At 46.7% G+C, this 264764-nt stretch overlaps 1 protein-coding gene across 1 annotated transcript; it reads left to right on the top strand.

The window, feature by feature from the left end:
• The first annotated feature begins 32718 nt into the window (after nt 1-32718).
• On the top strand, nt 32719-224786 carry rnf217 (ring finger protein 217). The gene is made up of 6 exons (XM_072499277.1): nt 32719-33672; nt 131243-131476; nt 136562-136726; nt 153460-153661; nt 194675-194746; nt 218382-224786. The coding sequence occupies exons 1-6, from the start codon at nt 33100-33102 to the stop codon at nt 218453-218455; spliced, it is 1320 nt and encodes a 439-aa protein (XP_072355378.1). The 5' UTR covers nt 32719-33099; the 3' UTR covers nt 218456-224786.
• Nucleotides 224787-264764: the final 39978 nt, after the last annotated feature.

Genomic DNA, 264764 nt, shown 5'->3' with positions numbered 1-264764 from the left:
TAAAGTGGCCACCCCCACTGGACTCACCAAGTACTTAGCCGGTGCCATCGGGAGCAGCGCCATTGCCAGTGCCCACAATCACGACCCTTACATGAGCCCATCTCCATCTTAACCCATCGGGTCTCCCCCTCCTTAGTCCAGCCCCGCACCTTTTCCACATTCACCACCCAATAATAGTACAGTAAATTTGGGAGGTCTAGCCTCCTCACCTGTCGCCCTCTCTGCAAGACCACCCTCCTAATACTGGCCACCTTCTTCCCAACCCCCCCCCCCCCCCCAACCCCCCACCACCCCCTGCAAATAAATGAGGAGATCAATTTGTCCACCTCCTTGAAGGATTTCGGTAGAAAGACCATCAGGCACTGAAATAAGAACAAAAATCACGGTAATACATTCATTTAACTGGCTGCACCCAACCCGATAACGACAGTAGGAGTTGGCCCACCTTGCCGAATCTGCCTCACCCTCCCCACCAAACTAGTAAAATTATACCTTCAGAGTTCACCCCAGTCCCGCAGCACCTGCACCCCCAGGTACCTAAAGTAGGTTGCCACCAAACAAAATGGCAGTCCCCCCACCACCACCTCTACTCCAGGCTGGGAGACCATGAAATACCCACTCTTGCCTAGGTTCAATTTATACCCCAAGAACGACCCAAATCTTTGGAGTAGCCCTATTATACTCCCCACTGACGTGCTCAGCTCTGAGATGTACAATAACAAATCATCAGCATATAAGGATACACTATGCTCCAACCCCCCCTTCCCCCACTATCCCCTTCCACAACCCCTTAGGGCGATGGCCAAAGGCTCTGTAGCCAGTGCAAACAGTCAGGGTGGGGGGGTGGGTAAGGGGGTAGGCATAGGGCACCCCTGCCTCATACCCCTGTGCAGAGCAAAGTACCCCAAATTCACAGTATTAGTGTGAATGCTCGCCATCGGCTCCTTGTACAACAGCTGTACCCACACCGCGAACCTCAGCCTGACTCCAAATATTTCCAATACCGCCATAAATAAGCCCACTCTACCCAATCAAGTGCTTTCTCTGCGTCCAGTGCCACCACCACCTCTATCTCCGCTGGAGTCAGGATCACATTTAGCAACTTCCTCACATTCAAAAACAGCTGCCTTCCCTTCACGAACTCTGTCTGATCCTGTCCTATCACCTTCCAACCTTGCCGCCAGAACCTTTGCCAATATTTTGGCATCTACATTCAATACACTCCATCCAGTCTTTATCCTTCTTTAACAGCAGGGAAATGGAAGCCTGCCGCAACATCTGTGGCAAGACCCCCTACCTATCACATCCTTAAACATTCCCACCATCAGCACCGTCAACCTATCTGACCAGTCCTACTGCCTTCCGTGGCTGCATCCTCCCAATTGCCTCCTTCAACTCCTGCTCGCCCAAAGCACCCTCTCAGACATTGACAATGAAATCCAGCATTGACTCCAATGCCCCAGTGCAATCTTTGCACGCCTAAGGAACAGAGTGTTCGAGAGACTGAGACCTCAAATCCAACACCAAGCTCATAGTCTACAAAGCAGCCATGGTCCCCCGCCCTCCTGTATGCATCAGAAACATGGACAATGCACAACAGACATCTCAAATCCTTGGAGAGATATCACCAACGTTGCCTTCACAAAATCCTGTAAATCCACTGACAGGATAGGCGTACCAGCGTGCGAGTCCTTTCCCAGGCCAATCCCCAGTATCAAGGCACTGGTCACGCTCAGCCAGCTGCGATGGGCGAGCCATGATGTCTGCATGCCTGACAAGACTCCCAAAGCAAGTGCTCTATTCCGAGCTCTGCAATGTCAAGCGATCACTAGGAGGGCAGTGGAAACGTTACAACGACACTCTGAAAGTCTCCCTCAATAAATGCAACACCTCCATCGACATGTGGGAATCGCTTGCCTTAGGACACACAAACTGGAGAAGATACATCTGTGAAGATGCCAATCACCTTGAGCGTCAAAGGGTGGAGCTCACGGAGACCAAGCATAAACAGCGGAGAGCACCGAATCCAGAGTGTCACCCACCCACCCCAGCACCACCTGCCAAACCTGTGGCAGAGTCTGCGGATCCAGGATTGCACTATTCAGCCACCGCAGAACCCACCTCCCCAGAGTGGAAGCAAGTCATCCTCAACATTGAGGGACTGCCCAAAAAATAAATTTGTATATTTTTGGAAAAAAACCTCTTTGCCTTTTGACTTATCTCCCCTTGGCCCTTGTTCTCCTCTCTAAATCCAATATTTCTTTCCATTTCAATTTTTTTTCTTGTGTCTGATTTGACTTTAATTCATCCATATTACCAAATCTGATATTCCAATCCTTCTCAATCCTTAAATTTCATTAGTTAAGGAGATCCATCACTTATCCTGTCATTCTCCATGGCTCACGATGCCCCACTATCAGCTCGCACTTTAACTCAGTCAATGCTTCGTCCTCCATAGTGGCCAAGAACGCCCCTGACAATAACCACCTTATTTTCTGGTTCATTGTTTTAATTCATCACCTTCGGTTTTTTTCAATAAACATTTTATTGAGGGTTTTTTTGGCATTGTAACAGCAGCAATAGAAACAATGTACATAAAAATATAAACATAGTGCAAATACCACCTCCCTCCCCCACAGGTCCCACCATTAATTAACCCCCTAATCTACGCTAACCTAAACCCCCCCCCCCTTTTGCTGATGATTAATTATCTGCGAAGAAGTCGACGAACGGTTGCCACCTCCAGGCGAACCCTAACAATGACCCTCTCATGGCGAACTTAATTTTCTCCAGGCAGAGAAAGCCAGCCATGTCCGATAGCCAGGTCTCCGACTCCGGGGGCCGTGAGTCCCTCCATGCGAGGAATATCCGTGTGGTAGTCTGTGTAGAGGTATTACGGTACCTGGTAATGCTGGAACACCATTGGTAGATATTGTATGTTTCCTATTGGTCAAGCTGTATGGTAGCTCCGCTCTGCTAGGCGGGGTATAAGAGCCCATGCTGCCCCAGCGGCCAGCGGGCACCGCCATCTTCCTACTCCAGGGCCATGTGCGCCCCCCGTGCGCCGCCATCTTGTCCCGCGGACGCCACGTTAGATGGATGGGCGCCGCCATTTTGTGCACCCCCAGGCATGTGCGACCAATGGGAGCCGCCATCTTGGATGGACCCCCAGGACCCCAGCTCGGCTGACCACACACCACCCGAAGAGAACACTCAACTGCTGCGATTAGCCTCGGTGACTCTGGATCAGTCCCGGCCTCGAACACTCTCAACTGCTACAATGACTGTACTTATCAACGGGCACGAGACGTCCTGCTTAATCGACTCTGGGAGCACGGATAACTTCACACACCCCGACACGATAAGGCGCTGTTCCCTCCTCGTCCACCCCGTTAATCAAAAAATCTCCCTGGCCTCCGGTTCCCACTCAGTAGAGATAAAGCGGTTTTGTGTAGCAAACCTCACGGTCCAGGGAAGGGAGTTTAAAAATTACCGGCTCTACATCCTTCCCCACCTCTGCGCGGCCACACTCCTAGGTTTAGACTTCCAGTGTAATCTCCAAAGTCTAACTTTCAAATTTGGCGGCCCCATACCCCCCCTCACTGTCTGCGGCCTCGCAACCTGTTTGCCTTCCCTGTTTGCGAACCTCACCCCGGATTGCAAACCCGTCGCCAGTAGGAGCAGATGGTACAGTGCCCAGGATCGGATCTTTATTAGGTCAGAGGTCCAAAGGCTACTGAGGGAAGGAGTCATTGAAGCTAGCAACAGTCCCTGGAGAGCTCAAGTAGTGGTGGTAAAGACCGGGGAGAAGCATAGGTTGGTCATCGACTACAGTCAGACCATCAACAAGTTTACGCAGCTGGACGCGTACCCTCTCCCCCACTATCCTACCTGGTAAACAGGATTGCGCATTACAAGGTCTTCTCTACGTTGGATCTTAAGTCCGCCTACCACCAGTTTCCCATCCGCACTAGTGACCGCAAATACACTGCTATCGAGGCAGATGGGCGGCTCTATCACTTCTTAAGGGTTCCCTTCGGTGTCACCAACGGGGTCTCGGTCTTCCAGTGCGAGATGGACTGAATGGTTGACTGGTACGGGTTACAGGCAAAATTCCCGTATCTCGATAATGTCACCATCTGCGGCCACGACCAGCAGGACCACGACACCAACCTCTGAAAATTGCTCCAGACCGCAAAGATCCTTAACCTTACATACAACAAGGATAAATGTATGTTTAGCACCGACCACCTAGCCATCCTCGGCTACGTAGTGCGAAATGGAGTTATAGGCCCCGACCCTGAGCGCATGCGCCCACTTATGGAGTTCCCCCTCCCTCACTGCTCCAAGGTCCTGAAGCGCTGCCTTGGGTTTTTCAGTTACTACGCCCAGTGGGTCCACAACTATGTGGACAGGGCCCGTCCCCTGATCCAATCCACAGCTTTTCCCCTGTCGATAGAGGCCCGCCAGGCCTTCAGCCGCATCAAAATGGACATTGCAAAGGCCACGATGCACGCCATCGATGAGTCCCTCCCCTTCCAGGTCGAGAGCGACACGTCTGACGTAGCTCTGGCGGCCACCCTCAACCAAGCGGGCAGACCCGTGGCCTTCTTCTCCCGTACCTTCCATGCCTCCGAAATCCGCCACTCCTCAGTCGAAAAGGAGGCCCAGGCCACAGCAGAAGCTGTGCGACATTGGAGGCATTACCTGGCCGGCACGAGATTCACTCTCCTCACTGACCAACGGTCGGTTGCTTTCATGTTCGATAATGTACAGCAGGGCAAGATAAAAAACGATAAGATCTTGCGGTGGAGGATCGAACTCTCCACCTACAACTACGAGATTTTGTATTGTTCCGGGAAGGTAAACGATGCCCTGTCCCACGGCACATGTGCCACCGCACAAGTGGACCGCCTCCGGGCCCTCCTCGAGGACCTCTGCCACCCGAGGGTCACTCGCTTTTTCCACATTATCAAGACCCGCAACCTGCCCTACTCCATCGGGGAGGTCAGAACAGCCACCAGGGACTGCCGAATCTGCGCAGAGTGCAAACCGCACTTCTACCGGCCAGAGAAAGCGCACCTGATAAAGGCTTTCCGTCCCTTTGAACGCCTCAGCATGGACTTCAAAGGCCCCCTCACCTCCACCAACCGCAACACGTACTACCTGAACATGATTGACGAGTACTCCCGGTTCCCATTCGCCATCCCCTGCCCCGACATGACCGCAACCACCGTCATCAAGGCCCTCCATAGCATCTTTGCACTGTTCGGGTTCCCCGCTTACATACAGAGTGATAGGGGGTCATCCTTTATGAGCGACGAACTGCGTCAATTCCTGCTCAGCAAGTGCATCGCCTCAAGCAGAACGACCAGTTACAACCCCCGGGGCAACGGACAGATAGAGAGGGAGAACGGAACGGTCTGGAAGACCGTCCTACTGGCCCTGCGGTCCAGGAACCTACCAGTCTCCCGCTGGCAGGAAGTCCTCCCGGATGCCCTCCACTCCATCCGGTCACTGCTTTGTACCACAACCAACCAGACACCTCACGAACGTCTCCTTGTCTTCCCCAGGAAGTCCTCCTCTGGGACCTCGCTACCGACCTGGCTGGCAGCTCCCCGACCCATCCTGCTCCGAAAACTCATGCGGGCGTACAAGTCGGACCCGTTGGTCGAGAGGGTCCATCTGCTCCATGCTGACCCCCAGTACGCCGACGTGGCGTACCCCGACGGCCGACAAGATACAGTCTCCCAACGAGACCTGCCGCCTGCCGGAGCCCCACGCACATCCCAGCCACCAGTCCCATCCTCCCTTCCACCAGTGCATCTTACAGGAGGATCGGTCCTTCCGCCGGCCCCGTCTAGGCCCCCCCACCCACCGACGCACCCCGCAGGCGCTCCCTTCCCAGGTCAACCATTTTCCCCACCAGCGCCATTGAGGGGTGTTGAAGCTGCCACAGAGATCGAGGCCACGCTCCCGGAGTCACAGACGCCCGAGCCTCCACCGCAGTCACCACCGAAGCTCCGACGATCACAGAGGACGACCTGAGCGCCCGATCAACTGATTGCTTCATTTTAAATTGTAAATTTAAATCATAAATTGTAAATAGCTAATAGAATTGGAAATAGTTACAAAACTCTGTACTGAGGTAATACGGTACCCCCATTACTAATTCTACCACGTTGTCATGTTTGTAGTACCAGGCCACCACCCCCGCTGGACTCTTTTTTAACAGGGGGTGAATGTGGTAGTCTGTGTAGAGGTATTACGGTACCTGGTAATGCTGGAACACCATTGGTAGATATTGTATGCTTCCTATTGGTCAAGCTGTATGGTAGCTCCGCCCTGCTAGGCAGGGTATAAGAGCCCGTGCCGCCCCAGCAACCTTCATTCTGGACCTGAGCTGCTGGGGGAAACATCTAGCTTATTAAAGCCTTCAGTTGAACTACAACCTCGCCTTAGTGGTCATTGATCATCAATCCACCTCCGGGCTACCAGGGAAGCAAACGCCAGAACGTCTGCCTCTTTCCCCTCCTGGATTCCCGGATCCTGCGACACCCCGAAAATCGCCACCTCTAGACTCAATGCCACCGTTGTATTTAATACCTTGGACATGACGTCAACAAACCCCTGCCAAAATCCCCTCAGCTTTGGACATGCCCAGAACATCTGAACATGGTTCGCTGGTCCTCCCGCACACAATCCGGGCCACTGTCATGTGAGCGCGGTGCACGAGCTTGAATTGATCCAGGCTGAGTCTGGCACACGTCGCAGTCGCGTTGACTCTACTCAACGCATCCGCCCAAAGGCCCTCCTCTATCTCTCCCCCAAGCTCCTCCTCCCACTTTCGCTTCAGCGCCTCGATCTGCGACTCCTCTGATCCCATAAGCTCCTTATAAATGTCAGAAACGTTCCCCTCACCTATCCATCCTCTAGAAACCACCCTGTCCTGAATCCCCCTTAGCGGCAGGAGTGGGAAGGTTGATACCTGTCTACGCAGAAAGTCCCGCACCTGCAGATATCGAAATTTGTTTCCCCCGCCAATGCAAACTTCTCCTCCAGCGCCCACATACACAGAAAGATCCCCTCTACAAACAAGCCCCCATCCTCTCAATCCCCACTCTCCGCTATATTCGGAGCCCCCCGTCCATCCTCCCCGGGGCAAAGCGGTGATTATTGCAGATTAGGGACCAGTCCAATGTCCCCTGCTCCCACATGTATCCTCCACTGCCCCCAGGCTCTCAGGGCCACCACCACCACGGGGCTGGTGGAGTACCACACCGGCAGGAACGGCAGAGGCGCAGTTACCAGCGCCCCCAAACTTGTGCCCATGCAAGAAGCCTCCTCCATACGCACCCATGCTGACCCCCCTCCTCTCCCCCCTCCTCTCCGCCCCCCCCCCCCCCCCCCCCCCCCACCAGCCACTTCCTAACCATGGCTATGTTAGCCGCCCAGTAATAATTGCTAAAGTTCGGCAGCGCCAGCCAATCCTCCCCCCGACTCCGCTCAAGCATTACCCTCCTCACTCGCGGGGACTTGTCCTCCCATTACGAAGCCCGCTATAACTTTATTGACCCGCATGAAAAAGGACCGCGGAATGAAGATGGGGAGACATTGAAATACAAACAGGAATCTCGGGAGGACCGTCATTTTCACCGTTTGGACTCTGCCAGCTAGAGACAACGGGAGCGCATTCCATCTCCGGAAATCATCCTTCATCTGATCCACCAACCGGGCCAAGTTCAATTTATGCAGCCGGTCCCAATACCGCGCCACTTGGATACCCAGGTACCTGAAACTGTCCCCTACCACTCTAAACGGCAGTTCCCCCAGTCGCCTCTCCTGACCCTCGCCTGACCAGAAACATCTCGCTCTTCCCCATATTAAGCTTATACCCCGAAAACCGGCCGAATTCCCCTAAAGTTCCCATGATTTCTTCCATCCCCTCAATCGGATCCGAAACATACAGAAGCAGGTCGTCCGCATACAGCGAGACTCTGTGCTACAGCCCCCCCCCCCCCCCCCCCCCCCCGGACCAGCCCCTTCCAACCCCTTGAGGCCCTCAGAGCAATTGCCAGCGGATCTATAGCCAGCGCAAACAGCAGTGGGTAGAGGGGGCATCCCTGTCTTGACCCCCGGTGCAGTCTAAAATAGTCCAAAGTCGTCCTGTTCATCCGTACACTTGCCACAGGAGCCTGGTACAGCAACCTGACCCAGTCAATAAAGCCCCTCCCAAATCCGAACTGTCCCAGAACCTCCCATAAATAACCCCAACCCGGTCAAAAGCTTTCTCCGCATCCAATGCGACCACTACCTCCACCTCCCTACTTTCCGGGGGCATCATGATCACGTTTAACAGCCTTCTTACATTGACCACCAGCTGCCTGCCCTTAATGAACCCTGTCTGATCCTCTACAATGACATTCAGCACACAATCCTCAATCCTGGAGGACAAAATCTTGGCCAGCAGTTTGGCATCTACGTTCAACAGGGAAATCGGCCTGTAAGACCCACATAGCTCAGGGTTCTTGTCCCGTTTCAGGATAAGCGAAATCGTGGTCTGTGACATCATCTGGGGCAGAACCCCTCTTTCCCTTGCCTCATTAAACACCTTCATCAGCACCGGTCCCAATATCCCAGAGAACTTTTTATAGATCTCTGCTGGGTACCCATCCGGTGCCGGAGCCTTACCCGCCTGCATGGCCTTCAAGCCCTCCACTATCTCTTCCAACCCGACCGGGGCCCCCAGCCCATATACCAGCTCCCTGTCCTTCCAAGAAGTGCCTCATTCCCCCCCGGCCCCGCAGGGGGTTCCGACCTCTACAACCTGCTGTAAAAATCCCGAAACGCCTTACTCACCCCTGCCGAGTCCCCAACTAAATTCCCATCCCCGTTGATAACTTTCCCTATTTCTCTAGCTGCCACCCTCTTTCTGAGCTGCTGTGCAAGCATCCTGCTGGCCTTCTCACCATGCTCGTAGATCGCCCCCCTCGCCTTTCTGAGCTGCTCCACTGCCCTCCCTGTGGTTAACAAGCCAAACTCCGCCTATAGCCTCCACCGTTCCCTTAAAAGCCCTATCTCTGGAGTCTCAGCGCACCTCCTGTCAACTTGTAGAATCTCTTTTACCGGTTCGTCCGTCTCTGCCCTGTGAGCCCGGATCGAGATGAGCTCTCCTCTCACCACTGCCTTCAGCGCCTCCCAGACCACTGCTGCTGAGACCTCACCCGTACCATTTAGGGCAGCACGGTAGCATTGTGGATAGCACAATTGCTTCACAGCTCCAGGGTCCCAGGTTCGATTCCGGCTTGGGTCACTGTCTGTGCGGAGTCTGCACATCCTCCCCGTGTGTGCGTGGGTTTCCTCCGGGTGCTCCGGTTTCCTCCCACAGTCCAAAGATGTGCAGGTTAGGTGGATTGGCCATGATAAATTGCCCTTAGTGTCCAAAATTGCCCTTAGTGTTGGGTGGGGTTACTGGGTTATGGGGATAGGGTGGAGGTGTTGACCTTGGGTAGGGTTGCTCTTTCTAAGAGCCGGTGCAGACTCGATGGGCCGAATGGCTTCCTTCTGCACCGTAAATTCTATGATCTATGATTTACCTGCAGGTAATTCTGGGAATGCATTTCCTCAGCCTCTCGCACACCGCTTCATCCGCCAATAGCACTACATCCAACCTCCATTACGGGCACTGATTGCAGTCTGTACTAACCTGCAGGTCAACCCAGTGTGGAGCACGGTCCGAGATCGTAACCCAAGTACCCCGTGTCCTCCACCACTGCCAGCAAGGCCCTGCCCAAAACAAAGAAATCGATCCAAGAGTATACCTTATGTACATGGGAGTAGAAGGAAAACTCCTTCACCCTCGGCTGCCTAAATCTCCATGGATCCAGCCCCCACATCTGCTCCATGAACCCTTTCAGTTCCTTTGCCATTGCTGGCACCCTGCCCGTTTTCGAGCATGACCGATCCAGGCCGGGATCAATAACTGTATTAAAGTCCCCTCCCATGATCAGTTTGTGCGAGTCCAGGTCCGGTATCTTTCCTAACATCCTCTTTATAAATTCCACGTCATCCCAATTTGGCACATATACATTAACCAACACTACCTTCATTCCCTCCAGCTTACCACTAACCATAATATATCGACCCCCCACCATCCGAAACTATTCTACCCACCTCAAATATCACCCGCTTATTAATCAAGATCACAACCCCTCTAGTCTTTGTATCCAGCCCCGAGTGGAAAACCTGACTGACCCAGCCTTTCCTCAATCTAACCTGGTCCACTATTCTAAGGTGCGTCTCCTACAGCATTACCACGTCCGCCTTCTGTCCCCTCAGGTTCACGAACACAGGTGCCCTCTTAACCGGCTCATTTAACCCTCGAACATTCCAGGTGATCAGTCTAGTTGGGGTTCAAAGTGCCCCACCCCTCCGCCGATCAGCCATCCTCTTCCTTGGGCCAGCCTCCAGCCCATGCGCCATGCCTCCTCCGGCCCGCCCCTCCGGCGGCCACATCACCTTCTTCTTATAGAAAGAACACAGTCTCATCTTCCATCTAACCTTTCCATTCACCAAATCATCTTCTATTATTTCTGCCACCCTCTCCACTATCCCAGCAGCAAGTACAGTTTTCCTCAGGCTCCACTACCTATCAGTCAATTATATTTTTGTTTACTCTTTGTCGTTTCTCCTTCCAAATGTCTTTCTTTTCACTTTCAACTACAGTCACAGGAGATGCAAGACTAGTTGATTTCTCTTCTGTCCAATGGCCATACACTTTTCTACTTAAGATAACAATTCACTTGAATTCTCTACAATTTCAGATACTACATTTGATTGATTGATATTTATTGTCACATTAACCGAAGTACAGTGAAAAGTATTTATCCGTGGCCAAGGGAACGTACACAGTACATACATAGTGGACAAAAGAATAATCGACAGAGTAAATTGATAATGGTGCATCAACAAATAGTGATTGGTTACTGTGCGAAACAAGGCCCAAACAAGAGCAGTGTTCTTACAGGGAACAGATCAGTCCATGGTAGAGTCGTTGAGGAGTCTGGTAGTTGTGCAGAAGAAGCTACTCCTATGTCTGGATGTGCAGGTCTTTAGATTTCTGTATCTTCTGCCTGATGGAAGAGGGCAAAGTCTGGGTGGGAGGGGTCTTTGATATTTGCTGCTCACATTACCGTTTCCAATACAGTGGGGGAAACAAATACAGATCACTAAACATCTTTGCTCTGCCTGCAAGTGACTCACTGCCCACCATGTGGCCCACTTCTTTCCCCATATTTTGGTCTCCTATACTGTCCCAATGAAGTTCAATGCAAGCTTCGGGAACAGTATCCTATCTTTCTGCAATGAACTTTAGTCAGAATATTGACTTCAGCAGGTTTCGACCTGAACCATTGTCTTGATGGAAGATGCATTTGCGAAGTGTGGTGTGGGTCTATCGGTGTCTAGGTGAAGGTGGGACAAGTTGACATTTGGGGTGGAGACCATTCATCAGAACTCAAGTGTTTGGTAAGGATCTGACCATATTTTGACAACTTGTGTTAGATGAAAACAGGTGAAAGGAATTATGTGTGAAGAATAGACACCAGCATAAAACTGTTTCTGTGCTTTGTAATGCTAGTATTTTTTTTCTCAGGGCTAATGAAACTATTATGTTTTAATAGCATGTTTTTTAAACTTTTCAATCTGGTTCAATTGCACTGCCTTCTCAGTGTAGCATTGACATTACACACAGACTTTAAAATGCTTAAAGAAACTTCAGCCACTAGATGGTGATGTTACATACTGAAAGATGTCACAAACTGCTGAAACTTAACATGCATACATTTATAATGCCTAAAGGTCACAACAACTGCAGACTTCAGCTCATTTTACAATAAAATAAAAAACAATCTCCAAAATAACCTTTAAAATGCAAAATAACATAGTTAATTTTATAATATATTCAGGTTGCAATTTGACTGGGCCTGCACACAAATCTTTCATGACAACCTGAGGGAGATAGTTGCCATGACAAAGACAAGAGTCAGCATGGATCAGAAAGCAGAAGTTGGGAGCAACATCAGTATTTGGACAGCAGCGTTGGTGCTTGTGTCCTCCTTTACCAAGTACTCTGAGATTATTCATGAAGGCCCCACCTTCTCAATCTTGCCCCTCGCCTGAGGTGGCACAGTAGCACAGTGGTTAGTTCTGGTGCTTTAAAGTGCCAGGGATCCGGGTACGATTTCTGGCTTGGGTCACTGTCTGAGCGGAATCTGCACGTTCTCCCCGTTCTGTCCGGGTACCTCCGGTTTCCACCCACGAGTCCCAAAAGACATGCTTGTGAGGTGAATTGGATATCTGAATTCCGTGTACCCGAAGAGGCACTGTAGTGTGGCGGCTAGGGGATTTTCACAGTAACTACATTACAGTGTTAATGTAAGCCTACTTGAGACACTAATAAAGATTAGGCATGGTGACCCTCAGGTTAAATCACCACCAGTCAGCTCTCCCCCTTAAAAGGGAAAGCAGCTTTGGTCATCTAGGGCTATGGCGACTTTGCTTTCTTTTACTCTGCTATGGTGCTGAAGTAGCAATCTCACCTTGCTGTTCAACTGAACAGAGTAAAGCAATCTACTGGAGCCCTCAAGTCAACCCCAACACCCTGGCATGTCAAACATCACTTCTGCATTTGTTTGCCTCAATGTCACAACCCTCCACGCAGTTCAGCAAATCAAGGAAAACAAATGTCTGCCCATCCACCATGGCCTCAATAACATCCCTTAACACCACTTGAAGTTGTGCAAATAATTTTAGACACACAGGGTTAACCTTTGACAATGCAACTTCAACCATGATGAAGCTTGGTGCGCTTCATGGTGGTTACAAGACATTGTAAACAAACACTTCATGAAAGACCTGAGGCAGAATGTTATGGACAGGAGGGGTGTTAATTTAAACAGCCCAGATTCCTCCTCCCACCACCAGTCCATAACCAGAAAGGCTTTTTGATTTTGATTTCCCTCTTTATAAGTGCTGACATATTTCCCAGCTCCTCAGTTTTGGTGTGATCCAACTTTTATTAAGAATCCCACAGCTGGGATAGCACGGTGGTGCAGTGGTTAGCACTGCTGCCTCACAGCACCGAGATCACAGGTTCAATCCCAGCCCTGGGTCACTGTCCGTGTGGAGTTTGCACATTCTCCCCGTGTTTGTGTGGATTTGACTCCCACAACTGAAAAATGTGCAGCGTAGGTGGATTGGCCACGCTAAATTGCCCTTTAATTGGAAAACAATATGAATTGGGTACTCTAAATTTATTTTAAAAAAAGAACCCCACAGCTAAGTCGAGGTAGGGCTGAGGGTTAGTTTTAGTTTATTCACACACACTCAATAGGTGGGAGGAGGTGTTGCTGCACATTCAGGTGGTTAAGGCAGATAATTGTGCAAGAGGTAACAGAGCGTATCACTATGATGCTTCCTTCATATTTGTGAATCAGGCATTCAGTTGCTAGATGTTCTATAGTCTGTTCTGGGCAGCCCCTTGGGCGGCTTGGCAGCACAGTGGTTAGCACAGTTGCTTCACAGCTCCAGGGTCCCAGTTCAATTCCCGGCTTGGATCACTGCCAGTGCAGAGTCTGCATGTTCTCCCTGTGCCTGCGTGAGTTTTCTCCAGGAGTTTCCTCCCACAGTCCAAAGATGTGCAGGTTAGGTGGATTGCCCATGCTAAATTGCCTCTCTAATTGCATCAATCCCATAAGAAAGAGGGAGAAAATGCCAATGGAAAGGCTTCCAACTGCCCAAAAGTGAAAATTCAATATAGTTTTATTATTGGATATGGAAAAAATATTGTAGATTCAGTACAACATGACGATAGCAAAAATCCACATAGCTACAATTGTGCCCCTTCCAGTGTTGTTGTCTCTGTGCAGAACATCCACAGAGACTCATAGTTACAGTCTATGTACAAAATGTATTTGTTTTCACTACCTCTTTAAATAATTTTCATTGTCTTTGATACTTTATCTTATAGAAGTAACTTGATGAATTTGAACATAAATATCGACATGTTTCTGTTTTTCAGTGCATAAGAAAATGTGTCGGAGTCCAGTCTTCGACTTTAACTTGGTAAAATGGCAGTTACATTAATTGTTCTAGCCTGATCTTTTGTAAAAGGTAGCCCATGTATCTGCAATGGAATTGCACCACCCCGCCTTCGAGACAAGAGTTCAAGAGATCAAAATTTAACTCATACGCCCACATTCAGAAACAGCTGGGAACTGGGAGTTGCCAAGCAGTTTGTTTTACATCAATCACGTTATCTATTTACATTGCAGTGGGTTACACTGGGTTGGGCGCAATTTATCAAAAAGATTATTTTAAAAGTCAATTTGTTCACTACACTGTGTTGACTGCACACAGCTCAGTAATAAAGCCATCAGAAATGTATTGGGTTTTTTTTTCAAACAGCCATACTGACAGGATTCGGGAAACAAACTACAAGAATAGCAAAGATAAGTATTGAACAAGATAAAAAAAAGCAAGACTGAGCAATAAAAAAAAAAGGAGATCAAAATAAAATGGAGGGCAAAAAGGGAATATTCATCTTAACAGCAAATTACATTAAGATAAACAGATACAGTTAATATAGCACAGCTACAAAACAGAAAAATAAATACTACTGAGCTTCAGTCTTTAGAGTGGAGAAGGAAGATATAAGACCATAAGACCACAAGACATAGGAGCAGAATTAGGCCACTCGGCCCATCTAGTCTGCTGCGCCATTCAATCATGGCTGATATTTTTCTCATCCTCATTCTCCTGCCTTCTCCCCATAACCCCTGATCTCCTTATTAATCAAGAACCTATTTATCTATATCTTAAAGACACTCAGTGATTTGGCCTCCACTGTCTTCTGCGGCAAAGAGTCCCACAGATTCACCACCATCTGGCTGAAGAAATTCCTCTGGTTATAGTTTTTCCTACTTGTGGAAACATCTTCTCCACGTCCACTCTACCTAGGCCTTGCAGTATCCTTTAAGTTTCAATAAGATCACCCCTCATCCTTCTAAACTCCAACGAGTACAGACCCAGAGTCCTCAACCGTTCTGCATGCGAGAAGCTCTTCATTCCAGGGATGATTGAACGGCAGAGCAGACTCGATGGGCAGGATTCCATAGTTGAAGATCATGTCGGCTGAAGACAGTCACCAGTGGAGGAGCAGCTAAAACCAGGGTTGCTGAAGAGGCCAGAATTAGAGGGGCATTGATAACTCATAGGATTGTAGGGTCAGAGGCATAACTGAAATAGGGAAGAGTGATAACATAGAGGGATTAGAAAACAAGGATGTGTGCAGTCTTGGTGTCTTTATCTGAGGAAGGATGTTCTTGTTATGGAGGGAGTGCAGCGAAGATTTAACAGGCTGATTCCTGGGATGGCGGGACTGTCATATGAAAGAGACTAAATCGGTTAGGATTATATTCATTGGAGTTTAGAAGAGTGAGGGGGGATCTCATAGAAACGTGTAAAATTCTAACAGGATTAGACAGGGTAGATTCAGAAAGAATGTTCCTGACGGTGGGGGTGTCCAGAACTAGGGGTCATAGTTTGAGGATAAGGAGCTGAGGTAAGAAGAAATGTCTTCACCCAGAGAATGATGAATCTGTGGAATTCACGACCACAAAAAGTAGTTGAGGCATTGTGTAATTTCAAGAAGGAACTCGATATAGCTCTTGGGGCTAAAGGGATCAAGGGATATGGGGGGAAGGTGGGATCACAGTATTGAACTTGATGATCAGCCATGATCATAATGAATGGCAGAGCAGGCTCAAAAGGCCAAATGGCCTTCTGCTTATATATTCTATGTATGTTTCTATGTATGAGAATTTTCAATTTGAGGCATTGCTTACCCAGAGCTAATTGGGTATTGTGAAATGAGAAAGGAACAATTGGCAATCGAGTTGGCTGAGGCCCTTTGGGCATGAACGACCATAATATTCTTCATCAAGATGGTAAGTGACATCGCTGATTCTGAGACTAGGATCCTAACTCTAAACAAAGGAAACTATGATGGTATGAGGCACAAGTTGTCTATGATGGATTGGGCAATGCTACTTCAAGGGATGATGGTGGATAGGCAATGGCAAAAAAATCAAAGAGCTCATGGGTGAACTACACAAATTGCTCATTTCTGTCTGGCACAAAAAGGAAATGGGAAAGGTGGTCAAACCATGGCTTACAAGAGAAATTAGAGATTGTATCAAATCCAAGGAAGAGGCATACAAAATTGTCCATAAAAAAGCAGCAGACATGTGGATTGGAATCAGTTTACTGTTCAGCAAAGGAGAAAAAAGGGATTGATTAAGAAGGGGAACATAGAGTACGAGAGAAAGTCTGTGGGGAACATAAAAACTGACTGCAAATTTTTCTAACAGTATGTGAAGGGAAAAAGATTGGCGAAGTCAAATGCAGATCCATTACAATCAGAAACAGTGGAATTTATAATTGGGAACCAAGAAATGGCTGACAAACTAAATACATGCTTTGGTTCTGTCATCCCAATGGAGGACACAAATAACTTACCAGAAATGTGGGGGAATGCAGGGTTTAGTAGAGAGAGGAACTGAAGAAAATCAGTGTCAGTGAGGAAATGGTGATGGGAAATTGATGGGTTGAAGGCCAATAAATCCTCAAGGCCTAATAATCTATATTCCAGAGTATTTAAGAAATAGAAACTATGGATGCAATGGTTTTTGGATGCTAATGTAACCCCATTATTTAATGGGCACCAACCTCCTCAGAAGACAAACAGACACAACCGACAGAGTACCCTTCGTCGTCCAGTACTTTCCCGGAGTGGAGAAACTGCAACATCTTCTTCGCAGTCTTCAACACGCCATCGATGAAGATGAACATCTTGCCAAGGTCATCCCCACACCCCCACTACTTGCCTTCAAACAACCGCGCAACCTGAAACAAACCATTGTTTGCAGCAAACTACTCAGCCTTCAGAACAGCGACCACGACACCACACAGCCCTGCCATGGCAATCTCTGCAAGATGTGCCAGATCATCGACATGGATACCACCATTACACATGAGAACACCACCCACCAGGTACGTGGTACATACTCGTGCGACTCGGCCAACGTTGTCTACCTCATACGCTGCAGGAAAGGATGTCCCGAAGCGTGGTACATTGGCAAGACCATGCAGACGCTGCGACAATGAATGAACGGACATCGTGCGACAATCACCAGGCAGGAATGTTCCCTTCCAGTCGGGGAACACTTCAGCAGTCAAGGGCATTCAGCCTCTGATCTCCGGGTAAGCGTTCTCCAAGGCGGCTTTCAGGACCCGCGACAACGCAGAATCGCCGAGCAGAAACTTATAGCCAAGTTCCGCACACGTGAGTGCGGCCTCAACCGGGACCTGGGATTCATGTCGCATTACATTCATCCCCCACCATCTGGCCTGGGCTTGCGAAATCCTACCAACTGTCCTGGCTTGAGACAATTCACACCTCTTTAACCTGGGGTTACCCCTATCTCTGGATCTGTAAACACTTAATTAAATGCAAATGCTCGCATTCTATGCATTGTCTGGTATCTTTGAATTTGTCTATATATATGTTTCTGGAACATAACTCTTCATTCACCTGAGGAAGGAGCAGTGGTCCGACAGCTAGTGTTTGAAACAAACCTGTTGCACTTTAACCTGGTGTTGTAAGACTTCTTACTGTGCTCACCTCAGTCCAACGCCGGCATCTCCACATCATGGCTACCATTGACACTGCAAACTGCCGGCTCAAAGTGGAGAGGATCTCCAGGAAGATCGCGCATATAGACACTGACATTAAGTTTCTACAAAGATGCAAGAAAGCAGACAAGACCCCCAAAAGGTCTACAGATCACAAACCCACTCAAGTCGACCTACAACACAGACTATGCTGAGAGACTCTGCCGTCGCACCTCTCACACTCCTCAACCACCTCGTACGCCAGCTCTACAGCAGACGACGCAACCTGGAAACCAAGATAGAGGCCATATTCTCAACCTGTGCTCAGGACGCAGCAGACCAGCTGCGGAACACCGCCAAGCATATGAGACAACAATACTATACCACCTATATGCACACCAAGAACAGGAAGCTTGAGAAACTCGGCATCACCACCAGCAGCAACCAAGCCTCCCCCGGTACCACAGTAGAAAACAATACAGGGAAATATATTGTCAACTTGTCGGACTACACCCTTCAACCAGACGAAATCGAAGTCCTCAGCCGAGGGCTCAATTTCTGACCACCACCAAAATGGACCCCATCAGTCTCGCGGCAGACACGGGAGAATTCATCAGGCGAATGAGGCTCCGGGAATTCTTCCACAGACCCCAAGAGGCCGACAGCGAACCCAAGGAGACTACCAATGAAACGGAACAGCAGACCGAGAGATCTGCAGTGCGGCAACCGAAGAGGAAAGAGTTGAATTGGACCCTTCCTGAAGGCTGCTGCCCTGGACTTGACATGTATGCTCAAGCCGTCAGGAGTTGCGTCAATGCCAGATTCATCAGTCGCATTCACAAGACAGCCCCGAACGTCACCCAAGCACAACGCAATGCCATCCGCGCTCTCAAGACCAACCGCAACATCGTCATCAAACCAGCAGACAAAGGAGGGGCCACCGTCATACTGAACAGAACGGACTACTGCAAAGAAGTAAACCGACAACTCAACAACCAGTAACACTACAGACAGTTACCCGCAGATCCGACCAAGGAACACATCCGCCAACTCAACAGACTGATCAAGACCTTGGATCTAAACCTTCAGAGCACCCTACGTGCTCTCATCCCACGCATTGGAGATCTCTGTCTCCCGAAAATACACAAGACCAACACACCAGGCCGCCCTATCGTTTCAGGCAATGGGACCCCGTGTGAGAACCTCTCTGGCTACATCGAGGGCATCTTGAAACCCATCGTACAAGGTACGCCCAGCTTCTGTCGCGACACGACGGACTTCCTACAGAAACTCAGCACCCATGGACCAGTTGAACCAGGAACATTCCTTGTCACAATGGAAGTCTCGGCACTCTACACCAGCATCCCCCATGACGACGGCATTGCTGCAACAGCCTCAGTACTCAACACCAACAACTGCCAATCTCCAGACGCAATTCTGCAACTCATCCGCTTCATTCTGGATCACAACGTCTTCACCTTCGACAACAAGTTCTTCATCCAGACGCACGGAACAGCCATGGGGACCAAATTCACACCTCAATATGCCAACATCTTCATGCATAAGTTTGAACAAGACCTCCTCACCGCACAGGACCTTCAACCGACGTTATACACCAGATACATCAATGACATTTTTTTCCTTTGGACCCACGGCGAAGAATCACTGAAACGACTACACGATGACATCAATAAGTTCCATCCCACCATCAGACTCACCATGGACTACTCTCCAAAATCGGTTGCATTCTTGGACACACTCATCTCCATCAAGGACGGTCACCTCAGCACTTCGCTTTACCGCAAGCCCACAGATAACCTCACGATGCTCCACTTCTCCAGCTTCCACCCTAAACACATTAAAGAAGCCATCCCCTATGGACAAGCCTTCCATATATACAGGATCTGCTCAGACGAGGAGGAGCGTAACAGACATCTACAGACGCTGAAAGATGCCCTCGTACGAACGGGATATGGCGCTCAACTCATTGATCGACAGTTCCAACGCGCCACAGCAAGAAACCGCACCGACCTCCTCAGAAGACAAACACGGGACACAACCGACAGAATACCCTTTGTCGTCCAGTACTTTCCCGGAGCAGAGAAACTACGATATCTTCTTCGCAGTCTTCAACACGTCATCGATGAAGATGAACATCTTGCCAAGGTCATCCCCACACCCCCACTACTTGCCTTCAAACAACCGCGCAACCTGAAACAAACCATTGTTTGCAGCAAACTACCCAGCCTTCAGAACAGCGACCACGACACCACACAACCCTGCCATGGCAATCTCTGCAAGACGTGCCAGATCATCGACATGGATGCCACCATTACACGTGAGAACACCACCCACCAGGTACGTGGTACATACTCGTGCGACTCGGCCAACGTTGTCTACCTCATACGCTGCAGGAAAGGATGTCCCGAAGTGTGGTACATTGGCAAGACCATGCAGACGCTGCGACAACGAATGAACGGACATCGTGAGACAATCACCAGGCAGGAATGTTCCCTCCCAGTCGGAGAACACTTCAGCAGTCAAGGGCATTCACCCTTTGATCTCCGGGAAAGCGTTCTCCATGGCGGCCCTCAGGACGCGCGACAACGCAGAATCGCCGAGCAGAAACTTATAGCCAAGTTCCGCACACATGAGTGCGGCCTCAACCGGGACCTGGGATTCATGTTGCCTTACATTCATCCCCCACCATCTGGCCTGGGCTTGCGAAATCCTACCAACTGTCCTGGCTTGAGACAATTCACACCTCTTTAACCTGGGGTTACCCCTATCTCTGGATCTGTAAACACTTAATTAACTGCAAATGCTCGCATTCTAAGCATTGTCTGGCATCTTTGAATTTGTCTATATATATGTTTCTGGAACATACATCTTCATTCACCTGAGGAAGGAGCAGCGCTCCGAAAGCTAGTGACATCGAAACAAACCTGTTGGACTTTAACCTGGTGTTGTAAGACTTCTTTCTTTAAAAAAGGAGGCAGAGAGAAAACAGGGAATTATAGACACGTCAGCCTGACTTGGTAGTGGGGAAAATGCTAGAATCATAATCAAAGATTTAATATCAGAGCACTTGGAAATTGGCAGGATCAGACAGAGTCAGCATGGTTTTATGAAAGGAAAATCGTGCTTAACAAATCTGGAATTTTTTGAGGATCTAACTAGCAGAGTCGAGGAAGGGTAGCCAGTGGATGTAGTTTATTTGCACTTTCAGAAGGCTTTCGAAAAGGTCCCACATAAAAGATTAATGTGTAAATTTAAAGCGTATGGGATTAGGGGTAGTGTATTAAGATGGACAGAGAACTTGTTGGTAGACAGGAAACAAAAGGCGCGATTAAGTGTGGTAGCGAGTAGGAACTGCCACGAGCTTCCCAACTCTCGGCCCGGCGAGGCCGTCACCGCTATAAAACGTTAATTTATTATCCATCCCTAGTTGCCCTTCAGAAGGTGATAGGGAGTTGTCTTCTTGAACTCCTGCAGGCCTTGAGGTGTAGGTACACCCTTTTAAGGAGGGAGTTCCAGGATGTTGCCCCAGCGACAGTGAAGGAACAGCCATATATTACCAAGTCAGTGTGGTGAGTGACCTGGAGGGGAACCTCCAGGTGGTGGGGTTCCCAGTTATCTGCTGCTCTTGTCCATCTAGATGGTAGTCATCGTGGGCTTGGAAAGTGCTGTCTAAGGAACCTTCGTGCATTTTGTAGATGTTGCACATTGCTGCCACTGTTCATCGGTAGTGGAGGGATCGAATGTTTGTGGAAGGGGGAGCAACATGCGGGCTGCTTTGTCCTGGATGGTGTTGAGCTTCTTGAGTGTTGTTGGAGCTGCATTCATCAGGCAAGTGGAGAGTATTCCATTACACTCCTGACTTGTGCCTTGTAGATGGTGGACAGGCTTTGCAGGTCAGGAGGTGAGTTACTCGGCATAGGACTCATAACCTTTGATCTGCCCTGGTAGCCACAGTATTAATATGGCTAGTTCAGTTCAGTTTCTGATCAACGGTAACCCCCAGGATCTTGATTTGGGGAATTCAACAATGGTAATGCCATTGAATGTCAAGGGGCAGTGGTTAGATCCTCTCTTGTAGGAGATGGTCTTTGCCTGGCACTTGTGTGGCATGAATGTAACTTGCAACTTGCCAGTGCAAACATCCCCACTTCTGACCTTATGAGTTAGTTAGTTATGATCTTTCAAAAGTCACTGGAGTCAGGGAAAGTCCCAGAGGATTGGAAAATCGCTGTTGTAACCCCCCTGTTCAAGAAGGGAACAAAGAAAAAGATGGAAAATTATAGGCCAATTAGCCTAACCTCGGTTGTTGGCAAGATTCTAGAATCCATTGTTAAGGATGAGATTTCTAAATTCTTGGAAGTGCAGGGTCGGATTAGGACAAGTCAGCATGGATTTAGTAAGGGGAGGTCGTGCCTGACAAACCTGTTAGAGTTCTTTGAAGAGGTAACAAATAGGTTAGACCAAGGAGAGCCAATGGATGTTATCTATCTTGACTTCCAAAAGGCCTTTGATAAGGTGCCTCACGGGAGACTGCTGAGTAAAATAAGGGCCCATGGTATTCGAGGAAAGGTACTAACATGGATTGACGATTGCCTGTCAGGCAGAAGGCAGAGAGTTGGGATAAAAGGTTCTTTTTCGGAATGGCAACCGGTGACGAGTGATGTCCCGCAGGGTTCAGTGTTGGGGCCACAGCTGTTCTCTTTATATGTTAACGATCTAGATGATGGGACTGGGGGCATTCTGGCTAAGTTTGCCGATGATACAAAGATAGGAGGAGGGGCAGGTAGTATGGAGGAGGTGGGGAGGCTGCAGAAAGATTTAGACAGTTTAGGAGAGTGGTCCAAGAAATGGCTGATGAAATTCAACGTGGGCAAGTGCGAGGTCTTGCACTTTGGAAAAAAAGAATAGAGGCATGGACTATTTTCTAAACGGTGACAAAATTCATAATGCTGAAGTGCAAAGGGACTTGGGAGTCCTAGTCCAGGATTCTCTAAAGGTAAACTTGCAGGTTGAGTCCGTAATTAAGAAAGCAAATGCAATGTTGTCATTCATCTCAAGAGGCTTGGAATATAAAAGCAGGGATGTACTTCTGAAGCTTTATAAAGCATTAGTTAGGCCCCATTTAGAATACTGTGAGCAATTTTGGGCCCCACACCTCAGGAAGGACATACTGGCACTGGAGCGGGTCCAGCGGAGATTCACACGGATGATCCCAGGAATGGTAGGCCTAACATACGATGAACGTCTGAGGATCCTGGGATTATATTCATTGGAGTTTAGGAGGTTGAGGGGAGATCTAATAGAAACTTACAAGATAATGAATGGCTTAGATAGGGTGGATGTAGGGAAGTTGTTTACATTAGCAGGGGAGACTAGGACCCAGGGGCACAGCCTTAGAATAAAAGGGAGTCGCTTTAGAACAGAGATGAGGAGAAATTTCTTCAGCCAGAGAGTGGTGGGTCTGTGGAATTCATTGCCACAGAGGGCGGTGGAGGCCGGGACGTTGAGTGTCTTTAAGACAGAAGTTGATAAATTCTTGATTTCTCGAGAAATTAAGGGCTATGGAGAGAGAGCGGGTAAATGGAATTGAAATCAGCCATGATTGAATGGTGGAGTGGACTCGATGGGCCGAATGGCCTTACTTCCGCTCCTATGTCTTATGGTCTTATGATGGACTGACCTCCAACCACAACGACCATCGTCCTTTGTGCCAGGAATGACCCCAACCAGCAGATTCTCAGTGACTCCAGTTTAGCTAGGGCTCCTTGATGCTATACTCAGTTAAATGTTGCCATGATGTCAAGGGCAGTCACTCTCACCTCACCTCTGGCATTCAGCGTTTTTGTCCATCTTTGAACCAATGAGGTAAGGAGTTGAATGACACTAGCAGAACCTAAACTGAGCAGGTTATTGCTGAGTAAGTGCTGCTTGATAGCACTGTTGATGACCCCTTCCATCACTTTGTTGATGATGGAGAGTAGGCTGATCGGGCAGTAATTGGCTGGGTTGGATTTGACCTGTTTCTTGTGTACAGGACATATCTGGGCAATTTTCCACATTGCCGGGTAGATGCCAGTGTTGTAGCTGTACTGTAACAGCTTGGCTAGGGGTGCAACAGATTCTGGAGCACAAGTCTTCAGTACTATTGCTGGGATATTGTCAGGGCCCATAGCCTTTACAATATCCAGTGCCTTCAACTGTTTCTTTTTTTAAAATATTTTTATTCTCCATTTTCACATTTTCTTCAGAAGTTACGCCCCACCAACAAACAGTAAAAGGTAACGAATACAATGACAATCCCCTTATCAATAACAACGATCCCATCGTCCCACTACTCCAAACAACGACCCACCTGACAATAGAAGCATCAAATAAAACAAAGCCTCCTAAGATGGGAAAAAAGAAAAAGGAATCAGGAATCGCCTCTGGTCACCATTGACATTTATGGTCCACCCCCCCACACCCCCATCCAATGCCATCCAATCCCGAAAGAATATCGTGAATGACACCCATGAATTGTAAACACCACCCTCCCACCATCCCCTCCCAGACTCCTCCACTTCCTCTTGGAAACTCCTCCCCCCAACCTCGGTTCCTTCCCCCAACTTTTCACCCCGGCTAGACTCATCGCAACCTGTTCTACCAGGCTCCGATGGCCGCAGCTCCTCCCCCACCTCACTCCCGTTCACTGGCCGGCTTAAACCGGCCAGCGTGGAGGCCCCCGCCCTTGCCCGGTCCCAGGAAAACCAAGAAATCCCTTTTAGCACACAATTCCCGCATACACACCCAAGCCCCAAAGAACCATCATTGCAAATGAAAGTCCCATCTCTTCCCTTGTCCGAGTAAACACAGCGTTGACTCATTTAATACATGTACCAACACGCAGTGAAAAAATAAAGTTACATGAGGCTACATCGGTACACAACCATTTCTCAATTCTGCCACAGTCCTTCTGCCTTCACAAACTCCTCCACTGCTTCCGCCATCCCAAAATAAAAGTCCTTGGATTTGTAGGTCACCTTCAATTTAGCTGAATATACTATGCCGCACTGCACCTTGCTGATGTACAGTGCCTTCTTCGCCCGGCTGAATGAAGCCCGCCTCCTCGCCAACTCCACCGGAAAGTCCTGGTATATGCATATACCAGCTCCAGCCCACTGCACCACCCGCTTCTGCTTTGCCCAGCACAGGGCTTTCTCCTTTACGCTATACCTACGAAACCACAGACTTACTACTCTTGGCGGCTCACTCGCCTTTGGTGTAGGCCTCCACGGCCGATGAGCCCGATCCAGTTCATATCCCCCTCCCCCAATTGCTTCGCCAACATCGTGGCAACATACTCCGTCGGCCTCGGGCCTTCCACCCCTTTGGGCAGACCCACAATCCTCAGATTCTGTCGCCTGATCTGTTTTCCAGGTCTTCCATTTTGGCTCGTAGACCCTTGTTGGTCTCTATCATCCGCCACAATCCTTCCCCATCAAGGTGAGTTGATCACTGTGCTGCGATAATGCCTCTTCCATGTCCTTCAGTGCCTCACCTTGCTCCCGCACCTCTGCCGCTGCACTTGATACCGCCGCTTCACCGGGGCAATCGCCTCCTCCACCAGCACTTTCAATACTGCCCCCATTTCCTTCTTCATCGCTTCCATGTATTTTGTGAACTGTTTTAAAGTTCAACAGCCATCATCTTGGTCATTTCTTCTGCTGTGAGCGATGCGGCCTCCCCGGTGCTCCAGCCTCCACTTTCCTTACAGTTCCTGTGCTGACTTTTTCACTCACCGGCGGACTTTCATTAGCCCCCTTTTTCACGGCCGTTTTTCTCCCAAACTTGGACATTTCTCCTCCATGTAACTTCTTACAGCCTTTTCAGCCTCTGTTGCCCCGGGACCGGGCGTTAAAACTCCGAATTTCTCTATTCCCGAGCAGGAGCCCTCCAGTGTGCGGCTGCCTCCCGCCCGCAATCGCTGGAAGTCCGCCTTCAACTGTTTCTTGATATCATGTGGAGTGAATTGTATTGGCTGAAGACTGACATCTATGATGCTGGGGTTCTCCCCAGGAGACCGAGATGGATCATCCATTTGGCACTTCTGGCTGAAGATTGTTGTGAATGCCTCAGCCTTGTCCTTTGCACATACGTACTGGGCTCCTCCATCATTGAGGATGGGAATATTTGTGGACTCTCCTCCTCCAGTGAGTTGTTTAATTGTCCAGCACCATTCACGCTGGCTGTGACAAGACTAGAGCTTAGATCTGATGCGTTTGTTGTGGAATCACTTAACTCTGTCTATTACTTGCTGCTTATGTTGTTTGGCACACAAGTAGTCCTATGTTGTAGCTTCACATGGTCAACACCCCACTTTTCAGTATGCCTGATGGATGTTGCTCCTGGCATGCTCTCCTGCTCTCTTCATTGAACCAGGATTGATCACCTGGTTTGGTAGTACTGGTAGAATGGGGGATATACCAGGCCATGAGGTGGCAGATTATGGCTGAATACAATTCTGTTGCTGCTGATGGCCCACAGCGCCTCATTGATGTCCAGTCTTGAGTTGCTTGAGTTCAAAGTCTATCCCATTCAGCACAGTGCTAGTGCCACACACCATGATGGAGGGTATCCTCAATATGAAGACGGGACTTTGTCTCCACAAGAACTGTGAGTGGGAGAAGCAGCTGTCAGACCAAGTGCAGGGGTCTTGGGCGAGAGTGGGAGTAAGAGTGAGAGCGTGGCAAGTTGGAAAAAGAGGCCAGGGTTGGGGTGCAAGGCAAATGGGGATCGAAGGCATGTGCAAGAGAGGGTTGAAGGTTTGTATGTGTATGTGTAAGAGAGAGATGTGTGTGTGAGTAAATGGGAGAGATGAGTGAGTGTGTAAGAGGGAGAGCGTGTGTATGTGTAAGAGACAAAGAGAGGTGTATGTGAGTGAGAGGTGTGTGTGAAGAGAGAGGTATGTGTGTGAGAGAGAGAGATGAGTGAGCATATGTGAGTGAGAGGTGTACATGTCAGTCTGTGTACGATAGAGGTCAGTGTGTGTTTGTATGTGAGAGGGAGAGGTGACAGCGAATATGTGTAGCTGAGAGAAGTGATCGTGTGGTTGTCGTGTATGTGAAAGAGAAAGGGAGAGAGAAGTGAAAGTTTTTGTGAGAAAGAGATATGTGAGAAATAGAGGTGAGTGAGTGGGTGTCTGAGAGGTGAGAGCATGTGTGTGAGTATGTGTCAAATATGAGAATCCAGCATGACTCCTCCTATTAACCAATTGAACCAAAAGAATAGCATCACTCCTCCCATTAAAAATGACAAACAGGTAAGAACTGAAGTAATTTTTTAATAAGAGAACTTTTAAATTATAATAAATATACACATAAAAAATAGAAAAGACTTCTCTCAGTTACGTTTTTGTGTGTTTGCACCTATTGCGCAAAAATACATATTTTTTGTGTTTTAACTCTTCAACACAATAAGGATTCGTCTCAGGGTTCCGTCTTGGGAAGTCAAAAGGGATCTGTGGCTGGAAAAGTTTGGGAAACCCTGCATTAGAAAGTCAAGTCTAGACCTGCCGAGGCAAGGGCAGCGAGGTTCAATGTTCTAGAGATAAAAATAGGGCAACTTTAGTCATGGCGCGGTAAACGTTTGGAAGCTCATCTGAGTCACATGTGAAACCTAGGTTGCGAACAGTTGGTTGCCAGAGGGAGGGGTGGAGTTGGTTGCTAGGGAACAGAGGCTGTATCAGGGACTGAAGATAATATCTCAGCCTTCCTAATATTTAATTGCGGAAAATTTCTGCTCATCCAGTACAGGATGTCAAACAAGCAGTCTGATAATTTTAAGATAGTTCGATTCCGGCTTGGGTCACTGTCTGTGCGGAGTTTGCACATCCTCCCCGTGTGTGCGTGGGTTTCCTCCGGGTGCTCCGGTTTCCTCCCACAGTCCAAAGATGTGCAGGTTAGGTGGCTTGGCCATGATAAATTGCCCTTAGTGTTCAAAATTGCCCTTAGTGTTGGGTGGGGTTACTGGGTTATGGGGATCGAGTAGAGGTGTTGACCTTGGGTAGGGTGATCTTTCCAAGAGCCGGTGCAGTCTCGATGGGCCGAATGGCCTCCTTCTGCACTGTAAATTCTATGTTTAAAAAAAAAGCAGAGATGGTGGTGAAGTGTAGTTGAATATTATCAGCAAAAAATTATAATATTGTCACAGATAACTATTTAGGATCAGATGACTCCACCAAAAGTATCAACATAGATCAGTTTGGAAATTGAAGATATATAATCTGAAAATCACAGTTTACTGGATATTGGAGGTATGAACAAAGAGTGCCCATTTATTCAAAATAAGATCAAATAGCTTATTATCGATAGTGAGAAACTTGATAGAATGCACCAGGATCAAAGTAAACACGTCTTGTATTAGGAATTGCTGACTTAAATTTCAGAAAAGGTGTATGTAGTTTAACTAACAGAATGCTTTGACAGCAGTAAGATCTTCAATGGATTTCAGAAGGCATTTAATAAGGTACCACACAAGAGAATGTCATTGAGGTGAAAGGATTTGTAGGCAATCTTTTAATGTAACTAGAAAAACTATTGAAAGGTAGAGGGAAAGGTTTAGCATAAAAGTAACAGTTTCGATCTGGTGAGCTGTGCCAAGAAACAGTGCCAGGACCCAGCTTTTCATATTAAATATTTTTTAAAAAGTAGATTTGGAATTTATTATTTAGCGTATGAAAACTTGTCATAATATTCCATCAGGTAATCCTAGGTCATTGTCTTCACAAAGCACTCAAATCACCATACACTTTAGCTAGTGGGCATGATTTAGAGACATTTATATTTATCAACAAGGGATTTGTTATTGCCACGCAAAGCCTTCAGTGAAGATTTGATGTGCACAGTTGCTGTCCAGTTCACAAGTACGGTTGGAGATTATATGGTGAAGTGAGGTATCTGTTATACACTCATCATATCAGTATGTTGCTAAGAAATTTCAAACGAATCAAGAAAGGTTGACCATATTGGGTGTCCAGTAGAAAGCCAACCAGAATAAATAAATGTGTATTGCAACATGATTTTATCAGTCTATTCACTAATTTCTGTACTGTATCGGAATACTAAAGATGTTGAGGAGCTGTTTCAGAGGACCATTGGAGAGAAGTGGGATGTAATGTGCCTGATACGTGATACATAGTAGCATATAGTTGAGTATTCATCAGTTCAATTTCGTAGATGAACATAAAGTGCAGCTATTTTCTCCCTTATCAGCTTCGCAAGTTTAGCAATGAGGTTTACTGGGTTTTACTTTCTCAGCAGTTTTCAGTAGATGTTTTTTATCTGTTAGTAACCAGTTGAAAATGATGCCCAAGAAGCAAGATGAGCATCATGTTTCTGTAGTTGGCCAATTATCACAAGAGCGAGTTGCATGTTAGGTGAATTAGACATTTTGATTTCTCCCTCAATGTGCCCGAACGACGCTGGAGTGTGTCAACTAGGAGATTTTCACAGTAACTTCATTGCAGTGTTAATGTAAGCATACTTATGACACTAATAAAGATTATTATTATTAATGGGAGGCAGTAGCATTGATTCATTCAGCAGTCTCTGCAAGCCAAGACTAATTGGCTTTCCCGAAGTTCATTGAATTCCAATAGTGCAGAAGGAGGCCTTTCGGCCCATCAGGTCTGCACCGACCCTCCGAAAGAGCACCTCACCTGGGCCCAATCCGCCACCTTATCCATGTAACCCCACCTAATCTTTGGACACTGAGGGGCAATTTAGCATGGCCAATCCACTTTATCTGCACATCTTTGGACTGTGGGAGGAAACCGGACCACCCGGAGGAAACCCACAGATACGGAGAAACCGTGCAAACTCCACACAAAGCAGTCACCTGTGATCGGAATCAAACCTGGGACTCTGGCGCTGTGAGGCAGCAGTGTTAACCTCTGTGCCACCATCGAGGTCTGCTTGCATTTTTGATGAGTGATAGTTTCAAACCGACAAGAATAAGTAATGATCAGTGTTGACTATGTGGGATGTCATTGGGAGCTTTGCATGACTAATACTGATGTGATCAGGCAGATGTCATGGGGTATAGACTTGGCCCTATCTCACTGAATAGAACATACAATTCTATGCAGCAAGATGCCCAACTTGGTAACCAATTGATATTTTTACTTTTTAGTGGGTGCAAGTTTAAAGTCAGGATCTAAACTGTTCCCCACCCCACATTTTCACTTATCAGTAGATGGCCCAAGTCTTGCTCCCAAGATGAACTTATCATTATGATGGTTTTCTGTGATTTTGTTATCATGAAAGTCAGTATGGATTTGGAGGTGGAAATGTGTATGTTAATGTCCTCTATGCTACAGAGGTACGGCTCAAATGGAGGTTATACTGCCTTTAATTTTGGTGAGTAAGACTAGCTTATTTTTTAAAATCTGGAAGCGTTGGCTGAAATCCTGTTGAGTAGCAGTAAAAATGTCAACATCGGGTGGAATGACAGAGATACACATCTACGTTAGTGGTCCCCTTTTATAATAGCTGAAAATTTTTATTGTGCCAAGTATGTCTAAGAGGTCCCAAATGTAGAATAGCAAGTATATCCGAGGGCACTCATAAGGCAACGAATTGGCTCCACTGATCTTTTTCATCAACCTACGATAGAGCATGTTGCTGGCGGGTGGCAAAGCTGTTGGATCATTGACCTTTATTCAACAATTACTGAGCTTTTTTTCATTTTCCCCTTTAAAAGAGTGTAATACAGGAAATAATAGTTAATAAGATGCAAGACAATAATATCAATATCAGCAGCTGTAGTTCAGAACTTTCTATCCTGGTTTTTAACTTCAATTTGACATTTTATAAAGGGCCCTCGCAGAAATTAATCCTTAAAATCTGTGGGAGTTAAGTACATCTTGTCCTGCCCTAAATAAAACAATTGTCTTCTGTTAATTGCATTATCAGTTCTAGAAGTGTAACAGTTTATAAAACCCACAGAAATGCCATTGCTTCAATGAGTTCATATTCCAATTTGCATTTTCACAGATCTGTCTCATGATTCCATCCATTCACTCACTACTCCATTTGAACAAGCTAGATCTTACCTAGTTTGATTCTATTAAGTAGAATGAAAGGGCCCTGCATACAAGGACAGTCAATCCTACACCACCCTGATGACTCCTTCGCGGTCTGAGTGGGGGAGCGGGTTTCTTTTAGATTTTGTCAGCTGAACCTGAAAGAGGAATTTAAGTGGGTCATGGGCCACATGACACCAGCATCACCAATCAAAGGGTTTCTGGTTGGATTTCCCCCACCACCAAGACAAACGTGGCACTTGTGTTCAGGCCTGCTGTATGCAATATTGACCTGCAACTTGTTCCTTCCCATTTTGCAGATTTCTCCGTTGCATGCCTGTTTCAGCCAGAGAGTCACACACATCCACCATCAACATTTCAACCAATTGGAACAGCTCCTGGCTTGACTAAATTTTCAGCCAGTTTATTTTATGACCCTGGGATGGCTGGGCAGTCAGTGGCTTTTGGGCAGCTGACCTATTTCCGCTAGATCGGATGGCTAGAAATTTTCAATACCCAGGGATTACTCTTCACCTCACCTCAGCATTCTTACTTGGTTTTATTAATATTATCATGTATCCATATGTAAAATATCTGTTTGGAGAGAATTCTACCCCGCCCCCCGCCATCAGCTGCAAAATACATTGGCCGGGATTCTACAGTTGCCAATGCCAAAATCGCATTTGGCGATCAGCCGAAGAATCCCTGTTCGACCAACTCGGGGGCGGCGTCGCTTTCGCGATGCTTTGCCTCCTCCAAAGCGCCGTACTCACGGAGTACACCTTGCACCGTACCGACGGCCTCAGGGTGTTGCCTGAGGCCCCCCGATGCCCCGCCCCCGACCGGCCGAGTTCCTGAATGCGTCGCTCGTGTGTGGTCTCATCCATCGGGAACTTGGCGTGGTGGCTGCAGGCTCAGTCCTGCGCCGCCAGTCGGGGAGGGACGATCCACGGGCAGGGGGGGACTTCACCAGGGGCTGGGGCCACTGTTGGGGGGTGGTCCAGGGTGTGCGAGCCAGCTAAAAGGGGTGCACTATTCCGCAGGTTGGGTCCGCGAGTGGCCGGCGCCTGAAGGCCGCTGCCATGTGCATGCGCGGCCACAGACCTGGCAATTCTCTGGGCCGTATCGGCAGCTAGAGCCGGGTGCTCTACGCTGCCTTGATACTAGGCCCCAGCCAAACGGAGGATCAGTGGCCATTTTACGCCATTTTCTCTGTCGTAAAATGCCACCGTTTCCATGGCCGCGTGGGGACTTCGCCTCAAAATCGGAGAATCCAGCCCTTGTGTTCTTTTCAAAAAATGGTCGAGCAAGTAGATCAAAATTGATATCTTCGATTCAGTGGATAAAAGCAAATTACTGCAGATGCTGGAATCTGAAAACAAAAGAGAAAATGCTGGAAAATCTCAGTAGGTCTGGCAGGATCTCTAAGGAGAGAAAAGAGCTAACGTTTCGAGTCCAGCCATCTAGACCCGAAATTAGCCATGATGTGGAGATGCTGCCGTTGGACTGGGTTGGGCACAGTAAGAAGTCATACAACACCAGATTAAAGTCCAACAGGTTTATTTGGAATCAACAGCTTTCGGAGACTCACCTGATGAAGGAGGTACACTCTGAAAGCTAGTGATTCCCAATAAACCTGTTGGACTTTAACCTGGTGTTGTCAGGCTTCTTACTGGACTCGAAACGTTAGCTCTTTTCTCTCCTCACAGATGCTGCCAGACTTGCTGAGATTTTCCAGCATTTCCTCTTTTGGTCTATGGTTCAGCGGTTACCCCGTTGTTGCATCAGTTCAACGAACGCCAACCACATCGTTTCTTCGAGTGATTTTCGAGAAGGTTTACCATGATAAATACGGTACGTTAAAGCTGCCGGTCTATATGGGTAAATACAGTAAGCGCCCAACTCGACACAGCTGAAACGAACCCGACTTTGTTGTGAAAGTGTGAATCTGGGAAATGGCTTGCGCGGCAACTTAAAGGGAGCTGCGGATTTTTGTGGGATTTGTTGTTAAACCTACCTTTTGCGAATCGGCTTGGGACTGAAATATGGACTCCGTGCCCTGAAAGCATGTAATTATGGGAAAGGGAAAGCCGACATTCCCGAGATGTTATGTTTAAACAAAAATAGCTGGACAGCAGAGAGAGAGAGAAAACACACATGAAGTGTGACTGGCTGTTTTGAGTGGCGATTGTGTGGAGAGAGGGGGTGGAGTGGGGATTGGGACCCGGAAGCAGATGCAGGACTCGGCTTGTTTGGAGCTGTGCCTATGGGATTGAAAGTCGGGAATGGAAGATGGAAGTGTGAGAGATGGGGGGGACACGCTTGTGCCCAGCGAGGATGAAGCCGCGGCGGGGAACAGGGAGACGATGGAACGTGGTCCGGATGGCACGGGGACGCAGAATGCCGCGGCCGGCCGCCAGGACAATGGGGAGCGTGCCAGCCGCCTCGCGCCCGGCACCCAGCAGCCCGGCTCGGAGAGCTCGCAGCACGTCTACTGCACCGTCTACTGCGTGGAGAACGAGAATTACCAGAGCTCGTCGCTGCAGGACGAGACAGGGGGGCAGGTTGAGGAGCCCTCTGACTCGGGCCGAGCCGCACCGACTGCCTCGAGTGGATGGACGGGTCAGGATGCCGCCCTGCCCCCGGCACCGGCAGGTTTCGGACTTCCCGCCAGGGAGCCTTTTAGTATCTCCCGGCAGGTCGACATGAATTCGGCGGGGACCCCTTACCCCGGAGAGTATAAACATTTTATTATTTTGACCTGCCGAGTCTGCCTGGATGACAAACCCATCCGACCACTTCCATGTTGCATGAAGGCTGTGTGCGAGGAGTGTTTGAAGAGATATCTTAGCAATCAGGTAATTCCCATCCGTCACACTTGCCCGAGCTGTAACTTTAGGTGTTCCCTTTAGCGCAGACAATGCAGAAACCATAAACCGACAGGGACTGAGGTTGAAACCTTGATTACTACACGAAGGTTTACAGATCGCATTCATAATTCATGCAGGGTGTCTTATGTTCTCGTTCACTATTAACAGAATATAAATCGATTGTTGATCTTTTGCACACTTTTAATTTCTAACCCGCTATAAATATTTTTGTTTGGAACCTTTAAATAGTGAAAATAAAGTGTTTCCTTTTTCATGCGGTTGGGAATGTTATGAAATCAATTCGGGGCATCTACAATCGGCAAAGTTAGCTGACGTTCTGCAACTAGTTAATGTTTTATCAGTTTAAATTGAATTGGGGAAAGCTTTGTATGCACGCACTCAATTACCGAGGTCTGTCGAGGATCAGTGCGCTTGCTTCGAAAAAGACTGCAAAAACACGGAGGTTACACTGTTACATTACAGAGTCATTTCAAATAAAGTTCGGGTGCATTTTTAACTCCAAAGCACCTGGTTTCTTTCTTTCTGTGAATAACGCTGAACGTGGGCATACGTTTGGGATAAAGAGGAACATACAGTGCAGAAGGAGGCCATTCGGCCCATCGAGTCTGCACCGACCCACATTAAGCCACCCGCATCCCCGTAACCCAATAACCCCTCCTAACCTTTTTGGACACTAAGGACAATTTAGCATTGCCAATCCATCTAACCTGCAGTCTTTGGACTATGGGAGGAAATCAGAGCACCCGGAGGAAACCCACGCAGACATGGGGAGAACGTGTAGACTCCACACAGACAGTGATCCAGCAGGGAGTCTAACCTGGGACGCTGGCGCTACCGTGCTGCCCTAAAGTCGGACCTTTTTCAAATAAGGATGATTATTATGATATGGAATACATAGGAGGTCAAATCCGTTATGCTTTTTGGAGCGAATTGGATAAATAGATGAAATATATTAAAGGGTCTGGGGGAAAAAAGGGAGCAGAAAGATAGATAGTTTTAATGTAGAACTGGCAACCGAATAACTGCTGAAATTTCTATGATTTTATCATAAGCAAAACTTGCACATTGCACAATGAATCCAGAATGAAATTGGGTAACAATATTAAAGTTTCTTAAAATGTTTGGTGCAGTTTCCTCCAGTTCTGCCTCTTTTTCAATTAAGCAATCATGTCAAAAGCTCAGCTGTGATGTTTGAAGATCCTGAAACTAGTCCCTAGCCTGTGAGCCAAAGGTGAAACATTAAACTTGTGTGAGGCAAGCAGTCTGTTTATAATTACAATGGTTTACTTTTGATTTGTATGGATGCTATCCTCTTTCACATTCATCGTCTTTGTTTTTCTTTTTAATCTGTGATTTATTTGCGTTCCAAAACAATGCTTTCAAAGATAAAGGTCAGAAAACATAATCCGCCCATTTAAACTAATGTAGTTTGCTGTGGTCCCCTGAAGATAAATGACCATGCATTTGTAATTAATTGATTGCATAACTATGAAAAGAAAAATCATCTGAATGCCTGGACATAAACCAGTTGGGTGTAGATCGTAGAGTGCTAACTGCATTTGATGAGTAGAGATATGAATTATAGCACTTAACAAAATAAAACTTGATTTTCTGTAAGATGATTTTAAATACTTTTAATCATAGAATGGTTACAGGAGAGAAGGTGGCCATTCAGCCCATCATGTCTGTGCTGGCTGTTTGTGAGAGCAACTTGGCCAGTTCCAATCCCTGCCCTTTTCCCTTAGCCTTGCAAATGTTTTCTCAAATTTCCTTTTGAAAGCGATGATTGAATGTGCCTCTACTGGCTTATATGGGGAATACTTGAACCAGATGTAAATAAATTTAGCACAGGGCTAAATTGCTGGCTTTGAAAGCAGACCAAGGCAGGCCAGCAGCACGGTTCAATTCCCGTACCAGCCTCCCTGAACAGGCACCAGAATGTGGCGACTAGGGGCTTTTCACAGTAACTCCATTTGAAGCCTACTTGTGACAATAAGTGATTTTCATTTCATTTCATATTCTCAGGCAGTGCATTCCAGGTCCTGACCACTTGCTGCGTAAAACAAGTTTTCCTAATGTCACCTCTGCTCCATTTGCCAATCACTTTTACATTTGGCGTCTGCTTGTTGTAACCTTTCCGCCAATGGGAACAGTTTCTCCCTATCCACTATGTCCACAGACACTTCATGATTTTGAACACTACTATCAAATCACCTCTCAACCTTCTCTTTAAGGAGAGCAACCGTATTTTCTTCTCATCTATCTACATAACTAAAGTTCCTCATCCCGAGAACCATTCTTAAAACTTTTCTGCAGCCTGTCCAGTGCCTTCATATCCCTCCTAAAAGTATGGTGCATAGACCTGGACCCAATAATCCAGTAAAGGCCAAACCGGCTCTGCCAGATTCAGTTGTCAATCTGGTGGACAATTAAACAACTAACTGGAGGAGGGGATCCACGAACATCCCCAACCTCAATGATGCACATCCCATACATAGATAAGGTTGAAGCATTTCCAAATATCTTCCATTTGTGACTCCCAAGATGCGGAGGCTGTCCACGTGCATATGTAACAAGGTCGGAATATTTGGGCTCTAGCTTGATAAATGCCAAATGACACTTGTGCCACATAAATGCCAGGCAATGGCCCTGTCCAACAAGACAGAATCTAACCACCTTACCTTCAAATTCAACAGCATTACATTTGCAACTAGTCTTCAAGTTTGCGATTTAAAAAAAAAAAAAATATATATATTTTTTTATGGACTGTGGACTTCATTGGCTCGGCCAGCATTTGTTGCCCATCCGTAATTGCCCTTGAGAAGGTAGTTGTGAGTTGCTACCTTGAACTGCTGCAGCCCATGATGTAGGTACACCCACTATGTTATTAGGTAGGGAGTTCCTGGATTTTGACCCAGCGAAGGAAGGAGATATATTTCCAAGTCAGGGTGGTGAGTGACTTGGAGGGGAACTTCCAGCTGGTGTACGTATATATCCGCTGCCCTTGTTCTCAAATGGTGATGAGTTCAGAAGATGCTGCTAAGGAGCCTTGGTGAGCTCCTGCAGTGCAATTTGTCGATGATGCACACTGTTGGTACTGTGGTTCGGTGGTAGAAAGAGTGAATGTTTGTGGAAGGGATGTCAATCGAGCGGACTGTTTTGTCCTGAATGGTGTCGAGCTGCTTAAGAGTGTTGTTGGAGCTTCACTCATCCAGGCAAATGGAGCGTATTCCATCAAACTCCTGACTTGTGTCTTGTAGGTCGCAGACACCTTTGTGGAGTCAGGAAGTGAGTTATTCGCCGCAGGATTCCTAGCCACTGACCTGCTCCTGTAGCCACAGTATTTATATGGCTAGTCCAGGTCAGTTTCTGGTTGATGGTAACTCCCAGGATAATGGAGTATTCAATGATGGTAATGCCATTGAATGTCAAGGGACGATGATTTTATTCTCTCTTTTTGAAGATGGTCTATGTCTGGCACTTGTGGAGAGCGAATATTACTTGCCACTTGTTATGCAAACCTGGACATTATCCAGGTCTTGTTGCATTTGCACATGGAGTGCTTGAAGGGTCAAGATTAGTGCTAAACATTGTGCAGTCATCAGCGAACATCCCCACACCTGACCTTGTGTTGGAAAGAAGGTTATTGATGAAGCAGCTGAAGATGGTTGGACCTAGGACACTACCCTGAGGAACTCCTACAGTGATGTCCTGGGACAGAGATGACTGATCTCAACCATTTTATTTTGTGCTGGTTATGACTCCAACCAGTGGGGAATTTTCCTCATGATTCCCATTGACTCCAGTTTTGCTAGGGCTGCTTGATACCAAATGCCACCTTGATGTCAAGGGCAGTCGCTCTCACCTCAAGTTCAGTTCTTTTTCCATGTTTGAACCAAGGCTGTTATGGGATGGGAACCAGATCAGGAAGTTAGAGGTCAGTAAAGAGGCAGCAACTAAAGCCAGTAAGGTACTAGATAATAAACTCAATGTGACTAAGGGGAAGAGTAGACAGGGAAGATATGATGAACGCAAAGGGACAGGTGGTCTGAGGTGCATTTGTTTTAATGCGAGAAATGTAGCAGGTAAGGCAGATGAACTTTGGGCTTGGATTAGTACCTGGGAAAATTATGTTATTGGCATTACTGAGACTTGGTTGAGGGGAGGGCAAGACTGGCAACTAAATATCCCAGGGTATAGATGCTTCAGGAGGGATAGAGAGGGAGGTAAAAGGGATTGCATTACTGGTCAGAGATGATATCACAGCTGTGATTAAGGAGGGCACGATGGATGATTCGAGCATTGAGGCAATATGGTTAGAGCTAAGAAATAGGAAGGGTGCAGTAACATTGTTGGGACTTTGCTACAGGCCTCCCAAAAGCGAGCATGAAGTAGAGGTACAAATATGTAGACAGATTATAGAAAAATGTAGGAGCAATAGGGTGGTCGTGATGGGAGATTTTAACTTCCCCAACATTGAGTGGGACTCAGGTAGTTTTGGCAGTGTAGATGGAGCAGAATTTGTAAGGAGCATCCAGGAGAGTTTTTTTTAAGAGCAGTATGTAAATAGTCCAACTTGGGAAGGGACCATACTGGACCTGGTATTGGGGAATGATCCCGGCCAGGTGGTTAAAGTTTCAGTCGGTGATTACTTTGGGACTAACGATCACAATTCCGTAAGTTTTAGAATACTCATGGACAAAGACTAGAGCGGTCCTAAAGGAAGAGTGCTAAATTGGGGAAAGGCCAAGTATAACAAAATTCGGCAGGAGCTAGGGAATGTGGATTGGAAGCAGTTGTTTAAGGGTAAATCCACATTTAAAATGTGGGAGTCTTTTAAGGAAAGGTTGATTAGAGTGCAGGACAGACATGCCCCTGTGAAAATGAGGGATAGAAATGGCAAGATTAGGGAACCATGGATGACGGGTGAAATTGTGAGACTAGCTAAGATGAAAAAGGAAGCATACATAAGATCGAGGCGACTTAAAACTGATGAAGCTTTGGAGGAATATCGGGAAAGTAGGACAAATCTCAAACACGCAATAAAGAGGGCTAAAAGGGGTCATGAAATATCTTTGGCTAACGGGGTTAAGGAAAATCCCAAAGCCTTTTATTCGTACATCAGGAGCAAGAGAGTAACTAGAGAAAGGATTGGCCCACTCAAAGATAAAAGAGGGAATTTATGCGTGGAGTCGGAGGAAATGGGTGAGATTCTAATGAGTACTTTGCAACGGTATTCACCAAGGAGAGGAACATGACGGATGTTGAGGCTAGGGATGGATGTTTAAATACTCTAGGTCAAGTCGGCATGAGGAAGGGGGAAGCTTTGGGTATTCTAAAAGGCATTAAGGTGGACAAGTCCTCAGGTCCGATGGGATCTATCCCAGGTTACTGAGGGAAGCGAGGGACGAAATAGCCGGGGCCTTAACAGATATCTTTGCAGCATCCTTGAGCACGGGTGAGGTACCAGAGGACTGGAGAATTGCTAATGTTGTCCCTTTGTTTAAGAAGGGTAGCAGGGATAATCCAGTGAATTATAGACCTGTATGCTTGACGTCAGTGGTAGGCAAACTGTTGGAGAAGATACTGAGGGATAGGATCTATTCACATTTGGAAGAAAATAGACTTATCAGTGATAGGCAGCATTGTTTTGTGCAGGGACGGTCATGTCTTACAAACCTAATAGAATTCTTTGAGGAAGTGACAAAGTTAATTGATGAGGGAAGGGCTGTAGATGTCATATACATGGACTTCAGTAAGGCGTTTGATAAAGTTTCCCATGGCAGGTTGATGGAAAAAGTGAAGTCGTATGGGATTCAGGGTGTACTAGCTAGATGGATAAAGAACTGGCTGGGCAACAGGAGACAGAGTAGTGGTGGAAGGGAGTGTCTCAAAATGGAGAAAGGTGACTAGTGGCGTTCCATAGGGATCCGTGCTCGGACCACTGTTGTTTGTGATATACATAAATGATCTGGATGACGGTATAGGTGGTCTGATTAGCAAGTTTGGTGGAGTTGCAGATAGCGAAGCAGACTGTCAGAGAATACAGCAAAATATAGATAGATTGGAGAGTTGGGTAGAGAAATGGCAGATGGAGTTCAATCCAGGCAAATGCAAAGTGATGCATTTTGGAAGATCTAATTCAAGAGCGGACTATAGGGTCAATGGAAGAGTCCTGGGGAAAATTGATGTACAGAGAGATCTGAGAGTTTAGCTCCATTGTACCCTGAGGGTGGCAACGCAGGTCGATAGAGTGGCCAAGAAGGCATACAGCATGCTTGCCTTCATCGGACGGGGTATTGAGTACAAGAGTCGGCAGGTCATGTTACAGTTGTATAGGACTTTGGTTAGGCCACATTTGGAATACTCGTGCAGTTCTGGTCGCCACATTACCAGAAGGATGTGGATGCTTTAGAGAGGGTGCAGAGGAGGTTCACCAGGATGTTGCCTGGTATGGAAGGTGCTAGCTATGAAGAAAGGTTGACTAGATTAGGATTGTTTTCGTTGAAAAGACGGAGGTTGAGGGAGGAACCTGGTTGAGGTCTACAAAATTGAGAGGTATGGACAGGGTGGATAGCAACAAGCTTTTTCCAAGTGTGGGGATGTCAATTACAAAGGGTCACAAATTCAAGGTGAGAGGAGGAAAGTTTAAGGGAGATGTGCGTGGAAAGTTTTTTATGCAGAGGGTGGTGGGTGCCTGGAACGCTTTGCCAGCGGAGGTGGTAGAGGCGGGCACGATTCAAGATGCATCTAGACAGATATATGAACGGGCGGGGAACAGAGGGAAGTAGATGCTTGGAAAATAGGTGACAGGTTTAGATAAAGGATCTGGATCGGCACAGGCTGGGAGGGCCGAAGGGCCTGTTCCTGTGTTGCAATTTTCTTTGTTCTTTGTTATGAGGTCAGGAGCTGAGTGACCCTGGCGGAACCCAAACTGAGCATCAACAGTGAGCAGGTTATTGCTAAGTAAGTGCCACTTGATAGCACTGTTGATGACCCCATCCTGTCATTTTGCTGGTGATTCAGAATAGACTGATAGGGCGGTAATTGGCTGGGTTGGATTTGTCCTCGTTTTTCTGCATACGACATAACCCGGACAATTTTCCACACTGCTGGGTAGATTCAGTGTTGCAGTTCTACTGGAACAGCTTGGCTAGGGTATGGCAAGTTCTGGCACACAAGTCTTCAGTACTATTGTTGGAATACTTTCGGGGCCCATAGCCTTTGCAGTATCCAGTTTCTTCAGCCATTTCTTGACATCACGTGGTGAGTTGCTGGGCTCCTCCATCACCTGAGGATGGGAATATTTGTGGAGCCGCCGTTTCATCAGGTTGACATCCCATTTTAAGGTATGTCTGGTGCTGCTCCTAGCATGTCCTCCAGCATCCCCTTTGGTGGTAATGGTAGCGGGGATAAGTGGGATTGAAAAAGGCAAATAACAGTCTCACGTGCACACCCACTGCCTGGCAGTGACTAATTCCAACTAAAGCGAACAACTAAAGAGAAACTACCTATCTCCCAATGAATGGCATTATGAGGATTACAATTGATCAGGAACTGAACTGGATCAGCCATACAAAAACAGGCCAGGGGCTGGGGAACTCTGAGGTGTGTAACATGCTTCCTGAACCCCACTCTTCTACAAGGCACAAGTCAACTGTGATGGCATACCCCCCCCTGAACTGGATGAATGCTGCTCCAGCATCACTCCAAAAGCTTGACTCCAGGACAAAGCAACCCGCTTGATCCCATCCATTCCGCCCACGACCATTGCACGGGTGCAGCAGTGTGCACCACCCACAAGATGCACAGTAGCAATTAGACGGGGCTTCTTTGACAGCATCTCACAAACGTGCAGTCTTTACCAAGAAGGGTAAGGGCAACCAACATCTGGGAACACTACCACCTGTAATTCCCTTCCAAGTGACACAGCATCCTGACTTGGTGTTCGTTCACCTGTGGTTGGCTCAAGATCCAGGATCTCACTCTTTACCAGCACCATGGTTGTACCTACATCACATGGACTGCAACAGTTCAGGAAAATGACTCCCCACCACCTCCCTAGGTAATTTGGGATGGACAATAAATGGGCTAGCTCGTGATACCACATCCCATGAGCAAATAATTTTTTAAAAATGGACTGTAGTGACTCAGGAAGTTGGTTCACCCACCATCTCGTAGGCAGTTACGGATGGGCAACAAATGTTGGCATTGTCGGTGATGCTCACAACCCTAAACTACTCCACGGACTTCAGTAACATTTTGAAGAGGGTGATGTAACTATGGAACAAGCAAAATTCTCCTGGTTATTATCTAGTGTTGGCAGAAGTCGGTAAATATAAGTCTTCAGGCTGGATGGTACATTGGGTTTGCCCATGCCTATGCACTCTGGAATCAGAGTTGTCTTCTGGCTATAAGAACCCTAATAAGTGAGTTTAAAAAGACCTAATCCAGTCCCTAGTACATTTAGACTTGACACCACATAACTCCATCTAAACTGGCCTCCAATGTAGGAGGCATTCTACTGAGTGGGGAGTTGAGGCATAGAACATAGAAAATACAGCACGATGTTGTGCCGAACCTTTGTCCTAGATTAATCATAGATTATCATTGAATTTACAGTGCAGGAGGAGGCCATTCGGCCCTTTGAGTCTGCACAGGCTCTTGGAAAGAGCACCCTACCCAAACTCAACACCTCCACCCAACACCAAGGGCAATTTTGGACACTAAGGGCAATTTATCATGGCCAATCCACCTAACCTGCACATCTTTGGACTGTGGGAGGAAACCGGAGCACCCGGAGGAAACTCACGCAGACACTGGGAGGACGTGCAGACTCCGCACAGACAGTGACCCAAGCCGGAATCGAACCTGGGACCCTGGAGCTGTGAAGCAATTGTGCTTTCCACAATGCTACCGTGCTGCCCTTAAGAACAAATAAATCTACACTATATCATTATTGAGATAAGAGTTTAATCTGGTCACTATGCCATATCTGACCAGGGAATAAAGATGATGTTAAAACTAACTAACTGCCAGAAATGAAAGTGACGTCTTTTGCTCTTTCAATCCAATTCAGTACCAGAAATGAGGCGTTATACTCGTCGGGAAAAACTGAACGAGCTGGGGCTCTTTTTTTTCCCCCCCTCTCTAGCAAAGAGAAGGTTGAGGGGTGACAAAATAGAGCTCTTCAAAATCATGGAAGGATTTGATAAAAGTAGACAGAGAAATGATGCTTCCACTCATGGGGGAATCAAAAAGAAGGATGATAAATCCAATAAGGAATTCAGACGAATCATCCTTGCCCTAAGTGTGGTAAGAATATGGAACATATTGCAACAAGTAAATGAGATTGAGACTAATAGCATCAATACATTGGTACATTTTGATGCTGAAATCTGTGCACACATTACAAGAGCTGCAGCTGTTATGTCCAATCTGTGTAAGGAAAGTGTGGGACAACAAAACACAAAACTGAGTCTACCAAGCCCGCAACCTCAGTGCACACCTCTGCACTGGCAGGCTGGGCAGGAGAAAAGGCTGAATGGTTTCCTCCTTTGCTGTCTCAGGTGTATATTTCGCATTTCTTGGCAGGGTGATGTCTTGGAGTGTGTGCTGCTAATTCTTTTTCAAATTTTTTATTAAGGGGCAATTAAGCGTGGCCAATCCACCTACCCTGCACATCATGCAGTCACTGGGAGAATGTGCAAACGCCACATGGACAGTGGGCCGGGATCGAACCCAGGTCCTCGGTGCCGTCCGGTAACAGTGCTAACCACTATGCCGCTTGCCACCCCGTGTGCTTCTAATTCTATCAGCATACACTCATTACTAAGCCAATGACATCCGCATTGGCTCAAACACAGCCACCAGATGGATGACAGCTGTATACCCAAAGACCTTCTGTATGGCGAATTGGCCACTGGGTCATGACCTCCTGGATGTTCATACCTCTGCTGCAAAAACCTCAAGCAAGATATAGAGACCACTGGGAGAGAGTCACTGAGGACCATACCTCTGGAGATTGATTCATTGGAAGAGGCAAGTGTCATGATTGCTGATATTGTGTGCATGCGCGCACAAGAGTGTACAGGAGCATGTGGTACCTGGATAAGAGACTCTTAGGATGCTCTTTGTACTACATATATGGTTCACTAATGTACTTTAGGGATGGAAGTCTACCATCTTTACCTGGTCTGGCCTATATGTGACTCCAGACCCACAGCAATGGGTCAAAAAGGGAGGGAGGCAAAAAGCTGTTAACTATGGGCCTATTAGCCTGACATTTATTGTTGGAGAAATGCAGATCAGTTATTAAGAAAGTAATAGTGCGTTTGTAAAATCATAATCTTATCAAATAGAGCCAGCATGGCTTCATGAAAGGGAAATGGTGCCGACTAATTTTTTTCGAGAAAGTCTCAACCAGAGTGGATCGAGGTGAGCAAGCAGTTGCGTTGTATTGGACTTCCAGCAGGTGCTCGACAAGGTACCTCACAAAAGGTTAAGAGCCCATGGTATTGTCGGTAGTATATTGGCATGGCTAGAGAATTGGCTAATGGGGGACCTCTGGTGTCATTGTGTAGGGGGAATTGTGTAGCACGAGGTGGCACCTGCCAGAGTACTGCACATTCTGCCCTTTTCTCTTCTTTTGAAAATAAAGATCCCATATAGTTGGAATGCCCAGAAAATCCAGGGGCGGAAAAGGCAGACAGTAGAAGTTGTCGCCGGAATAGATGGCCTCTCCAAGCTAGTCAGCAGAAAAAATGGCAGAGGCAGCCTCTGGTTCTGGCCACCCCTCTAAAGGCCGAGATGCTTTTGCGTACCTTGGTGAAAGAATTTGATAAGCAGTGACGGGTTGTGTCTGAGGACCATTGCAAATCAATGGAGGAAGCCTTGGCCCCCATCCGAGTGGCTCTGGAGAAGACCAACAAAATTGTGAAAGGCCATGGAACCATCACGCGAACCCGCCCACCAGGACTCTGTCTACACCTCCAGTTGCCTTGGGAAAGGGGGCAGCATAAAGACCCACCCGGGATATTCACTTTTCCAACTTCATCCATCGGGCAGGAGGTGCAAATGTCTGAGAACACGCACTAACAAGTACAAAAACAGCTTCCTCCCAGCTGTTATTGAGCTCCTGAATGACTCTCTTATGGATTGATCTGATCTCTTCACACATCTCTACTGAGTAGTACTGCACTCCGTATGCTCACCTGTGCTTATAGGTGGAAAGGCAAGTTATGAGAGGGATGCAAACTGTTTGTATCCAGAGATATTGATAGGCTAAGTAAGTGGGCAAGATGTGGGAAAATGTGAAGTTTTTCATTTTGGAAGGGAGAACAAAAAGAACGGTATTATTTAAACGGAGAAAACTGCGGCAAGCTGCAATACAAAGGGACTTGTGGTACAAAACAGAAAGCTAGCACATGCAATAGGTAATCAGGAAAGCTAATGAAATGTAGGCCCTTATTTTGAGAGAGTTGGAGTATGTCAGTACTGTATAAGGTACTGATGAGACTGGGGCAACACAGGTGGAGAAGGTAGTCAAGAAGGCATACGGCATGCTTGCCTTCATTGGCCGGGGCATTGAGTATAAAAATTGGCAAGTCATGTTGCAGCTGTATAGAACCTTAGTTAGGCCACACTTGGAGTATAGTGTTCAATTCTGGTCGCCACACTACCAGACGGATGTGGAAGCTTTAGAGAGGGTGCAGAAGAGATTTACCAGGATGTTGCCTGGTATGGAGGGCATTAGCTATGAGGAGAGGTTGAATAGATTTGGTTTGTTGTCACTGGAACGAAGAAGGTTGAGGGGCGACCTGATAGAGGTCTACAAAATTATGAGGGGCATAGACAGAGTGGATAGTCAGAGACTTTTTCCCAGGGTGGAGGGGTCAATTATGAGGGGGCATAGGTTTAAGTTGCGAGGGACAAGGTTTAGAGGAGATGCAAGTTTTTTTACACAGAGGGTAGTGGGTGCCTGGAACTCACTGCCGGAGGAGGTGGTGGAAGCAGGGAAGAAGGTAACGTTTAAGTGGCATCTTGACAAATACATGAATAGAGGGATACGGACCCCGGAAATGTAGAAGAATTTAGTTTAGACGGGCAGCATGGTCGGCGCAGGCTTGGAGGACCGAAGGGCCTTTTCCTGTGCTGTACTTTTCTTTGTTCTTTGTGACCACATCTGGAGTACCGTGAACAGTTTTATTTCCCCTTATTTAAGGAAAGATGTTATTTTATTGGAGGCGGTTCACAGAAGGGTCACTAGAATGATCCTCGGTATGCTGGGATTGTCTTATGAGCAAAGGTTAAACAGGTTGGGACTCTACTCTTTGGAATTTAGAAGAATGAGAGATGATCTCATTGAAACATAAGAACTAGGAACAGGAGTAGGCCATCTGGCCCCTCGAGCCTGCTCCGCCATTTACTGAGATCATGGCTGATCTTTGTGGACTCAGCTCCACTCTCCGGCCCGTACACCATATCCCCGAATCCCTTTATTCTTTAGAAAGGCATCTATCTTTTTCTTAAAAACGTTTAAAGAAGGAGCCTCAACTGCTTCACTGGGCAAGGAATTCCAGAGATCCACAACCCTTTGGGTGAAGAAGTTCCTCCTACACTCCGTCCTAAATCTACCTTCCCTTATTTTGAGGCTATGCCCCCTAGTTCTGCTTTCCCCGACCAGTGGAAACAACCTGCCCGCATCTATCCTATCTATTCCCTTCATAATTTTATATGTCTCAATAAGATCCCCCCGCATCCTTCTAAACTCCAATGAGTACAGTCCCAGTCTACTCAACCTCTCGTCATAATCTTATCCCCTCAACTCTGGGATCAACCTAGTGAATCTCCTCTGCACTCCCTCCAGTGCCAATATGTCCTTTCTCAGGTAAGGAGACCAAAACTGAACACAATACTCCAGATGCGGCCTCACCAACACCCTATATAATTGCAGATAGGATTCTTAAGGGGCTTGACAGGGTAAATGCTGAGAAGGTATCGCCCCACCTCCATGAGAGAGTCTAGGGCCAGCGGTCATAGTCTCAGAATAAAGGGGTACCAATTTGTGACTGAGGTGAGGAGGAGTAACTTCTGAGAGTTGTGAGTCTTTGGAACTCCTTGCCACAGAGAGCTGTGGGGGAAGAGTCCTTGTGTATAAGGATAAAATAGATAAGGGCTGGGATTCTCCACACCGCAATCTCACTCAGAAGGGGGGGCGGAGAATGGGGCGTCAGACCGGCAATCCGGTCCAGCGCCTCCCCGTGGCGATTCTCCGCTGACAGCTGGCTGAGTTCCCGGCGGAGTGGTCCACTCATGGTTCCACCCGGCGGGAGCTCAGAGTGATGGCTGTGGACTCAGTCTGTGGCCGCCCAGGTGGAGGGCGGGGATCCATCACCGGAGGGGGGAGGGGGAGGGGGGAATCCTCCAGGACAGCCAGGCCCGCAATCGGGGGCCGCCGTATTGTGCGGGACTGCCGCTGCAGGCGCAGATTCGCAGCTGGAAGTGCCGGGCCCTGTATCGGCAGCTGGCGCTGCAAGGACTACTCCGGGGCCCTGCTAGCCCCCTTCAAAATGAAGAATCACTCTGGACTTTCTCCAGGAAAGTCCAGAGTGATTCGTGCTCGTTTTCTCGTGGGTGTGGGAACATCGCCCCATTATCAGAGAATTCTGCCCACGATTCTTGATCAGTAAGGGAATCGAGGGTTACATGGAAAGGGCAGGAAAGTGGATGTGAGGAATGACGCATCAGCCATGAACATATTGAATGGCGGACACCTGTTCATATTAGTCTTATAGACACATGTGTTTTCTCTTTTGTAAATTCTATATAATTCACCTTTTATATTATAAATTTAGTACAAATTGAATCAGTAGAAAATTGCAGTTCAGTAACAGTTATGGAACATAGAACATTACAGCGCAGTACAGGCCCTTCGGCCCTCGATCTTGCACCGACCTGTGAAACCACTCTAAAGCCCATCTACACTATTCCCTTATCGTCCATATGTCTATCCAATGACCATTTGAATGCCCTTCGTGTTGGAGAGTCCACTACTGTTGCAGGCAGGGCATTCCACGCCCTTACTACTCTCTGAGTAAAAAACCTACCTCTGACATCTGTCCTATATCTATCTCCCCTCAACTTAAAGCTATATCCCTCGTGCTAGACATCACCATCCGAGGAAAAAGGCTCTCACTGTCCACCCTATCCAATCCTCTGATCATCTTGTATCCAACTGTAAGTGAATAGTAATTGTTTTCATACATTTAAAAAGACAAATGTCCACATATTGGCAACTCCTTTGTTACTGTGCTACAAGCAGCTGAAGTTTATTTGTTATTTGCAGGCAGTGATCTGAAGATGACATTCAAGCTGTCTGTACTCGGCTTTAAAAAAAGACTGGAATTTGATGAGAAGGAATTATTATTTATGTGACGTTAATGATTAAAGTACCCACGTTAGAAATGATTAGTTATTTTTTCTTACCAAATTTAAATGAAAAAATGAAGGGAATTGCTTTTAGAAGACCGATGAACAGTTATCTATCTTTCTGCCTCCATTTGATTTATTATTTGGAGAAGAGGCTGAATTTATCATTTTGATTCCAGAAAAGTGGTCTGTGACTCTGGTAGTTGTACATGACTTCAAAAACTCCCGGAATACCAGCTAATAAGTTATTAACTGATGAAATTCCCAACTGCATTTAAAAGGTCTTTTGCAGCAGGACATCTTATTTTTCACAAGCCAGCATGGAATTATTGAGGGAAAATCACCAGTTAACTAATTCTCTTGGGTTTTTAATGAGGTAACGGAGAGGACTGAAGAGGGTAATGATCTTGAGATGGTGTATTTGAACTTCCAAAATGCATTTGACAAAGTGCTGCTAAACAGACTAGCGAGCAAAGTTAGAGTTCGCGGAATTAAAGGGACAGGAGCAACGTGGATACGAAATTGGCGGAGTGACAGAAAAAAGTGTAGTGGTGACCATCCATATGCGATGAGACATATTGGACTTAATGTTAATTATGTTTCTTTCATCGCAAATGCTGCAAGATCAGCTGATTTCTTCCAGCACTTTCTGCTCTTATTTGTGATGCTGAACGTTTTTTGGACTGGAGGAAGGTTTATAGTAAAGTTCCCCAGGGATCAGTGTTAGGATACCTGATCTTCCTGATGCATATAATTTTTAAAAAAAATTGAAGTACCCAATTAATTTAAGGAGCAATTTAGCGTGGCCAATTCACCTACACAGTACATCTTTTTGGGTTGTGGGGGTGAGACCCACGCAGACACTGGAGAATGTGCAAACTCCACACGGACAGTAACCTGGGGCTGGGATCGAACCTGGGTCCTCAGCGCCGCCCCCCCCTCCTAATTTGCCTTGGTGAATATGAGCAGTGGCACCTTATCAATGGGCTTCTAGAAATCTTAAGTACAGTAGGACCACCAGTTCCCCTTTATCCCAAACACATGTGACTAGATGGACCTATGGTGTAAACTTTTGTAATGTGGTTAATTGCATTTAATAAGCGAGCAAAATAATGTTTGTTGAATTGCAAATATTTAGGAGTTGTTTGTAACGCTGGCAGTTTGAACTCCATTACATATTTTTATATATTAACGCTATTTTACTAGTATAGGAAGCAACATGTCATGCGAGTGCATGAGTAATTTGGAACTCGAGCAATTATCAATCCTGAGATGTGCCTAGGTTGAAGTGGATCTGACTGTAACTAGTCAGTTAGACATTATCTACTTGAAAGCTTGTTAGTACTCTCGGCCTACCACGTGCATAAATATTGGAATCACACTGAATTAATAATGCTTAATGTGCTAGAATGTTGTCCAAAGATGTGCAGGCTAGATGGGTTTACGGGGACAAGGCGGGGGAATAAGCCTAGATAAGGGGCTCTTTTAGAATGTCCGTGCAGAACCGATGGGCCGAATGGCCTCCTGCACTGCAGGAATTCTATGGTTCTAATATTGAAATTAGCACAATTTGTCAGTTGCTTGATGAATCAGTTAAATTCAATACTTTTTGTTTCTGCAAACAAATTTCTGCATTGCAGGGGATTTTATTGTCTTTGAGAAACAAAGATTGCTCTACATTTCAGGAATTTGAGTCTTGGGGAAAGATTCAGGAAGTTAAGCTTTTTTTCTTTGCAAGTGAAAACTTTGATGCAATCTAATTGTAATTAAGGGAATTGAACCATGCAAATGGTTTACAACAGAGGGAAGTCAGGTAAACTTTGTTCACCTCTGGGGTAGTAGTAGTAGTAGTAGTAGTAGTAGCTCAGAGAATTCAGGGAACATCATTAAAAGGCCTAAAGAGAAGATTTGATTTATGATGAGCTGATGAGTAAATTGAGATATGATGAGTAAGTTAAGTTGAACTTCAGAAAAAAAAGAATGATCAGACTTAATAATTATTACAATGTGTTCAAAACGGGCAAATGGCATTTTATTTGTGTACATTGTGGAACAAAGTGCTTTTTGGTTCATGCTTCAAATTGTAGCTTTTCAATCAATGCAAAGTCACTATTTTAAAATTGAAGCCCAGGTAATCCGGAGTAAACCACTTCAATTCCTTTTCTTAAAAATAAATTGGAAAAAAAAGTTTGATCAAAATAAATTTCACCGTTAGTCCTTGGCAGGTGAACAGAGCTCTTCACGTGTATCTAAGTAGTGCAAAGCCCAATGAAGCTGTTAAAAGAATGGGGTAGCACACTGGTTAGCACTGCTGCCTCACAACGCCATGGACCTGGGAGCGGTTCCTGCCTTGGGTTTTTATCTCTGTGGAATTTGTATGTTCTCCCCGTGTTTGCTGGGTTTCCTCCGGTAATCCGGTTTCCTCTCTCAGTCCCAAAAAATTTTTACGGCTAGGTAGATTGGCCATGCTAAATTGCCCTTTATTGTCCAGGGATGTGCAGTTAGGGTATGGGGATACGGTGAAAGGGGGGAGTGGACTTGAGTAGACTGCTCTTTCGGAGAGTCGGTGCTACTGCTGTAGCACAGCAGGTATTCAAAATTCAATGATGCCAGGCAAAGCTAATTTTGTTGCTATCTGCTTGAAACGTATCTGCAAAACCAGTTGTAGTACAATTGATTCTCTAATGCCTAGTGACATTTTCTGATCTGCAGAGATATGTATGAACGGAAGTCAAAGATGAGAAAAAAACAGTTCTGCTATCAAAGAACATTGTCTTGTGACGTATTAACTTTTTTGTTTGTCATGACATCTTGTTCTATTTGAAAACTCTGTTTTGTCCCTTCATGTAGGATTATTCCATAATGTTTATCATTGCTCCTCAATTTATTTTTCTCTCTTTTCCGTTTGTGGTTAACCACTTCCTTTCTTGACATGAAATCTTGTTTTATATTATCGGGCAATTCTGTGAACTCCTCCAGTGGAAAGTCTCATCAACTGGGAATGCAAATCGAGAATTCAGGAGAAACATGTTCTATCTGTGCATCTTAATTAATTAATTTGCATTGGCTTTATAAAATTACCCTATTTAATATTTTACATACTTGGAGGGAGTTGCACTTCAACATCTTTCTTTTCCAAACATTAAAACTAGAACATCTATGATCATTTCTTCCTAGATCACCTGATTTATAACTGGATTAGTCTTGCTCTTTTCCAGCACCCTTTCTGATCTGCTTTTCTGTGGCATTGTGGCCATAACTGAAGACCGTATCCTAAATGTCGTCTAGCAAAAAGCAATAGAGAACTCCCATTTATTAAGTGCATTTTACAACTTCAGAACATCCTAAAGATACCCATGATGTGTAGTGAACCTTTGAAGTGTTGCCGCTATATCAATGTCAGAAATGTATTGCAGAGTACCCTCTCTTGTAGATTTGTGCTCTGATGTATTCTGCTTGCCTTGCCATATAGTCTGGACATTTTGAAAGTGGCATGACTACCACTATTACTAGAACCCTTCTAGTTTAATTCATTACCAAATCCTCAGAGGTAATTTCTTTTTCTGAGTTTGTCCTTCTGGCAGACCAGATAACCATAGATGCGTGGCTCTGATTGTACATCTTGATTAGTAAATATTTATCGTCACTGTCTAGCCAATAATGTCACATAGCGGCTTGTTTCTAGTTGCAGAATCTACTTGATCTTTATTCCGCTGCTCCCTGTTTCCTATTTTTTTAAGACCAAAGTTATTATCTAGTCCCATAATTTTTCCCGGATATCAGCAATTGTTTTTAATTGGGACTCCATCATGTATTAGATACCGGGGCTGGTTTAGCACAGTGGACTAAACAGCTGGCTTGTATTGCAGAACAATGCCAACAGCGTGGGTTCAATTCCCATACCGGTCTCCCCGAACAGGTGCCGGAATGTGGCGACTAGGGGCTTTTCATTGAAGCCTACTTGTGACAAGCTATTATTATTATTATTATTATTATTATTATTATTATTATTATTATTATTATGTAGTTCAAAGGCTACATAAAAGATACAGGAAAGATTTTTTTAAAGGTTAAAGCTGAAAATTAAAATAAAGGAAGAAAATGCTGTAATTATACAATTTGCCAACAACTTAAAAAGCAAAAGAAATGTTATGTGGAACCTCCATCAGTTTACATCTGGAAAACTAGGCTATCAAATCTCTCTTAGAAACATAGAATTCTTACAGTGCAGAAGGAAGCCATTTGTTCTATTGACTCCCTGAAAGAGCACCCAACCGAGGCCCATTCCCGCGCCCTATTCCCGTAACCCCATACATACCCCCACCTAGCCTATACGTCTTTAGAATGTGGAAGGAAACTGGACCACCCGGTGGATACCCACGCAGACACTGGGAGTACGTGTAAACTCCACACAGTCACCCAAGGCCAGAATTGAACCCGGGTCCCTGCTGCTGTGAGGCAGCAGTGCTAACCACTGTGCCCCCTCCTTCAGATACTTATTTTTGAGATGTGGGCGTCACTGGCTAGGCTAGGATTTATTGCCCATCCCTAGTTGTCCTTCAGAAGGTGGTGGTGAGCTGCCACCTTGAACCGCTGTTGTCCCTGAGGTGTAGGTACACACACCCACGATGCTGATGCAGGGAATTCCAGATTTTTTGAGCCAGTGACAGTGAAGGTACGGAGATATATTTCCAAGTCAGGATGGTGAGTGGCTTGGAGAGGAACTTCCAGATGATGGTGTTCACTGTTACCTGCTGCTCTCGTTGTTCTAGATGGTCGTGATTGTGGGTTTCAAAGGTGCTGCCCAAGGAACTTTGGTGAGTTCCTGCAGTGCATCTTGTAGATGGTACAACTGGCTGCCACTGTTCATCAGTGGTGGAGGAATTGAATGTTTTTGGAAGGAGCAGCAATCAAACCGGCTGCTTTGTCCTGGATTGTGTCAAGCTTCTTGAGCGTTGTTGGAGCTGCACTCATCCAGGCAAGAGGAGACTATTCCATACACTTGTGTCTTGTAGATGGTGGACATGCTTTGGGGGATCAGGAGGTACTCGTCGCAGGATTCCTAGCCTCTGTCCTACTCTTGTAGCCGCAGTATTTATATTGTTAGTCCAGTTCAACTTCTGATCAATTGTAACCCCCAGGATGGTGTTAGTGCAGGATTCAGTGATACCAAGGGCGATGGCTTAATACTCTCTTCTTGGAGATGGTTGTTGCCTAGCACTTGTGCGCGGCAAATATTACTTGCCACTTGTCAGCCCAGGCCTGGAAATTGTCCAGGCTTGCTGCATTTGCACTTGGAGCTTCAGTGGTTTGAGGAGCCGTAAATGGTGCTGAACTTTGTGCAATCATTAGCGAATGTCCGCACTTCTGACCTCATCGTGGAAGGGAAGTCATTGATGAAGCAGCTGAAGATGTTTGGGCCAAGGACACTACTCTTGCAGTGATGTCCTGGAGCTGAGATGATTGACCTCCAATCACCACAAACATCTTCCTTTGCGCCAGGTATGACTCCAACCAGCAGAGAGTTTTCCCCCTGATTTCCATTGACTCTAGTTTTGTTAGGGCCCCTTGGTGCCATGTTTGACCAAATGCTACCTTGATGTCAAGAGCAGTCACTCTCTCCTCCTCTCTGGAGTTCAGCTCTTTTGACCAAGGCTGTAATGAGGTCAGGAGCCGAGTGACCCTGGCGGACAAACTGAGTATCAGTAAGCAGGTTATTGCTAAGTAAGTGCCACTAGATAGCACTGTTGATGACCCCTTCCATCAATTTCCTGATGATTGAGAGTAGACTGATGGGGTTGGATTTGTCTTGCCTTGGCAGGGGCTTGCTTTGGCTAAACAGGGGTTGTTTAACACAGGGCTAAATCGCTGGCTTTGAAAGCAGACCAAGGTAAGCCAGCAGCGCGGTTCAATTCCCATACCAGCCTCCCCGAACAGGCGCCGGAATGTGGCGACTAGGGGCTTTTCACAGTAACTTCATTTGAAGCCTACTTGTGACAATAAGCGATTTTCATTTTCATCTGAGCGATTTTCTTCATTGCCTGTGTTGTAGCTGTACTGGAAGAGCTTGGCTAGGGGTGTAGCAAGTTCTGGAGCACAAGTCTTCAGTACTGTTGCTGCAAAATTGTCAGGGCCCTTAGCCTTTGCAGTATCAAGTGCTTTCAGCCATTTCTTGATATCACGTGGGGTGAATCTAATCAGCTGTAGTCTTTTCTTGTATTGTAGCTTCACCAGGTTGGCACCTAATTTTTCGGTATTCCTGGTGCAGCTCCTGGCTTGTGTCAAAAACGTTAACATTTGAGTAAGACTTTTAGACTAAAAAAGCATAACAGTTAATGCTTTTACAGTTGATGCTTTTAACAATTTTTGCTTGAACAAGGAGAGCGAGACCTCTCCTTGCAGCCAGGACCACTCTCCCAAACATGAGGGAAATAAAGGCATTTATACACAAAGGAAACCCATCCCCCCCGCCCCCCAGGTAGTACTTTGATAATTGCTGAGCCTTTCTGTTGGCTTACACAGAGACAAAGGTACTATTCCAATACAAAGGAGAGGTGATCAGATGACGTCAATGTCTTCTGCAGTAATTCTACGAGATGAATGTATATTAGCATTACAAAAACCGCGGTAATCGACTGACTTCACTGGCCTCAATGATACTGCTATAGATAAACGGTGTGTGTGTCACAATACAAAATGGGTCGATCTCTTCAAGAAACCGATTAAACTCCTGACAATGTAATCAATTTACAAGGGGCCATCTGTCTGCTGACTGAACCAATGAGGTAGCTAAAGCAATTTACAATGAGACCCTTTAAGACTTTATGTCGTGTATCCCATGAGGCTGTAAACGTCCATGTTAGGTTTCCACACATGCCCTTCTGCTCCCTTCTTTGAACCAGGGTTGATCTCCTGGATTTGTGGTAATGGTAGGGGGGGGGGGGGGGGTGGAATATGCTGGGCTGTGAGGTTACAGATTGTGGTTCAGTACAGTTCTGCAGATGGCCCACAGTGCCTCATGGATGTACAGTCTTGAGTCGCTAAATCTGTTCTGAATCTATTCCATTTAGCAGGATGATATTGCCACACAACACGCTGGACAGTATCCTCAATGTGAAGACGGGATTTCCATCTCCACAAGGTCTGTGTGGTGGTCGCTTCTACTGATACTATCATGGCAGGCAGGTTGGTGAGGATGAGGTCTGGTATGTTTTTTCCTCTTGGTTCCCTCACCACTTGTCGTAGAACCTGTTTAGCAGTTATGTCCTTTAGGGCTCGGTCAATAGTGGTACTTCTGAACCACTCTTTGTGATGGACATTGAAGTCCTCTATCCAGAGCGCATTCTGTGCCCTTGGCACCCTCCGTGCTTCCTTCAAGTGGTGTTCAACATTTGAAGTGCACTAACTGTTACATACTGAATTGTGTACAGTATGATCCTGCAAACAGCAAATAAACTGAATGACGAGGCAGTGTGGTTTTTGATAGCGTTGTCCAGGAGTAGGTGACTTTTATGTCCATCTGAGCAGATCTCATCGAAGAGATTTTTAAAAATTCATTTACAGGATATGGGTGTCGCTGGTTAGGCCAGCATTTATTGCCCATCCCCAGTTGCCCTTCAGAAGGCGGTGGTGAGTTGCCTTCTTGAACCTCTGCAGTCACTGAGGTATAGGTAGACCCACAGTGCTGTTAGGGAAGGAGTTCCAGAACTTTGACCCAGCGAGAGTGAAGCAATGGCAATATATTTCCAAGTCCGGGTGGTGAGTGACTTTGAGGGGAACCTTCAGGTGGTGGGGTTCTCGGGTATCTGCTGCCCTTGTCCTTCTAGATGGCAGTGGTCGTAAGCTTGGAAAGTGCTGCCTAAATATCCTTGGTGAGTTCCTGCAGTGCATCTTGTAGATGGTGCACATGGGTGCCATTGTTCATCGGCGGTGGAGGGATTGAATGTTTGTGGACGAGAGCAATCAAACGGGCTGCTTTGTCCTGGATGATGATGAACATCTTGAGCCTTGTTGGAGCTGCACTCATCCAGGCAAGTGGAGAGTATTCTATTACACTCCTGACTTGTGCCTTATAGATGGTGAACAGGCTTTGGAGTGGGGGGGGGGTATCAGAAGGTGAGTTACTCACTGTAAGGTTCCTAGCCTTTGACCTGCCCTGGTAGACACAGTGCTGATATGGCTAGTCCAGTTCAGTTTCTGATCAATGGTAATCCCAGGATGCTGATTGTGAGGGATTCAGCGATGGTAATGCCTTTGAATGTCAAGAGTTGATGGTAAAATCCTCTCGTCAGAGATGGTCATTGCCTAGCATTTGTGTGCAGCGATTATTTTTTAAAAATATATATTTATTAAAGTTTTTTTTAGCACAATTTTTCTCCCTTACAAACAACAACCCCCCCCCCCCCCGTAACAAAAAGAAACGAGAAATCGCGCAGAGCAAGATATATACATGGCAAAATGATATATTTACACAGCTTTGTACACTGGCCCTCACCCTTACGTGCCAGTTTCCCCAACCCTTCATGTTATCTCTTGCTCATCCACCCTCCCAGGCAGTCCCCCCCTCCCTAGGACGCCCCCCCCCCCCAAGGTTGCTGCTGCTGCTGACCGATCTTCCTCTAACGCTCCGCGAGATAGTCTAGGAACGGTTGCCACCGCCTGTAGAACCCCTGCGCAGACCCTCTCAAGGCGAACTTAATCCTCTCCAACTTTATGAACCCAGCCAGATCACTTATCCAAGCCTCCAGGCTGGGGGGCTTCGCCTCCTTCCACATTAGCAAGATCCTTCGCCGGGCTACTAGGGACGCAAAGGCCAGAATGCCGGCCTCTTTCGCCTCCTGCACTCCCGGTTCGTCCACTACTCCAAATATTGCTAGCTCCCAGCTTGTCTTGACCCGGACTTTCACCACCTGAGATATTGCTCCCGCCACTCCTCTCCAGAACCCCTCCAGTGCCGGGCATGACCAAAACATATGGACATGGTTCGCCGGGCTCCCTGAGCACCTTCCACATCTGTCCTAGCCATCTCCTTTTCTGGGCCAGTCCCGTGTCCACGCCTCCCTCACCCTCCAGTCCCCCAGAGGGGAGATCCCCGTCCTGACCGCCTCTGCTGTGTCCCATTCCCTTTCGGCCAATGCAGCAGCAACCCTTTTCCCCCTCCCCCCGCCGCCCCCCCCCCCCCCCCCCCCCGCTAGACCCCTGTCTAGCTTTTTTGCTCCCCCCATGTCACTCCCGTAAGTCAGCTGATGCCAGCTGACCCCGGCTTCCCCCGCTGACCCATTGACCTCCCCGCGTGGGAGTCTCCCAATCCATATGCATTCCTTCGTTCCCCTTCCCGCCTTTCTTCCCGCGCATGGGAAAACACCCCGTGCTTTCCAAAGCCCGCTCCGCCCCCTCTGGCGCAGCTCCTGTCGTGGCCTTGTCTCTCTCCCCCAGCCCATGTAACATTTCCTGCGCTTGATTGACCCCCTATGTACAACAACCATCACACATCAAACCCCAAAACATCCCCCCCACCCTCACAAACCCTCAGTTAGAGTCCAACTTTTCGGCTTGTACAAAGGTCCACGCCTCTTCAGGCGTTTCAAAGTAATAGTGTTGGCCCTTGTATGTGACCCACAGTCGCGCTGGCTGCAGCATTCCGAATTTCACTTCTTTCCGGTACAACGCCGCTTTGGCCCGGTTGAAAACCGCTCTCCGCTTATCAACCTCCCTGCTCCAGTCTGGGTATATTCGGATCTCTGCATTGTCCCACTTACTGCTCCGCTCCTTCTTGGCCCATCTCAGGACCCACTCTCTGTCCGTGAACCGGTGGAACCTCACCACCATCGCCCTTGGCGGCTCATTTGCCTGGGGCTTCTTCTCCAGCACCCGATGTGCCCCGTCCAACTCCAGCGGCCTCGAAGGGGCCTTCGTGCCCATCATTGCCTCGAGCATCGTGCTCGCGTATGCCCCGGCATCAGCCCCCTCCACTCCCTCAGGGAGACCCAGGATTCGCAGATTCTTTCTCCTCGACCTGTTCTCCAGGTCTTCGAGTCTTCCCGCCCACCTCTTGTGTAGCGCCTCGTTCTGCTCCACTCTCACCGCCAGGCCCACGAGCTCGTCCTCGTTCTGACTGACTCTTTTCTGTACATCCTGGATCTTAGCTTCGTGGACCTTCTGGGTGATCCCGAGTCATTCAATTGCCGAAAACATAGGTGCCAACATCTCCTTGCGCATCTCCTCGCGCTGCTCCTTGAAGCAGCGCTTGATGAACTCCTGCAGCTCCCCTTTGTCCCTGGCAGCCGCCATTTTGTTTTCTTTCCCTCGCTTCCCCCGTTGCTCCAGTGCCGCTCCTTTGGCCGTTACACTTCTGGTCCATTTAAAAAGTCTGTGGAAACTCCTGAAAAAGGTCTGAGAGTCAGTTCCAGACGGGAGCTGCCGAATGCACGACCTACTCCATGGCCGCCACCGGAAGCCTCGTCCCTGCTTCTTCAATGTCCTTGGTAGATCTTTTCACAGTTGTTCCCTCTGCTGCTAGAATTCACCTTTGATAGAGTCAAGTCAGATTGCACCTTTAAGCTTGCCCTTCCCCGCCTGCATGCTGGAAGAGGCTTTTGTCTAAACCTGCAGCTCAAGCCAAATCTTTTACTGTTTCTGCCGGGTCTGGTAGCCAAAAGACATAACATTCCTGGGGGACACTGTCAGGGGAATGCTGCAGTCTTATTGCCACACCGGGAAATGTCAAACAAATGCCGTGGGGGCCCTGTAAAAGAGCCCAAAAGTCCGTTCCAAGCGGGAGCTACCGAATATGCGACCTAGCTCTGCATAGCCGCACCCGGAAGTCGTGTGCAGCGATTATTACTGGTCACTTGTCAGCCCAAGCCTGGATATTGTCCCTGTCTTGCTGCATTTGGACATGGACTGCTTCATTATCTGAGGAGTCGTGAATGGTGCTGAGCATTGTGCAGTCATCTGTGAACATCGCCACTTCTGACCTTATGATGGATGGGAGGTCATTGATGAAGCAGCTAAAGATGCCCCGAGGAGCTCCTGCACTGATGTCCTGGAGCTGATATGATTGACCTCCACCACAACAACCATCTTCCTTTGTGCCAGCTCTGACTCCAACCAGCGGAGAGTATCCCCCCTGTTTTCCATTGATTCCAGTTTAGCTGGGCTCTTTGATGCCATACTCGATCATATACTACCTTGATGTCAAGGGCAGTCACTCTCACCTTGCAACCGGCATTCAGCTCTTTTATCCATGTTTGAACCAAGACTGTAATGAGGTCAGCGCAACACTGCTTTACAGCAGGGTTCAACAATCATTTTTATTTTTACATCTAACGAGCTTGTTAAAAAAAACAAAAGTTCTATTGAGAAGTAGCAAGACAAAGCCTTCTGAACCAAATACTTAGAAAATTGCCAAGTGTCTCTAGCATGCAAATCTTGTAAATATAAATAAAAGGCATGGCTTACATTTATGCATCAATAGAAGAAAAATTAAAATAGATCAAATTGAATTATCTTTTTTAAAAACAATTTTGACTATTAATTATAGTGATTCAAACAAAGAAATTTTTATCATTAATACTTTAAAAAAAAAATATTGGTCACAAGGCATTATTTGTAACCACAGTGTAGTTAAACCATTCAAACAGGTTTACTTCGAAAACAATGTATTTTCTTTTAGTTAAAATCATCATTTGAAACTGTGCAGCATAATAATATAGCTCACTTGTTTTAACATGAAAGAAGTCCAAAAGAAAATTAATGCGATCCAGGATGTGAAAAGCAAGAGTTTATACCAGCAAGGGATACCGAAGCGCAAAGAATATTGACAGGGATTGATAAACTGGAGTAGAAATAATATTAGGTGGGTTCAGAATAAGGGAGAAAATAATGAAGGCTAAATCAGGATTACTGTACATGCATTTGAATGCTTAGTGAATGAGGTGGTGAGTTGCAGACCCCAATATCCACAAGGAACTTGATAAGAGTTTTTCGAGGAGGTCACAAAGATGATTGATGCAGGTTGGGCAGTGGATGTTGTCTATATGGACTTCAGGAAGGCCTTTGACAAGGTCCCTCATGGCAGACTGGTACAAAAGGTGAAGTCACACGAGATCAGAGGTGATCTGGCAAGATGAATACAGAACTGGCTAGGTCATAGAAGGCAGAGAGTAGCAATGGAAGGGTGCTTTTCTAATTGGAGGGCTGTGACTAGTGGTGTTCCGCAGTGCTGGGACCTTTGCTGTTCATAGTATATATAAATGATTTGGAGGAAAATGTAACTGGCCTGATTAGTAAGTTTGCGGATGACACAAAGGTTGGTGGAATTTGTGGATAGCGATGAGGACTGTCAGAGGATACAGCAGGATTTAGATCGTTTGGAGACTTGGACGGAGAGATGGCAGATGAACTTTAATCCGGACAAATGTGAGGTAATGCATTTTGGAAGGTCCAATGCAAGTAGGGAATATACGGTGAATGGTAGAACCCTCAAGAGTATTGACAGAGAGATCTAGGTGTACAGGTCCCCAGGTCACTGAAAGGGGCAACACAGGTGGAGAAGGTAGTGAAGAAGGCATACGGCATGCTTGTCTTCATTGGCCGGGGCATTGAGTATAAAAATTGGCAAGTCATATTTCAGCTGTATAGAACCTTAGTTAGGACACACTTGGAGTATAGTGTTCAATTCTGGTCGCCACACTAGCAGAAGGATATAAAGGCTTTTGAGAGGGTGCAGAAGAGATGGTGGAAGCAGGGACGATAGTGATGTTTAAGGGGCATCTTGACAAATACATGAATAGGATGGGAATAGAGGGATACGGACCCCGGAAGTGTAGAAGATTTTAGTTTAGACGGGCAGCATGGTTGGCACACGCTTGGAGCGACTAAGGGCCTGTTCCTGTGCTGTACTTTTCAGTACTCAACACCGACAACTGCCAATCTCCAGACGCAATTCTGCAACTCATCCGCTTCATTCTGGATCACAACGTCTTCACCTTCGACAACAAGTTCTTCATCCAGACGCACGGAACAGCCATGGGGACCAAATTCGCACCCCAATACGCCAACATCTTCATGCACAAGTTTGAACAGGACCTACTCACCGCACAGGACCTTCAACCGACGTTATACACCAGATACATCGATGACATTTTTTTCCTTTGGACCCACGGCGAAGAATCACTGAAACGACTACACGATGACATTAATAAGTTCCATCCAACCATCAGACTCACCATGGACTACTCTCCAAAATCAGTTGCATTCTTGGACACACTCGTCTCCATCAAGGACGGTCACCTCAGCACTTCGATTTACCGCAAACCCACGGATAACCTCATGATGCTCCACTTCTCCAGCTTCCACCCTAAACACATTAAAGAAGCTATCCCCTATGGACAAGCGCTCCATATACACAGGATCTGCTCAGACGAGGAGGAGCGTAACAGCGGACGTTGAAAGATGCCCTCGTACGAACGGGATATGGCACTCGACTCATCGATCGACAGTTCTAACGCGCCACAGCGAAAAACCGCACCGACCTCCTCAGAAGACAAACATGGGACACAACTGACAGAATACCCTTCATCGTCCAGTACTTCCCCGGAGCGGAGAAACTACGTCATCTTCTTCACAGCCTTCAACACGTCATTGATGACGATGAACATCTTGCCAAGGTCATCCCCACACCCCCACTACTTGCCTTCAAACAACCACGCAACCTCAAACGAACCATTGTTTGCAGCAAACTACCCAGTCTTCAGAACAGTGACCACGACACCACACAACCCTGCCATGGCAATCTCTGCAAGACGTGCCAGATCATCAACGTGGATACCACTATTACACATGAAAACACCACCCACCAGGTACGCGGTACATACTCGTGCGACTCGGCCAACGTTGTCTACCTCATACGCTGCAGGAAAGGATGTCCCGAAGCGTGGTACATTGGCGAGACCATGCAGACGCTGCGACAACGAATGAACGGACATCGCGCAACAATCACCAGGCAGGAATGTTCCCTTCCAGTCGGGGAACACTTCAGCAGTCAAGGGCATTCAGCCTCTGATCTCCGGGTAAGCGTTCTCCAAGGCGGCCTTCAGGACGCGCGACAACGCAGAATCGCCAAGCAGAAGCTTATAGCCAAGTTCCTCACACATGAGTGCGGCCTCAACCGGGACCTGGGATTCATGTCGCATTACATTCATCCCCCACCATCTGGCCTGTAAAATCCTACCAACTGTCCTGGCTTGATGCAATTCACACCTCTTTAACCTGGGGTCACCCCATCTCTGGATCTGTAAAGATTTAATCACCTGCTAATGGTCGCATTCCAAGCATTGTTTGGCATCTTTGAATTTGTCTATATATGTGTTTCTGGAACATATCTTTTCATTCACCTGAGGAAGGAGCAGCGCTCGGAAAGCTAGTGACATCGAAACAAAGCTGTTGGACTTTAACCTGGTGTTGTAAGACTTCTTACTGTGCTCACCCCAGTCCAACGCCGGCATCTCCACATCATGTACTTTTCTTTGTTCTTTGAGATATGATTTGGTGATTAGGGATTCCTGGCTGAAAGAAGGGCACAAATGGGTGTTAAATATTCCAGAATGCAAGATAATCTTTATTATTGTCACAAGTAGACTTCCATCAACACAACAATGACGTTGCTGTGAAAAGACCCTCGTCGCCACATTCCGGCACCTGTTCGGGTACACTGAGGGAGAATTCAGAATGTCCAGTTCACCTAACAAGCACGTCTTTCGGGACTTGTGGGAGGAAACCAGAGCTCCCGGAGGAAACCCACGCAGACCCGGGGAGAACATGCAGGCTCTGCACAGACAGGGATCCAAGCTGGGAATCGAACCCGGGTCCCTGGAGCTGTGAAGCAACAGTGCTCATCACTTTGCTACCGTGCCGCCCTATATAGATTCATTAGAATGATTCCAAGAATGAGGAACTTCAGTACATAGAAAGTTTGGAGAAGTTGGTACTGTTTGGAGAAGAGAAGGTGGAGAGAAAATTTGATAGATGTATTCAAAGTCATGAGCAGTCGAGGCAGAATAGTTGGGGAGAACATGAGGGGTCTATGCAGAGTAGTTAGGGAGAAATTGTCCCAGTGATGGAAGGGTCACAGAGGGCACAGATTCAAGGTAATTGGCAAAAGTCATGAGGAAACAGTTTTCACTCTGGAGTGGCTAGGAGCTGGAATACACTGCTGGAGGATATGATGGAGGTGGAGTCAATTGAAGCTTTCAAAAGAGAATTGCATCATTATTTGAACAGGAACGCTTTGCAGGACTATAAAGAAAAAACAGGGAGTGTTTTTCACTTAGTGAATTGTTCCTACAGAGAGCCAACACAGACATGACTGGCTGAATGCTCTCCTCCTTCTGTGCTGTAACCATTAATAGAAACCTAGAAAGCAGGAATAAGCCATTTGGCCCTTTTGAGCCTGCTGTGCCATTCAGTATGATCTTGGCTGATCCTCTGTCTCAATGCCATTTTCCATTTTCTCCCCATACCTTTTGATGACATTTAAAATCTAAAAAATTAACTACCTCTTTCAAGAATACATTCAGTGAGTTAGCCTCCACAGCCTCCTTTGGTAGTAAATTCTATGGCTTCAAACCCTTTCAGTGAATAAATCATTCGTCATCTCCATTCCTAAATGGTCTAACGTGTATCCTGAGACTGTGCCACCTGGTCACCCCAACCAGGAAAAACAAGCTAGTTTCGATCAGATTTTCTTTCATACTTCTAAACGCCTCGTGAATATAGGCACAGTCGAACCAATCTCTCCTCATCCGACAGTCCCGCCAACTCTGGTATAAGCCTTGTGAACCTGTGCTGCATTCCCTCAATAGTAAGTATATCCTTACTTAGGTACAGTAAAGAAGTCTTACAACACCAGGTTAAAGTCCAACAGGTTTGTTTCAAATCAGTAGCTTTCGGAGTGCTGCTCCTTCCTCAGGTGAATGAAGAGGTATGTTCCAGAAACATATATATAGACAAATTCAAAGATGCCAGACAATGCTTGGAATGCAACCATTAGCAGGTGATTAAATCTTTACAGATCTAGAGATGGGGTAACCCCAGGTTAAAGAGGTGTGAATTGTGTCAAGCCAGGACAGTTGGTAGGATTTCGCAGGCCAGATGGTGGGGGATGAATGTAATGCGACATGAAACCCAGGTCCCGGTCTTAGTTAGGGAGAGCAAAGCTCTAGGTGTGGTCTCACAAGGCCTTGTATAACTACAGTATGACAGCCCTACTTCTAAACTAAAATCCTCTTGCAATGAAGGCAAATAAACAATTTGCTTTCCTAATTACTTGCTGCACTTAGCTCTCCACTTCCATTGTACATTCACACTTCTGTACATCCACACTTCCCAATATATCGCCATCATAAAGACCAGGGCCCAGGCACTGATCCCTGCGGGGTACCCCACTAGTTACTAACTGCCACTTGGAAAAAGACCCATTTACCCCCACTCTTGTTTCCTGTCAGTCAACCAATTCTCGATCTATCCCAATCCATTACCCCCTATTCCACGTGCTTTAATTTTGCCCACCAATGTCTTATAAGGGACCTTTATCCAAAGCCTCTGAAAGTCCAAATACAACACATCCACTGGTTCTCCCTTATTTATTCTACTAGTTACATCCTCACAAAACTCCAGTTGATTTGTTAAGCCTTTCATAAACCCATGCTGGCATTGTCCAACCCCATTAATGCTTTCCAAATGTTATATCATCAAACTTCAGCATCTTGCCCACTACTGATATCTGGCTAACTATGACTTCTGTGATATCAGAAAACATTTGGGAGCCACAAATTAGATGTTAAGTGTCAGAGGTTATTCTGTTATACGTTCTAATATTGTTTAAGGTTAAGGACAATCCAGAACATACTGATGAATATTTATTTTTAAAGGACAAGCTGTTGTTTTCCTCTCTAAGCTTATGATTGAGATAAAGCTGTCAAATTACCTTTATTGACACCCCCTAGCTGTGACCATATTTGCAAGTTTCATTTAGATATGTTGGCAACTAGGTTCATTTCATGGCATCGTAAACTAAAGAATTGAAATTCATGTCAAATTGCAAATGATATAATCTCACATGTGGGGCAGGATTCTCCTGCCCTGGGAGACTCTGTTGTCACCGGGATGGAATTGTGTGCGATTCATGTTCCCATTTGGGGCGGGGGGGGGGGGGGTATTCGGTAAGCGACTCAGAACATACAAATGGCCAGCACTCTGCCAGCGCGAATTCCAAACAATTCTCAACCCAGCAGGCGTTCTAATCATTGGGGCCAGAGTTGGCGCTAAGGAACCTGGCATCTGGAGCTGTTTTTTAGCACTGCACGTACTGCAGCCACAAAGATGGCTCACAGAAGACCCCCCCCCCCCGAGTTTGGGAGTTCGAGGTGGACCCACAGCACCATGCCAGTGAGGAAAGGAGGGGCACTCTCGTCCCCTTGGTGGGCCACGAACTCGGGCCTGCCCAACTGAACAACACCTGCCAAGAGGTGGTGGCAGAGGCAGTCAGCAATGCCAGCCTCAACAGGAGGAGACAGCTGGTGATCCGGATGGATGGGGGTCACTCGTGAGGCTCTGCTCTGAGAGGGACAGCTAACCAGGGAGAGCACCTAAGTCTACTGTGCAGATATCCTCTGGTTGGGGTGAGCTCTGCTTCCTCTGCAGGAGGGCAGCGCTTCTGTGGAGTGCAACACCTGGTGGGCCCCTGATTGAATTTTGCCACTCCTGTTTCCTTGATTAAAAAGCTAGGGTATGAGTGTGTCCACGGCGGAGCCCTGGGTGGGCTCCCAGATGACCAGAGGCTCCCTGAGCATTCAGAGGAAATGAGTAGCACTCACTCAAGGTTTTTTTTAGCCCCCTGCTCCTCTCCGCATTCATGGTACCCAGGCCCTGCTCGTAAATACTTGACTAATTCGACATCCACCTGAGGAGTGGAACATCACACAAGGGTGGAGCATACTGTGTCCAAGCCACTAATGAACTATAAATCCACTGGCCCGGGGCACAAACATCGATATCGCTGCTAACGAGAGACTGGAGGATGGCATTTGAATTGATACAAAGGGGAAACCTCAATGTTTCAATTTTGCGCGATTCTCCGCCTGACTGCAATTCACCCTTCTGCCGTTGAAAATCTGAGAATTCAGCCTTGACATGTGTATTGTCTTTTCTTCCCCCCCCCCCCCCCAACAAAATTTAAATCTTAAATCCAGCGGTGGCACAAGATTTGGGTTCTGCTTGCCGCCTTGCCAGCTCTGCATTGGAAGGAATACTTTTAACACAGTGTCTGCATTTCATGCTACCCACACTCTGGCTGTAGTGCGACAGATACCTTGAGCACCTTTACTGTCCCATTTCCTTTCGTTTCGTATATGTACAGTTTTCCACTTTTGTATTTCCGAGGTAAACTTTTCCATTACTTATTACAAAGCCTTATTATGTTGTTGATAGATTTGCACCACCGAAGAGGAAGATGCCGCATTTTCTTTTAATAAGTCAGTGATAAATGGGCAGCTTTTTCACACCGCTCTTACTATTCTTTCCCTTTACTGGAACATCTATTTTGAAATTATGAATAGGATGTTACTGCATATTTGGAATATGAGCTTGTGATGAACAGCATGGCTATGTTGAGTATGTGCTCCTTTTGAGACTCAAAATAGAAAACTCAGTATTTTGGTACGATTTGAATGAAGGTGAAGCCAATTTAAGTGGAGGTGATTTAACATTTCAGCAGTAGTACATCATTATTCAACCAGATTCATTGCTGTGATTGTTTCATATAGAGAAATTTTGCACGCGTGGTGCTCTCAACATCATGTGAGCATCACCTTAATATTTAAAATCATTTTGTACTCGCTCGATTTGTATTTTCTTTTACCTCGAGGTAGCAGTGCATGTGGTTTGTGCTCACCTTGCAGGAGATTAGTCAGGCACTGCAAGCTTTTCTGATCTTGTTAGCAATGTGGAGTTTTTACAGTCAAACTGCAGAGGTGGATATCATGCAGTGAAAGGAGTTCTCATCTAGAAGAAAGAATACAGAGTCCAGATTTTTACACTATTTGTGCCACTCTATTCTTCCTTGTAAACATTGCAAATTCCAGAGGGCAGAAAAGTGCTCTCATAATGATTTTTTAAATAATCTTTATTGTCACAAGTAGGGATACATTAACACTGCAATGAAGTTACTGTGAAAAGCCCCTAGTCACCACAATCCGGCACCTGTTCAGGTACACAGAGCGAGAATTCAGAATGTCCAAATTACCTAACAGTATGTCTTTCAGGACTTGTGGGAGTAAACCGGAGCACTCGGAGGAAACCCACGCAGATACAGGGCGAACGTGCAGACTCCGCACAGACGAGTGACCCAACCGGGAATCGAACCTGGGATCCAAGAGCTGAGAAGCAACAGTGCTACCCACTGTGCTACCGTGCTGCCCAATTTGTACATTTATTGAATGGCCTGATACTTAGGCTTACCTCTGCTGGGATGCTTATTGTAAAATCCAACTCTGGCTAGCCATTAACATCATCAGTAAAGTGAAAACCAGTCACTGGTTGGTATTGAATCACTAAACCATACCCCTTGGTACTTAGTTTGGATGATATACGTACTTGTTTAACTTTTTTTTCCTTGTCTATTTCTCTTGTATTTCATTCAGGATTTTAAAAATTATTCACTGGCTAAACCAGATTTATTACTCGTCCCCAAATGCCCTTGAGAAGGGGGTGATGAGCAACCTTCTTGAAGCACTGCATTCTAGTTGTCATATTGCTGTTAAGGAGGAAGTTCTGCGATTTTGACCCAGTGATAGTGAAGCAATGATGATATAATTAAGCAAATGTTTTAACCTTCGCCTCGCTGATCGCCCGAAGGCAGATCCTGTTGGGGTGGAGGTCAGTTTCTGTTCCCTGGCGTGGCAGGGGGATCTGTTGGAGTTTTTAACACTCGGAAAGGTGAAGTTTGAGTTGAGGGGAAGGATGGAAGGGTTTTACAATTCATGGGCTTTGTTTATTATGCACTTTCAGGAATTGGGTGACATCAAACATTGGGGTGGGGGGAGAGGTTGGACTGTGTATGTTGTTGGTGACTATGTATGGGTGGATGGTAGATTCCTGAATCCTTTTCTTTGATGTTTGTATTTAAAATGTATTTAAAATGCGGGTTGTTTGGGAGTTGATGAGAGGGAGGAATTGTTGGCCAGGGGATTGACATTGAATTTGTTGATTGTTTGTTGGTGGGTGTAAATTTGGATGAAAATGTGAAAAAGGAGGAAAATAAATACATATTTTAAAAAATGATATAGTTAGTGGTGTGTGGCTTTGAGGAGAACGTTCAGATGTTGATGTTCCCATGCATCTGCTGCCTTTGTCCTTCAAGGTGGGTGAGGTCACGAGTTTGGAAGTTGCTATTGAAGGAGGCTTTGTGAGTTCCTGCAATGCATCGTGTAGATGGTATACACTGCTTCAACTGTGCATCATTGGTGGAGGGACTGGATGTTGAAGGTGGAATTTGGGTGCCAATCAAGTGGGCTGATTTGTCCTGGCTGATGTCAACCTTCTTGATGGAGCTGCATTTATCCAGAGAAGTGGAGAGTATTCCATCATAATTCAGACGTGTGCCTTGTAGCTGGTGGTGTTATGAACCATGCTGATGTTATTCATGAAGGTATCCCAACTTGGAACATGGGTTTGTTGGGGTGTATAGTTTTATTTTGCAATAGTGTGAGAAGTCAAGTAAAATAGCCCAATCATTGTGTAGTAATTATTTAAAACTATTTATTAAAACTGTCCCAAAGTATATTTACTATCCCTGAACTCCTTGAGACTTTCTCTTTCCCCAAACAACACCACATTAAATAAAATACAAGTTAAATCCAGCTTATAATTACCACAGATGATCAAGTCTGGGAAATGTCCTCGTCCAGTGAAGATATTTAAACTACCTTTACAAAGATCCACAGCTTTGGCTCTAAGATGGAGAAGCTGCCTCTTCCAGGTGCTTAGATATAAACTCCCCTTGCTTCTCGAGGGTGCTGGCAATTTACCATTGTCCCCCTTTGATTGTGTATTTGGCTTTCTGTTGCCCTCAATCCTTGACTCTAGAAATTAGCATATATATACCTTACTGATCTCCCAGTCGTCTAGGTAAGCTGTATCCACTAATAGGCGATTCACATCTGATTCTATGTAAATGCCTTCTACTTTCACTACTGGGAAAGACTCATCTCATCCTGCCTTTTGACTGCTGGTTACCTCTGTCGCTAGGCAGATTTCCACCTTTTGCTGGGAAGATTGCAATTTAATGTGTCGTTAGATTCGAGTTACAGCTGTTACTAGGCAAATCCATTACCGGTGGAGAGGCTTTGGAGGTGAGTTACACTCCACAGAATTCCCAACCTCTGAAGTGCCTTGCAGGCACAGTTCTTCTGGTGAATGGTAACCCCCAAGGTGTTGATGATGGGGGAATTCAGAGATGGGATTCTTTCTTTATTAGAGATGATTATTGTCTATTGTCTGGCACTTTTTAAGTCAAGACATGAGGCGAGAGTGACTGCCCTTGTCATCAAGACCACATTTGACCAAATGTGGCATCAAAGAGCCTTAACAAAATGGATTCAATGGGAATCAGAGGAAAACTGCCTCTTGTTGGAGTCATACCTAGCACAATGGGCACAAATGTTACCTGTCACTTATCAACTCCAGCCTGAATGTTGGTCCAGGCATTGCTGCAAATGGGCTCGGAATGCTTCAAAATCGAACGAGTCATGAATGGAGCTGAATTGTGCAATCATCAGTGAGCAACACCACATCTAACCTTCTGATTGAGGGAAACTCATTCATAAAACAGCTGAAAGAGGTTTGCCCTCGGACACAACCCTAAGGAGCTCCTGCAATGATATTTCGGGACTGAGCTGATTGACCTTCAAAACCCAGCACCTCTTCCTTTGTGCTGACTCAAATCTAATATTTCAAAGTTTGCTGACCATACAAAATTAAATGGAATTTTGTGTGCTGAGACGGAAGTAAAGAGACTTCAAGGTGATTTAGATAAGTTGTGAGTGAGCAGATGTATGACCGATGCAGTGTAATGTGGATAAATGTGGTTATCCATCTCAATAGGAAAAACAGAATAGCAAATTATTATTATTGAAATGGTGATAGATTGGAAAATGTTGACGTGCAAAAGGGCGTGGGTGTCTTTGTATATCAGTCACTGAAAACAAGCATGCAGGTGCATCAAACAGTTAGGACGGCAAATGGAATGTTGCCTGCCTTTGCTTGAGAATTTGTTAGATGAATTTGACATTCTGAATTCTCCCTCAGTGTACCCGAATAGGCGCCGGAGTGTGGCGACTCGGGGATTTCTCACAGTAACTTCATTGCAGTGTTAATGTAAGCCTACTTGTGACACGAAAAAAGATTATTATTATTATTATTGCTGTAGCTGTGGCCTTACTGAGACCACACTTGCAGTTTTGGGCTCCTTGGATTGGAGGAGGCTTTTGAAAGACTTTTAAGCCTCAAAGTCCTGGACATGATGACACATCATTTGATGTTGCTGGAGGTCTGTGGACTTCCCAGTGTGACTCATTTTTTTGGATAAAAGGATTTCAAAATCAGAGGAAATATTTGAGCAGATGGTGAATAGCCATTGATTCACAATGGAAGGCAAGTGGTAGGCTTTCATAATGAAGGAGTTTCAAACGTGTGGTCAAAAGCCATTGATATGCCACAGAAGGTAGATAGTGGACTTTAGCACTTACTTGTGGATACTCAGCCTCAATAGCTCTTGTTTGTTACATGGCAGACGTGGAGTCAAAGAGTTTGCGAGTTTATTATTCTTTTATTTTTGAGTAAACCTTGACAATCACAAATGTGAAATTCCACAGAAGATTGCGGTTTAGGTATGTCCATTCAAGGGTGACTCCTCATTATAATCCAGTTTGGAGCTTTCCAGAAAGATTGCCAGGCTGTTGAAGTTGCAACGGTCAGGGCAGCACGTGGCACAGTGGTTAGCACTGCTGCCTACGGCACTGAGGAGCCGGGTTCGAATCCTGGTCCTGCGTCACTGTCCGTGTGGAGTTTGCACATTCTCCTCGTGTCTGCCTGGGTTTCAACCTACAACCCATAAATGTGCAGATTAGGCAGATTGGCCTGCTAAATTGCCCCTTAATTGGATTAAAAATAATTGGGTACTCTAAATTTATTTTTTAAAAAGAAGATGCAAGATCGGGTGACAGCCTCGCCTCCTCAGCCATCTTACAGTTATCAGTGTGGTGTTCTCTGCTTTACCTGGATGGCTTGGGTGCATAGTGTTGAATAAAGAACACCAAGCTTTGTTAACGAACAAAACTAATTTATTAACACTGCTAACTAAGATTCATACGCATTCCTAAAGTACAGGGTTACTATTTTAAACTATGCTATCTTTAACTGCGGAACTCTCAATTACACAACTGCTCCTATGCCTCACCATCTTCTACTACCTTCTAACTCCCCACAAGGCTTTGCATCAATGCCTTCTATAATTGTAACTGTAGCTCCCTCTAATGGCTACTCTAGACATTTCATTAACCCGTGCAGTTCTTCCAGTTGTGCTTATCACAACCAGGGTCCATTTTAAACGAAATATAGTTTCATGCCTGCCCTGGTATGATATTGGATTAATACTTCAGTGCGGTACAGAAGGAACTTTGCATTGTTGGATATGTCGGCTTTTAACTGCACTATCCAAAAATGAGCTGAAAAGTTCACTCCAATGTCCTCACATTTGTCCTTCAACCAATAACTGAAATCATTTATTATTTCTAAGAGCTTTTTTGCACAAATAGGCTGTTGCGTTTCTTTCATTTCAGCAGGCTGTAATTGGATGTAAAGTGCTTTGGGATGTCCTGATATTATAAAAAGTGCTATAGAAATGCAGATCGATCTTTCTGTCAATTTTTCTTCCTTTTGCCCTCTCCCTCCTTTTTCTTGCTCGCTCTTCCTTTAATGTCCTCAAACATAATGTCTTAAAAACTTGAAATGATTTATCCAACTCGGAAACATGGCGTATTCCTGACTTTCGTAGGTTTACCACCATGAAGCCAAGACTTACAGCCTTGTCTCAACCGTGGCTCAGTTGGAAACACTCTTGCTTCTGTGTCAGAAGGTTGTATGTTCTTACGCACAATAATCTAGGTTGATGCTTTAATACAATATTGAGGAGTGCTGCTCTATCAAAGCTGCTGTCTTTCAGATGGGACATTAAACCAAGGCCCTATTCCCCCGCCCCCCTCCTCCCAGTAGAAGATCCCAAACCACTGCCACAGAGAAGATGAGGGAGTTGCCTCGTTGCCAATATTTATCCCTCAATCGTCATCACTAAAACAGATTATCTGGTCATTATCGCATTTGTGTGCAAATTGACTGCCGTACTTACTTACATTACAACAGTAGCTGCAGTATTTGTTTTTAAAGTACTTGATTGACTGCAAAGCATTATGAGGTGCCTTAGGGGCATGAAAGTCACCATATAAATGCAAACTTTGTATAAAATGAAGATGGTGATTGGAATTTCAGCACCGGTGCTTACAAGCTGGATTTTATATATCACTGGACTTTGTGATGGGAGCAGAACCTGTGGTGCATGCATTAAGCCATCACAGAAGCCTAACGGACAGTATGTCTTGTGGGTTGTGCTAATATTTGTCCCAAGTCCCTGCTATGTACTTGCATTGCAGTGGTAACATTATATATAATCTTTATTGTCACAAGTAGGCTTACATTAACACTGCAATGAAGTTCCTGTGAAAAGCCCCTAGTCTCCACATTCCGGTGCCTGTTCGGGTACACTGAGGGAGAATTCAGAATGTCCAAATTACCTAACAGTACGTCTTTTGGGACATGTGGGAGGAAACCGGAGCACCCGGAGGAAACCCACGCAGACACTGAGAACGTGCAGACTCTGTACAGACAGTGACCCAAGCCGGGAATCGAACCTGGAAACCTGACACTGTGAAGCAACAGTGCTAATCACTGTGCTACTGTGCCGCCTTACCCCCACGTAACAGCATGAAGGGCAAAGCGTTGTTAAAAACAACCCAATTGTATGTAAAGTGCTTGCAATGTTTGAGAGGTGTGAGCAGCTGTCGCCTACAGACATTATTGTTCAGCTGAATATGCGTCATTGCTTTTGTGTAGCTATGAATGCCCAGGCGCCTGCCCTGTAATGCAAACGGGCAGGTTTTATGGGATCAGCAGCCAAGATAGATTTCACAGCACCAACAGTTAAGACAAACAAGATTAGATCTATTCTGAATCAGTTCCGTGAAATATAAATTAGGTATTGGTCACCATTCATGTTTGTCAGGATGGCACGGTAGTGCAGTGGTTAGCACTGCAGCCTCGTGCCATCTTTTAAATTTGTCTCTTGCCATTTAGTGACGAAGGGCTTCATGCCATCCATGGAGTATCCTCTGATTCCACGACTAAGGATCATATGGCTCAATTGTGCCAATGTGGGGACCTTTTGTGTCCATGCTTGAATCTGCTTTGTGGATATGTGCAAGGTGTCCAGTTCAAGTGGAAGTGGTCGATAGCATTAAGTTCCTGGGGGTCACCATCACAACAGTCTCTCCTGGTCCACTCATACGGATGCAACAGTCAAGAAAGCCCAACAACGTCTCTATTTCCTACGGAAGCCAAAGAAATTCGGCATGTCTGCATCGACTCTCTCAAAAGTCTACTGATGTGCGATAGAGAGCATCCTATCCGGCTGTATCACAGCCTGGTATGGCAACTGCTCGGCCCAAGATCGCAAGAAACTGCAGACTGTGGTGAACTCTGCCCAATGCATCACACAAGCTTGCCACCCTCACGTTGATTCTGTATACACCTCTCGCTGCCTCAGGAAGGCAGACAGCATTATCAGAGACCCCTTCCACCCAGGCATTGCCTTCTTCCAGACCCTTCCATCAGGCAGAAGGTACAGAAGTCCGAAGACCCACACATCCAGACATAAGAACAGCTTCTTCCCCACAGCTACAAGACTCTTCAATGACTCCCCCTCAGACTGATCTGTTCACTGTAAGAACACTATTTACAACGCCTTATGCTGCTCTTGCTCATGTATTTGCTTTGTTTGGCCCCTTGTTCCGCACTGTAACCAATCACTGTTTGTTGATGTACCATTTGTCAATGTACTCTGTTGATTATTCTTTTTGTCTATTATGTATGTACTGTGTACGTTCCCTCGGCCGCAGAAAAATACTTTTCACTGTACTTCGGTACATTTGACAATAGATCAAATCAAAATTAAATCAAGGTCATGTTACTCCCAATGCCGGCAGAGAGGCCAAGCTTGTGGGCAATGGGAGGCTCCTCAAGAAATCTGCATTGGCAATGTGTGTTCCTGGGCCAGTGCTCGAGGAAATATTTGTAGGCCACTAACAATAATGCCCAACATTAGATCCAAGCCGTGGCAGTGGGGGTAATCACGTTATCCTCTTTGAATAGGCTCAGTAGGGATGAAATGTCGGCCATGGACCTATGGGTGGAATTTCTTCACCCCAAAAATAATAGCCAATCCTTCTTTTTCAATCTGAGAATAGCTTCTTTCTGCGTCTACCAATGTTCTGGATGCAGATGCTATAAGTCTCTCTGTGTGCCATCAACCCATTGATGGGAAAGGACTGCCCCGATTCCATATTGAGGCAGTACATGTTAATACCAGTTCTCTCTTGGGGTTGTAATGAGCCAAGATGTTTGATGATAGTAACTGCTGCTTCACCTTCACGAAGGCCTCATACTGTGGCACTGCCACAACCACTTCTGGTCTTTATTTTTTAAGTGTGTGCAGGGTGACAACAAAATGGACAAGTTTGTGATAAATTTCTCACAGTAGTTTACCAGGCCCAGGAAATATTTGAATTCTGTTTTATTTTGTGTTGCCAGTGCCTCTGGCCATTATCGTCCACAGGGTGTAGGCCTTTTTTTATCGACTTGCTACCCTAGGTAGATCACTTCACCTGCCTGGAACACATTTTTCTTGTTGCGACAGACCCTGCATCATAGAACAGTCTCTCAGCCTCCTCCAAGTTTGATAGGTGTTCTTTTTCTGTGGCTGCTGTGATTATTATGTTGTCTTAAGAATACCGGCACCTTGGGTAGCCCTTGGAGGATTTTCCCCATCACGCTTTGAAAAATGGCGCATGAGACTCCGAAGGGCAAGCGTTTCTATTCATATATGGGTGTACATCGTCATGTACTTCCTGGATGACTCCTCTAGTTCTAGCGGGTGGGGGGGAAGAGAGTCATCGCTCATATCTAGTCTGGTGAAGGTTTGACCCCCCCCCTCCCCCTGCCAATTTGGCTTCTAGATCTGCTATGCAGGGCGTGGGGTACCGATCTAAACATGAGACTTTATTAATAGTTTATAGTCCTTGCAAAGGTGGACCGACTTGTTTGGCTTGAGGGTAGACACTACTGGTGCAACCCATTCTACGAACTGTACTGGTATAATCCTAAGACTCTCTAACTGCTTGGGTTCAGTCTCGACTTCGGTAAGTAAAGAGTATGGGACTGGCCGTGCCCTGAAATATTTGTGTAGGGCATCTAGGTCCATGTAAACCTTTGCCCTTGCTCCCTTTATTCTACCAAGGCCTTCTTGGAATACCTCTGGGTATTTGCCAAAGACCTCTTTACATTCCACTGGTTCCGCATTTAAACAATTGTAGCCAGTCCAGATGGATCCTGTGGTGCCAGTCTCTGCCCAAAAACCTGGGTTCTGGTACTCATCAGCTGGGCATAGGTAACCAGGTTTATAGTGGTCCCCATAATCTTCGAAGGTTTCCTTTTGCATGTGGCCAACCTGGTCCTGGTGTCTCGCAGGCTTCTGGGCAAGATTCCCATCCAGAGACACCAGAAGGTCTGTTCCCCAACGATGGAGACGGCAGCTCCCATATCTCCCTCCATTTCTAGGGAACGCCATTGACCAAAAGTGTTACCTTAAGGTAATGTAGTTCGGTTGCGTCATTGTGTCCTCTACAGTCTGAAAGACTGGCAACGCCTGGACCCGAGGTAGCTTTGGCATCTGGCCTGCTGATTCTGGCAGCATTGCCTGCGTCGTGCCCTTTAGCCACACTGCTGACAATTGTAGTCCTCAACGAGGCTGGGTTACAGGCTATCTTTTGAGATGCCAGGATGTCCTGCTTGAATTTGAGTTGGTGGTGGGTGAGGTGCATGGGAGCCTTCATTGGGAATGCTGGCTATGTTCTCTTTCCCTAACCCCCCCCCCCAACCAGCCTGTCCATCATCTCTTGGAGTACTTGGCCACTTTTCTCGGCATTCCCCATAGACAGTGCTAATTCTATAGCCCTTTTAGATCTAGGGTAAGGTCTGCCAACAATGTTTTGTAACGTGACATTATTGATTCCACACTAGCCAGTCACGAAACATCTCTGTTAGGTATGGGCCAAACACGCAATATTCGGTCAGCTTCCTTAATCTAGCCAGGAATTGTTTCAGGGATTCCTCGGGGGTCCTCCCAGCAGTATTGAATCAGCAACGCTGGAGGATTATGGACGGCTTTTGTTCGTAATGGTGCTTTACTAGATCCACAAGCCTGTTGAAGTTTTCGTGTCGGGGGCTATTAAGTTAAACTCTTAATAATGCTGACTATCGAGGCCCCGTGTGCTGTCAAAAGGATTACTTTATGTCTTTCATTCCCTTCTATGCCGTTGGCACAGAAGACGTAATGCATACATTCAATATACTGGGGCCAGTCCTTCACGTCTGTATCATCAGGCTTTAGCTTCTCAAACAAGAGCATTCTTGAGCTTTTCTTCTTGCTTTCTTTCTTACCGGAGTTGTTGTCGAGGAGTTTCGAAAGGCTGCTCAGAAGCCCATACTTGATTCTCGTCCCCAAATGTAATAATTCCAGGAGGCATGAAGTGAAAGGCCAAACTGAATTATTTAAAACTGAAAATAAAACCGCTACCACAGCACGCAAACATCCCAGCCCAGGACTATCGGGAAATTCCAGTCCGGGCCTGGGAACTACATTTAAAGATCCCACTAACGAGCCCCAGCTGAGTGGGCCTCTGCCCTCTTGTCACGGGAACTTGTATTCCATAATTTAGGATGAAGTGAGGAGAAATGTCTTCACCCAGAGAGTGGTCAGCCTGTGGGATTTGTTACCCCTGGAAGCAATTAAGGCCAAATCATTGCAAGTTTTCAAGAAGGAGTTGGATATAGCTCTTGGGGCTGAAAGGAATCCAAGGAAAAGGGGGGGGGGGGGGGGGAAGCTGGAACGGGTTACTGAGTTGGTTGATCAGCCATGATGATGAATGTCTGTGCAGGCTCGAGTGGTCTACTCTTGCTTCTATTTTCTATGTTTCTAATTGCTCCCAAGAACTTGGTGGTGACCTGCCTTCTTGAAACGCTGAAGTCCATGTGGTGTAAGTACGCCCATACTGCTGTTGGTGGAGGGAGTTCCAGGATTTTAACCCAGTGACCGTTAAGAACGAAGATCTAGTTCCAAGCCAAGATGGTATGTGGCTTGGAGGGGAACTTACTCGTGGTGTTCCCATGTCTCTGCTGTATTTCATGGAAGCATCATGCTGTAACAGATCCTTGGCTTAATTTGTCCTCCCTAACACAGCATTAAGGCAAACTGTAGAGCTCCTACTGCTTCCTTAGCTGAAGTCAGCAATTCTACATTGACCAGCAGCATATTGATTTGTACACCCTAACTATTCATTATGAATCGGATGTCGCAGAGCCTCTAAATGATTTTGAGTATTGTCAATATACTAAAATATATGTGATTACTTTAAATGCCATGTTGAATATCTGTTTTTGTATATGCTGTCGTGATTTCAATACAGAAACCAGTCACTCCTTTTAACAGCAAAACTGATGCAATTTTCTTATTGATTTCCTGGATGAGCATTTTTTGTTTTTTGCTTGCTGTTCGTTCTTCAGGTAAAGCCAAACAGTTGTTGAATGGCTCCTGATTGTCTCTTATTATTGGGTTATTATTGGCATGACTGATCTTGACATAATCTGAATTGCTGCTGGTACTCTTACCAGGGAGCATTTTGTGGCTAATTAAGTTATTTTCTAGAAGCCACTGACTATTTTTTTACACTAAGCTTAATGAGACTTTTGGTCTTAATTTATTATTCAGACTTTTTGGAATGTAGCCCAGTACTCCATTGTCTTTTATAATTATTTCCTTATAATTTAAGGTGAAAAGAATTAGGACAAAAGCTTGTTGTTAAAGGAACATTGTATAGTTAAATGGCATTGCCTCTAGAAACTTAATCTATTTCATTGGGGGAATTCATTCCCAGATGTTAAAAGGCAAACTATTGGCTCTGCAAATCACTAGTCTGCAGTACTTTTATTATTATAAAACAGTACAATAAAAACACAAGAAGGGTTTCAGGATGAGTCATTTCAGTTAAGAGGATAGATTGGGGAAATTAGGGCTGGTTTCCTTGGAGAAAGGAAGGTTGGGGAGAGATTTAATAGAGGTGCTCAAAATCATGGGGGGGAGGGGGGGTCTAAATTGACTAAATAAGGAGAAACATTGGCGGAAGGGTCAAAAAACAGAGGACACCAGTTTAATGTGAGTCATAGAATTTACAATGCAAGGACTTCCAGTGATGGTGATGTGCTGAGTGGACGCACGTAAGACTATAAGACATGGGAGCAGAATTAGGCCACTCGGCCCATCGAGTCTGCTCCGCCATTCAATTATGGCTAATATTTTTCTCATCCCCATTCTCCTGCCTTCTCCCCATAACCCCTGATCCCCTTATTAATCAAGAACCTGTCTATCTCTGTTTTAAAGACACTCGGTGATTTGACCTCCACAGCCTTCTGCGGCAGGGTTCCACAGATTCACAACCCTCTGGCTGAAGAAATTCCTCCTCATCTCTGTTTTAAAGGATCGTCCCTTTAGAATGAGATGATGTCCTCTGGTTCTAGTTTTTTCGACAAGTGGAAACATTCTCTCCACGTCCACTCTATCCAGGCCTCGCAGCATCCTGTAAGTTTCAATAAGAACCCCCTCATCCTTCTAAACTCCAACGAGTACAGACCCAGAGTCCTCAACCTTTCCTCACATGACAAGCTCTTCATTCCAGGGATCATTCTTGTGAACCTCCTGGATCCTTTCCCAGGCCAGCACATCCTTCCTTAGATATGGGGCCCAAAACTGCTCAGAATACTCCAAATGGGGTCTGACCAGAGTCTTGTACAGCCTCAGAAGTATATCCCTGGTCTTGTATTCTAGCCCCTTGACATGAATGCTAACATTGCATTTCCCTTCCTAACTGCCAACTGAACCTGCACGTTTATAGGATAGATGCGGGCAGGTTGTTTCCACTGGCGGGTGAAAGCAGAACTAGGGGGCATAGCCTCAAAATAAGGGGAAGTAGATTTAGGACTGAGTTTAGGAGGAACTTCTTCACCCAAAGGGGTGTGAATCGATGGAATTCCTTGCCCAGTGAAGCAATAGAGGCTCCTTCATTAAATTTTAAAGATAGATAGTTTTTTGAAGACTAAAGGGATTAAGGGTTATGGTGTTCAGGCCGGAAAGTGGAGCTGAGTCCACAAAAGATCAGCCATGATCTCATTGAATGGTGGAGCAGGCTTGAGGGGCCAGATGGCCTACTCCTGCTCCTAGTTCTTATGTTCTTATGTTAACCTTAAGAGAAATGTGAACAAGGACACCCAAGTCCCTTTGTGTTTCTGATTTCCTAAGCATTTCCCCATTTAGAAAATAGTCTATGCCTAAATTCCTCCTTCCAAAGTGTGGAATAACCTCACACTTTTCCACATTGTGTTTCATCTGCCACTTCATTACCTACTCTCCTAGCCTGTCCAAATCCTTCGGCAGCCCCCTTGCATCCTCAAAACTACCTGTCCCTCTACAGATCTTTGTATCATCTGCAAACTTAGCAACAGTGCCTTCAGTTCCTTCTTCCAGATCATTAATGCATATTGTGAAACATTATGGTCCCAGCACAGACCCCTGAGGCACACCACTTTTCACCGGCTGCCATCCTGAAAAAGACCCCTTTATCCCCACTTTCTGCCTTCTGCCAGTCAGCCAATCCTCTATCCATGCCTGGTTCTTACCCTTAACACCATGGGCTCTTAACGTATTTAACAATCCACTATGTGGTACCTTGTCAAAGGCATTCTAGAAATCTAAATGAATCACGTCCACTGGTTCTCCTTTGTCTAACTTCCTTGTTACCTCCTCAAAGATCTCTAACAGATTTGTCAGACATGACCTCCCCTTGATGAAGCCGTGCTGACTCAGTCCCATTTTATCAGCGTTGCGCTGGTCAAGAGACACAGCCTGAGTGAGTGAGACACAGACAGAGTGAGAATTTGAAACTTGGTAATTTGGTGCAGTGAGGTAACCAGGAAAGGTAAGTGGTTAATCTAATTGTGTTGTTTTTCAGTTGAAAGTGCAGTGTAGATTAGTGTCTGATTGGCTGAAGCTGCCCCCCCCCCCCGCTAATTGCTGAGAGGCAGTTATCTGGCAGTCACCTGAGGCCTGTTTAGGGGCACAAAGGTACACATTCTTCTCTTTGAAATTTTAGTGTGAGTCATCCTGAAGTCTGTATAAAAGACAGGCAGAAAGCGCACTCAGTAAGTGTTGCGCTGGTCAAGAGACACAGCCTGAGTGAGTGAGACACAGAGTGAGAATTTGAAACATGGTAATTTGGTGCAGAGGGGTAATTCGGAGCAGAGTGGGAGAAGGTGCTTTTTCCCTACTGTTTTGTTCTCTCTCTTCGGGCCTAATTTCGGGAGCCGTTCAGAGGAGGAGGAGCAGTCTCTGAGTATAAAAACCAAATGGCAGATCCCATTGCGAGCTGCAGCGACCACATCTGCAGTAAGTGTTGGCTGCTCGAAGAGCTCCGGCTCCGAGTTAGAACATAGAACAATACAGCGCAGTACAGGCCCTTCGGCCCACGATGTTGCACCGAAACAAAAGCCATCTAACCTACACTATGCCATTATCATCCATATGTTTATCCAATAAACTTTTAAATGCCCTCAATGTTGGCGAGTTCACTATTGTAGCAGGTAGGGCATTCCACGGCCTCACTACTCTTTGCGTAAAGAACCTACCTCTGACCTCTGTCCTATATCTATTACCCCTCAGTTTAAAGTTATGTCCCCTCGTGCCAGCCATATCCATCCGCGGGAGAAGGCTCTCACTGTCCACCCTATCCAACCCCCTGATCATTTTGTATGCCTCTATTAAGTCTCCTCTTAACCTTCTTCTCTCCAACGAAAACAACCTCAAGTCCATCAGCCTTTCCTCATAAGATTTTCCCTCCATACCAGGCAACATCCTGGTAAATCTCCTCTGCACCCGCTCCAAAGCCTCCACGTCCTTCCTATAATGCGGTGACCAGAACTGTACGCAATACTCCAAATGCGGCCGTACCAGAGTTCTGTACAGCTGCAACATGACCTCCCGACTCCGGAACTCAATCCCTCTACCAATAAAGGCCAACACTCCATAGGCCTTCTTCACAACCCTATCAACCTGGGTGGCAACTTTCAGGGATCTATGTACATGGACACCTAGATCCCTCTGCTCATCCACGCTTTCAAGAACTTTACCATTAGCCAAATATTCCGCATTCCTGTTATTCCTTCCAAAGTGAATCACCTCACACTTCTCTACATTAAACTCCATTTGCCACCTCTCAGCCCAGCTCTGCAGCTTATCTATATCCCTCTGTAACCTGCTACATCCTTCCACACTATCGACAACACCACCGACTTTAGTGGATGAGCTGGAGTCTGAGCTTCAAACACTGAGGCACATCCGGGAGGGGGAGACTTACCTGGACACTGTGTTTCAGGAGGCAGTCACACCTGTCAGAGTAAGTAGTTTAAATCCTGCCAGTGGCCAGGGACAGCAGGGTGTGACTGCAAGTCAGGCAGGTAAAGGGAACCAGCAGTCAGGAACTCGGGAACCTCAGCCCTTTACCCTGTCCAACAGGTAGGAGGCACTTGCTCCCTGTGTGGATGGCGAACAGGGCTGCAGGAAGGATGAGTCAGCTGACCAAGGCACCATGGTTCAGCAGGCCATTCAAGGGGAGGGAGTAAATAGGCACGTTGTAGGGGATTCTATTATCGGGGGATAGATAGTATCCTTTGTGAGCAGGATAAAGAGTCCCGCATGGTATGTTGCCTGCCCGGTGCTAGGGTGCGGGACATCTCTGACCGGCTTGAAAGGATACTGGAGAGGAAGGGGGAGGATCCAGTTGTTGTGGTCCATGTCGGTACCAACAACATAGGCAAGTCTAGGAAAGAGGACCTGTTTAGAGATTATAAAGAGCTAGGATTCAAATTAAAAAACAGGTCCTGAAGGGTCATAATCTCCGGATTACTGCCCGAGCCACGTGCAAATTGGCATAGGGCAGTAAGAGTAAGGGAAGTTAACACGTGGCTGAAAGAGTGGTGTGGGAAAGAGGGGTTCCTTTTCATGGGACACTGCCATCAGCTTTGGGACAGGGGGGACCTATACCGTTGGGATGGTCTCCACCTGAACCGAGCTGGGACTGGTGTTCTGGCGAAAAGAGTAAATAGGGTGGTCAAGAGGACTTTAACCTAGAGATTGGGGGGAAGGGAAAGTCAGGAAACCATGAGGTGAAGTAATCAGTGGGAAGCATAGCTGCTTAGGAATACAAAAAAGCACGAAAAGACAGAACTCAGGAGAGGTTACGATAGTCCCCATCCCACAAAATATGACACCGTGTATGGAAAGGCTCAGTAAACCAAGGTCCACCACACTAAGAAAACTAAAAGGGACGGTCAATAGAGAATTAAAGGTGCTATATTTAAATGCGCGCAGTGTACGGAACAAGGTAGATGAGCTTGTGGCCGAGATTGTGACTGGCAGGTATGATGTGGTAGGCATCACAGAGACGTAGTTGCAGGGGGTTCAGGACTGACATTTAAATATCCAGGGATTCACAACCTATCGAAAAGACAGAGAGGTGGACAGAGGGGGCGGGGTTGCCTTGTTAATTAGGAATGAAATTAAATCAATAGCACTAAACGACATAGGGTCAGGTGATGTGGAGTCTGTGTGGGTAGGGTTGAGGAACCACAAAGGCAAAAAAAAATAATGGGAGTTATGTACAGGCCTCCTAACAGTGATCAGGACCAGGGGCACATAATGCACCATGAAATAGAAAATGCATGTCAGAAAGGCAAGGTCACAGTGATCATGGGGGACTTCAATATGCAGATGGACTGGGTAAATAATGCTGCCAGTGGACCCAAGGAAAGGGAATTCATTGAATGTTTACAGGAGGGCTTTTTGGAACAGCTTGTGATGGAGCCCACGAGGGGACAGGCCATTCTGGACTTAGTGTTATGTAATGAGCCAGACTTGATTAAAGATCTTAAAGTAAGGGAACACTTGGGAGGCAGTTATCATAATATGGTAGAATTCAGTCTCCAATTTGAAAGAAAGAAGGTAGAATCAGATGTAAAGGTGTTACAGTTAAATAAAGGTAACTACAGGGGCATGAGGGAGGAACTGACGAAAATCGACTGGGAGCAGAGCCTAGTGGGAAAAACAGTAGAACAGCAATGGCAGGGGTTTCTGGGAGTAATTGAGGACACAGTACAGAGGTTCATCCCAAAGAAAAGAAAGGTTATCAGAGGGGGGATTAGGCAGCCATAGCTGACAAAGGAAGTTAGGGAATGCATCAAAGCAAAAGAGAAAGCCTATAATGTGGCAAAGAGAAGTGGGAAGTCAGAAGATTGGGAAGGCTACAAAAACAAAGAGGATAACAAAGAGAGAAATAAGGAAAGAGAGGATCAAATATGAAGGTAGGCTAGCCAGTAACATTAGGAATGATAGTAAAAGTTTCTTTAAATACATTAAAAACAAACGGGAGGCAAAATTAGACATTGGGCCGCTCCAAAATGACGCTGGTAATCTAGTGATGGGAGACAAGGAAATAGCTGAGGAACTAAATAAGTACTTTGCGTCAGTCTTCACAGTAGAAGACATGAGTAATATCCCAACAATTCAGGAGAGTCGGGGGGCAGAGTTGAATATGGTAGCCATCACAAAGGAGAAAGTGCTAAAGAAACTAAGAGGTCTAAAAATTGATAAATCTCCGGGCCCAGATGGGCTACATCCCAGAGTTCTAAAGGAGATAGCTGAAGAAATAGTGGAGGCATTAGTTATGAGCTTTCAAAAGTCACTGGAGACAGGGCAAGTCCCAGAGGATTGGAAAATCGCTTTTGTAACCCCCCCTGTTCAAGAAGGGAACCAGGAAAAAGATGGAAAATTATAGGCCAATTAGCCTAACCTCGGTTGTTGGCAAGATTCTAGAATCTATTGTTAAGGATAAGATTTCTAAATTCTTGGAAGTGCAGGGTCGGATTAGGACAAGTCAGCATGGATTTAGTAAGGGGAGGTCGTGCCTGACAAACCTGTTAGAGTTCTTTGAAGAGATAACAAATAGGTTAGACCAAGGAGAGCCAATGGATGTTATCTATCTTGACTTCCAAAAGGTCTTTGATAAGGTGCTTCACGGGAGACTGCTGAGTAAAATAAGGGCCCATGGTATTCGAGGCAAGGTACTAACATGGATTGATGATTGGCTGTCAGGCAGAAGGCAGAGAGTTGGGATAAAAGGTTCTTTTTCGGAATGGCACCCGGTGACGAGTGGTGTCCCGCAGGGTTCAGTGTTGGGGCCACAGCTGTTCTCTTTATATATTAACGATCTAGATGACGGGACTGGGGGCATTCTGGCTAGGTTTGCCGATGATATAAAGATAGTTGGAGGGGCAGGTAGAATGGAGGAGGTGGGGAGGCTGCAGAAAGATTTAGACAGTTTAGGAGAGTGGTCCAAGAAATGGCTGATGAAATTCAACGTGGGCAAGTGCGAGGTCTTGCACTTTGGGGAAAAAAGAATAGAGGCATGCACTATTTTCTAAACAGTGACAAAATTCATAATGCTAAAGTGCAAAGGGACTCCGGAGTCCTCGTCCAGGATTCTCTAAAGGTAAACTTGCAGGTCGAGTCCGTAATTAAGACAGCAAATGCAATGTTGTCACTTATCTCGAGGCTTGGACTATAAAAGCAGGGATGTACTTCTGAAGCTTTATAAAGCATTAGTTAGGCCCCATTTAGAATACCGTGAGCAGTTTTGGGCCCCACACCTCAGGAAGGACATACTGCCATTAGAGCGGGTCCAGCGGAGATTCACACGGATGATCCCAGGAATGGTAGGCCTAACATACGATGAACGTCTGAGGAGCCTGGGATTATATTCATTGGAGTTTAGGAGATTGAGGGGAGATCTAATAGAAACTTACAAGATAATGAATGGCTTAGATCGGGTGGACGTAGGAAAGTGGTTTCCATTAGCAGGGGAGACTAGGACCCAGGGGCACAGCCTTAGAATAAAAGGGAGTCACTTTAGAACAGAGATGAGGAGAAATTTCTTCAGCCAGAGAGTGGTGGGTCTGTGGAATTCATTGCCACAGAGGGCGGTGGAGGCCGGGACGTTGAGTGTCTTTAAGACAGAAGTTGATAAGTTCTTGATTTCTCAAGGAATTAAGGGCTATGGAGAGAGAGCGGGTAAATGGAGTTAAATCAGCCATGATTGAATGGTGGAGTGGACTCGATGGGCCGAATGGCCTTCCTTCCGCTCCTATGTCTTATGGTCTTATCATGCACTTTGAACTGACATCAGGTGGCTCTCCTCCAGGCCAGTACTAAATAGGCACTTTTAGGCAAATTTTGCTTGAAAATTCGAAAGCAACTCGATCTCAACCAAGAAAAGAATAGAATCAGAATGCCAGCAAATGAGAGCTTGAGGAGTCAAAGGGATGGCAGAAGTAGTGTAAAAGGCCACAAGCAGCAGGCGGACGAGCCAAAGAACCCACGAGGCGAGGAGACCCCGGCCACCCAAGAGAGAGGGAGGCTGATGACCCAAGCATCAGCCTCCCCACTCCACCACCTGGAGTAGGTGAAGGAACTGACGGCAATGAAAGAGGCGATTTAAGGTCGAAATCCAGGTGGCAGTGACAGAGGCGATGGCCACAATGCAAAAAGGGATTGGATTGAGAAAGATGGAAGCGCAGGAAAAAACATTCCACGATTTGGAGAAAGCATCGAATGACAGGTTCGTCGCTCTGGAGGCAGAAGTTATAATGTTGGTGGCAGTCCAAGGAGCTTAGAAGGGAAAGTCGAGGACTAAGAAAATGAGTCACAATGCCAGAACATTCGAATTGTGAGGCTGCCAGGGGATATTGAAGGCAGGGACCCGATGGGCAACGGTGCCCAAATTCTGGGCAACTTAGTCGGGAGAGACAGCTTCCCCAACCCCCCCCCCCCATAGATCGACAGAGCACACAGGTCGCTCAGACCGAAATCCAAGGTGGGTGAGCAACCAAAGGCGGTCATCACGAAGCTACGCCGATAGCAGGATCATGAGAGGATCCTGAGGCGGGCGGGACAGACCAAGGTGAGTACTGTCACGTTGAGTGTTCTGCTTCACAAACAAGCCAACTATACTGGAAGTGGTGGAACACTATTTTATTAACTGTTCAACTATGCTAACATACTGTAAACGTGGGTATAAGCAATACCAGCTTAACTGTGGACCCTTTCCTATCACTAGCTATGGTGAGGCACTCGGCACATGGTGAATGTCTGTGATGCAGGCTGTGAGCTCTGTGCTCTGAGCTGGCTGCTGCTAGAATGAGCGGGAACTCTCCTGTCCCCTGTCTTTATAGTGCTTGTGCTCTCACTGGTGATTGGCTGCGGTGTTATGTATGCTGGTTGGTCCTACTGCATGTCCATCAGTGTGTGTTTTTTGTTATACCATAATGTACTGATGTATATTATGACATCCCCATTTTTTTTACAAAGAACATGTGCCTTGGTGAGAATAAATAACGTGTAATGAGTGTATCTGACCATGTGTGTGCAGTATTTACATAACTATGTACATGAGGCTAGTCTATATACACGGGAAGGTGCCTGGTGCAGAGAAAAGAAAAACAAGGTGTTACACCAACAACAAAACTAATAACGAATGCTCTAAACAAACTAGTGAAATGATGAAACAGGATGAAAGAACAAAGCATTGAGTCCAACATTGTAAGGCTCATAAATCAAGTCTCTGAGGTGGGCGACGAATTCGGGTTGACCGCTTCAAGGGTGGGTCAGGAGCCACCGGCTGAGGATCGGGCCGGGCTACGGCCAAGTGAGGAGGATGCAGAGTATCCGGGAGCTCTACAAAGTCTAGGTCGGGGACAACAGGAGGGCGTGGCACCGGTGGAGGATCGCGTAGCGAGCGTGGAACCAGACGAAGGGCACGCCGATTGCGGCGGCGAATGGCGCCATCAGGCAGACGAACCAGGAATGAGCGGGGAGCTACCAGCCGAAGAACCACAGCAGTCGCAGACCAGCCACCCTCCGGAAGATGGATTCGGACGTTTTCACCTGGCGCCAGAGCAGGAAGATCAGTCGCTCAAGCGTCATGCGCCGACTTGTGCTGCGCGTGAGACTGTTGCATCTGCTGAAGGACCGGAGCATGGCCGAGGTCTGGGACGTGAATGGACGGTACAATGGTCCTGAGGGTGCGACCCATCAGCAGCTGGGCTGGTGACAGGCCCGTGGACAGTGGAGCCGAGCGATAGGCCAGCAAGGCGGGGCATAAGTCGGATCCTGCATCAGCAGCCTTGCAGAGGAGCCTCTTTACGATGTGGACGCCCTTTTCTGCTTTGCCATTTGACTGGGGGTGCAGGGGACTGGACGTCCTGTGTACAAAGTTGTACCTGCTGGCGAAGTTAGACCATTCCTGGCTCGTGAAACAGGGGCCATTGTCTGACATCACAGTGAGTGGGCTGCCGTGACGAGCAACGGTCTCTTTGCAGGCACGGATAACAGCCGATGACGTGATGTCGTGCAGGCGTACAACCTCGGGATAGCTGGAAAAATAATCAACAATGAGAATATGGTCCCTGCACGCCTACCTTAGACCAAGGGGACGTGACCAACTCATGGGGCTGAAGGATCTCCCGTGGTTGGGCCGGCTGGAACCGCTGACAGGTGGGGCAATTGAGCACAGTGTTGGCAATGTCCTCATTTATGCCAGGCCAGTAGACAGCCTCTCGGGCCCTCCGTCGGCACTTCTCTACGCCGAGATGGCCCTCGTGTAGCTGCTCTAAAACCAGGTGATGCATGCTGTGTGGGATCATGATGCGGTCCAGCTTCAGGAGGACGCCATCAACGACTGCCAGATCGTCTCGAATATTATAGAACTACGGGCATTGTCCCTTGAGCCATCCGCCAATCATGTGGCGCATCACACGTTGTAGCAGGGGGTCAGCCGCAGTCTCACGGTGAATGTGGGTTAGGCGTTCATCTGTGGCCGGCAGATTGGCGGTCGTGAAGGCCACATGGGCATCGACTTGGCAAACGAACCCCTCTGGGTCGGACGGAGTGGTGACTGCCCTGGACAGAGCGTCGGCTATGATCCGGTCCTTACCCGGTGTGTACACGAGCTGGAAATCGTATCTCCAGCACGAGCTGGAAATCGTATCTCCAGAGCTTGAGCAGAATGCGTTGTAGGCGTGGGGACATGTCATTGAGGTCTTTTTGGATGATGCCGACCAGCGGGCGATGGTCGGTCTCCACAGTGAACTGGGGAAGGCCATACACGTAGTCATGGAACTTGTCGACACCGGTAAACAGGCCTCGGCACTCCTCCTCGATTTGCGCATAGCGCTGCTCTGTGGGGGTCATGGCCCGTGACGCATAGGCAACAGGGGCCCATGATGAGGCGTCCTCTCGTTGCAGGAGCACGGCCCCTATGCCAGATTGGCTAGCGTCCGTTGATATTTCCGTCTCTCTTGCAGGATCGAAAAACGCCAATACCGGGGCGGTGGTCAGCTTGACCTTGAGCTCCCTCCATTCACGCTGGTGGGCGGGAAGCCACTGGAAGTCCGTCGTCTTCCTAACTAGGTTGCGGAGAGCCATGGTGTGGGAAGCGAGGTTAGGGATGAACTTTCCTAGGAAGTTAACCATTCCTAAGAACCGGAGCACCACCTTCTTATCCGCCGGCTTCTGCATGGCCGTGATGGCTGCCACCTTGTCCGCATCCGGCCGCACAGCCAACCGGGAGATGTGGTCTCCTAAAAACTTGAGTTTGGTCTGGCCGAAAGAACATTTGGCTCTGTTGAGGCGCAGGCCTTGGTCCCGTATTCGCTTAAAAACGGGTTGGAGGCGACTGATATGCTCCTGCGGGGTGGTGGACCAGATGATGATGTCGTCCACATAGATGCGCACACCCTCAATACCCTCCATCATCTGCTCCATGAAGCGGTGGAACACTTCAGATGCTGATATGATTCCAAATGGCATTCTATTGTAGCAGTACCTGCCAAATGGGGTGTTGAAAGTACACCGCTTTCTGCTGGACTTGTCCAATTGAATCTGCCAGAAGCCCTTTGATGCATCCAGCTTGGTGAATATGTTGGCTCAAGCCATCTCACGCGTGATCTCCTCACGCTTGGGGATAGGGTAATGCTCCCGCATGATGTTACGATTTAAATCCTTCGGGTCGATACAGATCCGGAGCTCGCCGGAAGGCTTCTTGACGCACACTGTGGAACTGACCCAGTCGGTTGGTTCCGTCACTCTGGAAAGCACTCCTTGGTCCTGGAGGTCCTTCAGCTGCTGCTTGAGGCGGTCCTTGAGGGGTGCTGGGACTCTGCGAGGTGCATGAACCACAGGCGTGGCGTCCTGTTTGAGCAGGATTTTGTATGTGTAGGGAAGTGTGCCCATGCCTTCAAAGACATCTCAGTGTTGAGTGATGATGGCACTTAGTTGCGCCCTGAAGTCCGCATCTTGGAAGTCAGACGTGTCCTCTGGCGAGAGGGAATATACACGCTGCACGAGGTTGAGTAGCTTGCACGCCTGTGCACCTAGCAGGGAGTCCTTTGAGGAGCCCACGATCTCGAAGGGTAGGGTGACTTTTCGTGAATTGTGCGTCACCTCGAGTTGGCATGACCCGGTGGCGGGGATGACGTTACCATTATAGTCGACCAGTTGGCAATTGGATGGAAGAATTGTTGGTTTGACCCCCAGGGTTTGAAATGCTGACCATGCGAGGAGATTGGTGGAAGCACCAGTGTCCAGACAGAATCTGATCTGGGATCGGTTGACCGTCAGGGTGGCACACCACTCGTCGTTCGGATTAATGCTGTGCACCAACAGCGGCTGGTGCTTTCGATTCGGGGACAGCCTGTCTTGGTAATGACAGCGACTCGAAAAGGCTCCCTGTCCTCGGTGTCACTGGTCTGCATGAAGTCAGGATTGAACTCGGTGAAGGTGGGTTGGATTGCCTGAACATTCCTGCGAGGCTGGTTAAATCATTGCGAGTTGGCAGGCTGGGCTGCTCGACAGCAGGCAGCATAGTGGCCAAGCCTGCCACAGTGTAGGCACTGTCGCGATTTTGCAGGGCATTGCTGCTTTAATTGGGCGGAGCCATAGTTGCCGCACGTCGTGACGTCAGTGCGTTCGTTGCGCCATCGCGCATGCGCGTTACGGTCTTGCGTGGTGCAGGCCTGCGCATCGCGTTCCTCCACGTCACCGTCCCCTCGTTTGACGCGTACAAGCGCGGGAGGCCTCGGAAAGCGCGCAAAATGGCCGCCCTCCTCCAGACTGCGGCCCGGGAAGTGTTCGATCGTTTGGACCCGTTCCGCCTCATGGGGCCCTTGCCGCGCTGTTTCAGCTGCCTGTATGGAGGAGTACCGGCTGGTGGCATTCTCATGCAGTACACCGGTCTCGATGGCAGTCGCTAGGGTTAGTTGCTTAACTTTAAGGAGCTGCTGACGCAGGGTGTCCGACATGACACCAAAAACAATCTGGTCGCGTATCATGGAGTCGGAGGTGGGCCCGTAGCTGCAGGATTGCGCGAGGATGCGGAGGTGTGTTAAATAGGATTGGAAAGGCTCGTCCTTACCCTGCAAGCGCTGCTGGACTAGGTACCTTTCGAAGCTTTCGTTGACTTCAACACTGAAGTGTGTGTCGAATTTGAGGAGCACCGTCTTGTACTTGGTCTTGTCCTCGTCGTCCGCGAATGTCAAGGAGTTAAAGATGTGGATGGCATGTTGCTCAGCCGTGGAGAGATGAAGGGCTATCTTTCTGGTGTCCGATGCATTCTCCCTGTCCGTGGCCTCGAGGAAGAGCTGGAAGCGCTGTTTAAATATCTTCCAATTTACCCCGAAATTGCCAGCGATGCAGAGCGGCGGCGGCGGGTTGATGTTCTCCATGCTGTCGGATGCTGGAATGCTGAGAAGTTGCAGGTAGGTCTCAAGTGCTAGATTGCGGCCACTCCTTGTACCATGTCATGTTGGGTGTTCTGGTTCACAAACAAGTCAACAATGCAGGAAGTGGTGTAACGCTATTTTATTAACTGTTCAACTATGCTAACATACTGTAAACGTGGGTATAAGCAATACCAGCTTAACTGTGGACCCGTTCCTATCACTAGCTATGGTGAGGCACTCAGCACATGGTGAATGTCTGTGATGCAGGCTGTGAGCTCTGTGCTCTGAGCTGGCTGCTGCTAGAATGAGCGGGAACTCTCCTGTCCCCTGTCTTTATAGTGCTTGTGCTCTCACTGGTGATTGGCTGTGGTGTTATGTATGCTGGTTGGTCCTATTGCATGTCCATCAGTGTGTGTATGTGATTGCACCATAATGTACTGATGTATATTATGACAAGTACCTGGGAAGGACACACAATCCAGGTTTATCAGGACATTGGAGCGGACGGACTTGGCAAAACGCAGGGACGAATTTAATCAGACAAAATCGGCCCTGTAATAAATCAGGGTAAGATTCGGAATGTTATTCCAGAACGAGGAGCATTAACTTGAATACCCTGGCAGAGACTAATGAGTTTGTGTGGACAAACGGCCTGGACAAGGGGCAGGCGAGGCAGCAATGAAGGCTGAACAGAGAAGGAAAGTGAAAAAGATGGACTTCTTGGACACTTGATATGTTTGTGCGGTACTGTGCTGTCTCGCTCTGATCAAAAAGACCGGGTTACAGAGAAGGGCAAGGACAGAGGAATGTGGGTGAGGCACAGGCAGGGGGAGTGGTCAGACGGCAGGTATAAAATAGGGTAAGTTCAGCCCCAGGAGGTGACCACGAGCAAGGATATCTAGCAGAGGAAGACAGACAGTAAGGGGGGCCACGGCGCACCTCCCGGCAGGGAGGGAGCACCTGGCTAGGGTGGGGAGGGTTACTGCAAGGACAGGGAGGAGGAACGTACAGGGGGAGATGGGGAGGGGGCGACATGGAGAGGGGGGAACGATAGGGGGAGAAGAAACGCCAAGGTAACACAAAAGGGAAAAAAGGTTGGTTTTCAGAATGGCTTCGGCAGGTAAGGTGCAGGCTGAAGGAATAAGATGGCGCCGCAAGCAACCACTTTGAAGGGTTCCTGGACAAAGGGGCGCAACCACGTGGTATACACACAGTTGTACATGTTGAGTGTCCCCTGGACAAAGGGAAATCTCCAAGTGCAGGTAGGTATGGTTGATCCCGCAGAAAGCCCCCACCAGATTATCACCTGGAATATCAGGGGACTTAACGGCCTTGTGTAAAGATCCAGAGTCTTAGCCTATTTGAGAAGTTTGAAAACCGGCATAGTCTTCCTTCAAGAGACACACCTGAGGGAGAAGGACTGACTGCAGGTAAGGAAAGGTTGGGTGGGCCAGATGTATCACTTGTGTCCGGGACGAGGGTGGGGGGGGGGTGGGTAGCTATACTGATTAGTAAGAGAACAATGTTTATAGTGACAAGGAGAGTCACGGACCCAGGGGGAAGGTACGTCATGGTCAGAGGTCTCCTGTATGGGGCGCTGATAATTCTGGTCAATGTGTATGCGCCCAACTGGGACGACACAGATTTCATAAAGACCATGGCGGAAATCACCGACATCAACTCACATTGACTGATCATGGGTGGTGATTTCAACTGTGTACAGGACCCATTGATGGATCGATCGAGCCCCGACCCCAAGGCCTTTTCCCAAGGGATAGATAAAATGATCATGCCGTTTGCATGTGTGTGGGGGTGGGGGGAGGTGGGGGGAGAACCCAAGGATCTCTAAGTCGACACTGGGAAGGAGGAAAGAATATGTGCGCCCTGGCCCCAAACGAACTTACAATACTATCACTGGGCAGCCACAGCCGAGAGGATGAGGGGATGGAAGAGAGAACCCATCATGGAATGGGTGAGGCTGGAGGAGTCCTCCTGCAAGGGAACGACCCTCCGAGCCTTTGCCACGGCAGCTCTTTCGTTTCCCCCTTCCCCCGCCATCCTGGTAAAAGACACATCCTGCCCAGTGGTGGTAGTCACATTGAGGACATGGAACCAAATGAGTTTAACCGAGATGTCCTCCACGGCCCCCATCTGTGGCAACCACAAATTCCCGCCATGCTCGTCAGCACCTTCAAAAAATGGAGACAGGACGGAGGGATGCTTGTGGTCAGGGACTTTTACATAAAATGAAATGAAATGAAAATCGCTAATTGTCACAAGTAGGCTTCAAATCAAGTTACTGTGAAAAGCCCCTAGTCACCACATTCCGGCGTCTGTTCAGTGAGGCTGGTACGGGAATTGAACCGTGCTATTGGCCTGCTAAAAGCCAGCTCTTTAGCCCTGTGCTAAACAAGCCCCTAAGCGGACAGACTCTTGGCCCTGGACAAACTGACGGAAGAACTGGAGCTACTGACAGGACAGGAACTCCGGCACCCTCAAATCAAACACATTTTCTGCAAGGAGATGACGAGGTACCCTGGGGCCCCGAGCGACACTCTGCTGGAGGAGCTAACAAACACAGACAGTAAGGAGAGGGGGATCTGTGGGGAGATCTACGGACGACTTTTGGAAAGGGCAAGGGCACCACTGGATGGAGCTAGGCAAACATGGGAGGGCAAGCTCGGGACGGAAGTGGGTTGGGGACTCTGGAGTGAAGCACTGAGTAGGGCCAACTCCTCCTGCTGTGTAAGACTAAGCTTCATGCAGTTTAAAGTAGTGCACAGAGATCACCTAACCAGAACCCGAATGAACAGATTCTTCACGGAGGTGGAGGATAAATGCGAACGGTGGCAGGGAGACCTGGCCATCCATGCCCACTTATGTTCTGGGCCTGCCGCAGACTTGCCAAGTTCTGGACCACCTTCTTTGAGGCAATGTCCGAGGTTGTGGGGGTGAGGGTGGAGCTATGCCTGAGAGTGGCAGCCTTCGCATATCGGATGAGCCAGAACTACATATGGCCTGCGAATCCTGCTCGGCTAGCAATCGGCAGCACCGCCCACAGTTGCGGACTGGCTGGCAGACCTGCCGAAATTTCTCCACCTGGAGAAGATCAAGTGCACCACCCGCGGGTGCGGAAAAGGCTTCCCCAAAGCATGGGGTCCATTCATCAGCCTGTTCGAAGATCTGTTTGAAGCCAACCGTGATTAGGAAGAGAGGATGGATGGTGGGGGGGGGGGGAACGACGACTGAGGAGAGCAGACAAGAGCACACATAGGGGAGTTGCAAAGAGCAGCACAGGGAAAAAAGGGTGGATGGGAGTGGTTAGGAAGGCCCCCCCGCGCCCGAACCCACAAAGACAACAATAGGAATTGCAGAAGAAAGGAGCGGAACACAGTAATATGACACCCAGGGTGAAAGTTAGTGCCAGAGAAGAACCAGACTATCAATGAAAGGGGATGGGAGGGGGGGGAAGGGGTGAGGTGAGAGGGCGGACAGAGAGAATGTGAGTGAAGTTTGTAAATAAGAAATGTCACAACGTGTAAATATCAGGTGCACTGCATGTTACATTGTTTTCCAAAAACTGGAAAATGGCAATAAAAATATATATTTTTAAAAAGATTTTGCAATGCAGAAGGAGGCCATTCGGCCCAACGAGCCTGCACCGGCCCTTGGAAAGAGCACCCTACTTAAGCCCACGTCGCCACCCTATCCCCGTAACCCAGTAACCCCACCTAACCTATTGGACACTAAGGGGCAATTTAGCATGTCCAATCCACCTAACCTACGCATCTTTGCACTGAGGGAGGAAACCGGAGCACCCGGAGGTAACCCACGCAGACACGGAGAAAGTGCAAACTCCACACAGACAGTCACCCGAGGCCATAATTGAAGCCGGGAGTGGTGAGGCAGCAGTGTTAACCACTGTGCCATAAGACCATAAGACATAGGAGTGGAAGTAAGGCCATTCGGCCCATCGAGTCCACTCCACCATTCAATCATGGCTGATTTCAACTCCATTTACCCGCTCTCTCTCCATAGCCCTTAATTCCTTGAGAAACCAACCACTGTGGCAGAAGAACTAAAGGCGACACGAGGAAATACTTGTTTTATGCAACAAGTGGATTTGATCAAGAATGCACTACCTAATGTTGTGATGGAGGCAGATTCAATCATGGCTTTCAGTAAGGAATTGGATCATTATCTGACAAGAGAATATTTACAGGCTACTAGGAAGAAGTGCAGGAATAGGACCAAGAGACACTCTTGCAGAGAGCTGGTACAGACACGGGTCAGATGGCCTCCTGTCTGCACTGTAAGCATTCCATGATTTTATACTACTTATCAGTGAATGAGGGCCGGCACAGTGACGCAGTGATTAGCACTGCTGCCTCATGCGCCAAGGGCCCGGGACCGACCTCGGTGTCAGGTAGCTGTCCATGTGGGGTTTGCACGTTCTCCCCGTGTTTGCGTAGATCTTACTGCCACAACACAAAGATGGGCAGGTAGGTGGATTGTCGATACTAAATTGCCCCTTAATTTTTTTTTAAATCAGGGAATGCGTCAACGTGCCGAGTGTTGTTATGCTTCTTCATGTAGCATAAGCTGCTTCCTTGATGTATGCTCTGACAAAGGAAGGTTCAGACTTGGAGATAGGTTTAACACATTTTTAAAAAACATTTAGAGTACCCAATTCATTTTTTCCAATTAAGGGGCAATTTAGCGTGGCCAATACACCTACCCTGCACATCTTTTGGGTTGTGGGGGCGAAACTCACGCAAACACGGGGAGAATGTGCAAACTGCAAACGGACAGTGACCCAGAGCCGGGATTGAACCTGGGACCTCGGCGCCATGAGGCAGCAGCACTAACCACTGTGCCACCGTGCTACTCTGGTTTAACACATCTATTGAACAGTTAACAATTCTCCTACTTGAGTTTGACTCTCCTGCTAATCTTGCTATAGTAACTCAATCTAAGTAACCAGTCTGCCCTAAGCTACACGGTGGGTGTGATGCTTCTGATCTGCCCCTGTACTTCTCTCTGAGTGTTGCCTGTGGAAAGAGCAAGAGCATAGATTTCATTCATAGAATGTATAGTGCAGAAGGAGGCCATTCGGCCCATCGAGTCTGCACCAGCTCTTGGAAAGAGCACCCTACCCAAGGTCCACACCTCCACCCTATCCCCATAACCCAGTAACCCCACCCAACACTAAGGGCAATTTAGGACACTAAGGGCAATTTATCATGGCCAATCCACCTCACCTGCACATCTTTGGACTGTGGGAGGAAATCTGAGCACCCGGAGGAAACCCACGCACACACACTGGGAGGATGTGCAGACTCCGTACAGACAATGATCCAAGCCGGAATCGAACCTGGGACCCTGGAGCTGTGAAGCAATTGTGCTATCCACAATGCTTCCGTGCTGCCCACGCATGTGCCCTGTCCTTTTATATGGGTTGCCCCGTTGTAGTAGTGTCACCTCTGGGTGTCTTGACTGCCCATTGGTCGTGTCCTATTCTCTGTGTTCATTAGCTGTATGGCTGCATGTCATTATGTCTCTGGTGTTCCCTCTAGTGTTTACTTAGTCTTGGTGCATTTGCATTAACCCCTTGTGTATTTACAGTGATGCGTATCACCACAACCCCCTTTTTGCGTGTTACACATTTTCTGAACAGTATTAAAGAAAATTGAACAAAATAGGTCGATAAGTGATGACGTACAAATCATGATGACAGTGATGATGATACAATACCAAAAAATATGTATGAGTCCAAAGTACATGAATTAATATGGTCGAGTGGCGTTCTTGTTTTGGTACGGAAGTGTCGATGTTGACGTTGTCATTGCTTTGTGAACGCCGTCGGTGTCCCTGTGCTTAATGAACCAAGAAGTGGTCAAATCACTTCGTTGTCTGATTTGGACTCTTTTTTTTTTTTTTTCTATGCTTGTGGTAGCGATGCAGTATGTAATATGTGTCGTAAGCTGGTTTGCTTGCTCGTAGTCAAGCAAACTCATCTGCCTTGAAAGCTGGTTTGCTTCTTTGTAGTGGAGCAAACTTGAATCGGTGAGATTTGCTGTCATGCCATGGTATAGCTGTACTCTTGCCAGTGTTAGGAGCTGTGCTGTTACATTGTCCTCTGCATTTGCAGAGTTGTACCATGTCGTACCAGTTGTTGTTCTAGTGTTGTTGTTTTTGTCATGCTTGGTGTTGATGTTGCTCCCTTTGGTATGCTTCTTGTTGTTGTTGTTTTTGTAGGTTTTGTTGTGTTTGTTGCGCTCAATGACCACACCAAGCGGAGAATTCGAGTCCTTCACAAAGTTACTTGTGTCAGTGTCCTTTGTGGCATCTGCTGTTTCATTGAGCGTGCCGTCTCTGATTCCTCGGCCCTCCCTGCCTGGAGTCCTATCCGGTTCACTTGAATCATCTTTGGCTTGTCGATGCTCCCCTGGACTCTCTGGAGTCCTTTCTGGTTCACCTGAATCACCTTTGTTTTCTTGACACTCCCCATCCAGAGTCATTTCAGGTTCACTTGAATCATCCGAGGTGTCACTTGAATCATCTGAGGTGTCTTGATGCTCCCCGTCCGGAGTCAAAACGTTGAGGAATGCATTTTCTCGTGGAGAGGCTCGAGTGGATGAGGTTTGAATTAACATGGTGTCACTAGTAGTCTCACTTTAATTGTCGAGTGCCTCTGTACGTACTAGCTGAGGTCTGTCAGTCTCACTTAGATGTTGCACATCTTGTATGGGAATTGTGAAGCCTTTGTCACTTGTCGCACAAACTGTGGGAAGACCTTCTGTGTCTTCTTGTCGGTTAGATGAACTTGGTAGACTGTCAGAGTCTTCTTCTGGTGGCTCAAGTAATCTGGGTAGACTATCATAGTCCTTTTGTTGTTCGCGTGAACGTGGTAGGTAGTCACAGCCGACTAGCTGTGCACTTGAGCGTGGCAGACTTGCATCGTCTGCTGCTGGTTGCTCTGATAAGGTTGCTATACCCTCATGGTCTTGCTCATGCAAGGACTGCGCTCTGGAGTCTTGCGTTGCTTCCATCGTGCAGTCTGTCAACGAGCTCGCTGTGGAGGATTGTACCCCTCTCTCTGTGGAGTCTGGCATCGTTCCCTGTGTGTAGTCATGCAGTGGTCTCGCTGTGGAGTCGATCTGTGCACTCTCAACAGAGTCGTGCAGTGGTCTTGCTGTGGAGTCTGTCATCAATTTCTGTGCAGAGTTGGGGACTCTTTGTGGTGCGTGAACCACTTTCTGGGTCGAGTCGGGGACTCTTAGTGGTGCGTGGAGCATTGTTCGTGGTGCGTGGACCACTGGTGTGGTGTCAGGCCGCTCTCTGTGGGCTTGGACCTCTCTCTGCCTCTTGGCATCAGGCCGCTCTCTGTGGGCTTGGACCACTCTCTGTCTCTTGGCGTCAGGCCGCAGCAGAATCCTGTACTTCTGGGTTAGGATGTCGTCTGTGCTGGGCTGAGGATCCTCAAATCCGAAGAACTCATCCATGTCTGTGTCGGATTCTTCACTGTACAACACATTTCGATGCGGTTCGGATGTGGTCCTAAGGTCGCCACGTCCAATGATGAAATCATCCTCTGAGTCGTAGTCTTCAAGGACCATATCATCACTTTCTGTGTCAGAGCTGTTATTGTGCTCGCGATGTCCAAAGAAGAAATCAATGTCTGAGTCGTAGTCGTCAATGACCAAATCATTTCTTTGGACGGTGCTAACTGCTTATTACAGGGTACGTGGAGGTTACTTTAAGCTACTCGTCGAAGTTCAGGCATTGTGCTGTCGTTCCAGGTGAAAGAATTGTGTTTTACGGCTTTACATTTTTTTTTTTCCCCTTATTTCTGGGCATTTCTCCTTTAAGTGGGCATGGACCTCTGACGTCATGATGCTTGTGACGTAGAGCGTAGGAATGGATTACGCATGCGCAAATCGCTTTTCCTTTACTTTGCGCAACTGCGCATGCGCGGCTTCTCGCGCAAAACACTGTTTTGCCGGTTCACGTCTTCTGGGGAACTGCGCATGTGCGGCTCCTTTCCCAAGATGGCTGACATTCAAAACTGCCGTATTCCTGCTGCAGCAAGCCTACCTGTGCCTCGTGGTGAGTATTGGCGCCTCTTTTACCGTTCTCTCTTGTGTTTTCCTCGCAGTATTCTTCAAATTTGACCAGGGCTGTCTGGAAGTCTCTCTTGTCTTGCCCTTTTGAGTATTTGAAGGTCTTGAAGATTTCTGCTGCACTTGCACCTGCAGTGGTGAGCAGAAGCTTTATTTTCTTTGCATCCGCCACGCCATCTAGGTCGGACGCTACCAGGTAGATCTCAAATCACTACTTGAATGCACGCCAGTTGACACTGAGATTTCCGTGGTACCGGAGTTGCTGTGGAATCGGAATCTTGAACATCTTGCCTGGGTGCTGTTGCTGGTAGTCACGGATCTTGAGTTGAACGATATAGATTCAACAAGCACTCCTGGAACCATGTTGTGTTATGCTTCATCGTGTAGCATAAGCTGCTTCCTTGATGTATGCTCTGACAAAGGAAGGTTCAGACTTGGAGATAGGTTTAACACATTTATTGAACAGTTAACAATTCTCCTACTTGAGTTCGACTCTCCTACTAATCTTGCTATAGTAACTCGATCTAACTAACCAGTCTGCTCTAAGCCACACGGTGGGTGTGATGCTTCTGATCTGCCCCTGTACTTCTCTCTGAGTCGCCTGCGGAAAGAGCAAGAGCATGTGTGCCCTGTCCTTTTATATGGGTTGCCCCGTTGTGGGAGTGTCACCTCTGGGTGTCTTGACTGCCCATTGGTCGTGTCTTTTTCTATGTGTTCATTAGCTGTATGTCTGCATGTCACGATGTCTCTGGTGCTCTCTCTAATGTTTACTTAGTCTTCGTGTATTTGCATTAACCCCTTGTGTATTTACAGTGATGCATATCACCACACTGAGCACGTGTAGTACTGTGAGAGGTGACCACGGATTCTTCTGCTGAAAGTCTAATTAGCATGATGAAACCTTTTTCATTTGCTTGATATTGCAGCGAGGGTAAGCTCTTTCACTTTCTTGTAAACAATTGGATCAATTTCACTCTTTTAGAACCTTCTAAAGAGCAAATTTAAATTTAAGAACAGGAATTATTGGTGGACAATGAGTAAATTGGGTGTTATTAAAACATTTTCTTAATGAAATAAAAATGTTCGCTGTGATCACAAGCATCCAGTATTTTAGATGCAGGATCCATGCATGTGTTTTGGCTCCTATGAAGGAAGCTAAGCACTATTACCAAACATTTGTCCAATGATAAAGGATGAAGTTTTGGATTACTTTGCTGATTGCGAGGAAGGGAGCTTGTATTGAGGAAAGTAGTTGCAGAAGCCTTGTTTGGATTTAAAAGTCACCAGCCCTGTTCACCGGTTTTGACAGAGTCATCCATATTCGAAATGTTAGATCTGTTCTCCCTCCACAGATGCTGTCACACTTGCTGAGATTGTTCTGCGGTTTCTCTTTTTGTGCTATCCCTGTTCACTATCTTTATTATAATTTATTTTAAATTTAGAGCACCCAATTTTTTTTTCTCAATTAAGGGGCAATTTAGCGTGGCCAATTTAGCGTGGCCAATCTACTTATCCTGCACATCTTTTGGGTTGTGGGGGTGAAACCCACGCAGACACGGGGAGAATGTGCAAACTCCACATGGACAGTGACCCAGAGCCGGGTTTCGAACCCAGGTCCTCAGCGCCGTAGGCAGCAGTGCTAACCACTGTGCTACGTGCTGCCCCTTTATTACAATAAAGAATGTTTTGCATGCCAAATTTAATGTTGCACTAAATCATTTTCCATTTCACTGCAGCCTTGTGTAAAAAGGAGACTCTCAGCTAAACTGCCTCTTTCCAGACCACAATGTCACAGATCACTGATAATAGTCGCCTACATACCCACTGGAAATCTACCAAACTACTGCAGGTGATGGACATGATCATCCTGTCATCAAAGGATGAATAACCAACCAAACTACAAACAGATTTTGTAGTTCAGATGGAGCTTACATTTGTTATTTGTCTCAAATTACTTATGCTAGGTGTACAATCAGTAAACCTTTAACAATAAGGGCAAGTTAATACCTTTTGTGATATAATAGTGTTTTGCACATTAATAAGATTAACCTTCAGGAGTGTCACTTAAATGATCCAGACAGCATTTGTACTTGAGCTTCTGTTGGAGATTTGGTGTTTGTTGCCTGTCAGATTTATTGTGCGATAAAGAAATGAATTATCATGACAACAACGCAATGTGTCATTAAGAAGTACAAAATTCACTCTTTACAGATGATTCCTTAGAAAGTCAGTATACGAGTGTTGCTAGATTTAGCAACATGTAGAAGTTATAATAGGGAAACAGACCATTCAGTCCAAACAGTATTTTTCAATATTTACAAATCTCCCAAGTAAGCAAATAGTTCTAATCATATTTACCCACCCTGCTGTTGTATCACTATAACCCTTTTTTTATCTTGCATTGTCCAATCTAATCTTGAATATTGATGTTGTTTCTCCTGCATACTGTTTGTGGTACCCTCAATAACGACGCTTAGAGTGTAAACAGTAAAGAAGGCTTTAATAAACTAAGAACTAGACTAGTGCCGAGACGTGTGCTAACTGCTGCACTGCCCACAAGGTGGCCCGTTATATACGGCTCCCAGATGGGCGGAGCCGGAGGCGGAGTTCCCCAGGGTTCCAAGCCCGGTCTTAAAGGGGACATCACCTTACATGATGACAAGGGTACAGTGTTACAGTAACCGTTCATCACATTCACCCCCTGTTTAAAAAAAGGTCCGGCGGGGGTGAAGTGCATCATAAGTCCATCCGTCTTGGTGGCCGGATCGTCCTCATCGACCTCCTCAGTTCGGGCGGTGATGCGGCGGCCTTTGGTGCAGCGGACACGGACGTCCTGGTTGAGGAAACGTCCGGGAGCACGGCGGTCGGAGCTTCGGTCCGGGTCGGGGCAGGGGAATAGGGCGCAGGGAGAATAGGCGGCGCCGGTGGGGTGTGTAGAGGGGGGGGGGGTGCGCGCGGTAGGTGCTTACCAATGGGGGGTGGGGCCGGGAGGGGGTGTGTTGTAGGGGGTGCCGGGTCCTGCAGGGGAGCGGCGCGGGAAGGGGCGTCTGTAGTGGGGGATCCAGCGGGTGCCAGATCCCGGAGGGAAACCGTATCTTGCCTGCCGTCCGGGTACTCGACGTAGGCGTACCTGGGGTTGGCGTGGAGTAATCGGACCTTTTCGACCAGGGGGTCCGTTTTATGGCTCCTCGTGTGCCTCCGGAGAAGAACAGGTCCCGGAGCCGTCAGCCAAGATGGAAGCGAGACCCCGGAGGTAGACTTCCTGGGGAAGACAAACAATCGGTTGTGAGGGGTCTCATTCGAGGCCGTGCAGAGGAGCGACCTAATGGAGTGTAGGGCGTCGGGCAGGACCTCCTGCCAGCGGGTAGTTGGGAGACTTCTCGACCGTAGGGCCAGAAGGACAGCCTTCCACATTGTCGCGTTCTACCTCTCCACTTGCCCGTTTCCCCACGGGTTATAACTGGTCATTTTGCTCGAGGCGATGCCTTTGCTGAGCAGATACTGACGCAGATCATCGCTCATGAACGATGTACCCCGGTCGCTGAGGATATAAGCGGGGAAACCGAACAGAGTGAAGATGCTGTGCAGTGCCTTAATCACGGTGGCTGAGGTAATGTCGGGGCAGGGAATGGTGAATGGGAAATGGGAGAACTCATCGATAGCAGTGAGGAAATAGGCATTACGATTGGTGGATGGGAGGGGCCCCTCGAAGTCCACGCTCAGTCGCTCAAAGGGCCCCGAGGCCTTCATGAGCCGAACTTTGTCTGGCCGGTAGAAGTGCGGATTGCACTCCACACAGATCTGGCAGGCCCTGGTCATAAGACCATAAGACATAGGAGCGGAAGTAAGGCCATTCGGCCCATCGAGTCCACTCCACCATTCAATCATGGCTGATTTCAACTCCATTTACCCGCTCTCTCTCCATAGCCCTTAATTCCTCGAGAAATCAAGAATTTATCAACTTCTGTCTTAAAGACACTCAACGTCCTGGCCTCCACCGCCCTCTGTGGCAATGAATTCCACAGACCCACCACTCTCTGGCTGAAGAAATTTCTCCTCATCTCTGTTCTAAAGTGACTCCCTTTTATTCTAAGGCTGTGCCTCCGGGTCCTAGTCTCCCCTGCTAATGGAAACAACTTCCCTACATCCACCCTATCTAAGCCATTCATTATCTTGTAAGTTTCTATTAGATCTCCCCTCAACCTCCTAAACTCCAATGAATATAATCCCAGGATCCTCAGACGTTCATCGTATGTTAGGCCTACCATTCATGGGATCATCCGTGTGAATCTCCGCTGGACCCGCTCCAGTGCCAGTATGTCCGTCCTAAGGTGTGGGGCCCAAAATTGCTCACAGCATTCTAAATGGGACCCACACCTTAGGAAGGACATACTGGCACAATGACCTTGACCTCCTTGGTTGAGTATGGTAGGTTGTGGGACTTGATAAAATGGACGAGCCGGGTAACCCCCGGGTGGCAGAGGTCATTGTGGATGGCTTGCAGGCGGTCGTCCTGCGCGTTGGCGCATGTGCCGTGGGACAGGGCATCTGGGGGCTCGTTGAGCTCCCCTGGACGATACTTGGTATCGTACGTGTAGGTGGAGAGTTCGATCCTCCACCTCAAAATGTTATCGTTTTTTATTTTGCCCCGTTGCGTGTTATCGAACATATGGGCGACTGACCGTTGGTCGGTGACGAGGGTGAACCTCCTACCGGCGAGGTAGCACCTCCAGCGCCGCACAGCCTCCACAATGGCTTGTGCCTCCTTCTCGACTGCAGTGTCGAACCTCTGAGGTGGTGAGGGTCCAGGAGAAGAACGCTGCTGGTCTGCCTGTCTGACTGAGGGTAGCAGCCAGATGTCTGATGCATCGCTCTCTACCTGGAAGGGGATAGTTTCGTCCACTGCGCGCATAGCGGCCTTGATGCGGTTGAAGGCCAATTGAGCCTCAGCCGAGAGGGGAAAAGTGGTGGTCTTTGAGTGGACAGGCCTTGTCCGCATACTTGGGAGACCCACTGGGCGTAGTAGGAGAAGAGCCCCAAGCACCGTTTGAGGACCTTGAGGCTGCGGGGGAGGGGAGTTTCTTAAGGGGGCGCATGTGGTCGGGGTCGGGACCTAGGACCCCGTCTTCCATGACATAGCCGAGGATGGCTAGCCGGGTTGTGTGGAAAACGCATTTTTCCTTATTATAGGTCAGGTTAAGGGCTCGGGCGGTCTGGAGGAACTTTGAGGTTAGCGTCATGGTCCTGCTCGTCATGGCCGCAGATGGTGACATTGTCCAAGTACAGGTATGTAGCCCGCAAACCGTACTGGTCCACCATTTGATCCATCACCCTTTGAAAGACGGAGACCCCATTTGTGACGCCGAAGGGGACACTGAGGAAGTGGAAGAGCCGGCCGGCTGCTTCGAAGGCAGTACAGGGGCAGTCTTTTGGTTCGGATGGGGAGCTGGTGGTAGGCGGATTTGAGGTCGACCGTGGAAAATACTCAGTATTGGACGATCCGATTTACCATTTCCGCGATGCGAGGAAGGGGGGACGCATCAAGCTGCGTGAATCGGTTTATGGTCTGGCTATAATCCACGACCATCCGTTTCTTATCCCCGGACCGGACAACCACCACTTGTGCTCTCCAAGGGCTGTTGCTTGCCTTGATGACCCCCTCTCCCAGTAAACGCTGGATTTCTGACTTGATAAAAGTCATATCTTGGACACTGTACCGCCGGCTCCTGGTGGCGATTGGCTTACAGTCGGGAGTGAGGTTCGCGAATAGCGAGGGGGGTGCGACTTTGTGTCGCAAGGCAGCATACCGTGAGGGGGGGAGGCAAGGGTCCGCCGAACTTCAGTGTCAGGCTTCAGTGGCTACACTGGAAATCCAGTCCGAGCAGCAGGGGGGCACAGAGGTGGGGAAGGATATAAAATTTGAAACGGGTGTATTTGGCGCCCTGGATCGAGAGATCCGCGATACAGTACCCCTTGATTTGTACCGAGTGGGACCCGGATGCGAGGGCTATGGTTTGGGATGCGGGATGGGTGCGCAGGGAGCAGCGCCTTACTGTTTCAGGATGGATAAAGCTCTCCGTGCTCCCGGAGTCGAAGAGGCATGCAGTGTCGCGCCCGTTGATCTGGACCTGCATCATAGCGTTCTGTAGGTGTTTTGGCCGCGTTTGGTCGAGGGTCATCGCTCCCACTCGCGGGTAGTCGGAGTCCTCAGCCGAGTCGGACTCTTAAAATGGCCGCCGCCGGTTACGCGTGTCGGGTCGAGAAGATGGCCGCCGACAAGCTGGCCGCTCCCATGATTCGCACGAGGCTGATGACGCGTCAGAAGGGGCATGCCGGGTCGGTGCGCAGCCGCATTGCGAGGCCTGCGGGCCTGAGATTCGGGCCTGCTGTGCTTTGTTCTTCTGGCCCCTTGGTCTGGCCAGGCAGACCCTCGCAAAATGCCCCTTCTTCCCGCAGTCGCTGCAGATCGATGAGCAGGCTGGGCAGCGTGGGCATGGGTGCTGTCCCTGCCCGCAGAAGTAGCACGGTGTGCCCCCAAGATGAGCGGGTTGCTGCGTGGCACAGGCCTGTAATATGGCTGAGTCTGAGGAGGTCCGGGGGGGGCTCGCTGAGTCCGCGGGGTACGGACCCAAGTTATGTCGGGCTACCTCCAGCGAGGAGGCGCGCGTTAGCGTATCCTGGAGGTCTTTTGCCCCGTTTTCGAGCAGCCGCTGCCGGATGTAGGTCGCGCGGATGCTGGACACGAAATCGTCGCTGATGTGCAGGTTCATATGGACTTCCCCTGTCACATCCTGGTGGTCACAGTCCCTGGCAAGTGCGGTGAGTTTCTCGACGAATTCATCTAGCGATTCCCCCGAGCGCTGCCGGCAGGTAGAGAGCAAATGCCTGGCGTGCATCTTGTTGATGGGCTTGACGAACCGCCTGCGGAGTAGCTCAACTGCCTCTTCATAAGTCGACGCCTTTGAGCGTGGCAGAGATTCTGTGACTCACCCAGGCGTGGAGTAGGCGCAGCTTGCGTGGCCCCAGGATGGGAGACTCTGAGGAGTCCAGGTAAGCCTCGAAGCATCGGAGCCAGTATTTAAAAATTGGGTTTCTCTGGTTTTAGGCCTGCATCCATCCTGATGTAGTTTAGTTTATTAAATTGTGGTACCCTCAATAACGACGCTTAGAGTGTTAACAGTAAAGAAGGCAGTAATAATCCACAGGAGGCAGGGGTTCCGTCACTACACCAGTATTTATTTGCAATAACTATATACAAGAGCAGCTCCAAACAGTGCTGCTAGCATTTCAGTCAACTTAAGACTGCCTCACAAAGCCTACACAGGTGCTTATATGGGCCCCCTCAATTAGCAATCATTGAGGGAGCTCATACTCCAATTGGCCAACCAATAATGCCAATTGGAGGTCATTACAAAGGCTTTAATAAACTAAGAACGAGACTCGTGCCGAGAAGTGTACTAACTGTTGCACTGCCCACAAGGCGGCCCCTTGTACACGGCTCCCAGATGGGTGGAGCCGAGGCGGAGTTCCCCAGGGTTCCAAGCCCGGTCTGAAAGGGGACATCACCTTGCATGATGACAAGGGTACAGTGTTACAGTAACCGTTCATCACACTGTTCTCAATCCCTTGTACTTAATCTGACTCTGGACCTTTATTCTTACACTTTAAACTCCTCGCTCTGGACCTTTATTCTTAACACTTTAAACTCCTGGAAGTAATCTGATCCATCTACCTTGTCCCATTGTTTTGTAGTTTTCAACACCTTACCATGCTTCTCCTTAATCAACGCTATCCGACCTTGGCCTGGCCGGCCAGCCTTCCTTGCCCACTCACTGCTGGCATAGATGTGGAATCTTCCAGTATGCTGACCTTTACCTTCAGTTTCCCGTACCAGCCTCCCCGAACAGGCGCCGGAATGTGTAACTTTCGTTACAATGAAATCAAAATCGCTTATTGTCACAAGTAGGCTTCAAATGAAGTTACTGTGAAAAGCCCCTAGTCGCCACATTCAGGGAGGCTGGTACGGGAATTGAACCGTGCTGCTGGCCTGCCTTGGTCTGCTTTAAAAGCCAGCTATTTAGCCCAGTGTGCCGTGCTGCTGGCCTGCCTTGGTCTGCTTTAAAAGCCAGCTATTTAGCCCAGTGTGCTAATAAGCGACTTATGAACTTCCTGGCTGCCAGATAGGTCAGTTAAGACCTATAATTAAAACAATATGGGGTATAAACAGGGACAGGCAAACTTTTATCAAATGACTACACAAATATTACTTCAATATCACCTAGTCATGCATTTGATTTCAACAATGTGATAATTTATTGTTAAATTAGACCTTTTTCTGAGAGACCAAAAGAGTTAAAGTTTTTTTTAGGAAATGGAAGGTTTCTGTAAATTTTGGCCTAATATTGGTAGAGGTTTTATTTTGAATGATTGCATTGATCCTGGTATGATATGCAGGCCAAAAAAATTGAGATTATTCTTCTGTGTGGGTAACATGGAAAGTCCCTATTTTATGTTAATACTGTTCCTACTAACACTTAACAATCGTCTTTACCTATGGTAAGTAAATGCTGGTCTTGCTTTCAGTGGCATGGTTTTGTGATGAATGTAGGAATTTCATATATATATATATATAAAGCCTGGGTGAGTGTGTATATATCTGCTACAGTAATATTTTTTGAAAGTCCTGGTTAAAAGAAAGACAGACACTGTGGCTACAGAAGACACAATAAGATGCCATAAGCATCTTATTGGGGCTGGTTTAGTACAGTGGGCCAAACAGTAATGCAGAACAAGACCAGCAGCGCGGGTTCAATTCCCCTACTGGCCTCCCCGAATAGGCGCCGGAATGTGGCGACTCGAGGCTTTTAACAGTAACTTCATTGAAGCCTACTTGTGACAATAAGCGATTATTATTATTATTATTATTATTATTATTATTATTATTATTATTATTATTATTATTATTATTATTATTACTATTATTACTATTATTAAACATGAGATCATTGTTATTTTAAATGTTTATGTTGTGCTTAGTGGGATTTTATCATGATTTCTGGGGAAGTAGATAATTAGAGACTGTGTTTAAACTTAAGTTATTGCATCATGGGATTTGAGTGGAATGGGGGGATGATGTAAGTAATGGGAGGAGCGAGGGCTGAAGCATTCAGTTTTGCATTTAGGCAGTTTTAGCTGTGAGCTGAACAACAGTTTTTTGCAGAAGGCTGTCAGAGATTCAGCATTAATCTGACAGGATCTCTCTCTCTCTCTCTCTCCGTCTCTCTCTCTCTTTGTCTCTCTCTCTCTCTCTGTCTCTCTCTCTCTCACTCTATCTCCGTCTCTTTCTCTCTCCCCCTCTCTTTCTGTGCTCTTCAGGTAGTTTAATACTGTATTAATAAAGTTTGATTTAATATACAATATCCCTGTTTGTGGATGGAATTGCTCCTGGAGCAAAGTATCTTTTTCTCAGTTATACAAATGTAAAAAGTGTTTGGGGTTACTGTCCCGAATCCTAGCAAATGTTGGGTTCTGGTCCGGGATCGTAATCGTTTTAATGTTTGCACTAACTCAGTGAAGGCTTGTAACAGCAGATAATTCATGTGTTATTATAGCCTGTTGTTCACCTGATATTGCCCATTGATTCATTTGGAGTGTTTTTATTTCTCAGCAGTGCCCTTTTCGAACACTGTTGAAATTGTTCCATTTATATCATGGAGTCACTCCTAAGTACAACAAATAAAAAGTTCTAGTTGCCAGTAGTCTGTAGGCACTAAAATGTTTTAAGTTTCAAAAGACTTAATTTCAAAGTCCTTAATGTATAATCACATGAAAGGAGGATAGAAAAGATGTCTTCACAAGGAGGGTGGTTTAAATGTTCTGGCTCAGACTATTGTTGAATGGGAGGACATGATTTATTTAATCAGTCAATTAATAGTTATTTGAAGCAAAGGAATATTTACATGTATGAGGAATAAGCACCTTGTTGAAATTGGGCTAGGTGGTTCAATTAGAGAAAGACCACTAGAGTACACTTAATGGGATAAATACATTGTCACTGTGCCATAATATTGAGATTCTGTGAGCAGAGAGCTGTACCAGAGTGGCTAGCTAACCTCTTTACTCAAGGATCTCTTGCAAATATTGATATATTCTCAGACGCCTTTTTACCATTGGTACAGTTCCAGTGACCCTGGTTCTAAGTTCCAAAATGCGTTGACAGTTACCAAAAGGAAAACGTTTTTATTTATGTTATATTTGTTGCCATACATGCTAGTACGTCAACAAATACAGAAACGTGACCTCCTGGTGTTTGGGAATGCCAGTTTGAAAGCTTGTGCTAGATTTTAAAGTACAAGAATGCAGGAGCCTCTGAAATTTGAGTTTAAAATATTTCGCTTCTGATTAAAATTGAAGTTTATATTGTTATGACCGGTGAAGACCCTTGTCCGGAGATAGGCCTATATTTCCCACTCCTTGATTGATCACACAGGTTTTTTTTTGTACTTTATGGATATAGGTATTACTTCGGTATCTGTATGTAACAATTTGCATGCTGATTGCAAAGAACTCAGTCCTACAAGCTTTCTTGAATTTTTAAACACCATGGGTTTAGTTTTTATTGTGATAAAAGCCAACTCAAGATGTAAAGATAGTTAAAAGGGTAATGTTCCAATCTTTGCAACACACACCTGCACACGCATGCAAAGTTCTATAGTAAAAGGTTAGCTTTTTTGACCAAATTAAGATTCAATGATAAAAGATAAAAATAGAGAGTTCACTTTTTTTTTGGAGTCCTTCGCTGGTGCCTGTGGCTGAGGCAGATACTTTTTCACTGTGATCTTGAAATTCCAGTGGGCTTGAGGCTGATGTAGACTGCAATTTCTAGAGACTGTCTCTTTTGAACCATAATGTCTTTCCCAAAGGTTGATGATGCCCCTGAGATTCCTTTTGCTTGAAATGTTTTTATCTCTGTGATGGATTCCACAATGTAACACCGATAGAGCCCTAAACTTGAGAACGGGAGAGAACGATGATGCTGCTCCGTTAGCATTTCTTTTAGCAGCTTGGGTGCTGTAATAAAATACATTTCCAAAAGGTTATTTTGTCCTCTGGACTTCCTTCCCCATCGTGAGTTGGGTATTGCAAAGAACATAATTGATTAGCTCATGTTTGAAGAGACTTTGGCTATTTTGTATTATGTTCTTGGTGAGTTGTTTCCTTAATATACCAGCCATCATTTCTGAAATGAATATTTTTCCCTGTTATGAGCTAGGAAGGGCATTATATAGCAATTGCCCTGATAGACTTTCTGTCCCTGCCTGAAAGGTAGCTTTATAGTAAAATGGTAAGGGCCAATTTCGAGTTTCAGTACATCTGACATCTAAAGGTGTGAAATTCTATTGGAGTTTGTCTTGGCAAGTCTTAATTGTAACCTACACATTCAGAAACAGACCAACTTGTAATACCAGATGTGTCAGGTGGCCCATGGCAACCATCTCCAGTCAGTCTCTGTTTGAACATATCTTTTTCAATTATATTAGGAGTCCAGTGGTAGTTTTTAAGAAATGCTTTTTTGAGGTGCACAGTTGTCACATCTTCAGAGAAGTACAAGTTACTCCTCTTGAGGAAGTCATACAGGTCCCCTAGCCAGGCCACCATTCCCGGCAGCGTTGTTGAGTGCCATTCCAGCAAAATCCTTCGGGCAACTCCCTCCATCTGCTCCAGTCTTTCCAATACCCTAATAATCGCCACCATAGAGTCCGGCCCGGCCTCTACTCCCCACAATCTTTGCTAGCATCCGGAACAACCCCCCCCCCCAATTTCTCACAATCCCAGAACATGTGTACGTGGCTCGCTGGTCCTCACCCACACTTCTCACATTTGTCTGCCACCCCCTGGAAGAACCCACTCATCCTCACCCGAGTCATGTGCACTGTGTACCACATTAAGATAGGCCTATATTTCCCACTCCTTGATTGATCATATCTGGAAGAGAGGTTTGCAAGTATCAAAACCCATCCTCACACACAAGGAGGTCAAATTCACCCTGCTCAGCACCTCACTCCACACTCCCCACCCACAACTCCTCCTCCCATGTCTCCTTAATCCTCACCATTTGCGCTCCGCCCAGTTTCCCGATGCTACCCTCCCTTCCACGCCCGGTGGGGACTGTTCCAATAGGGCATATTTCGGCAGCTTGGGAAACCCTCTCCATAACTTCTGTGCAAAGACACTCCCTTTCATAAACCTAAATTTGCTTCCATTCTGGAGCTCTACCCTCTCCCACAGCTCTTCCAGACTTGCAAACCTCTCTTCCAGATATAGATCCCTCGCCATCACCAGCCCCACCGCCCATACATGCCATCCGTCCTGAACCCGTAGTTCTCACACAACGGTGTTAACACCGACATTCCCTCCAACCTAAAGTGTCTCCTCAGCTGGTTCCACACCCTCATCATGGACAGTACGACCGGGCTCTCGGTACACCTCCTCGGTGCCAGCAGTAGCGCCGTCGTCACCATGGCCCTCAGGCTGGACCCCCTACTGGACTCCTCCATCCTCACCCATTCTAACCCCTCTCATTCCCACCACCATCTCACTTTCTCCACATTCGCTGTCCAATGATAGTGCAGCAGATTCGGTAATGCCAATTCCCCTTTCTGCCTCTGTAGCAGGGCCCTCTTTATCCTAGGTACCTTCTCCGCCCAGATAAACTCAGAGACCGCTGCGTTCAGCTTCCGGAAAAAGGCCTTCGGAATGAAGATTGGGAGGGTCTGGAATACGTATAGGAACCTTAGCAGGACAATCATTTTCACCACTTGAACCCTCCCAGCCAGTGTCAGGTGTAACGTATCCCGTCTCCTAAAGTCCTCCTTTACCTCCTCCAACAACGTTAAGTTCCAATTGTGCATCGTCGCCCACTCCGTATCAGTTGTTTCTTCCTGTTTTAATGTTAACATGGTTTTTTTTAAAAGAGCAAGCTGCGTGAGAGGGAGTTCATCATCCGTGTCACTTGCATCACTGGGTGTCTCGGGTTCTCCCAGACCGGCCTCACACAATTGCATTTTTCGCTGTTTCTTCTATCAGAAATTCATGTCAGGGTAGAGGCAGGATGGTTGAGATTCCATAGGTGCTCACGGTCCTTACAATTGCGTAGCCTGTTCTTCCCTAATCGTTTATTTGAGTTCTTTATTTTCTTTTTGTAGTTGTTCATGGACCGCTTTAAATTGTTTTTTTGCATTAATCAAATCGTGATCATACTGGAACAGTTGGATAATAGTGCAACGTTGACGGACCTGTCCCATTACGGCTAGGGACCATCTTAAATCATTTTTTATCCTTCAAACACATAATCTTTTCCCAGACTCTCTCTCTCTATTTTCCAAGGACCACTGTCCTTTGGAGGTACCGTATTTTTGTTCGATCTCGGTACAGGTTTTGGGTATCTCAAATTGTTGTTCTGTATATTCTTTCAATTTGCGAAGAATTTCATCTTCGGTAACATTTGACGGGGCACACCTGCTTTTTACTGTAGTCAGTAGTTGTAGCACAGTGGTTAGCATTGCTGCCTCCCAGCGCCAGGTACCCGGGTTTAATTCCTGCTACGGGTGACTGTTTGAAGTTTGCACATCTGTGTGCGTTTCCTCCGGGTGCTCCGGTTTCCTCCCACAGTGCAAAAATGTGCTGGTTAGATGGATTGGCCTTGCTAAATTGCCCCAAACGGTTAGGTGGGATAACTGGGTTTCAGGGATAGGATCAAGGCATGGGCTTAGATACGGTACTTTTTAAGGGTCGGTGCAGACTCTATGGGCTGAATGGCCTCCTTTTGCTCTGTAGAGATTCTATGATTTTATGTTTTCTAGAATTATGCGCACAACATAATGTTTCACTCCCTGATTGTACGTGTTTGTAATTTGCGTGCATGATGCCATTTTTTTTGAAAATTGTTTTTATTGATTTTCACATTTTTTATGTTGCACATTCCAGTTCGTACTTTAAATTTACAAGTTTCACCGTGCATAGTGTCGATCTAAGCAACGAAAGAAAAGTTAAAAATTAAAAATACAAGTGAGAGATAAGCCAAAGAAGAATGAGAAGAAGAAAATGAACGATTCAAACAAACCAGGATCATGACACACATTTACATGTCCCCTTTGTCCGCTCTGCCTCAGTTGGACTGCCCTGTGTTGGCCTTAGCTTAACTCGCCCGGCTTGTTTTTGCTCCCTCGGTCTTTTCCTGTTTGCTCTCGGGATCGTTTCCTGCAGCTAAGTAAGTCACTTGCCTCCCACATTCTTTTTAATGGCCTTTTGGCACCTCCCCCTCCACCCACTCCCCCTTTGTGATCCATGGTTCGTCTGTGCCTCTCCCCTTGCTCTACTAGTTGCTAGGTATGAACAGGTCTTGGAACAAGTTGATGAATGGCTTCCATGTCTTGTGGAAGCCCTCTTCCGACCCACGGATGTCAAATTTTACCTTCCCAAAGAACAAACAGACAAAAAAAACACACACAGCCCCAGGCAGCAGGAGAGGGAATGGGGACAACCGTCCCCTTGCAGACTTTTCACCCTGCTACCGTTTGTCAATCCAACAGTGAAACCTCCACATCCGAGGAAAGGAAAACCCCCAACTCCCTCCAACCCCCACTCTCCCCGTATTCCCAATTACTTCAAAGTGCCATCTCCCATATTTGTTCAGTTCAGTTCTCCCCAGTTTATGCTCCTTGATAAAGTCATTGGCAGGTTCTGGGGTTTCAAAATAGTATTCCCAGCCTTCACATGTCACCCAAAGCTTCTCTGGGTAGAGCACCCCAAACCTGATCCACTGTCGATTAGCACCGCCTTGTCTTTGTTGAACCCTGCACGCTGTTTTGCCAGCTCAGCTCCAATGTCCTGGTATATTCAGACCTTGTTCCCCTCCCAAAACCAGTTGCGCTTCTCTCTGGCCCACTGCAGAATCTTCTCTTTCTCCGCGAACTTATGGAGCTTCACGATCATCGTCCGCGGCGGCTCCCCCGCTCACGGCTTCTGTCTCAGAGACCTGTGCGCTCTGTCCACTTCAGGGGCCTTATCCAGCGCGCCCTCTGCCATCAGCCCTACCAGCATCCTCGAAGTGTACCTCGTGGCACTCGCACCTTCGACTCCTTCAGGGAGGCCCATTATCTGAAAATTCTGCCTTCTCGATCTATTTTCCTGCTCCTCCACCTTTGCTTTCAACATCTTACAAAGGTTTCCTTAGTGCCCCATCGCCGCCTCCAATGCCACTACCCAATCGCTGTGGTTCGACATCGCCCTCTCAATCTCTCAGATCTGCAATCTCTGCGTCTCCAAATATTTCTCCACCCTCTTCAGCGAGCCCTTCAGGAGCGCCACAGACCCTTTGATGGCCTTCGAGCAATCCTCCAGCATCTTCCTCTGCTGGAGGAACTCTTCCTTGATGAAGGCCATCACCTATTCCATCTGGGGCTTTCCAGCTTGCAGTAGCCTTTTCCCTCTCCCTCTGCCTTCCTTCCACTGGCTGCTGAGCCACAGGTACCTTCCAACTCCTTGGCCAGGTCTTTCTCCTTCTGTTGGGTTTGGTAACCAGTAGACACACCATCCCCGAGGGTACTTCTCCAATCTTCAGCTACACTTTTCTGTCGATGGTGCATCCAATTTGGGGTAAAAAGAGCTCTTTACTACACATTCAAGCAGGAGCTGGCGTGTGTGACCACTCATACCACGGCCACCACCAGAAGTCTCAGTACAATGTACTGATGCTGACCACTTTTGTTTTAGGAATTCGTCAAAGACCAACTTTATCACGGGCCCAGTATGGGGCAGCACGGTAGCACAAGTAATTCGCACTGTGGCTTCACAGCGCCAGGGTCCCAGGTTCGATTCTCTGCTGGGTCACTGTCTGTGCGGAGTCTGCACGTTCTCCCAGTGTCTGCGTGGGTTTCCTCTGGGTGCTCCGGTTTCCTCCCACAGTCCAAAGGAGTGCCGGTTAGGTGGCTTGGCCATGCTAAATTGCCCTTAGTGACCAAAAAAGGTTAGGAGAGGTTATTGGGTTACGGAGATAGGGTGGAAGTGAGGGCTTAAGTGGGTCGGTGCAGACCTAATGGGCCGAAAGGCCTCCTCCTGCACTGTATGTTCAATGTTCAATTGGCAGCTGTGATCAAAGCATGATGAAGTAAAGGCAAATAAAAACAATCAAAATTAAATTTGAAAACTGGGCAGCACGGAGGCCCAGTGGTTAGCACTTCTGCCTTACAGTGCTGATGACCCAGGTTCGATCCTGGCCGCGGGTCACTGTCCATGTGGAGTTTGCATATTCTCTCCATGCCTGCGTGGGTCTCACCTCCACAACCCAAAAAAGTGTGTAGCATAGGTGAATTGATCACGCTAAATTGCCTCTTAATTGGGAGTAAAAAGAATTGGGTACTATAATTTTTTTTAATGAAATGTTAAATTTTTTTGAGCAGTTTTGCCCAATTATTGACCCTCCTGAGTCTATCCTGCTCTTTCATTTTAGTCATAACTGAAACTCTGGGAGCAACACGGTGGCGCAGTGGATAGCATTGCTGCCTCATGGCGCCGAGGTCCCAGGTTCAATCCCGGCCTTGGGTCACTGTCCGTGTGGAGTTTGCACATTCTCCCCGTGTTTGCGTGGGTTTCGCCCCCACAACCCAAAGATGTACAGGGTAGGTGAATTGGCCACACTAAATTGCCCCTTAATTGGAAAAAGATGAATTGGGTACTCTAAAATTTAAAAAAAACATAATTAAATAACTGGAACTCTAGAACATCTGATTTTAGTATATGAACGTCCTCACGGGAACCGAATCAGTAACAACACTATGCTTTGAAACTCTCAGGCCTTGACCATCGACATGTTTCTTTGTCATTGCAAATTGTGCACCAATGAAATCTGTCTCTTGAATCACACCAAATATTAATCTGGTCATGTCAGCAAGATTAACCCCTGGTTAAAATGAACAGGTTTTCCCCAGAGACTGATGATCATACAAATCCCTAAAGAACAATGAAAATATTCTATGTAATCCCTTGGTACCATGCAATAAAAACAGTTCCGTTTGATTTAAACCAAACTAACCCAAGCTCTGAACATTCGGAGATGGCATGTATCTCTGCACCTGCTTCTGTTGCCTCCACTACCAATTTGCATGCTGCCAGTATGTCAAATTGACAGTGGAGGACTTGGTCTTGAGCCAATGCACATAGCTTCACTGTGAATTAATTATAGACCAGGCCCTGGGATTTCAAAACTCCAGAAACACCTCTTCATGCTTCTCAGAATTATGACTGCATCACTATCTATGTGTCCTTCCTTTGCCAACTTTCTGACCAAATGAGTTCGATAATGGCTACTTCTCAGTAAACCTGACCGTATCCCCCACCCTTACTCAAAAACTTGTGTTAAGGGTTGGCAGGTTTGTGGCAGTGGTATGATTTTGATACAACATAAAGCCAAATATGTTTTCTAGTCTGTGATAACCCTCACAAAGGGGGTATTTCGGTGATTGATCTCTCTATGGGCTTTGTAGAATAAGAGTTCTCATGGTGAGCGGGCAGAGGCCCGCCCAGCTGGGGCTCGTCAGCGGGACCTTTACATGTCACTCCCAGACCCGGGACGGCAGTTCATTTCCCAATCGTCCTGGTCTGGGACGTTTATTTGTGTGCCATGGTCAGGGCTTTATTTTCAGTTTCATTCCGCGCCTTCTGGAATTATGACATGGTACATCTGGTCAAATCTCATTTTATGCAGGACGCAGAATAAATGACAATCATAGAATCCCTGCAGTGCAGAAGGAGGCCATTCAACCCATCGAGTCTGCACTGACCCTCCGAAAGAGCACCCTACCTAGGCCCAGTCACTCACGTGATCCCCATAACCCCACCTAACCTCTGGAAATGGGCAATTGAGCATGGCCAATCCACCTACTTGCATGTTTTTGGACTGTGGTAGGAAACCGCGGAACCTGGAGGAGACCCAGGCAGAGGCTGGGAGAACGTACAGACTCCACACAGACAGTCACCCGAGGTAAAAATCGAACCCAGGTCCCTGGTGCTGAGATAACAGTGCTAACCACTGTGCTGCCCATACTCATTACCACTGAAGGAGGCTACCTAGCACATCAAGTCCATTCCAGGTCTCCGAGTGTAGATGCCATCCAATCCAATCAGTTCAATTCCCCCACTCCATCTCTGTAGACCTGTGATTTTATTTCCCTCAGATGCCCATCCAATTTCCTTTTGAAATCCGTAATCAGCTTTGATTCACCCTTACAAATAGAACACTCTCTCGTATAAAATCTGTTTGTGATAAAGCATACTAATGCAACCGATTTGTGATTTTATGTCCTGGGTTTACATCAATACCTCAGACTGTAACTTTTTATGCTATTTATATATTTAAATTCCAGTATCATGAGTGATTTCAATGCCTATAAATAAATAGGGAATGCTAAAATGCCCCCCTGCATCTATGACTGAAAATGTTTAGTCATGTTTTTATTATATATAGCCTCCGTTTTCCAAATACTTATTGGCTTCCGTGTTCCAACTTGTATAAATTCCAATTCATTCAAAATTCAGCTAACTCTGTATTCTGCTCCAAACTAAATCCTGTCCACTAATCAGCTTCACGCTTGCCAATCTATACTGGTCTCCATTCACCAAATGCATCAAGTTAATATGATCATCTTCAAATCATTCCGTATCCTTAATCTTCTTAACCTTTTACCTTCCATCACAAATGCTTTGTCCCACTGAACCTGTATTTTTCTGCATCTCCTTTCCTAATTCCCTTCGACCCATTAGTGGTGGCAGATATTACAGTATTCGCGCCATTCACTGGCCCCACCACTATATCTAAATGTTTCCTTCTCTATCTCCTTTTTAAAAACATAGCACCTACTTATTTTTACTTAGCTGTTGGATATTGTGAGCAGTATTTTCACAGCTCCGTGGAGATGGCTTCTGAGATGCGGGGGGATTTGGGAAAATTGTACTTTTTGTAGCGCTGGACTGGCTCCCCAACCTGACCCCTCTTCACACCTTTCCCAGAAGTGTGCATGCAGCAATTACAGCATACCATCCAACAGCTCACTTGACTAGACAGTGCAAGTTCAATTCCTGTAATGGCTGAGGTATTCATGAAGGCCTTTCCCAACCTTGCCCCTCGCCTGAGGTGTGGTGATCCCCTCAAAGGGAAAAGCAGCCCATGGTCATCTGAGACTATGGCGACGTTATCTTTTTTTAAAAACATTTATTTACAACCTGTAAATTGTCCCTCTTAGGTTTCTGATGTTCATGGCCAAATTCATGCCCTGTGCCTTGAAATATTTTTTAGATTTAAAAACATTATAAATTGCGACTTACTGTCTTAGCAATTTACTGGTATATGTTCCAGAAGAGCCTCAAATTTTCAACCTACTCTTGAAAATGGCTGTCTAGTTTGCTAGAGTCTATTTTATGGATCTATAAGATGATTCAATGCTGTATTTTGAGACTTGTTTGTTAGCTGATGTCATAAGAATGCTTTCTATTTCTATTTCTAGTTGCTATTAGCAATTCTAACAAAAAGTTTACACTGATCTAAGTTAACAGACCTCTTATTAAATTCGAGCACGAATGTGCAAAATATCATTGATTGACGGGATGTTGTGTTCACCCTGGAAAATTATTCTTATCCATTGCATAGATTGAAGCAAGGGGCTGAGTTTTCCATCGCTCGCCTGCTGGTAGCAGATTTCCCGATCCAACAGAAAATTAAGTGTTGGCCTTAAGATAGGGTCGGCACCCCGTTCCGGCACCCCGTTCCAATGCTCCTGTCACCCGCCGGCAGTGGCTGCGAGCTAAAGAGTCCATGCCAGCAGGAGGATTTCCCCCACCCCCTCTGCCCATTATGCTCCAGGCCTCTCAGCCAGGTTTCACATGGGCGTGAATTGGTGCAGGTATTTTCAAACCTGACCCGGGCGCAGTGGATCCTGCAGTGGGTCAAGGGGGTAAGTGTGAGCCCCCAAAATCCATTGGAGTGCCACCCTACTTCTCTCTTTCCCCTCCACCCCACCAGAGACTCCTGCCTGAAAACTGCAGAGCAGTGCAGGCAGTAGGTCGATAAATCATTTGCTCAAAATGACAACCTGATACCAGGATTCGAGCTCCGCGCCATACATAAATTAGCATGGCAAGGGAGAGGGAATCACTCCTGGGCACCGCTCCCAGCACCAGTGGAGACCACGAGTGATTCTACTTCGGCAGGACCACTCAGACTCCCAACTGGAGAATCCCGTGTTCGATATGTAGAGTGGAAATTAGGTGGGTAATTAATGAAAATCCATCCTTTAAGAAGAGCTATATAAGTGTATAAAGTTGTACTTTGTATTGAACTATCCAATACTAATTCTACCCAATTCTTGCGTTTATATAACACCTCTTAATGGATGTGTTTTAATTAATTATCCACCCAATTTCCCCTCAATATATATTGTTCCTATCCGTATAAAGCAATATCTTCCCAGTCTACCTGAAGCAACATTACCAGAGATGCACTGATTTCTTTGAAAGGAGTAGAGATGATGAGGTAAAATCCAGGAGTATTCAAGCTTGAATTTTAAAGACTCACAGATTATTGCAGGTGAAGAAAATTTGGGATTTGAAATTTCAAAATGTAGAAACTCTGGAAAAGAATTTATTGGAGCAGGAGGCACTTCCAAAGGAAGACTTTTATTAAACTAATGAAAATGAAAAGCATTTAATTTCATATCATACAAACCTGGGTGTCTTGATTTTGTGACAAATATCCATTTCAGTTCATGAATACAAGTGTTCAGCATTGGGTACAGTCAGAAATTTGTGTCCAGCATGAAATTGAAACAACACTGGTTAGGTTACACATTATGCAAATCACTTTAGCAAAAACTTGATCTTAAATTCCATCATGAATCAATGCAATCAGGCAGCATATTGGAAAATGATGATTTGTTCCATCACAAGGCATTCCTTGCTTTATTCAAGAGTAGTAAGCTGATGCATGCAGCTAAAAATGTGCTTATTGCCAAAAATTAGCATTTTGATGAGCGTACAGTCCACCATTGTTATTTAACCTGTTATAAAATCTCAGATAATGGCTGTTCAAACTACACTGAAAATACTTTTGTGTACACAAATGAGAGCCATAGAAAATTATACCTTTCAATCAAATAAATCTTCTAAATCGTGAGCGCAATTTGAGGAGTCTCACAAACCAACACAATCAGCAGAATCTAGCAATTTGGATCTGGTTGGCATGGCTAGTTATGTAGATTTGGGCATGATTGGGTTAATTAAATCTTCAATCGGAGTAAAAGATTCCAGAAAACACCAAGCATCAATGGTTTTAGGTGCGACTCATTTCTTTTAAATTCCTCAATCTTTTGTGCTGATTTGGCTAATTTCGCACAGATTGTGTTGGAATCTGGGGAGGAAACCAGCGGAAATATTTTTTAAATATAAATTTAGAGTACCAAATTATTTTTTCCAACGAAGGGCAATTTAGCATGGCCGGTCTACCTATCCTGCATATCTTTGGATTTGTGGGGGTGAGACCCACGCAGACATGGGGCAGCAGAGCTATCCACCGTACTGCCCTACTGTCATATTATTTTAATCAGATTGGTAAATCCATTCAACAGAATTCATGAAGCAGAATATGTAGCATCTTCTATTGCTATTTGGTCTTTTTTGTATATGATTGAAGCAGCTTTTTTCTAATCAAAAGCTCTTGGTCTAAACTTATCCGATTGCTCATTTTGTGTGGTATATGATGCAATCTGTTTGATGTTGTACTAACACTGTGTTCTAAGGATAAAGGACAGCTGTGATTATTTTACAAAATAGGAAATTCCAAATCACAGCTTTATGCGTATTAGTGATGTGGAAATTACTTTGATTATTTTTGTTGCAAACTTTAAACCGCTACAAATAATACAAGAGTATTATTAAAGTACTGCGAATCCTGGGAATCCAATAAAAACATCATAAATACTAGAAACACTCAGCAGATTGGCAGCATATGCATATGGAGAGAAAAACAGAAGTCCTGTTTCAGGTTTGGCTTCTGACAAAGGGTCATCAACTAAAATGTTAACTCAGTTTCTTACTCCACATATTCTGCCCGATAAACTGAGTATTTCCAGCGTTTGCTTTTTAATTAAATAAGCCATAGAACCATTACATTTACAGTGCAAAAGTAAGCCTTTCGGCCATTCTTCAAAAGTTCACCATTTTGCTCCACATGTATTACTGTTGATCAAAAATATCTCAGTTTATGCATTTACTAACTGAATTGGCAAGTCAAGTAATTTGTATTGTTCTGTGAACCATAAGACACAGGAGCAGAATTCGGCCATTCGGCCCATTGGGTCTGCTCCGCCATTCAATCATGGATGACCTGTTTCTTATCCCCATTCTCCTGTCTTCTCCCCATAACTCCTGATCCCCTATCTATCTCTGTCTTAAAGACACTCAGTAATTTGGCCTCCACAATCTTCTGCGACAAAGAGTTCCACAGATTCACCACCCTCTGGGTGAAGAAATTCCTCCTCATCTCCGGGCTGTGGCCTTGGTTCCAGTTTTTCCTACAAGTGGAAACATCCTCTCCACGTCCACTCTATCCAGGCCTCTCAGTATCCTGTAAGTTTCAATAAGATTCACCCCCTTATACGTCTGAACCCCAATGAGTGCAGACCCAGAGTCCTCAACGATTCCTCATATGGCAAGCTCTTCATCCCAGGGATCATGCTTGTGAACCTCCTCTGGACACTTATCCAAGGCCAGCACATCCTTCCTCAGATACAGGGCCCAAAACTGCTTGCAATACTCCAAATCGGGTCTGGCAAGAGCCTCAGAAGTACATTCCTGATCTTGTATTCTAGCCCTCTCTAACATTGCATTTCCCTTCATAACTGCCAGCTGACCCCCACGTTAACCTTAAAAGAATCGTGAACTAGGACTCCTTAGTCCCTTTGTGCTTCTGTTTTCCTAAGCCTTTTCCCATTTAGAAAGTAGTCTATGCCTCCATTCTTCCTTCCAAAGTGCATAACCTCATTTTTCCACATTGTATTCCATCTGTCACTTCTTTGCCCACTTTCCTAGCCTGTCCAAGTCCTTCTGCAGCCCCCCTGCTTCCCCAATACTACCTGTCCCTCTGCATATCTTTGTGTCATCTGCAAACTTAGCAACAGTTACTTCTTCCAGACTGTTAATGCATAGTGTGAAAAGATGTAGCCCCAACACTGACCCCTGAGGCACACCACTAGTCACTGGCTGCCATCCTGAAAAAGACAGCTTTATCCCCACTCTGCCTTCTGCCAGTCAACCAATCCTCTATCCATGTCAGTGTCATAGCACTATGGGCTTTTAACTTATTAAACAGCCTCCTCTACAGCACCTTGTCAAAGACCTTCTGAAAATCTAAATAGATCATGTCCACTGGTTCTCCTTCGTCGAGCTTCCTTTTTACCTCCTTAACAAACTCTCTCAGATTTGTCAGACATGACCTCCCCTTGACGAAGCCGTGCTGACTCGGTCCTATTTTATCCTGCACTTCCAAGTACTCCGCAATCTCGTCTTTAAATAATGGACTCTAAAATCTTGCCAATGACTGAAGTCAGGCTAACCGGGTTATAATTTCCCGTCTTCTGCATCCCCCTTTCTTAAACAAGGGTGTTACATTCACCATTTTCCAGTCCTCTGGGAGCCTTCTTGCCTCCAGTGATTCCTGAAAGATTACCACCAATGCCTCCACAATCTCCTCCGTTATCTCTTTAGAACGCTGGGGTGTAGTTATGGAATCATAGAGTTTGCAGTGCAGAAGGAGGCCATTCAGCCCATCGAGTCGGCTCCGACCCTTGGAAAGAGCACCCTACTTAATCCCATGCTCCTATCCCGGTAACCCAGTAACCCCATCTAAGCTTTTAGACACTGGAGGCAATTTATCACTGCCAATCCAACTAACCTGCACATCTTTGAACTGTGGGAGGAAATCAGAGCATCTGGAGGAAACCCACGGAGACACCAGGAGAAAATGCAAACCCCACACAGACAGTCACCCGAGGCTGGAATTGAACCCTAGTCCCTGGAACTGTGAAGCAGCAGTGCTAATCACTGTGTCACTGTGCCCCGCCCATCTGGTTCAGATGATTTATCTACCTTTAGACCTTTCAGTTTCCTCAGAACCTTCTCCTTAGTGATGACCTTTACACTCATCACTGCCCCCTGATTCTCATGGAGCTCTGGCATCCCACCGGTGTCTTATACCATGAAGACTGATGCAAACTAACTATTCATTCCTCTGTCATTTCTTTGTTTCCCCGTTATTACTTCTCTAACCTCCTTATCCAATGGTCCAATGTCTACACTTGCCGCTCTTGCCTTTTATATATTGAAAAGAACCTCTTGCTATCTTTTATATTATTAGCTAGCTTACACTCATATTTCATCATCTCCACCCTTATTGCTTTTTTAGTTGTCCTTTGCTCGCTTTTAAAGACTTCCCAATCCTCTGGCTTCCAACTAATCCTCGCCACTTTGTGGGCTTTTTCTTTTTCTTTTCTGCTGTCCTTGACTTCCCTCATCAGCCATCGATGCCCCATCCTCCCCTTAGTATGTTTCCTCCTCCTTGGGATGAATTTCTGTTGTGACTCCTGAATAACACCGCAAAAAACTCCTGCCATTGCTGTTCCACTATCGTCCCTGCTAGGCTCCCCTTCCAATCAACTCTGGCCAGCTCCTACATGTCTTTGTAGTTATCTTTTATTCAATTGTAATATTGTTACATCTGATTCAGGCTTCTTCCTCTCAAACAGCAGGGTGAATTCTATCATATTGTGGTCACTGCCCCTAAGGGTTCTTTCACCTTTAAGTTCCCTAATCAAGCCATGCATAAGCCCTGACATCCTTGGAATCAGTCTGGTAAACCTTTGCTGCACTCCCCAGAGAGCTGGAACATCGTTCCTCCGATAAGGAGACCAAAACTGCTCATACTATTCCAGGTGTGGCCTCACTAAGGCCCTGTATAATTTAAGCAAGACATCCCTGCTCCAATCCTCTTGCAATGAAGGCCAGCATACCATTTGCCTTCTTTACCGCCTACTGCACCTGCATGCTTACCTTCAGTGACTGATGCACGAGGGTACCCAGGCCTCATTGCATATTCCCCTCTCCTAATTTAAGGCCATTCAGATAATGTCTGCCGCCTTGTTTTTTGCTACCAAAGTGGATAACCTCACATTAATCCAAAATTTACTGAATCTGTCATTCACTCAATTGTCATTCCACTCACTCAACCGTCCAAATCACACTGATTGATCTCTGCATCCTCCTCACGGCTCATCCTCCTAATCACCTGCAAATTTGGAGATATTTAGAAACCAGCCCTGATCTCCTTGCAGCTAGTGTGTCCGTGATGCTGTATCGGCCAATTTCAGTGTGCGCCACAAGCTCATTTACCTTGGGCGGGATTCTTCACTGGTGGGATTCTCCGTTTTGCCGGCGCCTGGGGGTTTCTGCCCCACAATGGGAAACCCCATTGACCGGCCGGCATAACAGAGAATCCTGCCGGCGGGTCAGAGCAGAAATGTGGCGGGGCGGAGATCCAGTCCTTTGTTTTGCATACTGCACGCATTTAGGTACAACACCTGCATTGACTGAGCGTCTGGCACAAGCTGCCAGAGGCAGTAATAGAGGCGAGTACAATTTTGTCTTTTAAAAAGCATTTAGACAGTTATATGGGTAAGATGGATATAGAGGGATATGGGCCAGATGTGTGCAATTGGGACTAGCATAGTGGTTTAAAAATTTGACGGCATGGACAAGTTGGGCCGAGAGGCCCGTTTCCATGCTGTAAGCCTCTATGACTCTGACTGCCGACTTTCTCATATTTGTCTCCTTTGTTTCTCTGCCTGAAGTTCGAATCCTACCACCATCTATACTCTGTTCCATTGCATGTTCTGGAAACTCTACTAACCTCTCTTGAGCCATTGGCCCCTTTAACTCTTTAAAGTCCTCATCATTAACCTGCACTGCTGTCTTCTCTTTTAGCTTGGATTTTCTAATTATCCACACATCAGTACCCTCTCTCTTTCCCCTCACCCCCTTCACTATTTAGTTTAAAGCCCTATCTACAGCCCTCGTTATATGATTCGCCCGGACTCTGGTCCCAGCATGATTCAGATGAAGACCGTCGCATTGGAACAGGTCCACTCTTCCCCAATACTGGTCCCAATGACCCATGAATTCAAATCCATTTCTCCCACACCAACCTTTGAGCCACACATTTCGCTCCTTAATCTTATTTACCCTATGCCAATTAGCTCGTGGCTCACATAGTAATCCAGTGATCATTACCATTTTGGTTCTGCTGTTTTCCTATGACATCACTCCTGGATTGTTTTTCAAAATCAGCCCCCTGCTTTGACAGTCCCTAGCAGCTCTGCTCTTTTAAAATCTCCGCTCTGACTCTCGGCTCCCGCTCCTTTTAAATCTCCGCTCTGACTCTCGGCTCCCGCTCCTTTTAAATCTCCATTCTGACTCTCTGCTCCGGCTCTTTTTAAATCTCAGCTCTGACTCTCCTCCGCTCCTGCTCTTTTTAAATCTCTGCTCTGACTCTCTGCTCTCGCTCCTTTTAAATCTCCGCTCTGACTCTCAGCTCCCGTTCTTTTTAAATCTCTGCTCTGACTCTCTGCTCTCGCTCCTTTTAAATCTCCACTCTGACTCTCGGCTCCCGTTCTTTTTAAATCTCTGCTCTGACTCTCGGCTCCCGTTCTTTTTAAATCTCTGCTCTGACTCTCTGCTCTCCCTCCTTTTAAATCTCCGCTCTGACTTTCGGCTCCCGATCTTTTCAACCCCAGTGGAAAAAACAAACAGTTCAATGTAATTATTTCTAAATCGTGTATTTTTTTAAAGTATTGAATCATTGAAACTATTGTATATTTCTATTTTCTCCTCATCCCCACCTCCCCCCACTCCCCAAATATAGCGATAGAAATGGGAAGGAAATGAAATGAAAATCGCTTATTGTCACAAGTAGGCTTCAATGAAGTTACTGTGAAAATGTCACCACATTCCGGTGTCTGTTCGGGGAGGCTGTTACGGGAATTGAACCGTGCTGCTGGCCTGCCTTGGTCTGCTTTCAAAGCCAGTCATCAGTTTTTAATTTTGTTTGGAAGGAGACGCCCACTCCATCCACTCCCACACCCACTCTCAAATGTGTTGAGTTGATTCAAAAGTTAGCCTGGCTGAGTGTACTCAGCCTGGCTGAGGACACATGGTCTTCATCGGATTCCTCTGGAGATAAATACATACAGCGAAACCATATTCTCCATGCACCAGACCAGGTATTCGTCTAATATATTCCTGGTGAGTCCTGAGGCGCTTCACTTGAATTGTCTCCATGATGCCAGGCCAACAGTGTCAGTTACCATAGTAATCAAAAGGCAAATATTTGAATGCTACTTGACCTACACTTTGTTGAATTGTATTTTATTATGCCCTATGCTTCCAATCATTGACTCAGATTTAATGATAGAAGTCAGTTGTAACCATGAATACTTCAGTAATTTCTCCAGCACAGTGCCAGGAGAATAATTTGTTCAGTCAAGCTCAGAGAATGGAATCAACAGATTAATTTACATAATTTAGATATATTTCTGTTGTGGAATTGGATTTACTCATCAGAAATTTATTGTGAAAATTTAGTATTTCAAGCCAATTTATTGCCAGATTTTAATTCTCATGGTTGGTTATATTTTTTTCCAAATGGGTACAGCAATACGGCTCTTTAAATTTCTGTGGCTTAATAAACAGTTGAAATTGTGCAAAAACATTGCACCCCAACAAATTATAGCAATTTGGGCTGAATTTTCATGACACCTGAGGAAATAAATTATATTTGAAATATTTCCTTAATAAGAAATGTAAAAATTAATACCACATGAACTATGGGCAAAATTCTCCCATCTGGGACTGTCCCATGCTGGGCCAGAATTTGGGGTGTTTTCTGCTGCGGAGGCCAGCCATTAACCATGCCATATCTTCCAGCCCCGACCTCCTTGAATATGCACCCGAGGGTTTAGCACTGTGTTCCGTTGCAAGCAGGCATGATGGCGTGGATCCGGCCAACATCACAACCACTGTTGAAGGAAGAAGATGGGCTTCCTGTAAAAGAGGATGGACCTCCAGGAACAGTGAGGCTGGAAGATGGACATCCTGAATGACATTGAATCTATCAGATCCAGCTGTAGATGCTCCCCACACCCACAAATGTGGTGCTCCGGAGTCCAGCAGTGGCCTCCATCCCGAATTCCAGGCATTGTTCCGACATCTGCATGCTACGATGTTATGGACCGGCTTGTTTTCCCCCTGGCATTGTGAAGAATCAGGAGGGGGGGGTTGTGGAAGATACTGCTCTGGCATCATCTGCATCCTATTAGCGGGATGCAAATCAGGTTCACGTTGGCCTCCATTGGGTTTCCAAATCCATCATGGCAGGCATCAATGGAAGATCCCTTTAGAAATTCACACCGACATAAAACCGACTTTTATTTTGGACACTTTGAATTCTGCCCCCACCTGTCATTGAACTGTGGGCGAATTCCACCCGATGTTTTAGTTTCTCATCTGCTTTTCACTTAAAGTACTGGTGTTATCGAGGTATTCTCTTATAAGGTATGAAACCACTCCAGTCTATCCAATCTCTCTTCAGAGCTAAAACTCACCAGTCCAAGCAACGTCCTGATAAACTTCCTTTGCATCCTTTTCCAGTGCTGTCACATCGCTCCTATAATGTGGATTCCAGAACTGCACACGTTACTCTAGATGTGGCCGAGCCAACGTTTTATACAGTTCCAGTATAACCTTCCTACTCTTAAACTCTATGGCTCAGCTAATAAAGTCTTACAACACCAGGTTAAAGTCCAACAGGTTTGTTTCGAATCACTAGCTTTCGGAGCACTGCTCCTTCCTCAGGTGAATGAAGAGATAGGTTCCAGGAACATAGATATAGACCAAGTCAAAGATGCAAAACGATACTTTGCGAACCTTTGCAGATAATTAAGTCGTTACAAGTCCAGATGGAACAGGTTCCATCTGGTCCATCTGTGTTTTTGAGAGTTCAGCTAGCATTGGGAAGATTCTTAAAGTATGCTAAAATGAGACTGGGGAAAGGAGGTTATTTTTAAAAATAAGTTTTAACAGACTATGGTTGGCTTCTTTATGCCTAATGATATTATGAGCAGCAATTTTGTGTTTGTAATGACTTCCTGCAATGAATGTGAACTGCTCAGGAACCAACTGGTCCTTTGAAGTATTTTGATGTACTTGCCTACCATAGGGCTGCACATTCCGTGTTTGTTATTTTTGGAAATGTTTCCTCTTGTCTGTTCCTGAGCCTCTGAATTTAGTTTTACAATAGAAACTGGTTCTGAGCCACACGATTGTCTTTCTCTCTAAAATAGTGACTAACCTAATCTGTACTTCCAACATTCTCTACAATAATTTCTGGTTTCCAGCCTTTGTCATTTTTTTCTTTTAAAAAGGGCAATTTATTTTCACCAGATTTGAATGAAAAACAATTGTTTTATTTGTTAATGGTTTGTGGACATTGCTGACCAACATTTTTGCCCAAAACTAATTGCCTTAACAAGGCAGTGGTGAGCGGTCTTCGAGAACAGCTGTAGTCTGTGTGGTGAAGGTATTCCCGCAGCGCTGATAGGATGAGGGTCCGAGGGCTTTGACCCAGCTATATATTTCCAAATCAAGATGATGTATGATTTTGGAGGGGAACCTGCAGGTGGTGGTGTTCCCATGCTAACCTTTTAAGTGCTAGAAGTTGTGGTTTTGGGAGTGCTGTCGAAGAAACCTTGGGTTGCTGCAGTGCATCTTGTAGAAGGTATACAGTGCAGCCACAGCGCATTGGTAGTGGGAGAGATGGTGGATGGGGTGCCAGTCAAACGGGTTGCTATGCCCTTGATTTGATGAGCTTCAGGTTTTGGTGGAGCTGTGTGCCTTGTAGATGGTGAAAAGACTTTGGGAAGTTGAAGCTGATTCACCTTAAACACTTTCTGACCTGCTCTTACAGCCCCAGTATTTCTGCATTTGGGCTGTTTAAGTTTCTGGTTACTGGTGACCATGAGAATGTTGATAGGTGATTTAGTGATGTTAATACCATTGAACATTAAGGGGGGTTATTAGACTCTCTCTTGTTGGAGCTGGTCATTACATAACATTAATATGATTTACCACTCCTCAGCCTAAGCCAAAATGTTGTCCAGTCTTGCTACATGTGGGCATGGATCATTTCATTATCCGAGGAATTGCATTGGAAAAAGATTTGTAAATTTAATTGATAAATTATAATTTTATTATTTGATAAAATGCATACATTTGATTTAAAGTTGTCTTTCGTCACCCAGGGAATCATCATACTATAGTTTGAGACCATTGTCTGTTCAGTGACAAGTGTTAACTTTGTCATAGCTAACCTGAACTAAGTGTTCTTTTATGTATGCATTCACATGAACTCACCATCTGCATCAAAATGTATTTTAATGCTTAAAAGATTTGACAGGACGGTCAGCTCTTAATATTAAAAATGTTAAGAATGATGTTTAATGTGTTTGTCGACATGGATACCACTATTACACGTGAGAAAACCACCCACCAGGTACGCGGTACATACTCGTGCGACTCGGCCAACGTTGTCTACCTCATACGCTGCAGGAAAGGATGTCCCGAAGCGTGGTACATTGGCGAGACCATGCAGACGCTGCGACAACGAATGAACGGACATCGCGCAACAATCACCAGGCAGGAATGTTCCCTTCCAGTCGGGGAACACTTCAGCAGTCAAGGGCATTCAGCCTCTGATCTCCGGGTAAGCGTTCTCCAAGGCGGCCTTCAGGACCCGCGACAACGCAGAATCGCCGAGCAGAAACTTATAGCCAAGTTCCGCACACATGAGTGCGGCCTCAACCGGGACCTGGGATTCATGTCACATTACATTCATCCCCCACCATCCGGCCTGCGAAATCCTACCAACTGTCCTGGCTTGAGACAATTCACACCTCTTTAACCTGGGGTTACCCCATCTCTGGATCTGTAAAGATTTAATCACCTGCTAATGCTCGCATTCCAAGCATTGTTTGGCATCTTTGAATTTGTCTATATATGTGTTTCTGGAACAGACCTCTTCATTCACCTGAGGAAGGAGCAGCGCTCCGAAAGCTAGTGACATCGAAACAAACCTGTTGGACTTTAACCTGGTGTTGTAAGACTTGGTACTGTGCTCACCCCAGTCCAACGCCGGCATCTCCACATAATGTGTTTGTAGGCAGCCCATTTTAACAAGCTTTGCTTTGTGCTGGTTGCAGTCAAACTATAGCATGTCCTATTTTGCCTGTCATTATTCAAGTTGACTGACTTGTCACTTCATAATCAAGTTGATGCTGCAAGGATAAAATCATTAGCTATCACAAAATTGTGTAGTGTAACAGGCCTAGCATTTTTACCGCGCTAAGCTCTATGTTTATAAATCTGCCATTTCAAACCATTATCTTATCTGCATGCAGGTGCAGCTGGGAAGAGCAGAGATAAAATGTCCCATTACAGAATGCAGCAAATACCTGGAAGAAAGCACTATCATCTCCAATCTGCCTCGTGACGATATTGTCAAGTACAGTTACTTCCTGGAGCTCAGCAGGGTGGATTCAAGCACTAAACCATGTCCACAGTGCAAACATTTCACTACTTTCAGATGGAAGAGCAACATTCCAACCTCTACAAAATCAGAGAACAAGTTCAAAGTGAGCACCATTCTCTCAAATTCTGTCCTAGCTCTTTATAGGATTAGAATAAAGAGTTTAGTGATTAAATAGAGGAGATCTGCTGTAAATTGCTGGTAAGTTCAGCTGAAATCTTTGGCTAAACTATTTTGAGAATGAAGTTCAACTGAGGGGCAAAGCTTGATTTGATGTGTTCGAGGAGGGGTTCCTGCAGTTAGTGTTAAGAGCTGGATTCTAAAATCTAACACCTGAGTTTGAAACCATCAATTAATACTTGTCCATTTCCTTAGAAAGAATAGCAATGTTTGAGAAATGTTTAATGGTTTCCAGGATAAGTGTCTGGCGGATAAGTGGAAAAGCTGGGTGGAACTCAAATTTCTTCATTGAGTCAAATGGCTTCTATGGAGATATATACATGCTCGAGCGTATTGACTTCCTGACTGAAGCAACATTTTCACGTGGAGAAAACTGTTGCAAGTTTTAAAAAATAGTTTTCACTCCAGGCAAAATCCAAGAGGTGGATTTCCGGTTCAGCTTCAGATAGAGAAATCAAGATAAAGTACAATAATATGCAGGTTCAATAAGCTAAAAAGAACTCTGGTCAGACTTATTTATTACAAGGGAAATTACGTATTTTTTTGAACAAATATTTAATGTGGGAATTTAATGTGTTTTTCAACGGAAGGAAATGGCAATAAGTTAAACAAGTATGGAAGAGGTTTTAGGAACAAGTAGAGATCATTTGGCCAAAGAGCCAGGAGTCTCATCAGAAAGACAAGTCTTGTGGCTCTTGGGACCAGATTTTCAGAGTTGGATAAAGTCTGGAAGCCTCTAAGAATTTCAAGATTCCTAGTGCTGGCAATTTTCAGAATGTCAGATAAGGGTACAGGTAGCAAATTTCGCATCTTGCACTCCCAAATTGGCTGGGTCCATTGCGGGATCGGACATCTCGTCCACAAACATTGTAACACTCTCACATATTTTGTGGAGTTGGGCCAGCTTCTCAAAGTCACATGTCTCACAGCACCTCAGGATTCATGTACCCTAGTCAGGATGCTGCATCTTTATTGCAAATGTTTGTGGCTTGCACTAGACACAGTTGCAGATTGGCTTCCATCTTACTGGTTTATGCCTCCTTATATTGAAAAGTTGTGAAACTTGCATGAGTCGGTGATTTTTGGAGTTTGTGGGAGACCCACCAATATTCTGTATTAACAGATTTACATAAGTATTCATCTTCAATGAGTCTGGAAAGTGACACAGCGTCATATGGTATTGAGACATCTCTCTCCACAAATGCTGCCAGACCTGTTGTGTTTATCCAGGATTTTCTCATCTGCAGTATGACACATGTGCGTGCGCACATAAAACTTGCTGATACTCCTAGCAGTAAGTTGGAATGCCAACGGTGTGTCTTCCCCCCCACACACACACAATCGTCCTGGCCTAGGGATACTGGTCATAACCATAAAAGTCTACTGCTGCTCTGACTAATGGATTTAGCATAGATTATGCACCTGTTCAATTCAGTACACGCTGCACAATGCATTTATTGACTGAACCATTTGGAAAATTCTATAATCTACAAAAAGCTTGGGTGACCAAATAGGTGGAACACTTTGGGAATTAATTTCCCTGGCACTGCATTGATTTAACATGCTCATGTAAAATTGATACAGTTGTTCCCCAATTTAATTGAAATATGCACTAAAATAGCACACCAAAGAATACTGGATGTATGCATTAATCAGGAGAGTACCAGAGGAAATGAAGCCTCATTTACCAAGTAAGCATTTAAAATTTTTGAAATATAATTCTCATTGTTGATTTATAGGCCTAGATATCCCCCAATTGCTGCAATAATTTCCGATGGATCTAGACAAGGCCACCTCCTTCAACATCGCTCTCTCTCTCTCTCTCTCTCTATCTCCCCCCTCAATCCTTACAATTATGTGCACTGACTGCAAATTTCATCCCTTTACTGCTAGTTCTGCTGGCAGAGTTGGAGGGGCCTGAGATTTTTATTTTTATCAAGGCCTGTACAAGGCCAGCTGTAAGCCTGCACTGAAGTAGGTCTGCTCTAATAGCACTAAATTCCGTTCCCATTTTGGCAAATCTCTTTGGTAAAAGCTGCAAAGCCCATTTTCAAAATTCGAATTGCCCTAAGTAAGACTGGGAATTTGTTTATGTCGTGGAGCACATTTTGCCTGCTGATCACCAGCAAAGATGTGCCTAGACAAAAGGTTTTATTTAGTCTGCTCAATTTTGAGCATACAAATTTTAAAATCTAGTTGAAATAGTTATGTTACTGCATGCTGTTTGCTATATCAGTTGAGGATAATGCTGCTTATAATGTTTAAGAACTGTTAAATGATTGCTTGTCTAGTTCAGGCTTGCTCAGAATTGAAGTAAATGGAGTATTTCTGATGTGTAATGGCTAATGTGATAGTCCTTTGGAAAGTAGAGGGTCTCCAGCCAGTCCCAAGAACTATTACCTCCTCATCACCATTGTTTTTAAATGTCTATCCATTTTTCCAATAAAGGTTTCTGTGCTGTCTACTTTTACTGCCCTCTGTGCACCATCTATCTTAGATTTTGGCTTTTGGAATCTCAAAATATATTATTAATGCTTAGTTTACCTACTCTCCAGATTCTTTCTTTACTGTTGAAACAATATCCCCATCTGATCCTCTTCTCCAGAGTAAACAAACCCAATCTCTACAACATATTTTCATACCTTAGTTGGTATGAAGTATGATATAAAACGAGGTTCCAGAGGACTGGAGAATAGCCAGTGAAGTCCCCTTGTTTAAGAAGGGTAACTATATATATATATATATATATATATATATATATATGCGAGGTGATGCATTTTGGAAGACCAAATTCATGAGTGAATAATACAGTAAATGGCAGAACCGTTAGGAGCATTGACATACAGAGGGATCTGGACGTTCAGGTCCATAGTTCCATGAAAGTGGCAATGAAAGTGAATAAGGTGGTCAAGAAGGCATATGGCATGCTTGCCTTCATCGGCCGGGGCATTGAGTACAAGGGTTGGCAGGTCATGTTACAGTTGTATAAAACTTTAAGCCACATTTGGAATATTGCATGCAGTTCTGGTTGCCACACTACCAGAACGACATGGATGCTTTGGAGAGAATGCAAAGAAGGTTTATCAGGATTTTGCCTATCTGGAGGGTGTTAGCTATGAGGAGAGGTTGAATAAACTCGGATTATTTTCATTGAAAGGCGGAGGCTGAAGGTAGACCTGATTGAGGTCTACAAAATTACGAGAGATATAGAAAGGGTGAGTAGTCGGAAGCTTTATCCCAGGGTGGAAGGCTCGATTACAAGGAGGCACAAGTTCAAGGTGAGAGGGGGAAAGTTTTTCTCACAAGGTAGTGGGGCCTGGAATGCGTTGCCAGTGGGGGCAAGCACGATAGCAACATTAAAATGTATCTTGATGGACACATGAACGGGCGGGGAATGGAGGTATACTGATCGTTTGGGCAATAAGTAGTAGGTCTAAATAAGGAATCTGGATCGGGGCAGGCTTAGTGGGTCGAAGGACGTGCTCCTGTGCTGTAATGTTCTTTATTCTTTATGTATCCATTTGGTTCCTTTTTTCTTTATCGCCACCTAGACCAGGCTATCTTTGCTGTAGTATGACAACCAGAAATGGATGCAGTACGCCAGGTGCAGCCACTTACTGACATTTGTGCTCTATATTTCTGTCTGTGGTCCAAGATTTAGTTGGCTTTTCTCTGTGCACAACAGTTACTTTCATGTTTGCCCAGTGAGGTCCAGCTTTAATGCATTGTCAATTTGAAGCAGTGCTTCAGTGAACTATTTGGCCATGCCCCTCGATCTGTGTTCTAGACCCTAGAGCACTTTTGGTTGAAAGTGTAATTCTGTACACTGCACTTCCAAGTGGGAATGTCAGTGGTCCCAATGAGTAGCAACTCACCATTGACCTGTATCCATGTCACTACAGTTTCATTCACTATCATCTTTAAGTCAGTTTTAGTTTCCTTCAGAGGTTCGCCTTCTAATCCATGCCTTTCGAATTTGTGAACCAACTGGGGGTTCGTGGGACATCTTATCAAAAAACAACCAAAATGTAAGAAATTAAAGTAAGAAAACTGATCGCTGAGCTCATCTGCTATCCTATTACCTCAGCCCTTCCTTTCCTTCAGCAATCGCTGATCCTATTCTTAATTGTCGGTATGATCTCTAGTTCACTGCTGACCCAAACTTATTATTTTTAATTTTGTTGTCTAAGCTGATCCATTCCCCTTCTCACGCCTCATCACTGTGCTAATGAAATCATTCCCAATTCTGAGCATATAATTTTTTTAAAGTAAATTTCAGCTCCGGCGGGAAAAGCAGTGTGCTGCCCGCCAGCTCTACTGTTTGCTTTTTCCCACCATATATTTTGAACCCTAATTTTTTTTTTAAATGCTGGAGGCAGGTCCCACAATGTCAAGTTGATGTGGCAGGTTCTGAGTGTGCACTCGTCCCCGTCAGCAGCCCTGGCCTTCAATGGGCAGCTTTTCATAGGGCGCCCGATCATAAGAGGACAAGGTACCCACCCCCCCCCCCTCCCATGCCCCCAACCCCTTTGTGGAAAAAGAGCACCCCACCCCCTCCATGCACATGGGGGAACCCCATGCCTTCTTCTGTGTGCCCCCAACAGAGATAATTCAGCAGGTTCCCTTTTCACAAAGCATGTTGTAAACCCCATCGACATGACATCATGACATGATGTCTGTGGTGGGGGGGGGGGGGGGGGTGAAATACCAACGTCGGGGAGCACGACAGTGGGGAGGCCCAATAAGTACATGGTAATTTCCCCCATCATGCTTTCAAGTGTTTCAACTGATTTTTTTTTAAACTGTAAAAATCTCCTCCATGCAGACTTGTATCAAAGCCAGATTTAGAGGACATAAAAGAGCTTAATATATTCGTCTGAGCAGATTTGATGTTCATTTTAAAGTTCTTGCTTATAGGCCTGATTCTTCCTTGGGGAAACCTTTCAATAAAATTTCCATCTCCCTTCCTTAGTGTTATTGTTCTAATACATTTTGTGCCTTGATCTTGCAGATTCAGTGTCCAGTATGCCAATTTGTTTGGTGCTTTAAGTGCCACGCCCCTTGGCATGAAGGCTTAAACTGTAAAGACTACAGAAAGGGAGATAAGCTCTTACGTCACTGGGCCAGTGAGATTGAACATGGGCAAAGAAATGCTCAGAAATGCCCAAAATGCAAGGTGAGTTTCAAACTAGGCTGATTATCCATGTGTTGTATGACCTCTGTACAGAATATTGGATTACTTTTCAAATTGACTGTGCCCCATGATTTTGTAAAGTGAAGGAGTGATGTCATGGCCTGAGGTTTCTACATGGTAGTATTTTTTTTCTCAGCCCAACTGATCCAGAACATCACAATTTTATGTACAAATCGCACTCAGTGTAAATCAAGTTTCCACCATAGCACCATAGGATTCCTACAATGCAGAGGCAGGCCATTCGACCCGTCGAGTCAGTATTGACCCTCTGAAAGAGCAACGTACCTAACCTTTTTAAACCTATGGGGCAATTTAGCATGGCCAATCCACATCTTTGGACTGTGGGAGAAAACTGGAGAACCCGGAGGAAACCCATGCAGACACTGGGAGAACATGCAAACTCCACACAGGCAGTCACCCAAGGCCGGAATTGAATCTGGGTCCCTGGTGCTGTGAGGCCACTGTGCTGCCCACTAATCCGTTGCAGTATATAAAAGTTAAAACCACAAAATAGTTGACTGATAGACCATAATGTTCTATTCAAAGGAATTTGGGGATCTGTCTGCATGGACTGCAGCGGTTCAAGAAGGCTGCTCACCACCACCTTCTAAGGGCAATTTGAGATCCGCACTTAATGTTGGCCTAACCAGCGTTTCTCACATCCCATTAATGAATATGTTTTTTTTAAAAATGTATGACAAAGTTAACATGTTGGTATAGCAAGCAATTAGAAAGGCAATGAGTATGCGGGCTTTGCTGCAAGGGGTTCAGAGAACAAGAGTGAGGAAGCCTTAACTCCAATTTTGTAGGGCTTTGTAGAGAACACATTTGGAATACTATGTTCCGTTTTAGTGTCATTACCTGGAAATAATATGCTTGCTGTAGGCCTAGAGGATCTGTAATTAAGATTAACTTGATTGATTGCTGGGATGAGAGTGATATCCTATGAGAAGAGATCGAGTAGAGCAGACACCATTTCTCTGGAGTGCAGAAGAATGGGAAATTACTTCATTGAACCGCATAAAATTCTGAGGGACCTGGACAGGAATGATGCTGAGAGGCTGTTTCCTGTCTCTAGAGAATCTGGCACTAATGATCATAGTCCCATAATAAAAGTTTGCCGACTTCCCGTTGCGGCGATGCTCAGCTAAGCCGCACGTTTCGGCGGCTCCAGCTCTGACTGACTTTCGGGCTCTTTTTGAGAGCCCCAACGGGAAATTTTCACAACAAAACCCGGTGTGGGGTGAAACAACAGGGAGCCCCCCCCCCCCCAGTGTGAAAGAAAAAGATCGGCGGCGGTGGCCAGATCACGGAGGATCCTCGAGGGCAGCGGCAGAGGAAAGAAAGAAACAAGATGGCATCGGAGGGAGCCCAGGCGACATGGGGACCGGACCAGGATGAATTTCTCAGACGGAGTGTGGAGGTGTTAAAAAAGGAGGTGCTGGCCCCGATGTTACAGGCAATCGAGGGGCTTAAAGAGACACAAGAGGCCCAGGCGATAGAGCTCCGTATGGTGGAGCAGAAGGTAACTGATAACGAGGACGAGATCCTGGGCCTAGCGGTCAAAATGCAGACGCACGAGGCGCTTCATAAGAAGTGCATCGAGAGAATTGAAGTCCTGGAAAATAGATCAAGGAGAAAGAACCTCCGGATCCTGGGTCTCCCTGAGAGAGTGGAAGGAGCTGACGGCGGGGCTTATGCGAGCACGTGCTATGCTCGCTAATGGGAGCTGAGGCCCCCTCGGGCCCCTTGGAAGTGGAAGGGGCCCACCGGGTCCCCGCGAGGAGACCAAAGGCTGGAGAACCACCAAGGGCGATGGTCGTGCGATTTCACCGCTCCAACGACAGAGAGGTTGTTTTGAGCTGGGCCAAGAAGGTACGAAGTAGCAGATGGGAGAATGCGGTGATACGAGTGTATCAAGACTGGAGCGCGGAGGTGGCGAGAAGGAGGGCGAGTTTCAATCGAGCCAAGGAGGTGCTGCATAAGAAGAAAGTAAAGTTCGGGATGTTGCAGCCGGAGCGATTATGGGTCACGTACCAGGATAGACATTACTATTTTGAGACGTCGGAAGAAGCATGGACCTTCATCCAAAAAGAGAAACTGGACCAGACTGAGGGACTGATGTTGGAGGGGAAACGACAATGTTGATGTATAGAGATGTAAATTGGGGAAAGGGAGGTTCACTGTATCGGGATGGTCTTTGACGGGGGGGACATTGAGAAATGTGGGCGCCGGTGGGGGGGAAAAAGAGACACAGGCGGGGGATGGGGAATGGGAACGCGGCTGTAGGGGGAATTGCGCCATAGGGAGCGGGATGGTTCTAGGAAAGCGCGGGGGTTTTTCCCGCACCAGAGTGTGATGGCGGGAAGATAGGCGCAAGAAGGATGGTAGTTTCACACACGGGGGGGGGGAGGGGGGTCAAGGAGAGAGCGGGAGAAGCCGGGGTCAGTTGAAGTCAGCTGACTTTCGGAAGCAATATGGGGGGAGTAACCATGCTAGATGGGGGGGGTAACTGGGTTGCTGCTGCTGAGATCGAAAGGGAGCTGGTAAGAGAAAAGGTGGTCGGGGCGGGAATGTGCCGCCTGGGGGACGGGTGGGTGCGCGGGACCTGGATGTAGGACTGGCCCAGAGAGGGTGAGGGCTAGTCGACAGGGGAGGGGGGCGGGCAGCCCCCCAGTCCGGCTGATCACGTGGTACGTGAGAGGCCTAAATGGGCCGATTAAGAGAGCCCGAGTGTTCGCGCACTTAAAAGGACTGACGGTTAAAAGGACTGAAGGCAGACGTCGCCATGCTTCAAGAGACGCATCTGAAGGTGGCGGACCAGGTTAGGTTAAGGAAAGGATGAGTGGGACAGGTGTTCCACTCGGGGCTGGACGCAAAGAATAGAGGGGTGGCCATATTGGTGGGGAAACGGGTGTCGTTCGAGGCTAGGAACATTGTAGCGGACAGCGGTGGCAGATATGTGATGGTGAGTGGCAGACTGCAGGGAATGGAGGTCGTGTTGGTCAATGTACATGCCCCGAACTGGGATGATGCGGGATTTATGAAGCGGATACTGGGACGTATCCCTGACCTGGAGGTAGGAAACCTGGTAATGGCGGGGGACTTCAACACCGTGCTAGACCCAGGGTTAGATAGACCTAGATCCAGGACCGGAAGAAGGCTGGCAGCGGCCGAGGTGCTTAGGGGGTTTATGGACCAAATGGGGGGAGTGGACCCGTGGAGATTTGCTAGGCCGCTGGCCAAAGAGTTCTCCTTTTTCTCCCATGTCCATAAGGTATACTACCGGATAGATTTCTTCACTTTGGGAAGGTCACTGATTTCGAGGGTGGAAGCAACGGAGTACTCGGCCATAGCTGTTTCAGACCATGCCCCACATTGGGTGAATCTGGAACTAGGAGAGGAGAGGGAACAGCGCCCACTCTGGCGACTGGATGTGGGATTATTGGCGGATGAGGAAGTCTGCGGAAGGGTGCGGGGATGTATCGAAAGGTACCTGGAAACCAATGATGATGGGGAGGTCCGAGTGGGGGTAGTATGGCAGGCGCTGAAGTCGGTGGTCAGGGGAGAGTTGATCTCCATCAGGGCTCACAAGGGGAAAACAGAGGCCAAAGAGAGGGAAAGATTACTGGGGGAGATTTTGAGTGTGGATCGAAGATATGCGGAGGCCCCGGACGAAGGACTATATAGGGAGAGGCAAAGACTCCAGGCGGAGTTTGACCTGCTGACCACAGGGAAGGCAGAGGCACAGTGGAGGAAGGCACAGGGGATGAGATATGAATGTGGGGAAAAGGCGAGTCACCTGTTGGCCCACCAGTTTCGTAAGAGGACAGCGGCGAGGTAAATAGGGGGAGTTAGGGATGAAACGGGAACTACGGTGCGGAGAGCAGGGAAGGTAAATGAGGTGTTTAAGACCTTTTATGAGAGGTTATATAGGTCCCAACCCCCGGAGGGAAAAGAGGGGATGCAGCAGTTTCTGGACCAACTAAGGTTCCCAAGGGTGGAGGAGCAGGAGGTGGCAGGCCTGGGGGTGCCAATTGGGGTGGACGAGGTGACTAAAGGGCTGGGGAACATGCAGCCAGGGAAGGCCCCGGGACCTGACGGGTTCCCGGTGGAATTTTACAGGAAATACGTGGACTTGTTGGCCCCGCTGCTGGTAAGAACCTTTAACGAGGCCAGAGAAGGGGGGACTCTACCCCCGACAATGTCGGAGGCGACGATATCACTAATCCTGAAGCGAGATAAAGATCCGCTGCAATGCGGGTCTTATAGGCCTATCTCGCTCCTGAATGTGGACGCCAAGTTGTTGGCAAAAGTGCTGATAATGAGGATAGAGGATTGGGTCCCGGGGGTGGTGCACGAAGATCAGACAGGGTTAGTAAAGGGGAGACAATTTAATGTCAACGTACGACGGCTACTGGGGGTGATAATGATGCCCCCAGCAGAGGGGGAGGCGGAGATAGTGGCGGCAATGGATGCAGAAAAGGCATTTGATAGGGTAGAGTGGGAGGTGCTGAGGAGGTTTGGGTTCGGGGAGGGGTTTGTCAGCTGGGTTAAACGCCTCTATGGGGCCCCAATGGTAAGTGTAGTCACAAATCGGCAAAGATCGGGGTATTTTCGGTTACATAGGGGAACAAGACAGGGGTGCCCTCTGTCCCCATTACTGTTCGCGCTGGCAATTGAACCACTGGCCATAGCGCTGAGAGACTCCAGGAAATGGAGAGGGGTGGTTAGAGGGGGAGAGGAACACCAAGTGTCACTCTACGCAGGTGACCTACTGCTGTATGTGGCGGATCCAGTGGGGGGGGATGACAGAGGTTATGCAGATATTGAGGGAGTTTGGAGATTTCTCGGGATATAGGCTTAACATGGGAAAGAGTGAGCTTTTCGTGATACACCCTGGGGACCAGGGTAGAGGGATAGATGGCCTGCCGCTAAGGAGAGTGGAAAGAAACTTCCGACATCTGGGGATTCAGATAGCCAGGAGCTGGGGAACCTTACACACACAAACTCAATCTGACTCGGCTGGTGGAGCAAATGGAAGAGGATTTCAAAAGGTGGGATATGCTGCCGTTGTCGCTGGCGGGCAGAGTGCAGGCGATTAAGATGATGGTCCTCCCGAGGTTCCTATTTGTGTTTCAATGTCTCCCCATATTGATCACTAAGGCCTTTTTCAAGAAAATAGATAGGATTATCATGAGCTTCGTGTGGGCAGGGAAGGCCCCGAGGGTAAGGAGGGGGTTCCTGCCACGTAGCAGGGACAGAGGGGGCTGGCGTTGCCGAACTTGGGCGACTATTACTGTGCCGCCAATGTGGCGATGATCCGCAAGTGGATGATAGAGGGAGAGGGGGCGGCGTGGAAAAGGCTGGAGATGGCGTCCTGTAAAGGAACGAGCTTAAAAGCGCTGGTGACGGCGCCACTACCGCACTCCCCGAAAAGGTTTACCACAAACCCAGTGGTGGCAGCAACATTAAGTATCTGGGGGCAATGGAGGCGACAGAAGGGTGTATTGGGAGCCTCGGTGTGGTCCCCGATCAGGAACAACCATAGGTTTGTCCCAGGAAGGCTGGATGGAGGGTTCCAGAGCTGGCACCGGGCAGGAATTAGGAGAGTGGGGGACTTATTTATAGATGGGACGTTTGCGAGCTTGGGAGCGCTAGAGGAAAAGTATGAGCTGCCTCCAGGGAATATCTTTAGATATATGCAGGTGAGGGCATTCACAAGACAACAGGTGAGGGAATTCCCGCTGCTCCCGACACGGGGGGTCCAGGATAGAGTGATCTCGGGGGGGGGGGGGGGGGGGGGGGGGGTCGGGGGGGGCAAAGTGTCCGAAATATACCGGGAGATGAGAGAAGAGGGGGAGGAGCTGGTAGAAGAGCTGAAAGGAAAATGGGAAGAAGAGCTCGGGGAGGAGATTGAGGAGGGTTTGTGGGCTGATGCCCTAAGTAGGCTAAATTCCTCTTCCTCGTGTGCCAGGCTTAGCCTGATCCAATTTAAGGTGCTACATAGAGCACACACAACGGGAGCTAGATTGAGCAGGTCCTTCGGAGTGGAGGACAGGTGCAGGAGGTGCGGGGGAAGCCCGGTGAACCACACACACGTGTTTTGGTCGTGTCCAGCATTGGAGGAGTACTGGAGGGGAGTGGCAAGAGTAATCTCGAAGGTGGTGAAGGTCCGGGTCGCGCCAAGCTGGGGGTTAGCTATATTTGGGGTAGCGGATGAGCCGGGAGTGCAGGAGGCGAAAGAGGCCGATATTGTGGCCTTTGCGTCCCTGGTAGCCCGGCGAAGGATCTTACTCATGTGGAAGGAAGCGAAACCCCCCGGCGTGGAGGCCTGGATAAACGATATGGCAGGGTTCATAAAACTGGAACGCATGAAGTTTGCACTGAGGATCGGCTCAGGGGTTCTCCAGGCGGTGGCAACCGTTCATCGACTATCTAGCGGAACGTTAGGGGGAAAATAGATAGCCAGCAGCAGCAGCCCAGAAAGAGAAGGTGGGGGGGGGGTAAATTGTTTCTGTTCTAGATGGGGTGGAAGGGCGGGGGGGAGCACTATTTTGTGTTATTTTGTTTGTTCACTACTTTATTTAAATAATGTTATCTATTAGTTATCGTGTTACCGTTTTTTTGTTGATTTGTAAGGAGGAAAAATTGTGTTTGAAAACTTTAATAAAATATATATATTTTTTTTAAATAAAAGTTTGCCCATTTAGAACTGAGATGAGGAGAAAGTTCTTTACTCTGGTGGTTGTGAATGTTTGGAAATGTTTACCCCAGAAACAATACGAACTTTTGAGTTTGTTTCGGCATTCATTAAGATTATACATGAATGTCGACCGTAATTCAACTTTGCAATCCGATCCCCATTTCCCTCGATTCCCTTGGGAGTCCAAAAATCTCTTGATCTCATCCTTGAAAGTACTCTCTGACTGAGCTTTTGTAGCCCTCTGGGGTAGAGAACTTCAAAGGCTCGCAACCTCTGAGTGAAAAAAAATTCTCCTCATCTCTGTCTTACAGAGTCTACCTCTTATCCTGAGACTATGTCCACTAGCTTTCAACTCCACATCAGATAAAACAGCTTCTCAGCATACACCCTCAGAATATTATATTTAAATGTGATCACCTCTCAGTCTTCCAAACTCTACAGAGTGTAGTAGCCGCATGCTACTTAGTCTGTCCCATGAAAACCCCACTCATCTCCGGATCAATCTGTTTCACTAAGGTGAGTATATCTTAGATAGGATACGAGATCAACATTCAAGAAGGTTGACACCATCAGGACAAGCTTCCCCATTAATCAGAACCATCTTCAACATGCATGCAAGCATACACACGTGTGTAATACACACACACACACACACACACATACATACACACCAACCCGGTCAGCACCTCTAGCCTGCTCCACCAGTAAATAAGATCATGGCAGATCAGATAGTTACTCTGATTTTACGCCAGGGAGTAGCTTGTCCCTATCTACCCTGTCCAGCCCCAATATGACTATGAACATCTCTAACAGATCTATTCCTGGTGTTAGTCTGGTAAACCTTTTCTGACCTTCCAACGTATTTCCATCCTTCCTTAAATAAGGAGACCAATACTGTGTACAGTACTCCAGACATGGGCCCACTGGTGCCCTGTATAACTAGAGCATAAGCTCCCTACTTTTGTACTCGATTTCCCTTGCAATAAAGTATGACATTCTAATTGCTGTACCTGCATACTAGCCTTTTGCGATACATGCACTGAGACACCCAGATCCATCTGCACCACAAAGCTCTGCAAATTCACCATTTCGATAATATGCCTCTTATTCTTTCTGCCAAAATGGACAATTTCATTTTCCCAGGTCCACGACTCCCACAAGCGACTTCTTCCCGTTAACATTTCTCATCTCTACCCAAACCGTTTCCACATCCTGGTTTTCTGAACAAGTCATCCCTCTCTATTAGTTAATACTAAAATCGGGGCAGCACGGTGCCGCAGTGGGTTAGCACTGTGGCCTCACGGCGCTGAGGTCCCAGGTTCGATCCTGGCTCTGGGTCACTGCCCGTGTGGAGTTTGCACATTCTCCCTGTGTTTGCGTGGGTTTCGCCCCCACAACCCAAAAATGTGCAAGCTAGGTGGATTGGCCACGCTAAATTGCCCTTAATTGGTAAAAATGAATTGGGCACTCTGGTTTAAAAAATAAAGTTAATACCAAAATCAACTAACACCTTTTCCTCGCTTCCTGTCCTTCCGAAATGTTTTGGACCCTTTAATATTCAGTCCTAATCCATGTCCTCCTGAAGTCATATCTCTGTAATCAAATCGTTAATATGTACTCCTTGCCTCTACTCTTTGATTTACCACATCTTCCCAAATTTAATTCCTTGCCCCCATTACGTAGTTTAAAACCATGTCTACTTCCCTACTTAGGTGGCTCACACAGTCCCAGCATGATTCAGGTGTAGACCGTCCTAATGTTACAGATCCCATTCTCCCCACTATTAGTGGTAGTGCACCATGAACCGGAACCCACTACTCCCACACCAATCTTTGAACCATACATTCAACTCCCAATCTGATTTGTCCTATGCCAATTTGCACGTGGCTAAGCTAATAATCCAGAGATTATGACCAGTTGAGGTGCTGCTTAATTTATTGCCAAGCTCCTCATAGGAACATAGAAAATCGGAGCAGGAGAAGGTCATTCGGCCCTTCAAACCTTCTCCGCCATTCATTATGATCGTGGCTGATCATCCAACTCAATAGCCTAATCCCACTTTCTCCCCATATCCTTTGATTCCCTTCGCCCAAAGTGCTATATCTAACTGCTTTTTGAAACTATGCGCGAATTCCATAGGTATACTGACTATACAAAACCTTCACCTTTGTCCTCCCCATTTCGTTGATACCTGCATGGACTATGATCATACTGACTGTGAACCTCCTCCTTTGACCTGCCTATGTTGTTGATGCTTACATGGACTACGGTGAATGGGCCCTCTCCTTTCGTATCTACATGGACCATGATGAAATGGTCCCCCCCTCCCACTGCCAAGTTCCTTTCCAGCCCCGAGAAGATGTCCCAAAGCCTGGCACCAACCAGGCCTTACAGCAATCTGGACTCTTGCTCTTTGCTGCAGAGAACAGTGTCAATCCCTCTGACTATACTGTCCTTGTAACTCCCCTTACTTGAATGACTTACTATACCACAGTGTCATGGCCTGTTAGTTCATCCACCTTGCAGATTCCACTCTCATCCAAGCATGCTGAAAAAACCTCAAACCTGTTGGAAAATTGCAAGGACTGAGATTCCCGCCCTCTAGGCCCCCTTACCTGCCTCACTTGCAGCCACACCGTCTTGTCCCTGACCACTGACCAAATCAGAAGACCCTATTCGAAGGGGTGTGATCACCTCATGGAATAAAATGTCTTGGTAGTTTCCTTATGTGCCACAATCTGCAGCTCAGCCTGCAGCTCAATAACTCTAAGCCAAATTTCCTGCAGATGTGTTTGCCCTGGATCACACCAGTATCCAGAAGCTCCCACATCCTGCAATCGCAGTACATCACCTGCCCTGCCATTTCTCACGTATGTTAATTAATTAATAATTGCTAATTAATTTATCATTAATAAAGCCTGCACCATCCCAATAGATTTTGGCACTGCCAGAAATCTTTATAATACTGATAAAACTTAGTTTCTGATACTAGTTACTGATTTATCTGCTTTACTGCACCAATGTAGAAATCTAATACTGAAGGCTGAAGCGGAGTGGAAGAAAAATCTACTCTGCACACTTTACTTCTTGCAGTAAACCTTACCTAAAGCACCTGTTTCCCGAACTTTGCACCAAATTCTCACTTTAAAGCAAATTCCCAAATATACTCACCCAGTCGGTCTCTGTCTCACTCAGGCTGAAGACTCCCCTCACTGATTATCACGGTTTACTGCCACTCCCTATACCATAAGTGCACAGTGCCTGCGGTGTGTAGCATCTACAAGATGGTACACAATGAGATGGCACAGATTCTTGACCTTCAACGGCATTACCATCTCTAGGTTCCCTAACGTCAACATCTTGGGGGTTACCATTGACAGAAACTGAACTGGACCAACCATATAAATACTGTGACTACAAGAGCAGGTCAGAGGCTAGGAATCCTGTGATGAGTAACTCACTTCCTGACTCCCCAAAACCTGTCCACCACCTACAAGGCACAAGTCAGGAGTGTGATGGAATACTCTCCACCTGGCTGGATGAATGCAGCTCCAACTCGAGAAACGTGACACCATTGAGGACAAAAGAGACCACTCGATTGGCACCCCTTATACAGATATTCACTCCCACCACCAACCAACAGTGGCAGCATCATATAGCTTCTGAGATGTACTGCAGCAACTCGCCATGGTTCCTTAGGCAGCACCTTCCGAACCCATGACCACCACATCTAGAAGAGGGCAGCATGGGAACACCGCTACCTGGAAGTTCCCCTCCAAGTTACTTGCCATCCTGATTCGGAAATCTATTACTATTCATTCACTGTCGCTGGGTCAAAACCCTGCAACTTCTAACAGCACTGTGGGTGCAGCTGCACCCACATGGACTGCAGCAATTCAAGAAGGCAGCTCATCATTCGCTTCTCAAGGGCAATTAGGAATAAACAACAAATCATGGCCTAGCCAGCGAAGGCCATGTCCTGTAAATTCATTTTTTAAAAATGCACTGCAGTAACTCACCAAGGCTTCTTGTCAGCACCTTCCAAACCGCAAACTGTACCACCTAGAGGAACAAGGGCAGCAAGCACATAGGAAAATGACCACCTACAAGTTCCCCTCCAAGTAACAGCCATCCTGACAAGTAATCTGTATATTTGTTTCTTCATTGTCACCATGTCAAGATCTTGGAACTCCCTCCATGGCCCCATCATCTCAAGGGAAATTGGAAATGAACGACAAATGCTGGCCTTGCCAGTGGCCAAAAACATATATTAAAAAGAAAGAGTACTCCAGGTGTGTGTCATGATCTGCAAACATGCAACCAATGAACACTCAGAACAGGACACAACCAATGGACAGTCAGGACACTCAGGTGGCATCACCACAAGGGGGCATGACAAACACCATAAAAGGGATGAGGCACTCACACCCTGCATCTTTCCACAGACCGACATCTAGAGAGTTAGACAGAGTTGATCAGCTTCACACCCCAGCACGTGGCTTAGAACAAGCTGGTCCAGTTAGACTGAGTTACTACAGTTAGATTAGCAGAGAGTCGAACTCAATTGAGAACTGTGTTAATAGTTCAATAAACACGTTGACCTCATTTCAGAGTCTGGAGCATCCTTTAGTTAAGACTGCATCAAGTAGCAGCCTGTGTTATCTGAAGCAGCATACACAACATGATACCAGGAGTGACTGTTCAATCTATTTAGTTCAACTTAGCAAGATACATGACAACCAGCTACTGAATACAGGCACAATGGACAAGATTCAGACTCCTCATCAGCTCAGGACCACCGGCAATCTTAGTGCCAACTGGAGATCATTCAAGCAGAAATTTCAAATATACGTGGAAGCATCCGACCTCAATGGCGCGACCGATGCTCAGAAGATAGCTCTTCTACTCACCACTGCGAGTGACCATGCGATAGAGATCTTCAACTCCTTTCGCCTTTCCGAAGGGCAGGACAAACCAAACCATCCTGGACAAATTCGACAGCCACTGCGAGGTGGACACCAATGAAATCTTCGAGTGCTACATCTTCAAACAGAGGATGCAAGGTAAAGACGAATCCTTCAACTCCTATTTAACTAACCTGCTAGCGTAATGCTGCAACTTCGGTGATATCACTGACTCCATGACAGAGACCAAATCGTTTTTGGAGTCCACTCTGATCCTCTGCGAGAACAATTGTTGGAAATCAAGCACATGACCCTGCCAGTCGCGATTGAAATGTGTACTGTGCATGAGCACTCTAAAAATCGCTATTCACAGTACAAAACGGCAGGAAGTGAAAAACAAGCCTCCCACGAGGTGGGGAGTGTTCAGACCAACTTCCGGGTGCAGCGCCTCCACATTGACGAAAGCGGCCATTTCGCACGTTCTTCTCGGGGCCCGACGCATGCGCAATGCGATTGGGAACACGAAGCAGCCGAAAACCGCACTGCGCAGGTGCAGACGTCCGAGAAGCACACCGTGCATGCGCAACAACGCACTGAGCGTCATGACGTGTGCGAACTGTGGCACCACCCATTTTTTTTAAAACTGCCCTGCAGGAGGCAAACGCTGTTTAAACTGTGGGAAACCAAACCACTATGCAGCCCCGTGCAGATCTGCACCACCAGTCAGGAGCCAGTGCTCCCAATTCCGACAGCGGCGCATTAGAAGTGTGCAACACCAAATGCATGACTCTGATCCAGGCAGTGCGACGGATCCAGATGATGAATACCTTGACAACATTTACCGAGTGTACATTATTACGAAGTGCGAATACACCACACCGGACACATCGCGAGTCCAATCAATCCTGGCCATGGATTCCGAGGACGAATGGCATGCAGTGATGAAGGTCAACCACTGCCCCATCCAGTTCAAACTGGACACAGGTGCCTCCGCCAACCTGATTTCGCAGGTGGACTTCAAGAGAATCAAGAAGCCCCCTACAATCCTTCCAGCTGCCTGCAAACTCCTGGACTACAATGGAACCGCAATCAAGGCACTGGGGTCCTGCCATCTGCAGGTGTCCAGCCGACACACACAAGCAAGCTTATGCTTCGAGATTGTTAAACCAGACAGGCCGTCCCTGCTAGGTGCGCACTCCTGCAAGCAACTGAACCTCATTCAAAGGGTCTACACCACGACGCTGACCCACTTTGATCTTCAGGCCAGCATTGACGACATCCAAACCCAGTACCCAGATGTATTTAGCGGGATGGGCACGCTGCCATACGAGTACAAGATTCTACTGCGGCCTGATGCCAAGCCAATGGTCCACACACCACGACGTGTCCCTGCTCCACTGAGAGAGCGCCTGAAGGCAGAGCTCACAAGTCTACAACAAAAAAGCATCATCTCCAAGGTCACTGAACCAACCGACTGGGTCAGCTCGATGGTGTGCGTAAAGAAGCCTTCGGGGGACCTACGCATCTGCATTGATCCCAAGGATCTAAACAAAAACATTATGAGGGAACATTACCCATCCCAAAGAGGGAAGAAATCCCAAGTGAGATGGCACACGTGTGCTTCTTCACAAAATTGGACGTACCCAAGGATTTTGGCAAATCCATCTTGAAGAATCCAGCAGAAGGCTCTGCACCTTCAACGCACCTTTTGGCAGATTCTGCTACAACCGAATGCCATTTGGCATCATCTCGGCATCAGAGATTTTCCATCGCATCATGGAACAGATGATGGAGGGAATAGAGGGGGTTCATGTCTACGTTGACGGTATCATAATCTGGTCCACAACCCCAGAGGAACATGTGTCGCAACTCAAGAAAGTATTCCGACGCATACATGAACATGGCCTCAAGCTAAACAGGTCCAAGTGCTGTTTTGGGACATCCACGCTGAAGTTCCTGGGCAATCAGATTTCGCAACACGGTGTGCGCCCAGACACAGACAAAATTAAAGCCATCGAGGCAATGAAAGTCCCCGAGGACAAGAAGGCAGTACTGCGCTTCCTGGGAATGGTCAATTTCCTTGGCAAGTTCATCCCAAATTTGGCCACACACACCAGGCCCTATGCAACCTGGTGAAAAAAATCAACCGCCTTTGAGTGGAAGGCGGAGCACCGAACAGAGTGGCTGGAGCTGAAAGCCATGTTCACCACTGCACCGTCCTTGCAGTCTTTGACCCAGACCGAGAGACCAAGATAGCCACAGATGCGAGTCAGGATGGCATTGGGGCGGTGTTGCTTCAAAGAGACGACACGTCATCCTGGGTACCAATAGCATACACGTCATGGGCAATGATACCCACTGAGACTAGATATGCGCAGACTGAGAAAGAATGTTTAGGTCTTCTCACTGGCAGCCTCAAATTTCATGATTATGTCTACGGCTTGCCAACATTTACTGTTGAGACAGATCATAGGCCTCTGGTCCACATCATCCAAAAGGACCTGAACGACATGTCGCCTCGTTTGCAGAGAATTCTGCTCAAACTCCGGAGGTGTGATTTCAATTTCGTGTACACACCTGACAAGGAGCTAATCATCGCCGATGCATTGTCCCGCTCCGTCAACTCACCCAGTGAACCACTGGAGATCATCCAGCACATTGACTTGCCAGTACAAATGTGTGCAAGCACTCTCTCAGTAACAGATGAGAAGACCTTTCTCAACCGAGAAGAGACGGCCAAAGACCCCCTGTTGCAGCGAGTCATCTTCAATGGCAATGGCTGGCAGAAAGGGCAATGCCGTCAATTCTACAACGTCAAGGACGATCTGACGCTGATCGGCACCCTGCTGAAGCTGGAAAGGATAGTCATCCCGCTACGTCTCCAGAGCATGGTGCTGCGGCAGATTCATGAGGGACACCTGGGCGTAGAAAAGTGCAGACGCAGGGCCCGGCAAGCTGTCTACTGGCCCGGCATCAACCAGGACATTGGTCTTGAACTGCTCTGCGAAACCTGTCAGAGGTTCTAACCAGCGCTGAGCAAGGAGACGCTCTAACCAGCGCTGAGCAAGGAGACGCTCCAACCACATGACCTAGAGACCTCTCCGTGGTCCAAGGTTGGCATTGACCTATTCTACGCGAATGGTTGCGACTATATCTTAATCATCGATTAATTTTTGAACTATCCTGAGGTGCTGAAGCTGCCAGACTTCACCTCACGAACCGTCATCAAAGCGTGTAAAGAGACATTCTCATGGCATGGCATCCCGAAGACCGTCATGAGCGACAATGGCCCGTACTTCCACAGTCGAGAATGGTCCATGTTTGCCAAGAGCTACAATTTCAGGCATGTCACCTCCAGTCCGCACGATCCGCTGTCCAATGGCAAAGTTTTGAAAAAGAGGTGCACATCGTGAAACAGCTCATCCGGAAGGCCTCGGACTCCGCTTCCAACATACACCTTGCACTACTTGCGTACTGGTCGTCTCCCTTGTCCACTGGCATGTCGCCAGCTCAACTGCTGATGAACAGGGACCTGCGGACGACACTTCCAGCCATACACCTGCCCAACCTTGATCACCTCCCGGTGCTGCAGAAGGTGCAGCAGCTTTGCGACAGCCAGAAGCAGGGCTATGGCGCACATGCCCCCGATCTGGACGTGCTGTCCCCGGCAGACACGGTCAGGATTAAGATACCAGGTGGTGGGTGGTTTGTTCCGGCTGTCGTTCGACAGGCCACGCCAGGTCCTATGTCATACGTTTGGCTGATGGCTCCATTGTGCAAAGGAATCGAAGGGCACTGCGAAACGTTGCTTGCCCCCAACCACTTTCCCCTCCATTTCCACATGTCGAATTGCCATCTCCAGACACCTCGAACAACGAGGCCACCAGTCGTGCCTCCCACTCGCCTGTCAAGACACCGTCATCCCCTCCACCAGCTCTCCGGCGGTCGACGAGGATCTGACACAAGCCTCAGAGGCTGGACTTATGAGCATTTGTTTTGTTTGTTCTGTTCTGTATTCCTCAGTCAGTCACATTAGACAGACACATTCACATGTGCATACATCTAAAAGAAAAAAAAGGGGGCAGATGTCATGATCTGCAAACATGCAACCAATGAACACTCAGAACAGGACACAACCAATGGACAGTCAGGACACTCAGAATCACCACAAAGGGGCATGACATAAACACTATAAAAGGGATGAGGCACTCCCACCCTGCCTCTTTCCACAGACAGACATCTAGAGAGTTAGACAGGGTTGATCAGCAGCATCACACCCCAGCACGTGGCTTCGAGCAAGCTGGTAGAGTTAGACTGAGTTACTACAGTTAGATTAGCAGTGTCGAACTCATTTGAGAACTGTGTTAATAGTTCAATAAACACGTTGAACTCATTTCAGAATCTGGAGCATCCTTTAGTTAAGACTGCATCAAGTAGCAGCCTGTGTTATCCGAAGCAGAATATCACAGCAGTGTGGTCTCACCAGAGCACAGAGCTAGATTATTTTACTTATTCTATTCTCCAACTACTTTTCAATATACCCCATTTTCATTATATCCCATTTGCTGCTATCTTTCCCACTCGCATATGTAGTTTAGAATATTTTTCACTGTTTCCTCTTCAAATTTAAAGAACAAGTAAAGCACTTTTCAGAATGTGTAAAGCTTGCACCTGTCATTGATTGCAACCAAAGTAGAGTCTTCCCTTTTCCCTCACGCCCCGCCCCATATTTACTATCTAATACAATGAGCATTTACTATCCTGAGCAATGATTTGGAGCACCCTTATTAATTTAATTAAAGCTGCAGTCCCTCAGTGAGCTTGCTTACCACCAGCTGTCCTTCAGCTGCTAAATGGAAACACTTTGTTTCTTTAGCAGAGCCACACTCTTGGGGATGTCGCTGCATACATCGGACTTCAGTGGTATGGTGAGAGATTAAAAAGTTGCTTCTCCACCTCGCATGGTTTTAATAATATGACCAAACTGACAGGTTACGTGGTTTGAGAGCTGTAGACATATAGCCTAACTCCTTCGAGGGATTTTTATGATCTTTGCTTAAAATTGTGCCCTAATGCACGCTGCTAATTTTGTTTTGCAATAAAAGATTCATATCCAGAGGACAGAAGGTTGCGATCACATGAACTGCTCGCAGTGCAACACTAACTTTTGCTACCGCTGTGGGGAGATGTATCGGCAGCTTCGTTTCTTTGGTGACCATACTTCGAACCTAAGTATTTTTGGATGCAAGTATCGCTACCTCCCTGACAGGCCACATTTACGAAGATTAATCCGGGGTTCTTTCTGCGGTAAGCTTTAGGGAAAACAAAGAAAATTTCCTTTCTTTATTTCATAGAGAAATTGTAAACTCAATCTTTTAGGTTTAGATTTTATCCTGTGAGGTAAATCTGAGAACCTGCTCCTGTGTTGCCCAGTTAATCAATAGCTTTCTGATGGCAGTTCATTCTCTATGATGCCTTAATGCACAGAGCATTTGCAATAAAGTGGATGAACTAAGCGAGCAGATAGATATAAATGGGTATGATATAATTAGGATTATGGAGACATGGCTGCAGGGTGAACAGGGATGGGATCTGAATGTCCCAGGGTTTTCAGTATTGAGGAAGGAAAGGCATAACAGAAAAGCTGGTGGTGTGGCACTGCTGGTTAAAGAGGAAATTAACACAGTAGTGAGAAAGGATATTGGCTCTGAAAATGTGGAATCTGGATGGGTAGAGTTGAAATGAAATGAAATGAAAATCGCTTATTGTCACAAGTAGGCTTCAAATGAAGTTACTGTGAAAAGCCCCTAGTCGCCACATTCTGGCGCCTGTTCGGGGAGGCTGGTACGGGAATTGAACCGTGCTGCTGGCCTGCTTTGGTCTGCTTTCAAAGCCAGCGATTTAACCCTGTGCTAAACCAGCAGTATTCGAGAAATACCAAGGGACAAAAAACATTAGTGGGTGTCATATATAGACCTCTAAACTGCAGTGGTGAGGTTGGGAATGGCATTAAACAAGAAATTAGAGATGCATGTAACAAGGGAATATCGGTAGATCATGGGCGATTTTTAATCTTCACATAGATTGGGCAAATCGAATTAGCCACAATGCTTTAGAGGAGGAATTCCTGGAGTGTATACGGGATAGTTTTCTTGACCAATATGTGGAGGAACCAACTAGAGAGCAGGCCATCTTAGACTGGATACTGTGTAATGAAAAGGGAATCATTGCCAATCTGGTTGTACGAGACTCCTGGGGGTTGAGCGACCATAACATGATAGAATTTTTTAGCAAGATGGAGAGTGAAGTAGTTGATTCAGAGACTAGGATGCTGAATCTTAAGAAAGGGAACTATGAGGATATGAGGCAAGAGTTGGCCTTGATAGATTGGGGAGAGTTACTTAAAGTGATGACAGTTGATAGACAATGGCAAACATTCAAGGAACGCATGGAGGAACTACAGCAACTGTTCATTCCTATCTGGCACAAAAGCAAAGGGGGTAAGAGGGCCAATCCATGGCTTACAAAGGAAATTAGAAATAGTATCCGATACAAGGAAGAAGCATACAGATTGGCCAAGAAATATAATAGGTCTGAGGATTGGGAGCAGTTTAGAATTCAGCAAAGAAGGACGAAGGGATTGATTAAAAAGGGGAAAGTAGAGTACGAAAGGAAGCTTGCAGGAACATAAAGACTGACACTAAGAGTTTCTACAGGTATGTGAAGAGAAAGAGATTGGTAAAGAGAAATGTAGGCCCCCTACAGACAGAAACAGGGGAATGCATAATAAGGGACAAAGAAATGGCTGAGCAATTGAATACATACTTTGGTTCTGTCTTCACAAATGAGGACACAAATCAGATCCCAGAAATGTTGGAAAATGAAAGTTTTAGTGAGAGGGAAGAACTGAGGGAGATCAACATTAATAGAGAAATGGTGCTGGGAAAACTGATGGGATTGAAGACTGATAAATCCCCAGGGCCTGAGAATCTGCATCCCAGAGTTCTTAAGGAGGTGGCGCTGGAAATAGTGGATGGATTGGTGGTCATCTTCTGGAATTCTATAGACTCTGGAACTGTCCCTGCAGATTGGAGCATACCTCACGTCACTCCGATATTCAAAAAGAGAGGCAGAGAGAAAGCAGGGCATTAAAGGCCCGAAAGTCTAACATCGGTAGTGGGGAAACTGCTTGAATCCATTATCAAGGACTGGAGCGTGGAACACTTAGAGAGCAGTGGCAGGATCAGTCCGAGTCGGCATGGATTTATGAAGGGAAAATCATGCTTGACTAATCTGTTGGAATTCTTTGAAGAGGTAACCAGTACAATCGACAAGGGAGAGCCAGTCGATGTGGTATATTTGGACTTTCAGAAGATGTTTGACAAAGTCCCGCATAAGAGATTATTGTGTAAAATTACAGCACATGGGATTGGGGGAAATGTATTGAGATGGATAGAAAACTGATTGGCAGAGAGGAAACAAAGAGTAGGGATTAATGGGTCCTCTTCAAATTGGCAGGCAGTAACTAGTGGGGTACCACAGGGATTGGTGCTGGGTTCTCCAACTATTCACAATATATCTAAATGATTTGGATGAGGGAACAAAATGTAACATCTCAAAGTTTGCAGATGATATCAAATTAGGTGGGAGGGTGAATTGTGACGAGGATGCAGGGATCCTCCAGCAAGATCTGGACAGGTTGGGCGAGTGGCCAAATCAATGGCAGATGCGGTATAATTTGGATAAGTGTGAGGTTATTCACTTTGGAAGCAAAAACAGGACGGCAGATTACTACCCAAATGGTTGTAAATTGGGAGAGGGAAGTGTGCAGCGGGACCTGGGTGTCCTTGTGCACCATTGGCTGAAGGTAAGCATGCAGGTGCAGCAGGCGGTAAAGAAGGCTAAGTATGTTGGCCTTCATTGCAAGAGGTTTCGAGTGTAGAAGCAGGGATGTGTTGCTGCAATTGTACAGGGCCTTGGTGAGGCCCCCCTTGGGGAGTATTGTGTGCAGTTTTGGTCTCCTTCTCTAAGGAAGGATGTTCTTGTTCTCGAGGGAGTGCAGCGAAGGTTTACCAGACTGATTCAAGTGATGGTGGGACTGTCATATGAGGAGAGATTGACTAGATTGGGATTGCTCTCGCTGGAGTTCAGAAGAATGAGGGGGGGAATCTCATAGAGACTAATAAAATTCTAACAGGACTAGACGGTGTAGATGCAGGGAAGATGTTACCAATGATGGGTGTGTCCAGAACCAGGGGTCACAGTCTGAGGATTCAGGGTAAACCATTTCAGACAGAGATGGGAGACATTTCTTCACACAAAGAGTGGTGAGCCTGTGGAATTCATTACCACAGGAAGTAGTTGATGCTAAAACTTTGAATATATTCAAGAGGTGGCTGGATATAGCTCTTGGGGAGAATGGGATCAAAGGCTGTGGGGAGAAAGCAGGAGTAACCTAATGAGTTGGATGATCAGCCATGATCGTGATGAATGGCGGAGCAGGCTCGAAGGGCCAAAAGGCCTCTTCCTGCTCCTGTCTTCTATGTATCTATGTAATTGTACGATGCTATTATCTAACCAATCTGTCGTACTGAATAATCTCATTGATTTGTATCAGATTGGAGCCTTGACTGGTTCATCTTTCTGTTCTTTGGACACAATCATTATTGAACATTTTAAACAATTGACATAGTAAATATCAGTATGTCCTTGTATGACTTATGTGGACTTTATCCTACATGGGACCGGGCAAACTATGGGAGGCAGGACACCTCCACCCATACAACATATTGAAACCCATAACCAGTGAATGCTTAGCAATGAACCACTGATGGAGGGATGCAGTTATATGGGGTGATTTTCCTCTCACCAAAATTCAACACCAAGGTTGCGAACAGTCAGTGAGACATTGGTGACTAGGGAGCTCTGCCTTCAGTCCTTTATCACAAACAATGCAACCTTCCCGGCTGAAGTCTGTCATTTGCTGCCCAAGGGCCTTGATGTAGGGGAGAAACAGTAGAACGATTGGGGTCCATGGTGACTTCGGTGGCAGCCATGAGCTTATCGGTCGCGCACCAGGTAGATTTTCGCCCTTTCTGCCCAGCTATTAATGGGTGATTTTTGTGCAAAAAGTGCAAAGCGAGTGGAGGGTGTTTCTCCCCCAGAATGGGATGTCGGCGGGTTTTCACACCCGGCAAAAGCCCTGGCTCAAGTTGGAGGATACGCGTGGCAATGCACCAATGGAGAAAATGGCAAAGGGGGAAGTATTGTAGATGTTGTTGACGTCGTCGACGTCTGCCACGTTGCCTGTGGAACAGTTGATGGACTTTATCAAGGGGACCTTTCAGCAACAGCGAAAAGGGATGCAAGAGGACTGGTCCATGGCAATCGAGGGAGCAGTAGCCTCTTTTCGCGAGACTCTGGATCTGGTGGAGAAGCAAGGGGTGAGTATCTGAGAGGTGGAAAGGGCAGTGTCGGACCATAACGTCCAGATCGTGTCATTGGAGGCAGAGATGGCGATGCAGGAGGAGGCCTCCAAGGTGCTGAAGGCAAAGGTGGACGATAAGGAGAATTGGTCCAGGCGGCACAATCTGCGAATTGTAGGTCTGCCGGAGGGGGTGGAGGGAACAAGTACCACGGGCTACGTTTCAAAGATGTTAGAGAAGCTGGTCGAGGAGGGGAGGGTTAGTGTTACATTAACACTGCAGTGAAGTTACTGTGAAAATCCCCTAGTCGCCACATTCCGGCACCTGTTCTGGTACACAGAGGGAGAATTCAGAATGTCTAATTCACCTAACAAGCACGTCTTTTGGGACTTGTAGGAGGAAATCGGAGCACCCGGAGGAAACCCACGTAGACACAGGGAGAACTTGTAGACTCCACACAGACAGTGACCCAAGCTGGGAATCGAACAGCAACAATGCTGACTACTGTGCTACCGTGCCGCCCACTCGAGACAAGGCAACTCGAGACTAGCTAGGAAGGGAATCCGATCCGACTTTATCAGGACATTGGAGCTGGCCAAACGGTGGGCAGGGTTTAATAAGGACAAGGCGATGCTCTTTCAGAACAAGGTCCGGTTTGGGGTGTTGTACCCGGCCAAACTTTGGGTGACCTTCAATGGCAGTGAACATTACTTTGCGACTCGGAAGGATGCGGACAACGTCGTCAAGTAATGTGGGTTGGAGGAAGGCTGTTTTATGGCTTTTTATGTGTATATACAAGTTCATAATTGATATGTTTTTTGCTTTGCTTTTGCACATGTTGGTTTTGTACTGGTTGGTTGTTGGGGTGATGGTCCCGAGTGGTGGGTCAGTTTTGGAGCTCTGGTAGGGGGTTGCCTGGGGAGGGACATTTTGAAGGAGTAAGAAAAGCAGTTAATCAGGAAAACAAATGGAATGTTGGCATTTATAGCAAAAAGGAATTGAGCATAAGGTAAGGAAGTGTTGTTGCAACTGTACAAGGCATTAGTAAGACCACACTTGTGCATAGTTTTGGTCCTCTTATTTATGGAAAGATGTAGTAACATTGGAGGAGTTCAGAGGAGGTTCACTCGAATGATTCCAGAGAGGAGGAGTTTGTCGTATGAGGAGAGATTGAACAGTTTAGGCCTATACTCTCCAGAGTTTAGAATAATGAGGGGAAATCTAATTGAGGTATACAAGATGATAAAAGGTATGGATAAAGTAGACGTGGAGCTGAAGCTTCTCCTTGTGGGGCATTCTAAACAAGTGCTCATAATCTTAGAATAAGAGGTAGCAAATGTAAAACAGATTTGAGGAGAAACTACATCTCCCAAAGGGTTGTGAATCTGTGGAATTCGGTACCCCAAAGTGTGGTAGATGCAGGGACAGTGAGTAAATTTAAGGAGGAGTTAGATAGATGTTTAATTGGTAATGGGTTGAAGGGTTATGGAGAACGGGCAGGACAGTAGAGTTGAGGCCAGAATGGGATCAGGTTTGATCACAATGAAGGTGTTAGGCTTGGGAGCCTGAATTGCCTACTCCTGCTCCAAGGTCATGTGTTCTAGGGAGGAGATGCTCTGGCTGATTTCGCAAACCAGCTCTTGATCTGTAACATTGTAGGTAGCAGATGAGGAACACATATCAGGCATGATAGAATGGCAGAGCAAACTCAATGGGCTGAATGGCCTAATTCTGCTCCTATTCCTTATGAACGTATGAACTACGGTAATGGAAGCAGAATGGGGGTTTTGGGTGGAATTCTTTGTGTTGATCTCCATGTGGGAGTCGCAATGCTGGTAAACCAAAGCAGTATGGGTGAGGAGATGCAGCAGGTAACCAGAGGGGGTGGCCATTTTTGGTGGGCCCAAGCTACAGGGTTGGACGGGATCTGTGCTAGGTGGGGATGGCGGACTTTAGTGCTCTTGTGGGTGCTCAAAATCCCCTGGTGAGGATAGTAACATGGAACTTCCGCAGTCTGTGTGATGCGGTTAAATGGTCTCGGGTGTTGGTGCAGATATGGCTTCTCTTCAGAGGACACAATTGCGGATGAAGGACTAGACACAGTTAAGGAAGGGATTGGTAGGGCTAACGGAAGTTAAGGGGGCTTGCGACCCTGTTTAGCAAAAAAGGTGACATTTGTGGTGGCCAGGGAGGTGCGGGACCAGGGTGGGAGGGGTTTGTGATGGTTAGTGGGGTCCGGACAGGGGTGTTGGTTGTTTTAGTTACTGTATGTGCACCCAACTGGGACAATGCAGACTTTGTTAAGAAGAAGTTAGCACCATCCCCGACTTGAATTCACAACAGCTGATAAGGGGGGCATGACTTGGGCCCATATGGGTTTTTCCCGAGGATGGAGGATATGAGAGATATGTGGGAAGGGGCCGGCGAATCACACTCCTATGTTTGGTGTGCACAAAGTTGGGGGGTTTTGGGCTGCGGTTTTCGAGATTCTGTCAGAAATAGTGGGGTTGAGGATGTTGCTGTGCTGTTTGGTGGCGACATTTGGTGTTTCGGACCTACCGGAACTGCTGGAGGAGAGGGGGGCCGATGTGGCCTTCGCCGCTCTGGTTGCACAGCGGCGAATCTTACTGCGTTGGAGGTCGGAGGTCGATGGTGCCACTAGGATCTCGGCTTGGTTGGGGGATTGTATGGATTTTTAAAACTGGAGAAGAACAGGTTCGCTCTGGGAGGAGCGGGGGGGGGGGGGGGGGGGGGGAGAAGAGTCAGGAGATGGGTTCTATGTAAGCTGGAGGTGTTCTTTCTGTCTTTAAAGATCAGTTTGCCGCTAGCGGTGTTGGGGGGGGGTTTGGGGTAGTTTAGGGGAGAAAAGGGGAAAACATAACAAATAACAACAGTGTATAAATGTGCCTGTTGTTTGTGTATGTTATTGATTGCGTTTGGAATAAAATATATATTTTTTGAAATGATTGGGTTCTAAAATCTGATTCCGTTATTCTCTCCAAATTTGTTTCTCAGTTCATCAATTCTATTTTAATAAGTAATTTGAGTTGGAGTTTGCAACCTTGGTGTCATATTGGACCCTGAGATTAAGTGATTGATTTATTGTCACATGTACCGATCTACAGTGAAAAGCATTTTTCTGCGGCCAAGGGAACGTACACGGTAGAAAACAAAAATTGACAAATGGTGATTGGTTACAGTGCTGAATAATGGCCAAACCAAGCACATACATGAGCAAGAGCAGAATAGGGCGTCATGAATAGTGTCTTACAGGGAACAGATCAGTCCGAGGGAGAGTCGTTCAATCTAGTAATTTTCATAATCCTTAATTGTCACATGTAGGCTTACATTAACACTGCAATGAAGTTACAGTTACTCCAACTGGCGCCTGTTCGGGTGCACAGAGGGAGAATTCAGAATGTCCAAATGACCTTACAGCACGTCTTTCGGGACTTATGGGAGGTTAATCCCAGAGCTGAAGGGGTTGGATTACGAGGAGAGGTTGAGTAGACTGGGACTGTACTCGTTGGAATTTAGAAGGATGAGGGGGAATCTTATAGAAACATATAAGATTATGAAGGGAATAGATAGGATAGATGCAGGCAGGTTGTTTCCACTGGCGGGTGAAAGCAGAACTAGGGGGCATAGCCTCAAAATAAGGGGAAGTAGATTTAGGACTGAGTTTAGGAGGATCTTCTTCACCCAAAGAGTTGTGAATCTATGGAATTCCTTGCCCAGTGAAGCAGTAGAGGCTCCTTCATTAAATGTTTTTAAGATAAAGATAGTTTTTTGAAGAATAAAGGGATTAAGGGTTATGGTGTTCGGGCCGGAAAGTGGAGCTGAGTCCACAAAAGATCAGCCATGATCTCATTGAATGGTGGAGCAGGCTCGAGGGGCCAGATGGCCTACTCCTGCTCCTAGTTCTTATGAAACCCACACAGACATGGGGAGAATGTGCAGACTCTGCACAGTGACCCAAACTGGGAATCAAACCTGCCGTTGTGAAGCAACAGTGCTAACCACTGTGCTACCGTGCTGTCCACTAGTATCTGTGGGGAAGAAGCTGTTCCTATCCATGGCAGCACTAAGACCATTTTTTTTCATCAAAAACGTCATCCAACTCCACCCTGCCTCAGCTCATCTGGTGCTGAAACCCTCATCCATGCCTTTATTCTTTCAAGGCTTGATTATTCCAATGCACCTCTGGCTAGCCTACCAAATTCTACCCTCCGGAAACTTGAGGTCATCGAAATCTCAGATGCCCTTTGCACTAAACCACGTTCCCCCATTACTCCAGAGCTTGCTGACTGACATTGACTTCTTGTCGAGCAATGCGTTGATTTTAAAATTCTTGTGTGTTTTCGATTTATTTTACACCCTCATACTCCCTGTCTCTATAATCTCCATCCCACAACCTTACAAGATCTCTGTGCTTCTCTAATTCTGGCACCTTGAGCACCCCCCCCCCCCCCCTTTCCCCCCCGATTTTAAGACTCTACCATTGATGCCGTGCCTTCAGCTGCGTCAGCCCAAAGTTCTGAAATTCTCCCAACCACTCTTTATTCCACTTGAAGAGTTTCCTTGAAACTGCCAATTTGACCAAGCTTTTATCCGTCTTCCCTAAGAATGGTTTATATAGCTCGGTGTCAAATTTTGTTTTACCATACTGTGAAACACTATGGGATGTTTTATTATGCTAAAGGTGCTATATAAATCCAAGTTGTTATTGTTGGAGAATGGCAGTTGGTTATTGACGTTGATAGATTTGAATTTGGCGCTATGGCCCTCAAGATTAAACTCTTGATAAAGGAAAATAAATAATATACTATTTGATTGTGGGGCAATTTAATTGTTAAAATTGTCATTAATATTTAATTTTGCATTTTGCCATAGCGCAATAGATTTTACACTATCTGTAAACATAAAGTGCAGACTAATTAAATGTCTGGGATTTCATTCTAATCTTGTTCAGTGTTGAGTTCCTTGAAACCAGGCTTTTGCCAAAGCTGAAGATTTAATTTATAGAGATATTGATAATTTTAACTTTTCTGCTAGTCCTGAGTAGTTTGTACGGCTAAGTAAACACATGAGTTGGTACTATAATAGCAGCTGTGTAATTTTGGTTGACTAAAAATAAATTTTGTCAGTGTAAGTTTTAGGCCAGCTCTGCACCCATTTTTGTTCACTACAAAGCAATTTTGGATGCACAAAAGAGTGTGCATTTAGTATAAGTGTAGTGTTAACAGCAACGCACCAAGAAAATACGTGGTGAATATAATGATCAGCGCCTTTGCAGCGACACCTTAACATTCCAGCAGCATGACCAACTTCTGTCCCCAAAATTGCTCATCTAAAAATTGATCACAATAAGGGAACTGTCAGCAAGTCAGCCTGTCATAAGCACTTTGGGGAAAGCAGAACATATTACATCAGGAAACCAGGATGTTAGAGATTTCTTGTCCATTTCACCCCATCAGATATATTGCCCAAACTGATCTTTAGCAAGCAGTCACATGTGAAGAGGCTGGAACTCCGCAGCAACACAGTCTGAGACCAATGCCAGCTCCTGGAACCAAACATACATCTTAAAAAGTAGCATACAGATGACAATGTTAGCTAAGGAACTCTGAATTTGCAGTTTTCATAGAATCACAGAATGGCTACAGCACAGAGGGAGGCTCTTTGGCTAGCTATATCAGTGCTGATTCTCTGAAGGAGAAATTTGTCTCGTGCCACTCCCTGGTTTTTTTGGTTCCTCCATAACCCTGCAATTTTTTCCCTTTCAGCTAATGATCCAGTTCCATTCTTGAAAATCTCAGTTGACGTTTTCTCTACCACACTCCCCCAGTGCATCCCAGATCATATTCACTCGCTGCATGGAAAATATATTTCTTGTGTCACTATTGCTTCTTTTGGCAATTGCCTTAAATCTCTCTCTCCCCTCTGATACTAGATCCTTCGAACAATGGGACTAGTTTTTCCCTATCCACTCTCTCCAAACCATTCATAATTTTGAATACCTCCATCAAATCTCCTCTCAACCTTCACTTCCGCAAGGAGAGCAGTCACAACTTCTCCAATCTTCCCATGGAATTCATTCTTGTGACTCTTTTCTGCACCCTCTCTAATGCCGTCATGTCCTTCCTGCATTGTGATTCTCCGAACTGGACACTAATCCACTGGAGGCTGAATCAGTGTTTTATACCATGTTAACATAACTTCCTATGCCCCTATTGATGATGCCCAGGTTGCCATTTGCTTTATTAACCAATCTCTCAACCTGCCAACTTCAGTGATTTATGCATATATATACACCCAGGTCCCTCCTCCTGTATCCCCTTTAGAATTGTATATTGTATTTAATATCAGCCCATAACTTCCCGGTTCCCCAACATCGTATTTAGGGGGTACCCCAGTGATGTGCTGGGACCCCTCTAGGAGGTTCCCACCTAAGGGTTTACCCGGCAATTATCCAGAAGTGCTAGCTTCCTCTGGGTAATTGCGCTGGGGTGGGAACCCAGTCTGACAGAAGTGATTTAAATCGCTAACTCCGGATGGTTCTGCCAGTTTTACCCTGATAGTTACTTTGAAAGAGTTAGAAGCAAAAAAACACATCTAACTTCAGAGTAACTATTTTAAAAAAAACGAGAACCAGGCTCGCATGGGACACCCCTCACAGTCACAACCCCCCAGGGGACGCAACACACTACCGCACCACCTCTCTTTCTCTCTTCCCCCCCCCCCCCCCCCCTCAATTTCCCTTTATTAAGTGCAGACAGCATATCCAATGTCTCTATCAATTGTAATCCCTTCAAGTGTCTGAACTAACCTCCTTATTCGCCAAGGCCTAGGCACTATAATCAATCTTGTAAATATTTGCAAAGAATTAATTTAATATTTCCACCATGCCCTCTGCCTCCATGCATAAATCCTATTTTTGTTCTTTAATTGGTCCCACTCCCATTCTTTTTTTGCGATTTATGTGCCTGTGAAAGACTTTTGGATTCCCCTTTATGTTAGCTGTCAGTTTCTTATACTCTCACTTTGCCTCTCTCTTATTTGCTCTCCAATTCCCCTCTGGACCCTCTATATTTGGTCTGGTTCTCAATTGTATTATGTACCTAACATCTGACACAGCACACTTTTGATTCATCATAATCTCTATGCCCAAGCAACTCTGGATTTGTTTGCCCTTCCTTTTCCCCCTTGTGGGAGTATACTTAGATTGTACTTAAACTATCTCGTTTTAAAGGCAAGTCCATTGTTCAAGTTACATTTTTTCCCTGTTAATCTTTGATTCTGGGCCAGGGTCATTCTTACCCCATTAAAGTTGATTTTCCCCCCTCTATGCTGGATTGCTCCTTGCCCTTTTCCAGAGCCAACCTAAACCTTGTGATGCAATGATCACTGTCTTCTATATGTTTTCCCTACTGTCACTTTGATCACCTCATTCCCAAGAACCAGGTCTAGCAGTGCCTCCTTTCACATTGAACTGGAAACACTGTTTATATAGAAAACCCTCCTTGATACACCATTAGAAAAACAAAGATAAGTTTAAGAGATTTAAATTGGTATTGGCAAACATTCTAAATATGGTATAGTTTTAAATGGGTTTAATTTAAGGTTTCTGTGCCTGAAAGGGTAAAGCCTATAGTTAGATTCATGCTGAACAACAGTGATTGTATGTGAGGGGGTTGGTTTCAATTCCAACTATGATTCTATGGTCATTGCTGAGCAACAGGAGGCCACTTCCTGGAGGGAAGGGCTTTTCCTTATTCTTAGTTTTAATTGGAAGCCAGAGCAGGTGGAGACATGACTGGGAAGTGAATAGCTCTCAACTCGGCCAGGAGAAGCTGGATAGAACAAGGGACTTGCAAAGATGCAAGCTTCCTGAGGAACAAGATGCATTCCAGAAACCAGAGAATTGCGACAGAAATTATTTCTTACAACAACTGAAGAGAACATTGACAAAGGTATTGTTCAGAAAAATTCCAGGAAGAATATGTGTTCTGAGTTAAAGAGACAACTGCAGAAACTAGATTTAAAGTGGGACAGCAGACTTCTGAGGTAAATGGAGCGTTTGATGCCATTTTAATGCAGTCTGGGAAGCAATTGTGAACAGTGTGTACAGTCATCAAGACAAGGAAATCCTAAAGGGGTTGGTGTAAAATCCTGGACTGGATTCAGTGGAAAAGTAGCTTTATTTAAAAGTGTCATTTGGAAAACCTGGTGGATTTCAGAATGTAAACCGCTAAAGAAATGCATTATTGAGAGAGAAGATTTTAAAGCATGTTTTTGGGAGTGGAGTTTGGAACCTCTCATGGATAATCATCTCAGGGGATTCTGAAGAGAAATCCACAGGCATTAACTTGGATTCAGAGCAGTGTTTGTGTATTTGACTACAGCCAATTTGTGTGCTTCTAAGGGACTTTATGTTAATGAGACCATTGTAGCTTATGGGGTACTTGGCAATCCACGTTAATCATAAAATCTGTGTGCATTTGTTAAGATGAGGGGGAGTAAAGGTGTGTTGTCTTATAATCCAATTTTTCTATGTTTAATAAATGTTTCCTCTTGTTGTTAAAACTAATTAGTGGTCCTGTGACTCTGTTCCTCCATGTTTTATATGAATGGTCTTTTGGGCCAGGGTTCCATTCTGGGATCTCCCGTTCAGTTAAAAGATCTACTGAGATTGTGACAACACTCCAGGAACACATTCCCCTCTCTGCCTTTTACACTACTACTATCCTAGCCTAAATTCAGGCAATTGAAGACTCCATTATAACGACCCTATAATTCTTGCACTTCTCCAATTGCCTTGTAAATATGTTTCTCTACATCTTTTCCATGTAATTGGTGATCTTTAGACTACACCAAGCAATGTAATTGGACCTTTTTTTTATTCCATCGCTCTAGTCAAATAGATTCTGTCCTTGACCCATCTAGGGCATTGTCTCTCTCCAATACTATAAATGTGCTCCATAATCAATGATGCACCTCTCGTCCTTTCCTTCTGTTCTTATCTTTCCTGAACATCTTGTCCAGAATTTTCGGAAACCTGGATGGACTCTATGCCTTAGCCAAAATGGCGCTGGAATCTGGAAGCCCTGCACGGAATCTAACATCCACTGTAGTGGGTTAATGAGGGCCGGTTGTATTTTACACGTCCACAATTCACGTAGGCAATGGCACAATTAAACATGCAGCTGGCTTCACACAAACAATTTTGGTCATCCAACCTTCTGGACCATGACGGTGAGCTTTTTGAGTTCGATGAAAAGTCTAAATCCACCAGAGTTGGTTGGAGAAGTCGGATATCCCTTGGGATTGTGAAGAGAGCCATGACTGTGTAAAAACTAGATAAATTCTGTGGAACTGTAAAGCTGTGAAGTCCTTTTAAAGCCCCTGATCATTACATTTTGAATTTCCAGCTTGTAGTTGGGAAAATAAACTCTTCTTGCAATTTCAATACATGTTTGTTGACATAAGCCTGAGTGCTTTCATAGAATTTACAGTGCAGAAGGAGGCCATTCAGCCCATCAAGTCTGCACCGGCCCCTGGAATGGGCACCCTACCCAAGCCCACACCTCCAACCCATCCCCATAACCCAGTAACCCCACCCAACAATAAGGGCAATTTTGGACACTAAGGGCAATTTAGCATGGCCAATCCACCTAGCCTACACATCTTTGAACTGTGGGAGGAAACCGGAGCACCCGGAGGAAACCCACGCACACACGGGGAGAATGCGCAGACTCTGCACAGACAGTGACCCAAGCTGGGAATCGAACCTGGGACCCTGGAGCTGTGAAGCAATTGTGCTAACCACCATGCTACCCTTTCATTGTAGTATTATTTCATTTCACCTCACCTTGATACCTTGGGTCTTTCCATGGTGGATATTGAGTGAGTTGACATGGATGGTGTAAGGGCAAAGGTTGGTGGGTTATGGTGCATGTTGGCATAAGGGCTATAAAGAGCTGTGTGGGTCGTGGGTTGGCATGGTGGATGTCAGGAACTGTGGGAATTGGTAGAAAGGATTGACATGGAGTGTGTAGGGTGAATAGGTGTGAAAGGCGAGGCTAAAATGCTGTTTTTGTTGTGCTGGTATTACAACTAGACCTAACTTTTTAAACGCATTCATCGGATATGGGTGTCGTTGGCTTGACCAGCATTTATTGCCCATCCTTGATTACGCTTGAACAGAGTGGCTTACACAGCTGTTTCATAGGGCATGAGTCTACCAAATTGCTGTGGTTCTGGAGTCATATAGGCCATACCAGGTGAGGATGCCAGATTAGGTTTTACAACAATCGGCGATGGTTTTATGATCAACATTCAACTTTTAATTCCATATTTTTATTACATTTTGCATTCTGCCATGGGGGGATTTGAACTCGGCTCCCCAGAGTACCATCCTAGGTCTCTGGATTGAGTCCAGTGACAATACAAAAGCATTGTCTCCTGTGGCTGTCTCCACAATGTGCTTGGGGATAGCGGGCCCGGAACAAATGTCCAGCAAGTCGAGGTACTTTCTCCCTACCTGCATGCTTCACTCGATAGCAAAACCTCAGTCCCTTGTATCCAAGAATACTTAATACCTCTTCCTGTCCTCCTTTGACCCAACTCTCCGTTATCACCGCAAGATCATATTTCCACATGGATATTGCAACTGCAATACAGTAATCTTATTTGCTACACTCCACACGTTCACATGGATGCACTGTAACCCAATTTAGACTTCATTACTTTTCCTCTTCCACTGAACCCACCGTTATTGTACCTTACTGTTTCCTACTCCAATATAATCCGTCTGTCCCAATATTCTTTGCACCTTAATATCCCTTCTAGTATTAAGTTCTAGTTCTTGCACCTCTGCCAAGATGGTTTAAAGCCTCCCCAATCGGTCTGGTAAGAAAATTGATCCCAGATCTATTTAGATGCAACCTGTCTGGCCTGTACAATTCCCATCTCTTCCAAAACTGGTCCTAATGCCCCAAGAATCCGAAGCCCACCCACATGTACCTTTGTTCCAGATGCACATTTGATTGCTTTATCCTCCCATTTCTATACTTATTTGCATGGTACCAGCTCAGGAGATTATTACTTTTGAGGTCCTGATTGCTCATTTCCGATCTGGCTCCCTAAATTCTGACCTCCAGTCTCTTTCTCCCTATGTCATCTCCCTATGTCATTGCTCCCCCAACCAGGGAGACAGAATGCCGTCCTGGATTCATGTCTGCAGCTGCGGAGAAGCCTGTCTGTTTTCTTTACTACTTGCACTACTACCTGGTCTGGACATTGATGCTGTGATCTTCTAGGTTCTGGGGAGGTTCATCCACTCTGCTCAGCAATTTTCACACCGCATTATTGATGTAACAGACCCTGTCATCCACTGAATATCTGCATGTGTCAAATTCACCAGTTGGATGTAACAACAGCTGGAGAGGCAGATCCAGTCTTGCCAAGCATATGGCATTCTCAACAATATAAGGTGTCATTGATTCCATTCACATGAATGTTGTGCACCTGCTGTCAGTAACCTCTTTCCTTCTTATCAACAAACTATTTATGGACCCTCAGATGCATGTGACTGCTGGCAATCTAATCAATGATGTGGAGATGCCGGCGTTGGACTGGGGTGAGCACAGTAAGAAGTTTTACAACACCAGGTTAAAGTCCAACAGGTTTGTTTCGATGACACTAACTTTCGGAGCGCTGCTCCTTCCTTAGGTGAATGGAGGAAAGAGCAGCGCTCCGAAAGCTAGTGACATCGATACAAACCTGTTGGACAATAAAAATCTAATAAGTTGATGCTCGGTATCTAGAGGGATCTCGCAATGCACATAACATGAGGGAATTCAGACCTCCTTCAACGTTCAAGAGGAAAGATAGAATGCAAGGTTGGCTTCTGGGTGATATGAGCTATAAGCAGAATTTTTTTGTGAAACTCGGGCATTGCAAGAACAAATCATATTTGTTAGCCAGAAATATATTGGGGTAGCATTTTAATCTCCTAAGTTAATTAATTACATTTAGACCAATAATGCTTTCTTTCTTACATAACAATAGTGGTTTCACTTCAAAGGTACTGTAGGTAATTTGTTGTCCAGCATTCGGCATGTTCTGTGTTGCAACAAGCATGATACAATGGCAAGTATTTTTTTAAATTTGAGACTAAATTGTAGCCACATGAGTTGGCCACTTCCCGACTTAAAATGGAGAACAGCAAAGGCTGAAGGGAAATTCAGCCAACACAGGCAAAAACTAGCAAGTGCAAGTTTACTGTGTCTTAGACTCTGCAGAAACCCAGACCGCATCGATACAAGCAGCCATCTGCATAGTAATGTAGCAGCCATCTACATAGTAATGAGCGATCCCCGGGAACAATCAAAACATCTTTTTTTTTTTAAAATATGTTTTTATTAAGAATTTTCAACAATATTTTCCCCCTTACAAACAAACCCCCCCCCCCCCGTAACAAAAACAAAGAAAGAGAACTCGCGTGGCAAGACATGAACATGGCAAGTCAATAAGATACAGAACTTTGTACACTGGATTATTCCCGTACATGTCAGCTTCCAGATCATTCATGTGTTTTCTTGCTCAAATGCCCTCCAGAGAATCCCCCCCCCCCCCCCCAACGAACGATGTCCCCCCCTCTTTCCCCCCCCCCCCCTCCCCCACACCCCCTCCCTCCCTGGGTTGCTGTTGCTGCTGTCCGACCTTCCTCTAACGTTTTGCGAGATGATTTAGGAACGGTTTCCACCGCCTGTAGAACCCCTGCGCAGACCCTCTCAAGGCAAACTTTATCCTTTCCAACGTGATAAACCTAGCCATATCATTTATCCAGTCCTCCACGCTGGGGGGGCTTCGCCTCATTGCACATTAGCAAGATCCTTCGCCGGGCTACTAGGGATGCAAAGGCCAGAATGCCGGCCTCTTTCGCCTCCTGCACTCCCGGCTCGTCCACTACTCCAAATAGTGCTAGCCACCAGCTTGGCTTGACCCGGACTTGCACCACCTTAGATATTGTTCCCGCCACTCCCCTCCAGAACCCCTCCAGTGCCGGGCATGACCAAAACATATGGACATGGTTCGCCGGACTTCCTGAGCACCTCCCACATCTGTCCTCCACCCCAAAGAACCTACTCAGCCTCGCCCCCGTCATATGCATTCTATGAACCACCGTAATTTGTATCAGGCTAAGCCTGGCACATGAGGAAGAGGAATTAACCCTACTTAGGGCATCAGCCCATAGCCCCTCCTCAATCTCCTCCCCCCCCCCCCAACTCCTCCTCCCATTTACCCTTCAGCTCCTCTACCAAAGCCTCCCCCTCTTCTTTCATCTCCTGGTATATCGCCGACACCTTGCCCTCTCCGATCCATATGCCCGAAATCACCCTATCTTGAATCCCCTGTGCCGGGAGTAGCGGAAATTCCCTCACCTGCCGCCTCACAAACGCCCTCACTTGCATGTACCTGAAAGCGTTTCCCGGGGCTAGCCCAAACTTCTCCTCCAGCGCCCCTAAGCTCGCAAACGTCCCGTCAATGAACAGGTCCCCCATTCTTCTAATCCCTGCCCGATGCCAGCTCTGAAACCCCCCGTCCATCCTTCCTGGGACAAACCGATGGTTGTCTCTGATTGGGGACCACACTGAGGCTCCCGTCGCACCCCTGTGCCGTCTCCACTGCCCCCAGATCTTTAGCGTTGCCGCTACCACCAGGCTCATGGTGTACCTTGTCGGCGAGAGCGGCAGCGGTGCCGTCACCAGCGCCCCCAGGCTCGTTCCCTTGCAGGACACCATCTCCAACATCTTCCACGCCGCACCCTCTCCCTCCATCACCCACTTACGGATCATTGCCACATTGGCTGCCCGATAGTAACCAGCCAAATTCGGCAACACCAACCCTCCTCTATCTCTGCTATGCTCCAGGAACCCCCTCCTTACCCGCGGGGTCTTGCTCGCCCACACAAATCCACAATGCCTCTTCTTACCCTCTTAAAGAAGGCCTTAGTAATCACAATTGGGAGGCATTGGAATGCAAAAAGAAATCTCGGGAGGACCACCATTTTAACCGACTGCACCCTACCCGCCAACGAGAATGGCAACATGTCCCACCTTTTAAAATCCTCCTCCATCTGTTCCACCAACCGCGTCAAATTAAGTTTGTGCAGTGCCCCCCAGCTCCTAGCTACCTGAATCCCCAAGTATCAAAAGCTCCTTTCTGCCCTCCTCAACGGTAGGTCGTCTATCCCTCTGCCCTGGTCCCCCGGATGGATCACAAAGAGCTCACTCTTTCCCACATTGAGCTTATAGCCTGAAAAATCTCCAAACTCCCGTAGGATCTGCATTACCTCCACCATCCCCTCCACTGGATCCGTCACATACAGCAACAGGTCGTCTGCGTACAGCGACACTCGATATTCCTCTCCCCCTCGAACCACCCTCTTCCATTTCCCCGACTCCCTTAACGCCATGGCCAAAGGTTCAATTGCTAATGCAAACAGCAGAGGCGACAGGGGGCACCCCTGCCTCGTCCCTCGATACAGCCGGAAATACTCCGACCTCCGCCCATTCGTGACCACACTCGCCACCGGGGCTTTATACAGGAGCTTAACCCAACTAATAAACCCTCCCCCAAACCCAAACCTCCTCAACGCTTCCCAGAGATACTCCCACTCTACCCGATCAAAGACCTTCTCTGCGTCCGTGGCTGTCACTATCTCCGCTTCTCCCTCCACTGATGGCATCATTATCACATTTAGGAGCCTTCGCACATTAGTATTTAACTGCCTACCCTTTACGAATCCCGTCCGGTCCTCGTGAATCACCCCCCGGGACACAGTCCTCAATCCTCGTGGCCAACATTTTTGCCAGCAACTTAGCATCTACATTAAGGAGTGAGATCGGTCTATACGACCCACATTGCAGTGGGTCCTTATCCCGCTTCAAGATCAAAGAGATCGTCACCTCCGACATTGTCGGGGGCATGGTCCCCCCCCCCACCTTGCTTCATTGAAGGTCCTTACCAGCAACGGGGCTAACAGGTCTGCATACTTCCTATAAAACTCCACCGGGAACCCATCCGGCCCCAGGGCCTTCCCTGCCTGCATACTCCTCAGTCCTTTAACCAGCTCCTCCACCCCAATTGGCGCCCCAAACAAGCCACCTCCTGCTCCTCCACCCTTGGGAACCTCAATTGGTCCAAGAATCGCCGCATCCCCTCTTTTCCCCCTGGTGGCTGGGACCTATACAGTTCCTCGTAAAAGGCCTTAAAAGCCTCATTCACTTTCCCTGCACTCCGCACCGTAGTTCCCCTGCCATCTTTGACTCCGCCTATTTCCCTCGCTGCCATCCTCTTACGGAGCTGGTGTGCCAGAATCCGGCTCGCCTTCTCCCCATATTCATTTATCGCCCCCTGTGCCTTCCTCCACTGTGCCTCTGCCTTCCCTGTGGTCAACAGGTCGAACTCCGTCTGGAGACTTCGTCGCTCCCTGAGTAGTCCCTCATCAGGAGCCTCTGCATATCTCCTGTCCACCCTTAAAATCTCCCCCACTAACCTCTCCCTTTCTCTGCCCTCTCTCTTCACCCTATGAGCCCTGATGGAGATTAACTCTCCCCTCACCACCGCCTTCAGCGCCTCCCATACTACTCCCACCTGCACCTCCCCGTCGTCGTTGGCCTCCAGATAGCTTTCCGTACCCTCCCGCACACTTCCTCGTCTGCCAGCAGTCCCACATCCAACCTCCACAACAGGCGTTGGTCCCTCTCCTTCCCCAGCTCTAACTCCACCCAATGCGGGGCATGGTCTGAAATGGCTATGGCCGAATACTCCGTTCCCTCCACTTTCGGGATCAATGCCCAGAACAAAAAAATCTATCCGGGAGTAGGCCTTATGTACGTGGGAGAAAAAGAAAATTCTCTGGCCAAAGGCCTGGCAAATCTCCACGGATCCACTCCCCCCACCTGGTCCATAAATCCCCTAAGCACCTTGGCCGCAGCCGGCCTCTTCCCCGTCCTAGAACTGGAGCGATCTAATGCTGGGTCCAGCACCGTGTTAAAATCCCCACCCATTATCAAGCTCCCTACCTCCAGGTCTGGAATACGCCCCAAATCCGTTTCATGAATCCAGCATCGCCCCAGTTCGGGGCATATACATTCACCAGTACCTCCTCCGTCCCCTGCAGCCTACCACTCACCATCACGTATCGGCCTCCCTTATCCGCTACTATGTTCTTGGCATCAAACGACACCCGCTTTCCCACCAGTATTGCCACCCCTCTATTCTTCGCATCTAGCCCCGAATGGAACACCTGTCCCACCCATCCCTTCCTTAACCTGGCCTGATCTGCCACCTTCAGATATGTCTGCCTTCAGTCCCTTTAGGTGCGCGAACACTCGGGCCCTCTTAACCGGCCCATTTAAGCCTCTCACATTCCACCTGATCAGCCGGGTGTGTGTGTGTGTGTGTGTGTGTGTGTGTGTGTGTGTGTGTGTGTGTGCGCGAATCCCCGCCCCCCCCCCCCCCCCCCCCCCGCTAGATCCACATCTAGCTCTTTTGCTCCCTCCATATTACTTCCGAGAGTCAGCTGACTTCTGCTGACCCCGGCTTCCCCCGCCTTCCCGTTGATCTCCCCGTGTGGAAGTCTCTCCTCCTCCTTGCCTTCCTCCATCCCCCCCCCCCTTTTTGGCGCGGGAAAAAGCCCGCGCTTTCCTGAACCAGCCCCGCCCCCTGTGGCGCAGCTCCTGTTGCAGCCATTATCCCAGCTCCCTCATCCCCGAGTCTCACCTCCCTCCAGCACCGACGCCCACATTCCCCATCATCATCATCTCATCTACAGAAAAGAAAAGAAAAAGGGAAATTTTAGGAATTTGAACCAGAACTCTACTCACATCCCCATCCATCATCCCACCCATGAATTATTCTTTACCCATATTTACAACCAACATCCCCCCCTCCCCCCCCGCCCACAACCACATCCCCTCAGTTCGAGTCCAGATTTTCCGTCTGAATAAAGGTCCAAGTCTCTTCTGGCGTTTCAAAATAATGGTGTCGGTCCTGATAAGTGACCCACAGTCGCGCAGGCTGCAGCATCTCGAACCTGACCTTTTTTTTAATGGAGCACCGTCTTGGCCCGATTGAAGCCAGCTCTCCTCCTTGCCACCTCCGTGCTCCAATCCTGGTAAACTCGGATCACCACGTTTTCCCATCTACCGCTCCGCACCTTCTTGGCCCATCTCAGCCCACTTTCTTTGTCCGCGAAGCGATGGAACCTTGCCACTATCGCCCTTGGCGGCTCATCCGCCTTGGGTCTCCTCGCCAGGACCCGGTGAGCTCCTTCCAGCTCCAGGGGGGTCGGAGAGGCCTCCGCTCCCATCAGAGCATGGAGCATCGTACTCACATACGCCCCGGCATCAGCTCCCTCCACTCCTTCGGGAAGACCCAGAATCCGGAGGTTCTTCCTCCTCGACCTGTTCTCCAGGACCTCAATTCTCTCGGCCCACCTCCTGTGCACCGCCTCGTGCGCCTCCATTTCTACCGCCAGGCCCAGGATCTCGTCCTCGTTGTCATTCATTTTATCTTTCACCTCACGAAGCTCCACCGCCTGGGTCTTCTGGGTCTCCTTCAGCCCCTCGAGCGCCAACAGCATTGGCGCCAGCACCTCCTTTTTCAGCTCCTCCACACAGCGCTTAAGGAACTCCTGCTGGTCCGGCCCCCATGCTGCTCGCTCGCCGCCATCTTGCTTTTTCCCCCTCGATTTTGCCGCTGCTCCAGAGCCTCTTTTTTCGCCACTCCACCGCTGATCTCGGCCATATACAGTAAGGGGGGACCTTACTGCACCTTCCCACACGGGATCATTTCAAAAAATTTCCATTGGGGCTCCTCTGGAGAGCCCGAAAGTCCGTTGTCGCGGGAGCTGCCGAAACGTGCGGCTTAGCTCTGCATCGCCGCAACCGGAAGTCCCCAATCGAAACATTTTAAGGTAAACAAAGCCAAGCCAGACTCCTCGGCGCCAGCAGGAGCCAACATAAAAGAGGGTAACGGACACTTAAAGACCGCCCAACGATCAGGGAACCGCTCCAGCACTGGAGAAATCAAACCAAGTCCAATCACTTGGAACCAGGTACGGGGTCCGCCCCGAAGGGCGGGAAGCCCCTGGGGACTATAAAGTAAAGCCCCCATGTTCAAATCATCCTTCTTGACAGTGTCACTCAGCAACGCAAAGTAACCCCTGAGAGTGAACTGTCCAGCGGCCTCCAAGCAAGTAATTCTCAAGGCAACGCTCGCTACGAGATAGGTGTTCCTAGCTACCAGTCCATACCAGCTTTTGAATCCCGTAGACTCAGGACCTGAACGAAAGGCCATTTGTTCCGCTGACCTGGTGGGCCAGTCCGAAGCTAAGTATAGGCCTGTTAGTGATAGAAATAGCCTAGAAAGTGGAGTTTATGCATGAGTAGCGATTGACTGCGTATAATAAATGTGCTTTCATTTGAATCTTACTAATTGGTGTGTTGAGTTATTGATCAGTCCTTGAACTTGAACCGCGTGGCGGTATCATAAAGATACCTGGCGACGCTAGAGAAAAGGTCATAAAACAGAGCCAATTGAACCAACCAAAAGTTAGCAATATATTACTGGCGACATCCTGAAGTGACCCGATCTAGAAGTGGCTTAACCACTCCGGGAGAACCCAAAATTTGAATTAGAAATCCAATTGGGAACAGAAAAACCACAAGTGTTCAAGCAGTTCTGATCAATCCTCATAATTCGGAAGTGTGTTAAATGCATGTGTAACTAACAGGGCTATAAGGTAAAACTGATAGATTTTTTTGTTGCGACAAAACTGTCGGGAGTTTGTATTCTGGAAAATAGCGAAAGCCGTACCCGTAATTACAGCACCGCCTTAATACCCCTTGTTCCAAATTTTAAGAGAAGCATTCAGATGAGAAAGATGGCAATACATGCAATGCAACGTCTCATGAACCCCGAAGAATTTGTGGTCGCAGCGACCAGCAGCAGAGCAGGACAGTGTCCCTTTTGGGAAGAGGAAATCAGAAAGTACCTCAAAGGGAAAGAATGGCCCCATTGGAGCGAATTCTGTGACAATGAGGAAATAGGTCCCGGGAGTATAGGACATACTTGGTGGGAGAACCTGAGCGAAATCCATAAGAAAAGCTTGGGAAAAGCTCGCAAGCCGATGGCAATCGTGTCCTGTTTGGCACAATTGCGAGGCACAGAGGAGGTCGTTCGGACGGTCCGTAGAGAGATAGAGAAGGCAGTGTAGTGACCTGAAAGTAACATGACGAGCACTCCATACTACCACCACGGAGCACAGACAAAGCTCACTAGATCACGCAAAGTGCCGGAAACAGATTGCAGAACTGCAGTCTTTGCTTTCCGTTCAGAAAGGATTCCAGAGCACCTATGGATCCCAGTTAGATGAGGAAGACAGCCCGGATTGGGAAGAATCGAGTGAGACAGCGCAGAGATATGTTCAGGGAACACGTGCGCAGGGAAAGCCCCAGAAGAGAAAAGCACCCCGACCCCCCACAGAGCAGATAGTTCAGGCTCCAATGAACCCTGTCACCATCCACCGCACAGCCACATCGGACGACACGGAATTTCTGTACACCACCTCCTTAACAGTGACCCAATTATGGGATGCGTGTGATAAAATCAAACCGTTCCTCCCCACCTCAGACCCCCCACCACTTTGTTGTCAGAGTAAAACAGCAGGCTACCATGTACGGCCTGGATGAGCGAGAGCAAGTAAAGCTCACAGTTTTGAGTTTAGACCCTTCGGTCGTAGCAGCCCTTCCCGCGATCGGGTATAAAAGGGGTGACCCCGTAGAAGGCCTGAATAAGTGCAGGCAGAAAAAGACGGAACACCCCACAGCATTTGCTGGACGCCTGTGGATCCATTTCACACCAGATTTTGAAAATTTAGAATGCGCCCATTTGTCCCAAGATGGTATGGCCAAATGGACCCACACCCTTATCTCCTATGCCACAGAGGCAGGTCAAAAAGCCTGTACGAATTATGACCCCCTCAGAGGAAGCCCACAATGAGAAATGGGTTTTAAAAAGATTGTCCTTCGCCTGGGAGCAGTCTGTACAAAACAAACCCGCAGTTAGGAAACCCGAGGAACAGCAGGCAGAAGCAGACATCCAAGCGGTGAAAATGCACCAGAACCTCGCATGGGTGAACGAATGCAGGAACAGCCCCCTACAGAAACCACAGGAGTGTTACAACTGTGGACAGTTGGGTCACTTTGCATGAAAGCCACAGAGACCCCAGCAGGCAGGCACTCTGAATAAGAATAGGACAGAGCCCATACATAGTGTGAGCACCCGTTCCGACCAAGCAGACTTGAACGGAACGGACTAATGGTGTTCGGGCTCCCCCAGTTGGGTCTGCGATACCCTTTGGGGATAGGTCCGGCCGACCAGTAGTTGCAGCAAAGATACGGGGACAGCCCATCGAATTTCTGTGGGACACAGGAGGGTCCCGCACCACAATTAATTCCTCCACCATATTCCAGAAAGACACGTGGCCCACTACAGCCACTATCACCCTCAGCGGCTTTACAGGCCACTCACAACAGGGACACATCACCGCCCTTGTACCCATTCAAATCGGCAACATCACCACCAAGCACCCCATAGTCTTAGTCGACCTGCGCCACACAGCAGAACACATTCTGGGAGTCGATTTAATGAATTCCCACAACCTGTCCTTTGATCCAGTCAACCAATGTGTTTGGAGAATGGCAAAATCCGCAAGAGCCCCCGCAACGCTCACAATAGGTGACTACGCCAACAAGATTAGCGCAGTCGGCGAATTTTTGTTTGACCTGATCACGATTAGCACAGACAAGCAGGTTAGGGCAGTTCTGCAGAAGCACAGGACAGCATTCGCGACCCACAAACACGACTGTGGCCAGATGACTGATTCCGTTCAAATCACAGGACCTGACCCTAGACCCCAAAAGCAATACGGATTTCCCCAAGAGGCAGAGGGAGAAATCTCAAAAGTTATCAACAGCTTATTAGAGCAGGGCGTACTCAGATCAGTAGCCTCCACTAATAATGCCCCGATTTGGCCAGTGAGAAAGCCCGATGGATCATGGCGACTGACCATCAATTACCGGGAACTCAACAAAGTCATCCCCGCAGCAGCCCCCACGGTAGCCACAAGTCCCGGGACCATGCTCAAACAGGGACTCAACTCACAATACTTTACGGTTTTGGACGTCAGTAATGGATTCTGATCCATTCCATTGGCAAAAGCGTGCCAATACAAATTTGCCTTCACTTTTAAAATTCAGCAGTACACGTGGACATGGATTCCACAAGTCCCCCTCCACTTTCCACCTACAGCTGGCAAATGGTTTGTCAAAATTTTCTCGCCCCGAATGTCTGGTCCAGTATGTGGACGACCTATTACTGCAGACAGATACCAAGGCAGAGCTCATCGAGGTTCTGGCCGAACTCCTGGAACTCCTACAGAAAATTGGTTGCAAAGTAAACCCCAAAAAGGCCCAGATTTTGGAAAACAAAGTGAAAAATTTAGGTACAATTATTACGCACGGTAAACGCGAGATCGAGCACAAAAGAATTGACTCGATTGCCAAATTGCCCCTTCCCCAGAATGTTTCAGCCCTCCGGTCGTTTTTAGGACTGGCTGGCTACTGCCGAAACCACATTGATGGTTTCGCCAGCAAGGCAGCACCCCTCTCGGAACTCCTAAAGAAAGGAGCCCCTTGGGAATGGCTTCCGCAGCATACGGATGCTGTGGATGCTTTGAAAAGAGCCCTGATTGCAGCCCCCGCACTACAGGTTCCAGACCCGCTTTCCCCCTATGCCATAGAGATAGCTAGCACAGACTGCACCCTTTGGGCCGTGCTCCTCCAGGAACGGCACAAACCGTTAAGACCCGTGGCTTACGCCTCCAGACCTTCAGATCCTGTGGAGCAGGGATTTTCGGCCTGTGAAAGGCACCTGCTCGCAGTTTTCTGGGCAGTTCAGTATTTTTCTTACATAACCGGACTTAACCCCATCACAATCCTCACAGAACACACCCCCACCCAACTTTTACTTGACGGACGACTCAAGGACGGTACAGTTAGTCAGATTAGAGCAGCCAGATGGACCCTTCTTTTGCAGGGACGGGACATCACTGTTAAAAGGACCAAGACCCACACTTTCTTAGCCGATAACCTTCAGGATCCAGGCACTACCATGAATGTGAAATCATCTAACCACACCACAACACGGGCCCCTTTATTGCAAAAACATCCCCCAGAAAGATAGGTAGTTCACCCCAGACCCCCCAGCCCACAGACACGTGCGCACCTTTAAGGATATATGTGGATGGTTCTTCCACAGTATTAGAAGGGAAGCGCATTGCAGGATGCAGCATATATGTCGAGGACGCGCCCTAGAAGAAATATCACTAAAGCTACCAGGCCACTTAGGCGCACAGGTGGCAGAACTAGCAGCCGTTGCGTACATTGTGGATCACCCAGATTCCTTCCCCAGCCCAGCAGACATATACTCGGACAGCCTCTATGTCTGCAATAGCCTTACAGAATTCCTACCCCTGTGGAAAGCAAGAGGTTTTGTTTCCGCAGACGAAAATACCCTCCCATCAGCCCCATTGCTCTGCCACATTTTAGAGAAAGCACAGAACAGGACATTCGGAATCGTTAAAGTTCGAAGTCACCACCGTTCCTCCCCACCCTGGAAATGTAAAAGCCGACGCACTGGCAAAAGCTGGTTCCAGGCATGGATATTTTTGGACACCCCCCGAAAGCGCAGCAGTGAATGCAATTCGGGTCTCGCAGACTAATAGCGAGGATTTAGTGCAGGCCCAGAAGCAGGATAACAATCTCAGGGAAATTTTGAAAGGACAATTTCCAGCACCCTATGATAGGTTTAAAAATGCACTGACCACACATGACGGTGTGGTGTTAAAAGACACCCATTATGTGGTTCCTGAACAGGACAGGAATCAACTGACTTGTTTATTCCATGACAGTCATGGACATCAGGGAATTGATCCCACTACAGCCCACCTCAGGCAGCTCTGTTGGTGGCCAAGTTTAAAAGAAGACGTAACGCACTACGTTGAGAATTGCCTTAACTGTGCCCAGAACAATCCGGACAGATACGGCAAGAAAGCTCAACTTAGTCACACCCGCCCCGTTAATGACCCCTGGACTAACCTCCAGATTGATTTTATAGGACCATTGCCCCCTTGCAGGAATGGTTACCAATATGTAATAGTCGTCATAGACACTTTTACAAAATGGGTAGAGGCATTCCCATCCCGAACGAACACGGCAAAGATCACCGCAAAGACCTTAACCCACCACATCTTTACGAGATGGGGACTCCCCCGCAGCATTGAATCCGACCAAAGTTCCCATTTTACGGGACGTGTCATGAAGAACGTCCTCACGATATTTGGCATCACCCAAAAATTCCACATCGCATACCACCCCCAGTCAAGTGGTATCGTGGAGCGCATGAATCGGACCCTAAAATCCACCCTCAGAAAAACAAAACAACACCACTTGGGATTCAGTCCTCCCTTTTGCACTGTTGTTTTTGAGAAATACTGTCTCAACATCCACAGGTTACACCCCACACACTCTCATGACCGGACGCCCCTTGAAAGGTACAGAATTTTTATTAGGATTGGACTTGACCAGCCCCGAAGTGACGGCCCTCACACACGAGAACGCAGTAAAACAACTAGTCGAAAATGTAAAAACGACTCAGCTAGCAGCCGCAGTAAGAATAGGCACAAGAAAGAAACAGAGCAAGGCCTGTTTCGACAAGACAGTGCATGCGACTGAGTTTGAGGTAGGACAGCAGGTCATGCTCTCAATTTACAACCCCAGCACATTCCTGTCACCGAAGTATTCGGGTCCGTACTCCATTGCGGACAAAGTAAGCCCCTCCGTCTATAAAATTAAGTACCCCAACGGAAAGACTGCGTGGTTCCATATTAACCAGCTTAAGGCATATGGCCCACAGTCCAACCACACACACCACGTCATGCTCGACGCAGCAGACCACGCCCCGCCCACAGCCAACGTAACCCTACCCTCCCCCAACACGCCCAGCCACGGACTCAATCTCGACTCCACCCCCGAACTCTAGACTCTGCCCCGGAATGCCCACAGACTGCAGCAATAGCGACAGCGACTGTGACACTGACAATAGCCGCAGCACGCCTCCCTACTATCCCCAGGCAACAGGACCCACACCCAGCGAATCTGACCATGATTCGAGTGATCCCTTCCTCATCACATTCCTCAATAAGCCCCACCAAAGACCACCGCCCTACGATTACGACCCCAATTCCGTCCCCACAGAACTAGACACCACCTTTTGGCACCGAGATAACTCATACAGGTTCGTCCGGAATGACGAGATGGACCCCAAATCGCACTATGCAGCCCTATCAGCCCTGATACATTCGGGAGTATGGCATCTGGGAGAAGATGATGAATTTGAGTCTGACTCCCAAAACGAGAACCCCTTTGCGACCCTGTTCGTAACTAATAACTAAGGTGTCCAGATGATGTTTTAAAAAGGAACCGCTTGGGAGAAAACGGTGTCCTTTCTGATGGAACCTGCAGTGTGTTTAATGTTGTTTGTAGTGGTGTTGTTAAATGTTGTTTGCAAGATCGGAAAAAAAAATTCACGGCCCCACGCCACCACACCCTTCTGAGGCCCACTGGCAGTCAGAGAAACTAGTTTGTCCCGGACGCTAGTTCAGAGGAACTAGTTTGTCCACAGAGACTTGTTAATGTCCCAGATGCCAGTTCAGAGGAACTCGTCTGTCGACAGAAAAACAAACCGTTCACAACTACCGTTCAGGTTTAAAGGTAAAACCAATACGGCAACCCCCCACGATGACTACATTTTTGCCCATTCTTGTCGATTGCTCGCGCAGTGGAGAAACGCCCTGCCTGGGAAACCCCCTCTGGTCAGCTACGCTCGGGTAGAGCACACACGGCATTGGTCGCCGTCCTACCCGGGGATTCCATCCAAATCTTAGCTGTCACGGCCCATACGCACCTCATTTCGGCACTTTTGGTTCAAAAAGTTTTTTTTTTCAGGTAACCCTTAGGTTGCCATCCCTATGCTATTTACATCCTCAAACATTTGGATGGTAAATCGCAGAGTCTGCGAGACGGCTTGCACTGTTTCAGTATTTTTAAGTGTGTCTTGTCCTGAATATTCGGTTTAAAAAAAAAAAAAATGAGGGAGTCACACATGGTGATAAATTGTAACGGGCGATTTGGCACAAAAGGACAGACATACTAGACGAGATATTAAACCAAGGTAATAACAGACACTATGCTTGATCCCACAGAACTCCAGAAGCTCCAGCGAAGAGAAAAGAAGAGAAAGTAAAAGAACCATGAGGACATCCTCCGTGTTGCTCATCACCCGAATGAACATTTGATTGCGCGCCAACGCGAACCCCCTGATCCCAACCCCCCCCCGCCGTTAATGATTCACTTCCCCATAGCACCCAGAGCCCAGTAACAGGCAACACCACACCATCATGGTGTGATAAGCTCATAACGTGGTACTCCCTATCCTACGTAGTCAAATCCCTATTAGTGTTGGCGATATTCTGCAGCATCGTGCAGACTATCCGCATGAGGAAATGGAGAAGGAGAGCCTACCGCACTCGCACCCTGGTGTATAGGATAAGATCCCCTATTTTCGGTTATGACCAGACCCCCGACCCCCGCGATCTATAATGAAGGATATTTGTTTCCGTTCCTTTTGTGAATAGAGAAATGTGTTTCATGAGCGATTGTACAATCCTGAGCTTGACAGCCAAGCCAGGAAAAATGTCAATAATGCTACCATGATTTTGTGTGTATTGTTTAAGAAGGTAATATGATTGAATGTTTGAATAAGTGTAGTTTATTGAGGACAGTTAGAGGTACCGTTTTTTATTTTGTAATGCATGTCACTGTTTTGACATAGCGCCAGTTAGAATGTTAGTTAAAAGTTTTCTTGCATAGTTATGGTCGGTATAGAGGCCATAGAAGAGTGCTCGCCGGGTCAGGGAATGAAGACAACGCAGTTATGTGATCCTTCATGCTTCGCGTTAGGATCACAAGGAGGGAGTGTAGCCACCTGAGTTGGCCACTTCCCGACATAAAATGGAGAACAGCAAAGGCTGAAGGGAAATTCAGCCAACACAGGCAAAAACTAGCAGGTGCAAGTTTACTGTGTATTAGACTCTGCAGAAACCCAGACAGCATCGATACAAGCAGCCATCTGCATAGTAATGTAGCAGCCATCTACATAGTAATGAGCGATCCCCGGGAACATTCGAAACTTTTTAAGGTTAACAAAGCCAAGCCAGACTCCTCGGCGCCAGCAGGAGCCAACACAAAAGAGGTTAACGGGCACTTAAAGACCGCCCAACGATCAGGGAACCGCTCCAGCATTGGAGAAATCGAACCAAGTGATTGGAACAAAGTCCAATCACTTGGAACCAGGTACGGGGTCCGCCCCGAAGGGCGGGAAGCCCCTGGGGCCTATAAAGTAAAGCCCCCAAGTTCACATCGTCGTTCTTGACAGGGTCACTCAGCAACGTGAAGCAAGCCGTGAGAGTGAACTGTCCAGCGGCCTCCAAGCAAGTAAGTCTCAAGTCAACACTCGCTACGAGATAGGCGCACCTAGCTACCAGTCCATACCAGCTTTTGAATCCCGTAGACTCAGGACCTGAACGATAGGCCGTTTGTTCTGCTGACCTGGTGGGCCAGTCCGAAGCTAAGTATAGGCCTGTTAGTGATAGAAATAGCCTAGAAAGTGGAGTTTATGCATGAGTAGCGATTGACTGTGTATAATAAATGTGCTTTGATTTGAATCTTACTAATTGGTGTGTTGAGTTATTGATCATTACTTGAAGTTGAACCTCGTGGCGGTATCATAAAGATACCTGGCGACTCTAGAGCAAAGTTTATAAAACAGCCAATTGAACCAACAAAAAGTTAGCAACAAAATGTGCTGTGTTTCTGTGACGCTTGGAAAAAATACCCCATTTTAAGGTTAGTAACAACAGGCCCCATGTGTGTTGACTGACCATGGTCTTTTGGCTTAGTAGTTCTTCAAACCCAGATTTCCCTGACAATGGGAAATGTGGGAAAGACTAAGCAAACAATCCAACCAAAAAGGATTTTGAAGTGAGTCACTTTGTTTCTCCAGAGTTTCCTTACCTCCTATCCTTAAGGCCTCCTTGAAACCAGCAACGGAATACAGCACTGAGATTATCATAATTACTCTGGTTGATTTCCAAGGGAGAGCTGATGAGGAAATCATAGACATTCAAACCCTGATTTTTCAGTTCATTACTATAAATTATATTTGTGTTTTCCAGACCAGTAGCCCCTGTGAGTGCCACTCCTTACCAGGATTGGTGATTGGGCAACACTGTTTTGTGTTCAATGAGTCTGGTTTCCATGCAGCTTGCATCTTCTGCAGTTTTGAGGGACAGGAGTAGGCTTCTACTTCCACACCTCTTGTAGTGCTGCACTAAGTAAATTGACAGAAAGCACACAAGAATAACTGAGGAATCTCCAACCCTCCAGGTTTTCCTCTGCCGTCAAGGGAAATCCGTATAATGGCCTAGCTGCTAGCTGATGCTCTGCTGCAGATGAAGAAGTGCAAGGGTCAAACATCCGAGGTTTCAGTTATATTTACATTTTTAATTTATTTCTGAGTGCAGGAATTGCAAAACAAGTTCAAGGGAGCTGAGCAAAGGTCCAGCATACTTTAACTGGCGAGGCTCTAAAGTGTGATGAGGTGATGGATTGCAGAATTTCACAAGATATTCGGACACAATGCAGCAACAATAGGAATGGATATTGGCTTTAATCTATTGAAAGCACTGCTGAGTCATAAGATTATGCGTTTAGGTTTGTTGCTTCAGTGCAGTACTGAATTAGCTTTGCATTGCTGGAGTTGCATCTTTTGGTAAGATGTTAATCTGAAGCAGTGTTGAGTTAGATGTTAAAGCTCTCTCTGCATTTTCCGAAAGGCAGGGTTTCCCCTCGAGCAGCACCACCAAAATCCAACAACACTTTATTCATTCATTTCTCGTCTGCCTCCATAAAACAGTGACTTCACTTCCAAAAGATAGCCAATACAGGTTCATGAAACGGATCTCTTGCCAATCTAGTGGTTTTCTGAGGGTGTGGCTAAAGAGCTTGCTAGAGGTAAGCCAGTGGATATTGGGCTTTTGTTATGGAAAGTTGCAGCATGTAGGGAGGTTCAAGCTCTTTAAAAGAACAGCTCTGCTTATTCTCATGACCCCGCTTTTTGCCTGTAGCTCCGTAGGTTCCTCATTCTCAAGTGCTCGTCTGTTGTTTTTGAAAATTATTTATAGAATCATCTTCCACCACCTTTTCAGGTAGAGCATTCAAGATGGTGGCAGCTTTTTTTTTTCAGTGGATCAACGCCCCTCTTGATACTTTGCCAATAATTTAAAATCCATGAGCACCTGCATCTTTTTTTTAAACATTAAGGGGCAATTTAGCGTGGCCAATCCACCTACTCTGCACATCTTTGGGTTATGGGGGTGAGACCCATGCAGACATTGGGAGAAGGTGCAACCTCTACATGGACAGTGACCTGGGGCCGGGATTGAAACCGGGTCTTCGGCGTTGTGAGGCAGTCGAGGTAACCACTGCGCCACTGTACAGTTATGAGCTCTAGATCCAACTGTACTTGGATTTCAGTAAGCTGTTGAGAATAGTTCGTCTCAGACTTCCGGTTGCGGCGATGCGGAGCTAAGCCGCACATTTCAGCAGCTCCCGCTATAACGGACTTTTGGGCTCTCCAGAGGAGCCCCAACGGAAATTTTTTGATTTAATCCCGTGTGGGAAGGTGAAGTAAGGTCCCCCCTTACGTTGTATGGCGGAAATTAGCGGTGGAGCGTCAGAGAAAGAGGCTCTGGAGCAGCGGCAAAAACGAGGGGGAAAAAACAAGAGGGCGGAGATCGAGCAGCATGGGGGCCGGACCAGCAGGAGTTCCTTAAGCGCTGTGTGGAGGAGCTGAAAAAGGAGGTGCAGGCGCCAATGCTGTTGGCGATCGAGGGGCTGAAGGAGACCCAGAAGGCCCAGGCGGTGGAGCTTCGTGAGGTGAGGGATAAAACAAATGAGAACTAGGACGAGATCCTGTGCCTGGCGGTAAAAATGGAGGCGCACGTGGCGGTGCACAGGAGGTGGGCCGAGAGACTCGAGGTCCTGGAGAACAGGTCGAGGAGGAAGACTCTCCGGATTCTGGGTCTCCCCGAAGGAGTGGAGGGAGCTGATACCGGGGCGTATGTGAGTACGATGCTCCAGCCGCTGGTGGGTGCGGAGGCCTCTCCGAGCCCCCTGGAGCTGGAAGGGGCTCACCGGGTCCTGGCGAGGAGACCGAAGGCTGATGAGCCGCCAAGGGCGATAGTGGTTCCATCGCTTCGCGGACAAAGAAAATGTTCTGAGATGGGCCAAGAAGGTGCGGTGCAGTAGATAGGAGAATGCGGTGATCCGAGTCCAGCAGGATTGGAGCGTGGAGATGGCAAGGAGGAGAGCTGGCTTCAACCGGGCCAAGGCGGTGCTGCACAAAAAAAGAGTCAGGTTCGGGATGCTGCAGCCTGCGCGACTGTGGGTCACTTATCAGGACCGACACCATTATTTTGAAATGCCAGAAGAGGCTTGGACCTTTATCCAAACGGGAAAATTGGACTCGAACTGAGGGGCTGTGGTTGTGGGGGGGGGGGATGGTGGTTGTATACGGGGTTGTAAATATGGGTAAAGAATATTTCATGGATGGGGATGTGGGTAGAGTTCTGGTTAAAATTCTTTTTTTTATCTGTAGACAAGATGGTGGGGAATGTGGGCGTCGGTGCTGGAGGGAGGTGAGACTCGGGGATGGGGGATCTGGGACAATGGCCGCAACAGGAACTGCGCCACAGGGGGCGGGGCTGGCTCAGGAAAGCACGGGCTTTTTCCCGCGCTGGGGGGGGGGGGGGGGGATGGTGGAAGGCAAGGAGGAGGAGAGACTCCCACACGGGGGAGATCAACGGGAAGGCGGGGGAAGCCGGGGTCAGCAGGAGTCAGCTGACTCACGGAAGTAATATGGGGGGAGCAAAAGTGCTAGATGCGGATCTGGGGGGAAGGGGAGGAGAGGGGGGGGACATTAGGGTTGCTGCTGCACTGTCCGAGGAGGAACTGAACATGGAAGAGGTGGTCGGGGCGGGGGTTCCCCGTCTGGGCGACTGGAGGGTGCGGGAGGCGCTAGCACGGCACTGGCCTAAGATAGGAGATGGCTAGTCGGGCGGGGGGGGGGGGGGGAGCTCGGAGTATTTCCGGCTGATCACGTGGAATGTGAGAGGCCTAAATGGGCCGGTTAAGAGGGCCCGAGTGTTCGCGCACTTAAAGGGACTGAAGGCAGACATGGCCATGCTTCAGGAGACACATCTGAAGGTGGCAGATCAGGTCAGGTTAAGGAAGGGATGGGTAGGACAGGTGTTCCATTCAGGGCTGGATGCGAAGAATGGAGGGGTGGCAATATTGGTGGGGAAGCAGGTGTCGTTTGAGGCCAAGAACATAGTAGCGGACAATGGAGGCCGATACGTGATGGTGAGCGGTAGGTTGCAGGGGACGGAGGTGGTACTGGTGAATGTATATGCCCCGAACTGGGACGATGCTGGATTCATGAAACGGATGTTGGGGCGTATTCCAGACCTGGAGGTAGGGAGCTTGATAATGGGTGGGGATTTTAACACGGTGCTGGACCCAGCATTAGATCATTCCAGATCTAGGACGGGGAAGAGGCCGGCTGCGGCCAAGGTGCTTTGGAGGTTTATGGATCAGATGGGGGGAGTAGATCCATTGAAATTTGCCAGGCCTTTGGCCAGAGAATTTTCTTTTTTCTCCCACGTACATAAGACCTACTCCCGGATAGATTTTTTTGTTCTGGGCAGGGCATTGATCCCGAAAGTGGAGGGAACGGAGTATTCGGCCATAGCCATTTCAGACCATGCCCCGCATTGGATGGAGCTAGAGCTGGGGGAGGAGAGGGACCAACACCCGTTGTGGCGGTTGGATGTGGGACTGCTGGCAGACGAAGTGTGTGGGAGGGTGTGGGGGTGCATCGAAAGGTATCTGGAGGCCAACGACAACGGGGAGGTGCAGGTGGGAGTAGTATGGGAGGCGCTGAAGGCAGTGGTCAGGGGAGAATTAATCTCCATCAGGGCTCATGGGGTGAAGAGAGAGGGCAGGGAAAGGGAGAGGTTAGTGGGAGAGATTTTAAGGGTGGACAGGAGATATGCAGAGGCTCCTGATGAGGGACTACTCGGGGAGAGACGAGGTCTCAGAGTTGGACCTGTTGACCACAGGGAAGGCAGAGGCACAGTGGAGGAAGACACTGGGGGCGATATATGAATATGGGGAGAAGGCGAGTCGGATGCTGGCAAATCAGCTCCATAAGAGGATGGCAGCGAGGAAAATAGGTGGAATCAAGGATGGCAGGGAAACTACGGTGCGGAGTGCGGTGAAAGTGAATGAGGCATTCAAGGCCTTTTACGAGGAGCTGTATAGGTCCCAGCCCCCAGGAGAAAAAGAGGGGATGCGACAATTTTTGGACCAACTGAAGTTCCCGAGGGTGGAGGAGCAGGAGGTGGCTGGTTTGGGGGCACCAATTGGGGTGGAGGAGCTGGTTAAAGGACTGGGGAGCATGCAGGCAGGGAAGGCCCCGGGGCCGGATGGGTTCCCGGTGGAGTTTTATAGGAAGTTTGTAGACCTGTTAGCCCCGTTGCTGGTAAGGACCTTCAATGAAGCAAGGGAGGGGGGGACCCTACCCCCGACATTGTCAGAGGCGACGATCTCTTTGATCTTGAAGCGGGATAGGGACCCACTGCAATGTGGGTCGTATAGACCGATCTCGCTCCTTAATGTAGATGCTAAGTTGCTGGCAAAAATGTTGGCTACGAGGATTGAGGACTGTGTCCTGGGGGTGATTCACGAGGACCAGACTGGATTCGTAAAGGGTCGGCAGCTAAATACCAATGTGCGAAGGCTCCTAAATGTGATAATGATGCCATCGGTGGAGGGAGAAGCGGAGATAGTGACAGCCACGGACGCAGAGAAGGTCTTTGATCGGGTAGAGTGGGAGTATCTCTGGGAAGCGTTGAGGAGGTTTGGGTTTGGGGGAGGGTTTATTAGTTGGGTTAAGCTCCTGTATAAAGCCCCGGTGGCGAGTGTGATCACGAATGGGCGGAGGTCGGAGTATTTCCGGCTGTATCGAGGGACGAGGCAGGGGTGCCCCCTGTCGCCTCTGCTGTTTGCATTAGCAATTGAACCTTTGGCCATGGCGTTAAGGGAGTCGGGGAAATGGAAGAGGGTGGTTTGAGGGGGAGAGGAATATCGAGTGTCGCTGTACGCAGACGACCTGTTGCTGTATGTGGTGGATTCTGTGGAGGGGATGGTTGAGGTCATGCAAATCCGAAGGGAGTTTGGGACTTTTCGGGCTATAAGCTCAACGTGGGAAAGAGTGAGCTCTTTGTGGTGCATCCAGGGGATCAGGGATGAGGGATAGACGACCTACCGTTGAGGAGGGCGGAAAGGAGCTTTCAATACTTGGGGATTTAGGTAGCTAGGAGCTGGGGGGAACTGCACAAACTTAATGTGACGCGGCTGGTGGAACAGATGGAGGAGGATTTTAAAAGGTGGGACATGTTGCCACTCTCGCTGGCGGGCAGGGTACAGTCGATTAAAATGGTGGTCCTCCCAAGGTTTCTTTTTGTGTTCCAGTGCCTTCCAATCGTGATCACCAAGGCCTTTTTTTAAGAGGCTAGGCAGGAGCATTATGAGTTTTGTGTGGGCGAACAAGACCCCGAGGGTAAGAAGGGGGTTCCTGGAGCGTAGCAGGAATAGAGGAGGGTTGGCGTTGCCGAATTTGGGTGGCTACTACTGGGCAGCCAACGTGGCAATGATCCGTGAGTGGGTGATGGAGGGAGAGGGGGCGGCGTGGAAGAGGTTGGAGATGGCGTCCTGCAAAGGAACGAGCCTGGGGGCGCTGGTGACGGCACCGCTGCCGCTCTCGCCGACAAGGTACACCACGAGCCCGGTGGTGGCGGCAACGCTAAGGATCTGGGGGCAGTGGAGACTACACAGGGGAGCATTGGGAGCCTCGGTGTGGTCCCCGATTAGGGATAACCATCGGTTTGTCCCAGGAAGGATGGACGGGGGGTTTCAGAGCTGGCATCGGGCAGGGATTAGAAGAATGGGGGACTTGTTCATCGATGGGACGTTTGCGAGCTTCGGGGCTCTGGAGGAGAAATTTGGACAACCCCCCGGGAAATGCCTTCAGGTACATGCAAGTGAGGGCGTTTGTGAGGTGGCAGGTGAGGGAATTCCCGCTGCTCCCGGCACAGGGGATTCAAGACAGGGTGATTTCGGGCAAATGGGTCAGGGAGGGTCAAGCCAAGCTGGGGGCTAGCACTATTTGGAGTAGTGGACGAGCCGGGAGTGCAGGAGGCAAAAGAGGCTGGCATTCTGGCCTTTGCGTCCCTAGTAACCCGGCGAAGGATCTTGTTAATGTGGAAAGAGGCGAAGCCCCCCCAGCGTGGAGGCCTGGATGAATGATGTGGCAGGGTTTATCAAGTTGGAGAGGATAAAGTTTGCCTTGAGAGGGTCTGCGCAGGGGTTCTACAGGCGGTGGCAACCGTTCCTAGACTATTTCGCGGAGCGTTAGATGAAGGTCGGACATCAGCAACAGCAACCCGGAGGGGGGGGATATCTTTCGTTGGGGGTGGGGGGGAGGGGGGGGAGGGGAGGGAGGAAGGGGCAAGGTTTTCTTTTCTGGGGGGCATTTGAGCAAGAAAACACATGAATGATCCGGAAAACTGACATGTACGGGAGGAATCCAATGTACAAAGTTCTGTATCATATTGACTTGCCATGTTCGTGTCTTGCCATGCGAGCTTTCTTTTTTGTTACCGGGGGGGTGGGGGGTGGGGGGGGGGGGGGGGGGGTTGTTTGTGTGATTGAAAATTTTGTTTAAAAACTCTTTAAAAACATTTTTTTTTTTTTTAAAAGGAAAAAAAAAAAGACAATAGTTCTTCTGGAAAGGCTGGCACTGAGATTAAGGAAAGAAGGAAACAGTGGAAATATATTACAATGAATAAGTAAATGGTTGGCAGGAGGGACAGGCAGCATCTGAAGAGAGAGAAACCAATTGATGCTTCAGATCAATAACCTTTCATCACAACTTGGACAGCAGAATTTTGATATACTTGTGAATTCGGCAGGCAGATGGCAGATTAAATGTAAAATGCTTCACATGGGGGCAATCTAGGAAGGGGCCATTATTTTAGTAGAAAATAATTTGTATGGTAAGCAAAAGGATTCGGAGTGTCTTAATTGCTGGTATCTCAACAAGGGTCAGTGGCAGTGAGTAAGGTACATCAATTCTTGGGATGTATTAAATCAAGTATTGAACAGAAGTGGGAAATGGTTCAGAAGGGCACTTGGCACAGAAGATGGCTGCCTGACACACAAGATGGAGACACGGAGAATAAAGCAGACATAACTGATGCCTGGAGCCCAGTGGGGTGCCAGTGGGACAGATGGGAACAGATCCAGGAAATAAGGAGCCAGACAGGAAGATTAAGAAATACATAAATGCGGGACACCACTTGAATAAAGCTGACTTCAGCCAAGGTGTACACAATGATATGCTAATACGAATGTCTTGGGCCATTTCCTAAAACAAAGGGTCAATCGATACTGCTTTCCTGCTGCTACATGTAACCTGTAAAACCTCTTTAACTATAACCATGTGTAAATGGTAAAACGCTTACAAATAGCGATGTACAATCTATAAAATGTTTAAAGGTAACAAGGTGATAATTGTTTTGTATCTGGGCTCATTGTGAACCCGAAGTGGCTGTTTAAAGTTAACAAGGTGATAATTGTTTTGTATCTGGGCCCATTGTGAACCCAAAGTTTAAAATGAATGACTGCCATTCACACCACGAGAAAGGCTGGCTACCGTACCGTGGGGTACGTACGCTTTCTCACGAAGCTTCGTGTAACAATAAACTGTACTAATTGAACACAGCAAGTCTGACTCCCGAAGTGGTTGATTTTCCCACAACAGAACTAATATACTGAGGTAATTCTATTACTTTATAAATAATCTGTCTGGCCACTCTTAGAATGTGATATACCACCATGTTACAAAACGAATATCATGGCTATTGAAAGGATACAAAGACAGCATCTAGAATATTTCAGGGGTTGGAAGAATTGGATTATCTGAGCAATTACATAATTTAGATATGTTGTCACTGGAAAAGAGATAGTTGAGGGATGATATATATACTGATTTTATGATTCTCCAGGAACGAGGTAATGTAGACCATGCATGATGAGCGGTTTAATCTTATCTAGAACCTTGTTCCAACAGACATGATCTGCATGCAAAGAGGGATAAATACAAAACTATTCTGCAGAAAAATTATTTTGGTGAGCAAGTGGTCATTCTATAGAGCAGGCATGCTAGAGAGATGAGGGAAGAATGTAGTGTTGAATCATTTGAATTCAAATTTGATAGATTTCTTTTGGAATATAGGCTTATCAATCATGACATATGGTAAATGTAGCATGCTTTGGGAGATGGAGAATAATGGGTCAGTGGTTCCCAAATCGTTCTACCGCTGGATAGTGTTATTCGCTTGGTGTTTCGACTTTGTCGATTAAGTAATGGGGGAGGTATAGTGAGGCAGTGGCATAGTGGTGTTCTCACTGGGCTAGTTATCCAGAGACCGGGTAATGCTCAGAGGACCCCGGTTCGAATCCAATGGTGAAATTAAAAGTCTAATGATGATCTTGAAACTATTGTTGTAAAAACCCATCATTCGTCCTTGCCTGGTCTGGCCAAATATGACTCTAGACCCACAACAATGTGGTTAACTCTTAAATGCTTTTGGGGATGGGCAATGCATGCTGGCCCAGCCAGTGACGCCCACATCCCATAAACAAATTTTAAAAAAGCAAGATTGATTACCGTGATTATTCAACAACTCCATGATTGTAAAATGTGATTAACAGGATGGTAGAAGGCAAAAACTAAATAGATTTTGCTCTTTTTCATTACAAATTCTTCTGCTCCTGAAAATAACTCACGGTTACAAGTCACACTGAAGTTCAAAGAAGTTGATGTTGAATGCAAGTTCTTGCACCTTTCTTTCCCCTAAAAAGGAGGACATGGAATTATGTACACAGAGAAGAAAGTAATCAATAAGATGGGCGCAAAGTGGGCAAGCTGATTTGTAACTCAGTTAATTGTTTAGACGATTTAATGAAATTTTAAACCATAAGGGTAGATTCTCTAGTGTTCAGTTATGAGTGCAGTTTCTCCCAGGCATTTAATAATGCTTTGCAATCATTAATTACCTTAAATTTCAAGGCCTTTTTTGCAGCAACAATATGGTCAATATGCCCAAGAAACTCAAAAGTATCTCTGCTACACCGGTATAAATTTGTCCATCTCACTTGCCATCCAGTGAGATTGTATCCAGGCGAAGATAGTTTTGTGCTTTGAACCTGTGTGCACCAGCAGCACGATTTGGAGTTATCTAAGGTTACCCCACAAAGATAACTGCCACTATCTTTAGTATGCAAACTGAAATGTAATGCTAAGACCACTGTGCATTTGTGTTTGCGGCACACATTCTAATAGTACAGGTCCTTTGCAATTCTTAATAGGTTTGTGTCTCGTCTCTAGACTTATCTAGGGAAGGAATGATATGTCTTTATATGCAATTTTTCTAATAACCGTTCTTGTTTTACAGCTGGGAAGTTACTTCTTGTTCCTTTGATGCTGGTGTTGGTGGTGGTACTAGGAGCAATAACATTTGTAGTAGGTAAGGCACAGAGCTTCTATTTTGTAATTTTTTTTATTGGTGCAGTTAATATTGAATTAATATTTTAATAAATATTCTGCAAGTTAATTGAAACACTTTGACTTTAGATGAGATATTTTGTAGAAAATGTCCTTGTAACAATGATTATTGTGCAAGTTTCACTCACCCATTTATTCATTTCAGGACACTTATAAGCTTTATGTCTTCTGAATTGAAGATTATTATTGTTATGAAAGTTGTAGTTGTAAATGCTTATTAGGTAGCATTCTGGTAGTTTGAAAGGTAGAAAGGAACTCGGGTAGAAATTTTGTGTGGATCCATTTCAACATGTGCCAAAACAGGCTGAGATCATCCCATTGTTGGGCCTTGAACTTATCTACATATTTGGGTTGAACTACTGGCACCTCCCACAGAGAACCCACATCATGATTAAATTCACTTTCAGGTCGCTGACCAAGCTAGCAGATTATTTGGGCGGAGGGCTTGGGTGGGGTACAATTGTCAAGCAGCAGCACAAGTGCTGTTGGGGCAATCATCAGGACTGTGCTGACTCCACTCAAAAGTTTAATTGGGGCCACCAAAGAAACCTTAAAAGAGATTCCCATCCAATTCTCACCCCACACATTGTATGGAGGGACACTGCAAAAGGCCCTTCATTAATATATTTAGGGGTCTAACGTCTGTTTTAGGCTGCTGCCTGAGTTGCCTAAAAATGATTCCCACAAAATTAACAGTAGTACCACCAGCCAAACTATTAAGTTAATGTATGTCGCGCCTGTTACACCCAGACAATGTTCAGTACGCATACCAATTTGTGTCCAAACAATTAAAGGATGACTCATTGCTCCCAATTGAATAAAATGCCAAGTCATCATTAAATAACATACTGCCTATGTTTTGTTAATACTGGTGAAGAGGTTGGTGGTACTATTCAGAGCAATTGCTGCTTTATCCTGTCCTTATCTGTAATGTTTTCCTTAAAACTATTCTACAAATTTTGTGAAAAATTGAACAATATTTCAACTGCATAGAAAGTATTAAAGTCCACTTGAATAGACTTAATTCTTGCATTTGGGCACGATTTGGGACCAAAGCTTTTGACGCAAGGGACTTTGTGTAGCCAGGCTTCAATAAAAAACCTGATTCTTTGTTTTTTAAAAAGAGCAACAAAAATGTGAAGAAGTAGCATTGACTTCTTGAGATATTTTCACAACCAACACCAGTTCTGGATAAGTGCAGACAAGAAATTCTAAGGTTTAAAGAGTGACTTCCTGTTATTAACAGTAAGATTCAAGTCTGGTCTTGTTTTAAAAGGAATTTTTCTTTCAGCCATGTACTTTATGGCACACACTATCTGAATACAGCTTGGCTTGTTCTCTCAATTTGTATTCCAGGATGGAAATCTGTAAACTAGAGAACCAAGATATCGGTAAACTATAACACAGTGTCTGGGTTAGACTGAGAGAAATTAAAAAGGCAAAAATGAAGTAGTGCTGACTTCCTCTGATTTTTTAGATTACTCTCCTCCACAACCAGCCTTTAAATTAGTGGACATGCAGATGACTGAGCTGCTTCAATATTTAAAAAAATCTTTTTACTGGTATTTTCAACAATTATACACATTTCCGTTCGTATTCATTCACTGTACAATACAGAAAGGTTTGTCCTTTTCTCCCCTTGAATTTTTCTATATCAGTCTGTTGCCATCCGACTCGGCATGCGGTCCTTCCCCCTCCTGCCAACCCCCTTGTGCCCTCCCTGGTCGGATGTTCCCCCCTTTCCCTATTTCTTTTCACCCCACTTTGGCCGTGTCTCTCCTGTGGCTGGGGGCGGTTGCTGCCCCCTCCCTTCCATGTTGCCTCTTTTGTGCCTCTCCAGCCCTTCCTCCTCTTCTCACCCCGGGGCTGTGCGTTCCTGCGGTTCCTCCTTGTCTTTCTTTCTTTTTACTCTTTCTCTTTTCTTCTTTAACTTTCCAGTTTCCCTATCTACTCATTATTGCTGGCCTCAAACAGGTTCTGGAGCAGGCCGACAAACTGCCCTCATGCATTTAGGAAGCCTTCCTCCGACCCTCAGATAGCATATTTTATCTTTTCCGGGTGGAGAAATTCTGAAAGGTCAGCTAGCCAGTCTGCAGCTGTGGGTGGTGCTGCTGATCGCCAGCCAAGTAGGATTCTCTGGCGTGCGATTAGGGAAGCGAAAGCTAGGGCTTCGGCTCTCTTCTCCATAGACTTTCATAGAATTTACAGTGCAGAAGGAGGCTATTCGGCCCATCAAGTCTGCACTGACCCACTGAAAGACCACTCTACCCAAGCCCACGCCTCCACCCTATCTCCGTAACCCAGTAACCCCACCCAACCTTTTTGGGTACTAAGGGCAATTTAGCATGGCCAATCCACCCAATTTTTGGACTGTGGGAGGAAAACGGAGCACCTGGAGGAAACCCACGCAGACGTGGGGATAACGTGCAGACTCCACACAGACAATGCCCAAGCTGAGAATCGAACCTAGGACCCTAGAGTTGTGAAGCTGTACTAACCACTGTTCTACTGTGTTGCCCAAATGTAGCTCTAGCTGCTCTGATACCCCGAAGATTGCCACATGTCGGCGAGGCTTCACCCTCATCCCCACAACCTTGTACATTGCCTCGGAGAGGGCTGTCCAGAACCCGGCAAGTTTGAGACAAGACCAGAACATGTGGGTGTGGTTGGCCGGGCCCCTCTAGTACCGTTCACATTTGTCCTCCACCTCGGGAAGAACCTGCTCATTCTTGTTCTGGTCAGGTGTGCTCTGTGCACCACTTTGAACTGCATGAGTCTGAGCCTTACGCAGGAGGAGGTGGAGGTAGCCCTGCTCAGTGCTTCGCTCCAGAGTCTCCACCCTACCTCTATCCCCAGTTCGTCGCCCCATTTCTGTCTGGTCTCGTCCAGTGGTGTTCGAGCTCTGTCCAGTAGCTGTCCGTATATTTTCCTGCAGAGTCCCCATTCTTTACTGTCCGTGTTCACCAAGTCCTCATAGTGTGGTCTCCGGGGCCCAGGGGTACCCTACTGTGTCCTTGCGGAGGAAGTGTTTTATTTGTAGGTGCCTCATTTCCTGTCCTGTTGGCAGTTCCCATTCCTCCAGTTATGGATGGGCAACAAACGCTGACTCTGCCATTGATGCTCACATCCCATGAATGACATTTTTAAAAAAGGTTGTGAACCAGACAGACATGGGTTCAAGCCCCACTACAGAGACCTGGTTCAAACATGGACAAAAGAGCTGAATTCCAGAGGTGAGCTTGACGTCAAGGCGGCATTTCACCATGTATGGCATTAAGGAGCCTCAGTAAAACTGGAGTCTATGGAAATCAAGGGAAAACTATTCACTGGTTTGAGTCATAGCTGGCACAAAGGAAGGTGGTTGGAGGTCGATCATCTCAGCTATAGGACATCACTGCAGGAGAGTTCCTCAGGCTCCTCCGAGACTGGCCATATCAAGACTCTGGCTACCAGAGCAGGTCAAAGAGTATAAAAGGCAATTGGGGATGGGCAATAAATACTTGCCTCGCCAGCAGTGCCCACACTCCGCAAATTGAATTTTTAAAAACTTGAGCAGGTAACTAAGCAAAGCATTACCGATGCTGTCCTTTTGGATAAGATGTTAAACTGAACTCCCATTTGCTTTCACATGTATTTGTAAATCATTCCATAGCAGTAGTTGCAGAAGAACTTGGGAATTCTTCCAGTGCCCTCGCCAATATTTATTCCTAAACCAACTTAAAACAAAGATTTGATCTTTTATTTCATGGTATTTTAAATTACAGTGCTGTTATGGTTTCTTACATTACATAGGTGACAACCCTTCAGAAGTACCCATGGGCTGTGAAACAATTTGGGATGCTCGGTGGTTGTGGAAAGCTCCGTAAAGATCCATGTTTTTCTTCAGTTATTCTAATATATTGACCGGGACAAACAATTATCATAGAGTCATAGATATTTACAGCATGGAAACAGGCTCTTTGGCCCAGCTTGTCCATGCTGCCTAGCTTCTATCACTAAGCTATTCCCACTTGTGCCCGAGGTACAGGAAAATCTCTCTAATTGTAAAATTGCTCCTTTCACAGGGATAGAAACAAATACTCTTATGGGGAACATGAAAAAAGAATGGCAAATATATTGGGCTGGATTCTCCGTTTGGGAGACTAAGCCCCAGGCTGGCGTGAAAATGATGGTGTTTTACGCTTGGAAAACTGGTGCAAAACAACCACCGATTCCCTGCTCCGGGGTTTGGGGGGGGGAGGGTGCTAGCGACCAGACTAGCATAGAGCAGCCAGCTGTACAGCTCCCAGCTCCAGGTGCCAATACGGCCCGGAGCATTGCAAGGCCCGTAGCAGCCCATGCGCAAGGTAGAGGTCTGCAGCAGCTGCACCGTGCTTCATGGTGGACGCGGCCCACAGACCCGGACTGCAAAAATAGTCCCGTTCTCCCCCCCCCCCCCCCCCCCCCCCCCCACAGTGCCCCCAGCCCTGAAATAATGACCAACTGCCTGCAGATCGGCCTTCCCCTGACTGTGGCGGTGCTGGACTGAGTCCGCAGTGTCCACGCTGAGTTCCTGACGGATGACACCACATGTGTCGGGAACTTGGCAGATCGGGGGCGGAGCACGTGGGGCGGGCCTCAGGCCGTGGATGTGGCGTGCTTACACTGCTTTTCAGGGAGCAGAGCATCATGAGAGTGGCGCCCCCCCACCCCTATTCTGTCGTCATCGATGATTCGCCGCCCCGTCGCCTAACGCGATTTCGGCATCGGAGATCGGAGAATCCAGCCCATTGTTTTAAGTACTGAGCACCAGGAGTGGAGCTGATAATATGATGTTGTGGTTGAAAGCAGGGCCATTACAAATCCAGGGTGAAGAGATTTTCTTTTAATGAGGAACCATGGTTAAAGCTTAGGTTCTATATCAAGATTGAAAAGTCTAGGTAGGAAGTCCAGACAAATCATTAATTAAAGATGTGTTTCAAACGTCTAAAGATTATGCAAAGAACAGAGATAGGTGAAGACTTCCGACATTGTGACATGATGTGGAGATGCTGGCGTTGGACTGGGGTGAGCACAGTACGAAGTCTTACAACACCAGGTTAAAGTCCAACAGGTTTGTTTTGATGTCACTAGCTTTCGGAGCGCTGCTCCTTCCTCAGGTGAATGAAGAGGTCTGTTCCAGAAACACATATATAGATAAATTCAAAGATGCCAACTGCTTTCTTGCATCTTTGTAGAAACTTAATGTCAGTGTCTATATGCGCGATCTTCCTGGAGATCCTCTCCACTTTGAGCCGGCAGTTTGCGGTGTCGTTGGTAGCCATGATGTGGAGATGCCGGCGTTGGACTGGGGTGAGCACAGTACGAAGTCTTACAACACCAGGTTAAAGTCCAACAGGTTTGCTTCGATGTCACTAGCTTTCGGAGCGCTGCTCCTTCCTCAGGTGAATGAAGAGGTCTGTTCCAGAAACACATATATAGACAAATTCAAAGATGCCAACTGCTTTCTTGCATCTTTGTAGAAACTTAATGTCAGTGTCTATATGCGCGATCTTCCTGGAGATCCTCTCCACTTTGAGCCGGCAGTTTGCGGTGTCGGTGACATTGTGACAGGCATGGGTTGGTCAACAGTTACTGTACTGATAGAAAAAGAATAATTTAGCAACAGCGCCATCTAATGTAAAATTATTTTTTGGGTTTCTCTAGTCACGTATAACCAGTGACAAAACATTTTATTCATATTTTCTAAAGGTGATGATACAAACAACATTTCCAGAAATTAGTTTATAGACATATTAAAGGGGTACTGCCATCATGCGTATATTTGGCAAACCCCTTAAAAAATTTTTTTCAAATGTACAACATAAAAATTTAGTTTGTTGAAATGGATCGCGTTCCTGTCGATATAATGGGCTGTGATGTATTTTATTTTCTTGGCTATTTTCCCTGCAAATAAAAAAGAAAGTTAGCAAAAACTTCCATTAAAGGCATTAATCCTTTTAATGTATTATGTATGAAGATATAATTACAGGAGGTTATTACAGTACAGTTGTCGGGCATCATCCTTTTTTAGTCTTCCCGATGTCCCCTCTGTCATGATATGCAAACATGCAGTTAATGAACACATAGAATAGGACACGACCAATGAGAAGTCAGGACACTCAGGGGTGGTATCTCACTATAAAAGGGGTGAGGCACTCACACCCCGCCTCTTTCCACAGATCAACATCTACAGAGTGAGACAGGGTGTATCACACGCCAGCACGTGGCTCAGAGCAAGTATGGTTCAGTTAGACGGAGTTTCGACATTTAGATTAGCAGAGAGTCGAACTCATTGAGAACTGTGCTAGTAGTTCAATAAAACACATTTAACTCACTTCAAAGTCTGGAGCATCTTTTACTCAAAACTGCATCAAGTGGCAGCTTGTGTTATTCCAAATTACATAACACAACACCCTCTAAAGCTGAAATGTCCTTCTGAAGGTGCAAAGATGAAAGTGGTTGTTAGTCCTTCAGGCGGCCATCGGGTGGGGGTGTGGGAGGTGGAAGACGGCCATTGGGCAGGAGTGCGAAGGGGTGGGGGAAGCCTGACATTCGGCAGATGTCCGGGGGGGGGGGGGGGGCGGGGGTGGTGTTATGGGCCAGGATTTAGAGAACCCCAAAGTGTACCATGGAATTCACCTGACCCACAATTTTTAATAGATTGTGGTATGGGGAGCACACGGCCCACTCTACAGGTGTGGTACAGCAGAAAATGGACAAGTATTTCTGAAAGCAAAACAGTGTTTATTCTATGGTCGCAAGTTAACCTTTTTAAAACAAACAGTGAACATCTAAGCAACCATTAATTCAAATACAACCCCAAAGACTACAACACTAAGTAACCAAAGACTTAACAAACCTTCAAACAGGAGAACATTAGGTTTACATTCAATACTGAGACCTTTTACAATTCTGGGTTCACCAAATGATCGATAGATAGTCGTTGGATGGCAGAGATCAACCGTACAGGTCTTTGTTTAAACTTCAGATGCAGCTCACTGAAAAACACAGACACACCCAAGCTTTTTCTCAAACTGAAACTAAAAAGCAGAAATGGAGCTCTGCTCCACCCACATTCTGACATCACTCCAGTAACATGAGCAGCTCCATTTCTTAAAGGTATATTTCTTAAACACCCATTTCTTAAAGGTACTCTCACATTGGGGGGGGGGGGGGGGGAGAGAGAAGATGGCCATAGGACAGGAGTAAGAGTGTGTCAAAGTTGGGGAGTGGCATGAACGGGCAATACTGGCATGAGTGAGGGGTTGTGTGTGTGTGTAGGTGAGAGGCGATGGAGGTGTGAGGCGATGGAGGTGTTTGCGTAAAAGAGAGATTCTTGCTCCCTGTGTGGACGAGAGAGTAGACTGTAGGGAGGATGAGCCAGCTGACCACAACACACAGGAAGCCATGCAAGTGGAAGAAGAAAAGAGAAATGTAGTTGTAATTGGGGGTCGTAAAGTTAGGGGCATAGACTCTGTTCTCTGTGCCCGAAGAGTTCTCTGTGTTGCCGACCTCGTGCCAGGGTTCAGGGTATGTCATTTGGGCTGCAGAGGAACGTGGAAGGGGAAAAATCCAGTTGTCATGGTCCACAAAGGTAACGACGATATAGGTAGAACAAGGATAAAGGTTCTGCTGGAGGAATAGCTGCTAAAAAGCAGAAGCAAAAAGGTAATAATCTCCAGATTAGTTCCTGAGCAACAAGTTAATTGGCACAGTGTCAATAAGATTAAAGAGGTAAATGGATGGCTCAAATATTTGTGTGAGAGAAATGGATTCAAATGGCACATTTGAAGGAGGGAACTGTTCTGGTGTGACGGCCTTCACTTAAATCATGCTGAGACCAGAGTCTTGGTGAATCACATAACTAGGCCTATAGTCAGGGCTTTAAACTAAATTGTGGAGAGGAGAGGTGAATAGAAAATTAGAAAATCAATGTTAAAGGAGAAGGTAGGAATGTAGGTTATGATGAGGCTGTTTGGTACCAGAAAATAAAAGGAAGGAACAGAACGTGTGAACATCCTATTGCACTAAGGAATCATACAAGAGGAGGGCAAGTTAACGGTAGAACAAACTTGTAGGTTTTGTTATCTGTATACAAAATTATGAGGGGCATAGACAGAGTGGATAGTCAGAGGCTTTTCCCCAGGGTAGAGGGGTCAATTACTAGGGGGCATAGGTTTAAGGTGAGAGGGGCAAAGTTTAGAGTAGATGTACGAGGCAAGTTTTTTACGCAGAGGGTAGTGGGTGCCTGGAACTCACTACCGGAGGAGGTAGTGGAAGCAGGGACGATAGGGACATTTAAGGGGCATCTTGACAAATATATGAATAGGATGGGAATAGAAGGATACGGACCCAGGAAGTGTAGAAGATTGTAGTTTAGTCGGGCAGTATGGTCGGCACGGGCTTGGAGGGCCGAAGGGCCTGTTCCTGTGCTGTACATTTCTTTGTTCTTTTGTTTGTTCTTTGAATGTTTGATGCAATCAAAATAAAATCAATGAGTTAACAGCACCAATAGAGACAAACTGGTATGATTTGGTGGCGATTACTGAGACATGATTACAAGGAGACCAGATGTGGGAATTGAATATCCAAGGGTGCTCAGTATTTTGGAAGGATAGACAGAAAGGAAGTGGTGCAGCTTTGCTAACAAAGGAAGGGATCAGTGCTGTAGTGAGAAATGATATAGGCACTGGAAATCAAGACATGGAATCAATCTGGGTAAAGATTTAAAAATAGCAAAGGAAAGCAGTCCCTGGTGGAAGTAATCAATAGGTCCCCAAACAGTAGTTCCACAGTGGGACACAGTATAAACCAGGAAACACTGAGGGCTTGGAAAAATGGTCCGACAATAATCATGGCTGATTTTAAAATTCATATAAAGTGGATTAATCAAAGTGGCAAGGGTAGCCTCGTGGGAGAGGTCATTGACTGTATTAGAGATTGTTTCTTGAAGCAATATGTTGTGGAGCCAACCAGGGAGCTTATTATTCTGGATTTGGTATTGTGCAATGAGGAGGGATTAATTAATGACCTCCGTTAAGGATCCTCTAGGGAAGAGTGATCATAGCATGATAGAATTTCAAATTCAGTTTGAGGGCGAGAAACTGGAGTCCCACGCTAGGGTTCTGGAGTTAAACAAAGTAATTCTATAGGCATGAGGCCAAATGTGGTGCTAGTGGACTGAACAGAGAGACCGAAAGGCAGAACAGGTAGCACAGTGGTTAGCACAATTGCTTCACAGCTCCAGGGTCCCAGGTTCGATTCCCAGCTTGGGTCACTGCCTGTGCGGAGTCTGCACGTTCTTCCTATGCATGTGTGGGTTTCCTCCAGGTGCTCCGGTTTCCTCCCACAGTCCAAAGATGTGCAGGTTAGGTGGATTGGCCATGCTAAATTGCCCTTAGTATCCAAAATTGCCCTTAGTGATGGGTGGGATTACTGGGTTATGGGGATAGGGTAGAGGTGTGGGCTTGGGTAGGGTGCTCTTTCCAAGAGCTGGTGCAGACTCGATGGGCCGAATGGCCTCCTTCTGCACTGTAAGTTCTATGATTCTATGAACAGCTGATGAGTAGTGACTGTTGTTTAAGGAGATATTAAATTCCTCCCAAATAAAATATATTCTGGAGGAAGAAAGATTATAAGAGGGGGTTAAACATCCATGCTAAGCAAGGAAGTTTAAGAAAACAAAAAGACAAACACAGAGGCATACCATATTACAAAGGCCAGTGACAAGATGGAAGATCGGGAAGATCAACAAAGGTTACTAAAAGAAGTAATAAGAAAAGAGCAAAGGGAATTATGAAAGAAAACTAGCACAAATTATAAAAAGGATAGCAAAAGCTTCTATAGGTATATAAAAGAGAAGAGAGTAGCTCAAGTGAATGTTGGTCCCTTGGAGGATGGGACCGGGGAGATAATAGCGGAGAACACAAATGGTAAGTCGCTAAATCATTATTTCGCCATCCCAGTAGAGGACACTCGTACCATTCCATTAGTAACATGTAATGCAAAGGTAATGGAAAGGTGTGGGGGGGGGGGGGGGGGGACTTCAAACAATCATCAATGGGGAGAAAGTACTAAACAAACTATTTTGATTGAAGGCAGACAAGTCCCCAGAACCTAATGACCTAGAACCTAGTGGCCTACATCCTAGGGTCCGTAGATTGGAAAAATGCTAATATAACACCCATATTCATGCTCCATATCCAGAATGCCTAGTTCCACTGTGATTGGCATACCGCCGCAACCAGTCCACAGCAGACGCCATCTCCCTGGCCCTACACTCATCCCTGGAGCATTTCGATAACAAGGAGTCCCATTCATTGACTACAGGTGTAACTTCAACGCCATAATCCCAGCCAAGCTTATATCAAAGCTCCAAAACCTAGGACTTGGCTCCTCACTCTGCAACTGAATCCTCTACTTTCTGACGCATAGACCACAATCAGTAAGGATAAACAACAGCACCTCCACGATAGTCCTCAATACCGGGGCCCCGCAAGGTTGTGTACTTAGCCCCCTACTATACTCCCTATATACACAATTATTTAACTACTGTGTGGCAAAATCTGGCTCCAACTCTATCTATACATTTGCTGATGACACGGCCATAGTGGGTCCGATCTCGAACAATGATGAGTCAGAATACAGGATTGAGAAAGAGAACCTAGTGGAGTGGTATAATGACACCAGTCTCTCCCTCAATGTCAGCAAAACTAAAAAGCTGGCCATTGACTGTAGGAAGCAAATTATCGTACACACCCCTGTCTGCATCAGTGGTCCCGAGATGGAGATGGTTGACAGCTTAAAATTGCTAGGCGCGCACATCACCAACAATCTGGCCTGATCCACCCATGTCGACGCTATGATGAAGATGGCACAACAGCACCTACACTTTCCAGGAAACAAAGGAAATTTGGCATGTCCACAGTTACTCTTACCAACTTTTACAGATACACCATCAAAAGCATCCTATCTGGCTGCATCACAGCCTGGTATGGCAACTGCCCGGCCCAAGACCGCAAGAAACTACGGAGAGTCGTGAACACAGCCCAGTCCATCATACAAACCCGCCTCCCATCCATTGACTCTGTCTACACCTCCCGCTGCCTTGGGAAAGCGGGCAGCATAATCAAAGACCCCTTCCACCCGGCTTACTCACTCTTCCAACTTCTTCCAATGGGCAGGACATACAAAAGTCTGAGAACACACACTGACAGATTCAAAAACAGCTTTTTCCCCGCTGTTACCAGACTCTAAATGACCCTCTTATGAACTTCTGATTTTTCCACACATCATCTTTACTGAGTATTACTGCACTTCTGTATGCTTCACCAGATGCCTGTGTCTATATATTTCCATTGTGTATTTATGTATGCCCTATTTTTTTTCATCTATGGAATGATCTGTCTGGACTGTACGCAGAACAATAATTTTCACTGTACCTCAGTACACGTGACAATAAACAAATCCAATCCAATCCGATCCAATATTCAAAAAGGGAGGGAGGCAGAAAGTAGGAAACTATAGACTAGTTTAATTTCTGTTGATGGGTAATTGTTAGAGTCCATTATTAAGGAAGTAATACCAGGAGATTTAGAAAGTTAAAACGCAATCCATCAGAGTCAGCATGGTTATTAAGGGTAAATCGTGTTTGACTGATTTGCTAGAGTTCTTTAAAGATGTAACAAACCAGGTGAATAATGGGGATCCTGTAGATGTAGTATATCTGAACTTCCAGAAGGCATTTGAGAAGATGCCGCACAAAAGGTTAATACACAAGGCAAGATCACATGGCGTTGGGGCTAATTTATTAGCTTAGATAGAGGACTGGTTAACCAACAGAATGCAGAGAATCTTGTTAAATGGGCCTTTTTCTGGTTGGCATGATGTGACTAGTGGGCTGCCACAAGGTTTGGTTCTCTGGGCTCCAACTATGACACCAAAATAGGTGGGATAGTAAGTTGCAATGAGGAATCAGAAATTTAAAAATGGGCATAGATAGGCTAGGGGAGTGGGCCAAAATTTGGCAATGGAATTTAATATTTTAGGAGCGGCATGGTGGCAGTGGTTAGCACTGCTGCCTCACATCGGCAGGGACCCGGGTTCAGTTCCAGCCTTGAGTGTCTGCGGGGTTTGTACGTTCTCCCCGTTTCTACGTGGGTTTCGTCCGGGCGCTCCGGTTTCCTCCCATAGTCCAAAGATGTGCAAGTTAGGTGGATTGGCTGTGCTAAATTGCCCCTTGGTGTCCAAGGGATGTGCTGGTTAGGTTACAGGATAGGGTGGGGTGAATGGGAGAGAAGTGGACCTGGATGGAATGCTCTTTTGGATGGTTGGTTCAGACTCGATGGCTGCCTTCTGCACAGTATGGATTTTATGAAACCACTGGCAGGACACCAAAAACAGCAGGTGACTGGTGATATTGGACTCAGAAAATATTGCCCATTTTGTAAGCTCCTCCAAGCCTTGCTGGATGTGGTGAATACTAACAATATTTTATACCACAGGTTCTAAGACTTATTTTGGTATTTTCACTGTGATATTCATGACAATAGTAGAGAATCAGAAGAAAAGAGTAAAGAAGTAACATCAACCTTCAAATGTATCTGAGTGAAATTGGGCTGAATAGTGAATGGTTAATAACAATATTTTTGAATGCTTATAGATTTTATCAAAAAGGAAACAAAGAGGGGTGTGGGGATGGGGGTGTAGGTGATGGGGGAGTGGGTGGAGGGAGTGCATGATCAAGCATTAGCTAAATTTTGAAATTAAAATGAGGCAATTTCAATACAAGGATACAGTAAGGATGAAGAGCATTTAGTTTTTTTTATACATGTTTTTTATTGGGTTTTTGAACAAAGTATATTTACCGTTATGTACACAGAATAATATATATAGAAAAGAAAGGCACACACAAACGTACCAAAAAAAAAAAAATAATAATAAAAAGGGAATAAAAAATAAAATAACTGGCAAGGTATTATGCACCAGCTGAACAGCAGCAACTCTGTACAATTGGCAATATTATTAATAACACATAAGTAGGCATCTGTTTGTGGGGGGAGGGGGGGAACTGGGGAGGTAGATATACATTTGGGTGCCGGAACAATTGGGTGAATGGCTCCCACGTTCTGTGGAAGCCGTCGAGTGACCCTCGGATGGCGAATTTGATTTTCTCCATTTGGAGAGATTCCGAGAGGTCGGACAGCCAGTCTGCAACTTTGGGTGGTGCTGCTGACCGCCAGCCCAACAGGATTTTACGGCGGGCGATCAGGGAGGCAAAGGCAAGGGCGTCCGCCCTCCTCCCAGGAATAGACCTGGCTGGTTTGATGTCCCGAAGACCGCCACTTTCAGGCATGGCTCCACCCTTATCTCCATCACTTTGGACATTGCCTCGAAGAAGGCTGTCCAGTACCCCGCAAGTCTGGGGCAAGACCAGAACATGTAGCTATGGTTGGCCGGGCCTCCTTGGCACCGTTCACATCTATCCTCAACCTCAGGGAAGAACCTACTCATACGGGTTCTTGTTAAGTGGGCTCTATGTACCACTTTTAGTTGCATCAGGTTGCGCCTTGCGCACGTGGAGGTGGAGTTGACCCTATGCAGTGCTTCGCTCCAGAGTGCCCACCCTATTTCAATCCCCAGGTCCTCCTCCCATTTCTTTCTTGTTGCGTCCAGTACAGTGTCGGCCGTTCCTACCAGTCGGTCATACATGTCGCTACAGTTCCCTTTATCTAGGATGCTTGCATCCAGTAACTCTTCCAGTAATGTCTGTCGTGGCGGTTGTGGGTACATCCTTGTCTCCTTTCGTAGGAATCTTTTGAGTTGCAGCCATCCCCTGGATGGCTGGAATTTCTCTGTCAGTTCATCCAGTGTTGCAATCCTGCCGGCCATGTATAGGTCCCTGACTGTCAGTGTCCCTCCGTCCTGTCCCCACGTTTTGAAGGTGGCGTCAGTCAGCGCTGGTGTGAACCTGTGGTTGTTGCAGATGGGAGCTTAGTCCGACCTTTTGGTCAGGCCAAATTGCTGCCGGAGTTGGATTCCGGACTGGAGGGTGGCTATCTCCACTGGGCTGCTAGAGTGTTTTTTGGGTGGGGATGGGAGTGCCGCAGTGGCGAGGGCCTCCTCGGACCCCCCCCCCCCCATACGAATGACATGATTAGTTTGTCTAGTGCTTTGAAAAAGGCCTTAGGGATGTAGATCGGGATGGATCTAAGTAGGAAGAGGTACCTGGACAGTACGTTCATTTTGATCGTCTGGACTCTCCCCGCGAAGAAGAGTGGGAGTGTGTTCCATCTTTGCAGGTCCTTTTTTACTTCCTCTGTCAGACTGGTGAGGTTACATTTGTGGATCTCTTTCCAGTCATGGGCTATTTGGATCCCAAGGTAGCGGAATTTGTGTCGGGCTTGTTTAAGTGGCAGTCCCGTTAGTGCTGCCCCCCCTACTTGTGGGTGTACCGGGAAGATCTCGCTTTTGCTCATGTTGAGTTTGTAGCCCGAGAAGGCGCCAAACTCTTTTCGGAGCGTGATGATTCATGTCCATGCTGCTTTGTGGGTCCGAAATGTAGAGGAGCAGGTCATCTGCATAGAGTGAGACTCTGTGCTCTCTGCTACCCCTTCGGATCCCGCTCCAGCTTTCTGCTGCTCTGAGCGCAATTGCTAATGGCTCGATCGCTCGAGCAAACAGCAGCGGGGACAGTGGGCATCCTTGTCTGGTGCCGCTGTGCAGCTGGAAGTATCGGGAGTTGGTGTTGTTTGCCCGTACGCTCGCCATGGGAGCGTTGTATAGGAGTTTTACCCAGGAGGTGAACCCTGTTCCAAGCCCGAACCACTCCAGTACCTCTGAGATATTTCCATTCGACTCTGTCGAAGGCCTTTTCTGCGTCTAGGGAGACGATCACCTCTGGTATTCTTTCCCCAGATGGCTTCGTTATCACGTTCAGCAGGCGCCTGATGTTCGAGGTAAGCTGTCTATCTTTGACAAAGCCCACCTGGTCCTCTGCAACCACCTCTGGTACGCAGTCTTCTAGCCGTTTGGCTAGGATTTTGGCCAGTAATTTGGCATCTGCGTTCAGCAGTGAAATGGGTCTGTGTGACCCACATTCCATTGGGTCTTTATCTTTCTTAGGTATCAGCGAGATTGAGGCCTGTGCTAGCGTGGGTGGCAGTGTACCCTTAGCCAGCGAGTCTGTGAACATCTCCCGCAGATGCGGGGCCAGTGCTGTCGGAAATTTTTTGTAGAAGTCTGCCGGGAACCCATCTTGTCCCAGTGCCTTCCCTGCCTGCATGGAGCTAATGCTGTCCATGATCTCTCCCAGTGCTAGTGGTGCTTCCAGGCCCCGTTTTCTGCCCTCCCCCACGACTGGTATGTCCAGTCCATCAAGGAACTGTTTCATCCCGGACTCCCCCATTGGGGGGACAGCCCTTGGTAGAAGGCCTTGAAGGTTTTGTTGTTCTTTTCTGGTTCTGTTTCTAATGTGACTCTGGTATCCTGATTTGTGCAATTTCTCTGGTGGCTGCCTGCTTTCTCAGCTGGTGTGCCAACAGGCGGCTGGCTTTGACTCCGTGTTCGTATAGGGTCCCACGTGCCTGGCAGAGTTGGTGCACTACTTTCCTGGTGGAGAGCAGATCAATGTTCCTTTGTAACTCTTTACTCTCCGCCAGGAGCTCTACGGTCTGGGCATCGGAGTATTTACGGTCTACCTCCAGTATGGAGACGACCAGCTGCTGCCTAGCCGCCCTTTCCTCCGTATCTTTGCACTTTGAAAGCGATAATTTCCCCTCTTAGTACTGCCTTTAGTGTTTCCCAGAACTTGGAGGGTGAGACCTCCCCGTTCTGGTTCTCCATATACTCTGCTAATAGGGCAATGTCGAACCTCCATGTGGGGCATTGGGCCCTGCCTGTCTCCAGCCTCACGTCCATGTAGTGTGAAGCGTGGTCTGATATCACATTGCTGAGTATTCCACTTTGTCTATCCCTGGAAGCACCGTTTTCCCCACCACAAAGAAGTCAATTCTGGTGTATACGTTGTGTACTGGGGAGAAGGAGAACTCCTTCTCCCCTGGTTGGGTGAACCTCCAGGGGTCCACCGCTCCCATCTGTTCCATAAAGTGACCGAGTTCCCTTGCCATGTTTGAGGTTTTCCCCGTTTTGGAGCTTGATCTATCAGTCGTTGGATCCTGTACACAGTTGAAGTCCCCGCCCATGATTAGTCGGTGCGTCGCTATGTCAGGGATTTCTGCCATGGTCTTTTTGATGAAGCTCGTGTCCTCCCAGTTGGGCGCGTACACGTTAACTAGTACTACCAGTGCCCCATCCAGGGCCCCGCTGACCATGGCGTACCGGCCCCCTGCGTCGGTAACCATCTTTGTCGGCCTAAATATAGTTTCTTGTTGATCAGTATTGCCACCCCCCGGCCCTCGTCCCATAGCAGGAATGATAGGTTTGTCCCACCCAGCCCTTTCTTAACCGCAGTCGGTCCTGCTCTCTCAGTCTTCCTCCAAGAGACACACCTATGTCGGCCTTCATATTGCTTAGGTGGGTGAGGACTCTGGATCTTTTCACTGGGCCGTTGAGTCCCCTTACGTTCCAGGTGACTATCCTGGTGGGGGGCTTCTGCCCCCTTGCTCCTGTGGGATTAACCATACTTATCTTGTGGACGTGCCCCTGCCCTCCGGGGTTTCCCTTTGTTAAGGGGCCGTCCAGGATGGCCGCTGTCACTGCCCTCTCCATGCGGTCGGGTCCCTGCGCTCCGGAGGGTTTCCCTTTGTCCAGGGGGCACCCGACATGGCCACCCACTGTGCGTCCACCACGCGGGTCGCCCCCTGCACTCTGGGGTCTCCCTTCGCCCAGAGACCGTACTGGGAGGATGCTTTCAGCGATTCCTTGTTTCGAGCCCTTGGTTGTGGCACTTGTAACCCTATTGTTATTCCCTTTCTAGCCTTGTTTGTCCCTCCTTCCCTGTATCGTTCCCCTCCCCAGTCCCTCCCTTTCCCCTTTTTTCCCCCCCTCTCCCGTATACCCCTCTTTTGTCCCTCTTTCCCCTGTTCCTATCCCGGTTTGCTCTCCCGCCTCTGTCGAGTGGTTACCCCACCCCCCCCCTGCCTGGTGCCTTCCCCCCCCTGTTGGGGTCGCGCTGTGGCCCTGCTTTGTTGCATGCCCCCGGCACTAGCTTTCCTGCTATTGCGGTGGCCCCCCTCTCGGGAGTTACTGTCTCGCTTCTCCCTTGCCCGGCCTCTGCGGTTTTCTGCCTGCTCTTCCCACATCCTACCCTGCACTCCTCTCGTGCTGGGGCCTGGTCTCCCACCTGAAGCGCTCCCTCGGCTTTTTGTTCAGGGTGCGCTCGCCGTGGCGGGGGTAGAGGCAGGGGGGCCTTGGTGTTGCCTCGCCCCTCTTTTCCCCCCCCCCCCTCCCCATCGGTGTGCTGTTGCCCCTTGCAACGGGCGCCTTATTTCTACCCTAGCTGTTGGTTTTCCAGCCCGTGTTCATCGACAAACTTGTTTGCTTCAGCCGGAGATGTGAAGAAGTATTCTCTTTGTATGTGACCCAGAGTTTCGCTGGGTACAGCATACCAAAACGCACGTTCTTGTGAAGAGCTGCTTTCGCTCTATTGAATACCGCCCGTCTCCTGGCTAGGTCTGCCCCAATGTCCTCGTAAACTCTAATGAAATGTCCTTCCCATTTGCAGGTTCTGTTTTGCCTGGCCCAGCGCAGGATTGTTTCTCTGTCGTGGTACCGGTGCAGTTTAGCTATAACTGCCCTCAGTTGATCCTCTGCCTTGGGCTTCAGGCGTAACGCCCGGTGTGCTCTGTCCATTTCTGGTGGGTTGGGGAACGTTTTCCTCCCCACTAAGTTGCCCAGCATCTCGGCCATGTATGCCGTGGGGTTTCTACCCTCGATCCTCTCTGGTAGGCCCACTATCCTGACATTTTGCCTTCTCGAGCGGTTTTCCTGATCGTCCACTCTGCCCTTCAGGCTCCCCTGCATTGTGCCCAGTCTCGCCACCTTCTTCTCCACCATCGGGTCACTCACGTCAGTCGCGGCTTTTTCCAGCTCCTTAATGGTTGCCTCTTGAGCTTCCAGTTTCTTCTAATGGGCTTCCAGTTTCTTCTCTTGGGCTTCCAGTTTCTCCTCTTCCCTGCCCAGGGCGAGCTGCAGCTCCGCCAGGGCCTTGGTCATTGCTGCCTGTACTGTGGCCTCTATGTCTGCCCTAGCCTCTGCCTTGTTTTCCTGCTGGTGTTCCCTCAGCACCTCGACAAAGGCTGCCTTCCAGTTCCAGTTCCCCCCTGGCCCAGGGGTAAAATGCTCCTGTCTGTCCAGTTCTTTTTGTTGCGGCGAACATTCCATTCCGCCGCGTTGTGCGTCGATTAGCTCGTCTGAGCGGGCTCGCCCATTGTCCCGTCTGCTTTTGGTGCCCTTTCTCCCTCTGCTTTGGCTCCCTTCTGGCATTTTTTTTTCCTTCCCCTTTTTTTCCCCCTTTCTTTCCCCCCCCCCCCCTTTTCTTTCCCCTTCCCTTCTTTCCTTTAACACCTTTTTTTTTAACTCTTCAAAACAATTTTTTTTTTTTTTTTTTAAAGTGGAAAAAATTCTTTCTCTTTAAAAGTTTTCTTTTCAAAATGTTTTTTTTTTGAAAAACGGGAAGTTCTTTTTTTTCCTCACTCACCCAGGGTTGAGAGAGAGAGAGGCTTCTAGTCGGGCCAGGAGTCCCTCTTTGTTCTTTGTTCCGCTGCCTGCCTTGTAGTGGTCGCCCAGGAGGGGGGGGGGGGGTCGGTCTTTGCTGCTGGCTCGGTCCCCACTTTGGTCCGGGCTGCCGCTCGTCTTCCCCCGCGTTCTCCTGCCCGGCGGGGGGGGGGGATCTTTACTGCTGGCTTGGTCCCCGCTCGGTCCTACCCCGTATTCTCCTGTTGTGCGTTTGGGGGGGCGGAGCGCTCCGCTCCCAAGCGCCCAGATCTCCCACTTTAATGCGTTCTGGAGTCCGGGTTCTCCTTCTTTCCCACTCTCTTGTTGCGGAAGGCCCAAACGGACGAATTTGCACGCTTGGATGCAAGTTCTCGGCGAGGAGCGGGGCGCAAATGTGTTTCTCCCAGGAGCTCCTCCACCCGCGACCGTTCTCTTCCCCCGCCGGAAGCCGAATCCGAAGAGCATTTAGTTGACTGTGTATGCGTGTACATAATATACAATCAAATGTTCTTGTAAATTATTATAGTGTTTAAGCTGAACAAGTAGTGGAAAGATGTACCATGCTCCTCATTATTTGATGTCCCACAAAATTATTCTAACTACGGGTGGCGTGGTGACGCAGTGCTTAGCACTGCTGCCTCATGCCGCCGAGGACCCGGGTTCGATCCTGGCCCAGGGTCACTATCTGTGTGAAGTTTACACATTCTCCCTGTGTCTTTGTGGGTCTCACTGCCAGAACCCAAAGATGTGCTGGGTAGGTGAATGGGCCAAGCTAAATTGCCCCTTAATTGGAAAAACATGAATTGGATACTTTAAAATGTATATTTAAAAAAATATATTATTTTAACTAGACTTGTTGTTTGATGGATACTGATTAAAGTCTTGTCTGAAGGGATATAAATTCTATATTGTGTAAATGAGGAAAATATTGATGTTTCTGTAATGCAATATGTGCCTTATCTCAATAACTTGGTGCGCAAACACATCAGAATTAGCATTGAACTGTAATTTTAAATACACTTTGCCAGTTTCTATTTAACCATTGTAAAGGTTTTTAGTTTTGTTGTAGTAACTAATGGAGCAACAGGAACAGAAAGGCAAAATACTTCTGTCTCTTCATTGAGAGGACTTTGGGAAACCTCATGAAAAGCCCAAATTTAGCCATGCTAATTTTAAAAATAATCCCACTTAAGTGCTTATTAGCCTTAGCACAAGGCTAAATCGCTGGCTTTGAAAGCAGCACGGTTCAATTCCCGTACCAGCCTCCCCGAACAGGCGCCGGAATGTGGCGACTAGGTGCTTTTCACAGTAACTTCATTTGAAGCCTACTTGTGACAATAAGCGATTTTCATTTTCATTTCATTATTGTGTCCTGTTTATTTTGGCCACATGCCAAATGTTGCATTTTTGAATCTGGAATACATTTTTTAAATGTCAGAGGATATCAAGCCAGAACAATGTCAGATGAAATTCAATACCGACAAATGTAAAGTGTTACTCCTAGGAAGAAAAGATAGACAACACATGTAAGTCACGAATTGTGTTAAAAGTTTCTTCGACTCAGCATTAAAATGTCCCACCAATACAAAATAGCAATGAAGCTAATTTCCAAATAGTGGATATAAATTAGACAATAAAATCAAACTTTGCAGTGTTTTAGTCTGTAGTGCTTTAGTCAGAACACATCTTGTATGCTTTGGGCTTTATTTATTGTGTTGAACTCTGGAAATGAATCAGACCTTTCCTTGACTTTGGAAACTTGAACCCATCACATCTGCCCATGCTCACCATATTTTCATCTCTGGGAGTTATGGGCAGGGTAGGGTGTGGGTTTCCCAGCCCCTGAGGCAGTGATGAGATAGGCTGACCACTTTTTTCTAGGACAATGGCCCAGCTTTCCACATCATTCTCATGCTCCCTAATCCTCACCCACCTCATGCCCCTTGTACTCTCAATGCACCCAAGCCCCTGTGTGACCCCATGTGTTCTCCATAGCCACTCACCCAGTATACAATATGTACATTGCTCAGGGACCATGTAATATTAATGGGAAGTCTTTGAAATGGACATGAGATGAAGTAAACCTAACAATTTAATAGAGCTGTCACTTAAAAACACAACATTCATTCTGGGAAAAACAACTCCGGACCTATTAAGAAAAAACTTAAACCTCCTTAGTTAGTTCTTCAGTGATAAAAACAAACAAAAGCATCTACTCAGTAACCACATTAAAGGCAGATACTACTTTAATAATTCTTAAAACTGTCGATCAAACAATGCATATCACCCATTGTTGAGATAAGTGGTTCCAGCTTTTAGAGCTCAAGCGAGCATTCATAATGGGCTCAGCTGTCAAATAAACTATTACTGCTCCAGACAATAGAGATGATTGAAACTGGAAAAAACAGAAAGCTATTTTGTTTTCTCAGCTGCAACTGATATACCTGTCAATCAAAGCAGTCCAGGAGAAGATTGTTTTTGTCTCCTGACTGAAAGCTGCAGGCATACATTTAAAGCACTTTCAATATTTAAATCACTTCAGAGTATGACAATTGAGTTCTCAAGAACTGTTTTCTTCAGTTGGGAATACATAGCTTCCTGAATGGAAAAAATACTCCAAAGCATCTCAAAACTTGCACAATGTTGATCAATGTAATGGTCCACTTACTTTGCAGGACCAAGCCCTGTAATTAATCACTGCAGTAAAAACACGTCTAATGTATACTAGTATCAAATAAAGACATAGTTGCTAAAACATTCTACACTGTCATAATGTTCCTGACTCCTCAGCAGACGTCCTCCAATGCTCCCAACCAAGTCTGGTTTTTCAGAAGCCTTCCAGCACCATGAGAACAATAAGAGGTCGATGGCAGGGGAAAAGTAATGAGAGAAAGAGAGATCAGAAAAACAAATTTCCCATATGTCTTTCAAGGGCAGCCCTGTGTCAAAGGATGTGCATGTGGAGTTGTGACCCGACTCTAACCCTGCCTATGGGAAGATGGTGTGGATCCATTTATATGTGCAAAATTTCTGTAGGAAAAGAAATGTTAGCGACTCCAAGCCCCATTCCCAACTCCAGGAGGACTTTGAAAATACGACCCTTTGCCTAGCTCTAGTTGCTCAAAAACATTCAAGTGATGGAGGTAGTGCAAAGAAGAGTCAAATACTGCCCCACCATCTGAGTCAGTGGGAAACGAATCCCCACAGATGCTTGATATCCTGCAGCCATTTAATGCTCCAAGAGGGTGTTATCTCTCTGGTCATCAGCTTTGTAGTCCCAGTAGCATCACTAGGAACTGTGGCCACTGCTGTGACTCCAAATATTCTCCAGGTTCTAATCCCCAGGGCCAGATTGGAGGTATGTGTAGAGGGTCTCGCAATGGAGTATGGGATAGCAGTGGGTGGTCTGATAATAAAATCTAGGTAGGGAGGGGGCACCCAGGGAACAGTCCATTAGGGGAGGGTGTGAGGTGTGCCCCATGTGGAGCGGGGTCCAGTTGGAGAAGTGCCTCCTTCTTTTCCCACTCAAGCCCGACCAGAGTGACCTGTTGGGCTTCCCCTGTCCGTAACCTTCTCACAACTGCCTCAAAATTGAGGCCAGAGTGGACCACTTAATTCAACAGCTAAGGATCCCGATTAGGGTTAGGCCACCCAGGTCTCTGTAACCCCTGAAAAATTGAACATAGTTTAGGAGAGTTGGCAAACACAGTGGGGGCTGTCGAACTCTTCCATATGAGAGGAGACTGGGGAAACTTGGACTTCACATTCTGGGTAGAAGGTAACTAAAAGATGATGTTATAAAAGTATGTAAGACTGAAAAATGTAACCAACAGTGGTGCTTTTAACTGCCATAACAGAGAAAATGGTGCAGGTTCTGAAGAAGATGGATTTTATATTTGATCAGACATCAAGAAATCTGTTCATGAAAAAGTGGTCAACATGTGAAGAATAGTGAAAGCAAAAACCCTGGAATCGTTTGAGATAATTAGAAGCCACATTGCTGTTTCGCTAGTGGAATCATTTAGATGAGCGAATTGGCATTGATCATCCCTAATTTGTAATAAATCCCCTTTGACTTGCTTTTTTTGACCATTTTATAAAGAAACAGCCTGCAAATTTGTTCTGGGTTATATTGAATTTGATGACCTTGAAGGAATGAACACGAGGATCATTTTATTTTACGAGACTCCAAATTAGAAGCTAATAAATGCTGTAAATCCAAACTAAATGTTTTACAAAACAGCTTTTTATTTTGCCCTGCCAGATGGTAGCCTCAGTACGTTAACTGGCAATGAAGAATACACATGGTGGGATTTCCAGCCCCATCCACTGCCAGGATCATCCGGTCCTGCTGAAAGTCAATGAACCTTTGGTCAGCCCACCATATCCCACACGGCAGGTCCTCCCAAGGCAGGGCCAGAAAATCCTGGCTACAGAAAAAGTGATCTGCACCATATCTTGTTTTACAGGGCAGGATGCTCTTAGGTGAAGGAGAACAGTAAAAAAACGAATTTCCTATATTGTTATTCAGTTGATCTAAACATACTTTTCTATTTTGTTAGATTATGTGCCTCACCTCCTCACAATAAAATTATAATTACAAGAACGTTTTGAGTATTCGATTCACAGGACTGAGTAAAAATAATTCTGTAATCCACGATAATTAACAAGTGCAAAGTGCTAGTTTTCATGTGTATTTTTCCAACTAATTCTGTATTTTATTTTTTGTTGCTTCTCCTTCATTCTCCAGTTATTAATTCAATAATACTGTAGATTTAAATAGTTACAGATCATTACTTCCAGAACTTTTTATCATGGAACTTTGGTTTTAAGAATCGGTTACATAACTTTGTTAATAAATATTTTTCTCTAATGCAATATTTTTTCTTATCTTTTGATAGGCTTGTTTATCTTTCCTATCTATTACATTTGTAAGAAGCAGAGGAAAAGGTCACAAGCTGGTATGTTTACGTAAAAACATGAACGAGCCTTGTTTACATTGGTACCAACGGATGCGTCAGGGTCCTCGCAGAACTCTGCAGTGAGAGGCAATAGCACGTAATTAGCATCAAGATACTGAACAAACATGAAACTGGGAATGATGACATGAATTATTTCTTGGCCATATTACTAAGTAGTACACCATTCCCAGAATACCTTCCAAAGAGCTAGCTTCAAGCACTGTGATATACAACTCAAGAAAGAATAAACTGGCTGGATGGATCTTGGGTAAAAGGTAACAGTGCTGGAGGTGGGGTTGTTTTTCCATTTTGCACACTTTAGCAGTACTAAGCTATAATCATGGATTATGTGGACCTCTGGCAAGTTTGCACTTCTTGCATTGTCCTAACACTGTCTTTAAAACCTCACTTTCAGAAGAGAACTTTTCCCTGCACTATGTGATGTACCTGTTCCCTTCGCAATGAAGATTCTCATCTCAAGGGATACTGATGCGCTACACATGCCACTTCATTAAGATTACATCTAATTAACTATTTTATTCACAACTTTTCTAGCAGTTAACATTTGAGGTGGCAAATTGTAATTCAGCTCAGATTGTGGTAGTTTGCACTATTCTCCCAAATTGACTCTGCCACTCAGCAAACAGTAACTATACCTGATCTTTAAAATTCTGGATGCATGGTCAGCAGCAGGAGTCTGCGTTTTAGCCAAAATAATGTATACAGTAGGTTTTGTCCTCGGCAAAGTCTGCCCTTGCTTTATTTCAGGAGTGGAAAATTTGGAACCTGATCAAACTCAATTGGCTGCTCAAGTGTGAACATGCATATCTAGTTCAGATGATGCACAAGCAAACTTATTTTTTGTTAGTTGCCAATTTGGATAACTGATGTCATCCAATTAACAAGTGTCCCTTTAATGGGTCACGACCCATAAAGTGAAAATTCTTTTTTTTAATTAAAATTTGGTCTTGGGTTCTGACAATTCACTCAGTCCCTCCAATGCCCATCAGTCACGGATGTCTCAATTATACTGGTGGACACGATGTGTGCCCTCTCTTCAGTGACACCTGAGTGGGGAGGCAGACAGTTAGGCCAAAATTCTCTGGCCATTGGAATTCTCTTCCCTCCGACACTCCCATCCACGGTTTTCCTGGTGGTGTGGGGCGGCTTCAATGGGAAATCCCATTGACAAGTGACAGGAATAGAGAGTCCCGCTGCCAGCGAACGGCGCACCGCCAAGAATCACGCTGCTAGCAGACCAGAGAAACCCCCTCAAACTGCACAGTGCTTGGACCTGTGGATGGCCACCTTGGATCATGCAAAATCAAATCTTTTTTACTTGCATCTCAATCAGTACCAGTTGAAATGACTGGCAAGGTTCTTCCCACTTAGACTCTCAGTTGATTTCCTATTGTGATTTAAGTACAAGGATAATGGAAGTAAAGGATATCCCGAGATCAGATCTGGGTAATCCCGTTTCACTTGCTTGAATTCCATTATATTAAATAATGACCCAAGAAACTTTTAGTGCCTTATTAGCAATTTTTTTGTGAGAGGAGAGCCTTTCAGCTGTTCGTAGCCATGCTATAGATTAGATATGGTTTGATTCCATTGCTGTAATATAAAATGGGTCATTTGACAGTGTAAACATAGTTTTTAAAAAAACAATCTTTAACTAATATTACAGAGAGCTACAAAGAAGTTGCGTGGGACAGTTTTGTGGTTTTGCTAGAAATGTTTCTTCATAGTGAGTAATTTTACAATATCACACACATATTGATCATTCAATGCCTCCTTACATTTATTGTTCGAAGAATTGAATTTCCATATACCGCTAGAATTTACAAAAATGTAAGAGAAAGACCATATATAGTCCATATATGACATTAATCATGGATTATATCCAACTCAATAATACTCGAAGTGCCATTTAAGATTCACAGCATCACAATGATTTTTTTTAATGAATAACTATGAACCTACAATAATCTAATTAATACATATCCCTTTACACAAAAATGTTTGTTTCCTGCCGCATTGTGTATTATCTGCAGTTTTTAATCTCAGTAAACCAATCTTTTTAATTGGACCAGAATTCTTTGAACACATTTTATCTCCTGCACACTTCTCTCATGACTGTATTATCAGCAAATTCAATATTAATAGAAGCACTGTTCTCCAAATCACTTGGTTGTCCTAACGATAATGCCAAACAAATTCCATTGGTCTCTGAAGTCAAAATAACTTTTTTAAAATTGAACAAGTACTTGCTTTCTATTACTAAGCTAATTTTAAGATGTGGAGATGCAGGCGTTGGACTGAGGTGAGCACAGTAAGAAGTCTTACAACACCAGGTTAAAGTCCAACAGGTTTGTTTCGAATCACGACCTTTCGGAGCACTGCTCCTTCATGTGAGGAAGGAGCAGTGCTCCAAAAGCTGGTGATTCGAAACAAACCTGTTGGACTTTAACCTGTTGTTGTAAAACTAATTTTAGTCAGCTATCGAATATGCCAGTATTGCCCTGAACCTTGACCTCCTTTAAAAGACTTGGCTGCAGCACCTTAACCCATGTCTTTTTTGTTTACAAATCTAAATAGTCCTCTTCTACTATTTAGTTAATCCCTCAAAAAAACAAACTAATGCTTCTGAAACCATGCTAATTATTATTTATAATCTTTGACCATATCCTATAGAATGCTCTTAAACCTTTCCCAAACAATGTAATTAGGTTAAATTGTCTTTCATTTCTAGACCCTCATCTAAACCATTTTTCAAATATTGGGATAAAATCACCATTCTCTGTATTTTATTAATCCCAACATAGACAAAACTCGATTAGATCATAATTTATGCTAATCCAGAAAAAGACTTTGTCATGATATTGCACCATAGCAAAGTCATTAATTATCATTAGTAATTTTCCTTTTAAATCAATTTGAAAGTTCCTTGACATTTTAATGTGCCACAATTTTATGTGCTGAAGTGCTTGATGAACAATTTCTAAATTTTATTGGTTCTTTATCAGGATTGACCTTCTTAGATTTGCCACCATTAATTTCCTCAATCAAAAAGGAGGTGCTGTGTGCAGAAATTGAAACATTTTTAATGAATTTGAATTTTTAGGAAAAGTATAATATTTTCATTGCCTTGTTCTGTGAAAAGAAGTGACTGCTAATAGTCCATCCAGACTGCAGTGTCCTCCTTCACATCTTTATTCTGTTTCCTGAGCAGACAAAATAAAAATAGAAGAACAGAAAAGTCCATTGCTTAATCACCGATATTAAATGCTTTTTGTCAAGGCATATTACCCTTTATAATAGTTTGCCCCCTCGGCGGTTTGAACCATCATCAGTTGCCATAAGGATGATTTTCACAAATTTGAAATTGATGGGGTAGATTTTCATCTCCACTGCCTGGGTGATAATTTAATGAGCTGGATACCTGCCCATTTTAGAATGGGTCGGCATGGAGGCACAGTGGTTAGAACTGCCGCTTCACACCGCCAGGGACCCGGGTTCAATTCCGTACTCGGGTGACTGCGTGGAGTTTGCACTTCCTCGCCGTATCAGCGTGAGTTTCCTCCAGATGCTCCGGTTTCCTCCCACAGTCCAAAGAAGTGCAGGTTAGGTGGATTGGTCATGCTTAATTGCACCTCAGTGTCTTAAAAGGTTAGGTGGGGTTACGGGGATAGGGTGGAGGCATGAGTTTAAGTAGGTTGCTCTTTCCAAGGACCGGTGCAGACTCGATGGGCAGATGGTCTCCTTCTGCACTATAAATTCTATGATAACCTGCCTGATTTCAAATCAATGAAATTAAAATTGGGTGACTGCTAAAACATTTACTGAGCATAAAAATTTGCCCGAATGGGATATTGGACAATAGGGCAAACCTTTTGATTTGCTCAATCACTATTGGTTTTCAAGATTGTTTTTCTCATTCTCTCAGCATTTCCTCCCTGCTTGTTTTTGTACCTGAGATGACCTCGCCTGTACCTGTTTTTGAAAAAGCTCATCTTTGCTGATTTTCTAATATCTGTTGCTTGCTGTTGCCCTTCCTCACATTGATTTTCTTTCATCTGATACCTCCCCTGCTGGAAATCATGAGGAAATTTCTTTCTCTTTGATGAATTCAATATCATCAACCAAGAATTTGCTCAGATTGGCCAAGTTAATACTTCATTCATAATGAGTTAATGATTGGGCAGGGATGGGGAGCCAGTCTCTATTGGAGGATCTCACCTGCTTTCAAATTACTAAAGAGTTGTCCACTGCATCCTTGGAATAACTTCTATGTTTGATCACGTGCAGCAAAAATGGTGGGGTAGGAATGGCAGCCATGACACAAATGGGGGCATTTACTTGTGTTCTGCTGATTGATTGACCACCGTAACTTGGGCAGAAGGTCAGTGGAATCCCACCCACTAAACAGATTTTCCACCAAAATGACGTAGACAATCATGAACTTCCTAGCAAATTCTCAGTGAGATTCTTTAATTGTGGTTAGTTCCACTCTGACTTTTCTTTTTGCCTGCGGAAATGTGGCATATTGGAAGATATCTTGGACTGTGGAGAAAAAAATGAAGTAAAAAATTTAAAAACATTGATAGATTGACCAGTCAGGTGAATATTATAAATATTTTTTTAAATCTACGGAGGTACTTATTTAGCAAAACCACAACCCATGGTGACATTTTGTACAGTACTTCATCTTTCAATCAGGATCATTCTGTTTAGGTCACTTTTTGTTGTTCCATATCTGTTTTTGTCTTTCTAATAACATTTAGCCATATATATGGTTATGAGGGTAACTGTGTGAGAAACTTGGTACCTGGACAGACATGCTGGTTTTATTATTTAAGTTTTATTATTTAACTGACTTTAATGTAGGTAACATTTTTCTGTTGCCAAATCAATGAAGTCGAATGAATGATGCATAGTGCCCTTAAAAAGATGGTTTCCGTTTGTATTAATGGGTAATTCACCAAAGCGTGTGCCTTTTTATTTGATGTGGCCTCATTAAAATCTTTCTTTTCACCAATAAAATTACTTAAGTTACAGCTGCAGTTATTTTAATGCCAAATTAAATTCCTCTTTCCCTATGCCCACCCTGCCTTCCACCATAGGAAAGAGCAGGGGAAAACTTGAATCCCAAGGTACTTTGCACTTGTGGTCAATGTTTATTGATTGACCTTCTGCCAATTGTAGGATCCTGCCGGTCAGGATTTAAAGAAAATTCAACAGTTTTACTTTTACAAATTAGTTCTGCAGTGGATTTTGCTGAGAAAATATATTTAAGCCGTTTAACTAATTTTATGTTAAATTTTTAAAAAGAGACATAGTTGTTAATCTAATGGCTGGAGTTATAGCCCCTCACTAACATGTTTGAAGATTGGGGAGGGATCGTAAAATGCAGCACGCAGCCTTTCCACCACTTTCTGGCCCGCCCTGACCTGTCTCCCATTTTACAGTGAACGGTGGGGGTGTCGGAGGGCCAGCCAACCTTTGTGCCAATTGAGCCCCATAGGTGGCCACTTAAGTACTTTGTCCCACCTTCGTTGTTATTTTGGCATGAGTGGTAACGGTGGACAGACCAACAGCTTTTACTGCATAGGCTGATGTGCAAGGTAGGAGGGGGCGGCGTAGCACACTTTGGCAGTCTCCTGTGCCCATCCGAGTCATCCGACTCGCACTCAAGGTCATACACCTTTCTAAACCCCTCCCCCCGAGCTTCTCAAACCCAACCCACCTTGGGGTCTGCCAGCTAGGCCCTGCCGATACCCCGGGCCTAGCTTAAATCTGGCTCCGTATCTCCTTTAGTTCGGGGACTGGCAAAAGTCCCAGTAGTGGCCACCACTCGAACTTGATGGTGTTGGCAGTGTAGAGCTACCGGTCAATTGGATTGGCCGACAGCTCACTAAGGTAGGACTTCCTCCCCTGATGGGAGTAGAAGTTTCATACTGAGCCAATTAACAGCCCTCCGATTGTAAAATACAGATGGCTTTTTGGTGGGTGGACTCCCAACCAACTTTATAATTGAGGGGGCCATGCCCCTGTAAAATCCAGCCCAATGCCACTGTTGCCGCCAATTCCATAAAAAACACTAAACTGAATCAGATTACTAAAAATCACGATAGATAATAATTCCTATGTAAATGTATCTGATTAATGACACATCTGCATTCATAAACAAGAAATAACATTTTGGGTAGTTCAAGTGACTTGTGACTGGACCACAACTACCGGTACTACTTTTTGAAAGCTTTTGTGCAGAAACAATAGCTGAAATAATGTGACTAAGTATATCAAATGTACTATTCTGAAGAAAAATAAAACAGAATTACATTGTGTCATGTTTTTAATTTGAAGTCGATGCTTGTATTTTCTCCTTTTTTTTATTTTTTTGGGAGCTTTAATTGGTGGCCTTCAGGAGGCAGGCCAGTGGGGACCAGCGATGCTTCATTTAATTCCCCTTTCCCAATGATCCCCGCAGCTGCAATTGCAAAAGGGCCACTGTTGCAGCCACAGGCTTGCCTGTGGATGACACATCCCCTTGACACATTTTATTAGTCTTCAGAGAGTGCCACCATCTTTAGGTGACGTCTCTTTCACCCACCTACAATAACAGTGCCCATCTCACCCAGGGGAGGTGCCAGCTGTCTAGAACCTCGGGCACTCCACTTAGATCTCCTGGCTATGGAGCTCACTATACTTAATTGATGGGTCTCCTAGAGATATCCTCTTAGTTGCTGCTTCCTCAAGAAATCCCCTCTGTCGTCCAGTTACTGGCATTTTCAGGTACCCAATGGTGGAATTGGGACCCGTGAACAAATATTCAGCTCAATATGCCTGACTAGGACTACCTCTGCTCACCATGCGCTGCATCCCACAAACACAGGAAGTTCAATATTTTGACTACCTGATCCCTTATGGTGATGGCCACCTTTGGGGCTAGTGCAGATTTTCCTCCTTAATGCTATCCCAGACCACTGATGGCCGAAAATTGAAAAACATATCCTTTGCAAAAATATTCAGCAGGGATCCACAAAACATTAAGGCTTGCTGGTCCCATGCCTAGAGATGCATGAGGCAGACAAAGTACTCTATTCTCTCCTGTTCATAGCCAGTATCTCATGTCATTCCAGCATCTGTTAACAAGCTGGCGATCTCTACTGACTGTTTGCTGCCAGTTCATCTTGGGTAGCCTTCTTCTCCTGCATCAATTAGAAGCCCACTGTATGACCTGATAGGCAAGCCATGGTGTTGGAAGTTGGATAACATGATCAAGCCAGCTAAACCACCTTTTTGCATTAGGATAAAAAAAACATAAGCTAATAGAAAATATTACAGGCTATTTTCATAGATTGATGGATGCCAACCACATTCTTACTAAAACGAATTAAACATTTTAGATATACAAACCATTGGTGGGAATTCAACAGAAATTTAAAAGTGGTAATTTAACTTTCCTGATCTGTATTTAGTTTGTTCAGGGCAATCCTTATGAGTGACACCTTCATTACAAAATGGAGCTCGAGAATGTCCTGGCAACATTGGATTTACCTGCACAAATGTGATACTTGAGATAAACTTCAGTACCGTAGTTTTTTTTTAAAGTTACTCGGCTATCAGGACATCACTAATACGAGCCTTATACTCCCACAGTAAACATTTAAAATTAAGTTCTAGATAAAAGTAAAACTTCACATCATTTTTGATTTTCTCCAAAGCTTCTACTTTTCCTCAACTCATCTTTTTTGTTTAACATGATTAACTTACTTAACACAGAGCTCGCCAAAGTTGTCCTCTTGCTAACATTTGCATCTATTGTATCAGTCAATATGTTGCTATTCCAACGAGGAATGAATGACGATCTGGTCTGATTATGAGTCATGAGGTAAAGTAAGTAGACTATCTTTTAAAACCAAAATGGAAATTTGGAAAACACTCACCACTACATAAAGAACTGAAGGGGAAAAAAAAAAATCAAGACTACCAAAATGGAAAAGTAAATTATGAAATAATATGGCTGGGATTTCACGCTCCCATTCATGTCAGGCAAGTTCGACAACCGGAACGGAAAATATCACTGGAAGGCCAAAGTCGAATTTCACAACGGTAAAAGCAGGAAGGGATTGTCCCCTCTCCGTGTCAGTGACGGGCTGTGTTTCTCAATGTTCTATGGCAGGAACCTCGCTCTAATAAATTAACATGTAATTATCAAGTCCATACACCAGAATCATGGGTGGGATTCTGTGATCCTGATGCTAAGTGTTGACACCTCGGAAACGGCGTTGCTTTTCCCGACGGCGTCAACACGGCCTCAGGATCAGCAATTCTGGCCCCTACAGCTGCTGATCCTGGCGTGAACTGGGCACCGTGGGGTCCGCGCATGCACAGTGGCACAGGCGCCAGCGCGTGCATGCACAGTGGCTTCCTGCTCCGCGCCGGCCTCGACACAACATGGTGCACGGCTACAGGGGCCGGCGCGGAAGAAAGGAGGCCCCCAGCCAGAGAGGCCGGCTCGCCGATCGGTGGGACCCGATCACGGGCCAGGCCGCATCAGGAGGCCACCCCTCTGGGTTGGACCCCCCCCCCCCACCAGGCCGCCCCCGGACCCTTCCATGCCAAGGTCCCGCTGGCTGAGAGCAGGTGTGAATGGCCCCTGCGGGACTCGGGTTTTTTATGACGGCCGCTTGACCCATCCAGGCGCCGCGCCAACCAGGCTGGCGCCGAGCGGAGAATCGCGTTGGGGCGGCGTGGCGCAGTTCGTGGCGGTCCTGGGGATTGCCTGGGCCCGGGCTGAGAGAATCTCGCCCCATACTCCCGCGACGATATGATGTCAAAACAACACAATGCACAACTGGTCACAGAAGGTGTGTACCTGCCGAGCAGTACACCCAGTGGATTTCGAAGGGAAATGCAGTGCTCAAGAAGGAGAGGGTGCCAGGCAGTGCCAGTCTGGTGTGACGGGGTGCACCTGGGTGAAGATTGTTTCCTGGTTTGCAAGCTGGGCACTGGGTGTTGTTTAGAAAAGTCGTCTGGATCATCGAGTTGCTGATTTGATGGACGGGTGGGTGGATCAGAGGCTACCTGCCAGCAAATGTTATGGACCTCGTGACTGCAGTTTGTGGGGGTTTTTCGAAGCCCTAGACTGTATAACGGAAAAAGCCGCCATTGCTGTCAGCAACCTCAACTCCACTTTTCCCACCTGACATTAGCCTTGCCAATATCTGCGAAAAACTCGCCCGATGAAACATTTTCCATATTAAACAGAAAAAAAAAGAAGAAGGGAGACCAGTTCAAATTTTAAACAAAACATTGAGCATTAGTAAAGCAAAGAGAGATTGCGGAATAAAATTAAATGGGGGGGAGAAAAGGCAATAAAATAATTCCGTTTAAGTACATTAATAGTAAGTAGATGGATCGCTTCTCTGCCTTTTGGATAAGATCGAGCGCAAGATCAGGTGTAAAAGCTGCATCTTGGGACCATGAATTGGATTTAATTTGAATTGGTTTTTGAAGCAGGTATGGAGGTGGATTAGGGGTTTGCTCCTGCCAATCTGGCACTTTGGCTTTTTTTTTTTAAAATGTTTTTTATTGGGTTTTTCATATATGGTATATTTACAGATGTACACACACAGAAACCAAAAAGAGATAAGAAAAACGCTACATAACTAAAAAAAAAACAAGGGGTGGGGAAATAAAAACTGGGGAAGTGTATATACATAGAAGCAACGGAGAGACAATTACGATATACATATCATTGTCCTATGGGGGGCTTTGTCCTCCCACCCCCCCCTTTCTGTTTTTAAATAAAGTACATACAGCACAAGCAAACCAAACAAAACTTGGTGGGCGGGGTGCCTGGGCGGCGCCACTGATGCTGCTTGCTGCTCCCGGTCGGTTTTCGCTGTTGTGTGTTTGCCTCCGCCTCGGCTGTCTGTCATTACTTCCTCCTGTACTTTCTTAGTCTCTGTTGCCCTGCTGTGTTCGTTGTGGTTTCCCGTGCTCTCCTTCCAGTTTGTGTTCCCTCGTCTTTCCTCCCCTCTGGCTCCCTTCTATTATTCTCTGCCCCTTGTCCTTCTTCTATGCCCCCCCCTTCTCCCTCCCCTCCCCCCCCCCTTCCTTCCCCCCACCCCTTTCCCCTCCCCTCCCTCTATACAGCTCCACTTCCTTTTCAGCTGTGTTTGGCTACCCCCTGTTGCACTGTTCCCCACCCCGGGTCTTTCCTTCCTTCCCTTTCCTTTCTCATGTCTTGGTACTTTCCCCTGCCTCTTGGCTACTTGTTTATTTATTTGTTTGTTCGTTGGCCACGAACCTGTCCCGGAACAGCTGGGTGAATGGTTCCTATGTTCTGAGGAAGCCATCTTCTGATCCCTGGATGGTAAATTTGAATTTCTCCATTTGGAGAAATTCCGATAGGTCGGACAGCTAGTCTGCAGCTTTAGGTAGTGCTGCTAGTCCAGCTGAGCAGGATTCTATGGCGGGTGATCAGGGAGGCAAAGGCAAGGGCATCCTCCGTCCTCACCTTGAAGAGATCTGGCTGGTCTGATACCCCAAAGACCGCCACTTTCGGACACGGCTCCACCCTCGGCTCCACCACTTTGGACATCGCCTTGAAGAAGTTGGAAGTTGGAATCTCCGCCAGTTCATCCAGTTTGGCCATCGGTGTATAGGTCCCTGACTGTCAGTGTCCCCCACGACCTCTCTTCACCTTTTCAAGGTGGCGTCAGTGAGCGCTGGCAAAACCTATCATTGCAGATGGGGGCTTTGTCGGACTTTTCGTTCAGGCCAAATTATTATGGTAATTGGTTCCAGATCTGGAGAGTGGATACCACCACTAGGCTGCTGGAGTGTTTTTTGAGTGGGAGTGAGAGTGCCGCCGTGGCGAGGGCCCGGAATAAGGTCTCCCTGCAGGAGAAGCAACCTCCATGGTCTCCTCCATGCGCACCCGCTTGGCTTCTGGCTCCTTAATCCATCTCATTACTCTTTCTGCTGTTGCCGCCCAGTTGGTAGTATTTTAGGTTTGGGAGGGCTAGCCCTCCCCTGGATTTTGTTTTCTGTAGGACCTTCTTTGGGCTCCCAGCATTCCCTGCCATACAAGCGCCATGAGGGTATATACATCAGGATGGATCTAAGTAGGAAGAGGTAACTGGGCAGCCCGCGAGGGAGAGTGGAAGTGTGTTCCATCTTTGCAGGTCCTTTTTGACTTCCTCTGTCAGACTGGTCAGGTTCCACTTGTGAACCCCGCCCAGTTGAGCGATTGGATCCCCAGGTAGCGAAATTTGTGTTGGGCATTGTCGTGTTATTCACCCTGGCGTAACACGGACTGCAACAGGATGCGGATGAATGGTAAAGCATACACCAAACGTAGGCGTTGGTTCAATACGATTTATTGAGCTTCTGTAACAATGTACGCAGCTGGCTGTGGGTTGGTACTCTACTACTCTAAGTGTACTAACTCTAACTTACTAGATCCGGCTAGCTCTGATCCACGTGTAGAAGGTGCTGACTGATAGGGGGATTAGGGGGATTGATGGCATCCTTTGTAAGCCAGATCGAGAGTCCCGCATGGTATGTTGCCTGCCCGGTGCCAGCGTGAGGGACATCTCTGATCGGCTTGAAAGGATTTTGGAGAGGGAGGGGGTGGATCCAGTTGTTGTGGTCCACTTTGGGACAAACAGCATAGGTAAGACTAGGAAAGAGGACCTGTTTGGGGATTATCAAACACTAGGGACTAAATTAAAGAACAGGTCCTCCAGGGTTATAATCTCTGGATTACTACCCGAGCCACGTGCCAATTGGCATAGGGTTGAGAAAATTAGGGAAGTTAACACGTGGCTAAAGGAGTGGTGCGGGAAAGAGGGATTCCATTTCATGGGGCATTGGCATCAGTACTGGGGCAGGAGGGACCTGTACCGTTGGGACGGTCTTCACCTGAACCATTCTGGGACAAGTGTTCTAGCGAATAGGATAAATAGGTTGGTCACAAGGACTTTAAACTAGCAAGTTGAGGGGAAGGGAAGTGTGAAGCTATGGACAGTATAATGGTTAATGGAGATCAAGGCAGCAGGTTACGTGACAGGTTATTATGTAGAGATATGGGTTCAAAGACGAGGAAAATTAGGAGAAAGGGTAAGAGGAAAAATAAACTGCGAAAAGTTACTGATCAAGGTGTTAGGATTCATAACAAAGACATAAAAAACAGCATACGTGTACTTTACCTGAATGCTCGTAGTATACGAAATAAGGTAAATGAGTTGATGGCGCAAATCATCGTGAATTACTATGATTTAGTGGCCATTACTGAAACATGGTTAAAAGATGGTCACGACTGGGAGTTAAATATCCAAGGGTATCAGACTATACGAAAGGATAGAATGGACGGTAAGGGCGGTGGTGTAGCTTTGTTGTTTAAGGATGGCATCCGGGCAATAGTAAGGGATGATATTGGTGCTATGGAGGACAAGGTTGAATCAATTTGGGTGGAAATCAGGAATAGTAAGGCGAAAAGGTCACTGATAGGAGTAGTCTATAGGCCACCAAATAGTAACAGGATGGTAGGGCAGGCAATAAGCAAAGAAATAACGGATGCATGTAGAAATGGTACAGCGGTTATCATGGGAGATTTTAATCTGCATATCGATTGGTTTAACCAGGTTGGTAAAGGCAGCCTTGAGGAGGAGTTTATAGAATGTGCCTGGGATAATTTCCTGGAACAGTATGTAATGGACCCTACAAGGGAACAAGCGGTCCTAGATCGGGTCCTGTGTAATGAGGCAGGATTGATTAATGATCCCATAGTTCGGGATCCTCTTGGAAGGAGCAAATGCAATATGGTGGAATTTAAAATACAGTTGGAGGATGACAACGTAAAATCAAACACTACTGTTTTGTGCTTAAACAAAGGCGATTACAATGGGATGAGAGAAGAACTAGCTAAGGTAGACTGGGAGCAAAGACTTCATGGTGAAGCAGTTGAGGAACAGTGGAGAACCTTCCGAGCGATCTTTCACAGTGTTCAGGAAAGGTTCATACCGACAAAAAAGAAAGACGGTAGAAAGGGGAAAAATCGACCGTGGATACCTAAGGAGGAGAGGGAGCATCAAATTGAAGGAAAAAACATACAAAGTGGCAAAAATTAGTGGGAGACTAGAGGACTGGGAAGTCTTCAGGGGACAACAGAAAGCTACTAAAAAAGCCATAAAGAAGAGTAAGGTAGACTATGAAAGTAAACTTGCTCAGAACATAAAAGCAGATAGTAAAAGCTTCTACAAATATATAAGACGAAAAAGAGTGGCTAAGGTAAATATTGGGCCTTTGGAAGATGAGAAGGGAGATTTAATAATAGGAGACGGGGAAATGGCTGAGGAGCTGAACAGGTTTTTTGGGTCTGTCTTCACAGTGGAAGACACCAATAACATGCCAGTGACTGATGGAAATAAAGATATGATAGGTGAGGACCTTGAGATGATTGTAATCACGAAGGAGGCAGCATGGGGCAAGCTAATGGGGCGAAAGGTTAGCAAGTCTCCTGGCCCTGATGGGATGCATCCCAGAATGTTAAAAGAGATGGCTAGGGAAATTGTAAACGCACTAGTGATAATTTATCAAAATTCACTAGACTCTGGGGTGGTCCCAGAGGATTGGAAAGTAGCAAACGTGACGCTACTGTTTAAAAAAGGTCGGCAGAAAGCAGGTAATTATAGGCCGGTAAGCCTAACTTCGGTTGTAGGGAAAGTGCTGGAATCTATCATTAAGGAGGAAATAGCAGGCCACCTGGAGGGAAATTGTCCCATTGGGCAGGCGCAGCATGGGTTCACAAAGGGTAGGTCATGTCTGATTAATTTGGTAGAATTTTTTGAGGACGTTACCAGTGCAGTAGATAACGGGGAGCCAATGGATGTGGTATATCTGGATTTCCAGAAAGCTTTTGACAAGGTGCCACACAAAAGGTTGCTGCATAAACTAAAAATGCATGGCATTGAGGGTAAAGTGGTAGCATGGGTGGAGGATTGGTTAACTAACAGAAAGCAGAGAGTGGGGATAAATGGGTGTTTCTCTGGTTGGCAACCGGTAACTAGTGGGGTCCCTCAAGGATCAGTGTTGGGCCCGCAGTTGTTCACAATTTACATAGACGATTTGGAGTTGGGGACCAAGTGCAATGTGTCAAAGTTTGCAGACGACATGAAGATGAGTGGTAAAGCAAAAAGTGCAGAGGATACCGGAAGTCTGCAGAAGGATTTGGATAGGTTAGGTGAATGGGCTAGGGTCTGGCAGATGGAATTCAATGTTGCCAAGTGTGAGGCTATCCATTTTGGGAGGAATAACAGCAGAATGGATTATTATTTAAACGGTAAGATGTTAAAACATGCTGCTGTGCAGAGGGATCTGGGTGTGCTGGTGCACGAGTCGCAAAAAGTTGGTGTGCAGGTGCAACAGGTGATTAAGAAGGCTAATCGAGTTTTGTCTTTCATTGCTAGAGGGATGGAGTTCAAGACTAGGAAGGTTATGCTGCAATTGTATAGGGTGTTGGTGAGGCTGCATCTGGAGTATTGTGTTCAGTTTTGGTCTCCTTCCCTGAGAAAGGACATATTGGCACTGGAGGGAGTGCAGAGGAGATTCACTAGGTTGATCCCAGAATTGAGGGGATTAGATTATGACGCGAGGTTGAGTAGACTGGGACTGTACTCATTGGAGTTTAGAAGGATGCGGGGGGATCTTATTGAAACATATAAAATTATGAAGGGAATAGATAGGATAGATGCGGGCAGGTTGTTTCCACTGGTCGGGGAAAGCAGAACTAGGGGGCATAGCCTCAAAATAAGGGGAAGTAAATTTAGGACGGAGTGTAGGAGGAACTTCTTCACCCAAAGGGTTGTGAATCTCTGGAATTCCTTGCCCAGTGAAGCAGTTGAGGCTCCTTCTTTAAACGTTTTTAAGAAAAAGATAGATACCTTTCTTTTTTTTTTAAATATGTTTTATTGAAATTTTTTTCCCAAACAATAATTTTTCCCCTCTTACAAAGCAAACGCAACAATAACAATACAGAAATTTTTAACAATACACAAGTAACAAAACCCCTTTATCTTTGACCTAAACTAAACTAACCCCCCCCCCTCCCCCTCCCCCCCCCCCCCTTCCCCCTGGGTTGCTGCTGCTGGTCATCTGTCTTCCCTCTAACGGTCCCCTAGGTAGTCGAGAAATGGCTGCCACCGCCTGGTGAACCCTTGAGCCGATCCTCTCAGGGCAAACTTTATCTGCTCCAGTTTAATGAACCCCGCCATATCATTTACCCAGGCCTCCAGTCCGGGGGGTTTCGCCTCCTTCCACATGAGTAGGATCCTGCGCCGGGCTACTAGGGACGCAAAGGCCACAACGTCGGCCTCTTTCGCCTCCTGCACTCCCGGCTCTTCCGCAACTCCAAATAGAGCTAACCCCCAGCCTGGTTTGACCCGGGCCTTCACCACCCGCGAAATCACTCCCGTCACTCCCTTCCAATACCCTTCCAGTGCTGGGCACGCCCAAAACATATGTGCGTGGTTTGCCGGGCTCCCGCCACACCTCCCACATTTGTCCTCCACTCCAAAGAACCTGCTCAATCTTGCTCCCGTTATGTGTGCTCTATGTAGCACCTTAAATTGAATCAGGCTAAGCCTGGCGCATGAGGAAGAGGAATTTACCCTGCTTAGGGCATCAGCCCACATACCCTCCTCTATCTCCTCCCCTAGTTCTTCTTCCCACTTTCCTTTTAGTTCGCCCACCGACTCCTCCCCCTCTTCCCTCATCTCTCGGTAAATCTCTGCCACCTTGCCCTCTCCGACCCACACCCCTGAAAGCACCCTGTCCTGTATCCCCTGTGTCGGGAGCAACGGAAATTCCCTCACCTGTTGTCTAGTAAACGCCCTCACCTGCATATATCTCAAGAAATTTCCCCGGGGCAACTTATACTTTTCCTCCAATGCTCCCAATCTCGCAAAAGTCCCATCTATAAATAAATCTCCCACCCTCCTAATTCCCAACTGGTACCAGCTCTGAAATCCTCCATCCATTCTTCCTGGGGCGAACCTATGGTTGTTCCTGATTGGGGACCCCACCAGGGCTCCCCGCACCCCTCTCTGTCGCCTCCACTGTCCCCAGATATTCAATGTTGCCGCCACCACCGGGTTCGTGGTAAACTTTTTAGGTAAGATCGGTAGCGGCGCCGTCACCAGCGCCTCTAAACTCGTCCCTTTACAGGACTTTCTCTCCAGTCTTTTCCACGCCGCTCCCTCACCCTCCATCATCCATTTACGTATCATTGCCACATTGGCGGCCCAATAGTAATCGCCCAAGTTCGGTAGTGCCAATCCTCCTCTGTCCCTACTACGCTGAAGGAACCCCCTCCTTACTCTCGGAACTTTCCCTGCCCACACGAAGCTCGTGATGCTCCTGTCTATTTTATTAAAAAAGGTCTTGGTGATTAGTATAGGGAGACATTGAAATACAAATAAGAACCTCGGGAGGACCATCATCTTAATTGCTTGCACCCTGCCCGCCAGCGATAGAGGCTGCATGTCCCACCTCTTGAAGTCCTCCTCCATTTGTTCTACCAACCGTGTCAGATTAAGTCTGTGCAAGGTTCCCCAGCTCCTAGCGATCTGAATCCCCAGGTATCGGAAGTTTCTTTCCACTTTCCTTAGAGGCAAGCCTTCTATCTCTCTACTCTGGTCCCCTGGATGTATCACAAATAATTCACTCTTCCCCATGTTTAGCCTATACCCCGAGAAATCCCCGAACCCCCTCAAAATTCGCATAACCTCTATCATCCCCCCCGCTGGGTCCGAAACGTATAACAATAGGTCATCCGCGTATAACGAGACTCGATGTTCTTCTCCCCTCTAATCACCCCTCTCCATTTCCTGGAGTCTCTCAACGCTATGGCCAGAGGTTCAATTGCCAACGCGAACAACAATGGAGACAGCGGGCATCCCTGTCTTGTTCCCCTATATAGTCGGAAATACTCCGATCTATGTCGACCTGTAACTACGCTTGCCGTTGGAGCCCCATAAAGAAGTCTAACCCAGCTAATAAACCCGTTCCCAAACCCAAACCTCCTTAACACTTCCCATAAATACTCCCACTCCACCCTATCAAATGCCTTCTCTGCGTCCATTGCCGCCACTATCTCTGCCTCCCCCTCCACTGGGGGCATCATTATCACCCCTAATAGTCGTCTCACGTTAACATTCAGTTGTCTCCCTTTTACGAACCCTGTCTGGTCTTCGTGCACCACCCCCAGGACACTGTCCTCTATCCTCGATGCCAGTATCTTTGCCAACAATTTGGCGTCCACGTTCAATAATGAAATGGGTCTATAGGACCCGCACTGCAACGGATCTTTATCCCTCTTCAAAATTAACGATATCGTCGCCTCCGACATCGTCGGGGGTAGAGTCCCCCCTTTCCTGGCCTCATTGAACGTCCTCACCATCAACGGGGCCAACAAGTTCACATATTTTCTGTAATACTCCACCGGGAACCCGTCTGGTCCTGGGGCCTTCCCTGCTTGCATGCTTCCCAGTCCCTTAATAACCTCGTCCACCCCAATCGGTGCCCCCAGGCCTACCACCCCCCGCTCCTCCACTTTCGGGAACCTCAATTGGTCCAGGAACTGCCGCATCCCCTCCTCTCCCTCTGGGGGTTGAGACTTATACAGTTCCTCATAGAAGGTCTTGAACACCTCATTTATCTTTCCTGCCCTTCGCACCGTGTCTCCCCTTTCGTCTCTAATTCCTCCTATCTCCCTCGCTGCTGCCCTCTTTCGCAATTGATGAGCCAACAGGCGACTAGCCTTTTCCCCATATTCATACCTCCTCCCCTGTGCCTTCCTCCACAGTACCTCCGCCTTTCTGGTGGTCAGAAGGTCAAATTCCGTCTGGAGTCGTCTCCTCTCCCTGTACAATTCCTCCTCCGGGGTCTCTGCAAATTCCCTATCCATCCTTAAAATCTCCCCCAGTAATCTTTCCCTTTCCTTGGCCTCTGTTTTCCTTTTGTGGGCCCCAATTGAGATCAGCTCTCCTCTGACCACCGCTTTTAGTGCTTCCCATACCACTCCCACAGGGACCTCGCCGTCGTCATTGACCTCCAGGTATCTCTCAATACACCCCCGCACTCTTGCACACACTCCCTCATCCGCCATCAGTCCCACATCTAATCGCCAGAGTGTTCTCTGCTCTCTTTCCTCTCCTAATTCCAGGTCCACCCAATGTGGGGCATGATCCGAAACCGCTATGGCTGAGTACTCAGCTTCTTCCACCCTAGAGATCAACGACCTTCCCAAAACAAAAAAATCTATCCGGGAGTACACTTTATGGACATGGGAGAAGAAGGAAAACTCCCTAGCCCTAGGTCTAAGAAATCGCCATGGATCCACTCCCCCCATTTGGTCCATAAACCCCTTAAGTACCTTGGCCGCTGCCGGCCTTCTTCCGGTCCTTGAGCTGGATCTATCTAGCCCCGGGTCCAGCACCGTATTAAAGTCCCCTCCTAAAATCAAGTTTCCTACCTCCAGGTCCGGTATACGCCCCAGCGTCCGTCTCATAAATCCCGCATCGTCCCAGTTTGGGGCATACACATTAACCAACACGACCTCCATTCCCTCCAGCCTGCCACTCACCATTACATATCTACCTCCGCTATCTGCTACGATGTTCTTTGCTTCAAATGCTACCCGTTTCCCCACCAAAATGGCCACCCCTCTATTCTTTGCGTTCAGTCCTGAGTGGAACACCTGTCCCACCCATCCTTTCCTTAGCCTAACTTGGTCCGCCACCTTTAGGTGCGTCTCTTGGAGCATAACCACGTCTGTCCTTAGTCCTTTCAAATGCGCGAGCACTCGGGCCCTTTTTATCGGTCCGTTCAGGCCTCTCACGTTCCACGTGATCAGCCTCACTAGGGGGCTACCTGCCCCCCTCCCGTGTCGACTAGCCATTACCTTCTCTAGGCCAGTCCCATATCCCGCCTCCGTGCTCCCGCTCGCTCCTCCAGCGTCGCACACCATCCCCGCCCACCCACTCTTTAGCCATTTCCTTTTGGATTTCCGCAGCAGCAACCCAGTTGTCCCCCCCCCCCCCTCCCCCTCCCTCCCCCCCTCCCCGCTAGATCTCTTTCTAGCATGATTGCTCCCCCCATATTACTTCCGTAAGTCAGCTGACTTCAACTGACCCCGGCTACTCCTGCTCACTCCTCGACCCCCCCGTGTGGGGAACTCCCATCCGCCTTGCGCCTGTCTTCCGCCTTATTCTTTCTGGCGCAGGAACATCCCTTTACCTGACCCGCCTCTTATGGCGCAGCTCCCTTTCCCCTCCCCCTCCCCTTCCCCATTCTCCAACTATGTCCCGTCTTTCCCCCCCTCACCGTCGCCCACATTTCCCCAATGTCTCCCCCCTTCCCAATTTACTTCTCAATTAACTTCAACTATAACATTAACAATAACATTTCCTGCAGCATCAGTCCCTCAGTTCCGATCCAATTTCTCTTCTTTGATGAAGGTCCATGCTTCCTCCGCCGTCTCGAAATAATGGTGTCTCTCCTGATACGTGACCCATAGTCTTGCCGGCTGCAGCATCCCGAACTTCACCTTCCTTTTATGCAACACCTCTTTGGCTCGGTTGAAGCTCGCCCTCCTTCTCGCCACCTCCGCACTCCAATCCTGGTATACCCGTACCACTGCATTCTCCCATCTGCTACTCCGCACCTTTTTAGCCCATCTCAGGACCTCTTCTCTATTCTTAAGGCGGTAAAATCGCACGATTATCGCCCTGGGTGGTTCTCCCGCTTTTGGTCTTCTCGCCGGAATCCGATTTGCCCACTCCACCTCCAAGGGGCCCGTAGGGGCCTCAGCACCCATCAGTGAGCTCAGCATCGTACTTGCGTACGCTCCACAGTCCGCTCCTTCCACACCCTCAGGGAGACCCAGTATCCGAAGGTTCTTCCTTCGCGCTCCATTTTCTAGGGCTTCGATCCTTTCACTTGGAAATATATTGCTGTTCCTTCACTGCCACTGGGTCAGAATCCTGGAACTAATGGCACTGTGGGGGTACCTACATCACAGGGACTGCAGCGGTTCAAAAAGACAGCTCACCACCACCTTCTCAAGGGCAATTAGGGATGGGCAATAAATGCTGGCCAACCCAGTGATGCTCACATCCCGAGAATGAATTAGAACAGTGTTCTTCAAAGTCGGGGGCGCGACCCGTGGGTGGGTCGCGGGCGGGTGTGGGGAGGGTCGCGGAGCCGTTGTCCGTGGCGCTCCCGATCGCGCAAATCCCCGCGCAGCAGCCGGCTTTTCATAACACCAGCTGCAAGCGGCCGCAATCATGTTAAAAAAAATTTTTGCCAGCATTGCGCATGCGCGCACGATGATTGGGCACGCATGCGCAGTGCGGCCGCAATTTTTATAAACGATTGCAGCTTTTTGTTTTACAAGTTCTGTAGTGGTTTTTATTCCTTTCTTCATTTATTTTATTCATTTAATTTTTTTTTTTTTTCATTTATTTTACTCATTTAAACATTTTTTTTTACAAGTTCGGGGGGGTTTTATTTGATAAACTTTTACAGGAAAAAAATTCAGAACTTTGGACAGATGGACACACATTAATGGTTTGGAAGGGAACTCCAGGTTGTGATGTTCCCATATATCTGCTGCCTTTGGCCTTCTAGATGGTTTTGGTCAAGGGATTGGAAGGTGCTGTCTGAGAAGGCTTGGTGAGTTCCTACAGTGCATCTTGCAGGTGGTGCAAACGGCTGCCACTGTAAGTTGGTGGTGGAGAAATTGAATCTCTGTGAATGGGATGCCAATTCAGCTGGTTGCTTTGTCTTGGATGGTGTCTAACTTAAGCGCCATTGGAGCTGCACCCATTCAGGCATGTGAACATGTATTCAGTCACACTCCTGTCATGTACCTTGGAGATGGTGAACACACTTTGAGGAGACAGGAGGTGAATTACTTGCTACAGAATTTCCATCTTCTGACCTGCTCTTGTAGTCACTGTGTTTATATGACTATTTCAGTTTCTAGTCAATGCTCCAGGTTCGATTCCCGGCTTGGGTCACTGTCTGTGCAGAGTCTGCACGTTCTCCCCGTGTCTGCGTGGGTTTCCTCCAGGTGCTCCTGTTTCCTCCCACAAGTCCCAGAAGATGTGCTATTAGGTTAAAAATGTAGCCAAATCATTGGACATGATTACTTGCATCTATGGATCCTAATAGAAGCTAAGGAAATTGATTCCTGTGTTAACATTGTTGATTTTGATGTTTTTCTGTTGTGTAGAAAGGTGGGGAAAGGGATACTCAATCGAAGGACAGAAGGATATAGTATGAGACTGTCTTGTCTGTGAGACACTAGTGGATGTGCTTTTCAAGTTTCCCAGGCTACTGACCGTATCTTCCGGCTGATTATCCAGTACATTCTGATTCAAATTGATTCCTCACGGACTATTAATATTTATTAGCTGTCCCTCAATTAACGAATGACGTCAACTCGGTCCCGAGTTTCTACCATGGATCTTCATGTGACTGAACAGGCCTTTTCCACAATAACCCACAATTCTGAGGTCATGTGGGGCAAGACGCACCACGAGATGGTGGGAGCGGAGTGCAGGATTTGCCTCCTATTCTTTCTCTCTCTTTTGCCAGCCTCATCATCAATCCATTGAGACTCAAAAGTAAGATGCAGTTTGATGGACAAGCTGTTAACATTTTGAATGATTGATAGCAAGCTCTTCACAGCATTAAGGTCATGCCCACCATGCTCAAGAAGAGCTTCAGAGGCCATTAAAGACCAAGATCAGATGGATTAAAAAAACTTTTTTCACAGGATGGTGTTTCTCTTCTAAAGGCTTTAGAGAGGGTGCAGAAGAGATTTACCAGAATGTTGCCTGGTATGGAGGGCATTAGCTATTTGGAGCGGTTGAATAAATTTGGTTTGTTCTCACTGGAATGAGGAAGGTTGAGGGGCGACCTGATAGAGGTCTACAAAACTATGAGGGGCACAGACAGAGTGGATAGTCAGAGGCTTTTCCCCAGGGTAGAGGGGTCAATTACTAGGGGGCATAGGTTTAAGGTGCGAGGGGCAAGGTTTAGAGTAGATGTACGAGGCAAGTTTTTTACACAGAGGGTAGTGGGTGCCTGGAACTCGCTCCCGGAGGAGGTGGTGGAAGCAGGGACGATAGTGACATTTAAGGTGCATCTTGACAAATACATGAATAGGATGGGAATAGAGGGATACGGACCTAGGAAGTATAGAAGATTGTAGTTTAGTCGGGCAGCATGGTCGGCACGGGCTTGGAGGGCCGAAGGGCCTGTTCCTGTTCTGTACTGCTCTTTATTCTTTGATGACAATGCCATACTTCAATACTGGAAACAACATTTTGAACAGCTCTTGAACTGTGAATTCGAGGAGGCAGTGGTATTGTCTCTGGCGTAGTAATCCAGAGACCCAGAGTCATGCTCTGGGTTCGAGTCCTGCTATGGCAGATGGTGAAATTTGAATTTAATTTTTTTTAAATCTGAAATTAAAAGTCTAAAGATGACAATTGTCGCTTGTCATAGTGTTAGTGTTTTCCCAATCAACAGCATTGCCAATACTGTGGCTATTTCTATTTATCTTAGTGAACCACAAACTTTCCCTTGTATCGATCAAATGACCAGACAACCAGTTAGTTAGTTCAAAAGATGGTTTATTTACATACACAAGGGTTATCTCAACATGCCAACACAATATCTACTACGAGTTAAACTACACCTAGCAGCTACAATAACCTATACTTAACTTCAGGGCGACCGGCACTGTTCAAATGGATAAGGCCTTTATCTGGATTTCACTTGTCTGGTTCAAAGAAGGTGGCTCTGTCTCTGCTGGGGTCATCCGTCAGGAACTTAGCTGGCTGTTCCTGCTGCAATTGGGATGGCACAGGCCGGATCCAAAAGAGACAGAACACATGGCTGTGCTCTCTTTTATCCCTCTGGGATTTTTCACTCTTTGGGGCAGTCCTTAACCTTGGACCCAATAGTTCGACAGGGCTTTGATCACTGTCTTCGATTTCGGCCAATAAAGGGGCGGGTGCTTGGTGGCTGGGCGGGTCCTTAGCGGTCATTGACCTTGGCAGTTGGGCTTTCTGAGTAAGGGGAGTGGCGCCGATCAGTCTGTGGCTGTACCGGTTGCTTGATTGGAGTGCTATTGTCCTGGGAAAATGGGCCATTAAAATGCAAACGAGCAGGGGTTTTGATCGGGTCTGGTTACCTGTGTTTCAGATACACATAGGCTCTGTATCTGTCTGAGCAGTGGGTTGGCCATAATTCCCATGGTCCTTTGCAGGTGGCCATTTAGATGGCTACATTCCGTCCCTTTAATCCTGAACATGAGGCGTGGTGGATCACACTATTGATCCCTGTTCATCCTTGGTGGCCCGGTCACCCTTGGTCAAAGCAAGGTTCTACTCTGCTCTATCCTATGGTTTGGGACATTTACCTAATATTTCATGAATACATTCATAAATAAAGTCATCACTAACAGTTACGATAATTCAGGTCACTATAAAACATTTAATTATCCGCACAGTTGATCTCTAGCTAACGCTATCTGAGCTACTCTCATGCTGCTGGTGGATATCAAAGAACTTATGTGCAGTCCGAAATTTATAACAGCAGCATCACATTTCTACTTAATCCTAATAAAGTTAAAGAGGTACATGGTTTATCTTTGCAGCGATTGTTACATGAGTTCAATTTTATTGAATTTCAAAGAAGGGGGATCGGACTGTATATATCGGGGAGCGGGAGGTTTTTGCTTGCCATTTACGGAGTCGGAGTGTCTGAATGACACTCACTCCCAGTGAGCCAGAGAAGACACAGCCAGAGTGAGACAGCAAAGAGTGAGTTTGGGAATTTGAATCAAGGTGGGCATTGAATCCAATCAAATCGGTTAGGCAATTCCTTTTAAATTTCCGGAGTTTAAATTAATTTAAATTAATCTAGAATTGTGCAGTGTAGGTTAACAAGGGCTGCCCCACCCACTCACATAACCGGTTGGAGTTAAGTGTCAGTCACTTTAATCTACTTTGACGAGGTCTTACAAGCTGAATTCAGGGAGTTAGGAGTTAATCTAAAAAGTAGGACCACAAAGGATTGCTACCAGTGCCACGAGCTAGTCAGAGTAGGAATGTCATGATAGATAGGATGACTGCATGGCTCGAGAGATGGTGCAAGAGGGAGGGATTCAAATTCCTGGGGCATTGGAACCGGTTCTGGGAGAGGTGGGACCAGTACAAACCGGACGGTCTGCACCTGGGCAGGACTGGAACCGATGTCCTGGGGGGGTGTTTGCTAGAGCTGTTGGGGAGAGTTTAAACTAATGTGGCAGGGGGATGGGAACCGATGCTGGAAGGTAGTAAAACAGGGACAGAAACAAAAAGCAGTAAGGGGGAAAGTGTAAGGCAGAGAAGCCATAGTCAAAAATCAAAAAGGGCGACAGTACAAGGTACAGTGACTGAGGTGAGCTCAGTGAATAGGACCAGGAATACTAAAAGGAATAAAACGGGAAGTAAAAATATTATTGGGAAGCAATGCGGCAGGTTGTTACATGAAGATACGGGTTCAACGACAAGGAAAATTCGGAGAAAAGTTAAGAGGAAATATAACTTAGGCGAGGTTACTGATCGAGGTGTTAAGATTCAAAACAAAGGTAAAAAAGCCAACATAAGTGTACTTTACCTGAATGCTCGTAGTATTCGGAATAAGGTAAATGAGTTGATGGCGCAAATCATCGTGAATGACTATGATTTAGTGGCCATTACTGAAACATGGTTAAAGGATGGTCACGACTGGGAGTTAAATATCCGAGGGTATCAAACTATTCGAAAGGACAGAGTGGATGGTAAGAGAGGTGGGATAGCTCTGTTATTTAAGGATGACATCCGGGCAATAGTAAGGGATGGCATCGGTGCTATGGAGGATAAGGTTGAATCCATTTGGGTGGCAATCAGGAATAGTAAGGCGAAAAGTCATGATAGGAGTAGTCTATAGGCCACCAAATAGTAACATTATGGTGGGGCAGGCAATAAACAAAGAAATAACGGATGCATGTTAGAAATGGTACAGCAGTTATCATGGGGGATTATAATCTACATGTCGATTGGTTTAACCAGGTCGGTCAAGGCAGCCTTGAGGAGGAGTTTATAGAATGTATCCACGATAGTTTCCTAGAACAGTATGTAATGGAATCTACAAGGGAACAAGCGGTCCTAGATCTGGTCCTGCGTAATGAGACGGGATTGATTCAGGATCTCATAGTTAGGGATCCTCTAAGAAGGAGAGATCACAATATGGTAGAATTTAAAATACAGGGGGAGGGTGAGAAGGTAAAATCAAACACTAGTGTTTTGTGCTTAAACAAAGGAGATTACAATGGGATGAGAGAAGAACTAGCTAAGGTAGACTGGGAGCAAAGACTTTATGGTGAAACAGTTGAGGAACAGTGGAGAACCTTCCAAGCGATTTTTCACAGTGCTCAGCAAAGGTTTATACCAACAAAAAGGAAGGACGGTAGAAAGAGGGAAAATCGACCGTGGATATCTAAGGAAATAAGGGAAAGTATCAAATTGAAGGAAACAGTATACAAAGTGGCAAAGATTAGTGGGAGACTAGAGGACTGGGAAATCTTTAGGGGGCAACAGGAAGCTACTAAAAAAGCTATAAAGAAGAGTAAGATAGATTATGAGAATAAACTTGCTCAGAATATAAAAACAGATAGTAAAAGTTTCTACAAATATATAAAACAAAAAAGAGTGGCTAAGGTAAATATTGGTCCTTTAGAGGATTAGAAGGGAGATTTAATAATGGGAGATGAGGAAATGGCTGAGGAACTGAACAGATTTTTGGGGTCGGTCTTCACAGTGGAAGACAAAATAACATGCCAGTGACTGATAGAAATGAGGCTATGACAGGTGAGGACCTTGAGAGGATTGTTATCACTAAGGAGGTAGTGATGGGCAAGCTAATGGGGCTAAAGGTAGACAAGTCTGGCCCTGATGGAATGCATCCCAGAGTGCTAAAAGAAATGGCTAGGGAAATTGCAAATGCACTAGTAATAATTTACCAAAATTAACTAGACTCTGGGGTGGTCCCGGCGGATTGGAAATTAGCAAACTGGACACCAATGTTTAAAAAAGGAGGTAGGCAGAAAGCGGGTAATTATAGGCCAGTGAGCCTAACTTCAATAGTAGGGAATATGCTGGAATCTATCATCAAGGAAGAAATAGCGAGGCATCTGGATGGAAATTGTCCCATTGGGCAGACGCAGCATGGGTTCATAAATGGCAGGTTGTGCCTAACTAATTTAGTGGAATTTTTGGAGGACATTATCAGTGCGGTAGACAACGGGGAGCCAATGGATGTATATCTGGATTTCCAGAAAGCCTTTGACAAGGTGCCACACAAAAAGTTGCTGCATAAGTTTTGTGAGGGCCACGAAGAATCCAGCACGAGTTTTAAGGATACAAAGTAATAACATTTATTTACAATAACATATATATAACAGCAGCAGCAACTTCCCTTGCTGCACACTCCTTCCTGCTGGTTCCAAACTGGCCAGCTTTATTTATACTTGGAGTTTAATAATGGTTTCTCCGCCCCCCTCATTGGGGAAGCTCATACTCCCACAGGATTGTGGGATTGTCATTAGTCCCCAGCCAATGGTAAGCAGGCAGGTTATAACATCCCTCCCCCCCCCCCCCCCCCCAAAGTCCAAGGAATCCACCGAAGACCCTGGCGAAGGAGGGCGTCGGACTTGTTTTGCCGCAGGCCGGACACCATTTGCACGCGGCGCTGGATCAGGCCGCGTGTAATGAGACGGAGACCGGCGCTTCCGTGATGAACGGCATAACGGTTGTACATCCACGGCCCGTGGACCCGAGGATTCCCCCTCTGATGCGTCCTGTGTCTCCATCCCGGAGTCAGAGCCTGCTGCCTCCGTCATGTTAGCGTCTCTATCTCTATTCGGTTCTGTAACGACCTGCGCAGGCTTCGAGTGAGGCACCAGTGGAAGATTGTGAGGACTACCTTCCCTTGTCTCTGGTCTCTGTGGCTGTAGAAATGAGCTCCGTGGGCGGGGAATGTTTTGCGGGGATAGTCTTCTGGACCGAACATGGTCTACATGTTTGCGCTGGAGACGATCCTGGGCTTGCACCTGGTAAGATATAGGGCCCGTTTGGCAAAAGATTACGCCAGGAACCCACTGGGCACCACCAGCAAAATTCCGAACGAACACTGGGTCACCGGGCGCAAACTGCCGAATCGGCCGAGGACGAGAAAATCCCTGTCCCTGCCATTCTTGTGTGCGGCGTACTTTTGCGCCAATGTCCGGGAAAACCATACTGAGGCGGGTGCGAAGTCTCCGGCCCATTAGGAGTTCTGCGGGAGCTACCCCAGTCACCGCATGGGGGGTGGTCCAATACGTAAACAAAAAGCGAGCCAGTCTCGTGTCCATTGATCCGAAAGACTACTTCTTTAGGCCTCTTTTGAATGTCTGCACTGCGCCCTCTGCCAACCCATTTGAAGCCGGGTGGTAAGGGGCAGTGCGTATATGGCGTATGCCGTTCATCTTCATGAACCTCGCAAACTCCTCACTCGTGAATGGAGTGCCGTTATCCGTGAGCAGCACCTCGGGGAGGCCATGTGTACTAAAAGACAAACGCATCTTTTCAATTGTTGCGCAGGACGTTGTCCCCTGCATCTTGTGCACCTCTCGCAATTTAGACTGGGCGTCGATTAATAGAAGGAACATGGATCCTTGAAAAGGGCCTGCGAAATCTGCATGCAAGCGTGCCCAAGGCCGCCCTGGCCATTCCCAGTGATGTAGGGGCCCGGCCGGCGGAAGCTTCTGATGCTCCTGGCAAATGGAGCAGTTTTGGGCCACCTTCTCAATGTCGGTGTCGAGGCCTGGCCACCAGACATAACTCCGGTCCAACATTTTCATTTTGGTCACACCTGGATGCCCATTGTGCAAGTCTCTTAATATCAGCTCCTGACCTTTTTCCGGGACAATCACACGCGTCCCCCACAAGAGGATGCCGTCTTCCATGCTGAATTCTGACAGCTTGGAGGAAAATGCCCGCGACTCGCCTGGGAGCTGTCTATGCTGCCGACCATACAGGATTATGTGCCGAACCTTTGACAGGACTGGCTCCGTCTGGGTCCACTCACGGATCTGTGATGCCGTGACAGGCAAGGTGTCCATAAAATTTAGGGTTGCAACCACCTCACCGGTCGTGGGGGTCGACATGGGGCCGGTCGATAAAGGCAATCAGCTCAGTGCGTCGGCATTTGCTATCTGCGTTCCTGGTTTGTGCGCCAGAGAATGCTCGTAAGCAGCAAGCAACAAAGCCCAGCGCTGGATCCGTGCGGAAGCAATGGGCGGTATTGGCTTATCCTCTCTGAAAAGTCCCAGCAGAGGCTTATGATCAGTCACGATAGTGAAATGGCGGCCGTACACGTACTGGTGGAAGCGTTTCACCACAAAAACCACTGCCAGGCCCTCCTTCTCGATCTGCGCGTACCTTTTCTCCGCTGCAGTCAATGTGCGGGAGGCGAAAGCTATCGGTCGCTCGGCCCCATTCTCCATCTTGTGGGACAGGACGGCCCCAATACCATACGGGGATGCATCACATGTGACGAGCAAAGGCTTTCCAGGGTCATAGTGGGCTAGTAACCCAGACGACGGCAATTGTTGCTTTACCCGCCGGAAAGCGGTTTCTTGCGGCAAAACCCAGGTGTGATTTTTCTTTAGCAGAAGGTGCAACGGGGCCAGCATAGTTACCAGATTGGGGAGGAACTTCCCGTAATAGTTTACGAGACCGAGAAAAGAACGAAGATGCGAAGTGTCAGTCGGGGCGGGGGCCTGTTGAATCGCACGCACCTTCTCTGCGACGGGGTGCAAACCTTCGCGGTCCACCCGATAACCTAGGTAGACTGCCTCCTTAGCCTGAAATACGCACTTTGTGCGATGTAAACGAATTCCAGCCTCCGAAAAGCGTCTAAGGACAGCCTCCAGATTTTCCAAATGTTCCTGCTCCGACGTCCCTGTAATCAAAACGTCATCTAAGTCGACAGCACCACATGGTAAACCTCTCAAAATGCCCTCCATGACACGTTGAAAAATAGCGCAGGCAGAGGATACTCCAAAGGGCAACCGTGTATATTCATACAGGCCCCGGTGTGTATTAATCGTTACATATGGTCGGGAGGCAGGGTCCAGCTCCAACTGCAGGTAGGCGTGACTCATATCTAATTTTGTGAAGGAGAGTCCACCTGCAAGCTTCGCGTAGAGATCCTCTATGCGAGGCATTGGATATCGGTTGAGTCGGGAAGCCATATTCACTATAAGTTTATAGTCGCCACACAAGCGAACTGTGGCATCTGCCTTCATTACAGGTACAATTGGTGCTGCCCAGCCAGCAAAACGGACGGGCCTGATAATACCCAAACTCTCCAAACGAGTGAGCTCCCCTTCTACCTTCTCGAGCAAGGCGTAAGGCACCGGGCACGCCCGGAAATAGCGTGGCGTGGCTCCTGGTTCGACTTGGATACGGGCTACGGCCCCTTTTATTTTCCCCAAACCAGGCTGGAATACATCTGGGTATCGTCCTAGCACCTCAGTCAACCCTTCAGAAACTGTTTGGAGGATGTGCTGCCATTGCAACCGCAAATGACGCAACCAGTCCCGACCCAACAGGCTGGGCCCATGGCCGCGCACCTCGATAAATGGGAAACGCCCCTCCTGGCATCCATAAACAACAGGGGTCATTGTAGTTCCTGAAATGTCCAGTGGTTCCCCCGTGTAGGTGGCCAACCTGGCCTATGAGTCGGTTAATGTAAGGGTCTTTATACCCTGCTTGATGCGGTCAAATGTCCTCTGGGCGATCACGGAGACTGCTGCGCCAGCGTCCAACTCCATCTCAAGCGGGTGACCATTGACCCATACTGTCACCTTAATGGGGGCCACACGGGGAGCTGCCACACAATGCAGCTGCAGGCAGTCGTCCTCCGTCTCCACGTCCTCAGGAGAAGTCACCGCAGGTTCATCCACATGGAAGGTACGGCCCCTGGGCTGGTCCCAGTTTCGGTCGGAACGACGGTGCCTCTGGCGCCCCCAGGATCGGAGTCCGCGACGGGGTCGGCGTCTACAAGTCTGACACGGACATGGCTCCTCATCCATTGGTTCTGGAGAAGGCTCCCTTCTGGGAGGAATGTCCGACGGCCACTGGCGTCGGTCCGGACGTTGCCTCACCCAAGGTACCGCAGGAGTGCGGGGGGATGTTTTCGGACGGAAGGGGTTGCGCCCCAAGGCATGCACTTCCATTCCCTGTAGCTCCTGCACTCCTCGTTCTGCGCTCTCTCGGGATAATACTATTTGAATGGCCTGTTGAAAAGTCAATGTTGGCTCAGCTAACAACTTTCTCTGGGTGGCCGCATTGTTAATACCGCAAACCAAACGGTCGCGTAACATTTCTGACAAGGTCTCACCATAGTCACAGTACTCCGCAATCCTGCGTAGCCTGGATAGAAAATCAGCAAGGGATTCTCCAGGGGTCCTCTCAGCGGTATTAAACCGGTAACGCTGGATTATTGTAAACGGGGTTGGGTTAAAATGTTGCCCCACTATATTCACAAGTTCATCAAACATTTTGGTGTCCGGCGCAGCTGGGTACGTAAGGCTTCTAATCACCCCAAACATATGCGGACCGCAGGCGGTGAGCAATATGACCACCTGGCGCTCGTTTTCGGTGATATTGTTTGCACGGAAATAGTAACGCATCCATTGTGCGTACTGGTTCCAGCTTTCCAGCACAGCACCAAAAACATCCAAACGTCCGTACAGAGGCATGGTATAATAGAAAACAACTTCCAACCTGTATCCAACAAAAATCCAGGGAGGTGGCTTCAGCAGTGTAGACAGCTATTCACTTTAACCCTCGTTGCCAGTTTTGTGAGGGCCACGAAGAATCCAACACGAGTTTTAAGGATACAAAGTAATAACATTTATTTACAATAACATATATATATATATCAGCAGCAGCAACTTCCCTTGCTGCACACTCCTTCCTGCTGGTTCCAAACTGGCCAGCTTTATTTATACTTGGAGTTTACTCATGGTTTCTCTGCCCCCCCCCCCTCATTGGGGAAGCTCATATTCCCACAGGATTGTGGGATTGTCATTAGTCCCCAGCCAATGGTAAGCAGGCAGGTTATAACAATAAGATAAAGATGCATGGCATTAAGGGGAAAGTCGTAGCATGGATAGAGGATTGGTTAATTAATAGAAAGCAAAGAGTGGGGATTCATGGGTGTTTCTCTGGTTGGCAATCTGTAGCTAGTGGTGTCCCTCAGGGATCAGTGTTGGGCCCACAATTTACATAGATGATTTGGAGTTGGGGACCAAGGGCAATGTGTCCAAGTTTGCAGTCGATACTTAAGATGAGTGGTAAAGCAAAAAGTGCAGAGGATACTGGAAGTCTGCAGAGGGATTTGGATAGGCTAAGTGAATGGGCTAGGGTCTGGCAGATGTTGACAAATGTGAGGTTATCCATTTTGGTAGGAACAACAGCAAAAGGGATTATTATTTAAATGATAAAATATTAAAACATGCTGCTGTGCAGAGAGACCTGGGTGTGCTAGTGCATGAGTCACAAAAAGTTGGTTTACAGGTGCAACAGGTGATTAAGAAGGCAAATGGAATTTTGTCCTTCATTGCTAGAGGGATGGAGTTTAAGACCCAGGGAGGTTATGCTGCAATTGTATAAGGTGTTAGTGAGGCCACATCTGGAGTATTGTGTTCAGTTTTGGTCTCCTTACTTGAGAAAGGACGTACTGGCACTGGAGGGTGTGCAGAGGAGATTCACTAGGTTAATCCCAGCGCTGAAGGGGTTAGATTACGAGGAGAGATTGAGTAGACTGGGACTGTACTCGTTGGACTTTAGAAGGATGAGGGGGGGATCTTATAGAAACATATTAAATTGTGAAGGGAATAGATAGGATAGATGCGGGCAGGTTGTTTCCACTGGTGGGTGAAAGCAGAAGTAGGGGGCATAGCCTCAAAATAAGGGGAAGTAGATTTAGGACTGAGTTTAGGAGGAACTTCTTCACCCAAAGAGTTGTGAATCTATGGAATTCCTTGCCCAGTGAAGCAGTAGAGGCTCCTTCATTAAATGTTTTTAAGATAAAGATAGTTTTTTGAAGAATAAAGGGATTAAGGGTTATGGTGTTCGGGCCGGAAAGTGGAGCTGAGTCCACAAAAGATCAGTCATGATCTCATTGAATGGTGCAGCAGGCTCGAGGGGCCAGATGGCCTACTCCTGCCCCTAGTTCTTATGTTCTTATGACACTGCAGATTATTGCAATTACTAGAAGGGCCTCTACTGTGAATGAAAGGGGGTTCCATTTGGCAATGTTTTCGCACCAGGTGGAGGTTTTGATGTCTGTCTTTATGTGTGGTGTAGTGTCCGGGCTGGTGGTGGCCTGATGTGTGGTCGTGTTCGGGGCTGGTGTGGGGTTTGTTAAAACAGTCCATTGTGCGCGCAGTTCCAGAAGTCCAGCGATGATCCAAACGCATGTCAGCAGTCCTTGCTTCATCCTGTGTTTTTTGTTGTCCATGTAATCCTGGGGGTGCAAGCATAGTATCTGTTATTATCTTTGGTTAATATCTCATTTTATTAGTCTTTCTTGCCTTACTCCAATTACCCGTTATGATTGTCATCATGAGTGACTCCCTCATTTTTTTTTTTTGAAATACCATTTTGGAGAGACAAGAAATGCAAAATTTTAAAGTACAGAGACTCTCGCAGCTTATGGTTGATGCGGGGAGTGGGCGGACAATTTCTTCAACCAGTCTTTTCTTTACTTGCAACCAGTGGTGGTTGAGGCTTATCTTAACCAGCCGAATTTCAGGGCGGCCAGTTTTATAGAGTTTTGTCCCAGGGCTCAGAGGTAGTTCACATGTAGCAGTGTGTATAGCAGCAGTGATTAGCAACCAATTGTGTCATATGTGTAAATAGCATGTGGGTAACGACCAGGGCATCGCGGGAGGTAAAGGAAAGAAGGGGTGAGCGTACAGAATGTGGCAAAATGCATTCTTTATACCACAACCAAAGGGAGAGTAGAAAAGGTGAAACTAAGGCCTGCCAAAGGCAACGCAGAGTATAGAGAACTGTTCCAGAGCGTGGGAAATGACAGGAACATCAAGTACGTGTGGGCCGCTGCGGGATAAGAATGGGTGGAATCCCCAGGTAGGGCGGGAGTTAGTGTCGTTACTCTACTACCCACGCTTAACTGACCAGATGCATTTGGGGTCCTCAGGTCGGGTGGGGATTAGTGCCGTTACTCTCTACCTGGGTGGGCGGTAAGAGTTTGTAGTCGTGTGGAAACTTGTCATAAAGACTGGGAGAACAGTGATCTGTTTCTCAACAAACTTGTGCCTTTAACTGACATTGGGTATCATACCCTCGAATCAGAAGAATAATTTTGTGTCGGGCGAGATGAATTAAAACCATGTAGTAGAAAAAAGAAGGAAAAAGGCGGGCAGGCTCCATCAGAATTTTGGACACCTTAATACTTAGGCAGGGATCTGACTAGGTTGTTGATGGGCGGGGCGTAATCGCCCCTATTGCCAGAGATATGTAGTGGGAGTGGCTACATTGTGATCCGTAGACTTTGAGTTGATTGATGTGGAACCAACCAGTTTTACCATTGGGGTACGTTATCTTGTACACGGAGGGGCTCACTTTGTCCAACATGGAGTAGGGTCCTGCAAATTTGGGGGAAAGAACTGGGGTTGTAAAGTGAAACCATTACTTGCTGACCAACTGTGTACTCTATGGGGTGGACGGTTTTGTCAATGCAAAATGGCTTCCTTCTAGCGCCTAATCTGACAGCTGCAGCAAGTTGTGCCGCTTTAATGTTATCTGTAACCTGTTGGACATCTTTTTCGTGGGTGAGGGCAGTTACTGTGGGGCTTGCCAGATCGAGGCCTAATACATATTCAATACCCTTCAGGGGCCGTCCGGTCATGAGAGTGTGGGGGGTAAAACCTGTGGAACTGGAAACGGTGTTGAGAGCAAATGGGAGGATTGTGTCCCACGTGGTATTGTTCTGTTGCACCATCTTCGTAATGTTCGCTTTTAAAGTTCGATTCATTCTCTCGACAATGCCACTGGATTGAGGGTGCTATGCTATATGGAATTTCTGCCTGATCCCAAAAATTGTTAAAACATTTTGCATGACTCTGCCAGTGAAGTGGGAACCTTGATCTGACTCAATGCTGCGGGGGAGACCCCAGCGTGTGAATATCTGTTGGGTCAAAATCTTAGCGGTGGCCTTTGCTGTGTTTGTCCGTGACGGAAATGCTTCTACCCATTTAGTAAAGGTGTCAATCACAACCAGCACGTACTTGAAACTGTTTTTGCAAGGGGGAAGGGGGCCAATGTAATTGATTTGCAAATTTGTCCAAGGGCCATTCACAGGTCGGGTGTGACGTAATTGTCCTTTCTTTGAGTAACGTTCAGGATTGTTCTGAGCACAGATAAGGCAATTCTCGACATAATGGGTTACATCGCTTTTTAAATCGGGCCACCAACACACAGGTCTTAAATGGGCAATGGTATTGTCTATCCCCTGATTTCCGTGTCCGTCATGGAATTGGTAAATGAGCTGGTTTCTGTCCTGGGTGGGAACCACATAAATTCCGTTTTTTTAAACTATGCCGTCCTGTACAGTCAGTGTGTCCTTCCATTTATCATAGGGGGCTGGGCAGTTGCCGTCTAAAACCTGTTTGAGGGTGTCGTCTGCTTTTTGGGCTTGGGATAGATCCTCAATATTGGTCTGGGAAACCTGGACTGAGTATATTGGTTCGCTTTCGATAGGCTGCCAGAAGTGACCATGCTTTGGCTAAGGCGTCTGCCTTTACATTACCGGGGGAAGGAGCGATGATGGCTTCTTACTTTAATGTTACCATATGTGCGATCTGAGGCTATCCTGAGAATGTGCTTTAACAACGGGACAGAGGGTAGGGGTTTTCCATCGGCTGAAACAAAACCTCGAGATTCCCATAGGAGCAGGAATTCTGTTAAGCTGTTGCACACATACAGGCTGTCCGAGTGTATGTCTGCGGGAGTTGGAAAAGAGTCAGAGTGCTGAATTACATAGGCAATGGCTGCGAGTTCTGCTGCTTGTGAACCTAGGTGGCCGGGCAATTTTAAAGAGATCTCTTCTAGTGGGGGTCCCTGCACGTCTTCAACGTAAATTCCACAACCAGTAATTCTAACTCCATTTTCGATTATGGAAGAACCGTCTACATAGATTTTTCAAGTATCCCCTGTGGTTTGGGAATCCTGTGTCTTACTGCCTGCTCGTGGGTGTAGTAACTTTGGGATAAAGTGTCCTGTGTGGTGTTGGGCTGCTATGATCTGGCACTCATGTGGCGTCCCTGCATATTGGAGATTATCGACCAGAAATGTGTGGCTTTTGGTGCGTTTTACCTTAATGTCCCTGCCTTCTAACAGTAGCGTCCAGTGAACTGCTCTAATTTGGCTGACTGAACAGTCCTTTAATTTACCGTCTAGTAATAGTTGCGTGGGGGTGTGCTAGGTCAAGATCGTGACTGGGTTGAGGCCTGTGATGTATGCAAAGTACTGTCCTGCCCAAAAGACTGCAAGTAAGTGCCGTTCGCAGGCTGAGAATCCTTGCTCTACGGGGTCCAATACTCTTGAGGCATAGGCTATGGGTCCTAATTCATTGTTCTTGCAGGAGCACTGCTGATAGGGTTCGGTCGGTGGTTGCTACTTCAATGGCATAGGGCAAGTCTAGGTCTGGAACTTGTAAAGCGGGGGCTGAGCCTAGGGCGTGTTTTAAATCATCATTCCCCATGGGGCATTCTTTTTAAGGAGCTCTGAGAGTGGGGCTGCTTTGGTGGCAAAACCATCTATGTAATTTCTGCAATATCATACCAAACCTAGGAATACCAGAGCGCAGTGACATTTTGGGGCAGGGGCAATTTAACGATGGACTCGATCCATTTTTGCTCAATTTCTCTCTGCCCGTGGGTGATGATGGTGCCTAAATAAAGAACTTTTTCCTTTAAAATCTGGGCCTACTTGGGGTTGACCTTTCATCCGATTGATTGCAGTAGGCCTAGTAATTCAGATAAGAGCTCTACGTGTTCCTCTTTTGTGTCCGTTTGCAAGAGCAGATCGTCTACATATTATATTAGGCATTCGGGTTGAAAATGGAGGGGGAGTTATGGAATCCTTGTGGGAGGCATGTCTACGTATATTGCTGCCCTTGAAATATAAATGCGAATTTATACTAGCAGGCCCTGTCTAACGGGATGGACCAATAGCCATTGCTGATGTCCAGCATTGTGAAATATTTTGCCTGTACTCCCTGTTTGAGCATGGTCTCGGGACTCGTGGCAACAGTGGGGGCTGCGAAAGGGGTTACCTTATTAAGTTCTCGGTAGTCGATCGTTAGTCGCCATGAACCATCGGGCTTCTTTATGGGCCAAATTGGGGCATTATTTGTGGACACTACGGGTCGAATAACTCCTTGGTCTAACAAACTGTCAATAACCTTCTAAATCTCACCCTCGGCTTGCTGTGCGAAACCGTATTGCTTTTGCGGCTTTGGATCGGGACCTGAAACCTTTACTGTACCTGGGATCTTCCCACAATCATGCTTGTGTTGTGCGAACTAAGCTTTGTGTTTTATGAGGACACCTCTAATCGTCTGGTCTGCATGAATTGTTTGCGGATTAAACCAATAGTCCCCTGCTGAGCAAATCCTGTTTTCATAATCCCCTACTGTGAGCGTAGTGGGAGCCCTAGCTGTTTTAGCCATTCACCATACACATTTGTTTACTGGGTCAAACGAAAGGTTATGGGAGCTCATAAAATCAATGCCTAAAATGTGCTCTGCGGTTTGTGGTAAGTCAACTAAAACGACAGGGTGTCTGGTGCTAATGTCCCCTATCTGAATGGGTACGGAAGCTGTGATATATCCTTGTTGCATGTGGCCTGTGAATCCACTCAGGGTGATGGTGTTGTGGTCCTGTTGAAACATGGTGGAGGAGTTCAAAGTGGTGCGGGATCCTCCTGTGTCCCAAAGAAAATCGACTGTATGTCCCTGGACTGTGCCTGTAACTACTGGTCTGCCTGATTTGTCCCAGCGTGTGTCACAGACCCAAGTTGGGGAGTCCGAACACCGTAAATCTGTGGGGTTAAACGCTAAGTCCTCTGAATGGGCGCTAACATTATGCAGGGCCTAACATTGTTCCTAGGTGGGGGGTTTGGTTGTTGGTATTGTTGCTGGTTCGGGGGGTTTTGTCGGCAATCGCGGGCGTAATGCCCTATGTGGCCACAATTGTAACAACCTTCATGGTGCCTGTGCTCTGGGGTGCTGTCCCTCGTGTCTACTCTTGTTTTTCCATGCTGGGTCCTGGCTAATCCTAACTGGGTGCATGTTTGCTTCTATATCATCCTGATCCGTCTGTCGGTGTAGGGTTTGTTCCCATGGTCTAGCAAGTCGTTTAAGTACCCAAACTTCATTGTGTGTGTGGTCTTCGGGGTCATAGTTGACACAAACCTTTTGACCTGTGTCTGTGGCATGCGAGACTAAGGTACAGGACCATTTAGTGGTGTCGTCCTCATTTAGGTGCGCGCGGTTCAATTGTCCGTAGACTCCCATGAAATGAATCCATAGGAGACCAGCAAATGCAGTCGGATGTTCTCCCTTTTGCCTGCAGTGATTTAAACCCTCGACTGGATCTCCTTTGTTATACCCGATGGCATCTAATATGCTGTTTTCATTTCCTGTAGGGTTCCTCTCATACATTTTGAGGTTCGGGCAAAGCTGATCTGATGGACTGGCTAAGGCTCATAACTATTAGCTTTACTTCCTCCCTCTAATCTAGGCTGTACATAACTTTCTGTTGGCGCATCTCCTCAAAGAAGCTGTGTGAGTCTGCGGTGGGCTGGAATGGACTAATTTTCAGGCAAGCTTTTCTTAATTGGGTAATGGATAGTGAGGTGGTAAACAATATCAGGCTCCTCCTGATCCGATGACTTGCGTTGTGTGGTAACCGGATTCATGGGGGTCCAATTGTGAGTGGGGTGTGTGCTGCCTGTGCAGTCGGTGCTGTGGGTGCTTTTCTTTTTGGGGCGTGGGGGGCTCGATTTTGATTTACTGTGTCCTCTACGTATCTTTGGGCGCTTTCGTTTAACTCTTGCCAATTGGGAGCATCTTCCTCATCTAAATCCTGCCCGAAAGTATACCTGAAGCCATTCTGTACTGAGAGAAGCGACTGTAACTTTTCTATCTTCTGTCAGCATTTAGCATGGCCAACGCTACTCTACCTCTGTTCCTTAGTGGAGCTGTGGAGCGCTTGCAAAGCTGCTTTTAAATCTGCGTATTTGCTAGTTAGCTGGGTGACCTGTTGTTCTGTTTCCTCTCTTACCAGGATTGCGCGCTGTGTATCTTGGTAGGTTTTATCGTACTGGGTCTGGAAGCTACTAAGGTGAACTAGACAAGATTGATGTGCACGTTTTACATTGGCCATTTCCTTATCCTTAGCTGCTGTTCCCGGAGTTGCTCAATTATCTTCTCGCTTTTGTTACTGTTTCCCTCGTTCTTTTCTTCCTTCTCAATTCACTGCCTCCGCTGTGCCTCGCAACTGTGCCAAACAGGACACTATTGCCATCGGCTTTCTGACTTTCCCTACATTTTTCTTGTGGACCTCGCTTAGGTTCTCCCACCAAGTCTGTCCTATCTTTCTTGGACCTGACTCATCATTAGCGCAAAAATTCGACCAAAGGGGCCATCCTTTCCCCTTTAAGTATTTCCTTAACTCTTCCTCCCATATGGGGCATTGCTCTGCTCTTTGGTCGCTGCAACCTTGGGTTCCTGTGGATTCATCAATCTTTCCATTGCTTTAGTGGTCATTACTTCTCTTATCTCTTTCTCTACTTTTAATTTGGGACAGGGGAATAAGGTGGCGATTTGAACAGCGGGTATGGCTTAAGCTATTTTCCGGCTCACAATCCCTCGATAGTTGTACACAATTCTAACGAGTTTACCTTACTCTTCCTGTTAGGTAAGCATGTGGGTTAGGACACACTTCCAAAATTCGGTTATTTGGGCGATATGGGACTTGCACTTGTGGCTCTTTCTCTTTCTCGCAATTGGATTCAAAGTTTATGGGTTCTCTCGGAGTGGCAAAAGTCACTTCTAATTGAGTCCCACCAGAGCTCGCCAATAATGTTGTGTTTTTCCCACCCAACAGCGTCGCCAATACTGTGGCTATTTCTATTTATCTTAGGGAACCACAAGCCTTCCCTTATATCGATCAAATGACCACACAACCAGTTAGCTACTTCAAAAGATGGTTTATTTACACACACAAGGGTTATCTCAACATGCAAACACAATATCTACTATGAGTTAAACTACACCTATCAGCTACAATAACCTATACTTAACTTCAGGGCGACCAGCACTGTGCAAATGGATAAGGCCTTTATCTGGATTTCACTTGGCTGGTTCGAAGAAAGTGTCTCTGGCTCTGCTGGGCTCATCCGTCAGGTAGCGATCGTTGGTCTTGAACTTAGCTGGCTGTTCCTGCTGCAATTGGGATGGCATAGGCCGGGTCCAAAAGAGACAGAACACATGGCTGCGCTCTCTTTTATCCGTCTGGGATTTTGCACTCTTTGGGGCGGTCCTTAACCTTGGATCCAATAGTTCGACAGGGCTCTGATCGCTGTTTTCGATTTCGGCCAATAAAGGGGCGGGTGCCTTGGTGGCTGGGTAGGTCCTTAGCGGTCATTGGCCTTGGCAGTTAGGCTTTCTGAATAAGGGGAGTGGCGCCGATTAGTCTGTGGCTGTACCGGTTGCTTGATTGGAGTGCTATTGTGCTGGGAAAATGGGCAATTAAAATGCAAACGAGCGGGGGTTTCAATCAGGTCTGGTTACCTGTGTTTTAGATACACATAGGCTCTGTATCTGTCTGAGTCCTGGGTTGGCCATAATTCCCATGGTTCACAAATGTTCGTTAGGGAAGGAAATCTGTTGTCCTTACCTGGTCTGAGCTACATGTGACTCCAGATTCTCATCAACGTGGTTGACTCTTATATGCCCTCAGGGATGGGCAATAAATGCAGCCCCAGCCAGCGATGCCCACATCCCATGAACAAATTTTTTAAAACTCTCCAGGTACTCCTGCAGCACACTGTTGTAGAATCCATAGTTGAGGCACTATTGAGGGAAAAGTTTCAACAATCAAACCGATGGAAAAACAACAAACTCTGCAGCATAAGTGGTATTCCATCTGAGGTCTCTATACACTCAACACGTCTCCCCTGGGGAATGGGAAACTAATAACTGGGTGGGATTTCTCGGACCCTCCCACTGAAGTCAATCCCTCGCAGCAGGTTCCCCGGTGGCGGGACAGGCAAGTCACGAAAAGCCTATAGCCTTCGGCGGGACCGGGTGTCCCCCCGCTGGCCAATGGTTCCCCCCCCACCCCCTACATCCGGTATGGTAAAGCCCTTTTCAAGGGGTTGAATCCTGACCAGAGTGCAAGTCAAAGTAGGGCAGCGTACAGGCAGCATAATTCAGCATAAGGTGGAGTATAGATGGGAAATAATTTGGAAATCAGGCGAACAGAGTTTTGAACACATGAATCCTTCCTATTTCAATCTGGGTTTTTTAGACTTGTGGCAGTGATAATTGAATCTTTCACTACCATGAACAATTTACCTCTATCAGCTTTGTCACTCTCCTTCACAATCTTGAAAACCTCAATTAAATTAATTTTTAATTCACTCACGTACAAAGAGTAAGTCCAACTTCCCTAACTTTACTTAATACCCAGAATGCATTAGTTGGTCACCTTTGTTCAATGCAGAATATAGAAGTACTTCTACTGGTACTAAAGGAAGATAGAAGAGTTAAAGAATCATAGAATTTTAACAGTTCAGGAGGTCATTCAACCCATTGAATCTGCACCAGCTCACTGAAAGAGCATTCTAACCAGTCCTACTGCCCTGCCTTACCTCTGTAACCCTGCCATTCTCTCTTTTCAGAGAGAAATCTAATTCCCTTTTAAATACCTTTGTTCCAGACTCCAACCACCCTCTCTGATTGCAGGGGGGGGGGGGGGGGGGGGAATCCACACATAATCTTTACTCCTTTTGTCAATTATTTAAACCTTTGCCATCTAGTTCCTCTTTTTGGGAATAGTTTTTGCTGTTGACCCTGTCCATAGCCCTCAAGATCTTGAATACCTTTATCAAGGCTCCTCTCAGCCTTCTTTTCTCCCAGCGAAACAGTCCCAACCGTTCCAATCTAGCCTCGTAGCCACAGTTCTTTACCCCTGGAATTATTCTTATGAATCTCCTCTTCTTTGACTGGGTCTCAGTTATAGCAATAATATTTGTCAACCTGTGCCTGTAGTTCACCAATTTTATTACCCACACCCTGTGCATTCATGTACATGATTTAGTTTTTTTTTAACTTTCTCTCTTACTCTGGCCCCATCTAATGACTTACTATTGCCTACCCTAATTCTGTGAAACTCTTCAAGTATTCTATTTGCTTTGATATTGCTCTCTGATGTATCCTCTTTATTAGTTAATACTTCTCTATTCACTACTGCCAATTTTTCTCCTCTCCACTCTGAATTTCTCCTCCAGCCAATCTAGTTTAAACCTTCCCCAGTAGCACTAGCAAACTTCCCTACGAGGACATTAGTCCCAGTCCTGTTGAAGTGTAACCTATCCTTCTTGTACTGGCTCCACCTGCCCCAGAACGGGTCCCAATGCCTCAGAAATCTAAAGCCCTCCGTCCTACTCCATCTCGCCAGCCATGTGTTGAACTGTTCAATCTTCCTATTCTAATACTCACTAGCACATGGCACTGGGAGTAATCCTGAGATTACTGCTCTTGAGGTCTTGCTTTTTAATTCCCTCCCTAACACTCTAAAATTTATCAGGACCTCATCACTTTTCCAACCTTTGTAATTGGTCTCAATGTAAACTACAACCTCTGGCTATTCACTTTCCCAAGAAGAATGTCCTGCAGCCGCTCAGTAACATCTTTGACCTGGCACCAGGGAGGCACCATACCATCCTGGAGTCAGGTTTATGGCTACAGAATTGCCCATGTCCTCCCCAAACTATAGAATCCATGACCACCTTAACACTTCCACTCTTACCCATCACCTCCTATGCAGTTGAAGTGCCACTAACATGTCACTTGCTGCATTTCTCTGAGGAGCAATCCCACTCACCAGTATTCAAAATGGAAAAGTAGTTAGAGAGCGAGATAACCTCAGGAGATTGATGCACTACCTGCATGTTTCTCTCAGATACACTGGTTCTCACCCTTTCCTTCTCTGCCGGTATACTTCTTACTTGTGGTCTGAACACTCACGCAATCTTTAGCCTTGTGGGTGCATCAGAGTGACTCTAGCTGCCACTTGAGTTCTCCAACCCACCGCTCAAGTTTCTGTAACTAGTGATACTTCCTACAGATGTAGCCATTGAAGGCACTCTGTGCCTGCATGACATACACTTCCAGCAGGATGCGTATTCCACATGGTCGAGCTGCACTGACATAACTTTGAACACTTTATCATCTGTCACTCACCAATCTTCTCCTCTGTGCAGAGTCTGGAATGGCCTATACCCAACCAATCAACTTACAGGGCTGTCACAAACCACATTGATAGTATCTGAGAGGGTATCCCAACTTGGAACACCAGTTTGTGGGTGTGCATAGTTTTGTTATGGTGTGAAGAGTCAAGTGAAGCCCCAGTGAAAATAACCAGCCCAGTCCCCGTGTAACAATTATTAAAGACTATTTATTAAATAAAAGACAAATGTACAGGACTACAATACTCTAGCACAGTTAAGTGTATGAATCACTAAATACACAGTTTATGTAGAATATACCCCTTGTTCCAAACTATATCTATAATCCCAGAACTCCTTAATACCCCCCCCCCTTTCCCCAAACAACATCCAAATTGAAATCTGTAAGTCACATCCAGTTTATAGTTACCACACAATATAGTGTGGATAGTCAAGTCTGGGAAACATGTTTTCCTGTCCAGTGAAGATTTTTAAACTGCCTTTATGAAGAACCCTGCTCGCCTTGGCACCTGGCTGTTATATTTCCAACTTGCCACTTTGGCTGTTGTGGTGTTCTTTGTGTTGCTAATTCTAGGATGGTTGGCGTAGTGTTCAGAAAGACCACAAATAGCTTTTATATTGAACAAAGCTATAGATTTATTAACATTACTTAATTGGATTTGCCACTTACTCCTATGTAATACACAGTTAATAATAAACATATAATCTACTATTAATCTCTACACTATTACATTAACTATGATCTGCTCTCACTCACACTATCCTTCCTTCCGTCTGTCCTCTAGCTTTCTCCTCAACTTTTCACCCACAAGTCATCATATTGATGCCTTATATATTTATGCATCTAGCTCCCTCTAGTGGTTGATTTAGGCATAACATTAACCCTTACAGTTTTTTACATTTATGATAATGTCACAGCTGTTAAAAGTAAACTGCCTTTCTGCTTCTGAGGCTGCTGGTAACTATATAAAGGTTTGCCTTGACACCTGCATCTCTTTATTTTTAAAATCAGATCTTATGCCTTTTGAATGCTGACAACTGCTGTCACTAGGCAGATTTCTACCTGTTGCTGGGCAGACCCATGACACGTTCTCCCTTTGTTAAAATAAAATGTCTTAATTTGAAAGATGTTTCATTTCTCAACCCTTTTCTTATTAGTTCTAACTTATTGAGCATTACGAAATTCAAGAACATGTATTAAGATAGAAGATACCCAGAGAATTTACAGCCACTATTCACAAAAGTCTCTCTTCTATTCTTCTAAGCAATCAAACAGCTCCTTTAGGTCAGGGTGGGTCGCAGGCGGGCGTCAGGAGGGTTGCAGAGAAATCGGACACAACGTTCACGATTGCAGGAAATGCATCCAAAGGTCACAACCAGCTTTTAAATGTGAACTGTGCAGTCTTCTCACCAGAAGCGGCGGCAGAGAGCAGGCCATATGTCCAGCACGTAATGGGCTGGGCACAGTAAGAAGTCTTACAACACCAGGTTAAAGTACAGCAGGTTTATTTGGAATCACTAGCTTTCGGAGGGTCGCTCCTTCATCAGGTGATTTCAATCTGCATGCACCACACTCTCAGACAGTACAACTCATATTTAAAAAAATGTCCTCACATTATATCTGTGTCCTCTGGTTCTGAACTCTTCTGCCAGTGGGAATTGTTTTTCCTTATCTACACTGTCTAGGTGCCCATGATTTTGAACACTTCGGTCAAAACTCTCCACAATATCTTTGAAGAAGCTGGTGTTGTTCTCACCAATCTATCCACATAACTGAAGTCCCCCATCTCTGAAACCATTCTGGTTAATCTGTTCTGCACCCACTCCAGCACCTTCACACTCTTCCTAAAGTGTAGTGTCCAGAATTGGATGCAATACTCCAGTTGAGGCCAAACAGTGTTTTACAAAGGAACATCATAGCTTCTTTGCTTTTGTGCTCTATGCCTGCGTTATTAAGAAACTTGTAAGCCTTTTGAGCCACTTTCTCAGCCTGCACTGCCACCTTAAACGATTTATGTACATGTATAGATTCCCTGCTCCTGCACCATCTTTAAAATTGTACCTGTTATTTCATATGCTTCTCCTCACTCTTGCTCCAAAAATGAATCACTTCACACTTTGCTGCATTAAATTTTACCTGCCATTTCTCTGCCCATTCCACCAGCCTATCTATATCCTCTTGAAATCTATTACTAACCTTCTCATAGTTCACAGCAATACCAGAATTTGTGTAATCTGCAAATTTTAAAGTTGGTACGTGCAAAGTACTCCATAAGGTGCTCCAGGTGTAGTATGGCCAACAGGTATGTGTCAATGTTGTAGCCACATTTGATTTGTATGTTTTCTGCAAATGCAAACCCATTCCTTTTTGCTTATACCTTCATATATTCCCTCTCTCTGTAGGATGTTTCTTGGATGCAGAATCCTGACATTCTATAAGTTTTGTTTCCTGTGAGTGCAGCTTTACTGCTAGAAGCACAGCAACACTGAACCTTTCCTTATAATCTTAAACATATTTCACTAACAGTAGATTCATGTTCTCAAACTGCCTCTTGGAAAGACAAATAAGATAAATTGCAAATGGATTAGAAATCAATGTAAGCAAATAAATCTAATTATGGAAAAAACTGATGTACACGACCCATTATGTATGAAATCATTATAGATCAATTACCTATATTTTTCCAGTGATTATGCTGACAATTTTCTCCTAATAGCTTTCCTCCTTTTAAGACTGAGGGCTAATTTAATTGAGTCTAGCATGACCTATATTTGAAGCTATATACTTTCAATATTAAACAAAATGTATTTGTCAAACCTGTACCGATCACACAATGAACATTAATATTTTACTATTTTAATGGATGTGATCAGTTTTGAAATGTATAACAAATGTCAACTGTGATGTCACAGTGTGGTGTGCTGGAGGGGCAGTATCTGATACTCGCTCCTCCACTTTCTAGATCGCGTCCATCACTCAATCAACACAGCTGCTGAATACAGCCAGGCCTTAAACAAGATGGCCACTGGCAATCCAGAAGCAACTGACAGCCCCCCCCCCTCCCTGCCAATACACACACACCCATCAGTCACCCCTGCCTGGAAGCTAAAGAGCAGTCAATACAGTGATTTTTCACTTTACAGTCCCTTACACCTCAGACAGAAGTGTTAAAAGCAGCAGCTGTTACTTCATAGAAAGCCAAAACATATTGCAAGGCTTTCACCGCCTCAGATCCTTTAATCTGAAAGGTTTCTATTCACTTTCAAAGAGAAATATCTTTTAGTAGGCTGTAATTGACAGCCATGATGTGGAGATGCCGGCGTTGGACTGAGGTGAGCACAGTAAGAAGTCTTACAACACCCGGTTAAAGTCCAACAGGTTTGTTTTGATGTCACTAGCTTTCGGAGCGCTGCTCCTTCCTCAGGTGAAGGAGCAGCCTTCCTGAGGAAGGAGCAGCACTCCGAAAGCTAGTGACATCGAAACAAACCTGTTGGACTTTAACCTGGTGTTGTAAGACTTCTTACTGTAATTGACAGGGTACTGGCTTCAAGTCAGCCAGGTGTCTGTAACACAGAATTGAAGTGGCACATTGTG

The sequence above is a fragment of the Scyliorhinus torazame genome, chromosome 4 (assembly GCF_047496885.1).
Source record: "Scyliorhinus torazame isolate Kashiwa2021f chromosome 4, sScyTor2.1, whole genome shotgun sequence".
Lineage (NCBI taxonomy): Eukaryota > Metazoa > Chordata > Chondrichthyes > Carcharhiniformes > Scyliorhinidae > Scyliorhinus > Scyliorhinus torazame.
Note: the sequence above shows the minus strand (reverse complement) of the source record. Positions and strands in the feature narration are given on the sequence as shown.

Bases quoted from the DNA above. Each gene is read 5' to 3' on its own strand.
- rnf217 (XM_072499277.1), top strand. From the start codon at position 33,100: ATGGAAGATGGAAGTGTGAGAGATGGGGGGGACACGCTTGTGCCCAGC. The intron at 153,662-194,674 runs GTAAGCTTTAGG...CTTGTTTTACAG, and splicing joins AATCCGGGGTTCTTTCTGCG to CTGGGAAGTTACTTCTTGTT. The intron at 194,747-218,381 runs GTAAGGCACAGA...ATCTTTTGATAG, and splicing joins AGCAATAACATTTGTAGTAG to GCTTGTTTATCTTTCCTATC.